The sequence below is a fragment of the Elgaria multicarinata genome, chromosome 11 (genome assembly GCF_023053635.1).
Source record: "Elgaria multicarinata webbii isolate HBS135686 ecotype San Diego chromosome 11, rElgMul1.1.pri, whole genome shotgun sequence".
Classification (NCBI taxonomy): domain Eukaryota; kingdom Metazoa; phylum Chordata; class Lepidosauria; order Squamata; family Anguidae; genus Elgaria; species Elgaria multicarinata.
In genome coordinates this window covers 14210009-14498366 of record NC_086181.1, presented here as the reverse complement: position 1 = coordinate 14498366, position 288358 = coordinate 14210009, and the positions used below count along the sequence as shown (strand labels likewise).

Sequence of the window (288358 nt, the reverse complement as noted above, 5' to 3'; positions counted from 1 at the left end):
GGGGAACCTGGGGAAATTTCCTCTTCATCACAACAGTTAAAGCTGCAGGTGCCCTGCCCTCTTTTAAATCTGGTCACTCTAGTATAGCTCCTGCACCTTTAACTGTTGTGATGAAGATTGAATTTCATCAGGTTCTCCATATATATGCTGAAATTCTCATTTCTATGCAACTGTTAAAGATACCGGAGCCCTGTCCTCCTTTTCATATGGTCACCCTATCACCAACCCAATAGAACCAACACATGGAATAAAATATCTAGGATGACCATATGAAAAGGAGGAGTGGGCTCCCATATCTTTAACAGTTGCGTAGAAAAGGGAATTTCAGCAGGTATCATTTATATGCATGCAGCACCTGGTGAAATTCCCTCATCACAGCAGTTAAAGGTGCAGGAGCCCTTCCCTCTTTTCTATCTGGTCAAGAAGTCAGGGCTCCTGAAGCTTTAACTGTTGTGATGAAGAGGGAATTTCACCAGGTGCTGCATGCATACAAATGATACCTGCTGAAATTCCCTTTTCAATGCAACTGTTAAAGATACAGGAGCCCTGGCCTCCTTTTCATGTGGTCACCCTAAAATACCCATTCAACATCTAGCACCACATACCAGACATCCCTAACTTGGTGGCTTCCAGATGTGTTGGACTACAATTCCCAGCATGCCCCAGTCAGCCATGATCACTGGAGCATGCTGGGAGTTGTAGTCCAAGACATCTGGAAGCCATCAGGTTGGGCCAGGCTGCTCTAGACCAAAATGGCCAACCTTTGAGATCATAAGTCAAGCCTAAAGTGCACTGGCCTGCTGTTACGATGGTCCCTCAGTGGCTGCCAAGGGACCATTGGAGAAGGGAGGATCTTGTTGGAGGTGGTGTCTCAGCAGATCTGATGGAGGCCCTGCTTTCTTTCACTCCCTCTGCTGCAGCCTGGTCCCATGCCTTTAGTCCTCATCCCTTACTGAGACTAAGGGCCTTGCTAGACCATGCCGGATAAGCCGGCAGGGAGGCGCGGCGACGGCGCGCTAACTTTAGCGCGCACCGCCTCGGCTCCTACACGCACGACGCGCAGGGACTCCAGAAGCCCTGTAGCGTCGGCCATTTTTGTTTAAAATTTAAAGGGGCCATGTGCACCCCAAAGCCGTCGGACAAGGTAAGTGCCTTTTTTAAAAAAATTAAGCCCCCCCGCTCCTGATCCCCCCCTGCCATCCCCGATGCCTCCCTGCCCACTCTTTCCCCGCCCATCCTCCCTCTCCCCGATGCCCGTGCCGCCTGTCCTCCCTCTCCCTGATGCCATCCCGGTGCCCGGCCTTCTCCTCCTCCCCATTTCATCCTCACAACAACAACCTTGTGAGGTAGGTTAGGCTGAGAGTCTGTGACTGCCCCATAGTCACCCAGTGGGTTTCCATGGCCAAGTGGGGATTAGAACCTGGATCTCCTGACTCCCAGTCTAACATTTTAGCCACTACACCACACTGGCCACACTGGATGTAAAATCCTTAGCTGCTTGGGGCAAATACCTGTTTTTTAGTTGTTGTTACACTGTAAGGTGCATAGGTAATTGATGGTCCTATATATTTTATGTATGTATGTGTGTCTCCACACACAAACATGCCATACAGATTTCCAGCATGTTTTAGAGTGTCTGTCTAGCTTTTCCTCACACTCCCCTTGTCCACACATTTAATCAGCAGCAGGCTGGGAGCAGGATTGGGGATGCCAGCCCTACCCTCCTGACCCCAGTGCTGAGTGCAGAACATAAGACTGGCCTTCTGCTGGACACGCAGAAGTTGGAATCAGGGCCAGTGACCTTGTTCCCACACTCCTCCAAGTGTTGGTTGATCATATTGTGAACTTTCCAACTAAGATTGTAGTGCCTGAATTTGCTTTCCTTTCCCCCCTCCTCCTCCTCCCTCCCAATCCCCTTTCCTTTTGTGTCATGTCTAGATTGTAAGCCTGTGGGCAGGGATTGTCAAGAAATACTTTTGTAAGCCGCCGTGAGAGCCTTTTTTGGCTGAATGGCGGCATAAAAATCCTTAAATAAATAAATAAATAAATATTGTAGTTCAGGTGTCAATGTGGCAGGTTTCATTAAGGTTTCATTATGGAATGAAGTGTAAGAAGATTCACCATTAAATCACACCAAAGCATGTGCTGAGTTCAGAAACATCCTAGCTTTGTGGGCAAGTAGAGGTGTTGTTTGGAATACTTCTACTAGAACACCAAAGAAGTCCATCTAGCTTTGCATAAGCATTTAGGCTGGTGCACTATTATCAGGGAACACTGTACACAATAGCTTCGGCTATTGGGCGGTATAAAAATGTAATAAAATAAATAAATAAATAAATAAATAAATAAATGCTCACTAATTCTAGCCTATCCTGTTTCAAAAGTGGGTTGGTAACAATGGTGAAAGTACCAATCCTGACCCCAAATCAACTTTTTAGATTCAGCGTTCTACTTGAAATAATTTCATTTCGGCCTGATCTTGGGGTGGTGTTTCCTCGAATGAACAGAGTAGGAATTCATCATTACTGGTAACCATTGATACTAGTGCTTATTGAAATAAATGAACTGATATTAATCAAAGGACTGGAACTTCTTTGGCAAACTGAATGCCCTGGGTTGGCGAAGTTCATTCACGGAGTCGTGCAAAGCTGCAACAAGACCACTAACTTTGATGAAAACTTCAGCGAAATGTAATGAAATGGTGATGAGTCAGAAACATTTTTTTTCTTTTTATTTTACTATTGTGCCACAAGGGAAGGGTCTCAGCCCTCACCCCCACAAAATTCAGCCCCTCTAATTTCACTTCCTAAACATGGGAGAGGGCGACCTAGGGGTGGGTGGGGAATGGAAGGAGGTAACCCACAGGAAGACATACAGAGCTGACTGACTGTGAATAAGAACAGTCAACACTTCAGAGGGCCGGCCCTATCATTAGGCAGAGTGAGGTGACGGCCTCAGGTGGCAGATTTGGGGGGGGGGCAACAGTAGCAGCTTTTCCTCCTGGACTCCCTGGCTGTTCCCCTTTGTTGGAGGACAGAGCTGTGTATGCCACCCAGCATCTGCCCTGGACTCCCTAACGTAGCCTGCTCCCTCAGGTGCAGTAGAGGAGGACAGCGTCCCATTGCCAGTGATGAAGTAAATTTCATCTTCCAGTCCAGGTAGCTTCTGTATATGGACTGGTGAGAGGGACACATCTTATTCTTTGCTTCAGGCAGCAAAATGTCATTCTCGCCTTCTATAATTTTTATTGCAGATCTCACCTCTATTTATGATCTCCGTCAGATCATCCCTGATCCCTCCTTGTGAAGGATGCATCGGGAAACAAGCTGTCCCTGCCAAGATTCTTAATGGGCATGATCATCTCCTCCAGGGCCAAGGAATTGGTGCAACCAAAGACGTACACTTGACTTATGTCTGTACAGGAGGCAGGTGAAAGATTTGTGTGAGAGGAGCTCCCATGCAGAAGGTTGAGCATCACCACTTTGAGTGGGGGGACGGTGGTACCAGCTAAATAAAAGCAAAGCTCAATAAATATTTCAGATTCCTGGACACCAGCATCGTGTTTCTATATACTCAAGCAGCTGGGATTTTTCCAGGCCTGCCTTAGGGGTACTTGCATAGGTCACACAGGTCACCCCTCCTTAACTTTAATATTTCTCTGTGACCACAACAGACACACACCTTACAATTGCTCACCTTGCTTGCAAACATTTGCCACTTTTAAATTCCACTGCTATGCTTTTAAACCAGGGAAGCAAGCCAGGTCTATAAGAGATGAATCCAGCCAGGTGCCGGACACCTCAGACCTGAAGGTGGCCCTGCGACGGGTATGAAATATCGGGTGGAGGGAAGGACCACCTGGCTCTACCATTAATTGCTTGGTGGCCAGTGAAAACTTAGTTATTTCATAGAATCATAGAATAGCAGAGTTGGAAGGGGCCTACAAGGCCATCGAGTCCAACCCCCTGGTCAATGCAGGAATCCACCCTAAAGCATCCCTGACAGATGGTTGTCCAGCTGCCTCTTGAAGGCCTCTAGTGTGGGAGAGGCTACAACCTCCCTAGGGAACTGATTCCATTGTCGTACTGCTCTAACAGTCAGGAAGTTTTTCCTGATGTCCAGCTGGAATCTGGCTTCCTTTAACTTGAGCCCGTTATTCCGTGTCCTGCACTCTGAGAGGATCGAGAAGAGATCCGGGCCCTCCTCTGTGTGACAACCTTTTAAGTATTTGAAGAGTGCTCTCATGTCTCCCCTCAATCTTCTCTTCTCCAGGCGAAACATGCCCAGTTCTTTCAGTCTCAGAGGGCCTGTTGGGGGAAATGTCAGCTGACTGGTTTATTGTTACTCTCCTGCTGCTTAGTCTTTTTAAAACTGGTGTCCTGCATTTTATACTGTTCCTCTTTCTGTTTTTGAGAAAGTTGGGGTAGGAAACAACAACAACAACATTTTAGAAAAGGAAGAGGAGAAGAGAGAGAAATATACACCACTGGCCATAGAAGTTAAAGAACTATGACAACAGGAAAAGGTCACAATTATCCCATTAGTCACATCAGTCTCCGGCATCACATAAATAATAATAATAATAAAAAACTATACAGAAAACCTTCAGAAACTAGGCCTACCAAAATACATCCACGCCAACCGCCAGAAAGCAGTCATACTTAAAACATGCTCATTTGTCAGGAAATTCCTGAATCAGTAAAAGAAAACATGACTTGGCAAAGCCTGTCATGTCTGTCTAAAAACCGCCACCAGAGAGAAAAGAGACAATAATATTTGCTCACAAATATTTCCCACCCACCACCATTTCTGATTATGGTGCGCTCTCTCTTTTTCTTTTCCTATCCTATCAGTATTTTTCTATCCTATCAGTATTTTATACTGAGTTCATCACCTTGTTCTTGCTCCTGCTGCTTAGCCTTTTAAAAATAATGTTCTGTATTTTATACAGTTCATCATTTTGTTTTAGAGAAAGTTGGGGTAGGAATTATTATTAATTATTATTATTAATTATTATTATTAATTCACTCACTACCTTTTCTGATTATGTGCCTTTTCTTTTCCTTTCTTATATCTTTTTTTTTTTTTTTTGGCATGTTAGTTTTATTCTTTGACAAGCTGATCCTATATTGACTTAAACTTCAACAATAACGTTTAAGACCTAGTTTCACAAAGGAAAAGGAAAAGCAATCCCTCAAGACTAAAATCTAAATCAAAATTAAAATCTAAACTTTTAAAATCTGAACTTTTGGTAAGTATTGTGCCAATTTTCTCATCTGAGCCCCTGACTGGAATCTTGGTTTTTGTGTGGGAAACATAGTTCAAAACTCCACTTAACTACAAAGCTCTCTGGATTTCCCCTTCGATCAAACCATCCTATATAATAGTAGCAAATGTTCTCTGACTATGGATCCTTATGCTATGAAGGCAAAACTAAAATATGGATCATTGCGGATGTTCACACACTTTGAATTTCTAGTCCTTTGATGTGGGGGTTAACAGTGGACAGCAAAAGTGGGCTTTGGGAGCCCTTACAGTTGCAAAGAGATTCATACTTCAAGGCTGGAAGGATAAACACCCAACACCTATCATTGAATGGTCTGAATAGGATGCTGCTCTTGCTGCAGGATGATGATGCATGCCATAGCCGGCAGGTTCCTGTGATGCTCATAACCAACAGAAGCAGCCCTGTAAATACATTCATAAATGTTACAAGCCTTCAAACAAACAAACAAAAACGGTACTACTGCTAGGGCCTGGCAGGGGAGGGATGGAGCCTTCCTTCCTCTGTCAGCCTGCTTGGTTTCTAGGCAGGGTGCAGAAGAGGGTCAGAGCACTCTGCCCTTCGTCTGCCAGCCCCTTCATTCGCCTCCATGTAGTTCTTGATCACCTGTAGCGAGCAGGCTAGTCCTGAAATACAAGGCTGAACTGAAGACCTGCTGTTGGTCCCTGCCAGCTGCTCACAGGCCTGCTGTGATATTAACTGGCTGCTTTGAGGAGCAACGGACTTTGATGACTGAGCCAGGATTTTAACCCAGTTCTTTTGATTGTCTGGGCTTCACTGAAGTGGGATTTTCAAACACACATACTGCAAAGTGAACACTACCACAATGTACCTGTCTCTACATAGGCGCAAGCATCCTGTCCTTTTCATCCCTGTCAAAACAAAAGCACCAAGCTCAGAATGATTCATCCAGGAATTCCTAGGCTGAGTGTGAAAATCAAAGGAGAAGTGAGGGTTCCTTAGCACATTCCTGTAAGGATGACAACCTTCTGGTGATGCTGGTGGTGAGACCTGTTGGATGACTCTCGTGCTACTAGGTTTTCTCTGTGCTTGTGCAGGTGTCACTCCTCCTTCCCTTGCCCGTCAAAGACTGTTTCATCACATCCAGGTTTGCTGGATTCCTCACAAGCCATGATTCTGTGACTCAACTGTCCGTAGGTATGGCCACAATGATAGAAAGGCCACCTGATGGCCTGGTCATGTAGACTTCTCAGACCACTGAGTATTAGAATGTTTCTACTTTGTTCAGAATGCAGATGCTTAGGAACGCAGGGCCAGTTAGAGCAAAAGGGTTTGGAACAAACCATGTTTAAAATGCTGGGTGCACATTTTTCATTTGCACAGAACTCTACTCGACAGGAGGCTGTCTTGCCTAGTCCAAAAATTTATCCAGGGTCACAAAAATAAGGGGGAGGCCATTGCAGTTTATTATTTATGTATTTATCTAAGCATGTTAGCTTAACAAGGCCATAACATTCTGAGAATGAGCCACGGCAATTGTACAATGAAAGCTTCATTGGGAAGCACCCTTTATTAGAGAGGAGGGTAACCTCCAGCCCATGGGCCAACGGGGATGCCAGCAGCATGGGAAGGAGGTGCCCGACTTGTCCAGGGCTTGCAGGACCAGATTCTGCGAGACCCAGCCAAGTCTCTTCCTGCATTGCTCATGCCTGAGATGCAAGAAGCACGGAAAGGATTCAGCCGGCACTTGTAGGAGCCGAATCCTGCAAGTGCCAGCTGAGTCTCTGCCAATGGGTGGGGCAGGTGTGTGATGATATCATAGGAGGGGAGGCCCATGGCATAATTGGGGCCCTCTGCTTGGCTCCCAAATGAAAACAGAGAGGCAGCCCACTTTATTTGAACCAACCAAAATGTCACAAAATAGCGAGCAAGCTTGCAGGTCCTTCAGAATTCTTCATCATCAGGGTAGATAGTAAGCAAAGCAGACTGGAGGGGAAGTGGGGGGCAGGGGGAGAGGAAAATTGTCATGATGTTGTAGCCATTGGGATGCATCCAGCTTCAGTCATTCTTCGAGCAGACCCACTTGAATCGATGGGACTTGTTAGTCATGCTTAGGGTGACCATAGGAAAAGGAAGACCGGGCTCCTGTATCCTTAACAGTCGTATTGAGAAGGGAATTTCAGCAGGTGTCATTTGTATATATGGGGAACCTGGTGAAATTTCCTCTTCATCACAACAGTTAAAGCTGCAGGAGCTATACTAGAGTGACCAGATTTAAAAGATGGCAGGGCACTGTTGTGATGAAGAGGGGATTTCACCAGGTTCCCCATATATACAAATGACACCTGCTGAAATTCCCTTTTCAATACGACTTTTAAGGATACAGGAGCCCAGTCCTCCTTTTCATATGGTCACCCTAGTCATGCTTAACTTAAGTCCTATTGATTTCAATGGGCCTGCTGTGAGTATCTGGATCCAACCCATTCAGTCTGCAGTCGTCCCAAGTTGGAGGAAAAGGAGATGGAGAGCTTGTTCACAATTTTGTGACATTTTGGTCAGCCCATGAAACGATGTTGCCTGACTGTGGGATTTGTTTTTGTTTCTGATACGGACCCAGAAAGCTTCCTTCACTTCTTGATAAACCAAAGGCATCTCAGCTGGCCCCTGAGGGATCAGTGCACTTCTAATCGTCTGCATACATTTGCCCCAGGGAGTCTCCAAGGTCACAGGTGCAAGAGGCGTGGGGGGGGGGGAGTTGTGTTTTTTTACCCTGCCTCCCCACCTCCACCCCCTGTTTTTCTGTATCCAGCAAAGAAAACACACTCAATTGTGTCGCTGGAGCAGCACCAGGCGCTGCTCCGCACCTATCAGAGTCCACCTCGGCCGGTCCAACTCCCACAAGGTGCCTCTTTGTTGCTTCCCCAGTGACTAGGCGAACCTCAGATACAGGCCCCAGGTGGGTTGGTATGCAGGCCCGTTTACGAGTGGGGACCGAAAGCAAGGTGAACAGCTGGGTACCAGCTGCCTCTTTCGCCTCTGGGATGTTTCTAAGGGAGGCGATGTTGGCCCTGAACAGTCACACGCAGCAGCGCCCTAAGGGGCACAAAGAAATCAGCTTTTACTCATTAGAAGCCTGTATTCTCTTTCTTACCTGAAGGACACTTTTTGTTCAAGTCGAAATAAGGTGAGGATGCACAGAGCAAGCTCAACGGAGCAAGCTCATAAAGGATGTGCAGCATCACAAAGGGCTTCTTAGCAGCTATTGTTGGCACACTTATGAGGGGTTGACACTGAAACACATCTACATTTGGGCGTAAAAATAAGTCAGAGTTCTGGGGGTGGGACACATGCACACGGCTCCAACTGCTCCTATGGATTCTGGCTTATCTCATAGGATCATGGAATAGTAGAGTTGGAAGGAGACTGTAAGGCCATCAAGCCCAACCCCCTGCTCAATGCAGGAATTCACCTTAAAGCATCCCTGACAGATGGTTGTTCAGCTGCCTCTTGAAGGCCTCTAGTGCCCACCAGCTCCTTAGGTCATTGGTTCCATTGTCGTACTGTTCTAACAGTCAGGAAGTTTTTCCTGATGTCCAGGCGGAATCTGGCTTCCTGTAACTTGAGCCCATTAGTCAGTGTCCACTCTGGGTTGATCGAAAAGAGTTCCTGGCCCTCCTCTGTGTATTTGAAGAGTGCTATCATGTCTCCCCTCAATCTTCTCTTCTCCAGGCTAAACATGCCCAGTTCTTTCAGCCTCTCTTCATAGGGCTTTGTTTCCAGACCCCTGATCATCCTGGTTGCCCTCCTCTGAACATGCTCCAGCTTGTCTGCGTCCTTCTTGAAGTGTGGTGCCCAGAACAAGCCAGAGTCATATTCATTCACTTATTTACAATATGTTTTTATCCCACTCCTTCAGAAGGGCTGGTGGATTGGCTCCGTTTCCCATCTCATCTCCCTCCATTTCATGGCTTATGACTTTGGCATGTTTGTGGGGAGATCAGGGAGAATCCCTGTTTCAAATGTCATGATAAATGGATCCCAAATGAATGGCCTTTGGTTTGTTTCGCAGCTTGTGTTTGTGGGAGAAGCCAATAAGCTGGGGTTCTGGAGATCCAATAAACCAGGTTCTGGAAGAATCTGCTCAACCCAGAACACCGAAACATGCTAAAAAATTGGGGGTGGGGGATCCTTTGTTTCAGGAACCCAAAGGATGTGTTGGGTTATTTTCCTCTTGTACAAACAGAAAGTGCTGAGCTGTTTCAAATCTCTCCAAGTAGAAGCAGCTCTTGTCCTTATTGCCAGTGGAGGCTGGTGGCTCCAACATCTCTGTGTTGGCGAATCTGCTCTGGGACTTAGTCAGAACTGTAGAGGAGCTATCCAAGGTGCTGCTGCATGTTGAATAGCACCTTTGGAGTTCTGACTGGTTCCAACTGAAACCCCGAGCAGATTCGCTGCCCCACTGACATCGAAGTCACCAGCCTCCATTGATCGCATGCAGATTTTATGCAAATCCATGTCCTTCTATAGCTTCTTTTTGGGAGATACTTAAGTGCCCCCCCTATAGTAACAATGGAAGAGACCCACAAGAAGGGCAGTTTCCCAGCCTTTCCCCCACACCCCGCAAACCAGGAGCCATTTCTTGTCTCCATGTAACTTGCAAGCCCAGGGGCAGAAGTATTTATGGTTGCTTTCAACATCTTGTTTGAAAGACCAGAGGCAAGAGACATGTTTATGCTCCAAGGGTTTGGCATTCTGAACCACAGTCATGTTTGAGAAAGATTTTTTTAAATAAATAAATAAATAAATAAATAAATAAATAAATAAATAGGTAATGTGATAGCTTCAATCAACAGTGAAATCAAACCACCATCTGATCAGTCCCAGAAGTTTCCAAGGAACAAGATCATCTTGTGTGTTGCTGGTCCTTAATGGATGAAGGAGATAAAGAAATCAGCACAACAAAATCCAGACATTATGGCATGGACCCCTCCCCCCCAAGCCAAATCATGCCAATAATAATAATAATAATAATAATAATAATAATAATAATAATAATAATAATAATGTAGTAGTCTCAGGATGCTATAGAAAGGTTTATTGTACAAAATCCTGATGCATTTTAGCCTCTTGTTTTTTAGGCCTTCTTCAGGGGGTTGTTATAATGTCTGCAGAAATTATTTAAAAGGAATTGTTAATAATTTCTGCAGACGTTAGAACAATCTCTCAAAGAAGGGCTAAAAACAAAGAGGCCAAAACACGTTGGTATTTTGTGCAATGAACTTTTCTATAGCATCCTGAGACTTCTCTCCCATTTTTGTGTACATTTGGATGCTCACCTGCCTTGCACCCAAATAATAATAATAATAATAATAATAATAATAATAATAATAATAATACCTCTATGCAGTGGAAAGAAAGGAGACCACAAATGGGAAAATATCAAGGGAAATTGAAGCTCCTTCCCTCATTAAGAGGAAGGAAAAGTCTATAAAGCAACTTTTAAGAGAGAGATTTGCCCAGTGAATCCTTGTCCAGCAACTGTAACCATGTGCTTTTCATCTCTTTCATTATGTGCTAGAGGCACCAGACTAAGCCACATGGAGCCAGCTCACAGACAATATTCTCATCATTAAAACCTTCATAGCCCAATGGTCCTATGCAGAGTTAGGTGTGCTTAAGCCCACTGAAATCAATGGGTTTGCATCAGTTTAACTCTGCATAGGAGTATGCTGTCTAATGCCCTCCCCCAAACACACACACATACACAAACTCTGTGGTCTATATCCTACCTTGGGATGTATGGATTTTATTTAATCTGCTCGTCTGCATTTTGTGGATTGTCGGCTATCTTTCATTCTGTCATTCACTCATTGACAGAATCAGATTTTCCAGGGGGTGGGGGTGGGGGATGTATGGGAATTTCGTGTGCATTTGCAAATTTTGTGCGCTAATTTCATTAGCGCAAGTGCAAATTAGCACAAGTGCAGATTAATGCCAAGTACATTGGCGCAAGTGGAACACAATTCTTCTGCAGCTCCCCAGAATGAATGAACAATGGAATGAAAGACGACTGACAAAGCACAGATGGGAGGGATTTAACAAGATCTGTACATTCCTAGCAGCAGTTCTCTGAGGTCCTGAGACCTGGTGGCTACCTGGGATCCTCTTTGAATGACAGAGATGGAAAACAAGGCTGCTGCCTCTTTTGAAATCTCAACATGGCCGCTGCACTCAGGGCAGCCACCACATCCATTACCACAGCATGCAGTGTTATATATTTCCTCCTCCTCTTCCTCCTCTTCCACCATCACTTAGTATTCTTGAATTCCATGCTTCCTTTTCTGTTGCCTTTTTGGCTGGAGAAAGCTGCTGGCAGTCTTCAAATGTCATCCACCTAGGCAGGCCATTTCTGCATCTCCAGAAAAAGACGGTATTCAACTTCAAAAAAAGAGGAGACACATTTGCATATGTTAATCTGAATGTATACATGCAAATTTAGAAATGGTGGGTATAATTTAAATAGAAATACAGTACCTCTTACCATAGTGGGAAGGACTTTGCCCAGGCAACCTGTGTGCCTTGCTAAGTCTGTTGTTGATGGGAAGCTTCAACGCCCCTGTCCTCTCTTCTTAGGGTTCTTGATCTTAAAACCAGAATTGGACTGAACAGCTCTTCAAATAGAGGACTGTTTCAAATACAAGAGTGTCCTCTGGCAGCATTTCACATACAGGATGGTAAACAAGGACACAGGGCCAAAGCTCGGGTCCAGATTATCTGAAAGACTGTAATTCTCCCTTATGAGCCTGCCCATCCTCTGGGATCTTCAGAGGAGGCCCTTCTCTTGCTCCCACCACCATCACAGGCACACCTAGTGGGAATGCAGGAGAGGGCCTTCTTGGTGGCTCCCCCAGGACACTGGAACTCCCTTCCAGGGGAAGCTAGGCTGGCTCCCTCCTTGCTATGCTTCCAGAGGCAGGCAATACCCTTTTTGTTCCGGCAGGTCTTTGGGGAACAGTGTGGGTTTAAATGTTTTTTAAAGGTTTTTAAATGTTTTAATATTGCAGCATGTTTAATTATATTTTTTAACTTTTGTATATTTCTATTTATATGTTTTAACTGTAAAAAGAGCCAGTGTGGTGTAGTGGCTAAAGTGTTGGACTGGGAATTGGGAGATCCGGGTTCAAAGTCACTGGGTGACTTTGGGGCAATTACAGACTCTCAGCCCAGCCTACCTCATGGGGTTGTTGTTGTGAGGGTAAAATGGAGAGGAGGATCATGTATGCTGCCTTGGGTTCCTTGGAGGAAAAAAGGCAGGATATATATACAACAACAACAACAACAACAACAACAATAATAATAATAATAATAGTTTTAATTTGTAAAGCCGCCTTGAGTCCCAGTATTCGGGAAAAGGTGGGATATAAAAAAATATATAATAATAATAATAATAATAATAATAATAATAATAATAATAATATAAGATGTTTTAATTTGTAAAGCCGCTTTGAGTCCCAGTATTCGGGAAAAGGTGGGATATAAAATAACAACAACAACAACAACAACAACAACAACATCTGAACAGCTACAGCAGGAAATGAGCATTCAACCTTTTGGAAGAAAACTTCATACATGGCATTCTTGCAACATCTTTTACCTTGTATATATTTTAATTGATTCTGGCTAGACCTTACCCTGAATGAGAAGAAAGGATGCCATGTCCCTAACTGTTGTTAAATAATTGCCCATAACCTCGGTTGCAATAACAAAGGATGCTATGTGAGCCGCATGGGTGGGGGTGGGGGCGGGAAGCATAAACATTTGAACCCTGACTTGAAGCAGCTGCTCGATCTTACATCCCATCAAAAGCAATGGGACATTTCAGGGCGCAATCTTCTTCTTCTTACCATAAAGCTGATTGCAGGGTAGGGGGGCCACTTATGAATGGCCCCCAAATAGGCGATGCATCACCCCCCAAAAAAAGAGGGGGGAAAGAGGGCACTGGTTTGGATAGAACTTGCATGTGCTAGTTATTATGGGTCTATGCACATTTCAAAATTATTGTAATTTAAAAGAAGTTCAGTGCATCTCACCAGTGTGTGGAAGACTGTGACCAGTGACCTGTATGGCTGTGTGTTCGGTCTGTTGTCCAGGTGCTAGTAGTTGATTCAAGGCCTGGCTCTTCCTTCTGATGGGTTTTTTTTAAAATTATCTTTAAACCAGACTTGGACTGGACAGCCCTCCAAATTGAGGATGCCTTCAAAATAGAGGACAGTGCTAATGGGAAAATATGTGGTTAAAAGGTTTAAAGTTTACATTAAGTTCTAGTCTTAAAGAGAACTTTTATAAGATGATGTGTAGTAGGGTGACCTTATGAAAAGGAGGACTGGGCTCCTGTATCTTTAACAGTTGCATAGAAAAGGGGATTTCAGCAGGTGTCATTTGTATATGTGGGGAACCTGGTGAAATTCCCTCTTCATCACAACAGTTAAAGCTGCAGGAGCTATACTAGAGTGACAAGATACAAAAGAGGGCAGGGCACCTGCAGCTTTAACTGTTGTGATGAAGAGGGAATTTCACCAGGTCCTCCATATATACAAAAGTCACCTGCTGAAATTTCCTTTTCTATGCAACTGTTAAAGATACAGGAGCCCCATCCTCCTTTTCATATGGTCACCCTAATATATAGATGGTTTATGTCTCCTTCAAAATTGGCTAAAATGTATAAAGGGATACCGGGAATCTGTTGGAAATGTGAACAAAAAGGAACATTCTATCACATATGGTGGACTTGTAAAAAAGCTAAGAACTTTTGGATACAAATTCATTCTTTAATTCAGAAAATATTAAAGACTAATGTACAATTGAAAGCAGAATACTTCCTTTTGGGTTTAATGGACAATCAAATGGAGAGGAGTTATGGAACTTTATTCCTATATATGGTAACAGCAGCGAGATTACTATATGCACAGAACTGGAAGGGATCAACAGTACCTACAGTGGATGAATGGCTGGTGAAGATGTTGGAGTCGGCGGAGATGGCGAAACTTACATCAATAATTAAAAAAAAGTCAACATTTAGGTTTACAACCGAATGGAAACCTCTTATAGACTTTTTGCAGGATCTAGAAAAAAATGATTTGTTTATCTGTGGATTCAACGAATAAGAAGAAAAGTTTAAGACATCAAACAGAGGGGAATTTCTCATTTTTTGTGATTAAAGAGTAAGAGAACATATTGTTACCTATTTTTGCTGTGGAGAAAATCGGAAGCCCATTTTAAAGGTATATGTGTTGTTTTTGTGATGTTTGTTTACTTGTTTGTTTTTTTATGTTTGGAAATAACAATAAAAAAGTTTTTTTAAAAAACAGAGGACAGTGCTCTGACCTTCCTCCTTACAAATATTCATCCATAGCGGAGCAGTCAATAAAATGCAGATTGAAATTACAATGTTTTCAGTGTTCTCTTAAAAAGCGCCAATGATGGGAGCGTGCATATTACTTTGGGAAGGGAATTCTACCAACACGGGGACCAGCTTCAGCATGCACTGTTGCTTACCACACCTTTTCAAATAAAGACTGCGGGTAAGAAGTGGAAGATCTGCAGACAATATGGGGTGGGGGCGAATGTTATTCCTCAAATTAGATCTTGACATGTTTTCCTTGGGTTGGATTCAGATTTAAGATGGATCAACTGTGCTGGCAGGAGTGGACTTCCTTGCTCCCCCCCCCCCACTTCCCATGGCAGCTCCGCATCAAAGCCTCCTGAAAAAGGCAGAAGAAGAGTCAGGAGATGCTGCTGAATGGTCTCAGCTGTGGTGTGTGGTGGGAGGGAAAATCCCTAAAAAGCAGGCAAAGGGACCATCTGTGAGCAAAGTCCTTCCTGTTGCAGAACATCGCACCCTTTCACAGTAAACCATCCCTGGATGCAACTGCTTATTTTATTTTATTTTGTATGTGGCATTTTATTGTAAACCACTCAGAGACCCTTTACACAAAGCAATAATATTAAATTTAATAAAAGCTCTCATGGGTACCAGCCAAATCTGAACTGGGGGGGAAAAAATTCTCCTCTCAGAATGTTTTGTGGATATTTTCATGTGGGCCGCGATTTTAACTCGCCAGAGCTTGCTTGTTAGTTCGGACATTTGTTCAGATGTTGCATGAAGCATCCATGTCAAACATGCCAAAATCACTCAAATGATTACAGTGCACACAGAAAGGAAGGAAGGAAGGAAGGAAGGAAGGAAGGAAGGAAGGAAGGAAGGAAGAAAGAAAGGGCTTGAGAAAGAAATCAAAATTAGAAGAGGCAGTGGTGTTTTATTTAGTCATTTACTTACTTATTTATTTATTTTCAGGGTGGCCCCGTAGCTGTGCAAGTCTAAGAGACATACATTTGGCCCTATCAATGCTGGCTTTTAAACAGGCCTGGGGGTGGGGTGGGGTGGGACCAGTCATTTATTCTGTGCTGCTTTTAATTAAGATGCTGGACTTTTAAATGTTTTATATTGCAGCTGGTTTTAAGCTGTTGATTTTACATTACTTTCGTAAGCTGCTTCAGTTAACACAATTGTGGTGGGGCTTTGGAATGGTTTTACCTTCTGTTTTAAATTAGGGAGTAAACCACATTGAATTCACTGGGACGTCTTTCTGAATAAGTATGCTTAGGATTATGGCGCTAATGGGTTAAGCAAATTAACAAAAGTTGTCATTGTAAGGATAAATAAAACACAAGTTTTCAAGTATAAATAAAGGTGAAATTCTATGCATGTTTAGACAGAAAAAAAAGTCATACAACTCCCAGCATCCCCCAGTGAGCCATGTTGGCTGGGGAATGATGGGAATTGTAGGACTTTTTCTGTCTAAATATGCATCGGATTGTGTCCTTTTACTAATGATACAAATAGTAGTAGTTGTAGAAGTAGTGGTAGTAGTATTGACAAGGAAACTCTTCTAATTGGTAAATGTTCAGTATAGGAGCGCTGCTAATTCTTTGCAAAAAAAATAAATTAAAAAAAAAGTATTTCCTCTAATTAGAGCTGGAGAGGACACTCGTACATGATAGCAAAGTCCCAGAGCAGTCCGAGGAGAAACTAAGGCAGGGATTACTTATATGGTGTTCCAGCCAATCAGAACAGATGACTGGGAGCCAATTAGAGCTTGAACTAACAACAAGAGCAACAACAGCAAACGTGAGCAGGTGTACCTACCTATGACAACTTGATGCCTTCCAGATATGGTGGAGTGCAACTCCTGTAATCGTTTCAACTCCATCCAAAGGAGAGCCAAGGAGTATGGGAGTTGGAGTGCCCCAAGTTGGTGAAGGTGTTCCAATCTTTCTGTGCCATTGCTGCATGCAGGGATAGGTTTTGGTCCTTCAGACGTTGTTGAATTCCAACTCCCATAAGCCCCAGCCAGCATGAGCAACGGTCAAGGATGATGGGAGTTGGAGTCCAACAACCTCTGGAAGTCCGCACATCTTCCACCCCTGCTATAAAGCATGGATCGAGGGGAATCATCTTGCAAGTCACCAGTTTAAAATAATAATAATAAAAAAACAGTTCTGGCGTTGATTAGAGAGCTCCCCCTACTGGCCGACAAATCCCTAATTCGCCCTCCTCCCGGTTTGAAACGCACCTGGCTGGCCTATCGGAGCCAGTAAAAAATTCAGAAGAACAGGACCTGCTCAGTGGAGCCTAGTGGCTCCGATTTCGGTGGGGCTGTGATTTCATTCTGGTTTTCAGTCAAATCCAGACAGCCTCTAAAGGAGCTATCCAAGGTGCTTAACCCTAAACCCCCCCCTCAAATGGGTTTGGAACCTTGGATAGCTCCTTTAGAGTTCTCGCTGAAACCCAGGGTGGAATCACAGCCCTACCGAAACTGGAGCCACCAGCCTCTACTGGACCTAGTAGATTTTGTTTACAGGAGAAGAAACCTTTTAAACAGAGAGAGAGAGAGAGAGAGAGAGAGAGAGAGAGAGAGAGAGAGTTTTTCTTGCAGGGAGTGAAGGGTTAACCCGCTAAGCGCGGGCGTCGGGAACTCCGTCCAAATCCCCAAAGCGTATGCGTTGGTACCTGGGCGCCTGCCCCTGTCTCTGGGGTGGAGCAAACTCTAACCACAGGGCAGCCCTGTCTGCATTCCATCGGGGTGACTGACAACTGCGTGACTAGATCGGCTCATCCCAGCTCTCTCTTGGACGGAGTTGAAAGAGCTGCTTCCTCCAGGGCGAATTCAAGCTGGTGCCTTTTGAAATCTTCCGATTTGGAGAGCAAGGGAGTCAAGGCAACAGGTCCAGAGGGGGAGGTGGGTGGGTGTGTGGGTGGCGGTGGGTGTGTGCTCAGATTGCTGGCTTGCACATTTCTGCCTGGTTGAGGCTTCCTTCCTTCAGCACCTTTGGAGGAGCTGAGGAACAGGGACAAAGATACTCAAGGAGCAAGCGCTTCTCCTCGTGATCCGGCGGGTGATGAGGAGAGCTGCACCTGTTGAATTTTGGTCAGGCCCCAGAGCCATTGGGCGGCTCCCAGCCAAGAGCCATCAGCAGGCGAAGATGGGGCTGGTAATTGAGAGATATACTGCCTCTGATCCTGGAGGTTCAATTTAACCATCACAGCTATTATCCATTGTTAGACTTGCCTTCCACAACCACTAATGTACAATCATAGAATCACAGAGTTGTTGGAAGGGACCTTGGAGGTCATTTAGTCCACCCCCTGCTCAGTGCAGGATCTGCAATAGCAGTAATCCCCTGGGGTCAGTGGGTGCATTTGGAATTTTGAGACACTGTTGTGGGCACTCTCAGAAGATGGCTGTCATGGAGGTGGCTGGGCTTGCTCATTCATTAAATGCTGGGCATGGCCAGTCATCACATGGCCATTTCCCAGCAAGCAAACCGGTGAGGCTGAAAGAAAAGTAACCTGCCCAAAACCTTAAATCTAAGGCAGAGGCGGGGTCTGAGCTGTAAAACACAAAATCCTTATTTTGAAACCAAATAAAGATGGTGTGGGAGGGCAGCACTCTGCTTTGCAGCATCCCATTTGAGGCAAAACTGAAGTACTTTGGCCACATAATGAGAAGGCAGGATCCCCTGGAGAAGATGCTGATGCTGATGCTAGGAAAAGTGGAAGGCAAAAGGAAGAGGGGCCGACCAAGGGCAAGATGGATGGATGATATTCTGGAGGTGACAGACTTGACCTTCGGGGAGCTAGGGGTGGCGACGGCCGACAGAAAGCTCTGGCGTGGGTTGGTCCATGAAGTCACAAAGAGTTGGAAGCGACTGAACGAATAAACAACAACATCCCCTTTGAAGAAAAAATGAAGAAGCAGAAAACAATCTGAAGAAGTATAATAAAAATCAGGAGCAGCAGGAGCCTGGCAGGTACCAAGAGAGATATCTGCGAGCCCACTGGGGCCCGTCAGCACCATGCTGGGGACTCCAAACCATAGCATCCCTAACAGATCACTGCCCAGCCTCTCCTTAAAGTCCTCCAGGAACCCACCACTTCCTAAGGCAGTGTCTTCTCCTGCTGAACAGTTCTTCCCATTAGGAAGCTTCTCCTGATGTTGAGCTAAAATCTCCTTCCTTGTCATTTCCATCCATCCCCACCCCCACTCGGTTTTGGTCCTGCCCTCTGGAGCAACAGAGAACATGCCTGTTCCGTCTTCTGCATGACAGGCCTTCAGTGATTTGAAGACAGCCATCAACTCTCTTCCCTCCCCCCACCCCCACCTCTCCTCCTTTAATCTTCTCTTCTCCGGGCTAAACACACCCAGCTCTTTCAACCGTTCCTCATAGGACTTAATTTCCAGACTCCTCACCCTCCAGATCGCCCTCTTCCAGCCACACCCCAGTTTGTCAGTGTCCTTCTCAAAAGGTCGCCCCTGGAATTGGGCATACTTCACATCACGATTATTACAAGTGCTGATCACATATCCGTGTGTCGCTGTGTGCACAAGAGCTCACGAGTTACAGCTAAGTGCAGCTAGCCGACGCATGTACATGGATCTAGCAACCTAGAACACAGCCCTCACATACTTTTTAAAAGTATTGGACGCATTTATGGAAACAGCTAATGATTCCAGTTGTCCATGTTCCGGTAACCTTCACATTAGATTACTGCAACTGGCTCCACGTGGGACTGCCTTTGAAGATGGTTCAGAAGCTGTAGCCTGTGCAAAAGACAGTGGCCAGATTGGTATCAGGGAGAATACCACTGGCTGCCTTTATGTTTCCAAGCCTGATTCAAGATACTGGGTTTGACCTATGAACCCTTACATGGCTTGGGACCACAATACCTCATGGAGTGCCTCTTCTGGCACCAACTGATCATACACTACATTCAGAATTTAAGACCCTCCTCCAAGTGCTTCATCTGAGGGAGGCTCGAAAGATGGCAACAAAGAAGAGGGCCTTCTCAGTGGTGGCCCCCCAATTGTGGAATGATATCCCCAGTGAGGCCTGTCTGGTACCAACATTGCTATATTTTCGGTGCCATGTGAAAACTTCCCTCTTCTCTTAGGCATTTGGCAGCATATCATGAGTTATTAATCAGGTCCTAAATTGCCTTTGGTTGATTGTTTTTTGTTTTGTTTTTAGATGTGTGTGTGTGTGTGTGTGTGTGTGCGCGCGCGCGTGTGTGTGGTCTGTTTATATGTTTTATGTAAATGGTTTTGCACTTTGTATAATGTATTTTTAATGGTTTTTAATCTTTGTGAGCCGCTCAGAGACATTTGGCTGTGGGGCGGTATAGAAATATATTAAATGGACTGGGTAAATGGAACTTCCATGCACAGCTCTGATTTCATCAAAATACTAGAGAATGTGATTTAGTCTTACGGGCGTTATTTTCAACCTGTGCCAGGGGAGGAACACAGGTTGGCACGGTGCTTAGGTCTACCTGTTTTAATGTTGCAATGTTGGCAGATACAATTGAGCCAGCCCTCACCACCTTCTGGTGGCTACCTTGATCTCATGGGCTTGGATGTGGGCAGCCCAGGTAGGGTCAAAAACAGTGGTACCTTCTCACATAAGAACATAAGAAGAGCCATGCTGGATCAGACCAAGGGTCCATCTAGTCCAGCACTCTGTTCACACAGTGGCCGACCAGCCATCGGCCAGGGATGAACAAGCAGGACATGGTGCAACAGCACCCTCCCGCCCATGTTCCCCAGTAACTGGTGTATGCAGGCTTATTGCCTTGAATACTGGAGATAGCACCGAACCATCAGGGTGAGTAGCCCTTGATAGCCTTTTCTTCCAGGAATTTATCCAACCCCCTTTTGAAGCCATGCAGCTTGGTGGCCATCACTACATGATTGGGGATAAGTGGCCAAAATGCAGGTGGGGGTCCTCAGAGTGGGAGAGCCAGTTGGGCAGGTGGCAGGCCAAGACAGTAGAGTGGTCCACTTACACATTGCTCCCCAAGAGGAAACACATCACCAGAAAAGAGGACACAGATATGCGTAAAATTTGCACATGCTAATCTATAGGTGTTGATGCAAATTTGGAAATAATTATTATGATTTAAACAGAAATGCAAGGCATCTCCCCAAGACTGGGACCAGGCAAGCTGCGTGCCTGCTCAGTCTGCCATGCAGGTGCTCACTGTGGTTGTTGGACTTTAAGGCCCCTCGGAGGTCTCCTATCTTAGGGTTCTTGATCTTGGACCACCCTTCTAATAGAGGACACCTACCTTCAAACAGAGGACTGTTCACTGCAAAGTAGGGTACATGGCAGGAAAAAGACCAGGGCGCCAATTTAACAATAAGACCTTGGCAAGGACAAAGACGTCTTGTTCGGTGGCCGTATTTATGTGAAAAGGACCAGTAAAAGAGCATCTTGTTTCTTATGTGTGGCTGTGTGGATTTTCTGGAACTCTAGGATGGAGACACTGCACCTGAGGGAAGAACCATAATGGTATTAAAGTGCATTAATAACTGTTGTGGCAAATTACACAGTCCATATACTGCTTCCATAGTGCTATTTCCTGCTTTTTATTCCACATAATCCAAAATACTGCAACAAATGTCATTGCGTGTCCTATGAAGTATAAATACGCAAGAGGGGTATAGCGTCACCATGATGGGACTGTAGTGATTTGACACAAAGTCTAGATCTATGTAGTAATTACAGTGTCTGACTCAGCTTGCCCCAACTTGATGCCCCCCACCCAAGATGTTGTGGGCCAGGTCCTATCAGAGCTAGCCAAGTTGGCCAACGGTCAAGAATGCTGGGAGCTGTAGTCCACAAGAACTGGAGGTCATCTGGTTGAGGAAGGTTAGTCTAACGAGTACTGGGGAGATCCAGGTTCAAATTCCCATTCAGCCACGACTGAGTAAGCTTGGGCTACTCACTACCTGTCAGCTTTACCTGCTTCAGTCGTAGGCTTGTTGTGAGGCAGCAGTGTGGCGGGGAGTGGGGGCGAGGAAGGAAGGAATATATATATAAGCTTGAGCTCTTGGAAGAAAGGCAGGTATAAGTGTAATAAAGAAACAAGCAAACAATGGACCCCCAGGCCAGGCTTCCTTGCTAAACTGGCATATGCTTGCCGGCTCCTTGGAATCCTGCCATTGCTGTTTGTATCCTTTGTACATAACATTCATTTCTCTCCAAGAAATTCTACGTTTGGCATACATCCTTATCATTACCACCCCACCCCATTCTCTGGCTGCTTCACACATTATAATTTTGTGTGCTACATTATGAGCTTGATAAAACACTAACTATATTTTGTAGCACGTGCACATCCTTTTTCTTTCCTTGCGTTCTCTATCAAAGGCACTCATGGTTACTGACAGGCTTTGGGGGGGGGAATATGGTTGTTGTTGTTGTTGTTGTTGTTGTTGTTGTTGTTATTATTATTATTATTATTATTATTATTATTATTATCATCCCATCTTTTTCCTGCAACAAACCCAAAGCGGTTTATATAATCTCCTGCCTCCTCTCCTTTTTATCCTCAAAACAAGCCCGTGAGGTAGATTAGGCTGAGAGCCAGTGACTGGCCCAAAGTCACCCAGTTAGCTTCATGGTTGAGTGGGGATTCAAACCCAAGTCTTCCAGTCCCAGTTCCATGCTCTAACCACTACACTACCCTGGCTTGTTGTTATATTCAGGACCTGTTCATTTGATCCTTGCCCTAAATCTGGAGCCAGGCCTATACACACACACACACACACACACACACACACCACACACTTGAAATGTTACAGTTTTAGTTGATACACAAGACAGTTCTCTAATGCGCCCTGTTTCACAGAGCAACCCTATGGGCATCTACTCAGAAGTAAGTCCCACTGAGCTCATGGCACAAACTCCCAAGTGAATGTGTTTAGGATTGCAGCTGAATCACACTATAATCTTTGTTTGGTCTCCCCACTGCTGCACCTGCCTGCCCCCTAACCATTTTATTCCAGGAGAGTTTGGAAGCTCATGCCACACATAAACACTTGCACTAACACTAAGGTTCATCCAGACATAGAAGAAAGAGACAGTTGGCGGCAAACCAAAGGAAGAAATTCAATTGTTAGTTGACCTTTTTGCATCTGGCTCCAATTCCCCCCTGCCCCCCCTCAAAATAAATAAATCTGTAGCTGGCTGTAATTAACCTTAAATTCAGTTTTTCCCCCTTCCTTTAAACAGCCTCAATTGCCCTTCAGATATACCAATGAGCAGGTTTGAAAAAATCAGAACAGCCCTAAGTTCCTTGGTGCTCCTTGACCTGAAGTCCTCAAACACGTCAACCTACCCCACCTCTCTTCCTCTCTGCCACAGTAGCTAACAATACAGAGCCTTCCTTCTACAGCAGCCTTCCCCAACCCAGTGCCCTCCAGATGTGTTGGACTACAATGCCCATCATGCTGGCTGGGGATGGTGGGAGTGGTAGTCTAGCACATCTGGGGTGCACCAAGTTTGGGAGGGATGCTCTAAGTGCTTTAGGTATAGCAGATCCATTCAAGAGGCTTAAAAATAAGGTTAAACTAAAAAGTTGGGGGCACTGTTTTGGCTCTTTTAGGCGGCATTGAAAAGCACCACACTTTTGGAGAAAGCGAGTAAAACGGTGCCGGAGGGCAGTGCTTTCTGAAGACAGCTTCATTTGCCTCTGTGACATCATCATGTACCCAAATCTGATTGGCTTCTTGTTGTGACACCATCCTCCTCAGTAGATGATCCCTAACAGGTAACGATTCACAGGAAAAGACAAAATAATCATAAGGGGAGAAAATGGTGTGTAAAAAACAGCAGTTCAAGAGAACAATGGCAGTGAACAGGCTCGAAAAGGGTTGGGGGCAGAAGGGAGAAGAGCATTCCCATAATTAAAAGAGGTTTGGGGGAAATAATTCCCCGACCCCCAGTTTTGCTGCAAAGATCAAAATGGGAGCTAATCTAGTTCAGCAGGGTCCATCCTGCCTTCTTTTTTCTTTTCTTTTCTTGACTCCCAGAAACACCATGGCTATCTGAAGATATGCACCGTTTCAATGTACTATGTTGGGTTCTGTGATTGATTGATTTCAGCCTTCCCCAACCTGGTGCCCTTCAAATGTGTTGGACTACAACACCCATCGTGGGAATGCTGGCTGGAGTTGGTGAGAGTTGTATTCCAAAACATTTGGAGGGCACCAAGTTGGAGAAGGGTTACTGATTGCATTCCTATGATGGACTTAAAGAATAGGTGAGTAAAGCTCATGCAAATGAATGAGGAATGCCCTCGGCATTTTCCCTTGTGATGCACAGATCCTTCTTGTTGCAGTTGGCAAAAAAATCCATTGCCTCTTTGGAATTGTTGCGGTTCAAAGCTTGGGGGTGCATTGCTGAGCGTGTGTGACAAATGCAAGCGTCATGAAGCTAATTCTCACAAACAGCAGCGGAGGTGGTAAACCTGTTTTGGGGCTGTACTGGTTAAGACTGCAAGTAGGGACGAAGATAGTTGTATGATTCTCCATATAATAAAATTAAACAAAATCTCTGCACATAGAAAAGTTGACATCAGGGTCATTTAGGCCATAGCTAGACGGGGTGATATCCCGGGGATCGTCCCTGTGTGTCCACATGACGCATAAGGGATCCTGGGAGCAGTTTTTTTGCAGTTTTCCGGCTGTCTCGGGATGATCCCAAAACGCAGAAAGTGTGGCCCGCTGTCACGGTTTATCCCGGCTCCTCGCAAGTAACCCATCGGGGGGGGTGTGTGTAATTTTTTTTTAAAAAAAAATCACCTTCTGTGCATATCCCTCTCTGATAAAAACAAAAACAAAATGGCGGCCACAATGTCATGCGCTATGTGTAAACAAGGGCGATGATCTCGTGATCATAAAATTGCAAGATTGTCACCCTTTAAATAAAAAAAACCCATCTAGCTGAGGCCTTAGAACCCTTTTGTCTGAGATCTAATTCTCCATCTGTAGGGCACTAGAATAAAGCCCATGTCGCCACGGGCGCCCTAGTAGCCTGAGGGCAAAATATACTGTTCCTTGACTCCCTGTATGGCAGTCCTTCAGAAGCTGTGTGGAGGTTACTTTCTTTCAATGCTACCGAGGACTTTCAGCCCTCACTTCCTCACACCTGTCATCACTGAACGACATTCTCTTCCCTTCAGGCCTCAAGCCTACCTTTTTCCATCTTCCCCCACATTTTTAACCCCGTTTCCTTGGGGTTGCTTCTTTTCCTCCTCCACCACGGCCTCAGAAAGTTCATCACTGCCACCATCATCATCCCTGCCACCAATATGGCCACTTTGAGAGCAGGCTCAACTCGCAAAGCACAAGGCTCTCACTCCATCCCCACTTCTGTGTTTTTCTCCCTGCATGGCGTGGAGCTGCATGAGAGATGTAGTTTCTGACTGCCTCGGGATCCTGACCAGGGCGTGGACACTTACTGTTAGTCTGTTGACAAACAGTAAGTGTCCATGACCTGGACTTTTTCAGACTTACAGATTTTTCTGCACTTCTACACTGCTGAAGCTACAGTTTAAATCAAAAAATGAGCAAATGCGGTGTGGTAGATCTCAAATTATAAGCCTTACACTACCGTATTCTTTTATAGGATGTTTTTGTAGGGAGGCACATTCAGTCATGTGAACCACTCCTGCAGACTGAACTGCTACAGGCCAAGACTTGGGTTTCTAACCTTGACTCCTGTTTGTGAGAGCTAGGCTATAAAAAATATAGTGTCCAGTTGAGGCTGGTGGCTCCGATGTCAGTGGGGTGGTGAATCTACTCCGGGTTTCAATCAGGACCAGTCAGAATTCTAAATGAGCTTACCAAGTCCCTTGGATAGCTGATTTAAAGTTCTAACTGGTTCAGACTGAAACCTGGAGCAGATTCACCGTCCCACTGACATTGGAGCCACCAGCTTCCCCTGATAGTGTCATCACACTTTAATTATAAACTTTGTCAGAGTAAGGAATGGATCCAATGCTACTGCCTTCTTGTTCTTGTTCTCAGCAACCCAATGTCTTGCATACTGGATAGATGAGAGTAGATTCCCCTAACCTGATGGCCTTGGGTGTTTCATACTACAACTCTCATTAGCCCTGCCTAGCATGGCCAATGGATTGGGATGATGGGCATTGTTGTTCAAGATATCTGGAGGGCACCAGGTTGAGGGAGACTGGACTACAGTGAGACAGCAATTTCCTTATCTCCCCTCCACATCGACCCACGCATGCACACTCAAAGCATCCATTGCTGGGCAGAAATATCCATCCAGAAGTTAAATTTTAGTCTTTCAGTTTCTGTTGTTTTGAATCTGTCATGATATTTTAAATCTTTGTATTGGTACTAGGTTTCATTTTGGTTCTTACTTTTATTTTATACCTTAGTTTTAAACATTTCATCTTTTTATTGTACTTTTATGTATGTTACATTTTTAATTTTTGCAAACCACCCAGAGAGCTTTGGCTATTGGGCACTATAGAAACATAAAACAACAACAACAACTGCTTTTCTCATCCATGTGGTGATGTTTCCTCCACTCCATAAAAATGGTCCACCTCCTACAATTCTTTGGACTTCACCTGCTAAATGGATATTTTTGCCCAGTAATGATGATAATGTTGTAAGTACAGGATGCTTTGACTGATTGATTTAATGATTGATTTATTAAATTCATATACTGCCCCATAGCCGAAGCTCTCTGGGCGGTTTACAAAAGTTAAACTGTGTCTCCACTTGGCACCATAAAGAGCACAACGTAAGTGCCAGGCAAGCCTCTCTGGGAAGCTCATTCCACAACTGGGGTGCCACAACAGAAAAGACCCTCTTCTTAGCAGCCATCCGTTTCACGTCCTTTGGCAGGGGCTCCCAGGGAAGGACACTTGAGGCCAATGTTAGGGTCCAGGCAGGCATATCTCTGAGGAGATGATCCCTCGGGTAACCTGGCCCTAGATAATCAAAATCACATTGTGACTACAATCTTCAATATTTACTTGAACTCAGTGGGGCTTATTTCTGAGTAGACAGAAATAACCTCAAATTTTGCACATGCTGATGGAATCATAATCTTGCCCTCCTTAAGAGATTTTCTGTGGTAAGAAACAAAATGGAAGAAGCTGTGAGGAAATACCAGAGGGCTACAAATGGAAGAGTCTCTCCCATAAAATTCCGTGAATGAGGCGGAGTGATTGCACAGTAAGAGCCTCATCTGGAATCAGCCATAGTCACGGCACCAGAGGGTGGTGGGTGGAGGAGCAATCTTTTAAAACCATGTATATAAATTGAAAAGAGTTTAAGACATGAGTTCCTAAAATCTCATCCCCCAGCTGCTGCTTTAAACTTGCCAAAAAGCAAACCAACATAAATATGTCTACAACTGTGATGAACAGGTCTACCTATGTGTAATTTCTTCAATGGGACGAGATTTTATCCCCAGCCAGTTCAAGAAGTTTAAAAAGCCTTCAGTCAGCCTCTGAGATTTTGCTGCAACATGAGACAGAAAGTGGTCTCTTAAATATGGTCACAGATATGGGAAATGGAATATATTTCGAAAACTCTCTGGAATTCTCTGTCTGCAAAACGTAGGGCTATTGATATAGGATAACAAGCATGATATAACACTCTATTTCCCTCTCTGGGCAGCCTTCCAGCAGCACTGAATTTGTCATAATGGTCACCATCTTGATAGTGAGGAAGCCCACAGCGAGAAATAAAATGGCTGCCAATGGTTCCAGCCAGCCGTTTGGCAAGGCTCACTGGGAACATTCATCAGCTGGTGACAAGCTTGACATTCATCTCTTGCTTTGCCCTTTGACCCTTGTGATGGTGATGATGAAGTCCCGGCGAGGGAGTCTTGGCCAATGGCGGGCCAAGGATCTGTCACCATCCATGCCAGAACAAACAACAAAGACAAATGGCCCCCATCAAAAGTAAATGGCACTTAATAGCATGCAGGAGGGAACTGGTCAGGCGGATTGGCTGGGCACCATATGTGAATTCTTCACTAATCGCCGCAAATTGCCCCAATTTGTTAACGAGCTATGTAGTGGGCATGTGCACCCCAAAAAGCTTCAGATTCTTTCAACTCTAGCAGCATGGAAATAATTTTGCACTTGTGCCTGCCCGGACATTTTCCCTACTTGACAGTGATGAAAACTCAAAAGGATGAAAACTCAAAAGGGGCTGCTTTGGAGTTTGTGTTGCTTGTTGTCTTTGGCATCGTCCACTTTGCCCGGTGCTGGGCTGGTGGGGAGTGATGATGACGCTCAAAAGAGTTTGAAGGCAAAATAAACCAATGGAGTTGGACTGGGGGCAGAACACAGTAATGGAATCAAAATTGGAATGGGCGCAAAACTCACCTACCATAATCAGTTGCTCAAAGGCAGTCTTCCCAACCTAACGTATTTGTTGGAATACAATCCCCATCACCCCAGTCAACAAAACTGAGGATGATGGGTATTGTAGTCCCAGACATCTAGAAGGTGCCAGTTTGGGGGAAAGCTGATCTAAGGTATCCTTGGGATGTGCTGTCCAGTCTCCAAAGAGAAAAAAAAAATCCCACAACTTCCTTGGGCAATAATAATGATAATTAATAATAAGATGAAAATGTCTCCCCCATTTTTTTTTTTTTTTTTTTAGAACACTCTCATTCAATTTGTTAGAAAAGAAAAGGCTTTCAAAAAGCAAGTCAAAGGAGAAGGAAATTTCGGGGAAATTCTCATGGGTTGGGTTTGGAGTTCTTGTGCTTACCTTACGTATGAGGTGGCCAGGGAGTGCATACCAGTGTTCTGCCTTTCATTGTACAATCATTTCTCTGGCAGCCTGTAGCCTCCTCAGCTTACCACACTTCAATTAAAGCCAGGATAAGACATCCTGAGGTAATTCCTGCCATAGGGCTTTTTCAGCTTAGGAGGCACAGGCAGCATGGGAGGCTGCAGATCAATGGGTGATAGAAAGAAAGCACACCCTCGGCTGCCTCACAGTGATTAGGCAAGCTCAAAAACACCACAAAAATACATTGTAAAACGCCCCCCAAAATGAAGCAAAACAATAGACATGGAAAAAGTGTTTCTGTGTAATCTGAGATCCATAGAAACTTCAGATACAGATGCTAAAGAGGCGATCCATTGACTGGGCAAAATAGGACAGTCCAGTTCCCTATTCCATTCCTGCTTAAGACCCTGTGTGTCATATTGATTTATTCACCAACAATAAGTATTTATAAATATGGATCGTGGTTCAATATGGATGATTGGTCCCAATAGTGTCAATTGGGGTGTTTCTAACATGGGAGAAATATTCAGTTTATTATTATCATCATCATTATTATTGCTCATGGAAGTTGTAGGATTTTTCTCTTTGGAGACTGGACAGCACATCCAAGGATACCCTGGCACCTTCCAGATGTGTGGGATTACAACTCCCATCATCCACAGTCTTGCTGACTGGGGGTGACAGGAACTGTATTCTAACATATCTGAAGGATGCCAGTTTGGAGAAGACTGCCTTAGATACATATCCTGCCTTTGGGCAACTGATCGTGGTAGGTGAGCTCTTGTGCCCATTCCAATTTTGATTCCATTACTCTGGTTTTCACCTAGTCCAACTCCATCGTCTTCTTTCACCTTCAAACTCTTCTGAGCCTCTTCATCACCATCACTTCATCATCTGCACAGCACTAACACGGAATGTTCCTCCACAGGAAAACAATCCCTTCACAGCGGAAACCTGTGAAGAATGAACGAACTACAGCTTTTCTTCCGGGTTTTTAGTTTTCTATATGCAGGGAAACGTTTGTGTACATGTTTGTTTTGGTGTGCAGGAATCATGTCAGGCCCTGCCTTCTGTCAGAAGTGGTATAATCCAGAAATTATCACCTCATCTATGAGAAGTAGGCCTCATAGTAGGCCTGGTCTGGAAGCTGAGCTAGTGTAGAATGCAGCAGTCCAACTACTTCTGGGAGCTCTCCCTTTTCAGCAGGAAGGAACGACACTAGCTGCCTAGTTGTTGCTGGGCCAGGTTTTGTTATTGGTGTATAAAGCCCTTAGTAACTTGGGACCAGGGTTTTTGAGAGAGCACCTTCTCCCTCACCAGCCTGCCCAGTCACTGAGGGCAGCAGCTGAGGCACTCCTGGGGTTTCCACATTGGCCGGCAGTCCGTTTGGAGTCCACTCAGAGCAAAGCCTCAGCGAACTGGCTCCTTCTATGTGGAACTTCCTGCCTGTTGATGTCAGGCAGGTTCCAACATTGTTTCATTTTCGGTGCCTGCTGAAGACAATTTAGTTTAATCAAGACATCCCTGACTAATTAGCCAGTTTTATTTGTGCAAACTGATTTTAATAGTTTTAATTCTGTATTTCTATTGTTGTTGTTGTTGTTGTTATTCTCCTTCCCTTTTTATTGTTCGCCCCACGGATATTTTATTGGATGCAGAGTGGTATATAAATCTTGTAAATAAATACATAAATAAATAAATACAGAACCAGGGCTTCCTGTGGTGTGGAAGCAACAGTCTTTCTAGAAAACCCCCATCAACTACCCCCCTACCTGCTCTGTGTCTTTTTGAGGTGTTGAACCAGAGATCATCAAGATGCACAGGTGGGATCTGCAGCAAAATGTTGCAGTGTGGCATGCTCCCATTCATTGCTCCAGTCAGTCAGCTGAGCCCTCTTCCAGGATACTCCATTTCAAGCCTCCTCTGACACAGTCTTCAGTCCTGCCCCTCACCCCCAGGCCTACCAACACTTAACCATGAGTGAGCAGTCAGTGGCCAATGAGTATGCTCAGGCTGGGGGTGGGAGGGGGGGAGCCCCCCAGCCTTGTTTTCGTTTTGTTTTTCCTCAAGATTTTCTTGTATTTCTGGGAACCCCATTTCCCCCCGCTCTCCGCAAGCCTGCTGATATGCCTGCCTCTCGTGCGTGGCTGGTGCCATTTGGGCTTTGTAAGCAATGCCACACAGAGTAGGGAGATCTCTGCATGGTGATGATGTTGATGGTATAAACAAATATATAACATCTGTGTCTTAACGCCTGTTGCCAGAAGGGTTGGATTTGGGCAACGCCTCAGTTTCTCTGGGAAATCCCATCCTGTCTTCCCTCAGTGGGCAATTTGCTTTATGGCTTTTGACGCCTGGAACAGATTGTTGGATTTTCACCTGAGGGATGAATGCGGGACGGTTGGGTGGGGAGGGGAGCCGTCCACCCCTTTCCTTCATCTTCCCGTTCAGAATTAAGCTACTTAACTCCGTGAACTCCAGCCCACCTGTGACCATCGCAGCGGTCACACCCGCTCTTGAAAAGGGCCTTTGTGCTCCCCTCACCCTACCTGGGCTTCACCTTTGGTCTGTGATCACAGGCCTGTCGCTTTTAATTATCTCTCTCCATCCCTCCTGGACTGTTCATCCAGAGGTCACTCGGGTCATTGCTTATTGGGAAGAAGAAGGGACGTCACCAGGAAGGTCATGTTTCAGGACATTCCTTTGATGCCAAACAAGCAGAAATTATACGTTGGTCCTCCGAACAGTATTAACTGCTCCCAAGAGCAGATGCAAGGGGACTGGAATGCGTTCCTTGGCATAAGGCTACTGCCTTCATCACACAATTGGGCAGGATGTACAAGCGGGCCTTCCAACGCCCCCATTGGGGGAGGATGCCTCTCCTTCCACTCTGAAATCAGACCTTGCATGGCCCTGGTCGCTTTTCACCTCCTTTGAGGTATCTCAAAGCAACTTCTTGGAAATCTTAATTTAATTATTTTTTTTTACAAAAAACACAAACTTGTTTATATGTCTGAGAGCAGCACTAATGGGACTCAGCACAAAGGACGTGGCAAGACCAGCTCCTCAGTGAGGAAAAAACTTTGCAAAAAAGATGAGCTTCTTGATCAAGGCCAAACTCCCGCAAAATGTGTGCTCCTTTGCAAGTTCATTTAGATAAGATATATCAAATCTGAGGTTTTAAAAACAGTCTTTGCGCGCTATTATCTCTTTTGCTAGCAAGCTAATTAAAAATACTCTCATCAGAGAGGGGAAACAGCGAGGAGTGATAAAGATTTCAACCTTAATTCATGGCAAAACAAAAGTACGCTTTTGCTTTTAATCATCAACTAGGACCCAGAGAGAACTCAATGGATTGTCTCTTCCCATATACGCCTCTGCCAAAGAAAGCGAGGTGGGCAGCTTCTAAAAAGAGGGCCTTTTCTGCTGTGGCACCACCATTGTTGAATGAGCTTCCCAGGGAGGCTTGCCTGACACCTATGCTGTGCTCTTTACAGCACCAAGCGAAGGCCTTTATATTTTCCCAGGCATTTTAGCTTTTCTGTTTTAAATCTGTTATTGTATTTTCAATTATTGCACTGCTGCTAGGTTATTATTTTTACGTCTTAAACTTTTATATTGTATTTTATCATCTTGTGTTTTATGGTTGTGATTGTTGAGAAGCACCCGGAGAACTTCGGCTATTAGTCGGTATAGAAATGTAATAAATAAATAAAACTCATAATGAGCAGTAGGGAGGAGCATCTGAAGTGCTCAGTCTAAAGAACTTCTTGATCTGAGTTTATATCTTCTACATTACAAACATATATTGGTGTCATATTTTAACTATCATGGCTCACTCCAAAGAATTCTAGGAACAGTAGTCTGATGAGGGAGCTGAGAATTCTCTCTTGGAGATCTCTGCCCCCGCCCCTCAGAATTACAGTTCCCAAGGTTCTTTGGGGTGGGTGGAGGAGAACTGGTTTCAACAGTTCCAAGTGTATTATAGTGGCTGAAAACAATCTTATCCATCAATAGTAGCAAGAGACAACGTTTCTTTGAAAGCAGCTCTGATTTGAAGTGCTTCCAGGTGGATCGCTCCTAGTGCAGCTCGAGGGATATTTTTTTGTGGAAAGAAAAAAAAAAGTCCAAAAAAGGGATGAGAAAAGACAGGAGGGTTACATGTGGAAGACGATGATGTCTGGACCCCCATAATATTGCTTGTTTGAAACATGGGAATCACACAATAAAAGCTTCATATAGAATCACCTTTGGACTCAGATGTGACATGGGAGATCCGCTGGTGTATTTTTCTTTTTAAAAAAACAGCTAGGGGATTTTGCAACTTGGATCAGAGCCACAGCACCAGGAGAAGGGGCTATAATCCTTTGCCCACCCACCGCAATCCTGATCCATCCCACGCACACCCACCCAAATTAGCTGCCGAGAAGACTTACAGGTCTAAGAGCTTAAGCCCATATGTTTTCTCCTCTGTGGCTAATACCTTTAGCAGGGGAATTTCGATAGGAGGTTCACAGTTCTGGGCAAAAAGATCTCACACGGGGCTTTTCCCTTTTCTCCTCACAACAACCCTGCAAAGTAGGTAGGGTAATGTAAGAAGCTTGGAGGCTGAGGAATGATTTGAACGTGGTCAAAGTCCAACACTCTCACCCAACCCGATGCCCTCCAGATGTCTTGGACTACATCTCCCAACATAACATGATGGGAGTTGTAGTCTGCCACATCTGGAGGGTTCCAGGTTGGGGAAAAGCACCCTAGCTACTCTGCCCCAGTAGCTGTCAAACATGACGGTGAATATGACAGAAGATGGAGGTGATGCTAGATCAAACTAGGGTAGGGCTGACATGAAATCAAATCTCCAGATGCTCCTCTTGGAATTTTTGATGGCAAATATTGTCCAGATGTTCACGGAATGTTTGCCAAATATTCGATATCTGCCTTTCGCATCCGGTGATATTCAGTGTCAATCTAGAGGCCTGTAAAAGCCGGTCCCTGGTATTCCATCACAGTGTAGCCGTGTCCATGAAACAGGGCTATGCCCTCAGTGGCTTGGTTTGCAAGGGTGGCTGTCTCTGGGGGCAGGCTTAGCCCTTGCCCCGAGGAGCCCCCTGAAGAACACCCTTTCCCAGAGGAAAGCTCTGCCTTGGGGACAATCCCGGCAGGGCTGGTACTAAACGTTTTGGTGCCTGAGGAGAAGGCCAAGAAGGTGCCCCTTCCATTCTCCCTACAGAGGTGAAGCAGACTGGTAGCTGAATCTCACTTCCATGCTGCTGCTGCTGAGACAGCATCCTCCACCTCGTTGGAGCGAAGGAAGCAAACTCAGGGCAGGGACAGGGAAGCTCTTTCAGCCCAAGCAACGAATCTAATTTCAAAGCAGCTCTCCGAGGCTGCATTCCAGGGGTGGGTGGAGCCAAAGGCAAAATGGGGGTGGAGCCAAAAATACACCAAAAAAATACCAGGATGTTGTAGCTTAAAGCTCTTACTGTCAGAAACTGAGCCTTTGGAGCGGCGTTTCAGCCTCTAGAATGGGGGGGGGGGACTGCACAAAGCCCAGTAAACAGCAAACCACTCGTGGCTGGGGCCAGTCAAATCCACATCTGGCTCCCAGGAGGGCTGGCTTTGGCCCCCCGGTCCTGAGTTTCCCCACCCCTGACTTAGCTGGTGGAAGAAGATGTTAACTAGAACACACAGCTCTGTCCTTCAACGAAGGGGGGTGGGCAGAAGTGCCAGGGCTGCCCTGTCTGTTTGGTGCAGAGGAAATGAATGGGCCACAACAGTCTGTGCCGGCTTTCTCCAACCTGGTGCCCTCCAGATGTTTTGGGTGATGAGTCCCATCATCCCTGACCATTGACAGTGCTGGCGGGGGCTGATGGGAGTTGTAGTGAAAATAGGATGGCTGTGTCTTTTTTTTTGTAGTAGTAGTAGTAGAGGATGGTCCTTTATTTGAAGGGCATCAAGAGGACCATCTCTGTTTGACAGTGTCTCCTATCTGAAAGGCTATTTTGTCCAATTCCAGTTTAAAGATAATGAGCCTTAAGAAGGGAGAGCACCCAGAGGCCTTGAAGATGCCCACTGACACTTAGCTTTAGGTAAAGTTTTAGGTAGCTTTAGGTAAATGAGGTAAACAGCTCATTTGGGGCGGATCTACACAGCGAACTGAAGGCGCTTGCATGAGCCTGCAGTGCGCCCTGAAAGCGACTGTGTAGATCCTGCCCTAAGAGGCGGAGGAAGAGGTGGAGGAGGAGGCGGCTGGGGAATCCAGTCACGTCCTTGCCGCCGCCGCCACCCACCTCCCCCCTGCTGCCGGCGAAAGAACCACTTGGCAGAAGAAGGCGGGGCGGAGAGCAGAAGAAGCTCTCCGACCCGGGTGGCTCTTTCGCCAGCAGCAGGAGGCCGGCGGGGAGGTGGGTGGCAGCGGCGGCAAGGACGCGGCCGGATTCCCCAGCCGCCGCCTCCTCCGCCTCTTCCTCCGCCTCTTAGGGCAGGATCTACACAGTCGCTTTCAGGGCGCACTGAAGGCGCATGCAAGCGCCTTCAGTGCGCTGTGTAGATCCGCTCTTGGTCAGTCTTCCCTGCAGTGTACTCTGAGACATAGAGCTCCATCACACCAGCGATGTAGTGCACTCTCGCCATGCCTGGTATGTGGATTTGCAGCACAATACTCACATGACGCCATGCCTGTCCTGCTGACACCCCGCCTCCTCCCCAGCCTTTCCTAGAATGCCTAAAGTCTGGATTATTTCCCCTAAATGTGTTTAATGCATCCTTAAGCCTCCATGTAGTGCTGTACTCTCACATTTTCCTTTGTTAGGGGCGTGTGATGTGACCGGAGCCTTGCTGTTGGCTTGAATGGATTGCATCAGGTCCTGGCAGGGAAAAGCAATCTCTCTCAGTAGCCAGCTCCAAACCTCAATAATAAAACCCAAACCTTGCATCCCAGGCTTGAAAGCATTTTTTAAAATCATACAATGCCTGAATCTCAGCAGAAACAGGACTGTACTCCCTCAGTGCCCCCAAAGACCCAGACTAAAGGGTCGTTCCATTTTTGCCGGTCAGAAAGGCGGTCTGGTTGAAGTACTCATCTGACAGGACCTGTCTTGTTAGCCACCAATGAACTAGAGGGAGAAAGAGAAGGAGCGGGGTGGAGTAGAAGAGCATCGGAGGTAAGAAAAACACGGAGACAAAGCAGGGGAACAAATTACATGTGATGGAGCCCATATGCTTAGGGATGCTGGAGAAATTTGTGACTGAGTAAAATGATTCAGATTTCTAAGAATCTGACCTGCTGAATCCACTGCAGACCGGCCTCCTCGGATTGCACGGAGTCTGTGGACTTCCGGGTTGGTTGGTTGGTTTTACTTTCTCGAAATTTACGCAAATTCATTTGCCAGAAAATATGCTGAGACACATGCCATGCTGGAAAACAGACGTGAGGAAAAGTCAAATAGAATGGGGTGTGGTACGCTAAATGTTAAGTATTAACATGAATCATGTAAATGGTTGCAATTTTTTTTACAGAATTATTTGCGCATTTTTCTGCATGATGGGGTAGGGGGGGAATCGAATCTGTCTGTGAACAGATGTCAGAACAAACGACACCGCACAATCCATGAAACACACATGGAATAGATTTCACACATCTCTAGATGTAATGTATTTCTATTTCAATTATAATTCTGAATTTGCATGTATGCATACAAATTAGCATATTCAGATTTTATGCAAATCTGTTCCCTCTTTTTTGATGAGGCATAAGTGCCCACCCTAAGTCATAAATCGCTAGAGGGCAGCAGGAAGGGGAAGGCTATTCTCTGTAATGCAGGTCATGATGTGCCACAGACAGAGGGCTGGTACACGAAAAAATGCTGTCTGCAGACCTCATAGATCCAGGTGACTGTGAGCCCAATGACATACAGCAGAGGAAAGGAAGCCCCTCCCATCAATGAGCATTGCTTGTCTTTGGCGGAGACCTAAGAAGACTTATCTGTGCAAAGCTGGGTTATAAATATGTCACCTGAGTCTTTAAATTCGCCAGCCCAGCTTTGACAGTTTTGGAAATGCAGTTGAGTGTGTTGCTCCAGGCCGACTGTGAGGCCCTTTGATTTGGCCGACTGGAGCCAAGGTAGGTGTCTCCGTGGGTGCATTTCTTAACACTGCACAAGAAGCAGCAGTCCTGCCCTGCAACGGCCTCTGGAAATGCTGGATGGCTCCCAGTGCTGCAGGAAAGGCAGCGCCAAAAAGGAAGCCCCAAAATGGATGGCATTTGCTTAGGAAGCTGCCCTATCCTGGGCCAAACCACTGGCCCATCTAACTCAGTATTGTTGACACTGACTTGCAGCAGCTCTCAGTGGGGGATTTTCCAGGCCTGCCTGGATTAAGCCTGGGACTTTCTGCTTGCGAAGCATATGCTCTGCCAGTTAGCTATGGCCCTTGTGGTAGGGTGACCCTATGGAAAGGAGGAAGGGGCTCCTGTATCTTTAACAGTTGCATTGAAAAGGGAATTTCAGCAGGTGTCATTTGTATGCATGCAGAACCTGGTGAAATCCCCTCTTCATCACAACAGTTAAAGCTGCAGGTGCCCTGCCCTCTTTTGTATCTGGTCAAGATCCTGTTCATATGTCACCCTACCTTGTGGGATTCCCACAGGCAGCTGGGTGGCCGTTGTGGGGATACAACCCTGGACTAGACAGGCTTTTGGTTTCATCCAGCGGGACTTTTCTTATGTGCTTTTACAGGACAAACGCCCTTGGCTTGGGGCGTTTTACCCAACTTGGAAAAACCTGATTTGCCCCACCTCTTCTCCTGCTGGAGGCATAGAGGCTGCATTCGGAAATGCCACTTGGTAGCCATGTGCCCTACAAGAGGACCGTCCTGTATTTAAAGGCATCCTCTATTTAAAAGGCTGTCCAGTCCAAGTCTGATTTAAAGATCAAGAACCAGTAGAAAGATGAGCAGGGACCTTTAAGATGATGTTGCCCGACAACAGTTAACCCCTAAATGGCCATTCAAGCAGGTACACAGGGCACCGAGCCACTGTCTTTCCCACTATGGGGTGGTGTCTCGTATTTCTTTTTAAATTACAGTAATTATTTCTACATTTGTATCAATACATATGGATTACCCTATACAAAGTCTGTGCAAACCTGTGTCTTTCTTGTTTTGTTTTTTGTCCTCTTTTTTGGGTGATTCATAAAGCCGCTGTGCAGATACTAAAAACCGAGATCTAGTTTACTTGGGCTTCTTATTCACCATGAAGCTAAGGTAGGCTGCAAAAAGAAAGAAAGAAAAGGGGGGGGGGAGAAGGATTAAAGCAGCCTTCCTCAACCTGGGGCGCTCCAGATGTGTTGGACTACAACTCCCAGAATGCCCCAGCCAGCTGGCTGGGGCATTCTGGGAGATGCAGTCCAACACATCTGGAGCGCCCCAGGTTGAGGAAGGCTGGATTAAAGGAAGAAAGGAAGCTCCACACCACGTGTGAAGGACCAAAGAATCTGGTGGGATCCCAGATAGCAAGTGGTCCTCAGAGCTTTCTGAGATCCAGCCCCAAAAGCTACTTTAAATGCCAAGGAAAAATACAGAGCAGAGTGTTTCTGAGTACATAAATAGAACATTTCCCTCTCTACTAGTTAAGCTAGTCTTCCCCAACCTGGAGCCTTTCAGATGGGCTTGGACTACAATTTCCATCATCCCTAGCCATGGATAATAAGAGATGCAGTTTAAGAGCTCCATCAGATGAGCGTTTTATTGCACACTTGTTACTGGGCACTCACGGATTTTCACGGGTCCCTCTCATGGTATCGTCTGCCTCCCACCCACCTCCCACCCCCTTCTAGCCTTCTTTGTGTGACAAAAAACACCCCAGTAAGTCTGACTTATTTTTAAAGATGGAAGTGGCTGTTATCCGCTGCTGTGTGCAGGAGAAGCAGCGGGATCAAAATGGTCCTCTGAATGGGCCACGTGCACGTTGTTGACTTCCTCTTTCTAAAGAGGAAGTAATAGTTTTACCCTACCCAGTGCCTGTTTACCCTACCCTGTGCCTGTTTGCATTCTCTTCACCTCCTTATTGTTTTATTATGATTTTATTAGAATGTAAGCCTATGCGGCAGGGTCTTGCTATTTACTGTTTTACTCTGTACAGCACCATGTACACTGATGGTGCTATATAAATAAATAAATAAATAATAATGAGGGACAAATGCGTGGGCGGAGAAGCAACGATAAGCAAACATGTGATGATTTAGAGGGTGCCCAGGTCCAGGCTGGGTTAAGCCCAGCCTACAGCATCCATCACGGACAGAACTTTCAGAACTTTATTTCATCCTTTCATTCCATTTCTACCCAACTTTTATCCAAGACATTCAAGACAGTATAGGAATTAATCCACGGGTGGTCTCCAGCTGTAGACAGTCAACCAGACAAGATTTCAGAGAGCAGATTTTGAACATTCTCAGGTATTCTACCAATAACAAGTCAGTAACATCTGCTTCCCTTTTATCAGGAAGTGATCTGGTGTTGGTTGTATTGCACAACTACAGAATTTGCATTTTGGAATTCTGACATTTTTCAAATGTTGCTTTTTAAACATTCTAATTTCAGGGTTTGAAAAAATAAAATGAAATCATATATTGTATGGATGAATTTTAAGGCAAGCTCAGTATCAACTTGCCAAATCTAAAATACTGTGTGTGTGTGTGTGTGTGTGTGTGTGTGCGCCGCCCCTTCTAAAAAATCAATATTATCCATGATTTGAATATTTTAAAGAGGGGAAAAACCCACTAATACAAATTTTTGACAAGCAAATTTGAATTACAATTATCTAGAGAGTGCCTCCTCTCTCCACCAATTCATTTTCAGCTATGTTTTCAAGAGCTCTGTCTCACCATCCCACAAGACTAAATTTGTTGATCATATAAACAAGACGGAACCCTACCTTCACTCTCACTCTCTCTCAAGATAGCAGTGCAACTTGCTTACAAGTTGCACTGCTCCCCCCCGACTTGCCTTGAAAATCAAACGCCTTTAACACCCCACTCCCTCCTCACCACTTACCTGCCTCCGTCGTGGTCCAGCGGCAGCTTCAACTGAGGCCTCAGTTGAAGCCGCTGCCAGACTGTGACCGAGGCAGGTAAGCCCCCCTCGCCCTGCCCCCTTACCCGGCTCTGCTGCCGTCGCCACATGGATTGCGCCGCCGCCGCCAGGTGAGGCCCCCCTCCCCCTCCTCCTCCCCACTTACCTGCCTCCGTCGCGGTCCGGTGGCGGCTTCAACTGACGCCCAGGCCTCAGTTGAAGCTGCCGCTGGACTGCGACAGAGGCAAGTAAGCCCCCCTCCCCTCTTGCCCCCTTACCTGGCTCTGCCACCATCTCCACACGGACTGCGCCGCCGCCAGGTAAGCCCCCCTCCCACCACACTTACCTTTTTTTCGGAGCTCTGGATTGAGGCGAAGGATCCGCTTGGTCTCAATCCGCAGCTCTCCCGACCCTATCCGTCTCCGCCTTTGTCGGAGGCGAATCAGGCTGCTTCGCTATCGGTTCTAAGAACCGAACCAAAAGAGGAAGTAATGAGGGACAAAAGTGCGGGCGGAGAAGCGACTGTAAGGAAACGCGATTTCCCCCCGTGTGATGACGCCCAAAGTTGCTTACTTGTGTCTTACTTGTGTGCTTTATTACCATTTCCCCATGGGCTCCACTTCCATGAGCAGCAAGAAAGAAAACCAAGGGGCAGCTGTTACAGGGCCCATTTTCTTGTGAGTTTAGAACAACACTGCAGCCAGTGGTAGTGGTGTGATGGCTGTTTGTTTACAAGAATACATTTTGAGCAGGGGAAACAGGCAAGTATGCAGACAGTAGCACGTACATCAAGGGCAGAGAATCTGGTGCCTTCCGGATGTTTTGAACTATAGCTCCCACAATCTCTGACCATTGACCATGCTGGCTGGGGCTTATAGGAGTTGTAGTCCAAAACATCTGGAAGGCCACAGATTTTGGTTTTGCATTCCAAAATACAAAGTATTAGCAGCCCAAGCAGCCCCATTTGAAAAGGACTGCTGCCACCAAAGGCAAAACCGCTGCTTTTGTTGCCAAACTGTTTTCCTCCAAACCCTACTTGAACATGCTGGGCTGCGTCATATCTAGCACCTATCTGCCAGCAATGCTATTGCACTCGTATCCTGCTTGTGGGCATCAAAGGGTTCTTCACACGAGCAAAATAAGGCCCGCTTGTGACTGGTCATTCGCAGAACTTTGCAGATCCTTTTGACATCGTCATCAACCTCTTGTCCATCTCCCGCACCTTCCCCCGCTTATTCTGTTCTAAAAAAAAAGCAAGCCTGGATATTTCAGTTCTTCTGAAATACTGCAGGATTTCCTACTATGTCCAACCAAAGAGGGCACTGTCACATTCAAGGCTATGAGCACCGAGAAGAGGGGAAGTTTTCTATTACAGACCTTGTGGTTGTCCCTCTCCACCCATGTAATGCAGCCCATTACAATTGTGCAAAGGCCTGGTAAGGAAATGCAATTTCCCCTTAATCTAAAGTAGCCCAAGGCATCATTGAGTAAGCATCAAGCAACTGCAAGTTAAGCAAAAGACAGTTATCTCTTCTTCACTTGACACGACACTATAGCCATTCAATACTACATAAGAAGAGCAGTGTTCCAGAGAAAGAGTGACATGGGACTCAGCAGTATTTATCTGCTTCACCCAGCTAGTGAAATCCTTCTCCTTCCTTGAATAGGGGTATCTGTAGCCCAAGCCTGGGCAGCAGTAACTACACATTATTCCTACAGTCTCTTGGCTTGTTACACTGGGGCCATAGGGAGAGGCCATAGCTCAGTGTGACAGAGCCCTTGTTTTGCATGCAGAAGTTCCCAGGTTCTATCCCCAGGTAGGGCGAGGAAAGAACCCTGCCTGAAACCGTGGACAGCTGCTGCCAGTCAGTGTTGACAATACTGGACTAGATGGACCAAGGGTCTGACCCAGTATAAGGCGGCTTCCGAATCTTCCTGAGACTATGGGTTAAGCCACTGTGGTGGACACATTTCAGCCTTTGGGGCTGCGGATGGGGCTTCAAACGTGTGTTTATGGCTTAATCTACATCAAGCAGGATATTGCACTATGAAAGCAGCATGTAAAAGGCATACCATATACCACTTTCTTACCACTATACCCTGCTTGGTGTGGCTCCTGCCTTTTATATACCACTTTCATAGTGCAATATCCTGCTTGGTGTAGATGAGGCCTGTGTCATGGATGGATGGAAATGTTAATTGGTTGGCAGACTGGGTGCACAATGCCAATACTCTTTTGGCTTCTGCCCTTTTCATTGATCTTACACCAGAATAAATTTGCATTTTCTGATATCCACTTTGTGCCTTGTCAGTGGAGGCTGGTGCCTCCGATGTCAATGGGGCATTGCATCCACTCCGGATTTCATTCAGAGCCAGTCAAATCTCTAAAGGAGCTATCCAACTGGAAGCTGGTGGCTCCAATGTCAGTGGGGCAGTGAATCTGCTCTGGGTTTCAGTCACAGAGTCTTTTGGGAATCACAGTGTCAGTTATGTTTCTGATGGCCCACATCTGGGATTATGACAGGATTCCTTTCCTACTGAGATTGGCTTTGATTCCCAGAGGAGTTCTGCATTTCCCAGCTGACACATGGCTTGGCTTGCTAGCGTGAGTCATCTTATTTACTCATCTGCAACCACTTTGCTCTGGCTCACTGTGGTCTGAATTGCACACATGTCACTCATGAGTACGGATGGCTGTGTAAGGCCTTGCCTCATGGGGGAGGATGGACCAAAAGACCATGGGGCCTCCTCCCCGGCCAATGGGTCTATGAGCCATCCACCCCTGGAGGACGAGATGGGGCAGCCTCCACCTGCATTAGGCCCTACGGTTACAGGGAGCTTCACAAACAAGGCCTCCTGTTCGACTTGTTTTGCAACCAGGCAAGCATTTCCTGTGTGCCTCATTCTTTGGGGAAGCTTCAGCATGTCTTGCCAGGTAATGTCCCTCCCCTTAGCTCTTTACCAGGAACTTATTTGTATAAAGATGTGGCAAACAGCATCCCAGCCAGCCACAAGGGAAAGAGTTTCTCCTAAAAGGCTGGGTTAGGAGGGTGTCAGCAATGAAGAAAGGTTTGGTATGAACTTGCCACAGACCGAGCCAGCCTCCAGAGGCTTCCAAATATTGGTCTGAGTCTGACTATTTTCCTTTATTTATTTTTATTTTTTGCAAAGGTTTAGGCTACTGCCAAAGCAGACCTTAAGTACATCTTCCAATGTTCCACAGATGACAACAGGGACCCACTTGTAATGTACAAACAAGAGGAAGTACTTATTCACACAGTGCACAGTTAAACAGGGTGTAGGGATGGCCACCAGCTTTGATAGCTTTAAAGGGGGCTTCATGGAGGATAAGGCTATCAATGGCTACTAGTCATAAGGGCTATATATTACCTCCAGGATCCGAGGCCATATACCTCTCCATACCAGTTGCTGGGGAACAGGAGTAGAGAGTTTTATTTAGGGTGACCATTTGAAAAGGAGGACAGGGCTCCTGTATCTTTAACAGTTGTATTGAAAATGAAAAGGGAATTTCAGCCGGTGTTATTTGTATATATGGGGAACCTGGTGAAATCCCCTCTTCATCAAAACAGTTAAAGCTGCAGGAGCCCTGCCCTCTTTTAAATCTGGTCACTCTAGTATAGCTCCTGCACTTTAACTGTTGTGATGAAGAGGGAATTTCACCAGGTTCTCTGTATATACAAATGATACCTGCTGAAATTCCCTTTTCTATGCAACTGTTAGATACAGGAGCCCAGTCCTCCTTTTCATATGGTCACCCTACTGTTACTATGCTGATGTCCTATTTGTTGGCCTCCCACAGGGATCTGATGGGCCACTGTGGGAACGGAATGCTGAATTAGAGAGACCTTTGGCCTGCAGGGCTCTTCTTATCCTGAGGGATGCTGGGAGTTGTAGGCCAAAACATCTGGAGGGCCACAAGTTGTCCAGCTCTAACGTAAGAGAGTTGTGATCAGGTATATCTTGAAGTGTCATTAACGTATTGTAAGGCAAGATGTTTTTCCTGTATATCTTTTTAACCTGTTTTGTTAAATCAAAGAATAAACAACCCCAGATTCTTGGCTTTGAAACCAGTGTAAATAAGGGTTCCCGTAAGGGAGGTCCCAGCAGTAACAGACCGAAGGCATCTTTTCTTCCATAATAGATTTCCTGTGGTAAGAAAAAAGATGGAAGAACCGGTGGGGGTTAGAAATGGAAGACAATGTCTGGACTCTCCTTGCCTCCTCATAAAATTTTGGGAACAAAGCAGGCTGATAGCTCCATAAGAGTCTTATTACACTGGTCCTGAAAGACGTGCACTGGTTGACAATTGCTTTTTGGGCACAATTCAAGGTGCTACTTTTAACTTTAAATCTCTAAATGGCTATCCAAGGGACTGCTGGCCTCACTATCAATCTGCCTGGTTATTAAGATTGGCAAGAGAGGCCCTGTTGAGGAACCCAGTACACCAGTTCGTAGGGCACATGTGAAAGGAATTTCTCCTGCCGTGCTCCCAAATTGGAATGCACTCCCTCAAGAGCTACAATTGGCTTCCATTCACTTGGTTTTTAGAAAGGGTGTAAAGACACATCCTTTTAATTTAGCCTTTTAGAGAGCAATCCTATGGCCTTTAAAGAGAGTTGGGGGGGGGATTGAATAGTTTGTATTCCTGGATCCAAGTTTGGAGACACTGGAATCCAAACTCCCCTCCCCTTGCAGCTGCTGTGGAGAGATTAAATCTAGGGTGACCATATGAAAAGGAGGACAGGGCTCCTGATTCTTTAACAGTCGGGTAGAAAAGGGCATTTCAGCAGGTGTCCTTTGTATGCATGCAGCACCTGGTGAAATTCATCACAACAGTTAAAACTGCAGGAGCCCTGCCCTCTTTTGTATCTGGTCGCTCTAATATAGCTCCTGCAGCTTTAACTGTTGTGCTGAAGAGGGAATTTCACCAGGTGCTGCATGCATACAAATGACACCTGCTGAATGCCCTTTTCTCTTCAACTGTTAAAGATACAGCAGGCCTGTCCTCCTTTCCATTTGGTCATCCTAGAAGAGAACCATGCTGGCTGACTCTCCGAGTTCACAAAAGTGACCTCAGAGAGGAAGGAAAGGGGGCGTGCCGGTGGGCAGAGGGGAGGGACTGGAGTGGCCAGCTTATGGCGTATCCTCAGGCCATCCCAGCCTCTTTCCCTCCCACTATACAGAGCCCCAGCTGGACAGGCAAAAAAGACTGTTGAACTGAAACCCATAGCGGAAGAAGTGTGGAGGCTGCATTGGATGGCCGTAAGCCTCCAAAGTATTGCAGCCTTAAATTATTGTTCACCGCCTTGATGGCTTTTTAACAAATAAGGAATCGTCATCGTCATCACATCTTAATAACGGCTACTAGTCCTGATGGCTATATGCTACTTCCAGTATCAGAGGCGGTATGCCTATGTACACCAGTTGCTGGGGAACATGGTGTAGGAGGGTGCTGCTTGTAGATTTCCCGTGGGCAGCTGGTCGGCCACTGTGGGAACAGAATGCTGGACTAGATGGCCCTTTGGTCTGATCCAGCACGGCTCTTCTTATGTTCTCAAAAAACCTGTAGGCTGGTACCAAAACTGAACTAGAACCATAGCAAGAAATATTTTTGTGAGCTGCCGTGAGAGCCTTTCTTTGGCTGAACGGCCGGATAAAAATGCTTAAATAAATAAAATAAATAAAATGAAGTAGGCGTGGAGTGTATGTTTGAATGCTTTCCATCAAAAATAAATCTTGCTATTGGAAAAATAGTGTGCCAGGAAAAGGCTGAACTCTTTCTTGGACTTCTGAATTTTTCATGAGGTGGGAGGGGCTTGTTTGTTTGTTTGTTAACGTAGGTGACCATCTGAACGTGTGGTTTGAATAGTGCAGTCTGAGAACCTCTCCTTCTGGAGTAGGGCGCATCGGACTTTGGAGCACTGAACAGCAGCCAGCCACACTGCTGGCACTAAAAAATAAAATACAGAATTGCACGGGAGGTGCTATGACTTTAAGCCGGCTTATGACAAAGCATTCGCCTCCCCACCCCAATGTTTAGCATGAGTATTCTAAGCCTCTTCTGTGCATCTTTACAACCAATCCACTTGCAAATGTATAATTGGTTAATTAGCCCATGCTCAGGGAGGGAAAAAAGGGGAAGCTTCCTCAGATTTAATTATTATTAATGATTAAACCGTCACATCTTTGCTTTGCCTGGCAGTTTGCAAAGATTAGGGAGATCCTGCCCCGGAGGCCAATAGGATCTAAATTAGGATCATAAAAAGAGAATGCAGAGCAGAGCAAAACAAAAGAGATGGGGTGGGTGGGGGGGGGGGAGAGAGAAAGAGATTAAAGAAAGAGGTGCCACAATCAAAAGATAAAGGCTGAATCATGTTGTGAGTAATGCATACGTTTGAAAGCAGAAACTCAACGAGGCAGCAGCAGTGAAACAAGTTCAGAAGTGAGCATGAATTATTGTGGTGCTGAATTCTTCTTCTTTCCAAAATACTTTCCTTTGGAACTTCAGGTGAGTGAGTTGTATTTACTCCCAGGGGCAGGGCTCATTATTACAGCACATTATTACAGTTTGGGACTGCAATTAGTTCCCTTTCCCCACCCCCCCAGCCAAAAATGAATTTTTCATCCATTCAATTTCATCCAATTCAAATTCAAATTTTAAAATTTAATCTACAGCTATTGATTCTGCGTTTGAAAAACTTGACTTTGACTGATACATTGCTAGTGAGTTGTAAGGCAATAATATTAAGTAGCGACTTGCCCAACTCAGCATTTTGGGTTATTTTCCTATTTAAAGCCCCACATTTCTTCAGCATCTGTAACTGGTAGGGTGACCATATGTAAAGGAGGACAGGGCTCCTGTATCTTTAACAGTTGCACTGAAAAGGGAATTTCTGCAGGTGTCATTTGTATATATGGAGAACCTGGTGAAATCTCCTCTTCATCACAACAGTTAAAGCTGCAGGTGCCCTGCCCTCTTTTTAAAATGCACTCTAATATAGGTCCTGCTGCTTTAACTGTTGTGATGGAGACGAAATTTCACCAGGTTCTCCATATATACAAATGACACCTGCAGAAATTCCCTTTTCTATGCAACTGTTAAAGATACAGGAGCTCTGTCCTCCTTTTCATATGGTCACCCTAATAACTGGGAATGATGAGTGTTTCAAAGATGGTGGGTTATACCCCATAGAATACTCTGTCTTCCAAACAAACCTAAGGTTTATTTAAACAAAGCTTTTTCCATAGAGCTCTCTCAGGCTGTGGCCTCTCTCGCCTCAGGCCAGAAGCAGCAGGTAGTGCCCTCAGTTACTCCCTGGCTCCCCATCCAGGCCAAATCCAGCAGCTTTTCATATTGTTATACTGAGTGGATGGTGGGAAGAGGGATGAAAATTAGAATCAGATGGAATTCAGAGTTTACACATTTGAAGTTTTGCAAGCAAATTCAAATCAGAAGAAATCGCTTGAAAATGTTAACCCAATTTTTTCTCAGTTCTAATATTACGGACCTGCACAATTCAAACCTGTCATTGGAAATAAGATGGCCAAGTGTCCTCTTGAGGACCATCCTCTCTTTGAAGGGCAGATTCAGCTGTCCTGTCCAAATCTGGTTTCAAGATCAAAAGCCTCAGAAGGGAGAGCTGCAGGGTCTCTGAAGATGCCCATCAATCACAGTAACTGGACAGCAGCATGCACAGGAACACCTAGTCAAAGTCTTCCCCACTATGTTGAGATGAACTGTGTTTCTATTTAAATTATAATTATTTATACATTTGCATTGATACATATAATATTTATTAATGTAAGTTTTATCCCGCTTTTCTGCCAGAAACAATGGCACTCAAAGCAGCTAACAATAGAATACAGGTTTACAAAATTTCAATTAAAACATAACATAAAAACTAAACCTTATCTGCTGTGGCACCCCAGCTGTGGAATGAGCTCCCTAAGGAGGTTCGCCCGGCACCTACACTATATTCTTTCAGATGCCAGGTGAAGACCTTTTTATTCTCTCAGCATTTGAACAGTCTATAAATTTAATTTTAACTTTGCTGTTTTAAATTTGTATTTTAAATTTGTATTTCTGCACTGCTGCTGATTTTATCCTGGTTGTGCGTGTATATTGTATTTTATATCATGTTTTTACACTGTTTGTTGTATACTTTGAATGGTTTTAATTTTTGTGAACCGCCCAGGGAGCTTCGGCTATTGGGCAGTATAAAAATGCAATAAATACATATAAATAAATTAAAATAAAGTAATAAGAAATAAATAGCACCATCCAATTAAAAAACCCTTCAGCAACAACAGAACAGCTTATATGAATAAAAATGTCTTTGCCTCCCTTGGCTGGGAATTCCAGAACCTGGGAGCAGCCACCGAGAACCCCATTCCCACGTCTTCACCAAACACACTTCTGATGAGGCTGCTACCAAGAGAAGGATCTTTAAAGATCTTAAAGCCCAGACAGGTTCATACAGGAGAGGCTCATTGGTAGAGCACATGCTTTCCATTCAGAAGGTCCCAGGTTCAATCCTGGCTTCTCCAGGTAGGGCTGAAAAAACTCCTTCCTGAAACCCTGTGGTGCCACTGACAGCCAGGGCTCATCTACACCAAGCAGGATATTCCACTATAAAAGCGGTATGAAAGCAGTATGTAAAAGGCAGGAGCCACACTACTGCTTTAGAGTGGTATTGAAGTGCACTTACAACTGTTGGGGCCCATTGACACATTCCGTGTACCACTTTCATACCGTTATATCCCGCTTGGTGTAGATGTGTCATGGGCCCCAACAGTTGTCAGTACACTTCAATACCACTCTAAAGCAGTAGTGTAGATCCTGCAGTGCACTTCAATACCACTATAAAGCAGTAGCGTGGCTCCTGCCTTTTATATACTGCTTTCATACCGCTTTCATAGTGGAATATCCTGCTTGGTGTAGATGAGCCCTCAGTATCAACAATACTGGGATAGATGAACCAGTGGTCTGAGCACAAGGTAGCTTCCTGTGCTCCAATTCTTATGCAAATCTGTGCCTTTTGTCCTCTTTTTTAGTGATGCATTCCTTCTTTTCTGCCAACACATAAGTGGCCACCCTAACCAGAAATAATAACCATCGATCCCACTCTTCCCTCTCCTTGCCCCAGGCCATCCATTATGTAACCGTCCATCCCGTTTCAGCCATTCCCTCGCTGCTGCCCTATTTTTCTGGGCGATGTGGGTGGCTGTACCTAGGTAGATTTGGTTAGAGACACCCACAGCCACAACCTGGCCTTTGACACACCTTTTATAAGCAAAAACAAAGTATGTCTCAACAGCATGAAATAGGTGATGGCCACAGCTCGAGGGGCAGTGAACAGATTGGATCCAGGACCATTGATCCATTGCACAATGGATGGTAGGCTCACATCAGAAACAAAGAGGAAAAAAGAGGCAACTGACAGAAGTCAGTCTTGTATTTATTATTATTTATTATTACTCAGGTGCGTATGAAGGCTTGCTCCCAATACATTTTGACATTCCTAAACCACTGCACCATTATTATTATTATTATTATTATTATTATTATTATTATTATTATTATTATTTATATCCCGCTTTTTCCCCCAGTACTGGGACTCAAGGCGGTTTACAAAATTAAAACATGTACAATTAAAACATATAAATATAAATTTACAAAAGTTAAAATAGAATTAAACCTACAGTAAAATTAAAAACACGTTAATAATTTTAAAAACAGTAACCGATCAAAAAGGGGGAGCGAATCCAATACATTAACACAGGTCCAGAGTAGCTCCAAAAGCCTGCTGAAACAAAAAAATGTTTTTGCCTGCCTCCGAAAGTGTAGCACAGAGGGAGGCAGCCTAGCCTCCCTGGGAAGGGAGTTCCAGAGCCTTGGAGCAGCCACCGAGAAGGCCCTCTCCCACGTACCCATGAGGCATGCCTGGGGTGTTGGTTGGACTACTGACACTTGCATCCCAAGAACCCTTACAATGTTTCAGTAGAGGCAGGGAATAGAACTCTCTACCATTGCACCCAGCTGCGTGCTGTCCAAGCATTGTGCCTCGTTGTTCTCTGTGGTGTTGCTTGGGATCCTCAACACCCAACTCTCAGATCACAGCTTGTTTTCATTAGCACCTGCCCCTAAAAACATTGCTGCCCTTCAGCAACTGCTTCAGTTGCCTGTGTACTGAGGTCTGACTGGCTCTGGTGTTTGGGAGCAAGGGGAAATTTGCAGGACATGAATTTACCAAGACCCCCAACAAAATATTAGGTACGGAATGCAAACACTAGCATTCACGAACAGAACAGATCCAATGGAGACTGCTTCTAGGCCAGGTAACCTAAGAACCCCCTGTTCCCAATCAAACATCCAGTGACTTTGAACATCTGTGTATTTATTTACCTAGGGTGACCATATGAAAAGGAGGACAGGGCTCCTCTATCTTTAACAGTTGCATAGAAAAGGGAATTTCAGCAGGTGGCATTTGTATGCATGGGGGAATCCGCATGTCGTACCGAGATCGCTTCTAAGCGACCCCAGTGCGGCGTGAAAGCGATCGTGTAACTTGCCTTTGGAAGAGCCGACGAAGAGACGTCCTTCCCGCCGCTGCCACCCACAGACCTCCTCGCCGGCTGGGACGGAGAGCTCGGGGGAAGAAGGCGGGGTGGAGAGCTTCTTCCGCTCTCAACCCCACCTTCTTCAGCCGAGCTCTCCTCGCTGGTCGGCGAGGAGGTCTATGGGTGGTGGCGGCGGCAAAGACGTCTCTTCGTCGGCTCTTCCAAAGGCAAGTTACACGATCGCTTTCACGCCGCACTGGGGTCGCTTAGAAGCGATCTCGGTACGACATGCGGATTCCCCCCATGTCACACCTGGTGAAATTTCCTCTTCATCACAACAGTTAAAGCTGCAGGAGCTATACTGCAGCTATACTGTGACCAGATTTAAAAGAGGGCAGGGCACCTGCAGCTTTAACTGTTGTGATGAAGAGGGGATTTCACCAGGTTCTCCATATATACAATTGACACCTGCTGAAATTCCCTTTTCAATACAATTGTTAAAGATACAGGAGCTCTGTCCTCCTTTTCATATGGTCACCCTAATTTACCTGCAAGTTGGGTGCCTCGTGTGGCGCAGAGCGCTAAAGCAGCAGTTTCTGCAGCTGAAACTCTCCCCATGGCCTGAGTTAGATCCCAGCGGAAGCTAGTTTCAGGCAGCCGGCTCAGGTAGACTCAGCCTTCCATCCCCCCGAGGTTGGTAAAATGAGTACCCAGTTAGCTGGGAGAAAGGTAATAACGGCCGGGGAAGGCAACGGCAAACCACCCTGCTATAAGGCCTGCCAAGAAAATGCCAGCTTTCGCTGGCGTCCCTCCAAGAGTCAGTAATGACTCAGTGCTTGCACAAGAGGTTCCTTTCCTTTTTCCTGGGTGCATTCAGTACCTCGCCCACCTCTGGGTTTTTCCCAAAGGGTTGGGTCCTGGCAACAGAGTACCTGTCCTGCCTCCCCCTGATGTCTTGAAGTCCTCTTCTTTGCACTTCCTTTCTTATTAGTCCAGAATGCCCTTGCCCAGAAATGCTGTAATTCTAGTGCTGGTGAAAAAATGCAAGGGCTACCTCTTTATTGCTTTAACTGTTGTGATGAAGAGGAAATTTCACCAGGTTCTCCATATATACAAATGACACCTGCTGGTATTCCCTTTTCAATACGACTGTTAAGATACAGGAGCCCTTGTCCTCCTTTTCATATGGTCACCCTAGCTGGTACGAGGCCAGGTTCTTTCATACACTTTGGAGTGCAACCATGGGTGAGTTAGAGGAATTTTGCTTCCTCAGTCCTTCACATTTGAAAAGTAGGTTGCAGTGCTGCTACTTATGAAACATAATTTAGGGTCAAGCCAAAGGTCCATCTAAGCCCAATCCATTGGGTATTTTGCACATGGAGCCATGGCTGGCCTAAGACATTTTGCTTCCTGAGGCAAAGAACAAGATGGCACCCCTTCCCATTCCACATAAAAAGGCTGGTAGGCAGATAAATCTGACTTCAAAATTGACGATGGGGAGCATCCTTCCTTATTGGGTGGCAGAGCAGGCCACATAGGACACAGGTCTTTCCTCCAATAACTTGGTGCTGCCTCTGCCTAATGATAGGGCCGGCACTCCATGAGGCCTAAATTTCAGCATCTCTCGTGCTATTTCTTGAAATATTGTAGTAGTCTTAATGCAGAAGAGAAAGTAATGGAGAAACAATTGCAGTGGAAATTATATTTATCCATTTATCTGCTTGGAATATACCGCTTTTCAGCAAAATGTTTCAACAAAAAATAAAGTTCAGGTGTATCCTTTTTCTGGTGATAGGATCTGAAAATGAGCCCCAGTTTTGCTCAGGATCTCAAGACACATCCCTGTTCCCTCCAGATAACTTCTCAGGCTGTGTTCAGGATAAGTTGCATAAAGTGGCTGCTTACACATCATGAAGAAAAGAGGAATTGTGTCACCAAAAAAAATAAAAAGAGGACTAAAATGTGCATGCTAATGTATATGTATAGATGCTCTTCGCTCCTCTGATGCCATGTTTCTCGCCTGCCCAAGGGCCTCTACTTCCCTTGCTCGGCTCCGTCCATTTTCTTCTGCTGCCCCTTACGCCTGGAACACTCTTCCAGAACATTTGAGAACTACAAGTTCAATCGCAGCTTTTAAAGCTCAACTAAAAACTTTTCTTTTTCCTAAAGCTTTTAAAACTTGATGTTGTGCAGACTTTATACTGTTAGTTTTACCCTACCCTGTGCCTGCTTACCCTACCCTGTGCCTGTTTGCATTCTCTTCCCCTCCTTATTGTTTCATTATGATTTTATTAGATTGTAAGCCTATGCGGCAGAGGCTTGCTATTTACTGTTTTACTCTGTACAGCACCATGTACATTGATGGTGCTATATAAATAAATAAATAAATAAATAAATAATAATAATAATAATAATAATAATAATAATAATAACGGTCTTCAACTGGTCCAGAACTCAGACCCATCTCAGACTACGAACCTGCGACATAGGACCCGCTTTAACAATTTCACAATTGCCCAACATGGTGGCAACCGCTTTGCTGCGACCCCTCTGGACTGATCTCGTGACCCACTTTTGGGTTGCGACCCAACAACTTTGAAGATCCCTGGTCTAGGAGGTCAATATTGATGGACAACATCAAGGCCTTCAACTCCCTTTTTATGGATCTTAATCTAACTCCTACTTCAACTGGACAGCCCTACAAATAGAGAATACCTTCAAATAGAAGAACGTCCTTTGTAAAAGAGGACAGCTTCTAAGATTTCTGCCTCTCTGAACCCCCTTTTTTATATCACTTTCAATCTAATAGACCAACCTGCTAAAACACAGGCTGCCTTTCTTCTTTTCTTTTCTTTTTTTCCTTCTTTTTTTGTGTGCTGATTGTTTTATATCTGTCTCATTATCTTAAAACCTCTTCTTTGAAATGATTCCTCTCCCACAGATGGTTTCCTGACCACCAGCATTTTCCTCTCTCTCTCTCTCTGTCATCTTTTCCAGCGACTGGGCCTCCAGTAGTTTCACTTTCCCAATATCTTGCTTCTTTGTCTCCTCTGCAGTTGCAGCACTGAGTTCTGCAGTCTGGCCTTTTGTTTTCAGTAATGTGGACAAGCCTTACATTCAGCCTCTCAGGGTCCTTCTAGGCAGAGGGCTCCTAGCGCTAACAATCAAAAGGCATGGGGCTGCCATTCTCTCTATTCCCTCCATGGTTTTTCTGTGAGAATAACAAAGGGTGAGTCCAGACAAAACTTTTATTATGCAATCGCTCTGCTCAAACACAGGATATTACTGGGGTTCAGACAACACAGTAAGCCACACTCAGTGGTTGAGTGTGGGTTGTTATTGAACTGTGGGTTAGCATGTTGCCTAAACCCAGGACGTTTTCCACACAGTGGCTTGTTAAGTTTGCAGTGGGACTTGTTAACCACTCTGAACAATCCAACAACAAACCATGTGTTCTCAAGGTGGTTTGTTTGAGAAAAATAAGCCACACTATATGTTTGACAAGCTGCTCTCTGGAAAATGTCCTGGGTTCATACAACTCGCTAACTCACGGTTCAACAATCAACCCATGGTTCAACAACACTCAACGGTCAATCACTGAGTGTAGGTTAGTGTTGTGTGTCATTTGCTTAGGATGACCATATAGAAAGGAGGGCAGGACTCCTGTATCTTTAACAGTTGTGCTGAAGAGGAAATTTCAGCAGGTGTCATTTGTATGCAGACAGCACCTGGTGAAATGCCCTCTTTATCACAACAGTTAAAGCTGCAGGAGTCCTGCCCTGTTTTGTATCTGGTCAAGAGGGCAGGGCTCCTGCAGCTTTAACTGTTGTGATGGAGAGGGAATTTCACCAGGTTCTGCCTGTATACACATGACACTTGCTGAAATTCCCATTTCTGGAAGCACTCAAAGACAGCAGAAGTGATTGGAAAACATGGGAGGATTAAAAGTTGGACAACATCATCTGGACCCACTATATAATTATGTGAACATGACAATAAAAGCCTCATCTTGAAGCACCTTTATTCTTTTTTCTCTCATAATGCAACACTGGAATTTATTTCTTTTTTGTGTATTATATTTATTAAATGACTCATAACATGTATTTCTCTGGGTGCTTTACAATTTAAAACATTATTATTATTATTATTATTATTATTATTATTATTATTAGAAATGCAATAAAACTAACAATATAAAACTTTAAAACATGCAAAAATAGCATGAAATACAATAGCAGGTATAAGGGGTAAAACCACATTGCAGAGACTAAAATAATAATAAAAAATGTAATAAAAAATTAATAAATTAATAAAACGAAACTATTATTTAAAATACTTTTAACTGAGCAGTCCTATGGTCCCTGAGATGCTCTTTTGGAGTCTAGGGGGGACACACACAAAAAATTGTTTAGTTTCTGGGCTCTGAGTTTGGAAAAATGCACTCCTCTCCCTCTACTCTGCACCTTTTAGCCCTGCAATTCTGGCTACATCTCAGTGCTTACAAATGGAGCGTAGAGATGAAAAGGAGGGGTTCCTGGGGGGGGGGGAGGTGAGGTGAAAGAGACTGGGGCATTGGATATACAATGTTTCCTATGGCTGCCCCAGCCTCCTGTTCTCCTGTTCCAAAGCACCACTGTTAGATGGGTAAAATTGCCCATCTAGCAGAAATGCAGGGCAGCTGGAGAGTGGAGGCAAACTCTGTGCTCCAGCCCCCCTGCATTGGATACTTGGCAGCCTTCGAGTTTGAGATTCTGACAACCATCTTCATAGGATTGTGCCCTTAAACATTTTAAAATACTTTAAAAGGCTGGGAGACGAGGAAAGACTTCAGCTAGCACCAAAAGGATAGCAATGTGAAAGCTCCTTTGGGAGAGGATTCCAGAATTGAAGGGGGGCAGGGTATCATAGAAAAAGCTGTCTCTTTTGTTACTGCCCTCCAAGCCTCGGAATGGGGGGTGGGCAGTTGAAGAAGGACTTCTGTGGATGACCTTAAACAAGGTGGCTCTTGGCTATGATCTTAAGATGATGTCTCCCAGAAGTGCCCAGAGAGTCACAAATCTTTCTGAAGCTGTTAGGGTTGCTTAAGGAATGCAAGCGCTGTGAATTCTGATGCAAACCCAACTGGATTCACAGCACTTTCTGGGCTAACGTGCAGGCCAGAATATAGCTATCCTTCAGATGTCACACTTTTCCGAATTTTGCAGTGGTGTTCCCACCCCTCCAAACTTATAGGAAAATGTGTTTAAAGTGTGCCTTTTGGGAGAAAATATGTTTAGAAATGTGTTTTGTGAGAAAGGACATTAAAAATGCTACTGAGATGCAAATGATCCTGCAATTTTTTTTGAAAAGCTGCAAATCAATATGGGGCAGACTTCTAAACGAATACAGGCGAACGTAGTACAGATTGGGAACACATGGATCCATTCATCCCTAAAGCTGATATAAAAAGCTGTCCATTTCCACTAGCAGGCTTTCATTCCTTCAAAACTACCTAAAGGAATGTCTCCTCCCGTAGGTACCTGCTCAGACCCTTAGGTCATCTTCAGAGGCACTCCTCCAAGGCCTCATCTACACCAAGCAGGATATTCCACTATGAAAGTGGGATATAAAAGGCAGGAGCCACACTGCTGCGTTAGAGCGGTATTGAAGTGCATTGACAACTGTTGGGGCCCATTGACACATACCATATACAGCTTTCATACAGCTTTCACGGTGTTATATCCTGCTTGGTGTAGATGTGCCATGGGCCCCAACAGTTGTTAATGAACTTCAGTACCACTATAAAGCAGTAGTGTTGATCCTGTAGTGCTCTCTCTCTCTCTCTCTCTCTCTCTCTCTCTCTCTCTCTCTCTCCATATATTTCTATATTGCATACCTACCTACTAGGGACTCATCTACACCAAGCAGGATATTCCACTATGAAAGCGGCATGGAAGTGGTATATAAAAGGCAGGAGCCACACTACTGCTTTATAGAGGTATTGAAATGCACTAACAACTGTTGGGGCCCATTGAGACTTCTACACCAAGTAGGATGTTCCACTATGAAAGTGGTATGAAAGCAGAATATGGCATGTGTGTGTCATGGGCCCCAACAGTTGTCAGTGCACTTCAATACCGCAGTAGTGTGGCTCCTGCCTTTTATATACCACTTCCATACTGCTTTTATAGTGGTATATCCTGCTTGGTGTAGATGAGCCCTAGAATGGCCGCATACACATTGCCAAAAAGGAGAAATTCCATCACTAAAAAAGGGCACAAGCCGGAATATCAATTTGCATAACATTTACATAGGCAGATTTATATCCATGAGTGCAAAAGTAGAAATGATAGGTTGAATTCACATTTACACATCCTTTGAGTAGACCCATTGAAATCAATTGGACCCAAATTACTCATGTCTAAATTAATCCCATTGCTTTCAATGGGTCTACTCTAAATATTGTGCAAATCTGGAGCCATGCCATGAACTATTATTTCAATAGAAATACAAGAGACCTCATCTTAGTGGAGAGATTGAGTAGTGGTTGGTATTCACAAAAATGGGCAAAGGTACGTGTGGCAAATTGTGATGTGAAGAGAGATGCTGTGTGCTGTCCCATCCAATTAGGCCCATCTCTCTAACAGCATAATTCTACGCACATCAATTCAGAAGTAAATTCCATTGAGTTCAATGGGGCTTCCTCCTAGATCAGTGGGTACCTAGGCTGTAACCCTATACATCCTTACCTGAGAGAAAGCCCTATTAACTTCAATAGGACCTACTTTTGTGTAGACTCGTCGTATAGAATTGCAGTGTAACACTTGCACAATGTTTGCCATACACAAAACTCTGTTGTATGCCCTGATTAAAGATAATGGTCTGAGCAACAGTGCCACCTATTGAGACCGCCTGCAAAGCCAAATGTGCCTTTCCCAGCAGCCCAGATAAAAATCGGAGAGGCAGAATGTTAAATACTTTTGCCTTGTTTCACTAAGACCAGATTATCCAGCACTTGGGTCTGCTTTAAACAACGAGATAAAGCCAGATTTCCAAAGGCACCTTTCATAACTGGGGCAGCCAGGTTTACTTCCCAAGTTCTTTCAAAACACCACACACTTCCTTCTGTACCTTTTCACAGTCTCTGGAAACCTAGCTCTTAGCTGTTTTCATCTGCTTTTCTGCCAGAGATAGGAAATCCTGTTTATGTGCCAGTTTCTGGCATATAAAGCCTGGCCAAATACACTTTAATTCAAGGCTCATTTGTTCCTCCCTCCACTGAAACAGAAGGAACATATTTTGTGACTGTTGTCTGTGAATTTGTCTGCCAGTGTATGCATACACTCACCCACCTTGTTTGGCCCTGCTGCAAACAAACATTAATTAACTGGCACGGTTCTTAAGAGGCCCTGATTCAAAAATGTCCCAGATTAATCGCAATGAACTTTCTCTTTATCTCTCAACCTTGGGACAACACTGCAGATAGGAGGAAAAGCAAGACAGCAAAGGTGAAATAGGGTTTCTTCCACTTTTGCCGGATAATGGACACTGATTAAAATGGGATTGGTAGTGGATGTTGCAAAATGCTCCCAGATGTGCTGACCTAAAACACATTTGGAAGATGAATTAAAAAAATCTGCCCTTTTTTTTGAATTTCACATTTGACTGCAGAATTTTGATGTTTAGTGTGTTCTTTTTAATTTGGGGAGTTGGAACTTTTAAGACAGTTTGCACCATTTAAAAGATATATGTAACATGCCGTGGTGCAATTCCAGCAAATACTGGCATCTTAAAACAGTTTTCCACACACAGATGTGATGTAACAGGCAGAGAAAAACCTGAATGGAGGTGAGTGGAGAAGGAATGCAGCCAGCTATCCTATAAATGTGGGCCAGTTCATATGATAGGCAGACTGTCATAGCTCTGTGGTAGAGGGCAACAGATTCCAGGGTCAATCCCTAGCATGGCAAGATAGAGCTGAGAAGCTCTTATTCTCTGAAATCCTGGAGAGTCATTACCAATGAGTGTACAGAGATGTGGAACCTCAGGCCCAGGGGCCCGAGCCCACCCTCCGGAGTTCCCAATTTGGCCACACACCCTTCTTCTGGTTCCACCCCCTTTCCCCAACCACTGCTCATTTGGTAGTTTCTCAGCTTTTGTGCAGGTTTTTCTCCATTCTAAGGTTGAAATGCCTCTCTTCTAAGGCTTAATTACCAGCAATAAGAGCTTTAAGCTTCAATATGCTGGTGTTCTTTGCGTTTCTGCCCGTGCCCCCTTTGCCTTTTTGTCCCATCCCTTTAACCTTCAGCAGAGGTATAGGAGGGGTGTTTGAATGCTCTGCCTTAAAAAAAATCCACCTCCCTGAACAGAGAAAACTAGCATGTTAAAGAGGAGGAGGTTCAGCCTTCCCCCAACATGCCATTTTCCCATTCACAGGGAAGCTTTTTAACCTACAGTTCTCTCCCCAGCAGACTGAAGTTTCAGCCCTCACTTCTGTCAACTGCATTTACTGCCCGTCAGGCACAACCTCTCATGATCGCCAATGTTCAGCTAGGCATTTTTACCTGTAGGCCGAAAAAGGAGAGAAACATCTCGGGATGCAAAGAGTTATTTATGGAAAAGCCCAATGCATTTTAGCCTCTTATTTAATTTTTAAGGGGTTATCTTCAAGGGGTTATTGAAATGTCTGCAGAGATTTTCATGACACAATATCTCGTGCTGTAATTCACACATTCCTCTCCTTTTGCGGTCTGCTTTGGATGCTTACTGGCTGTTGTATTCCCATTTTTACCTGTAGGCCTCCCATGGAAGGCTCAGAGACACCAGTCAGAAAGCTAGACGAGAACTTTATTGTCTGTCTTAAACTGGGGTCCTTTTGGGGTCAGTGGGCAGTTTTGGAATTTCAAGAGAGCATCATGGGCACTCTCACAAAATGGCTGCCATGGGAGTGGGCTTGCCCATTAATAAAATGGCTGCCATGGTGGGCATGGGCAGCCACAAACACTCATTTCCCAGAAGGCAACATGGTGAGACTAAAAGAAACAAGAAAGACAGTTTTGGAGGACAGCCCTTTGTTTTACTGCATGCCAGCCTCCCAGATAAAATGACAAGAATTTTTAAAAATCGGAAAAAATAAAATAAAAATCAAGCAGGCAGAGAGCCTGGCAGATGCCAAGAGAGTTGTTCATTGGTACCTATGGGCACCATGTTGAAGACCCCAGCTCTTAAAAAAACAAACAACAGAACAGCAAGAGGACAGTCTTGACCTCATCTAGCTATGAGTACATCCAGTGCCACCTAGTGACTAAACTTTGGAATGACACTATCCACTCAAGGCCTAATAGTGACAGTCTTCTGGTTCTGCTTTTGCAGCTTTCAAGTTTGCAGATAAGTAGGTATGCATTGCCTAATCTTTCTTTCGAGCAGGTTTGCATGCGTTCACTGGGATGGGGAAATACTCTCTTCAGCGTCATGCCCTAGACCTATTGATGCTTTTTAAAGCAGGAAATAGGCACAGGTGAGGCTTAAACTAGATAGGATGCAGGAGATCCATGATTAGAATCTCCCTTGTTGTTGTTGTTGTTGTTGTTGTTTTAAAAAGAGCAGCTGTGGGGCAAATCAAACTACATCTTCAGTGGCAAGAAAGTACTGAGATCCAGGCCTCATCTACACCAAGCAGGATATTCCACTATGAAAGCGGAATATAAAAGGCAGGAGCCACACCAAGCAGGATATAGCGGTATGAAAGCGGTATATGGTATGAGTCAATGGGCCCCAACAGTTGTCGCTGTACTTCAATACGGCTATAAAGCAGCAGTGTGGCTCCTGCCTTTTATATACCGCTTTCATAGTGGAATATCCTGCTTGGTGTAGATGAGCCCCCAGACTGATTTCCTACTATGGTTTTCTGGATCTATATCACTCTCTCTCACACACACACACCTGCCATTGTCATTGCATACAGGTGCAAAAACAGGTACCTGTGTAAGATGAGGGAAAAGAGAATTTCAGATAGGAACAGTCCCCTCTTCCACCCATGCAATTTGGAGTCCACAAAGTTGTAGGCAACTTTTTCGTCTGCCTTCTACAAAACACAGATTTTGCTTCTCAAGTCTGAGTGTTCCAGGACTCTGCATTTTAAATTCCACCCCTCAGGGTTCCCTAAAATTGTGGAGGTGATAAGATGATGGGCAGATTGAGTGCATCAAGTCTCACTGTGTTATAATCACCATAATAATCATGCTGAACTATTATGGAGCGCTTGGCAATTTCAAAGCTGTGCATGAACATTAACCAAGTAATTAAACTTCACAATAAAGCAGGACTCTGTGCCAAAACGCATGAAAAAGAAATCCTCTTAGGATTGGTGCCAAGGAATCCAAAATTCTGTGCCAAGAGGACTCTGATTCTGCGCTTCAACCCACACCCACCACCCACTCACACAACATTCTTGAAAGTTAGCACAAATACGTGTAGCTCTATTTGGCAATCAATATTTGAGTTTTTGTAGAATTTTTCATATAGGCTTGTGGGTCGGTCTATCTATCTATCTATCTATGAATGACATTATATAAGATGTTATTTGATTTGGAGAACTTCTTTATAACTCATACTTCTCCCCACTCCAAGAAAACCATTCATAGCATTATGCTTTCAATGTATGCCTTCTGCTTTTTTTTTTTTGGAGATTTGATAATATTCCATTCCATCAAAAACTTTGTATTGGTCGGTCTGGGGAGATTGAGGATATTTCCAAATATTTACTTAAAACATCCCCTCTATGACCATCCTAGGCATACATTTCTTGCTGCTATTCTCCAGTCCCTGTCAAACAGACCCCTCTTAAACCAGGTATGTGCTTTTCTGTTTGGAATTGATGTTTTAAATTGCCTTCGCAACAAGGAAAACAGGTACCAAATCTCAAACGGCTTGGGGAGATAATAATAATAATAATTAATAATAATATATTTATTTGTTACCCGCCTCTCCCTCTGGATCTATGGATGTATATATAAATATGTGGCTGTAGTGTTCTTCTTTCTTTTTACATATATTGTGGTGGCTTATGGCTCCAAGCAATAAGATTGATTTCAAGAAACACGATGAGAGTAGTTTGTTGTTGTTTATTCGTTCAGTCGTTTCCAACTCTCCGTGACTTCATGGACCAGCCCACGCCAGAGCTTTCTGTCGGCTGTCGCCACCCCTAGCTCCCCCAAAGTCGAGTCCATCACCTCTAGAATATCATCCATCCATCTTGCCCTCGGTCGGCCCCTCTTCCTTTTGCCTTCCACTTTCCCTAGCATCAGCCTCTTCTCCAGGGTATCCTGTCTTCTCATTATGTGGCCAAAGTACTTCAGTTTTTCCTTTAATACCATTCCCTCAAGTGACCAGTCTGGCTTTATTTCCTAGAGTATGGACTGGTGAGAGTAGTAAGGCAGGGCTATTACCCAGGGCAGGAATGTGGCTGAACCTTTTCCAGTCTGAGGGCCAAATTCAATTTCAGAGAAAGTCTTGGGGGACCACCTTGCAGCCATGGGCAGGGCTGAAGAAAAAAGGGGTGGGATGAAATTTGGGTGACCCTATGGAAAGGAGGACAGGGCTCCTGTATCTTTAACAGCTGTATAGAAAAGGGAATTTCAGAAGGTGTTTTTTTTAAGCTGCAGGAGCCCTGTGCTCTTTGTAGCTGGTCAAGAGGGCAGGGCTCCTGCAGCTTTAACTGTTATGATGAAGAGGGAATTGCACTGGATGCTACATGCATGCAAATAACACCTGCTGGAATTCCCTTTTCTACACAACTGTCAAAGATACAAAAGCCCTGTCCTCCTTTCCATATGGTCACCCTAGATCATAGGCAGGTGGGGCTGAAAATACCAGCAAATTGTAGCATAAAGCTCTTAGTGGCAGTAACTAAGCCTTAAGAGGGACATTTCAATCTTTGGAATGGTGGTGGGGGGGGAATCGGTGGAGGCCACCAGTTCCAATGTCAGTGGGGTGATGAATCTGCTCCCGGTTTCAAGCATGATGGGTAGCTCCTTTAGAGTTCTGACTGAAACACAGAGCGGATTTACTACCCCACTGACATCGGAGCCACCAGCCTCCACTGGAAAAAAACTACACAAAAGCCGAGAAATCATCAAATGATTGGCACTCAGGGTAAGTGGGTGGGACCAAGGCATGGGGGTGGGGGCATTTGGGGGATACTGGAGGGGCAGATTAGGAGCACAGGCAGTGCTCATGAAGATGGAGGGCCAAGTCAGATTTGCCTCGCAGGGTTGAGTTTCAACACTCCCGAGCTAGGGAGATGGACCATCAGAGGCCACGGGTGAGAGACAGGCAGCCATGCTGAGGCCAGGGTTCAAAGCCCATGCAAAACCCCATGTGTAGAGAAAACAAAACAAAAGCAATGTGAGGACTGCATACCTAATTGGAGTGTTGTGTAAGTGCACTCACCGAGTTCTCTTCTGATGTGGCATCTTCTCTCTCAGATCAAAGGGAAACAGGTTCTGCAAAGTTGCTGCAGGAATTGGCTGTGCGCAGCACTGATTGGCTGGAATTAATGATGTCAATAAAGCACCTCCCTGCTCCTCCCCTGAGACGTTTTTCAACATTGATCCTGCTTTGTCATGGATGGATGTAGGTCTAATGGAATAAAGGCACAATCCTATGCATGCTTAGGCAGAAAAAAGGCCTACAACTCCCAGGATGCCCTAGCCAGTGTGGCTGTTCCTGCCCCTAAATGTCCCCTGGTCCTGGAGGGAAAACCAGTTAGGTAATACGGGTCTGTAGTTGGCTGGGGTATGTTGGGAGTTGTCGGCCTTTTGTTCCCTTTCTAAAAGTTTCATCACACCAGGGGTTAACACGCTCCCTACCTTCGCTTCTCTGCTGGTGTTTTCGCTTCTCAGTTACTTCCTCTTTCCAACAGAGGGAGTACTCAATGAACACAAGGCCCATTGGGACCTGAGCAAACTCCATGAGTGCCCAGTAACGCGCGTGCAATTAAACGCTCATCAGATGGAGCTATAAACCTGCCTAGGATTGTGCCCTAAATGTACATGCAGAGCTTTCAAAGGCAAAGGTGAGAATGGAATCAGAGGTCAGATCAGCGGCGCCTATACCTGCCCTTTCCACATCACAGGCAGACGGAAGCCAGGCTTGCCCCTTGGGAGGAAACATTCGCATCAGGTCCTGTTTTTAAAAGAATGTCTGAATGCACCCTTTGATACACTGGCAAGGTGGGGAAGCCATCAGAGGTTGTGGGCCAGGATCTGAGCACTCAGGTGAAGCTGCAGGTCCTGGTTAAAAGGGTTTAGATCTCTTTCCCTACCACATTTGGACCAGTATTACCTATGTGGTTTCCCTTCCAGGGCTAGAGGACATTTGGAGGCTAGAAGAACCGTTTCCTGGGAGAGGACTCTTGTCATGTGCCAGTGCTGACTCCAGGTTTTGGAGGGGGCCTTGGTCAAGAAGAAATCCTCCACAGGCCCCTTCCCTGAGTGAGTCTACCTTCTCACCGCCATTGCCTGCATGCAAAAGGTCCCAGGTTTAACCTGCATACACAGACAGCACAAAACCAGCAACTTGTGTGGCTTCAGCACATTGTCCCACAAGCATTACCTGATGGGAACTAGCACCATTCAGCATTGGATTCAGGTGTGGGCAGTCAGAGATGAATGGGGCATCCTGCCCTCTAACCCTTGGGCACATCCTTGGATCTCGATCACGATCTGTCAGCCATGCCGGTTCTTCTGCCAGCAAATTATGACGGCTTCCTATTCCCACTACCTCCCTGATGTAGCAGTATTTCTAAATGCACAGTTGGTTTGAACTGGGGCAGCGGCCGGAAGGTATTCAAGCACTCTTAAAGCTACAGGCAGGGTTTCTGCATCTGGGCCTGGCAATCTTACTTTCACAGTGGACATCTTCGGACCTGAAGAAGGTATGTTGAGCCTTACTCAACACCCTGTTGGAACCTAGGAATCTAGGAAGCTGCCTTACACTGAGTCAGACCTTTGGTCCATCTAGCCCAGTATTGTCAACACTGACTGGCAGCAGCTCTCCAGAGTTTCAGGGAGAATTTTTTTCCTTCACCCTACCTGGAGAAGCCTGGGATTGAACCTGGGACCTTCTGCATGCAAAACATGTGATCTATCACATCGAGCTATGTCCACTTCCCATGTCACAAATGATTGTTCACCCAAATGTTATCTTCAAGTGGATGATGCAGGGGAAAGGAGAGAGAGTTCGGAAGAGACGCCGTGTGAGTTGATTACAGCCAAACGAACCAGAGATCGTGTTATAGATTCCAGCTGTCAGGCATCACGCAGTTTCTTCACACCATATGCTTTAGCATTTCACGTCAAAATTATCCTCATCATTTATTTATTTATTTATTTATTTATTACATTTTTATACCGCCCAATAGCCGAAGCTCTCTGGGCGGTTCACAAAAATTAAAACCATCATAAAACAACCAACAAGTTAAAAACACAAATACAAAATACAATATAAAAAGCACAACCAGGATAAAACCACGCAGCAAAATTGATATCAGGTTAAAATACAGAGTTAAAACAGTATAAGTTAAATTTAAGTTAAAATTAAGTGTTAAAATACTGAGTGAATAAAAAGTCTTCAGCTGGCGCCGAAAGGAGTACAGTGTAGGCGCCAGGCGGACCTCTCTGGGGAGCTCGTTCCACAACCGGGGTGCCACAGCGGAGAAAGCCCTCCTCCTAGTAGCCACCTGCCTCACTTCCATTGGCAGGGGCTCACGGAGAAGGGCCCCTGTAGATGATCTTAAGGTCCGAGTAGGTACATATGGGAGGAGGCGTTCCTTCAAATAACCTGGCCCCAAACCGTTTAGGGCTTTAAATGTCAATACCAGCACTTTGAATCGGGCCCGGACCTGGACTGGCAGCCAATGAAGTTGTAAAAGGACTGGCGTGATGTGGTCGGCCAGTCCCTGTTAGTAACTGTGCTGCCCTGTTTTGTACCAGCTGAAGCTTCCGGACCGTTTTCAAAGGCAGCCCCACTTATAACGCATTGCAGTAATCCAAACGAGAGGTTATCAGAGCATGGATAACTGTAGCTAAGCTATCACTGTCCAGATAAGGGCGCAGTTGGTATATCAGCCTAAGCTGATAAAAGGTGCTCTTTGCCACTGAGTTCACCTGTGCCTCAAGTGACAGTTCTGGATCCAAGAGCACCCCCAAACTACGGACCCGATCCTTTAGGGAGAGTGCAACCCCGTCCAGGACAGGGCAAGCATCACCTCGCCGGACAGATGAACCACCCGCTAACAGTACCTCCGTCTTGTCTGGATTGAGTCTCAGTTTGTTAGTCCTCATCCAGTTCATTATTAGCCCTCATCCAGTGCTCAGGCACTGGTTCAGAACAGTCACTGCCTCACCTGGGTTTGATGAAAAGGAAAGGTAGAGCTGGGTATCATCCGCATATTGATGACACCTCAGTCCACATCTCCGGATAACCTCCCCCAGCGGCTTCATGTATATGTTAAGCAGCATAGGGGATAAAATAGAGCCCTGCGGAACCCCATGGCTTAGGAGCCACGGCACAGAGCAATAATCCCCCAGCACCACCTTCTGGAATCGGCCATCCAAGTAGGAGCGGAACCACTGCAACGCAGTACCTCCAACTCCCAGCTCAGACAACCTATCCAGAAGGATACCATGGTCGATGGTATCGAAGGCCGCTGAGAGGTCCAGGAGAACCAACAGGGTCGCACTCCCCCTGTCTCTCCCCCGACAGAGGTCATCCCACAGGGCGACCAAGGCAGTTTCCGTTCCAAAACCAGGCCTGAAACCCGATTGAAATGGATCTAGATAATCCGTTTCATTCAAGAGTGCCTGGAGTTGTCCTGCAACCACCCGCTCAAGCACCTTGCCCAGGAAAGGGATATTAGCCACCGGCCTGTAGTTGTTAACATCCTCCGGGTCCAGATTAGGCTTCTTCAGGAGTGGTCTAATTACCGCCTCTTTTAAAGAGGCCGGCACCACTCCCTCTCTCAAGGAGGCATTTACAACCTCCTGGACCCAGCCGGCGATCCCCTCCTTATTTGATGTAATGAGCCACGAGGGGCAAGGGGCAAGCACACAGGTGGTCGACCGGACTTGGCCAAGCACCTTGTCCACATCCTCGGGCCTCAATAACTGAAACTCATCCAATAAAACTGAACCGGACGGCGCTCTGAACGCCTCTACTAGTGGTGCTGCATTAAGTGTGGTGTCTAATTCATGACGAATCTGAGCGACTTTATCTTCAAAGTGCCGTGCAAACTCGTCACAGCGTGCTACCGAGGGTTCCACCATCTCTCGCCCTGGCCCAGAGTGTAACAGGCCACGAACCACTCGGAAAAGCTCCGCCGGACGACACCGAGAAGACGCAATGCTGGTGGAAAAGAACTGCCTCTTTGCCACCCTCACCGCCACAGAGTAGGCTCGGTAGTGAGCTCTAACCCGTGTTCGATCAGACCCAGCACGAGTTTTCCTCCACCTGCGTTCTAGCCGTCTCCCCTCTTGCTTCATTGCCCTCAGCTCAGGTGTATACCAAGGTGTATACCATCATCTTTCCACACAGAACACAAAGAGAGTTTGGGAAACGGCATTGTGAGTTGCCACCTTGGCATCCAAATGCAAATGCCGCCCCTGGGTAGCACTGATGTCACAACAATCTGGATGGGTAGGCCTTCCCGTTTCAGGAGGGTGCGTTTCAACACTGGGCAGAGGATGCCTGCTTAGCACCAGCACCCACCCACCCTCCATGTGATGGCACGGCCATGTGAGGCAATTGGGTGCTCACACCCACCACTGGAAATAGTGGGAAAGAACCAGGAAATAGTGAGAAAGAACCAGCCAACCAGGGCAATGCATCAAGAAAGGAAGGAAGGAACAGCAAGGCTTAACACAAAAAGCTCATGTCTCATGGATAGTGAAGGCAGCACTCCATGTGAGCACTTGGCAAGAAGTCTGGTCACAGGCTGGACTAGAGGGCTGAAGGAGGTGATCAGCCCTTTGCTTGAGGACTAGAAGGCCACGACAGCATTCAGAACATTATTGGGCTCCGGGACTGGGATGCAGGGGTGGGCAGGCGTCACGCCTGTGAAATCTACTTTGTTTCCCCTCCTCTAAAACCTAGGATGCCCGTGTGTCCTCTTTTACAGAAGACAGTCCTCTATTTGAAAGGATGCCAGAGGATTGTCCTCTATTTGAAGCTGTCCTCTTTTTGAACGGCTGCCCTGTCCGATTCCACTTTAAAGATAAAGAACCGTAAGAACTGCTTTTCCCCATCAGCAATTAACACTGGAACAAGCAGGCACAGAATCTCCACTGTATACATTTTCATTTCATTTATTACATTTTTATGCCGCCCAACGGCCAAAGCTGTCTGGGTGGTTAACAAAGTAAAACTTTTATTTTTAAAACCTATTTACATACATTTTGACTCCAGATTAAAACCTTCCCCTTTGAGCAGGAATTTAACCTTTAATCTGTTGCTTTATTAATTTTCCTGCTGGGTCCGTTTTTAATTGATGATGATGATGATGATGATGATGATACTTCTGTTGTATTGTTGGTTGTTTGCCAACTTTTGGTTATTTTGCTGCTTGGTTTTAGGATTGTAAACTGCCCTGGGGGCATTTTCCAGTTGGGCGCTATGCAACTCAAATCAATAAATACATAAGTATTATTATTCCTAAATTTGCATCTGCACATATAAATCAGCGTATGCAAATTGCTGCCCCCCCTTTTGGCCCACTCTTCTGATGCATATCCTCTTCTTCGGTAATACAAATTTGCCCATCTTACTAGAACCCCCAAATCCACCAACCAGAGGCTGGTGCAAAGGACATAGGCCTCATCTACACCATGCAGGATATTACACTATGAAAGCGGTATAGGAAAGTCAGGAGCCACACCGAACAGGATATAGCACTGGGCCCCAACAGTTGTCAGTGCACTTCAATACCCCTATAAAGCAGTAGTGTGGCTCCTGCCTTTTATATACTGCATTCCTAGTACAATATCCTGCTTGGTGTAGATGAGGCCTTAGAAGCAAAGAATGCTAAGCCCAGAAACACGTTCTGAGTACCAGAATTGAACGTTGTTCGTTCACAGGCCTTCCACACACAGCTTATACCGTAATCCAAGCTTTCTTCAGTGCAGCAAGACAGTTTAGAGCATGGGTGGGCTTTTTGTTGTTGCTATAGTTAAACAAGAGTCAGTAATCATTGCTGATCTACTACAAATCACCCAGAGATCTACTGGTAGATCCAGATGTCCCTTCCCCACCACCACCTCCTGCTATAATGCAGGGTTGTTGTTTTTTTGACATACTCTCTTTACCAGGGCCAGTTTTTTGGTACTTTCCTGGCCCTGTTTTGTCTCTCTCTTTGCCTTCGGGAAATGCCTTGTTAAAATGTTGTGAGCGTGAGTTGCCAGCCGTCATACTTTGGGGCTTCAACTTCCTCCCCAGGGTGTCTGAGAAGAGAAAATATCGCAGAATGGGGAATGGACGTCCCTAGTGCACAGGCGTCTCAATTCATGTGCACTAAACACTGACGTGCCACTGCAGCGCACAGGCTGCCCTTCTGCACCATGCAGCTGCTGTCATGTGCTCTCCCCCACCCCCCACCACAGTATGCCTTTAACCAAAAGAGCAAACACTATCTTGGGTTTTAAGCCAAGTGGATGACTATAGTAGGGCAAAGGAATACAGCAGGCAGAAAAGGATGGACAAACCTGTCAATTTCAGTTTCTCTAATTTTTCTTCTTTTTTTTTTAAAAAAAATAATTTTATTTTTCTACAATACTTAAACATACACATTACATCCTCTCATAAAGAAAAAACAACAACATACTACATAATATTGAAACGTTGAATACATAATATCTTATCTAAATACATAATCAAAATTAACACACAAGTGCACCCCCCACCTCGGGATCTCATTCCTGATTCCAGAATCTCATACTTTCTTCTGCTGGTGGCTTCCCACTTCCTTTAGAAAACACAAATATTAGGAACTGTTTCCAAATTCCTTCAAAATCATTTGATTTAGCTATACCTCTTCTCCATTTAATATTACTTGTCAATTTATCATTAATAGCTATATCCCATACTTCTTTATACCATTCTTCAATAGAATATTCCCCTTGAATCTTCCAGTTCCTAGCTACAGTCAATCTTGCTGCAGTCAGCAAATTCGTTATCAATTCCTTGATTTCCTTTTTACATTTAAAATCTTCAAATAGTGACAGTAATGCAACTTTTGGTATTCGTTCTATCTTCATTTCCACAATTTCTTCAATCTCCAAAAACACCATCTTCCAAATTTTTTGAACATAGTTACATTCCCACCACATATGTAAATACGTTCCTTTACCCCCACATCCTCTCCAACAGTTTGCTGACTGCTGATTATTTATCTTATTCAATCTAACCGGAGTTAGATTTTTCTTCTTAAACTTTGACAGTTTCTCCAGTCTTAAGTTTGGTTCATCCCATGAGATTTTTTTTTTTTTAAGTTTGCATGAAAATTCATCAGCGTCTTTGTGCACATTTCTCTAAATACACACATTTTTCCTAATATACACATTCTTGCCAGCGGCTATCCCATTTAAATGCACATTTGAACATTTTTTCTCTCTAATATACAAGTTTTTGTATGCATTTCTGGAATGGAGAACTCCGTCGCGGAATTTGGAAAACGAATCTCAAAGGATAATTGATGTCCTCTTCACATTATCATGCACTCGTAGTCAGTCAGTCATAGATGTTTGCACTTCTTTTTCATAACATCATCAACCTCTGGTGCCTCTCCTGTTGTTTTTAAGCTTTAGTCTGCCTTTTTTTTTTGATCACTGAAATTGCAGTAATAAATATCAACCACCATCAAAGAGATGGTTTATTTCCAGAACCGTGAAATATCGCGGCACCTTCTACTGGTTGTATAAATGAAACATGGGTTTTTTCCACAAAGGAAATGACCAAATAAAGAGGAGAGCATGTGCACTGTGCCAAACGTAATCCCACAAAGACTCCAGATGTAGAAACTCCTGCATGAGTTCGAGGCATTCTGGGGATGAAGAAGAATGAGCTAAGGAGACTCAGTCAGCACCTCAAAGCAAGGGGAAGGCAACAGAGGTTACTGAGTTGCTGCCCAGTTGCTATCCCACCCCTGCTCCCTTGTGATAGGTGGGACTTTGGAAAGCAGGAGAGGCCTTCACCTGAGGCCCTGCAGGCGCAAGCCAAATTCCCCAACCCTGGCATACAGGAATCAACACGCCTGCCTGTACATCATGTTCTGCACTAGTGCATCCTTCTGGCAAAGTGACCCTACGCACGAGAGCCTGCATAATGTACTTCATCGGGCACCAAACTGGCACCGTGTCATCTACTGGACTTGATTCATGGCACCTTTTTCAAAATGGTTGGCCACCATTGGTCCTGAGAGGCTGTTACAGCTTCCTCTGAGCTTCTCACTACAAAAAATTATGTGACATAATTTTGTCCAAAATCTAGGATGAGAATTGTGTTTGCCAGTTTGGTCTCGGCATGGTGGGAAGCCAGGATAAGCAAGGTGGTGTTGGCAAAAGTTCATTTTGAAACTCCCCGGGGAAACTGATTCTTGGCTGGCATGTGATTCAATTAGCCTCCGCCATTTTGGAAGGCTGGGAGGGAATCGATGATACTGCTCCCTCAGGAATCTTCATGATTAAGAGGTGACATGATCATATACCCTGTTATTAATTATTTGGATGCCTCTGGGCCTTTCCTCTTCTGGCAAAATGAGGTAAAAGCAGTGAGGCTTTTTGGGCAGGAATACAACTAGGCCTCCAGCTCCATCTTGAGGGTCATTTTGAAACATTCGAAAATACACAGGCAAAAAGAGCACTAGGAACAGAAAGCCAGTCAAATGGACCCCCTAGACCAGGTGTGGGGAACATCCAGCTTGGATGGCTACATTCACACACACACACACACACACACACACACACACACACACACACACACACACGGAACTTCACCGGGAGCCACCTCTTTGGGCATGTAAAGGCATTTATACAATTTGCATCGTCTGGTCTTGGGGCTACCTCATGCAATTTGCACCATTCCAGAGCATAACCTTGGGGCTAAAAGTCTTGGGATCCTCGCTCCATCCTTTGACTTCTGGAAATGCTCTATCTCTGGAAGGCCATGCTGCTAGGAAGAAAGGCTCACCCCGCAAACAGAAGACCCCTATAATCAATTAAGATATATTTAAATAAGCAAACTATTAGGAACTATTTATTGGACTGTGAGCACGAAACTTTCTTTTTCTTTTTTACAAAACAATGGAGTCATATATGGATGGCTTCCGTTGCAACTTTCGCAAGACAATATGCTTTTATTTACGTATTTATTTGTATGCCATTTACAGCCCAGCTTTCCTCTATCGTGGAACTCAAGGTATCCACGTGGCTCCCAGGTGGTCTCCCTTCCAAGCACTGACCAGACCCAGACCTGCTTAGCTGGAGTAAGGTGACTGCCTCAAGTCCTCAAGACCAGTCTCCCATCCCACTGTTATATCTAGAGCATCTTCATACAACACTGGAATGCATCTCCTTAATGACCCCACTGTAAGGCCAGGTTGAGGCATGGGCTCACTGAACTGCAGCCAGGGCCCACTGTTTCAGCGGTCCCACGGGTGTTCCTGAAGCACTTCGTGCATATGACAATTCTTACAGCACAGTATTTTGTCTCTGCCATGTCAGCATGCTTTTCTGTCTCATTTACTGTACATGTGCACTAAGAGAGAGAGAGAGAGAGAGAGAGAGAGCACATAAAAAACAGGGGACTGGGTTTTAGATGGCTATATGTTTTACTTCAGTGGAGGCTGGTGGCTCCAATGTCAGTGGGGCAGTGAATCCGCTCCAGGTTTCACAGAACTCTAAAGGAGCTCTCCAAGGTATGGAAGCCCCTTGGATCGCTCCATTGGCGTTCTGGCTGAAACCTGGAATGGATTAATCGCCCCACTGACATCGGACCCACCAGCCTCCACGGAATACCACAGACATTTCTTTCCTGCCCACTCCCACATCGCCATCCCATGCTTTACAACTGTCCCTACATTCCTTATCTGTTAAAATAATAACAACAAACCTCTTTGCCAAGCCTGATTTTTTTTTAAAAAAAAATGTCTTCTGAGCATGTGCAGTTTTGAACTCCCTTAAATCATAGCACCACCATGCCCACAGGAATAAAATGGAGTTTGTTTCTGCTGCCCTTATCACCTGCCATTCTGCGGGTGGTCATTTGTGGGAGATCCGGGGCCCTGGATTTTGGTTCCATGGTCCACCCTAGCTGTGCCGCTGGTGATACGTATAAGATTACTCAGTGAATCTTGATGTTAAGGACAACCCCTGATCTTCTGTGCTCAAAGCCCAATAAATATATCCACTGTTTCCCCCACCACCACCCAACTATCTTCTTCTGAAAGCCTGCAATCCAATCCATGGGCCTTTACTTCCAAGAAAACCTGATTGGGATCAGGGCCTAAAGCTCCTTATGAACAGACAGCATCAATCACTCAGCTGTTCTACTTCTTCCTATCTCCTTCTCTTCATTTCCTCCAGCTTCTCTCTTCCCCATTTCTATATTAGGAAGGACCAGGAAAGGCGAAAGCCCCAGGCCTCTGGTTGCCTCTTGGGAGGAGGCTAGCAGGATGCAACTGGCTCCGCTGCATTCCGCGCCGCTTGGTACTTACTTTGTGAAGCGGGAAGGCCTGGGGGCTGAGCCGCTCTCCTACAATCTGGAGGCACTGGAGTGTCCCATCATGGGCCAGAAGAACAGGTTGGGGAGCGTGACAAGCACTTCTTTTTTTAGGGAGTATAGCTATCGAAGGCAGCGGGTTTGGAAAATTAAAGCAGAGAGGTGGGCACCACGCATCCCAGAATGCACTTTTGTGCCATTTGTAAGCCCATCTTCAGGAAAATGCCTGCTTAACTTTGGAAAAAATGAGTTTCTAGTCCACATTGTCATTCATTTGAAAATGAGTTGTTTAAAAAATACTCAAGGATTGAGGAGGAGGAATTATTATTATTATTATTATTATTATTACTAATTTACCATATTTCTTTGATTCTAAGATGCACTCCTCCCCCCCCCCCCCCCATATAAACATCTCTAAAAACGGGGTGCGTCTTAGAATAGCGGGTGTGTTTATTATTTCTTAGAATCAAAGCTTTTTTTCTGTTCGTGGTACTGACATTAGTGTGCGTCTTACAATCGATGGCATCTTAAAATCGAAGAAATACGGTATATCTCGCCTTTTTCCCAGTAAGGAAGAAGAAGAAACCTAAATTCATTATGAGCTTTTTATTTGTTCCAGTTCATTTCATTTCAAAGTCCAGCAATCAAAGGTTTTTCAAGAGCTAATTCTAGGTGTTTGTATTTGGGAGTTATTCCACAATTGGGCCCTGATCCATCAAACACAATCGACATGCAGCAGCAACATGCCCCTGCATGCAAATTTGTTTTACTATGTGTGCAAATGGCAGCTACATGGTGGGAGGTGGCACAGATCTCATGCGCTGCACATGTAGAGATGTAAAATTTCCAGAAATTTTGAAGCCACGGGGGGGAAAACAGTTTTTTTCCGGGGGGGGGGGGTCGAGAAAAAGCAGACATTTTCGGGGAAATTGAAATAATGTGATATTAGCACTTTTTGCAGATTGAAAGTCACTTTGTTACTTTAGGAACATAAAATGTAATTATACCCAAGTTGGTTTGGCATAAAATCATTACATTTTGTATATTAACAGTGTATTCAAACAATTATTACAAATTTAATTTACTTTTTGTTGGGGTAACAAATGGAGCTACAAGCTCCTGAAGATATTAGGAACACCTGATCTGTAAGGAACCTCTTTCGTTCTTCCAGTTTATGAGGAGCAAGCAAAAAACAATTTAAAACATCAACAACAGAAGAAACCACCAACATTAGTAACAAAGAAAATTATTTATGTCTTCACTAATCCTCCAGTTTCAAGACGTAAAGCACCCCTGTGGCGTTACACCCCACAAGTCAGTTCCCAAATGTATGTCTGCAGTTTGTAAGTCTGTGGGTTTTAGAATGCTGGCCTGAGTGGGCGGAGTCAGAATGTCTTGGGAGGGGGAGGAGTGATATATAAGGGAATGACTGAGGGGATTGTGGGGGACTTGTTAGGTACTCTTAGAGCAGTGGTTCTCAACCTGGGGCACTCCAGATGTGTTGGACTGCATCTCCCAGAATGCCCCAGCCAGCTGGCTGGGGCATTCTGGGAGTTGTAGTCCAACACATCTGGAGTGCCCCAGGTTGAGAAAGGCTGTCTTAGAGTCTTTCATGCTCTCTGTGTTTAGGGTACTTAAGTTCTAGGAAATTTGAGGGCCAGTGTAGAGAGTGGTATCTTTAGAGTGTAGTGTGCACATAGTTGATATATATTAATCAATACTGATAATAAAGAAAGTTCAAGATTGATTGTGTGAGAAAAAGGAAAGTGCGTATGTGAATGAGTGAAAGGATTGGATGAAAGGTTTCAAAAAGGTTTTTAAATGTTTTATTTGAAACAAAACTTGTGAACTTTTAAAAATAAATTTTAATTATTTTGTTTTTAACTACCACAAAAATCCCATGTGTCTGTTTGGCATTTATCATTTGAAGTTTACTCATTTAACACCCACTCTGACAATCATTCACCTCAGCACATATAACTCACAGCGCATTATTATATATATTAAAATCGTTCTCCATTTTAAACCCCTTTCTCCACATAGTTTGGAGGAAGGTGGTTTTTATCCCTTGCCTCAGGAGTATCAAGCGGTGGTGCTTGGCTTGAGCAGGGAGTAGCCGCGGCCGGGTCTGGTGTTCAGAGCCTGTGTCGTGGGAACCCCTTCCCATAAAGAGGACTGAGAAAAAAGGGGGGACCAAGACTCAATGAATATGCATGAAATTTAATCAGACTCATTTTCTGACCAATAGCTATCACTGTCAGTTTCAGTCTCTGCTTCAGTGGCAGTGCTGCCCCCTAGAGGCAGAAATGCCTCTTGCTCTTGCTTTTGAGAGTTGTAGTCTTAGTTTGCAACCTAGGACTTGCTTGTCCTCGGTGCACAGAAATTGTAACAATCTGACACTGTACAGTTTTTAGAAATAATTTGGAGAAGTAAATATCTGAACACCTTGTCTTAAACATTTTATTCATCATACTAAAATAAAACATCCCGTAATCTATTTTTTCTTCATTTTTTCAATTTTTTGGGAAAAAAAACCTGAAAAAGGCTTGGGGGGAAAATGGGGTGGGGGGACGAGGTTTTCCCAAATTTTTCCATTTTTTTTCCAGGCCTTCACATCTCTATGCACATATGATCACATGTGTATCTCTACAGAGATTGCCATGTGTCAGTTTCTGCAGAAACTTGTGCATTAGGCATGAAAGGTTGGATTCAGACCATTAGTTGCACACTAAGGCTTCCAGACAAGGTTTTTATTGCACCATGGCCCTGCCTCATTCATGGAATTATAGAGGGGAGGGTCCAGATGATGATGTCTTCCACTGTAACCCTCCTGTGCTTTCCAACTCCTTTTTCCATCTTTTCCACCACTGAAAAGGGAGAGGGCCTTTTCAGTGGTGGCCCCCCGACTGTGGAATGATCTCCCTGATGAGGGTCACCTGGCACCAACACTGCTATCTTTCAGGCGCCAGATCAAGACTTTTCTCTTCTCCCAGGCATTTAACACCATTTAACAACGCTAAGTTTGTTTTTTAACGGACCCCAGAACTGTTGTTTTTAAATGGATACTCTCGTTTTTAAACTGTTGTTTTTATGTTTTAAAATTTTGTATACTTTTAATGTTTACTGTTTTTAACTTTTGTAAACCGCCCAGAGAGCTTCGGCTATGGGGCGGTATATAATGTAACAAATAAATAAATAAATAAAAATTTCCATTCCCCCCCCCCTTACTGTGGAAAATCTATTAAGAAAGAAAAGATGGAATAACTACACAATGCCTTCTAACTGTTAGTGTTAGGAGCCCTCCATGTGGAAGCACCTTTAGCTCCCATTGAAGTCAGCGAGACTTAAGATGTCGTGGTGTCTCACATTTCTTATTCATTTTAGCAGAAAGTCTAATTAACAATCACACTCTCTATCCTCAAGTGCAGAGCAGCACACGTCTCCTGCTGCTGCTCCCATAGTTTTCTGGATTGGGGTGATGAAGTGCCTCCTTTTCAGGTATAACCTTATTTCCCGGTCAGGAGGCCCTGCTGAATTGGGTGACCTGCATAGAAGGACCTCCTGCCAGCTGAGCACTTCTTCTCACAGAAAGCAGATCTTGGATCCAAAACACTTCATGGAAACATTCCCTGAGTTTCCATGGGCTGAGTGGCACATGGATGCCTCTCTCTGCTTGCTGTTACACAATGCGGGCTAAGCAATGGATTCATAAACACTTTGTTTACAGCCAAGCCCTGGGGATCTGATACCTCCCTTCATTCCATTGGGATGAAGAGTTCTGTATGGAAGTTCAACCAGCCTGCCCGTGAATCACAGGTAAAGAGGACATCCCCTTTCCTCCTTCACCTGTGGCCGTGCATCACCTGTGGCCAGAGATGCTCACGATGCCTGTCATTTGTTTTCCGCTTAGAAAAAGGGCACAACACCTGTTTGTTCTTCAGCCAACTTCTTCATTACCCTGTTACAAGCTCCTCCACCAATGATTGCAGCAAGCATCACATGGAATCCACTAGAATATCCTGTACAGGGCTGGGCGTTTTGCATCTTCAAAGCTGGAATATCCAGCCTTAGAACAGAAAGAAACAGCTGCTCCAGGTGTGCTCAGCAGCCTGTTGATGATATCAGTGGAAGTTGTGGGTGTTCAGCAGAGGGATGAAACTCAAAAGTCCCGGGTGCTCCATGATCTGGTTTCCTCTCTAAAGGAGAGTGGAGTGGAAAGGAAATGGTAAATGTGCTCAAGATGTGGCAAGTTTTGCAACTTCAAACATTTGAGAACTGGAGGGAAGTTGCCAGCCCCAGATCCAGGTAATCTCTGATTCGAGTATCTGTGCCCCCTGCAAAACTCACCAAAGACACTAAGCCCCCTTGTGATGGAGAGAGGATCCAAATAGGCTTCAGGAGTCCAGTTCTTTAAAACAGGGGTGGGCTGAAAATAAATTTCCAGATGGACTACAAGTCCCAGCATTCCTGGCCATTGGACATGCTGGCAGGGGTTTTTGGGAGCTGAAGTCTGAAACATCTGGAGATCTGGCTTCTGCCCGTCCTGCTTTAATGGTGGACAAACGAGAGAGAGATGAATTTCATAAATGATTGTAATCAGTTAACTGGTGTGACTAATTGCAGCTTTAACAGCAGATAAACTTTCTGAACCTGATTCATCTGTGGGGCTGAACACTATAAGGACTCTGTGACCTTGTGTTGCATGGATCCAACGTAGGCTGGGTGCAAATCAATGGGACAAGTTAGCCTGCCTTAAAGTCCTGGTGAAGTCAGTGGGAACAAAGTGCAACTAACGTAGCCTGGCTCCATCCCTATGAGGCTGTCTCTGTGCAGTCCACACAAATACGATTCCTTCATTCTATGTCAGATTTGATGACAAAAGATCAAATGGGCCTTTCCATCTAGTCTCTAGCCAACCGTAGCATGGAGTTTGGTAAGGCCAAGAGGCCAACTTTCCAAATCAGCCTACCACACAAAACAATTCACCTCTGAGATGCAGAGATGCTAGTAATATAGAACAGCTTTCCCCAACCAGGTGCCCTCCATGTGTGTCAGACCACAACTCCCATCACCACCAGCCATTGCTAGCCAGGGATGACAGGAGCGTTAGTCCAACACAGGTGGAGGGCACCTGGTTGGGGAAGGCAGATATGGGTAAAATCCTGTCTTGTTCAGATCCTATCTACAAGCTCAAAGATGTGGCCTACCTTGAGATGTAAATTCAACCTACCCAGTTGAATTTTAAGATGCCTTTTAATACTGTGCTGCTTTTAATCATGTATTAGTTTTGAAATATTTTAATCAATTATATGTATTTTATGGCATTTGCATTTGTATTGTACCCCTCCTCGATTCAGAGGGAGAGGTGGATAACAAATAAATAAATTATTATTATTATTATTATTATTATTATTATTATTATTATTATTATTATTTGTATGCACATGTATGTTTTAATATTTTAACATGTAAGGGTTTAGTTGTATGTGCATGTATGTTTTAACATTTTATAACATTTTATCTATTCTTTTTTATATGACACGGTTTTATACTCTGTGTATAACTTCTGTATATGTAATTGACTAAAACCTGTATTTGGTTGCCTTCAATAAATTGATTGATTACAATAAATTGATTGATTACAAGCTCAAAGAAGGCATGATCAGAAGTTCCAGGATGCAGCAATCTTGCTGAATCTACCCTGGTCTGGATCTAGTCACTGCCTATACGAGAGAGCAAGAATTTTTATGGATGCCACCTTGCATTCTACTTTATAACAGTGGGATGTCAATAAAACAAATAGTAAGATCGGCAACTTTAATTCAGGGGTGTCCAGATAATCTGTGTCCAGAATGCTCAATGTTTCGGATTAAAAATAATCCTTCCTCAGGAGCTGACGCTGGAAACCTTATTCTTATATGTTAAATATTTTCTGGAGCCTTTTTCCTTTTTGAGCGTTCAGCTGAACTGCCTCTAATCAAAGAATTCTGGCTCGTAGCTGCAAGTCTCTCAATCCGCGCCAGGAGCCTACCCTGCAGGGTTGTCAGGTGGACCCTGACTTCCTTTACAGCAACGTGTCTCTTTTTAGCAATTGAAAGTCCCATTTGTATCTACTGGGAACAACGAGCAAGCCGCCCGGCTATCTCCACACATCCTGGTATTTTCCCAAATCCGACATGGCAGCCAGCTCCACAAAGAGAAAGCCTTGGGCCTTGTTTCCACTTTCCTTCGATGTCAGAAAGGGAACCAGACAGCAGGCAGCAGGAACAGAAAGCTTAATGAAAACAATACAATTACGCGTAATTGGATTAATAAGGGTTTGGGCACAATGCTGATTTAATAAGTCACAGAGGGAGATTTCTCCCTTGGTCCTATCATAACCTCAAGCTCTCTTTCTATCGCTTGTTTAATTTGCCCAAGCTTCTCCTATCAGCCTTTGGAGAGCACTTCTGTGTCTCACTCGTTTAAAAAATAAAATGAAAAAATTTGCAGCGTCCTTACAACTCCTTTCCTGGCCAAGGCACCTGAGCTTTTTAACATCTTCCTAGCTATATAGCTAGGTAAATATGAAATAAGGATAGGAAAATCCTGTTGAATTTCACACAGCTGTTAGAGGCATGGGTACCTTTGCTGGGAAAGGAGTCAGCAACATGGAACAGCACCCATCCCTGATAAGTATCAGCTTGGGAAGGGCTGTGGCTCAGAGATAGCGTACCTGCTTTGCATGTATAAAGGTCCCAGGTTCAATCCCTGGCATCTCCAGGTAGATCTGGAAAAAATCCTGTCTGAAACCCTGGAGAGCCACTGCTGCCAGTCAGGGTCGACAGTACTGGCTTAGATGGACCAGTGGTCTGACTCCGTATGAGGCAGTTTCCTATGTTTCTATTCTGTGTGGAGCCTTCTGATGGTTGTGCCTTCTGCATTGCCCCCTCGTTGTGCTCCTGGGAAGCCTCTGCTAAACTCAAGCCCATCTAGGGTTGCTGCCTGAGTGTGTGTGTGTGTGTGTGTGTGTGTGCTTTTATGCCTTCAATAGCAGCTTGATCTAGGGTACCCTCTACTTGAAGGGTTGTTGAGTCCTCCGACTTAAGAACAAGGAAGCATAAAAAGAGAGAGCACCAAAGGGTCGTGAAGTTGCCCACCTGCAATGAGCACCTGAGCAGCAGATGCAGCAGGCACCCAGCTCACCTGGCCACAGCCCTCCCTGCTACAGCGAGATGTATTGCACTGTATTTCTATTTAAAGTGTAGCAATTATTTCCCAATCTGCCTCTATATGTATCAGTTAGCATGTGCAAACGTTATGCAAATCTGTGTTCTCTTCTGTCATCCTTTTCAATGAGACACTTCCTCTTTTCTGGCAACCCACAAGCGGCCTGCCTAACTTGACCTGTAGAAATCAGCTCAGCTATGGCGTTTACCATTCCACAGCGAGACAATAATTTATAACATTTATATCCAACCTCCAAGGAGCTTCCCCCTACTTTATCCTCACAACAACCCTGTGAGGGAGGTTAGGGTAAAAACGGGAAAGAGAGAAAGATAGAGTGCCTCAAACTATAAGCTGAGTGAGGATTTGAACCTGGATCTCTCCAAACATAATTAAGAATAATTGGGTATTTTTTAAAAAAAAATCTGTTCCAGCTGCGTTTTGGAGATTGTCAGGCATCTTTTGTTCCACACATTTCACTCATCGATGGAAACAGGTTTTTTTTTAAGGGATGCATGAAAAGTTTGTTTCGTTTGTGCAAGTGTGCATTAGTACTAATTTGCAGTTGCATAAATCCACGTTAGTGCAATTGACAGTTTGTGCAAATCTAGGGTGACCATAGGGAAAGGAGAACAGGGCTCCTGTCTCTTTAACAGCTGTAAAGGGCATTTCAGCAGGTGTCATTTGTATTAGGGCTGTGCACAGACCCCCCACTCCACCCTGCTCCCGATCCGCAAATTGCTCCGCCCTGCCTTAATCCGCCTAGGGTCCGCTCCGCTCCGCTGCGGAGCTCCGGCTCCGAATCGGAGCTCCACAGCGGCGGGGGGTGGCACCAGGTAAGGCCCCCCTCCCTCCTCCCCTTTACCTGCTTCCGTCCTGGCCCGCCGCCAGCTTCACTAGAGCCCGCGGTTCAACCCAGAACTGTAGGCCCCGCTTGCGGCCTACACTTCCGGGTTGAGCCGTGGGCTCTAGTGAAGCCAGTGACAGGCCGCAATGGATGCAGGTAAGACCCCTCTCCCCCTTGCCCCCTTACCTGGCTCTGCCGCCGTCACCGCACAGGTGGCGACGGCAGGGCCAGGTAACCACCCCCTCCTTCCTCCCCCTTACCTGCATCCCTCCGCGGCCCCGCAGCTGCTTCAACTGAGCCCGAGGACTCAAAAAGGAAGACCCTGTTTGAGTCCTCGGGCTTAGTTGAAGCAGCTGCGGGGGCGCAGATGGATGCAGGTAAGAGCCCCCTCCCCCTTGCCCCCTTACCTGGCTCTGCCGCTGTCACCGCACAGGCGGCGGCAGGGCCAAGTAACCCCCCCTTACTTTTTTTGCGGAGCTCCGGATCGAGGCGAAGGATTCGCCTTCACCTCGATCCGCTCCGCTGCTCCCCCGATCCTCTTTGCCTCCGCCTTAAGGGGAGGCGAAGCACCCCAATCCGCTTCTGCTTCTCCAGTCCGAGGAGAAGCGGAGCACAGCCCTAATTTGTATGCATGCAGCACCTGGGGAAATTCCCTCTTCATCACAACAGTTAAAGCTGCAGGAGCCCTGCCTAGTGTGACCAGATACAAGAGAGGGCAAGGCTCCTGCTGCTTTAAGTCTTGTGATGAAAAGGGTGCTGTATGCATACAAATGACACTTGCTGAAATTCCCTTTTCTATACAACTGTTAAAGAGACAGGAGCCCTGTCCTCCTTTCCATATGCAAATCCACCTCCCAAAAGTAAAACAAACAAACACTGGTCCACAAGTTTGCAGAATCTGCATGACTCCCACCCCCCTTCCAAAAAAGGCAGTCTGCTGGGGAATTTGCAGGTCAGAGTCAGAAATCCAAACTAATTTGACTCTGTTATTGATTTCTTTGACATCCTTAGTCATAATCCAGCATGCTAAACCACATGGGTTCTCAATGAAAGATCTGTGAATAAGGACCACAATGGCTGGGGTGAAGGAGATCAGCTGGGTGTTTGCATCTGATTTCGGTCCGACCGGTGGCACCAGGGTAAGTGACTGTTTAACTCTTTCCCCCTGCCCTGTTTCCTGAGTTGACAGCTGCTCTTGGCTCCATCAGGCCCTAGATGAGGGTCGCCTTTTTGTTTCTTTAGCATTTTTCGACTTGGGAAGACGACATGAGATGAAAGAGTTTTTAAAAACTCCCCGGTGCTGCATCCCCCAATCTGATTCGAACTCCCCTACGCCATAACTGAGTTAAACTTCTTCTTTCTTTTTAAAGCAGGAGATCCTGAAGACTCACAGCTATCTGGCGTCAGAGCTAATGCGATCCTTGAAGAGTCTGCAAGGAGGTGCAGTGGATGGGTTGCTGCTGCCTCATGATAATAACCCAGAGATAACAGCCTTTGGATCTTGGTTGCGTAACCATCCCTGCAGCAGGAACAGCACCCTGCTTGGCTTGAATCTTGTCAGCCCGTCTAGCCCGGCATTGTCAGTTTTGTCTGGTAGTAGTGCTCCAAGGTTTCAGACAGACAATCTTTCCCAACTTGCTCTCCAACATCCTTCAAACTGGAGTTGCCCGTCCAAGTACAGCAGGGCGGTTGAAGTTCAAGCCCCACGGGCAGATCTGACCCTCTGGGGTTCCTCAGCTGGCCATGCCCCCATCCCAAGCTCCACCCCTTTCCCCAAATCAGCGCTCATTTGGTGGTTTCCAGGTTTTCCCAGGCTTTCCCCTCACTGCCAATCATTTGGTGTTTTCCTGGGGTGTGTGTGTGTATGTGTGTGTGTTTTCCCATCCCCAATATCTCTCCGAAGGCTTAGGCCTCATCTACACCAAGCAGGATATTCCACATATAAAAGGCAGGAGCCACACTACTGCTTTATAGTGGTATTGAAGTGCACTGACAACTGTTGGGGCCTCTGACACATTCCATATTCTGCTTTCATACCACTTCCATAGTGCTATATCCTGCTTGGTGTAGATGTGTCAATGGGCCCCAACAATTGTCAGTGCACTTCAATACCACTATTAAGCAGTAGTGTGGCTCCTGCCTTTTATATACCGCTTTCATAGTGGAATATCCTGCGTGGTGTAGATGAGCCCTGTGTTACTGGCAGCAAGAGCTTTCAGCTAAAATTTGCTGGAATTTCTGTCCACGCCCCTTTTGTCTTCTGCCCCACCCACCCCTGGAATGCTGCCCCCTTGAGCTTCTCCAAAATTGAATTTGGCCCTCAAGGCTGAAATTTATTTATTTATTTATTTATTTATTTATTTAATTAATTGCATTTATATACCACCCCACAGCCGAAGCTCTCTGGGCGGTTTACAACATGAAGGCAATTAGACATCCATGAGGTACAGGTACATCTGCATGTGGTTAATCAGGAGGACATGCCTTAATTTGTTTTATTTATTTATTTATTTATTTATTTATTTATTTATTACATTTATATTCAGCCCCACAGCCGAAGCTCTCTGGGCGGTTTTTACTTTCAGAGTAAAAATAAATAGTCCTTCTCTCCTTGCCACACAGACACGTAATGAGAATCTGAGTGATGGGCCGTTCTCTAGTAAAATTAATAAGACCTCACAGTGCAGGATTAAGAGTAGGCCTGGATGCCTGCTCCCTCCATGCTTTTACTCAGGACTGGCCCAAGCCATTTTGCTGCCTGAGGTGAAAGACAAGATGGCGCCCTCTCCCTCCTGCCCATTCCACAAACAAAAGCTGACAGTATTGTCTGTTGAAGCTTACTCAACACTGGCGACAGGACACCATCCTCCGGTGAACCTGAGAGCAGCGGGCTAGCTTAGGGGGTGGAGGGCAGGCCACATGGCATACACAGAGCTCCGTCTAACCTCCAACCCCTTGCCAACACTTCCCATCCCTTGGTGTCTGCCTCCTGAGGCAGCTGCCTCACGCTGCCTAATGGTAGGGCTGGCCCTGCATCAGCACAGGAATTCATGATGCAACTTTTGAGTGTGAATGTGTGCAACCATTTAGCTGACCAGTTTAGGAACTGTTCAGTCCTTTGCTGCATTGGCAGGACAAAACAACTTGAATACCACAGGGCTTATTGGCAACATCTAACCTGAGTACTGAATCACGTTGTTTTTATTCTTTTCAGTATTGAAGATGGAGTTAGAAACTTGACCACTAATGAACTGTATCACCCTGTTTAGCCACAATAGCTCAGAGGAAACCCAAAGGCTGTTTCTGCACCTGCCTTTTCCCCTGGGATCGTCCCGGGATCATCCCTGTACATCCAAATGACACACAGGGGATCCCGGGAGCAGGCAGGGATGATCCCTCCATTTTCCTGGGATAACCCTTAGGTGTAGAAAGGGCCAAAGTTCAGCACATCGCTGACTGCTGGTTGCTGGCCATTGCCTTTACCGTATGTCCTGCTTGTGGGCTTCCCAGAGCCATTTGGTTGGTCACTGGGAGAAGCTGGACTTGATGGGACTTTGGTATGATACAGGAGGGCACACCAGGCATTTTGATCTTCGTTCAGCCCGAGGCCCAAATTCCATTGTGGAGACGCTTTCATGGGTGGGGTTGGAGCCAAAATACCAACAATAACAACATATTTGAGTTTAGAGTTCTTACTGCCTGAAACTGAGACAATTCAACCTTTCATAATGGAGGAGGAAGGCATGAAAGCTGGAACCACTGGCCAGGAAAACATGGATGTGCCCTTCTGAGAAATTGAGGAGGGCTGGACTTGGACTTCAAGATAGGCCAAATTTGCCCCTTTGGTTCTGAAGTGCTGCACTTCTGTCCTGGGGCCACATCTACACCGAGCAGGATATGACACTTTGAAAATGGTTTGAAAACTGTATAGGGAGCGTGTCCTGGGCCCCGACAGTTGTCACTGCTGTTATAAACCGTTTTAAAGCAGTAGTGTAGATTTTTCCCTACACAATCATTTTCATTTTTTGAGGTAGTGTGATAAAGAAACACACATTATCCAATATATTTATGCAAAGTATCACATTGTTGTTAGGCTTGAAGTGAATTAGCAAAATAATCCTTGCTTTTGCTGTTTGCTGCCCTCCAGAAATCCTTTCCCCTCAAACACGTCGTTTCAATATTATAGGCAGAACTGGTTAAAATTATTTTAGATTCTCAATTCTGCCAGAAAATCTGTTTGATCTTGATCCTTGCCCATAATAGGCTTTCGGCTTATTATTATGGACAAAGGTCCAGAAAAGTTAACAGGACATACAAGTTATGAATGGATAAATAAATCTGGTTTGGGCCAGCTGCTGTGAATCTGTCTGTGACACCAGCATACAGGACATCAACACATAGTAAACTGAGCCCAGTATAATTCTGATTTGGTTTTGGGAAGGGAGTTCCCATTCAGTCTGGGCTTAGTTTTTACGAACGGCAGATGAGGAAGAAAACCCATTTGTTTGGACTATACCATTTCCCACTGTAGGTGGGATTTCACATGTGGCTTTCCACATGTTTTGGCTTGCAACTCCCAGAATCCCTTACCATTGGCTATCCTGGCTAGGGCTGATGAGAGCCATAGGGCAAAACATCAGGAGGGCCACAACTTGGCCACCCCTGAATGAAATTCCTGATGCTGATGATGGGTTGGAGCCATACTAAGTTAGTTGCAGTTAGGTTCCATTGAAATCACTGTGAAAACCTAGTCATTGTAATCTTTTGTCCCATTGATTTCAATGGGAACCAAGGGCAATTAACTTAGTCTGGATTCTACCTCCTCCTCCTGTATTACATGCTAAGGAGAGGCGGTCTAGGCTAGCCCTGAATTTGCTATTTTCTATTAATAGGAATCTTTTTTGAGGGGAGCATTCAATCACGTGACATCCCCCCCGCCCCCCGACCTGCAGTCTGATGTTCAGACACAGGTAATTTACAGCAAGTACTAGGCCGTGCTCACGCCATTTGCCTGCAATGAGTTGATTCTCCTTCTGGATTTATGAGCACTCAGCCTCTCCTGGAACTCACCTGAAGGCACGAGTCAGGCCTCCAGATGACTAGCTAGGAAAGCTCTCGGTGATTATTTCCTTAGCTCCACATTTCCTGTGGGGGTGTAGAAACTCTGCAAGCGTCCTCCCATGAAGGGAAGGAGGATGTTGGATTCACCAGAGGGAAACAGACTTGTGGAGAGAAACATTAGGAAGTAGAGAAAAGGGGAACTTTGGGGGAGAGATTTGGGTTTACCACAGCTCTTGGATGAGCAAAAATAAGATTTTTCCTTCCTCTGGGGACAAACCAAGCTGTTTAGGCAGTGCTGGCCCCAGGATTTTGGAAGCCATGGGGCATAGGACTTCCATAACCTGAGAATTCTCTTAGGATGCATCAGGTCTTTCATGGCATTTTGTTGACCTAACCAGAAAAGTACAACACAGTTAAAATGCATACAATAAAAACACAACTATAAAAGATATAAAAGTAAGAGAAAATCCCTCGATGGAGAATATAAAGCAAGATTAAAGTTTCAACAGATCAAAATGACTGGAATTTTTAAAAAGCTGTTTCCCTGGTACCAAAATGACATTAAGGTCTCCAAGAAGGTTTGGCATCCACCCCAGATCTACAGATCTCATGGCCAATGTTTTTGCTTTTTAAAAAATGGGGGGGGGGGGAAATCAATAAACATATGACAGGTCTATCAGTGGTTACTAGCCAGTATAACCAATAACGAATGGTAGACACATAAGCTAGATCTACACCTTGTTTCAAATCAGTACAAAAGTGGAATAAAAAGAAGTACATGCCTATGAATGTCATCAAATGGGGAGGGGGGAATCGTGGTTTCCTACCGTCATTTCCCCGCTCCTGTCCTACGATACTTCCTCTTTCTTCCCAGAGAAGAAAGAGGAAGTATACGAAGACCAAGTGGCCCATTCGGGGGGCATTTTTATCACGCTGGTTTATCGCACACAGCAAGAAATGGTGGCACATTCTGTTTTTTTAAAAAAAAGTCAGATTAAAAGGGGTCTATTTTGTGATGGAAAACAGGCAAGAAGGAGCAGGAGGCGGATGGGAGGAGGATGTCGTCATCTAAAGGATGCATGAACATCTATAAGTGGGCAGCAGTGAGTGTGCAATAAAATGCTCATCTGATGATGCTCTATGAAGCAATATACCCAACAGCTATCAGTGCACTTCCATACCTCTATAAAGCAGTAGTGTAGATCTAGCCCTGGAATCACATAGTTGGAAGGGACCTGGGAGTTCATCTAGTCCAAGTCCTTGCGATACAGAAATTCCACTGCTACAACATCCCTATTAGGTAGCCATCCTGACTTAGCAGAAGCTGGGAATTAACAGCATGCCACCATGACGCCCTGCTTGAATTAATTCACTTTGCTTCCCAGATCTCATTACCCTCCTACTCCTTCCACCAATAACACATAGTCCCTGGCTGGAAGACTAAGGCCATAGCTAGACCTAAGGTTTATCCCTGGATCGTCCAGGGGTCAAACCTGTTCATCTAGGTGCCACGCAGGGGATCCAGTGCTCAGGCAGGGGTGAACCCTGGATGATCCCAGGATAAACCTTAGGTCTAGCTGTGGCCTAAGTAGAGAGCAAGATAACCCAGCATAACCATTCTTATGAATCAGGGTTGAAAGACCACAAATGAAATTGCTATTGATCAGTCATTTTAGTTATATGTATTAAAGAATCAAAGCCTTTTAGTCTATAGAGTTGCGTGTACACAAAGAAAGAGAGACACCTAGTGGAGTTTTTAAGTTCCACAGCATTAAGGCTCAATTTGGTGCAACTTGCTCATGTATTGTGCAATGTTTGGAAAAGCTGGATGTGTTGCATTACTGCCTGATGTGCAACTGTGAAAGGTAGGGGAGCCTCTGCCAGTGATGAAGCTGACTTCCAGACCTAGTCCACCAGAATCGATCAAGCTGCTTCTTAGGTGCACTGGTATTTTATTTTTAAACCCACATGCAAAAACCCTAAAACGACCCCACAACCATTCCTTCTCTGCATTTGGATCCTGGAGGTCCCAGTCAGACTTCACTTTGCTCGGTGGTTTGAGTAGCCCATGTGATGCTTCTTTCTTTCAACTCATCTCCCACAATCCAGTCTTTGCAAATATTTGCACATTGAGGCCATTGCAAGATGAGGGTTTAGCCCGGGCTGATACCCGGGCTCACCCCTGTGCGTCCAGATGATGCACAGGGGATCCCGGGGTCAGCCCGGGCTAAACCCTCCCTAGGCCGGGGATAACTGGCACCGGCTGAGCCCGGGGCTGCGGAAGGTCTAGCTGGTTCCACGGCTTTTCTCGGCTACGTGGCTTACTCATGAGTAGCCGGGAGAAGCTGTGCACATCGGGCGGGGGGGAATCACGGGGGGAGATGAGGGCTGGGGGGGGGGGAAAGCAGACCCGGCCGGGGGGGCGGAGGGGGCATCGGACATGGCGGGCGGGTGATCGGGCAGACATGGCGGGCGGGGGGGGGTGATTGGGCAGGGGGGGCATCAGACATGGTGGGTGAGCGGGGAGATCGTGGATCTCCTTCCCTCCACTCCCCCAGATTTTCCATCAGGTCTAGCAAAGGCCTGAGTGTCACTAGGTTTGTGGCATCATAGAGAGGTGCTGGAGCTGAAACTTGCCAGGAATTCACCTCCCATCTGCTCTGGAAACTGTAAGTCTCAACCCTAGAAGTGACCTAGATCTGTCAAACAACAAATGTCAACTTCGACTTGACCAACAGTTCAAGGCAGTGCTTCTATTGCAGAAGGGAAGTTATGGTGGCTCTTAAGAACATAAAAAGAGCCATACTGTATCAGGCTGAGGGCCCATCTAGTCCAGCATTCTGTTCACATAGTGGCCAACCAGCTGTTGACCAGGAACCCACAAGCAGGACACGAGTGCAACAGCACCCTCCCACCCATGTTCCCCAGCAACTGCTATACATAAGCTTACTGCCTCTGATACTGGAGGTAATGTAGAGCCATCAGGTCTAGTAGCCTTTGATAGCCTTCTCCTCCAAGAATTTGGCTAACTCCCTTCTAAAGCCATCCAAATTGGTGGCCGTCACTACATCTTGTGGTAGCAAATTCCATAGTTTAACTATGCGCTGTGTGAAGAAGTCCTCCCTTTTATTTGTCCTGAATCTCCCACTAATCAGCTTCATGGGATGACCCTTATTGGTATTATGGGAGAAAAATGTCTTCCTATCCACATTCTCCATACCATGCATGATCTTGTACACTTCTATCATGTCTCCACTTTACCCTCCTTCAAAAAAAAAAAATCCATGGCAGTTGGCAAGGGTACACTCTAGCAGGGATCTCTGACAAGATCCCCCTGAAGTTTCTCATCCTCTTTACTATTGCAACCTGCTTGTTCACCTGCCTCTTACTCCAAAAATCCACCACTGCCACCTCTTGTCTTTCCAGAATTTTAGCACCATTGTGTCCCCGTATCCTTCTAAAAACAGCAGCTAAGAGGATCAGAAACAAAGGTAAGGGTGTCAGGCCACCCCCCGTAATTCATGCACTGTGTTCAGTGAGGAATGTGAATGGATTTATTTAACGTATTTCTATTTGTTATTATTTTTATGTATTTTAAGCCACCTTTCAGAAAAAGGAGGATTGCAACCATCATGAAATCACAATTTCAACAATGCAGCACGATTTAAAGCCACTCATTACAAATATTTTAAAAATGTCAAAATCAAACAAACCCACAAGCAACAACAGTAGTACCCAGAGTCAATACCCACCATTTAAAACTCAGTTCAGGCCGGCCCAGCACAATAGCAATCTGAAAGCCAATAAGCCAGCTGAGTAATCCTTCATTCAAAGCTTTGGGTTTAATATTCGGATCTGAATTTGCCTCTCCAAATAGAAAAGTATTGTGTGCCTACAAATTTGAACCCGGGTGGAAAGTATAATGGCTTCCTCTTGAGGAACCATGGACTGGCTCAAAAAGGGTTGGGGATCCCTCCAACAGAATTACCCACCCACACACACACACACACAACAGCTCAGCAGGCTACTTGCAAGAAGGTGGGGACGACATGACAGTCAAACCAGTTTGAAGTAAATTTTGTGTTTGTAGCGTATAGCTGCTGAGTTCTGCTTTTGAACCGTACTTTGGTAAAAGAAAACACTGTTGCGTAAAATGCGCCACAGTAGGCCCAGTGCCCATTCGGGGCAAGGGGATGGGCGTTGGCATGGTGATATGGGATTTCTAAAGGCCCTGTGGCTAAAAGGAACTTTTCCAGGCCTCCTTTCCAAGACCTGTCAGAGAGAATTATGGATACATAGTGAGGGAAAGCCGATAAAGAAACTGCTTGCGGGGTTAACTGGAAAGGAAGTAGAGAGAAGGTGTGGGAGGGAGGGAAATCATCTTTATCTTCTGTTGACTGCTGCAACCAATGACTGCTTGTGGCCTATATTAAAACAACTGGGCAGCATGAGAGGCGTTACATACATGAAGACAATTGTATGCCAAAAATTATGACTCAAACAACTCTGCCAGCAGTGCTCCAATTTGAGCAAGAGACCCGTTAAAACTCAGGTCCGCTCAATTCAGGACTTTTCAGAACTTAGTTATTTTTAATACTTTTAAATTTTATTACTGTTTTTAAACATATCTTGCCTTTCTTTCAAACCGTTCAAGGGAGTGTACTTTATTCCCCACCCTTCTTTATCCTCGCAACTACCCTGTGAGGTAAGTTGGGCTGAGTAAGACTCAAGGCCACCCAGTGAGAGCTTTATGGCTAGATGGGGATTTGAACGCAGGTCTTCTGGTGTTAGTTTGACACTCTGAACTACTACACCACCATGGCTCACAAACACTTAAATTATGCAGATTCACAAACTACCCATATGTTGGCATAACTGGAAGTGTTTGTGAAGACAGGCCTTTAATAAGTCGTGTTTTGCCTGACAAGTGTGCCCACTGCTAGCAAATGGACTGAAGACAGATTGAAGGCGCTTTAGTCTTCTTGAGAGAGGGACTTTTCCCTTATTAACCTGCCCAGTCACTAAAGTCATCAGATGGGATGCTCCCAGTGGTTTCGCATGAACCTATAGCCCAACTGGTGTTCACCCAGAGTAGAGCCTTCAGTGTGGTGGCCCCCTTTCAATGGAACTCCCTGCCTCTGGAGGACAGGCAGGTGTCAACACCATGTTGTTTTCAGTGCCTGCTGTAGACGTTTTTATTTCAAGAAGCTTTCCTTGATTCACCAGCCATGGGTTTATATATATATATATATATATATAATTTTATTCTTTATATGATTTAAAATGTTGTTTTATTCTTTTTATCCTTTACTGTTCACCATTTTGGAACCTGTCCAGATGTGTTGGGCTGCAACTCGGAACATTCCCACCCAACTTGCAGTAGATGTAAAAGGATTTCTAATCCCAATTGTTTAACAGCAGCAACATCTAATAGGGTTCCCCCTTACCCCCCAAATAATTAGGCTGTTGGAACAAAAAAGGCTTCAGGGGAAGTGGACTTTTGTGTAAGAGGAGGGCAAAATTAGGGGTAAACAAACCATGTTAAATGCATAGTGTGCAGCTGATCTTAACTTTTTAAAAACTTTAATGTAAGTGCATGGCCCCTCCCAATCCAGATGAGGGCCACTGTATGGGTGTAGGGAATGATGGGAGTTGCAGTCCAACACATCTGGAGGGGAAGGCTGTTGTAAGGAATTCTCTGCCCTAGGAATTTATTTATTTATTTATTTTTGCATTTATATCCCGCCTTTTTTCCTCCAAGGAACACAAGGCAGCGTACATAATTCTCCTCTCCATTTTATCCTCACAACAACCCTGTGAGGTAGGTTGGGCTGAGAGTCTGTGGCTCACCCAAAGTCACCCTGTGAGCTTCCATGGCCAAGTGGGGACTAGAACCCGGATCTCCCGACTCCCAGTCCAACACTTTAGCCACTACACCACACTGGCTCCAAGAATGACAGGATGCCAATTTGGACCCAGCAGAGTTTGATGCTCCAGGAAAGCAAGCAGGGGCCAGACTTGATTTGGGCCAGGACTGAGCTTTGGAAGTTGTCGAGGGTTCATCAAGGGCACCATGGCAGGCATGTGCACCCTTCCCCGAGGCGCACCTGCCTGCCACACTGCCTTTTATGAACAGTGTGGCAGAGTTCATTTTCCGCCTCTCCAAGGAATTAATATAATTTGGATTAGGAGGCGGCAGTGTTTCCAGAATTTATGGCTTCCACAAAAATGTTGCTTTCCAGGTCAGGGATCCAAGGATTCCCCTGGAAGAAGGGGAAATGAAAAAGAGAAGTTTGGCGAGTGAAAGGTTTGGGAGGTGGGCTGAGGATGCAAACTGTAGTGCCATCCTGCTCAAACCACAAAACCACAAGTGCTCTCAGACCAGCGGCTTCTTGCTCTATCCAGTCATTGCTCTCCCACTGTAAGAAGCATGCAGAATTGCCACTGGCATTCCCATTGCAAGGTCAATTGAGAGGATAGCATGTGTGTGCACATCTTGGAGAACCAAAGCCTCCCCTGATCCAGACCTGGCACACTTCTGACTCTGCCCCTTTGGGCCTCGTAACAATATCCAACGTAACAGTAAGAATAAAAGTCCATTGCAGTTGTTAAAACTGCTTGCATCCAGTGCTCAAATGCCTGCTGAATGGCAGGAGGATGGGGGACGAAAGAGACAATATTGCTCCATGAGGTAAAGCCTATATAACTGTGATGTCGGACACAGGGCTGGTGCCAGACTATTTTGTGCCCTAGGTAAGGCGAGCTACTTGCACACACACACACCCCAAAATTGCCAACTTTGATTCAGCTGTTCAAGAAGAGTTTCTGAACTATTATAGTTTCCTTTTATTGTGTTTTTTCTTAAAACAGCTAATTTGTATAAAACTGTGACCCTTAAAGGGTAGTACTATGCCCCTCTGAGGTCTGCGCCCTAGGCGGCTGCCTAGTTGGCCTAATGAATCATAGAATCATAGAATAGTAGAGTTGGAAGGGACCTATAAGGCCATCAAGTCCAACCCCCTGCTCAATGCAGGAATCCACATTAAAGCATGCCTGACAGATGGCTGTCCAGCTGCCTCTTGAAGCAGTAATGGTAGCGCCAGCCCTGGTAGGACAAGTCATGGGCACAGAGATTTCCACAGGAGTTTCCATGGGACAGCCGAGGTCAAATTTCCCGCTCCCAGGGCAAACCTCCCTCTATGCACTTAGATGGGGAGACCTGAACTACTGTATCTTCTAGCCCCTGGGGCCACCCTCACAGGGCCATGCAGCCAAACAGTAGTAATTCAGAGAACGAATGGAAGCATCCCAGGACTGGTATGAAGGAACTGGGACAGTTGGATAAGGGGAAGAGCATTTATTTCAGTTTGTTTTCTATCTCGTATTGCATTTTAAATGTTTGGACTGCTGTTAGCTTCTGGTTGTTGTTTTTTTAATTGCAGTTTTACTGTACTTGTATTTTATGCTTTTAATTGTTGTGAACTGCCCAGAGAGCTTTGGCTGTTGGGAGGTATAAAAATGTAATAAACACATATTTTGTATCTTTGTTTACACCGCCCCCCAACTTCTCCCAACATCCCTTCCTCTGTCATTGTCCCTGAGTCAAATTTTACAGGGAGAGCTCCTGAGGACGGGGCCTGTCTTCCTTGACCCAGCAAAGCACAACCCGCACTGATGGTGTCGCATAAATAAAGAAATAACCCACCCATCCCCAAAGACTCAGGCAATTGTAACAATAAGAATAAAAGCCCATTGCAGATATTAAAGTAGCCTTTGTCCAATGCTCAAATGCCTGCTGAATGGCAGTAGGGTGAGGGATGAAAGAGACAATATTGCTCCATGAGGTAAATTGTATAAAACCCAGGGTAGGGTAGGCCTAGCGATATGTTATGTGTAAAGCTGTGTGAGCGAATTGTGATGCTGATTTTTTTTTTTTTTTTGGTATGCCACTAGAGGCCTTCAAGAGGCAGCTGGACAACCATCTGTCAGGGATGCTTTAGGGTGGATTCCTGCATTGAGCAGGGGGTTGGACTCAATGGCCTTGTAGGCCCCTTCCAACTCTGCTATTCTATGATAACAGTGGCATCCCCAACCTGGTGCCCTCCAGATGTGTTGGACTGCAATTCCCAGCAACCAGCATGGCCAATTTGGAGGGCAGCAGATTGGGGAAGCCTGCTTTAGGAGGAGCATGATCTGGAGTGAAGCATAAGGTGGGAAAGTGTTGCTTAACTAGGGCTTCTCCCTTCCAAATGCTCCCCAGTGACGCTCATGCTCTCCCCCTGCCCCTTTCATGAGGATCCTCATATGGCAGCAGCTCTGTACAAGTGTAGCCTACTGAAATTCAGGGTTGTCAAGGACAGGCATGGTTGTTACCTGCCAAGGGCCCAAACCTCAACAGAGGTCCATGGACCAGAGGCCCCTGTAGTTGCTCCTGCTCCTCACCATTATAACCTGCTTGTTCACCTGCCTCTCGCTCTGACTCACAATGATGATGGTGAGGAGGAAGAGGAGGAGGAGGAGATGCCACTGTCAACTTGCTCATTGTCTCTCTGTCTCTCAAGGAAGCAAGTGGTAGCAAGACTGAGAAAGAGGAGGCAGAACAATAGCATCTGGTGACAATGGTGGTAAGAAGGTAGATTCACTGAGGGAGGGGGCTATGGAAGATGTCTTGCCCAAGGGCCTTCCAAAACCTGGAACCTGCTGATGGTCTTGGGTTTCCCTGGATCAGGGCTGTAGAATTTAGCACAGTTTTAAAGATATTAATTTATTCCATCCACCACCACCACCACTGGAACACATTTTTTGTCCAGGTGGGATATGCCCTGGTGCCCTCCAGATATGTTGGAGGGCACCAGGGCATATGGTGCTATATAAATGGTGCTATATAAATAAATAAATAATAATAATAATAATAATAATAATAATAATAATAATAATAATTCTTAGGGCTTTTCTACATGAGACATTTATCCTGTGTTTGTCATTCCCTACTTATCTCTGGAGAGGCCACCAGTGAGGGAGGAAGCAGCAGCCAGGCACCTCTCCATCGGGCCTGGGTCCAGCTCCAGCTGAGAGCCCCCTCCCTCCTGCTACCAACTGTCACTGCAGAGGCCACCATGAGGGAGGAAGCAGCAGCCAGGCACCTCTCCACCGTGCCTGGGTCCAGCTCCAGCTGAGAGCCCCCTCCCTCCTGCTGTCCCCTGTAACTGCTGAACTTTCCAACTAAGATTGTAGTGCCTGAATTTGCTTTCCTTTTCCCCCTCCTCCTCCTCCCTCCCAATCCCCTTTCCTTTTGTGTCATGTCTTTTAGATGGTAAGCCTGTGGGCAGGGACTGTCAAGAAATACTTTTGTAAGCCGCCGTGAGAGCCTTTTTTGGCTGAATGGCGGCATGAAAATACTTAAATAAATAAATAAATAAAATAAATACTTAGTTATTTATGGATTCTTAAAATGATGCTGTGACCCTCCAAGTTTTGCTTCTGTGTCTAACCAGCACTTTTGGCATTTGTTTTATTTGTTTTGTTTTTAAGAGCAGAGGAAACGTGGCGTTTGATTATGAAAGCAAAAGAAATCACTTCCACTTTGGCATTTGTGCTATTCCGCTATACAGCAGTGCCACCTAGAGGTTATGATGAAAGGAAACACTCTTTGTGTAGCGCTCGGATCTCAATTCTGCAAACGAAACCCAAAGTAGATCCAGCGGATTAACACCAGATTAACAGCCTCTTGAAGAAATACTCTCAATCTTTCCCAGCCAGCCAGTCAAGGTTAATTCAAGTGAAAGTCCTGGGTAGGCAATATAGCATGTGACCTTCAGGCATGCACCTCCATGTCTACATTGTGTGACTTGGGGCAAGGGTGGCAGACTTCCAGGTTATAAGATCTACTATGTTTTGTTTCCTAGAACTGCACGATCCACCGACTGAAACCATGTGCAAAACAGTGGCTCAGAAAAAGGGGAATTACATAGATTGAGGACTAAACTATATATTTTTACCTTGAAGTAAGCAGACAGGGCCCCATCCAGATCAAGATCATTGCACGAAGGTAGTGAAAGCTAATAGTTTGGACCTTCTCACCCAGCCAGTTCCGCCCTGCCCTAAATTCATAGGGGCTGAAAAACATAGTGGGGGGAAGGAACTCCATTAGGGCCCTGTGGTCGTAAGGGCAAATTTAGGGGGGAAATGTGACGGGAAAATGTGATAGGAAAAGTTTAAGCTTTTCCTATCCATGTATGGTGGTCCCGACCCAGATCAAGACCCCACGTGCTTGCTTCAAGGTTTAAAAATGGTGTGGATCAGCTACATGCTACCTTTTTAACATAGCGTCTAGTTTAGCCCTAAAAAATTAAACTAGAACGCACCCCAGCCCAGGAATCTGTTTTAGTATGAGAACTGAGCTCACAGACCTTTCACAGAAAATTCCATTCCTGGTTCCCCCCCCCCCAAAGCTTTCTTAATTTCAGTAGCCTGATTTGTGTGTCGGAGGGAGGCAGGGATGGTTGCTTTCGTTAAACAACTAGGAGTCAGAAATCCTTTGTGATCTACTGAAAATCACCCAGAAATCTACCAGTAGATCCTGATCTATCTTCTGCCCCCCTTGACTTGGAGGTGTATGTGCAAGTAGAGTGGCCACGAAAAAGGCGATGTGTCACCAAAATAGAACACAAAAGAAGACACCAATTTGCATAGATGGATGTATACGCATGGGTGCACGTTTAGAAAGAATGAGAAATAGAGAGTGGAGAGGACTGACTAGGTGACCCGTATGCTTGCTTGGCCAGTTGCCCAGGAGGACTCTTGCTGGGCCACTTTAATGCACCTAAATGCTCTTCCCTTCTGGTGCTTCTTGATCTTTTAACTGGACAACCCTTCAAATAAAAATCACCTTTGGATAGAAGACTGTCCTCTGTAAAATAGGGCACCTGGACACCTTGCAGACATAGCAAGGCACACAGGTCACAGCAGCCACAGTAAAGCATACATAGACTTCTCCCCTGTGGTGAGATATGCTGTATTTATATTTCTTTTATAATAATTATTTCTAAATTTGCAACTACATATATAAATCAGTACACACCAATTTTATACAAATTGGTGTCTCCTTTAAAAGTGATGCATTTCCTCTTTTTTGGTAATTCCCAAGTGGCCATCCTCTAGGGTGACCATATTTGGGAAACCAAAAAAGAGGACACCTAGTGTGTGTGGGGGGAAGCAGCTTTCTGAGTCCTGCAGAAAGTACGTTATTCCCCCGCCACCTTAAAGAACCCGATTGGAGTGGAGGAGGGGAAAGGATTTCATTCTGCACCACCACCATCCACTCCAATTGGGGCCTTTTCTATAACGTCCACAAATGACCCACTTTCCCCTTTAAGACCTCAATTGGAGCTCGGGGTGGGGGAATGATGTGCCTCAAGAAAGCATGTCTCTCCCTCCTGCCATGCTAATGGCAGCTTTAAAGAGGAAGGTGTGTCATTCCTGGACATTATTGAAAATTATAGAAAATCCCCCCTGACACCATGGAAAGAACAAAAACCAGGACAAATCCGGGGAAATCCTGACAGTTGGTCACCCTACCATCCTCTACAGAGCTCTTTTAGGCTACGGCCTCTCTTTCCTCAAGCCAGAAGCAGCGTGTGTTGCCCTCAACTACTTCCTGGCCCCTCCCAGGAAACACAGCCCATCCAGACCAAATCCAGCAGTCCTTTCATATCATTACTGTCCCAGCCTCTCTTTTTAGGAATTAAGCACTATTTGGGAAGAGGGGCATGGAGGAGATTCCTGGCTCCCTTTGCAACAGGCCTGTCTTCTTGGGAAGGCCTGCTTGAGACGTTCCTTGCGAGCCACCATGTGATGTGTGAAGCTCATCCTTTTCTCTCATCCTCCTGGCCTGGATGCCTACCAGGTGACCTAAAGCCGTTGGTATTTCTCAGCCATCCGGTTCCACCTTTTCTGGAGCCATCCCTGCTTTTGGGAGGAGGCAGTTGCCAGGTATTTTTGTGGTGTCTTTCTCTTTCTCTTCCTGCCAGGATCATGCCTCCGTTCTTTCATCATGGATGCCAGGCCCACCTCCTCACCCCCTTGGATTTGAGCTGGGGGGGTGGGGGGAAGGGAGAGGTTGGCTTAAGCACTGGCTTATGATGTCCACCCAGCTTGCCTCTTCCTCCTCCACTCTTCGCTCACGCTTGTCTCGGAGCGCCACAGACACGGTGCGGCGAGATCAAAGGCCTTTTAAAACAGTCTCTCTCTCTCTCTTTATATTTCAGCTCAAGGTGGAATGCAGCCTGCCTCCTGCCTGCACGCCGAAGCCGTCGCCACGCTGAGCCCAAAAGTGCTCCTCTCGAGTAACCCGAGACTCCCCCACTGCTGCAGGCGGCGTTGGGATTGATAGGTGACACGGAGACACTCAGATTGGGGCAGGCCCCGTCCCAACACGCCTGAGTATGCACAGAGAGCTTTCCGTCAAGGATTTTCAAGCTGTCTGCGGTTAGGCATGGGATGTGCCCGGTAAAACTTGGAAGTGGAAGAAAGAGAGAAGAAGAACCTGGGAGGAGTTAGGCTTTTCAACAACAAACGTCCTTCATCTTTCATCCACTTTATTATAACGCCTTTCGACATCGTGGCTGAGACAGCAGTGTGCTAGGCCCAGCATGCTGCCAATTGGAGGTTGTGTGGAGGGCACACAGTGGGCACAAGCCATCCAAATAACCTGAACCTGAACACTGCGTACATTTATACAGAACCGCCTGTGGGTCGGGCACAGATGAGATTCTCTCCAGAGGCCTTAGAATCACCTTTAGATGGGAAACCCAGGGGTGGGGTGGCGGAGTTAGGGGCTGATCAACAAGGGTTTGGATCCAGAATCTGCCTTCGCCCAATTTTGGGGGACTCCTACCCAGCTGCAAGACCTTTTTTCTGTCTAACCATGCATACGACTGAGCCCTTATTTAGTTAGAATATTTTGAGATTTCCCCTTTGCTCAATGAGCACTTGAGACAATGTACAGTAAAAACTCTACAATAATTTTAAAAACCCACAAACCACTATTTGCCACCCCCACCACTTTGGTATCAGAAACCAAAGCTTCTCAAATTCCACAAGGGCAAGAAAGAGGGGACCAAAGATTATCATTGCAGCAACCAGGGTTCCGTCTCTTTTTGCTCTGAAGCCAGGCGAATAACCACATTTTAAGAAGGTTCAAGAATAGAAGCAAAGCTTGATTTTAATGCTCAGAGCATCACCTGGCTGTATGAAGCCAGTTGTTGGTCTTTTTGCCACCCCACATGCAGCCACCCCCACGCGGGGATCCCAGGCAAGCCTTGTACTCTTGTGTAAATTAGCACGGAGACCAAACGCACCTCCCTCTGTGAGAGTTGACAAGAGCTGAGTTGCAGGATTAGATCAAACACCCTGTAACTGCTCAACCTGTTTGAGAGCTTGTCCAGTTCTTAAGTCCGTTATTCTCTCCACCCACCCACCCAACCAACCAACCGACTAACCAACAGCACCAACTCATCCAGGTTGGCCTCAAGCTGGCCAGAAGGTGTTCTCATCCATAGTTGTGTTTCATGGGTAAAGGGAACAAACCTTTCGATTCTCCTGCATGGTACACATGCCAGACCACGTTAACTGGCCCAAACTGAACCCCCCTACGAGGGAAAGTTACAAGAGCGGTGATTATTTAGCTTGGAAAAAAGGCGAGTAAGGGGAGACATGACAGAGGTGTACACTATTAAGCACGGTGTGGAGAAAGTGGCTAGGGAGACATTTTTCTCCCTCTCTCATAATCCTAGAACCCAAGGGGTCATCCCATGAAGCTGATTGGTGGGAGATTCAGGACAGATTGAAGGAAAGAATTGTTCACACAGCGCAGAGTTAAACGATGGAATTTGCTACCATAAGATATAATGATGGCCACCAATTTGGATGGCGTTAAAAGGGGGTAGACAAATTCCTGGAGGAGAAGGCTAACAATGGCTACTAGTCCTGATGGCTCTGTGCTACCGCCACTAGAAGAAGCAGTAACCGTATATACACCAGTTGCTGGAAGACTTTGGGTGAGGTGCTGCTGTTGCACCATGTCCTGCTTGTGGGTTCCTGGTCAACAGCCAGTTGGCCACTGGGTGAACAGAATGCTGGACTAGATGGACCCTTGGTCTGATCCAGCAGGGCTCTTACGTTCTTCTGTTCGCCTGACATATTTTATTTATTTGTTTATTACACTTATATACCGCCCCCATAGCCAGAGCTCTCTGGGTGGTTTACAGAAATTCTAAAATTGAGATAAAAACAAGTACACAAAATTTTAAATTTTAAAACACAGAACATACACACATAAAGCATTAAAAACCATTAAAAAACTAAACATGTGGGTGATTAAGATGTGCCGCCATATGCCTGGGCAAAGAGGAGAGTCTTAACCTGGCGCCGGAAAGATAGCAGCGTTGGCGCCAGGCGAACCTCATCAGGGAGATCATTCCATAGTCTGGGGGCCACCACCGAAAAGGCCCTGTCCCTTGTTGCCACACTCTGAGCCTCTCTCAGAGTAGGCACCCGGAGGAGGACCTTAGATGTTGAACGTAGTGACCGGGTATATTCACGTCGGGAGAGGCGTTCCGTCAGGTATTGTGGTCCCAAGCCATGTAAGGCTTTATAGCTCAAAACCAGCACATCACACATGGTGATGTGTGAAAGAGATGAGAACTGGGGGGAAGGTTATAACAACTTTAATGGATTTTCTGTACTGGCAAGTACTACTTTTTCATCCATCCATCCTTCAGAGACCTGACTCTACCTGTCTCCTTGATCTGTCTGTCTTGAGCTGACAATTCATCAGCCTCTTCCATATGTTTTGTTTCCATGCTCCTACAAGGCACTGACTGTGGACCCCACACAAGACTTAAACTGAACCACGGCTCAGGTCCCACAGAGTTAGTGCCACGGGAGTCTCAGTGGAACAAACATGAAATTGATAATATGTGCAAGAAGTGGAAGTGAACTGTTGTTCACTGCAGAAGCGTGGAAGAATAGGAATCGAGCCCAAGTGCAAATTTCTGCGACAAAGTCTTTGAGATGGCAATGAGATCTCTCCAACGGCAAGGCCTATAAACCAAGACTAAGCTTCAGATCGAGGGTGGGGGGGCTTTGGATGAAGTGCTCTGAGTCTTACCCCGAATTGATCCTCCCTCCTCCTCCTCCTCCTCCTCCTCATTACTGTCACTGCTGCCCACTTGCTTGGCATCTCACTTTTGTCACTGCTCTCATGGCTCAAAGGCAGCAGGCAAACAGGCAACAAGGGCAAAGGCGAGCAGTGGCTGGTCCAGATGGCTCCAAGGTGCCAGCAGCGAGGCTCCTGCAGATTTCATGGCCCAGGACCCTGATCCCTCTCAGTAGCTCTCCATGGTCCTGACCCTCAGCTGTCTGACCCTGCACCTAACCATGCTTTGCTTGAATGTCCCCGTGGGCTCCTGCCTGGAACAGGAAAGACGTGGGCCCTGGCATGTGCCCAACACTGCCGCCCCCTGGTTCCAACCCTGCCCATATGCACCAGGATCCCACCAGTACAGTGGGATCAGCATTCATCCAAGGTGGCCTCATCCTTGGTCCCTGACTAGTTGGGAGATGAGTTGGGGGGTCCCTAAAGGTGAATATGATATCTCTGTTGTCTCAAGGAGGGTGCCTGTGTAAAAAAGTGCAGCTTAGCCCATCCAAGATTCCCACCAGAATGATGCCCCTATTGTGAGATTGACTTGCCTCCATGTACCTGGGCCGCTGTTCAGCCAATTTTGCCCTAAGCATCTTACAGACAGATGCATATCCCCAGCTACAGAAAGCTGTGCCCTATTTGAGCTAGCCATGCAGGTCATTGATTTGCCAGGTGCTGCCCTGGCTCCTTGGCCCCTTGAGCCCTCACCGTTGAGCTTCAAGCTACAATATGCTCTGAGGGCCCAGCATCCCCAAGAGCCGTCACAACATGATTATAGAAGAAGCTTCCCATTTGCAAGATGGAGAAACCGAGTCCATGATCGAATAAGGATTTGTGTCATAAGAACATATGAAGAGCCTTGCCGGATGAGACCAACAGTCCATCTCATCCAGCATTCTGTTCACACAGTGGCCAAGCAGATGCCTCTAGGAAACACCCAGAAGTAGGGCATGAGCACAACAGCACCCCCTCGCTCGTATTCCCCAGCAACTGGTGTGAACTGGGATGCCCCATTTCCAAGTCCAACATTTCCAATCTGCTGGTCATATGATCCCGACTTCTAGTTAGAACTGCTCCCAATGAAAAGGAAACACAGATTTTTCTGCTTCTGCTTTTCACACACCTCCTTCCCTTATAAGCGCAGAAACAGTCCCCTCCAGCTGCAGGAAGGATCTAACATGACTCCTCCCAAGGTGCAGATTTCTCGTTCTGCCCCAGGGAAGGGGGTGTTGTGAGAGAACAAAGGCGAGCCACGCCTGCCCCCTCAGCACTCCAGGCTGCCCCCCATGGGCTGTTCCCGCCTTTCTGCTTAGATCAAGGCAGATGCTCTGATGGCTGTGAGAGGGTGCATGGGGGAGACTCCTCACCCTAAAGCAGTGGGATGATCCTAGAGGCCTGTCTCTGTCAGCAGGAGAACCAAACATGGAGGAGGAGGAGGAGGAGTGGGGGGGGAGAGAAGGAGGAGGAGGAGAAGGAGAAAGAGCTGGGCTGGATGGCAAACAGCAACAGGGGCAGACTAGCTTAACCTACTTCACTTAAGAGGAAAGGACATAGCCCAGAACTGGGAGAGCAGCACATGTCTTGCAAGTAGATGGGGCGGGGTGGGGATGCTGCTCATGCAAAATGCCATGTTTATGGCTAGGAATGGATCCAATTAGCTAGAGACCGTTCAGTGGATGCGTGGGTGGGTATGTTTTTCCCCTAAAGCATATCGCTTGGCTTCCTTGCATGAGTCACCTGATGCCGTTTGCTTTGCAGGCATGTTTCCTGCAGGGAAGGTCTGCAGCTCGGTGGCAAAGTGCAGGCAGAAGGTCTCAGGTTCAACTTCTGGCATCTACAGGTAGGGCTGGAACAGCGGAGGCTGGTGGCCCGATTTCAGTGGGGCTGTAAATCCAGGTTTCAATCAGAACCAGTCAGAAGGTTTAAGGAGCTATCCAAAGTGCTGAACCCACTTGAGGGATTGGGTTTAGTACCTTGGATCGCTTTTTTAGAGTTCTGGCTGGAACCCAGAGCAGATTCACAGCCTAACCGAAATCCATGAGCCATGAGCCTCCACTGGGCTGGGAAAGACTTTCTGTCTGGAAAGCTGCTGCCAAGTCATTATGAAAGACAGTGATTGAGTTCAGACATCACAATAACCCACAATGGGTTAAATAAGCCACAATGGCTTATTTAACCCATCATGGCTTATCATGTCATCTTAACTAGATGGACCAACGGTTTGACTTGGTTTAAGGCAGCATCCCATGTTCTGATGTATTTGCTCTCTGCTCGTGGCATGCTCTAGTTTCTGAATTGCATGGGTTGATTGGCAGAGGGTCCGGGTGGTGGACGGATGGCCCTGCCTTCGGCATAGGCAGGAGACCTTTTGGTGCAGTCTAACTTCCTAAGATTCATGACACTTGTTCCATTACCAAACCTCACCAGAGCAATGGACTTCTTCAGATTAAACTAACAAAGACAAGCAGCAGACCATACCTCCCCTGCCTGAGAAACTGTTTGTCTTAAAGGTTGGTAGATCTCATTTGCACTTTAAAAATGAGACTCTCAGAATGAATGAATCCCGCCATCCTCACACACAGACACTTGCAAAAGAAAAAAACACAACTAAAATTCCAGAGCCCCATAAATCCTCTGAGTTCTCTCTTCCCTTTCCTTTTTAGAACTTGCTGCTACCTGTGAAGACAAGCCAGCTGTAAAAATGCAGTTGGCAACAACCTACGCAACCCATCCCCAATATATCTTCTTCTTTTTCAAAAATGTTTCCCCAGAAACCCGGCTGATGCCCTTGACATCATCCACCGTGGGTGGCAAGGAACTAAAATAACCCCTTTTTGCGGGGGGGGGGGGCGTTTGGGAGGGTGCTAGCAGATCACACACAGATGGGCGCACATACGCACGCACAAACCATTTGAGCTCTCCTGGATATCTTGGCTCCAACCTGCCAAAGAATGAAGCGGCAAAGAGAGAACAGCATCAACAACACGATCATCAACAACAAAATCCCTAAAGGCCGAGCCTCGGAACGAGGCTGCGGCACCCAGCTCTCATGTTTTCCTGAGCTTCCAGCTTCACTCTAAAGGCGTGTCACAGGCAGGGCGGAGTTTGCTCTGTCACTGGACGCTCGTGGCTCTGATTTCGGTGGGGCTGTGAATCCGCTTTGGCTTTCAGTCAGAACCAGACAGAACTCTAAAGGAGCTATCCAAGGTACTGAACCTATTCGGGGTTGGGTTCAGCACCTTGGATAGTGCCCTTGGCATTCTGGGTGGTCCTGAATGAAACCCAGAATGGATTCGCAGCCCCACTGAAATCAGGGCCACCAGCCTCCACTGTGCTCTGTATTAGAACACCAATCAAATCCATAATTTCAATTGCAGTCAATATTTCTAAATTTGCATCTGTACTTGGTGGTATGGGGATACCAAGTCATCTTGTCTGCCTCCTGAGGAATCTGTATAACGAACAAGTAGCAATGGTAAGAACAGACCACGGAACAACGGACTGGTTTAAGATGGGGAAAGGAGTACGGCAGGGCTGTATACTCTCACCTTACCTATTCAACTTGTATGCAGAACACATCATGCAACGTGCTGGGCTTGACGAATCCAAGGCTGGAGTTAAAATCGCAGGAAGAAACATTAACAATCTCAGATATGCAGATGACACCACTTTGATGGCTGAAAGCGAGGAGGAGCTGAGGAGCCTATGACAAAAGTGAAAGAAGAAAGTGCAAAAGCTGGGTTGCAGTTAAACCTCAGAAAAACCAAGATTATGGCAACCAGCTTGATTGATAACTGGCAAACAGAGGGAGAAAACGTGGAGGCAGTGACAGACTTTGTATTTCTGGGCTCAAAGATTACTGCAGATGCTGACTGCAGCCAGGAAATCAGAAGACGTTTACTTCTTGGGAGGAGAGCAATGACAAATCTTGACAAAATAGTTAAGAGCAGAGACACCACACTGACAACAAAGGTCCGCATAGTTAAAGAAATGGTATTCCCCGTAGTAACCTATGGCTGTGAGAGCTGGACCATAACAAAAGCTGAGCGAAGGAAGATAGATGCTTTTGAACTGCGGTGTTAGAGGAAAATTCTGAGAGTGCCTTGGACTGCAAGAAGATCAAACCAGTCCATACTCCAGGAAATAAAGCAAGACTGCTCACTTGAGGGAATGGTATTAAAGGCAAAACTGAAGTACTTTGGCCACATAATGAGAAGACAGGACACCCTGGAGAAGACGCTGATGCTAGGGAAAGTGGAAGGCAAAAGGAAGAGGGGCCGACCAAGGGCAAGATGGATGGATGATATTCTGGAGGTGACAGACTTGACCTTGGGGGAGCTAGGGGTGGCGACAGCCGACAGAAAGCTCTGGCGTGGGCTGGTCCATGAAGTCGCGAAGAGTCGGAAGTGACTGAACGAATAAAAAACAAAACTTGTAAATTAGCATATGCAAATACATCCTTTTTTCAGTGATGTGTTTTCTTGTTTTGATGATGTATAAGTGGCCGCTCTACTTGGCTGGGACCCATCCAGCCAGCTCCAGGCCCTGCATTTCCAGCAATTACTGCCTCCACGTGCCCCATGCAAGCTTCCATGTTCCCCATTTCATCACGGTGCCAAGTCCTGGCTTATCTACAGCTCCAAACTCTCCACTGCATAATGGGTTCTGCTACATTCTCTTTCTCCCCACCCCATACTTTCCCCTACGTCACCAAAGCTATGATTTGCCAGAGAGTAAAGTGTGATACAGGGCATTGGCCTTCGATCTGGGAAAGATGAGTTCCCATCCCTATTCAGTTTCAAAGCTCACTGGGTGTCACAAAGCTCAGTCACTATCCCTCAACCTAATCTGCTTCACAGAGTTGTTGTGGGAGTAAAATGGAGGACTAGCCCCATGCGTGCTTCTTGGAGGAAAGGCACCGGCTAAATAAAATGGTTGGGCGTTTTGCAATGGGGAGAGGAAGAAAAAAAGGAGGAAGCATACTGTGGTTGTCAGTCTCAGCAACTCTTCTTCTCTTGTGATTGCATCCTGGAGGGGACTGCCTTGCCCCCAGGGCAGGGTGTTTCAAAATACATCAAATGTTGCCAAATAATGGCCAAGTATTTATACACGGACTTCCCCAACCTGGTGCCTTCCAGATGTGTTGGGCCGCAACCCCGCTGTGGTTGCTGGGGGTGATGGGAGTTGTAATTCACCATATCTAGAGGGCACCAGGCTGGGGAAGGCTAGTTTAAAGCATTTAGGGCTTCACCAAATTTCACCCACAGGGTAAAAGGGGAAGGTTCTCATGAAGCAAAAGAGTTTTCACTAGCTCCCCTACCCCACTTACCTTTTTCACTTGCTGTCTCCAGGCGTTTCTTCCCCTGATCTGCAGCTTCAGTGCGGTGTGTATTTTTAAACAGCACTGGGGCTTCTATTTGATATGACCCTGATTCTCAGCCAATCAGAGATTGCATAGCCATCCTAATGGCATCACATTATCAGACAGAAAATCAGATTTGCCTATGCAATGATGTCACACAGGCAAATCAGAGTGGGGACAAAGTTTCCTGCCCTCACTCAGTGGGTGAGCATTTTATCCCCTCCCCTGCAACCATAACTCAAATTAGGAGGTGCATGTTAAAGGGGTGACATTTTTCATAAAATACACCACTTCCCCTAACCTGTTTTGGCTTAACGGCATTACAACTTAGACCAATAAGAAATCTGAGCAAATTCCAAAAAAAGAAAAGAAAAAAGAAGAAGGTTTATTGCCTGTTGATGATCCAATCAGATTACATTTTAAATAACTCCAATCCATCGTTATTTATCACAATGTTATAAAAACGTGAGTGCGTGTGAATGACATTCCAGAGATTGAACCATTTTGTTCTTTTCACCTGGAACCCCAGTAACATCAGCTCAGACAGTTAGCGAGCTTTTTAAAAATACAATTAAACAATAAAGTGCACATGACAGCTATAAAAAGATAAAAATCAGTGTTCAATGTCATTATTAAAGTGCAGGTCAGGAAGTTCTCTTAAGTGAGTATTTGTGTGTGTGGTGTACCAATCACTCAAGGTGACCACATTCCTGCTTCTGCTATCAGATGCAATGAAAAAGGGAGGCTGCCATATACATTAGGTCTTTCTTGGTTTCCTGGAATATTTGACCACCGTCAAACGTTGTGAAATCATAGGCAGACAACAAGTTGACAGTATTCGACCAACCAATCAATCATCTTACCAACCCAAGAGTGCTTCCAGAGAAAACAAGCTGGTTCGCATGATCACTGCAACTCACTATAGTTTATTTAAGCCACAGTGGATTGTGATGCACGCTGGGAATTACTGGGCAACTTTTGCAAATTCAAGTTGTGAATGTGGCTTGTCATATTGTGCGAATCCAGGAAGTGTTTGTTGCTGGCATGGTTAGCAAACCAACCACAGCCCTAAAACAGCCATGGTTTGTGGGTGGTTTGTTAACCGCACCAACAACCCACTCTCACTGGATTCACACAACACGACGAGCCCCGGTCACCAACGAATTTGCAAAAGTTGCTTGGCACGCACCATTAATTCCTGGGGTCAATTAACCCACTGTGACTTGAGGTGTGAACAGATCCAACATCTTCCTTTTCCGCTTCATCCCTGTCTGAAGATGGGTGCCAGATGTGGGGTTGGGGGCTGCACACATGCGTGCATACACACACACACACCTCTTCCCACCACATCTCAGCACGCAGGGATGGGGAGATTGAGACCTCCTTGCCCTGTCTGCTGAGGTGGGGTTGCTGGGGGTGGAGAGGTTACAACCTTTCTCACCCCAACACCAGCGATCCCTTCTGAGATCATTGTTTCCCCACTGCTATTAGTGGTGGGGAAACAGTGACCTCGGCAGGGCCGGGATCACTAGAGGGTGGGGAGATTAAAACTTCTCCCACCCATCCCTCCAGGGACCCCAATCGGAATTGCTGCTTCCCCACCATCAATAACAGCAGGGAAACAGCAATAGTGGCTGCATTGGGATCGCTGGTCCCAACCCCCACAGTCCTAGAACTGCCGATAGCAGTGCCATTAACAGAGGTCCTCCTCCCGCAGCCCAGCTGAATGTGGGGGAAATGGGTGGGGCTCCTCGGGGTACAGTGGGCCGCATGGAGAGCCATAGAGGACCACGTGCTGCTTGCAACTTGCCCACTCCTGCTCTATTGCTACAATGGCACCATGAAAGATAAGGTTGCCATGTGAGAGTTTGATTAGCTGGTAATCAGAGGTAAATTGCCTCTGGGAAGCAAAGTGCACATGATGTGAAATGTATCTTTGCATTTAATAGGCATGTTTTTCAAATAAAAATAGTAGCATCTTGGGTTGCGGGGGGAGGAGGCGTAGGTTGATAATTATCAGGATAACAGAGGCATGGAGGAGAAATCTAACTTTTTTCTCCCATGCTCCATTCCTGAGGAAAATCGCTCTTTTGAAGGGGTGATTTGCATTGGGAGGAAATCCATATTGTGTCTGTGCCAAGCATTTATATTCTCATGTAGCTCAACAGTGCCCTCTAGAGTAGCTATGTTTCAGCACCCTGCTGGGAAACCTGAACAGGCCAGATTTTACCTTTTGTTCCCCAATATACATTGAGAACCTAAGCTCTTTTGCACAATGCTTTGTCCAGTTGGAACTGGCCAGCTTTTCTGAGATGTAGGTTTGGAGTCTTTTAGAAGGTGATCCAGCTGCTAAGTAATTTTCTGATTTGCTGGCTGGACCACAGACAAAAGAAATGGAGCTTATCACCTCATTGGACCAAACAACAGCAAGTGTCTGCTAAGAGGTTGGCTTTCACTGGTCTCAGCTTCTCATAAATATGTGACTTTGCTCTCAGCCTGAACAACACCTAATCAGGAGGCCATGATGCCCTCTCTCAGACAACCCTCTCTGCTATGAATTCTGCCTATGCCCTGAAACTCAAGATTCTACTAAGGCAGGTAGAAATGTACTCACTCAGACAGTTAGATTGACTGTATTGGTTTTTATTTGGAATTCTCTGTGTGTGATTCTTGCCTTCCTTTGTTCTCCCCCTCCCTTTCCTAAATAAACTCCTTTTTATATCCGTATTGTTTTAAAAAGGAATTTCTCACTAAAACCTTCCCTATGTGCAGGACTGCATAGTTGCAAAGCTTCCCCTCTTATTCTTTAGGATTTTTCACAAGATTTTTGTTAAGTTTGGTTTTGGGCAAGAAAATCCAACTGTCTTTCTTTTTGTTTTCCTAAAGCTGGGCTAAACCTGAGCAAAGAGGCTCACAAAAACTCCAAGATGGAAAAACTAGAGTGTTCAGGTAAGGATTAGTCGGTGGTGGTGGTGGTCTTATAAAATGGGATCCACCAGTAGGGAAAGTCATCCTCCCTCCCAGATCTATAACAGGCACCTTCACAAGGCTTTTCTTCAGGACCAACACAGCAGGAGAGGAAAGGGTTGAATGCCCCCCTTCCTGCCTGCTGTAATCCCTATCATTATCAGCCCCCTTCCCTCATCTCATACTAGTTGCATTTTTAAAAAACCTGCACGTTAAATGCAAAGAAGCATTTAACACCATTGTAGCTTGGCCCTGATTGTGCCAGCTAAATGGAATCTCTGGGTTCAGAGGCAGAGTGCTGATGCTTTTGTGCCCTGTGTAGGAGCTTCCCAGAAGCCTCTGGTGGGGGGGGGGAGATATGATATGGGTCTGGATTAGGGGAGTTGAGCCCAAGGGCCAAATTGATTTTGGAGAAACTCTAGAGGCTTCCTTTCAGGGAGAGGCGGGCCCTAAGGCAAAATGGGTAGGGCCAAAATACCAGCATATTTTAGCTTAAAGCTCTTACTACCAGTAACTAAGGCTTAGGTGAGCCATCTCAACCTTTTAGAATTGGGTGGGGGGGAGAGACTATGTAAAAAACAAGAAACCACTAAATGGTCAGGGGAAAGCAATCTGGGGAACCTTGGTGGGTCAGATCACTACTTTTAAAGCTCAATTGAAAACTTTTCTTTTTTCTACAGCTTTTAGAACTTGACTCTGTTCTAAAAGTGTTCAGAAGAGGGCAACCAGGATGATCAGAGGTCTAGAAACAAAGCCCTATGAAGAGAGACTGAAAGAACTGGGCATGTTTAGCCTGGAGAAGAGAAGATTGAGGGGAGACATGATAGCACTCTTCAAATACTTAAAAGGTTGTCACACAGAGGAGGGCCAGGATCTCTTCTTGATCCTCCCAGAGTGCAGGACACGGAATAACGGGCTCAAGTTAAAGGAAGCCAGATTCCGTCTGGACATCAGGAAAAACTTCCTGACTGTTAGAGCAGTGCGACAATGGAATCAGCTACCTAGGGAGGTTGTGGGCTCTCCCACACTAGAGGCATTCAAGAGGCAGCTGGACAACCATCTGTCAGGGATGCTTTAGGGTGGATTCCTGCATTGAGCAGGGGGTTGGACTCGATGGCCTTATAGGCCCCTTCCAACTCTGCTATTCTATGATTCTACTTTTACACTGTTGATTTTATTGTCCCCTGACCCTACTTGGGGCATTCTCTTACCTCTCTTATTGTTTTATTATGATTTTATTAGAATGTAAGCCTATGAGGCAAGGTGTTGCTGTTTTATTCATTTACTATGTACAGCACCATGTACATTGATGGTGCTATTTAAATAAATAAATAAATAAATAAATTAGGGTGACCATATTTTGGAAACCAAAAAGGAGGACAACATGGTCGCCATGTTAAAATTATTTTAAAAAAATAATTTTAAAACCTCAATCTTAAAAAAAAAAAAATCCTAAAACTCAATGGTTGGACAGATCTGTTTCAAACTTGGCACAGCTAAAGTCCTTGTTAAGAGCAATCATGGTGCCAAGTTCCATCTCTTTATCTTTAAAAATAACATTTTTTTAAAAAAATTAAATCCTCAAATTTTAAAAAAAATCTAAAAATCAATGGATAAACAGATCTGTTTCAAATTTGGTATGGCTAAAGCTCTACCTAAAAGCTATCATGGTGCCAACTTTCATCTCTTTTTCTTTAAAAATGACGATTTTAAAAATAATAATTTTAAAACCTCAATTTTTAAAAAAATCCTAAAAAATCAATGGATGAACGGATCTGTTTCAAATTTGGTATGCCTAAAGCCCTTCCTAAGAGCTACCATCGTGCCAAATTTCATGACTTTATCTTTAAAAATAGATATCAACACCCCTGAGATTTGCAAAGGTACACAAAACAAAGTGCACTTCAACAAAGATCCGGGGTCGTGGGGTGGGGAGCACCTTCCAGAAGACCAATGAGGACTGAGTATACTTTCTGACTGGTAGAGCAGTACAACAATGGGGCCAATAACCTAGGGAGGTCATTGGCTCTCCCACCCAAAAATGGAGTTATAAGCATTTTTGTTAATTCCCATTAGAACTGCCCTTTGGGGAAAAATCCAGATTTCCCCTCCCCCCTCCCAGATTTGTCATCAAAAACCCGGGCAAATCCGGGCAAATCCGGTCATATGGTCACCCTAAATAAATAATAGATTGGGATGCAGGTGGGCCACATTTGGCCCAAGGGACTGAGGGTCAACACCCTGGGTGTTGACGGTCCTTCAGTCTGATTCAGCAGGGCTCTTGTGTTTTTATGCCTCATAGGATGAAAGTTTTTTGTTGTTTCCTAGTAAGTCTTTCATTGCTTCAGTTATTGATAGTCCTCCATAAATGTGCTGGATCCATTTTACGTAGTTCCTACATTTATAGCTCCCCCGACCCTTTTCCTTGAAGATGCTCATATGTAATTTCCCCTCCTGTACTCCATTTTATCCTCACAGCAACCCTGTGAAGTAGGTTTGGCTGAGAGCCAGTGGGTGCCCTGGGATCATCCCAGAAAGTTCATGGCTGAGTAGGGATTTGCACCAGGAGGTCTCTGGAGTACCAGGCTAACATTCTACCACTCCATGTTAGGGTGGCCACTTGTGAATTGCCAAAAAAGAGGATATGCATCACAAAAACTGATCTGCTTAAAATTTGCATAGTCAAATTTACATATATAGGTGCAAATTTAGAAACACGTGTTATAGTTCAAACAGAAATATGGTACATCTCGCCATAATATAGAAGACGGTGACCGAGTTAGCTGTGGGGCTTACTCCGTCTGCTATCCAAGTGCTAACTCTGTGATAAGCAATTTCAAGGCCCAGCTCTTCCTCCTCATTTTCCTTTATCTTTAAACCAGACTTGGACTTCAAGTTATAACAAATTCAGTCCATGGGCTCATCAACACCAAGCAGGATATTCCACTATAAAAGCGGTATGAAAGACCTATGTAAGAGGCAGGAGCCAAACTACTGTTTTATAGCGGTATTGAAGTGCACTGCAGGATCAACACTACTGCTTTATAGTGGTACTGAAGTGCACTGACAACTGTTGGGGCCCAGGACACATCTACACCAATCAGGATATAACACTATGAAAGTGGTATATGGCATGTGTCAATGGGACCCAACAGTTGTCAGTGCACTTCAATTCTGCTATAAAGCAGTAGTGTGGCTCCTGCCTTTTATACACCACTTTCATAGTGGTATAGCCTTCTTGGTTTAGATGAGCCCCATGAGACCAGCATGGGGGCTATTTTAGGGCTGGCTGTCTCATGGAAATCCAGTTCTTTTTATGGCTCAATGGAGTTTCATGGCGTCTATGACTCACTTTGCATCTGCGAGCTGAGCTGAAGGCTGTTCCCTAAATTCTGGGAACCTTTTGTGCATTTTTGGTGGTTCTGCAAATTGTGCACATTTCTGGGGAATTTGTGCAAATTAAGTGTATTTGTGCAAATTATGCAAATCCAGCTATGATTTGCCCAAATTGCTTGGGAATTTGCGCAAATTGCAGAACCTGCACACACACGCAAAATTCCCAGAAAACCCATGAACTGGCCCATCTTGCTGCAGATTGAGTTGGGTGCTACAGTGAGAACCGAAACAAAGTCCCAGGGGCCGAGCCTAAGAAAACTTGTCAAAATCCACGCACATCAATGGATTTCTCCAACATCTCCAGTTTATTTGTTACTACATTATTAGCAAGACAGAAGTGGCCTCTAGTGGATGAGAAATTCAAAGCAACTGATTTTTATAAAATAAAGACCTTTTTTAAAAAAAAAGAAGGGGGAAAAAAGAAACCCCGTCAATGATGTCTGTTATTATGTTTAAGATGAATCCCAGAGTGACCAGGACAATCATTGCTGGCGAGTTCATCCCAGGTTTTATAAAGTAGTAAATCAGTCACTGGCCATGCTGCCTGGGGATGATGGGAGTTGCAGTCAAACACATCTGCAGGGCACCAGACTGGGGAAGGCTGGACTAAGAGACATGGGACACTGAGAAGAACAGTTGCTAAGTGGGGTGCCTGGATGTGAATGATATGGCCAGGCCTTTGTAAGATGAAGTCGTGCCCTCCTTTACTTGCCTTTTTCTATCCTAAAATGGCCCCTAAACTGTAACCCTTCCTCAGAGGCACTTCATTCTTTTGATGGCCCTTTCCTGCACTTTTTCCAGCTCTACTGTATCCCTTTTGGGGTGCAGTGACCAGAACGGTACACGGAATTCCAAATGTGATCACATAACATAGCTTTGTATAAAGGCATTAACTCCTAGGATGGTTATCTATATGTTTTAAGTCTTAAATGTATAAGAGGTGGAGGACAAGATTTTGTTAGGTACTTGGTGCCATCCAGAGTTTGATCTGCTGTGATTTCCGTTCTGATGCCTCAGTTGCAGGCCAGGATGGGATACTTTCTTCTGTCCTTCAGGAGAGGTCACAGTTAGTAGCACAATACTGGGCAGCATGCTGTTGCTGTCAGTAATGGTTCGCTTAGGAAAATGGAGAGTATGGGGTTCTTATTGTTCAAATGAATTTCTCACTCTTTTGTCATCCAAAAGGAATTTGCCTCCGCTAGGTACGATTGGCCCACGATCTTGGGAGTTCTTTTGTTTTCCTCCTGTGCCATGTGGCTTGGCTTAATTGCATGAGTCATCTGTAGCTCTTTGCTCTGCTGCAGGTGCCTTTTGGACAGTCCCTTAGTCTTTATTTAAGACACTCTGTGGCCTGGTCTGGATCAGCCTTTGCAATGCTGGTGGGTTGACGATTCTTCTCGTAACTGGACCCCATTGTCTTTTGTATGTGCACCATTTGTATTGGCTACCTGTATTAGCAGCCTATATTAGCTACCAAGGCCATGTATATGTTACTGATGTATAAAGCCCTAAACAACTTGGGACCAGGATACCTAGCAGACTGCCTTCTCATATACATACCCAGGTGACGTTTAAGATTAGCAGAGGAGGTCTTGCTGGTCATTCCAAAACAGACAGAATGTCGCCATGAAACACCCAGACGGCGAGTCTTCTTTGTAGTGGCACCCACCCTTTGGAAAACCCTCCCTCGTGTAGTTTGGGAGGCAGAAAATGTGACATCATTCAAATGCCCCCTGAAGACACATTTGTTCACCCAGGCTTTCCCTGGGCCTTAAATAAATTAACTGCGGCAATCCATTTTACTGCTTTTATTGTTGTTGGAAGTGTTTTAATGCTGTGTTTTTACCCTATGTTTTAATACTGTGTTTTAATATTGCATTTTAATGTTGTGCACTGCTGAGAGATTCTATTATATTCAGCGGTATATAAAAGTTACAAATAAGTAAATAAATATGTACCGTCTATCTATGGTGGGGATATTCTGATCCACACAGCCAGAAGCAAAATCAAGTACATGGGGCATGTGAACAGCAAAATTAGGGTCACGGGGCATGTGAGTAACTGCCAGGGATGGATTTAGGCATGATGATTCTACATGGAATATTTTAACGTCCACAAAGTGGACCTGATTTGAGGTTTTCTGTCTCCACCACAAGATATTAATTACACTCTGCTTGGTCGTCCCAGAAAACAGCTGATCAGCAGTCTAGAGAGCCTAACATAAAACCTTTCTCCGCCTCAGAGAGGAATCCACCAACGAGATACGCAGTGCCCTTTGAGACTCCACTTAGTCGGCACAATACAATGTGCTCATGTTCATCCCCGCCACGTCTGCCCAGCTCAGTACCAAACAAGTGCAGCGTGGAGGTGCCAACCGCAAAGACAGTCGGTCATGCAAAGCGAGGGGATTATGAACTCTTGAAGAAGCCTTGGATCTCAAGCCAAATAGGTCTACAATGCCTCTCCGGGAGCTTTTAGAAGAAACGCTTCAATCGCTTTGGGATTTTCTGCCCTTCTTGTAATGACATCACACCGATCTGCATTATCCCAATGCTAACATTTTCTCAGTCTTCTGTCTGCACCAGCTAATGTGGGGTGGAGGAAGGGGGGATTGTACCTCAAAAGACTGAAAGTGGCTTGGACAATTCACACATCATTCCACATCCTGTCTCCGTTAACGTTCCATTTACGGGTCTTGCCGTTAAACATTCCTCATTAAATAGGTTCTATCTTTACTCGATGTCCCTAATGTTTATTTGGCAATGAGTATAATGCTTAGCATTTATCCAGTGCCTTTTGTATGCTCAAAGATCACAACATAGATCATCTCAGTAATCCATGCAACAACCCCGCAATGCAGGGCAATGTTATTATTTCCAAATTGCAAATGCCAGGGTTGCCAAAGGGCATCCCGTGACCTCATCACAGAGACAGGTTTCAAAGCAGGAACTTTCAGATTCACATCTTCATTGCTTAGCCACTACGCTACACTAGTTTTCATCCGGGCAACAGCCTCACAATATCCCTCTTCCTGGCCATTCATCCGCTCCTCTTCTGCCTTTTTGCCTGCACATATCCACCCATTCGTCAACGTAACCCTGCCTGTATCAAGCCATTCATCACCTTATCTCCCAGCAATCTAATCCTCCTTTTTCTTCTATTTTTTGTGAAAACCCTACCCTGACATCCCCAGAGATAAGGAAGCACATGAAAACATCTAATGAGCAAGCCATAAAAACATGCTGAAGTGGTGGAGCCATACCTTTAGGCTGGATCCTACCAACAGTGCTTTGTTGGAGGGGGAGACAGTCCATATCACATCCTGTGATACTGTCCCCTTGATTTCCTCATGCAAAATCATGTACCTTATTAAAGAGGCACAAGCATTTTATATCATTTGATTTGGAATAGACACTTTTGGTGTCTTTCTGGCCATTGTTCCGCCACTCCTGCTGTAATGTTGCTCTTTTCTTGTTAATTTGCAATGTCGAACCTGTGTGCCTATTCATCCAAATGTCTTGATTTCTTTTAGCTGCAAAAACTAAACACCTAACGACTCCATAAGCCCCATTGAACACAGTGGATTTTCTCCTGTATAAACATGCATAGGATTGCTCATTGCTCTGCACGAGTATGAAACGAATGGTGTAATAAGAGTTCTGCTGTAGAACAAAACACTCACAATGTTCTAGCATGGAGAAGCCACACCTAGAAAGAGAACTATGGTGGCATTTTGTTGTTTGTCAAAAAGAAGGAGGTGGAGGCCACAATATGATAGGGTGACCATGTGAAAAGGAGGACAGGGCTCCCGTATCTTTAACAGTTGTATTGAAAAGGGAATTTCAGCAAGTGTCATTTGTATATATGGAGAACCTGGTGAAATTTCCTCTTCATCACAACAGTTAAAGCTGCAGAAGCCCTGCCCTCTTTTGTATCTGTTCAAGAGGGCAGGGCTTCTGCAGCTTTAACTGTTGTGATGAAGAGGGGATTTCACCAGGTTCTCCATATATACAAATGACACTTGCAGAAATTTCCTTTTCAATACAACTGTTAAAGATACAGGAGCCCTGTCCTCCTTTTCATATGGTCGCCCCACAATATAACAGCCATGAGCACAACACCCCCAGTCTAATCCACAGGAGCAGCAAAGAGCGATGGATATTGGGTTTTATTCAAGCACAATGAATAATGTGTGCACTGTCCCCTTCAGGAGAACCTGGACTCCAGGTTTTCCCCACTCTTCCACCCTGAAACACTGCTGCAGGCCTGTGCTACAAGGCCGACCAAGGAACTGTATAGAACTTTGTAAATAAGCCAGTAGTGAGAAACACATATGCAGCGGTTGCTTCCAACAGTTATAGTTCAACGGACAACACAGGCGCACCAGTCACGGATAAGTAGTGCAGAAGGCTGGGGCGCAAGGGGAACTCTATGAGGTCCAGCAAGAGTGGCCAGATCTACACTTTGTGTCAAATCATTACGAATGTGTAATAAAAAGAAGGAAACCACACTATGAAAGCGGTATACGGAATGTGTCCTGTGCCCCAACAGTTATCAGTACACTTCAATACCACTATAAAGCAGTAGTGTAGATCTAGCCAGTGTCGACCCTCTTTCAGCCGAAGACGCTCTCGAGGGCCACATTCCAGTGGTAGGTGGGTCCGAAGGCAAAAGGGGCAGGGCCAAAAAGATGAGCCCATTGGAGCTTACTTACTGCCAGTAACTGGGGTTCAACAACCCTGGGGTGAAATATGCAATTATGTGCACAGTCCTCCAGTTATCCAGGCTTCCCCCTACGCAACATATATGTTGTGAATTGTATTTCCTTGACTGGGGATGAAATTCATTCACAGGGGACAAAACAATGAGTACCTCCCAAATAACTGGGGTTTATTTATTGCATTTATATCCTGCCTTTTTTCCTCCAAGGAACCCATAATCCTCCTCACAACAACAACCCTGTGAGGTAGAGGATGGGCTGAGAGTCTGTGACTGGCACAAAGTCACCCAGTGGGCTTCCATGGCTGAGCGGGGACTAGAACCCAGATCTCCTGACTCCTAGCCTACACTCTAGCCACTACACATTAAAAGGACAGATAATCTCGGGGCTATCATTTGAATTAAAAATGGTTGCTTTCCATGTTATACATCACATTAAAAAAGTTCTGAAACATTTGGGAGGGAAATAAGTGGTGGACATCACATTTCTAAGAGAACAAACATGTTAACTTTGAAGACATTTTGAGTGAATTATAGGACTGGCCATATCACTCAGATGCAGGGGGTTGCAAACCCCCCATTTAAATGTCTTCTTGTGATGGTGGTCTTGCAATCCCTAAATATGTCTGCCTGTAATACACGTTCAAGTCTGCATTTTTTAGTCAATCCATCCCCATGGTGAGTCCTGGCTCTCATCCACAGGAATCCACTGAATTGCCCGGGGGGGGGGGTTTAAAACACACACACACACACACACACGAAGAATACTCTGGATCCCACAGTTGGAGCAATTCCTGACCAATGGCTCAGCCCTGCCGCCTCCTTCCCTGTAGCTTTCGAAAGCCCAAGTCTCCCCAGGTTTACATATTCCCAAACCACTGTGGCCTCCTCACATGAAGACAGGGTGCTTATTAACTGCTGGGGGATATCACAGTGGCAGGACTAAATTGCAGCTTTCAAGGTGAGGGCAGCCTGTCATTTTCTTTCCTTGGGTAGAGCAGTGCGCGGCTCAGACGTGACTTCACAAACCTTCTCCCCGTCAGCTCCTCCCGACAAAATCTGACCAAGCAGAGCTGTAGGCTTGGTTGACCCTGAAATGCCAGGCGCCTCTGCACTGTAAGACCTTAGACCTTGTGGGATGAGGGTGAAAAAGAAGAGGGCCCAAAACATTCACAAAAATCCACCTCGATTTTCTTAGACAAATTGAAGAGATGTAAGGTACAGAGGGTGGAGGTGGGGAATGTCTGCGACCCTGGAGATGTTCTTGGACTCCAAGTCCCCTGAGCCCCAGCCAGCATAGCCAATGGTCAGTGAGCATGGTATTATTGCCTGTCGTCCCTCAAATGGTGTCCTCTGGACCTAGAGCTGCACAGGCCATTCAAAGCTAGCTGTGTGAAGGGAAGCATGAATGACCATTCTCCAGGATTATGAGTCTCATCATATGGTAGGAAATGATCATATCCTCTATGTGGGATTGTGTGTTCAAGTCAGGGCTGTCCATCACTGGGAAACCGAGTTCTTTTTTTTTACTCTATGGAGTTCCTCCGTGTGTACAACTCAATTTGCATGTGTGAGCCGAGAGGCGGCTCTTCCCTGAACTGCGTAAATTTCTGAGCAATTTGCACAAATTATGGGCAAATTTCTGTAAATTGCTCAGAGTTTTGCACAAATTAAAGGACTTGGAGGGGGGAATGCGTGAAACGCCTGGAAAATCCGGAAACGGGCCCAACTCATTGAAGATGGAGTCGGGCACTGCCGTGGGAACCGAAACGAAGACTGGTGGGAGGGGTGGAGTCAAACCCAGGAAAACCCATCAAACTCTTATCTCCAACATCCCTAGTTCTATCAGCACATCAGTGAAAGGCACAACTTCTTCATTTTGGTGAGGCTCAGACATATGGGAAGAGGAAGACACATACACCACTCATGCTTCCCTTCTCAACATTTCCTTGAGACGCCTGAAGCAGTTCTGAGAGCCAAATTCATATAAGCAATTAATGAGCGTAGCTGTTTGTTTCGTTTGTAATTAGTTTAAATGTTAGATTACTAACTGGGACTGGGTAGGACAATCATATTATGCCTGTGCTATGCTAACAGTACTAGCACCCATTCTCTTTCCAGGCGCAACACAAAGTACAGGTGTTGACCTTTAAAGCTTTTCACATCTTAGGACCACTTGTCTTCATATATTCCTACCCATACATGATCTTCAGTGGAATGCCCCCACCATCTGAGGTGAGACAGATGACTAGCATACTATCAGAGACAGGGCCTACTTGGTGGTGGCCCCCAATTTGTAGAGCAGAAAGGTTCGCTGGGCACCTACTTTCGTGGCCTTTCAGTAGCCAGTTAATACCTTTTTTTAGTTTCCTCAGCCTTTCAGTTACAACTTAAAGCTTGCTGACTACTTTATGCTACTTTCATTATTTCCTTGGCCTTTTAGTTCATATCTATGTTCACATCTTAACTGTTTTATTCTTTCTTGCTTTGTCCTCAGAATACCTGCAAGGATAGGGAGCAGGGAAATCCCACCAGCTCAGTGATTTCGGGACACCCCTGTCCACCCGACAAGACGGCTACTAGGCTAAACACTGTATTGCATGACATGAGGGAGGAATCATAAGAGTTTAATCACAAGCTACAGGGGGGAAATCACCAGCAGACACTGGCTGTCAACACAACAGGATGGGATGAAGAGAGTTGAATAGAATGAAAGGTGTCTTGAGGCATGTCTAACTCAGACAATTGCCTAGAAGGGAGCTATTGGCCTATGCACCAGTCATTCATATTGGCTATGGCAGTGCCTGCCTCAGGTTCAACCTCAACTTCCATCTCCATGAATCTCCTGAGAACGATCCTGGAGATTTGAGCATCCACCACTGCTCTCACACTGGCAAGTGCTAGCCAGGCACATGTCCAAAGTGCTCCTGCATGCTTTAGCCCAGGCCTGACTGCTAGGAGACCATTGCCAAAGACCAAACCTGAGAGAGATCTGTTATACTCTAAACCTGGGCTTTTCTGAAGAACTGCAGTTTCAGTACTGCACAATATGGCTACAATTGTCTCATGCATGGACCCACAGAGAGGGAATGAAACATGCCATGGGCTATGTTTCTGGGAGATAGCAAGGGCCCCATCATAAGCCTCCCTTTGTCTGTTCCTTGATTGGGGTGCTGTCCTCTGGAGCAGTAGGCCTCAGTTATAATCCTGTTGCTTCTCCCTGTTCCATCCAAAATTAGCGTTGCTGGCTGGACACCCAAAAGATAGGCATTACTTTGAGGCCATATCAGCATTTCCATGGGAGTGGATCTAAGACCATTCTCTCTGCTGTGCATCTTCTCTTGTCCACATGGCCCTGCTTGCTTCTCCCTTGGGGGAAAAATGATTGTTCCCACCATACATACATGTTGTATGTTACATGTCATGTTTCCAATATTCTCTCTCTCTCTCTGGGTGGCCATGTATCCTACATTACAGGAGACAGTTCTCTGATTGAAGTCATCTCTATTTGAAGAGCTATCCAGTCCAAATCTGGTTGAAAAACGAAGAGCCTTAAGAAGGGAGAGCGGCAGACTGAACAAGTCAAGTGGTCACAGTCTTCCCCACTATGGGGAGATTTCTATTTAGAGGATAGTCATTATTTCTAAATCTGCATTATACATACAAATTATGCAAATATGCAAATATGCAATTCCTTGTCACACTGCATTCTCTTTTTCAGTAATGCATTTCCCCTTAGGAGATGCGTATGCATGTGTGTGTATTTCCAACTGCTGGGATATGGAGGAGATAGCCAAGCTAATGGGCTAACTTTTGAGTTTGGAATAGCACCTCCTGCTTGCTTTCTCCCTGGCAAAAGAGAGGCTGTCTGCAGAATATGGACTGTTGGGAGACCGTGTCTGGACTTGCTTGGAGCAGGTGAGATTGCAGGTATCGGTCGCTGTCCTCCTAACCATTTAGCCAAACAAGGCCTCTTAAAGGGGGGAAGTGTAGGCAGTCCCTGGCAACCTGCTAGTGAATTATGTGTCAACGGGTGTGGACAGTGTAGGTTGACATCGCCAAGGTGTTTCAGAGGTGTTGCTGCATGTTGACTGGTGGCTAAAATGGATGCATCATCAGTGCGCAACATCAGAATTAGTAGGTGGTGGCGGAGTTTCTAATGATGTTGTGGATGTGGCTAATGATAATGGAGATTTTGTTTCTACGGCTATTTTTGTGCAGTTGACTTTGCTGCTATGAATGCATATATTACGGCAGTGTTAGCCATGGTGTAGCAGTTGGCCAACACAACAACCACCTCGTGTAGCAGCACCGTATAACTGGCCTGCTTGTCTCTTCCAACTGGTGATATACAATCCACATCAACAAAGTTAAACATCTTTCTACCAAGCATTTCTTTCGACCAAACAACGTTAGTGTTTTATTGTATTCTATTAGGTTCGATGTTAGTGTTAGTGTTTTATTGTATTATATTAGGTTTAAAATAGTATATCTTCTACATCGTTGCACACAGTGGCCTGGAATCTGATTTGACAAAGGGCAGTCTAGAATTTATTTTCAATAAATCCATTATTTTATTTTATTTTATTTATTTATTACATTTTTATACCGCCCAATAGCCAAAGCTCTCTGGGCGGTTCACAAAATCATTATGATTAAAAAAATCATAAAATCAAATTTAAAATTGATTCAAGAGTAGCACAAAAACAACTAATTAGAAAAAATTAAAACAGCAACCTAAAGCAAAACAGGTGATCAAGAGCCAGCAAATAAAACCCACAAACCCAATATAGCAGCGCTAATAAGACAGTAGGGTAGGCACTTATGCATCGCCAAAAATGAGGAACTGCATCACCAAAAAAGAGGACAAATAAATTTGCACAATATTTCCAAAGGCATATTTATATGTATGGGTGAAAATTTAGAGATAATAACTATTATTTAAATAGAAATACAAGACATCCCACCATAGTGGAGAGAGCCTGAGCAGGTGACCTGGGTGCCTGCTCTGTCTGCCGTCCAGGTGCTAAGTGCTGATGGGGAACGTCAAGGCTCCTGCTCTCTCTGCCTTGCAGTTCTTTGATTTTAAACCAGGCTTGGACTGGGCAGCCCATCAAACAGAGGACACCTTCCATTAGAGAACTGTCCTCTGCCAGATCTCCGAAATAGTGGACTGTCTTCTGTAAAGAAATATTGGATTGTCCTCTGGCCACCCTACATCAGCCAGTTCTTCCAAAAGCCTTCTGATATAAAAAGAATCTTGACTAATCTCTTAAAGATAAAGAAAAAAAGAACAGAACTACCTCCCTGGGAAGGAGCATCCACTCAATAGACACCATCACAGAAAAGGCCCTGTTCCTTTGAGCTCCCAGCCTATGGATGGCCAGAGAACTTGAAGCAAGTTCTCAAGCAATGACCTGAACACAAGAGGAAAGGAGGGTCAAGGATAGCTCCTTGGCTATTTAGAGTTTTATGGGTCAAAAGCAGAACTCCAAATATCTTGGATCACAGCTATGGATCGTCATAAGTGGCTCTGCTCTCAAGTAGTGTCTCCCAGCTCTTTGTAAACACCCCCTTTTTCTGCCAGGGTTCCCAGTGCAGCGACTCGAAGCCTCCACAGCGCCATGCATGGGATCTGCACAAAACCAGCTCGACAGGCTTGGCCTGGCCTGGCAGTTGAGCGTGGGGAGGGGGGAATGAAGGGGAACACCCAAGAGCTGCAGGAAATGGAGTCTGTGATTCAGAAGATGGGGCTCTTGGCCTTGGCTTAGCTACAATGAGGCAGCTAAGCCACTTGGGTTGGCCTCTAGAGGGCACTGTTCCAGTAAAGGGGATGTAGGGCATAAATCACCCCCACACTGCCATGCTCAGCATCAACTGTACCGGCCATTTGGCCCAATGTGTTGGAACAGTCACATCTGTCCATGTTTCCCCCGCCCCATCTTCCTTCATCCCCATGCATCAGCACTGACCGCATACTTTTCATTTCATTTCTTACATTTCTATACAGCCCAATAGTGGATTATGAAGATTAGAACCCTAAAAATACAATATAATAAAATAACATAATATCTTTTGCATAAGAGAGATAAAATAATTTCAAACAATCAATAAAAAATCCTAGGGCCTTTTTAAAAAAAAACATATGTGCTGTCAAATGCCTGGGCATAGAGGAAGGTCTTAACTTGGAGCCGAAAAGATGACAGTGTTGGTGCCAGGCGAACCACACTGGGGAGAGAATTCCATAATTGGAGGGCTTCTACTGGGACAGCTCTCTCGTTGCCCTCCTCCAAACTTCCCTCAGAGAAGCCACTTAGACAAGGGCCTCAGAGGATGATAGCAGTAAACAGGTAAGGTTCATACCAGGAGAGGCGCTTCATTAGGTATTTCGGTCCCAAGCTGTGGTAGCTAAAGGTGCATCAGAAACATGACAAATATGCTTTGGCATTACATGACAAGTGTGCTTGGCATAAACCACCTTATTTTGCAAGATTGTACTGCACTAGGAATGTCAGCCAGCCAACCTACTACTTCTTCTGCAGGTGTAGACTGGAGGACAGTCCTCTATTTAAACAGCTGCTAGGGCACTATCCTCTTTTTGAAGATGTCCTCTATTTCAAGGACTGCCCTGTCCAAAGATAAGGAACCATAAGAACTGTTGCCCATCATCCACAGTGAGCACCTGAACAGCAGACTGAACAGAGGTCCCACCTGGTCACAGTGCTCAAGATTATGGTGAGATGTACTGCATTTATATTGTATTTTGTATTTGTGTTTTTACACTGTTGGTTGTTTTATTATGCTTTTCATGGTTTTAATTTTTCTGAACCGCCCAGAGAGCTTCGGCTATTGGGCTGTATAAAAATGTAATTAATAAATAAATAAATTTATATTTAAAGTATAACAAATTATACATTTGCAATGTATATATAAATTAGTATCTGCAATCATGCAAATCACTGTCCTCTTTGGTCCTGTTTTTTGGTGATGTATTTCTTATTTTTTGGGAATTCATAAGTCGCCACCCTCAGATCTAGTTCTTGATACTGTCATGTATGCGTATTACTTACCACCTTGTGTCTCTGTTTTACTCTTCCCTACCCGCTTTTAGCAATGGCTTCTGCCAACCCAGTGAGAGAGTGAACCAGAAGGCACATGTGGGTGCAGTGTGTGTGTGTGTGTATTTTCTTCAGTTCTTGCACAGTTTGTGTAGCAGGGGGCTTTTCTACATGAGGCTTTCAACTCGCTACTTTGCAGTGGTGCGCTTAGGAAATGTTAGACTCTAGACTTCGGCCATAGCTAGACCTAAGGTTTATCCCTGGATCGTCCAGGGGTCAAACCTGTTCATCTAGGTGACACACAGGGGATCCAGTGCTCAGGCAGGGGCGAACCCTGGATGATCCCAGGATAAACCTTAGGTCTAGCTGTGGCCTTAGTATCTTATGGGAAGGTGCTCTTTGCATTTCAAAGTGTATTACTTCACTTACTTTGAAATGTGGTAACCAAGCCCTTCTGCATTTGAAGGTCCTCCTGCTTGTTCTGCTCAGGGCCGGTGTCAACAGTAGACATGGTTGGGCACCTGCTGAGGGCCCACACCCCAGCAGAAGCCCACTGAGAAGAGCTTCCTGGGCAGGATCTACATTACTACTTTAAAGCACTTTATAACAGTTTTGACAATTGTTGGGGCCCAGGACACACTCCATATACCATTTTCAAAATGCTTTAAAGCGCTTTGAAGCAGTAGTGTAGATCTCCCCTGGACTTCCTCCTCCTTCTCACCATTGCCACCTGCATGTTCACCTGCCTCTAGCTCTGGCCCAGTCAACGGTAGTGTAACAAGGAGGGAAGGTAGATGTCACAGGCTTCTTGCTCAAAGACTCTGCCTCATGCAAACAAGTGAGGTGAATGATGAGGAAAAGGATAAGGAGCAACAGCAGCTGGTGACAATGGCAGTGAGAAGGCTGACTCACTGAGGGATGGGACCACTGAAGGTGTCTTGCCCAAGGGCCCTCAAAAAACTGGGGGCTTTGCTAGACCCACCAGGTGTTCCGTCGTTGAGGAGCGGTGAAAGCGGATTTTCCCATTCAGCCGTGACGCCTCATGCTCCACACCTGCCTTCGATTTGTGGCGGAAGTTTGCGCCGGTTGTGCTGCTGCCGCCGCGAGCACAGTTGCGCAGCCACACCGGCCTGATTGCCGCGGCTTTTTTTTTCGCTCGCTGCATGGTTTGCGCACGTCCGAAAGACTGCAAACTTGCGCAGCCGTCAGCGATGCCGCCGCCGGCCCCGGCAGCGGCGGCAGTGCCAGTGCCAGCTGAAGTGCTGCTGGTGCTGTTGAGGGTCAACATTGATGCGCTCACTTCCTGATGGGGGTCGTGGCGGGTGTCATATGACCCGAGGTCAATCGTCTGCATGGGCACTCTGTGCCTACATCTCCCATCATGCCTCTGAGGTGTCGGCGGCGATGACCGCCTCTGTGCCCTGTGCCCCATCCCAAGGAGCCATCCCACATCTGGCCGTAGCCATGGCAGCAGCCCACAAACAGCTCTGCCCTCTGCCAGCCTGGTACCCACACTAACAGGCAGCGTACAGCACTGCCATTATGCAGCCACGGTAGCTGCCCACCGCAAGGAGTCACCAGCCACTTTTCCGGTCCTCCGTTCCTGCGCAAACTGTCACTGGGGGAATAATAAAAAAAACCACTAGAACAGGCGCACATCCCCCACCCATCCCCCACACACCCCAGCAGCACACTAGCCACTTTTCTGTTCCTCCGTTCCTGCGCAAACTGTCACTGGGGGAGTAAAAAAAAAACACCGCTCTGCCGTGCTGCCCCAGCTGGCAGACTGCGCGCAAATGGCGGAGGCGGCTTGACCGAAGCCGCTGACCACTCCCCCTTAGCACGCCTTTTCCTGCCCAGTGCGGACCGCAGTGACCTCACATCCTCCCACACGTACTCCGAATTACTGCGGGACGGCAGGAAAAGGCGCACTAGAACTCACTTTTTTAAAGTCGGGAGAAAGAGGCTTCACCGCAGGATAACGACGGATCCTCATGAACGTCATCTGGAAGCCTCAACGTGACTGCGGAAGGTAACACGTGCTAGAGCCCCGTCTAGTAACGCCCTGGCTCTGCTGAACAGGGCCCTGGACTTCTGCCCCCAAAGTCCTTCCCTGAGGGCACTACTGTGAGTGAGATCCGCCTGCTTCGCACTCCAGCCCACTGGACGGTGCCCATAATGCACGTCTTGAAGTGGCTGCCCTCACTTTACCTCACAGCAGGGCTTGGTATCTATCAAAAGCAGGCTAACGTAATGTGTGCTAACCTCTACATGTCGAATTCAATACATTCGATGCTACTCCATTATTTATCTTCCTTGCTCTTGGTTTTCTTATTTCCCAGTCCTTCCATTCCTCTCACTTCTGACTTTTCTTACATTTCTCTCTCTATCTCTCTCACACACACACATACACACTCTCACACAGAGAGAGACACGCAGCTGGATTTCAGCCATATGGGCCCGTCTGAGGCCTAGCAGGAGACGAGAACAGGGCGAGACCCATCTTGAAGCTGCTGCTCCTCACAGACCTGCAGGCACCTTTTGGAAACCACAAAACGGTAACCAAATAAACAACCAGCTAACCAGGGTGCCTCCAGCTCAGCTCAACCCACCCCCACGTAAAGCCCCCCCCCTCCCTTCCTCAGGCTCTCGGCAACTCGCCACGAAGCTGCCAAGCTGCTGATGGAGCGTTCTGGTGCCAGGACTTGGAAGGGATGGGAGCCGAGTCCCAGGAGGCCTGCAAGGAAGGGAAGAGGCAAGCCGGCTGGCTGGCTGGCTGGCTGACTGGCTGGCGGGCTGTTTGGTCCTGCCCTCATAGGAGCCATGCTATTAGCCTCTTGGGCATGTGCTTCAAAGCTAGAAACATCAGACAGGCGAGAGCTTTCCTCCTGCACCCAGTCAACCCCTCCCCCCTCCATCACCACAAAGCTCCCCCCTAAGCTTTGAAAAAAAACCTCACCATGAGAACACCCACAGCTTTAAGATCTACATGAGGGCGGACAGGAATTCAACAGATGCTGCTTCCCCTTGCTGCCTCTTTGCCTCCACGGGAAGCTCTGCCTGTTGGATTTCTGCCAGACACCCTGCTGTGAAAGGCACAAAGTCTCTCGGAGGCAAATAGGTGGCCCGATTTGTTTCGCCTCCCCCCTATTCCTCATACCCACCGCATCGCTTTTAATAGGTGTACCTTTGCCCAGAATGCTGTAAGGCAGAAAGGAACCTGGACGAAGCATCAACTGAAACAATTTAGAGAGAACAGTGCATCACTTTAGAGCCTTTGGCCATTTATTTGTTTCTAAAAAGAGAGGCGCCAGGGCTCAAAGTTGCCTGGAAGATGCACCCTCCTACTTGGGAGTCTTTTGCCCTAACTGCAGTAATAGTTACTAAGGGCTAATTTTAGGACTACTTATTTTATTTTAAATTAGTTGTATGGGATGGGATCCTCTTAGGAAATCAGCTGCAGTTACTAAGTGAGGAGGAAAAGACACTGCACATGCTCCAAGGCTGTAATCCTATGCATATTTAACCCAGAGCAAGGGCCATTGAACACAATGGGACTTCTCAGTAAATGTTCATAGGACAGCAGAAGACATGTGACATTTATTTATTCAGGCAGGCACTGAGTCCAGTTTCTTTCCCCACCCCATTTCCAGAGTTCAAAGCAAGTAACATCATCATGGGTAGTATCCAATAGTACTCCTACACAGAGTGGAATCATTAAAGTGAATGGGTTTAGTCTACGTAGGACTACCATCGGATACCTGCCCATTAAAACAATGACCCAGTAAAACCAAAGACACTAACCAACAGGTATTTCAACATTTTAATTTTACAATTGAAGTTATTTTTTACATTGAATTGGTGGTTGTGTTTTTGTTTGGCTTGCTGGCTGATGAGTTCTTTAATTTGCTTTTTGATTTGTAATCATGTCATTTTTATATTAGATTTGTTGTTTGGTTTTAATGTGGTGTACACGACCCTGGGATCCTGGGGTTTATCAATTTTAAAAATAAATGAATAAATAAAACTTCCCTCAAAATATAAACCAGCCTTGTCCAACCTCATGACCTCCAGATGTATTGGACTACAACTCCCATAATCCCCCAGCCAGCATAATGTTAGAGTCCAATGCATCTGGAGGGCCTCAGGTTGGGGAAGTCGGATATAAACCTAAAAACCTACTACAATAAATTCCCCAGGCAAGACAACCTAAACAAGATGGACTAACACGATTTCTAGAAAATGCTCTGATCTGGATCATTTAGCAGGGAAGGGAAGTTTGCAGCTGTGGAGTAGCCAACGAGGGTGTATAGGGGTGCTTTGGGTCAAAAGGTGTGTGTGTGTATCTATATATCTACATATATATCAAACTTGTTGATTGGACTCAGCCCATGGCATAGGTCTTGGCTGGCCTTAAAGGCTGCAGAGTAAATGGGAAGAGACAGCCTTTGATGTCAGAAGGACCTAAGCCATATAGGTACATGAAATATTCTCCAGATGGTATATGAGTATACGTGTGTGTGTTGATGGTGGTGGTGGCAGAGGCAGTAGGGGGTGGATGATGTTAAAAGGCCCCACTTTATTCATCCTACTTCTTTACCTCCCTTCTCTACTCCCACCTTCCCATCGTCCACCCCTCAGGGCAGACTGAACTCTATGGTATGTGTGTGGCTTCTGGCGACAGTGCTGGGTGGTAAGAGTACATCAAAGGGGCTGGGGAGTACCAGCGAGCCGAAAAGGGTGTAATTAAAAAGCCTGGGTTGTACTCGTTTTCTGCAGATGTTTGAAGTAGCTCAGAACACAGAGGCATCAAAGAGTCGGGGGATGGGGGGGACTGGAGACAGAACATCAGGAGCATCCTGGTGGAATGAATTGACTCAGGAGTTTCACCTGCTGTAGAGAGCATTCTTCTGTAGATTGCAGAAGGTAGGGGGGGAGCTAAAAGGACATCTAGTCTGCCCCTCAGCTGCGAAACAGAGACGTTAGCCACACCGCGGCAACGTAATCTAGCTTGCAAGGAGACCAGAAGCAGAAAGAACATGCGCAAAGAAAAGAGGGGCACTTATGGTGCAAAATGAGTCACCTGCTGTTAATCCACTCCAATTTCCTGGCCTTTGGAAGGAAGGCTGGTGAGTACAAGGAGACGGGCCTTTTCAGTGGTAGTGCCCTCCCTTTGGAATCTATCGTTTGGATTACTGCAATGCGTTATACGTGGGGCTGCCTTTGAAAACGGTCCGGAAGCTTCAGCTGGTACAAAACAGGGCAGCCCGTTTACTAACAGGGACTGGCTGGCGAGATCACATTACGCCAGTCCTTTTACAACTTCATTGGCTGCCAGTCCAGGTCCGGGCCCGATTCAAAGTGCTGGTATTGACATTTAAAGCCCTAAACGGTTTGGGGCCAGGTTATTTGAAGGAACGCCTCCTCCCATATGTACCTACCCGGACCTTAAGATCATCTACAGGGGCCCTTCTCCGTGAGCCCCTGCCAAAGGAAGTGAGGCAGGTGGCTACTAGGAGGAGGGCTTTCTCCGCTGTGGCACCCCGGTTGTGGAATGAGCTCCCCAGAGAGGTCCGCCTGGCGCCTACACTGTACTCCTTTCGTCGCCAGCTGAAGACCTTTTTATTCACTCAGTATTTTAACACTTAATTTTAACTTAAATTTAAATTATACTGTTTTAACTCTGTATTTTAACCTTATATCAATTTTGCTGCATGGTTTTATCCTGGTTGTGCTTTTTATATTGTATTTTGTATTTGTATTTTTAACTTGTTGGTTGTTTTATGATGATTTTAATTTTTGTGAACCGCCCAGAGAGCTTCGGCTATTGGGCGGTATAAAAATGTAATAAATAAATAAATAAATAAATAAATAAATATCCTCTCTAGGACAATTTGCCAGGCTCGATTGGTCACGGCTTTTTGGGAAGATGGCAAACATGATTTTGTTTCAGAGGGCTTTGGACAGCTGCTTGATTTAATTGCTGCTACTGTATATCTGTTTTTAACTCTGCTATGCTTTGGGTTTGCTTGTTTGCTTTTTAGAGGTGGGGTATGCTGGTATTTAAACATGTTTTTGTCATACTTTTTAGCTTTGCTGAGGGCCTATCTTGGCCAGAATGGCAGCAGATGATACATTTGAAAGCTGAAATGAATACAATGAATGAACCAACAACTGGAGATGATTCATGCCAAACAACAATCCCAATTCATGTACTGCAGGGGATATCCCCTGATATCACTGCCAACTGCTAAAAGCTTCCATTTTCATGAGTAGGACAGCCACTTCAGACCCTGAGCTAACGCCATCAATCAAGTCTGCCCAGGAGAAATCGTATTGGGTTCTTTTCCAAGCCACCTAACATGTTCTTACCAGTGTCAGGATAAGAGGAGCCCTGCTGGATCAGACCAGGAACCTATCTAGCAAAGCATCTTGTTTCCACAGCATCTAATCAGATGTGTAATGGAAGCCCACAAGCAGGGCATAAGCGCCAATCACCTTTTCTAGGGTGACCATATGAAAAGGAGGACAGGGCTCCTGTATCTTTAACAGTTGTATTGAAAAGGGAATTTCAGCAGGTGTCATTTGTATATATGGGGAACCTGGTGAAATTTCCTCTTCATCACAACAGTTAAAGCTGCAGGTGCCCTGCCCTCTTTTAAATCTGGTCACTCTAGTATAGCTCCTGCAGCTTTAACTGTTGTGATGAAGAAGGAATTTCACCAGGTTCTCCATATATACAAATGACACCTGCTGAAATTCCCTTCGCTATTCAACTGTTAAAGATACAGGAGCCCTGTCCTCCTTTTCATATGGTCACCTTACCTTTTCTCCTGCTTATTGTCCCCAGCAATTGGTACTGAAAGGCATATCGCTTCTGATCTACTGGAAGTGATATATAGCCATTCTGGCTTGTAGCCATCATTAGCCTTATCCTCCACAATAACAGAAGTTCCTGATGCCCCAGAGAGTGTGTGAGAGTCAGGAGTGGGAAAGGAACTTGCAGGCCGGGGAAGACCCACAACTGAAAGCCAAAATGGATGTGACTTAGAAGATCCACAAACAGGTTTTTAACTTCGGTCTTTAAAACAGGCTCCAAATTTTATTTAAGCAGTGGAACTGTTAGGAAGGGTGCTCTGATTTTGTGTATTTATTCATCCATCCATCTAATTCAAGGATGTAGAATGGCAGGCCAGGGGCCAAATCTACCCCTCTGAGGATCCCAACCTGCCCTTCCAGGGATCCCCAGAAAGCCACTTCCTCTGCCTCCTAAATGCCAGTAAAGAAGAGACCAGATGAACCCGTAACACTGACTTTGTTACAGAGCCTAATCATCTCTGGTTGTTCCAGCTCCCAGACCAGGAAAATAAAGTAGCTATCCCTTCATGGGGTTTGGCTCGCTTGCTCGAGTCATCTGGAGCTTTGTGCATGGCAGGAATTTCCCAATTCGCAGCGATTGCTTTGGTTCTGATAGTGATGCACCATGGAGGTGACTGTATGCATTGGTTAGTGAGAGGATGGAGGATAGGTAGCCCCCACACCCACCAAAAAAAAAAAGGGAATGTGAAAATTATCCAAGGTCTCATACAGCTATAAGCCTCCTAGTGCTTCCTAATATTCCCAGTAGAATCTAAATGGCTTAAAACCACAGGCATGCTGGATCAGGAAACATGGCAGCAATCCCAGGAAGCTACCCACAAGGAGTCACAGAACCTGAAGAAGGAATCCAGGCAAATGTTCCCTCCCTTTCCAGGACTTGGTCTTCCCAAACCTAGCACTGGTCACCGATACCCTATCTTTAGAAATCCGCCTTGTTGGGTCCATTCCCCAACAGTGTCATAGCACTCTGAGAGGTGGGGAATTTCCCAGGTTACAAACCTCACGATCGCAGTCAGCCTGACTCAGAAGATGAAGTACCGAGCCAGCAGCAGGCCAAATACCAGAATTTTTAGGGTGGCCAGATGTCCAACTTTACAGTCCTCCAGTTTGGAGAGCAGGCAGAAGACTATCCTCTATTTGAAGGTGTCCTCTATTTGATGGGCTGTGCAGCCGAGGTCTTGTTTGAAGTCAAATAATCAAAAGGAGAAACTTTATGGAAGATCCATAAAGATGGGCCTTGAGATCGCCAGTTAGGACTGGGACAGTGGACTAAGCAGGCACACAGGTCACTACTCAGTCTCCCTCCACTATGGTGAGATGTCTTATATTTCTATTTTAATAGTAGTTGTTATTTCTAAATTTTCACCCATGTGTATAATACACCCATGTGTATCCACATATTTCCCCCTCTTTTTTGGCAATACAAAAAGTGGCTACTATAGACCTTCTGTAGGAGAAGGCTGTACCCCAGCCATCTGCAGATCTGTGCTTTGTAGGACATAATATATGAATGCATTCTGCTATGCTTGCGCTCTGCCCCTGCTACCATCTCTCTCCTGGCCTGGCATAAACATGGTTCAGCATAGTCCTCCAAACTAGGCATGTGCTCCGCTCCGATTAGGAGCGTAGAAGCAGTAGCGGATTGGCCTGCTCCGCCTTACCCAGAGGCGGAGTAGAAGCGGACCGCGGACCCCTAGAAGCAAGGCGAAGAGAAGCGACCATTTTTCGGAGCTCCTAGTTCAGGCGGAGCACTCCGGTCGCCATCTTGAAAACATTTCGCCATAGGATTGCATTGCGGGAAATAATCGCGCATAACTAGGTTGTTTTTGAAGCTATCGTTCTGGAAATTCTTGTGCACAGAGAGTCGTGGATGGGGGTCATTTTGAGACTACTCTCACCTCTCTGCGTCGTGTGGGTCGCGTGCTATATTTTTTTAAAAATCGGGTCAACAAACAGGGACTGCGCGGCTCAAACGGCAGTTTTCGGCTTTTCGCCCATAGGATTGCATTGCGGGAAAGAATCGGGGATAACTGGGTTGATTTTTAAGCTATTGTTCTGGAAATTCTTGTGCCCAGTGAGTCGTGGATGGGGGTCATTTTGAGACTACTCTCACCTCTCTGCGTCGTGCGGGTCGCGCGCTAGAATTTTTTTAAAAATCGGCGGGAAAAATACCTTTTTCAAAGGGCTGAGGGCAGAGTCAGCTCCCGGTCATGATCACGTGAACCCAAAGTTGGAGGAGGGGATAGGCAAAACGGGTAACTTGGAATTCTGGGAAACTTCTCTTTCTTAATCTGAACGGACTTTTCCCAGTGTTTTTTAAAACAGTAGCCCCACCAAATGCACAAACACAACCTGAAATCATATACTAAGCCAAGAATAAGAGATAGAAACACAGCACTGCTACCCACTCTAACTTTGGGGAACAACTGAAAAGATGTGGTGCAAGGGGATGAGCTCCCCTAGGGCATCTCATCGTGGACGTGCCCCCACTCTCTCCTGCACTGGAAGGCCATTAGAGCCTTCCAAAGAGAGTAAAATGGTGGAGCAATGCCTATCATGAGTCGAAGTGAGCGTTTACTTCTTAGTGGTGGAGCGATGCCTATTATGAGTTGAAGTGAGCGTTTACTTCTCAGAGCTCTTGGTGAAGCAATGGCTGTCTTCAGTTGAACTGGCAGCTGCTTCCCTCTCCCCCGGGCACGTCCCCCTATTACTGGTAAAAGACAGATATAGCCTTTTTTTTAAAGTTCTTCTTGTTGTTTATTCAGCAACACTGCTGCTTTTAATTCCACCCCTCCTTTGTTTATTTGTTTATTTATTCCATTTTATATGCATTACTGGCTTATCCTTGGCTCACTTCCTTATGCCCCCAGAAATGCCAGCTGCATGCCTGCCTGCCTGCCTTCCCTCCTCCCCTGCCCACCTCGCAGGGATGTTGTGTGTGTGTGGCTTTGACTCAGGGGAGAAGTCCTTCCTGCGCTCACTTGGAGTTTTGGAAGTTCCAAATTTTGCAGGTTTAAGCCCCGCCAAAAAACAGGGGATGATGGGACTGCCTTGAGTCTCGGCGTGCGGCGTATGTATCCCTGGATAAGCTGTCATGGTGGTGAGTTTGAGGTTTTTTTTTAACGTGCAAAATTGACGGAGCTATGGAAAGGGGTGTTGGATTTTCATAAATTCCCCAAAAATCAGGGGATGATGGGACTGCCTTGAGTCTCGGCATGCGTATGTATCCCTGGATAAGCTTTCATGGTGGCGAGTTTGAGGTTTCTAACGTGCAAATTGACGGAGCTATGGAAAGGGGTGTGAATGGGGTGCCCGATTTTCAAAAATTCCCCAAAAATCAGGGGATGATGGGATTTCCTTGAAACTTGGCGTCCATGTGGACACATGGATAAGCTATCATGGTGCCGAGTTTGAGGTTTCTAACCTGCAAATTGACGGAGCTATGGAAAGGGGTGTGAATGGGGTGCCCGATTTTCAAAAATTCCCCAAAAATCAGGGGATGATGGGATTGCTTTGAAACTTGGCGTGCGTGTGTATACCCCCATGAGGTGTCATGGTGCCAAACGTGAGGTTTCTAACTTTAACAGAAAAAAAGTTGTATAATTTTTTAGCTTTCAATGCAAGCCTATGGGGGGGGAAACGGAGCTCCGATCCGGATCCGCAGCTCCGAGCGGAGCGGAGCGGAAGTGGGCGGAGCGGGGGCGGGGCGAAGCGGCCCGCTCCGAAAATCGCGGATCTGCAAGTGAAGCGGAGCAGGGGGTCCGTGCACACCCCTACTCCAAACACCTCTCTACTGCCTAGATCAGGCCAAAGAACAGAAAACACATTCAAATATGTTTCAGCCTTACAAACAAAACAAGCGTCGAGAGCTTTGAGTGACACGTATCAGTCATCTCATAGATGTGTATCCCTCTCCTCTTGCTTCGTGGTTGCCTTCCCAAACCGTGAGTCAGGCTGTTGCTAAATCAAGTAGGGGGTAAAAAAATTCACCCACAAACATGACTCAGTGAAACCCAAAGGTATCACTCACCCTGGAAGGTTCCAGCAGGGCAGGCTGCCGGAGTGAGGAGGAACAGCCTTGGAAATCATTTGTTTAGTGTCATCAGTGAAAGGTACAGCTACTATCTTCTAAGGCTGGACTCAAGCAAGTGAAAAATAATGAATTGGTAGATGAGAATAGAAAATGAGTAAAATGAGAATAAAAAGAGGGGAAGATGAAACGAATAGATATATGCACAGAGACAGAGGACATTAAAAGGCTAGATGGGTGAATATATAGAAGGGATTCTTGGGTGAACAGATTTTACCAGGAGTTTTTGTTTGAAACAAGATTGCAGACATTAGCCCTTACAGAGTTTGAAGAATAACAGTGATTTCAATGCACATGAGTGTGCGATGTTACAGAAATCCTTTTGTGCTAGTGAGGAAAACTTTTGTTTGTTTCTTTCTTTATATGAAAACATACATCCCACTTTTTCTTTGCAACAATAGAACACACATAAAATAAAAACAAATCCACAAAATGAAATATAAATATTAACCAACATAAAAAAAAAAACCCGGGGGAAATCCAAAAACACCTAAACAAGCAACTCATAAACTCCAAAACAAACACGTAAAGACAGAGAGGCTGTTCACAGAACATGCTAATCCACACTCAGTGGCTGGGTTCACACATAACGCTAACCCATGGCATGTCGTGTTCAGGAGCAACCCACATGGGGTTAGTGTGTCATGTGACCAGAGTTTTCTCCACCCATGATCAGTAAATTATGCACCCTAAGTACCCATCCTCTGCAGTGGTTCCTTTACCCCTCCTTGCTCCATCCATCTATTACCCACCCACCCTCACCAACGTCTGAAAAGGGTCAATAGTGGTGTGGATTGTTGTTGAACTCTAGTTTATTGTCAAACCATGGGCTAGTATGCTGCCTAAACGCAGCATGTTCTCTACAATGCACATCATGTTTTCCACACGGTTAACAAACCATCCTGGCTGGGTTCAACAAACAACCCACAGTTCAAAACAACCCATACTCAACCACTGAGTGTGGGTTAGCGTGTTGTGTGAACAGCCCAAGTAGGCTGGTTCACATGTAATCATAAGCCACCCTGAGAACAAGCCACCATGGGTTGGTCATTCAACTGCTAACCTACAATGGTGCAGACTGTCAGCCCCTCTGATGCTTGTCAAGGCTTGTTTCCAGCTTACTCCTCCAGCCCACTCCATGCACGTATCTCAGGGGCCTTTATGACACAAATCCCAGCACCTGAATTGCTGTGGTCCCAAATTGGGTGAGCGTGCACTTAGCTAGAGGTAAGTCAATCACACATACACACATAGCTGTGCTAAATTGGCTCACAAGGGGATAAAACCAGTCACTGTCAAATGAAGCGCCAAACTAGATGAGTTGAAACAGAGCTGTCAGGTCCTCACTCCTCTTGCTGAGCACCTCTGTGCCCCTTTCAGACAAGCCACACAGAACCCACTCAGCCAGGTTCAGACATCATGATAATAATTATTTATTATTATGTTTATTAAGGGTTATTAAGGGTTTATTAAGCCACCCAGAAAACAAGCCACACTGAACAACCCAACCTGAACTACCCAACAACGATCCATGGTTTCTCAGGGTGGCTTGTTTGTGAAAATTAAACCATCCTACGGAAGCTATGCCAGGTTTAGATATTACAACAAGCCACCATGGGTGATAGCCCATGGTGGATTGTCGTATCCTGCAAACCAGGTTATAGTGTGCTTCCAAATGGAGAGCTCTTAAAGTATCACTTAGAAGGCATTGTGCAGTTATTTTGCAATCCTATGCAAGTTTAGATGGAAAAGGGTCCTACAGCTACCAGCATTCCCCACCCAGCATGACTGTCTGGGGAATGCTGGGAGTTGTAGGACTTTTCCCTATCTAAACATGCATAGGACTGTGCCCTTCATTGATTTTCTGCAATGAAGAAAAAGATGGATGAAGCATTAGAAAAACTTGGGAACATTATGAGTGGAAGACGATGACATCTGGACACCACTAGTCCTGCCCATAAAATTCTGTGAATGAGGCAGGGTGATAGCATGATAAAAGACTCATCCAGAGAGAAAGGAAAACAGGATTAACATATTCATGACAAGGAAATATTTTTCAGCTGAAAGCTTTCTAAAACAACAAGATTTCAGCCAGCTGCCTAAAGCCATAAAGTTTCGGGGCTTGGCGAATTCCAACCAAGAGGATATTCCAATTGTTGGGTCCCATCACCAAAAAGGCCCTACTCCACATTGCTACCTACCAGGCCTCAGACACATGAAGAACCTGGAACAAGGCCTCAGATGATGTACTAAGAATGTGGGCTGAAACATGAAAAACCATTCTTGCGGTATCCAGAACCCAAGTCATTTAGGGCTTTAAAGGCTAAAACCAACACCTTGAACCAAGCATGGAAACAAACTGGCAACCAGTGTCAATATTTTAATAATGGGCATATTGTGGTCTGATCGTCTCATCTTATATTTCAGTAGCAGCCGCATCTGCTCCACTAGCCTGGCCTGTTGCCAAAATAATCAGTCAGCAGCTGTGATAAAAGAGGATTCCCATTTATAACAGGCAGAGGCACTGTATGCTATTATTGGGCGTTTATGTTTTCTCTAGAGATCACAGGTTGGGTCCAGACTATAAGGCATGCTTTCGTCCCATTGGAAGTAATAAGACTTAAGTTATGGAAGTAATGAGACTTAAGTCATGCCTAACAATCTGGATCCAGCCTAATATTAAGAACTGGCTGGCATATAAGTGACCATATAAGACCGTGGAAGGTTTTCAACTTTGTCTTTTGAGAGAGGGGAGTTACACATGGAGCAGTGTCCAACAGGGTACAGCATAATTGGAAGGGATACATCCTGCAAAAAAGCTGTCTGCAAAGCAAGCAGAATGTTTGGCTCAGAGATGTGTCACTGGGAGGGCCTATTTCTCCATTCCAGATGGTGACACATATTAGCATCCCTGGCAGAAGGAAAAAGGAGCACGTCTGGCATTAGCCCCTGTGCCGATGTCAGTGACAGTACCAGGGTTGGGTCCTTATTGCTTTTGTTTGAACTTCCATCCAGAAAGCTAGACGAAGCAGCTCTGTGCTTTGTAAGGTCAATCTTCCCATATTTGTACTAGTCCAGGGCCGGATCTACACTACTGCTTTAAAGCGCTTTATAACAGTTTTGACAACTGTATATGGAATGTGTCCTGGGCCCCAACTAGGGTGACCATATGAAAAGGAGGACAGGGCTCCTGTATCTTTAACAGTTGCATAGAAAAGGGAATTTCAGCAGTTGTCATTTGTATATATGGAGAACCTGGTGAAATTCCTTCTTCATCACAACAGTTAAAGCTGCAGGAGCTATACTAGAGTGACCAGATTTAAAAGAGGGCAGGGCTCCTGCAGCTTTAACTGTTGTGATGAAGAGGAAATTTCACCAGGTTCTCCATATATACAAATGACACCTGCTGAAATTCCCTTTTCAATACAACTGTTAAAGATACAGGAGCCCCGTCCTCCTTTTCATATGGTCACCCTAGCCCCAACAGTTGTCAAAACTGTTATAAAGTGCTTTAAAGCAGTAGTGTAGATCCTGCCCAGGATACAAGCAAGATGTCAGTGGCTGTTCTGAGACAGAGTATATAGGGGGGAAACAATGCTAGTACTGACCATCCTGCAAGCCAGTAATCTTCTTCCCAGGGCCAGCTCACCCATGAAGCAGGGTAAGGCGTCCACTTCAGGCAATGAAGTGAGAGGAGCAGCAAGTTGTGCCACTCCACTGCCCCCGCTAGGAGGGCTCACTGCCACAGCCTCCAGTGGGTGCCCTGAAGAAACCTGCCAGCCATTCTTCCACTGGGGCATTTCCTACAGCAAGAGAATGGCTGGTGGGGCCCTCTAGAGCAGCCATCCAACTTCTCCTTCCCTCATCACCCGCGAGACCCAAACAAACTCCCACAACAGTTACATGAGATCTTATGAGACCCGCAAGAGCCTTGTGGCAGCTTCTTCCAGCAACGTAATTCTCCATAGAGTCAATGTAGTAGTAGTAAAAGTAAGGGGGTGCAAGACAGAGAGGGGGCCGGGGCGGTGGTCAGGGGGATGGCACTACGTTTTCTCTCTTGCCTAAGGCAGTGCGAGGCCTTGCACTGGGATTGCTTCTTCCATTTTTGCAACTTATACACATCTGCACCCACTCACCCACAAAAACACATAGGGTGTAACCCACAATGCAACAGTAATTGCACTCTCCCTAAAGGATCGGGTCCGTAGTTTGGGGGTGCTCTTGGATCCAGAACTGTCACTTGAGGCACAGGTGAACTCAGTGGCAAAGAGCACCTTTTATCAGCTTAGGTTGATATACCAACTGCGCCCTTATCTGGACAGAGATAGCCTAGCTACAGTTATCCATGCTCTGATAACCTCTCGCTTGGATTACTGCAATGCGTTATACGTGGGGCTGCCTTTGAAAACGGTCCGGAAGCTTCAGCTGGAACAAAACAGGACAGCCCATTTACTAACAGGGACTGGCCGGCGAGATCACATTACGCCAGTCCTTTTCCAGCTTCATTGGCTGCCAGTCCAGGTCCGGGCCCGATTCAAAGTGCTGGTATTGACATTTAAAGCCCTAAACGGTTTGGGGCCAGGTTATTTGAAGGAACGCCTTCTCCCATATGTACCTACCCGGACCTTAAGATCATCTACAGGGGCCCTTCTCCGTGAGCCCCTGCCAAAGGAAGTAAGGCAGGTGGCTACTAGGAGGAGGGCTTTCTCCGCTGTGGCACCCCGGTTGTGGAACGAGCTCCCCAGAGAGGTCCGCCTGGCTCCTACACTGTACTGCTTTCGTCGCCAGCTGAAGACCTTTTTATTCACTCAGTATTTTAACACTTAATTTTAACTTAAATTTAAATTTTACTGTTTTAACTCTGTATTTTAATCTTATATCAATTTTGCTGTGTGGTTTTATCCTGGTTGCGCTTTTTATACTATATTTCGTAATTGTGTTTTTAACCTGTTGGGTGTTTTATTGTGGTTTTAATTTTGTGAACCGCCCAGAGAGCTTCGGCTATTGGGCGGTATAAAAATCTAATAAATAAATAAATAAATAAATAGTAAGAGTCTGCAATAAAGCCCCTGCTCTCATTGGAGCGCAGTATTTGGAGTGGGGTGGGGATTGTGTCCTTGGATTGGCTTGATTTCCAGCCCAAAGAAATGAGCAGCTGATTTCAGGCAGCATCTTCAGCCATCAGCCTTGTCACTCAGCCAGCTATCTACCTCATACAACACGGCAGAGAACGTCTTTCTGCCCAAGAGCCGTATCCAACTTTTGAGAAGTTCTCAGGGGTGGGTAGGGCCAAAAGCAAACTGGGGCCAAGACAAAAGCAAAAAAGGTGGAGCCAAAATAGCAAAAAAATACCGGGGTATTTTAGCTTAAAGCTCTTAATGCCAGCAACTCTACGGAGAGGCATTTCAACCATTTTAGAATGGGGGGAAATGCACAAAACCTAGAAAACCACCAAATGATTAGTGGTCGGAGGAAAGGGGACGTGGCTATCTAGAGAACCCTGGGGGGGGGGTCAGATTGCGTTCCCAGGAGGGCCACATTTGTCCAGTTGGTCTGAGGTTCCTCACCCGTCATACAATAATAGCCACTCTCTTTTCTTGTTTGTTACCCTTTTCTGTGAGGGCCAGTTTTGTCAGATTATCAGTTTGAAATCTTTGTCCTAGAGTTTCAAAATGCTCAGATTTCCTTCCCCAGAACTTTTATGCAGTGTGTGTGTTTGGGTGAGGGGGTGGGGAGACTCCAATAGCCTCCTATTCTTTCTTTCACAACACAACTATAAAACCGTTCAACTAGGGTGACCATATGAAAAGGAGGACGGGGCTCCTGTATCTTTAACAGTTGCATAGAAAAGGGAATTTCAGCAGGTGTCATTTGTAGATATGGAGAACCTGGTGACATTTCCTCTTCATCACAACAGTTAAAGCTGCAGGTGCCCTGCCCTCTTTTAAATCTGGTCACTCTAGTATAGCTCCTGCAGCTTTAACTGTTGTGATGAAGAAGGAATTTCACCAGGTTCTCCATATATACAAATGACACCTGCTGAAATTCCCTTTCCTATGCAACTGTTAAAGATACAGGAGCCCTGTCCTCCTTTTCATATGGTCACCCTAGTTCAACTTAAGACAACACCTCGGAGGAGCATAATTTTCCTCAGCAATTTTTTTTCTCTTCAGACAGCAGTCCCTCAAGCCTAAGCTAATTTAAAGACAGTGTGGGGCTTCCTGCTCTCTTACAAAAATCCTCTGACTTTCCCACTCAAATTTCCCAGCAAGCACTCTCAGAAAATGGCAGCCCAAAATTCATTTAAGCAAACTGAGAGCAGAACTAAACATGATGCTAAACGCATCACTCCTGCTATTGTTAAGAGGAGGGCAAAGAAATAGCAGGAAGTGACACATTCGGCCCGGTGAAAGAAAGAAGCCATCTCCTCTACACAGGGCCAGCCCTACTATTAGGCGGAGTGAGGCAACTGCCTCAAATGGCAGACACTGAGAGGCAGCAGGGGCAGCCCCATAACCATTTCTCCTGAGCTCCCTGATCATTCCTCTCTGCTGAGGAACAGAGCTGTGTGTTTCCTGCACTCCTTAAAGTAGCCGACTGCCTTCAGGTGTGGTGGAGGATGCTGTCCGTCGCCAGTGTTGAAGTAAAATTAAATTGCCATTCCAGTTTGCTTCTGAATGTCAAATGGAGCATCTCTTCCTTTGCCTCAGGCTGCAAAATGTCCTGGGACAGGCCTGCCCCTAGGCTCTGCTTAGGGTGACCATATGAAAAGGAGGACAGGGCTCCTGTAACTTTAACAGTTGTATTGAAAAGGAAATTTCAGCAGGTGTCATTTGTATATATGGGGAACCTCTTCATCACAACAGTTAAAGCTGGAGGTGCCCTGCCCTCTTTCAAATCTGGTCACTCTAGTATAGCTTCTGCAGCTTTAACTGTTGTGATGAAGAGGGAATTCCACCAGGTTCTCCATATATTCAAATGACACCTGCTGAAATTCCCTTTTCTATGCAACTGTTAAAGATACAGGAGCCCTGTCCTCCTTTTCATAGGGTCACCCTAGGTCTGCTGTAGTTGTTTGTAATCAGTGATGCTGCAGGTGGAGGCAGACAAAGCCAGGACTATCTTCCAAGCAAACTACCCTAGCCTGGGGCAACAGCAGCACCGGAGCAGGGACGGAAAAAACTCCCCCCTCTTGGCACACTCAGCACATTTCCCCATTCGCCCCACCCTCTTCAGCAGAAGAAATGCACCCAGACACTAGCGACAGAGCAGAGGCAGCGTGCTAGGCTCAGGCTAAAAGACTGCTCTTTTCAGGCTCTTTGGGGAGGGAGGGAGTCCAGCCTGAGGGGTGGTGTAGGGTGACCTTATTTGGGAAACCAAAAAAGAGGACACCTAGTGTATGTGTGGGGAAGCAGCTTTCCGAGTCCTGCAAAAAGTACTTTATTCCCCCGCCACCTTAAAGAACCCGATTGGAGTGGAGGAGGGGAAAGGATTTCATTCTGCACCACCACCATCTACTCCAATTGGGGCCTTTTCTATAATGTCCACGAATGACCCACTTTCCCCTTTAAGACCTCAATTGGAGCTCGGGGTGGGGGAATGATGTGCCTCAAGAAAGCATGTCATTCCCTCCTGCCATGCTAATGGCAGCCTTAAAGGGGAAGGTGTGTCATTCCAGGACATTATTGAAAATTATAGAAAATCCCCCCTGACACCATGGAAAGAACAAAAACCAGGACAAATCCGGGGAAATCCTGACAGTTGGTCACCCTAGGGTGGTGGGGTCTAAGGGATAAAAGGCCTCAGCTGAGTACCAGATCATGTTGAAGCAGGTTCCCTGCAGGGTGGCTACTTAGGCATTCAGAGAAAAGAGAAAATGCATCACCCAAAAAGAGGACCAAAAAAAAAAAAAAAGGTTTGCATAACATTTGCATTTCTAAATGCAAATTTAGAAATAACTATAATTTAAATGGAAATACAATACAACTGACCATAGTGAGGGAGACTGAACAGGTGACCAGTCTGCTGTCCAGGTACCAACTCTCAATGAGCAATTTCAAGGTCCCTGCTTCTCCTGTCTTATGGTTCTTTGACTTTAAACCATACATGGACTGGACAGCACATCAAATAGAGGACGCCTTCAAATAGAGGATTGTCCTCTGCCAGCTCTCCAAAATAGAGGGCTGTCCACTGTTAAGTGGGACTCTTGGCCGCCTTAGGTTGGAGCCATCAAAGATCCTGCAACTCCAGTCTGGCATCAACTGGCTAAGCCACCTTCAGGCATCTGTCTTCCCCCATGGGGTCATGATCAGGAGAAGGCAATATCATTGTTGTCCAACAACCATAAGAAAGACCTTCGCTTGTTCCCAGGGGCTGGGGCACTTGAATTGTTGGATGTCTCTCTCCATCCTGGCTTGTGCTGTAGGATGATTAGGTGAAAGCAGACTACAATTCCCAGGAGGCAATATGATAATGCGCATAGGTGCACTGTTAATCAGAATGCATGGTCCAACATTATGAGACAGGAGAAAACTCTCAGGAAGCAAATGAGCTTTTTCCAAACACTTGCCAAGATATCTCGGAGCCAAATCCAGATTGAAGCGACATGAGGATCAAACTCGCCCTTGACTGGGGGCTAAATTATACATGATATTAAATGCATCATTGCATTTTAAAAATGCAAATAGCATCAGCAGCAGGTGTATGCGTGAGAATTATTGGGATCACATGGGAAATTTAACCCTTTCCTCCCCTGCTTTAGTCGCTGCTCTGATTGTGCTGTTTCCATTGTGCAGAGATTTGGGGGAGGGGGGGTTAGAGAATCACACATTGGGGCCAGTTGGGAATTTCCCTTTAATTCAAGTAGCACCTAAACTATGGAATAGCTTCCAAAGAGAGATTTGCTGGGGCCCCTCCCTGACTGCTTTTAAGTGGGTTCTTAAGACAATTCTGTTCCAGCAGGCGTTTTTAGTAAGGGCCTTTGATGATCTCTTTTTAGTCTGCTGCTGGTGGCTGTTTTTACTGCTGTTTGCTTAGTCTTATTCGAAGAAGTGTTCTAAATTTTGTTTGATCCGTATTTTTAATTGTAAGCCGTCTTAAATTTTAGAAAGATAGGAGAGCAATGTACAAATAAATAATTGACTAAATAATAAAGGGCAGTAAATGGTCAATTGTTTAGTTTCTTATTATATTTTTCTTACCATGTGTGTGAGAATTTTGGATTTTTTGTCTCAGGCACCAAAATGTCTGGGGCCAGCTCTGCTTTAAAATGCATCTGCAAAACCACACAAAATGTGTAATGCTGCTAGAGGCAATTGTGGTATCTACCAAACAAACAGTGAAAGGCTTTTGGTGCTTCCAGACAAGACTTTTATTGTGCAATCACCCTGCTTCATCCACAGAATTTTACAGAAGGGGTCCAAATGACATAATCTCCCATTTGCAACCCTCCCTTATTTTCCCACAGCTTCTTCCACCTTTTTTTCTTGCCACAGAAAAATCTGTTAAGGAAGAAAAGATGGAAAAGCTAAGCTGCATGATGTCTTTTGGTTGGTATCACTAGGAGCCCTCTGTCTGGAAGCATCCATTGAGTCACCTCCAGTGGTGCAGGTAGGCCTGACAGCTGAGGTCTACAATCCGGAAGCCCCCAAATTACTGCCAGGGAGTGGCACGTGATGCAGGCATCAGGGCAGCAGAAGCAAACTCCATTTTATTCCTGTAGTTATGATGGTGCAACTATTTAAGCAAGTGTATCATGCAAATGTATAAGGCAAACTTGCACATCCTCAGAGGTTTGTTCGTTTTTAATTGGGGTTAGCAAAGTGTTGTTGTCGTTCTAACATGTCAGAAATGTAGAAGCAGTTGTAAAGCATGGAATGGTACTGGGGGAGGAAAGAAGAGAATGGTTAGTTGTGCACTTTGCAAACATGGCCATCCAAAGGGGTTCCCATAAGACCATTAAGTCCAGGATTCAAACAAGGGTGGGCAAGTCCAGGAGGTATGGGGGTCAATTTCGCCCCCCTGGAAACCCTCCATGGGTTTCAACACTCCTGGGGGGGGGGGAAATCAGTGGGCTGCCCCCCACAATAAAATTTGGCAGTGTTAGCAAAAAAAATTAAAAGGCAAAAGCTATAGAGCACTGCAAGCTAAATTTGACCCATTTATTTATTTATTACATTTCTATACTGCCCAATAGCCAGAGCGCTCTGGGCGGTAGTACTCTTTTTTAAAAAAATTAAGAATTTTGCCGGTGTGTGTATGACATGCAGCTCGCAGGCTGCCCACCCCGGTCTAAAATTACCAAGATGCAGTACTGGTTACTTCAGCAGTTCCTGAATGAGGGCAGAGAATAAGATCTCATCTATGGTGCCCAGCTGGGCGTCTTGCCCAGTAACGCTGTCCTCCGAAGGAGGCCCGTGCCACCATTCTGTTGCCACAATAACGGCTGGCCACAACAGACCAAGCCAAGCCTAGCATGCTAGAAGTCACATGATGCCCTCGTCTACGTTCCTTATTGTGTAGTGAAGGCAAAAAAAGTCACTCAGGTGGCTCTGCAGACACACTTTTCCCCCCTTCACCTCAGACGCTTCATCGCAAACTTACCTGTTGCCGGGTGGTGGAGACGCCGTAACATGTCCCTGCTTGAAAGTCCTGGAAAAAGAGGAGGAGGAGGAGAAGGGGAGACTGCGGTGAGCCGGCTGCGTTGCCTTCCGCCCACCCACTGGCTCCATGCATACATCACTTTGGCCTTTCTTCAGGGTTTGCTAAATCCCCCTCTCCTCAAACCACAAGATACTACCTAGCAGTGAGAGATAACAGAGGGTTATGCGCTTAGAAGTGGCTGAGGTGGATGTTGGGGAGGGGGGATGTTCCCTGGTAATGCACCCTATACACATACATCATCCTTCCCTTCACAAAAGACCGGCCGGAACCTGCAATTTGTGGGGACAAGAGACTCAGAGACTGGGGGAGATATTTCCACCACCAACCCCTTCCTCCAGCGTCTGTCGCCACAGCCTCGGGGCTACTTCACTGGGAGGTCTTCAGACCAGGACAGATGCCATTGAAAGAGTGGAACATTATGAAGGAAAAGGAGTCAACAGAATAAACACATTTTCTCCAGACCAGTATGAACCAAGGGCAGATTTTTAGACACAGACCTGGGTTCAGATCTTTGCCATGTTTGTATCCTCAGTTTTGCCTGTGAAATGGAAATAATGTAGTAAAGGCCGGAATGGGGAAAGGACTGGGAAGATTAGTCTTCAGCTGAAAGTACTTCAGTAATAAAGAAGGCCACAAGATTCACTGGTGTGTTTAATGTTTCTATTCTCACCTTTGTTTTTGTAAAGAGTGTTCAGATTCTTTAATAAAAAATACTAGCCTGGCAGAACAAGATTCGAATACTGCAATCTTATGCATGTCTATTCAGAAGAAAGTTCAATGGGACCTACTCCAAGGTTAAGTATAGGACTGCAGCCTAAGGGGGCAATCCTATGTACACTTACTTGGGAGTAATCCACACTGAACACACAGTTTGACTTTTTTCTGAGTGAACGTTCATTCATTTCATTTCTATATTGCCCAATAGCCAAAGCTCACTGGACGGTTCCCAAAAATAACAATACAAAATATATAATATAAAATCTTTAACATTCAAAAATGTAAAAAGTTACAAATCTAGTAAAACAGAGTACTAAGACCAGATAAAACACAAGACATTAAAAGCTTCACCGTATGCCAAGTAATGTCTTAACCTGGCACTAAAATGGTCTATAGGATTATGCTGTAAACTAGTGGTGTTCCAAAAAATAGAGCTAAAATGAATTCAGGGTGACAAATTCTATTCAAATTCTCCTTGATTTAAATGCATATTCTCCTAATCCGATTTTACACCAACATTTTCCATCATGACCCATCTACAATATCTGTCTCCACTTATCAGTTTTGAGGCTAAAGCCCCGTTATTCATTTGGCCTCTAAAACAATTGCAGGGGTGTTGGCTTTGACTCAGGTGAGTTGCATGGTTCACGGAACCCTTACCAGGGTTCAACGTGTGAGAAGTAATGCTGAACAAACCGTCCCTGTTGAACCTGAGGGCCCAAATTTAATTTTGGAAAAGTTCTCGGGGACCACATTCCAGAGGTAAGCGGGGTGAGGCCAAAACTACAAAAAATACTGGCATATTTTCACTGAAAGTGCTTTACTCCAGTAACTAAGTCTTAGGAGAGGCATTTCAGCCTCTTAAGAATGGAGTGGAAATGCACAAATGCTGGGAAACTAGGAAAGTGTCGGCAGGCAAAGGGGAAGGGGGTGGAGTCAGGGGAAGGGAGTGTGGCCTTCTGGGGAAGCAGATTTGCCCCCTGGGGCCTGAGGTTCTGCACCTGTACCTGAAGTAGTGCATTATGCTCTAGTTGAGGAACAGAACAGAATCTACTCTGGGGCCCTTGACGCAAACTCCAGTTCAATGGAGGAATTAATCTTCATGTGGTCAACTGGAAAAATGTCCGAAACATCAGTTCAATTCATGAGTCAGAGTACTGATGTTGGCTTCATAAACTTCATGAACGATAGTAATGGCTTTCTTTTCCCATATGTAATTAGCTAATAACTATATATTATTTATTACTATTATTATTATTGTTGTTGTTGTTGTTGTTGTTGTTGTTGTTGTTATTATTGCATTTGTATACCGTGCCATAGCTGAAGCTCTCTGGGCATTTTACATAATATTAAGACAATATACAAAAATTAAAAACCACAAAAACATTAAACCACATTTAAAACCACTATAATAACTTTAAAACCGCTGAGCCTAAAAAAACAGACCCAGGCTCATTTCATATTGCTAAATTCCTGGGAGAAAAGTCTTGACTTGCGCTGAAAAGATAGTAACATTGGCGCCAGGCGGGCCTTGTCAGGGAGATTGTTCCACACTTGGGGGGCCACCACACAGAAGGCCCTCTCTCTTGTTGCTGTCCTCCGAGCTTCCCTCGGAGTAGGCACCTGGAGACGTTAAACATAGTGTTTGGGTAGGTTCAACTGTTACACTGGACTGTTACATGGGTGGCAGGGATATGATGTGCATTCAACCTTGCTGAAGCCAAGCAGTGCTGGGTGTGGTCAATGCCTTAATGGGTGATTGCCTGGGTAGCCTGGCTATGTCACCTTGAGTTTCATCATGGAAGAAAGACAGAGTATTCTTAATATACCAGTTGGAACGGCAACAAAATGTTGTGGTTGGAATGCTTCTGTTTTGTGTTCCAGCCAGCCAACCAGGCAGCTATGTCCTATTCCAGGGTACTCCATTCCATCTATCTCTCACACACACAGGCTATCCGAATTTCGTAAGTATGGAGCTCACTGTCAGTCATCATTGGACTGTTTTGGAGCTCTCCTTTAGGGTTAAATATAATGAATAAATTTCATTATGGTTCCTCACACATGCCTATGTATATCTACCCAGAAGTAAGTCCTACTGAGTTCAATAGGATTTACTTCCATTTTAGTGCATGTAGGACTGAAGTCAAAGTTGGTTATCAAACTCATGAACTGGGAGCTCAAAAGCCAGATGACAGATGGGTTTAAAAATGGTTAACTAGCTTGCAAACCTACAAATCATTCAAAATACTGTTACATGTTCCCAATTTCCCCAAGCAAAGAGAAGCAGCGCTGAGATTGGCTTCCTTTTGGAGGACAGATCATCAGAGATTCCTGCATTGAGCAGGGGGTTGGACTCGATGGCCTTGTAGGCCCCTTCTAACTCTGCTATTCTATGATTCTGTAATATATAGTTTATTTTCAAATATATGACTAGAGTATAGGCAGAGGTAAGAAATGCACACTTCTTTGTGGCAGGTGATCTACTGCTCCAAATCAGATCCCCAAAAAGAGTTAATAGAGTAAAGAGGTACAATGTACAAAGATGCCTCACTTATAACTCATAGCTCAGCTCTACACACAGACACACTGACTCTGTGTGTCACGCACAGTTTCAAACAGCTTCTATTATTTTCACACACAAGAGAGATTCATCAAGCCCTCCCCTCAGTTGTGAGGTGGTCACATTCTAAAAACCCTGACTTTGAGGGGGGAGGGCATTTGAGATATCCCTGGATATCTCCCAATCATTAGCTCCCATTGATAAAACATCAACCAGCCCTTCTGATCCATTTATATGCAAAGGCCCCCTCAAGACCACTTCCATCAGGCTCCTCCCTCACCACCACCAGCCACTGAAGCAGGCTGCAGCAGAAAGAGATGAGATGAGAAACAGGGCCATTCCACTAGCCTAGATCAAAGTCCACTTGCTTTCCCCCTCTTCCCTCCTCATCCCTTTTTCCTTTTGTGCCGTATCTTTTTAGATTGTAAGCCTGTGGGTAGCAATTGTCTTGTTTTTATTGATTGTATGTAAGCTGCTCTGGGAGTCTTTTTGGCTGAGGCTAAAGACGCTTTAAATAAGTAAATCTATCTATCTATCTATCTATCTATCTATCTATCTATCTCCTGGGCCTTTAACAAGTCAGCAGCCATAACAATATTGTGAGAATTCTAAGACTTTGAAAATGCTCCTCTGCGTATTTGGACAAGCACAATCTTTGCTCCAAAACTGAACCACCAAAATGGTTTTACACTAGTGTAAACAGCCTATTGCCAAGGGTTACTACTACAGCCCTGGCACTCTCTCCTTCAACTGCTTAGTGTCAATGGATCAGAGGTGTCCGCACAGCACCTTTTGTTATCGGCCCATTTTCTAGGGCGGCTTCCCCCAGCCAGGTGCCCTCCAGACGTGTTGGACTAGTTCACTTCATCCGGCTTGGGGAGGCTGTTCTAGGGTTACTACTTTTTCTTTTCTTTTCTTACTGCTGTGCTTTTGACACCAGCCTGGCACACAGAACTACAGCCAGCAAAGCTTTTGCCACACTTATTGCTGTACCAGGAAAAGTGCCACCAGCTCAGTTTTTCAGGAGGTCTAGCCGCTGTTTAAAAAGGCGCAGGGGCTGGGCCAGAAAGAAAGAAAGAGGTGGCAACCCTATAATTGTCTAGATCGTGCCGTAAGATAACAGAAAATCTGTCTCCAGTCGGTGCCCACTCGCTGGATGAAAAGAGGCCAGAGAGACTTCCTCCCACCCCCACCACAGGCCCACTTTGGCGGCTGCTCCCCAGCAGCCCTATCAAGGCCGAGCTGCGGCCCAGGGCTCCCTGCCAGCGGTGGCTGATGCCTCCCACTCCGCGTTTAGGGGATTCGTTTGTGCTGCCTTCCCTGCCCACCACAAGTTCAGCGCAGGGCTTCTTACGCTGCCTTGCGCTGAAGAGGCTGCCGGGCTTTAAATAGAAAAAGGAAGGGGAGCCTAAAAATAAAGCGTAATTACAGAGGAAGAAGGTGACTGGAGTTCAAAGTGGAGCTAGCTGGTGGCAAGGGACAAACGCTCCAGGCGGATCCTCCGCTTCCCCCCTGCTGCAGCTCTGACGGTCGGAGGCGGCTTTGGGCCTACAAACAACTGCGGTCTCCTCTCTTTCGGGCCCCGCCGCTCACATTCAGCCGTACAGGTGGTGCAGCAAAGGCTGGGGCGCCCTAGAAACACAGTTCCGGGCCCTACAGCCCAGGAGACACCCCCCGCCGCCCCCACCTCCCAAATGGCCACCTAGAAGTAGGGGCGGACCATTAAGTGGGCCCCCAAATTCGAGGGGGCAAATGCAAGTAAAAAAATACAAATAAAATAACGGAGATGTCATGATTCAATTCCTGTGTGCGTGAAGAGGAAATGTGGCCTGGGCTGTGGAGGGCCAGATCTACACCAAGCAGGATAGAACACTTTCAAAACAGTATATATAACATGTCCTGGGCCCAAACAGTTGTCAAAAACCATTATAAACTGTTATAAAGCACTAGTGTAGATCCTGCCGAGGTGAGCCAGGGACTGACCGGGATGGTGGGCTAAGTCAGGCCGCCTGCCTGCCTGCCTGCCTGCCTTTGGAACCCCGTCCTCCCTCGGGCAATACGCGATATCCTCCTGTTCTGCTGCTGCTCCCTGTTGGAGGCAGGGAGTGAGAGGCTCCCCCAACAGCAGCCCCTTCCTTTGCCTGGGGAGGGCTGCGCCTAGGGGCTTGGCGGCGCCTCGCCCGGGACCCTCCTTCTTCTTCCAGGGACCTCCTTTCGGCATTGTGGATGGGATTTGTGCTCCTTCGCAGAGCGGGCTGCTGCGCAAGCCTCCATTGTTGTTTTTATCAGTTCCTCTGTGCTACGGTTTATTTATTTATTTTATTGCAGTTGTTGTTGTTAACCATTTGGGGTGCATTTAACTTATAATATTTCTGCTTCCGAAGGTGTGAGGCGTGGGGAGGGGCGGCCTCTTCACGGAAAATGGGGCCAGGATGTTTCCCAGTATACCGAAAATCCTCAGCCTAAACCTGCATTTGCGGGTGGCGCCGCCGATTGCATGATTCGCCTAGGGGGCCTGTTGCGAGCCTAGGCCCATCCCTGCCTAGTGGGCAGCAGCCGAAGCAAACTCCGTTTTCTTCCTGCACTCAAGATTTCACTGAGCTTAAAATACAACCCTACACACGCTCAGAGTATTTATGGATGGATGGATGGATAGATAGATAATTAAGAGGGTTGTTGGGAAACATTCTAACATATCAGGAATGGGGAAGCAGTTTTAGGCATGGAATGGCAGTTGGGGATAAATGGGAAGAGGGATGTTGTGTGCTTCAGAACTGTAGTAACACGCATGGCCATGTAAAAGGATGGCCGGGTTCGGACGACACGCTAACCAACAGGGTGGGGAACAAAATGGGAAACAACTGTTGATTTTCATCCGAACCCGGCCGGTGTGTGTGTAAGATTACCTTATCTGCACCACTGCACCACACGTAGATCTGGGGTGAATTGTGTGTGGGAGGAGGGATTCTCAAGCAAGCATTATACTAATTCAACTTGATTGTTTACTACTTTCGATTCGCCTCCCCTTCAGCATAATTTGATTTCCCCCTTCCAAGCATTTGCTGCCCTTCAAAATGGTGGGTTGGGGTAAGAAGCCAGTTGGGCAGGTCTTGAATTCAGGAAATATCAAAAGACATTACTGTCTGAAAACACATCAGCAAAACTTTTTAAAAACAACCGTTCTTTGCAGAGTACTTGGAGCATGGGTTCGCTGTTACTGTGTACAAGTAGCATGTTGATATATAGCAATATTCTGTGTAGGAAAAGCATATATAGCCTGACATATATGGAGCAGCTTCTAGATAATCAGAGGTTAAAAGCATTTGAGGCTTTGTAGTTTAGGGGGGAAATGACTTAAAGTGAAAGGGAGGACCAGAGAATAAATAAAATGATGCCTAACATGGAGCAGGTACTTTGAGATCATTTCTGTCACTCTCTGGCATCTAGAATTCGGGGTCACACCCAATGACATTGGCAATAAAAGCCAGGAGAGACAAAAGTCCTTCAAAAAGCACATAGCAGATTTCTGGAATAATTTACTGCCACTGAATGTGGTAATGTGGTAATGAAGACACTGCCTTCAATGGCTTTAAAGCAGGAATGTTGGATCTCTTCCAGTCTGAGAGCCGAATTCCATTTCAGAGGATTTCCCAGAGATTGCATTCCGAGGTTGGGCGGGGCCAAAGGCAAAAAAAGGTGGGGCTAAAAAAGACCAGCATATTTTAGCTTAAACCTGGTACTGTCAGTAACTAAGCCTTGGAAGAGGCATTGCAACATTTTAGAATAGGGAAAAACTACACAGAAGCCTGTAGAACACCAAACTGGGGAAAGAGGATTTGCTTTCTGGGCCTAGGATTCTAGGGATCTGATTTTTCTCCTGTTTGGGGGCAACTAATTGATAGCTGTGGGAAATAAGAGACAAACTATATGGACTTTTCTGTCTATTCTTAAATAAGCGTTCCCTGATGTTTTGCTGCAAATACACGGATTAAGTAACAAAATGAACTCTCATGCCATACTTTGTCCATAATAACACAAGTCCTTTTTCCCTACAAGGAGACTTACCGCCTGTGCAAGTTTACTCAGAAATAAGTCCCACCAAGGGGCTAATTATATGTAACTGAGCCTGATGCCGTCAGTGGAGGAGTGTGGGTGTGGATTCAGAGCAGAGAAGCAGCACGGAAGGGCATGTTTAACCCTTTCTCTCCTCACTGACTCCCCATTCTGCAATTGCAAGTAATATATAGTTAGCCCCATAGTTAAACAGTGCTTCTTCCCAAACAAATGTGCTTAGGATTTCATTCCATAGAGCAGACATGGGAAATCTGTGGTCCTCCAGATGGGGTTGGACTACAACTCCCATTATCCCTCAGCATTGGCTATGCTGGCCACCGGGAGTTCAAGTCCAACAACAACTGGAAGGCCACACACTCCCCAGCTCTTTTCTAAGAGTGTTTTCACATGTCAAGTCAGCTTTGGCTTCAGTATGGAAGTCAGATTCAGCTGCCAGTGAGGTCAGCTTGTGGAATGGTGATGGTAGGCACCATACTGGAAGCTTACTGTACAGCAGCCTTCCTCAACCTGGGGCGCTCCAGATGTGTTGGACTACAACTCCCAGAATGCCCAGGCTGGGGCATTCTGGGAGTTGTAGTCCAACACATCTGGAGCGCCCCAGGTTGAGGAAGGCTGCTGTACAGCAAGTTCAAGGTGGGCTCGAAAATAGAACAACCACTTACACATTCCCCCCCAAAGAGGAATTGCGTCACCAAAAAAGAGGGGGAAATTTGTATAATATTTGCATATGCAAATGTAGATATCTAGGTGCAACTTTAGAAACAATAACTGTTACTTAAAAAGAAATACAAGACCTCACACCATGGAAAGACTGACCAGGTGGCCAGTGTACCTGCTCAGTCGGCCATCCAAGTGTTAATTGTTGATGGACAACTTCCTCTCTGTTCTTATTATAATTCTTTGACTTTAAAGCAGAGCAGGGCTAGATCTACACTAGTACTTTTTATCAATATTGAATTGCACTGATAACTGTTGGGGTACATGTCACATTCCATATTCTGTTTTCCTAGTGTCATTTCCAGCTTTTAATTCCGTATTATCCAAAATATCACAACAGATGTCATTGTGTGCGCTAAGAAATATAAATGCACGAAAGGAATATAGGGCCATCATGATGGCATCGTATCGATATGTCACGGGGTGTAGATCTGGGCTGCTTACTAAAGTGGAGGTCACCTTCAAATAGAGGACTGTCCTCTACCAGCTCACCAAAATAGAGGACTGTCCTCTGCAAAATAGGCCACACAGCCACCCTAGAACATATTGGGCTGGCTCTGGCTGTGTGAAACAGAATGTTGGACTAGACAGGCCTTTGGCCTGGTCCAGCAGGGCTCTTCTTAGGTGGTTGTTCCATGGTGCCAGTCCCCACTGACCTGGTTAGGTTCAGCCATCCGATTTCGACAGCTTCCGTTCCCCATTCCAAGTTTGCAGCCGCTCTCTGGATCCGCAAGCGAAGCGGCAACAGGAAAAGCTGCACTTGCCTTGCCAGCTGGTTTCAGTTAGGTCTCGAGACACATGAAAGCCAGCAACGGTTTATATTTAGCAGAGCTGATTTCAGAGGAAAGCCTTTTATCCTCCAGGCTGGTCATCCATCATGGCCTTTGAGGGTGGGGCCACGTCTCCAAATAGCTCCCACGGACACACAGCAACAGCAAAACCACACTTCCTCCTCCCGGGGAAGGATCCTGCAAGACAGGCGCCTGTTGCGGTGAGACCCTCCAACAGCAGAGTTTTAAATTAAGCCAGGGTTTTGAGCCCAGAACCTGTGTGGAATGCTCAGCCCCAAGGCTTGTGAAATGACAAGAAACATGAGTGCTTTTGAGCACATACAGAGTGGTGTCACCCTGGTCAATGAATAACCAAAACTTGCCTTGACATACTTGGTTTTTACAGAGTTCCAGGATAGTTAACTTAGGCAGAGGGCGGGGGAGGAGCCAGCCCGGGGAGAAAAACTGCTCAGTCCTCGTTCTCCCCCTTAAGAGTTTTTTCTAACAATTTTTTTTTCTACTTTTGCAAAGTTTGTGGTTCCCTCAAGTCTGCTGCTAACTCCCTCGTGCGTGGATGTAGGGTTATACAATAACCCCTACACGTGGACAGTTCTGGATTGGTGACATGACGACAGTTAAGATCAGTATTAGTTTGTCTGATGGATCATCATCATCAATTACAGATAATTTCTGAGACAGATTAGTTTTGCTCTGGGATAGTTTGGCTTTGCTTGTCCCCATATCACACAAGAAGGAGACCAAAGTTATCCCAAGGTAGATGTCTTTCTCGTCCACATCTAGTGAGTTACTTTAAGCCAATACCTAGAATTCAGTTCCTAACAGGGGAAACACATGCGAGTGGGTTCAGACATCACTTTAAGTAGCTATTTTTGAAATAGTCCACGATGCCCTTCCACACAAATAGCTAATCAGTTTATTAAGCTACTGTGTGTAATTTGACTAATCCCCCCTGACCCGCTGCAGTCCTTCCACCGAGCATGCTGGTATGCCATCTTCCTTGCAGTGTTTAAGCCCCACCCCCCTGACAGAGCCAATTTAATCTGTTCCCAATATCGCTGTTCTCCTGTTTCGCTAAAGCACAATTGCGCATTCCCCACCACTCATAGACGCTGCAGAAATAGACGAATTAAAGTGTTTCCAGTTGCGCATTTCTCCCACAAACACTACTGAAATAACTGATTCTATTACACAGAGAACGCCCTCAAGGAGCAGAGCAGCAGTTGAACTGCCCTTGCTGCACAACTCCGTAGGTAACCAAAATAATCCATGGTGACCACCGGATGAGACGATAACCCACGGCAAGTTAAATCAGACCGTGACTTATCAGAGTGGGTTATTTTGACCAAATAAGCCATTGTGGATTTTGAAATTCTCAACAGACAACATGACAAACAGCGGGTTAAATAAATCACAGTTTATTTAATCCATCGTGGGTTATTGAGTTGTCCAAACTCAGTCACACTGCAGTTATCTCCAGCCATATGAATGTGAAGGGAGGCTGCCTCACATGTATCCCAAGCTGCATGAGGATTGGGGGACGATGAAATGGGAGAAAGGGGTAGATGTATTGGTGACCGTATCACTGAGTAGCTATCTTGCTCAGTATATTAATTTTTAAAAAAATATTCCAGTTATCTCTATATTATATGTGACAATTGACAGTGATACCCCCTTTCTCCCATTTCATCGTCTTAACTGTAAGGGGTCAGGATAAGTTTTTTTACTTATTTGAGGATTGGGGGACCACATGGCGTAATTAAGTGTCATGCATATGGTTCCCTTCTGAAATTCAGGGACTGGGGCTGCACATGTGGAACCCTTATTTAAAGGCTAAATTCCCAGCCATTAGAGGTTTGGGAAGGAGAACCAGAGGCTCCCCCCTCCCACCACATAACAGATTGATAGGATGTTCGCTTTTTAAAAAGGGCCCCCCAATAAATGCACCTGTCCATCTCTCTGCCTCTCCCTCAAGCATCAGTTACCATTAAATAAATAAGTTTTAGGGCAGTCATAAGTTGAGTGTAGGCCTGTAAGATGGAGATCTGTAAGAACAGAAGAGCAGAGGGCTAGAAGTTGCCTGTGGGAAGGGTGACCATATGGAAAGGAGGACAGGGCTCCTGTATCTTTAACAGTTGTATAGAAAAAGGAATTTCAACAGTTGTCATCTGGCGAACTTCCCTCTTCATCACAACATTTAAAGCTGCAGGAGCCCTGCCCTCTTTTTTACAGCTATACTAGTGTGACCAGATACAAAAGAGGGTAGGGCTCTTGTAGCTTTAACTGTTGAGATGAAGAGGGAATTTCACCAGATACTGGTGGGGCAGGACCTTGTTTAACCACCAAAGGCAGATCCAATGGTGGATGTCTATTGCCACCTACTGGACACAACTGCTCATCAAACAATAACGGAAGCCCGAATGCAAGGCTTCCAGTTTAAGTAGAATCTTCTCCGTAGACTTTGGAATGTTCTTTGGAGCAGAACTGAAACAGAAGAGGAATGACTCAGAGGGGACATGGTTATAGGAATGCAGGATGAAGCCTTGGGGTCGACTGGAAAGATCAGAATCTATGAAGCAAATAGAAGTTACCTTGCCAGTTTCTAAATGTGGAGGTGCCATTGCTCAAACCTGCCTCTGCTAGGGTGGCCATGTGCCCGACTTCACAGAGGACAGTCCTCTCTTTGAAGGCACCCTATGTTTGAAGGGCTGAGCTCTCCAGTCCAAGTTAGACTGACCACATGAAAAGGAGGACAGGGCTCCTGTATCGGTAACAGTTATGTAGAAAAGGGAATTTCAGCAGATGTCATTTGTATGCATGGAGCACCTGGTGAAATTTCCTCTTCATCACAGCAGTTAAAGCTGCAGGAGCCCTGCCCTCTTGATCAGATGCAAACGAGGGCAGGGCTTCTGCAGCTTTAACTATTGTGATGAAGAGGAAATTTCACCAGGTGCTGCATGCATGCATACAAATAACACCTGCTAAAATTCCCTTTTCTACATAATTGTTACAGATACAGGAGCCCTGTCCTCCTTTTCATATGATCACCCTAATCCAAGTCTCTTTAAAAGCTGAAATACCATAAGAAGCACAGAAGCCTTGCAGTTGTTTATCCGCAGTGATCACCTGGATAGGAGACCGCACAAGATACACAGATCACCTGCTCACAGTCTTCCCACTATAATGAGACATCTTGCATTTCTGTTTCCATTTCTACATGTGCACCTAGACATCTAAATTATCTGATGCACATTTGATGCAGCTCCCTGGTTTGTTTGTTTGTTTTGGTGATGTTTCCTCTTCTTTTGGTAATGTGTAAGAGGCCACTTTTACCCTCTGCAACTCACACCATCTGAACAGAAAAGTGACCTAATCTTCAATATTATTATGAAAGGTAGCTTCCCATGTCCCAAAATTGAACCCTGGCTCTAAAAATGGTTCTAAGCCAGAGATGGGTAAGTTGTGGCTCTCAAATGTTTTGGCCTACTGCTCCCATCAGCCCCTGCTAATGGTGAGCGATCATGAGAGTTGTAGGCCAAAACATCTGGAGAGACACAAGTTGCCCACCCCTGTTCTACGCAAAGCCAAAAACTGCAGTGGCTAATACTGAGTTTCTCTGGATTCTGTAAGTTCCTATCCTGCCAGTTCTAAGCAACAAAAAGCAGAAAAAACTGTCAATGCCATGTGGTCTAACATTCTAGAGATATTTGATCTGATGGAACACCTCTCCTGACATGAACCTACCCGTACACTGCGCTCAACATCTAAGGTCCTCCTCCAAGTGCCTACTCTGAGGGAAGCTCGGAGGATGGCAACAAGGGAGAGGGCCTTTTCAGTGGTGGCCCCCCGACTGTGGAATGATCTCCCCGATGAGGCTCGCCTGGCGCCAACATTGTTATCTTTTCGGCACCAGGTCAAGACTTTTCTCTTCTCCCAGGCATTTTTAACAGCATTTTAACAGCATTTAACAACGTTAAGTTTGTTTTTAATGGACCCCAGAATTGTTGTTTTTAAATGGATACTGTTTTTATACTGTTTTTTATGTTTTTGATGGGTTTTAAATTTTGTATACTTTTAATGTTTACGATTTTTAATTGTTGTAAACCGCCCAGAGAGCTTCGGCTGTGGGGTGGTATATAAATGTAATAAAATAAATAAAATAAATAAATTTGTCACCAGACCCTTGAGTACCCCAACTGAGTCCAGAGAGAACCCATAGTTAGCTTCTGTGAACATGCCATAAAAAATAAAAAATCTTGGGTAACAATACTAGAAAACTCCCCAGTTCCACTGAGCTACCAAACATTTCCCTGATGCCTGCAGCGGTGGGCCTGGTGTTGTAGCGTTCATTCTTCCTTGTCCATGTGGCTGACAAAATGCTTGCCCCTTGCACATGAACATATAGAACACAGGTGTGAAGTTTCTTTGGTTTGGTTCTGAAGACTGGCTGTGGGGGAGCATTAGTACCACAGTTGGACTCAGATCCTTCACCTGGGAAGTCCATGAGTTCTGTGTACAGACCTACGTTTGGGCTATGATGGGAGATGAGGTAGGGCATTGTATGAGGAAGAGGGTAAGAAACGGATTAGGTGACATCATTGTTATTCTGTCCATAGACACCTAATGTGGGGGACATAGGACTCAGTGGGATTGATGCTAATCTGTATTAGTAATTAATTATAATGTTTTAATAATTTTATTATTTACTTCTGTATTGTTGATCATACTAATGGACCTGCAACAAAATGTGGCTGAACCCCAGCCCTTCCTTCCAAGCAGACCACTCCCTGTCCCCCTCTCCAGGTCCATTGGTGATTCTGGTGTCCCAGCAAGGGGATGGCTCAGGCAAGTGGGTGCAAGGTAAGGCAGGGAACAAGTGCAGGAGTGGAGTAGGTTCAGGACCCTGGACAGTAGTGCAGGTACCGGCCCAGAGATGCTTGCCTTCAGTTCAGGGCCACGGCTAGCAATCATACAGCTAAGGTGAGAGACAAGATACCCCAGCACGGGTCTGGAGCAACCACTGGGAGTTTTATCAGCTTGCCTGGAGAGTCTTTCTGGAAGCTCCATCTCTGCTGCAGGTGCTGCATCTAGCTGCCTTCAATGGCTAATGCTAAGGGCTACATCACCAGCTTTTTCTGGTAGATGAGGATCTGAATAGTGGGGATCTGGGTTAGGGAATACTCTCTGGTGGGGTCCAAGGTCCATTCCTCAGAGTCAGTGTCCTAAGATTTAGCAGACAGGGTGCAAGATCCAAAGTGGAGAGCTCTACTTAGGTTGACAACAGATTAGGTCTGGCTCCTCCTCGGAGCTGGTGCTGGAGAACAGTCTCTGAGGTACCCAGTACAGAGCCATGACATCTCATGGTCAGTTTTTCTTGTAGTGTAGTGGTTAGAATGTTGGACTGGGACTCAGGATACTCGGGTTCTAGTCCCCATTTGGACCATGAAGTGACTTCACAGCCAGTCACTGACTCTCAGCCTTACCTCCCTCACAGGGTTGTTGTGAGGATAAAATGGAGAGGAGGAAGAGGACCATGTAATGGAGAGGAAAGGAATAATGTATATTGTCTTGAACTCCTAAGAGGAAATAAATAAATTCCTTGGGCTGTGCTTGGAATATGGTGCCAGTAGCCACAGCAGTTGCTGTTTTTTGACCAAGTCTCAGTTAGCAATCTAGCTGCTGTATTGCATGCTCTAAGCATGCAGTTAGTTTCCATGCAGTCTTCAAGGGCAGCCCCAAACACAACACATTACAGTAGTCTAAGTAGAAAGCTGTGAGAGGATGGATACTATTCTGTCCTCACCAGGACCAGGAGCCCGCAGAGAAGGAGGTGCTGGTGGGAGGCAGACCTAGCCATGGTTATGCAATTTGTCAGTCAACAGAGCTGGCTGGATTGGACCAAAGAAGCAGGACCTTGGACAGTTCCAAGTTAGCCACTTGCTCCATCAAGGTCTGGAGGCCACCTGAGCCTGAATGTAGTACTGCCTGGTCATGACAACCCCTCATAAGATCTGCTTCCTTGTTGAGGAGGACAGAGCGCCTTGACGGGGCAGCCGTCTGAGCTGGATCCTGGTGCTCTGTCTCCCGTCTCCTATTTCTTGCTAGGAACATTGCCTGTGTGGGCAAGATGGCTCTCTGGGGCAGTTCAGGCTTGTGAGTTCTTTAGAGTTCTGAAGGAAACCCGGAATGGATTCATCACCCCGCTGCACTGGAGGAGGGATGTTGGAGGAATTCAGTTGGAGCTTGACACACTTTTATCAGCTTGGGCCCCCGGGCTTCATTCTGTCTTCTGCTAGCTGGCCTGACTTGGCCTGCTGCTAGTCGGGCCTGCTAGTGGGTTTTCCGTGTTTTGAATTTGCGCAACTTACAGCCACACTTTGTGCAAATTTCTGCAATTTATAGAAATTGCACAAATTACGGATGCCATTTGCTCCAATTACACCAATGGCGGCCATAACTTGTGCAAATTACATAAATGTGTGTGAATTACAGCTGAGACAAAATAAAATATGTAAAAAGTCCCCCAAATTCAGGGAAAACACACAACTCAGCTTACAAAAGCCAGCTGCGCCAGGGGACACAGTGGAAATCTGGCAGGCCCCAAAAGGGTCGTATTTCCTGATGATGGACATACCTACATTGGAGCCCCATCTCCCCACTCAAAAAAGGATCCTTGGAGAGTGGGGGGGGGCAACTTTTCTTTTGCTAATCATATGATCGTGTGTGTGTGTAGAATTGAGCTCCGGGGAGTGAGATCACAGGGTGTGCATCATCTGAGGGCAATTTCCCCCACCCTTAACCCCCAAAGAAAGAAACCCAGGGCGGCCAATGGCCTTTGGGAATGCATGCCTTTTAGGGACACACTAAAACAAATAAACCTACTTTTTTGATCAGTTATTTATGGATGGTCCCTATACACCAGCATTTGTGGATGGTCACCTACTGTGGACAGTCCCTAAAAATCGCCATTCGCCCTGGACGTAATGCATTCCAGCGGCCACCTGGAAATTCAAGGCATTCTTAAAGCCATTCAGAATGAACCAATGTATTTACATAGCCCCCGGGGGTGTTCGGACAATTCCATCAGTAGAGAAGCCATCATGGCTTCTTCCCCTGCCCCTGCGTGTGCCACACACAGAACTCCCATTTGCATAATCCTCCATGATGCAGCATGGGGTGGGGTGTTGTCTGAACCCAGTGTGCAGGGCTGGTGCCAGACTATTTTGCGCCCTAGGCAGGTGAGCTGCTTTCACCCACCCACCCCCACCCCCACCCCAGCATACCTGGGTGCAAGGCGCCATCTCGCCCGCCCAGCCGAAGTGAAGCCAGGACGCTGGGGTGGGGTGGGGTGGGGTGGGCAGCTTCGTAACAGTGCGCCCGGCCGGAAGCCGCTCTGGGAGAGCAACTTCCAGGCACGCCGTTCTGATGCCGCCGCCCCCCCCACCCCAGCATTCTGGCTTCACCTCAGCGCCCACCCAGCCGAAGCGAAGCCAGGACGCTGGAGTGGGGGTGGGTGGGCATGGCTTCGCTTCGCTTCGGCTAGGTGGGCACCCAGATGAAGCGAAGCCAGGACGCTGGGGCGGGCAGGCGGCTTCAGAATGGCGTGCCTGGAAGCCGCCCTCAGAACCGCTGTGGGAGAGTGGCTTCCGGGTGCGGCGTTCGGCGCCCCCCTTAACTTGGCACTCTAGGCGGCCGCCTGAGTGGCCTCTATGGTAGCACCGGCCCTGCCAGCATGCAGTAGGGATGGGCTGTAGGGTATGAAGGTACCGCACTGCACAGCAGGTTCGGACGACATGCCAAGCTGTGCTGCATCACGGGGAATTATGCAAATGATGGGCATATGTGTGGCAGGCACAAAGGCGGGGGGCGGGGAGGGTAGAAACCACAATGGCTTCTTTTACCAAGGTGATCATCCGAGCCCAGTCACTGTGTGTTATCCGTTTTAGTAGCAGATACGTCCTCCAGTTCCCCCACCACTCCTGAATCCCTTCAGCGGCAAGGGGGTCTTGGTGGCCCTCCTAGATAAATAATAACCTAAATTATTTCTAGGTTATTATTTCTTTTCTCTATTTTTTCCTGTTACTTTCCCACTCACATCCCTCCTGCCTTTCCTTCAGATGCTGTCACATCCCAAGCGTTAAGAAGGCGTTAAGAAGGCGTATTTTCTCTCCCCCTTCCCACCCGCAACATCCTTGTGACACACACCTCAGGGGAGAAGAGTCTAAAAGTGAGTTTAATTATGGGGGGGGGGGATCTTTTTCAAAACAAAGCTGCTGCCTCATCCTCTTCAGATACAAATGGGTGTGTGATTCCTCAGGCTCCCCGTGTTACTGGAATAACATGAGGGAGGAGGGTAGGCCAGAGAAGAGAGAGAGAACGGCACCAATTCTCCTGAGATCACAAGAGAGACCACAACTGAGTTAGAAACAAGGGCACTGCAGCCTTTCCTTTCCTGTTTGATGTTCACACTCTTCCCTTTTCTCAGAAGAACTTAAGAACTCCCTTCGGACCAAAGGTCACTCTGCTCTAGAATTCCCTTCCAGCAGGGACCATCCCCTGTTGTTTCTTCAATTGTAAGACGCCATTGATTGTAAGACGCACACTAATTTCAGTACCACCAACAGAAGAAAAAAAATCCCTAAGACACACCCGCGATTCTAAGACGCACCCCATTTTTAGAGATGTTTATATGGGGGGGGGGGAAAGTGCGTCTTAGAATCGAAGAAATAGGGTAGTTCAAAATATGGCGGCCAAGTTGGTCACAGGTACACCTAGGGGTGACCATATTACACCAACTCTAAAAATCACTTCACTGGCTGCCAATTAGTTTCCAGGAGAAGTATAAAATGTTGGTTATTACCTTTAAAGCCCTACATCAGCCTTCCTCAACCTGGGGCGCTCCAGATGTGTTGGACTGCATCTCCCAGAATGCCCCAGCCGGCTGGGGCATTCTGGGAGTTGTAGTCCAACACATCTGGAGCGCCCCAGGTTGAGGAAGGCTGCCCTACATGATTTGGGCCCAGGTTACCTGCGGGACCGCCTTCTCCTGTACAATCCGCCCCACACATTTAGGTCCTCTGGGAAGAATTTACTCCAGTCAGCCAAAACTAGGCTGGCAACTGTTACCCAGAGGACCTTCTCTTCTGCCACTCCCAGACTGTGGAATGGCGTGCCAGGAGACATTCGTCAATTTAATAGTCTTTTCGAATTCAAGGCGGCTATAAAGACTGATCTCTTCCAGCAGGCCTACCCAGTCGAATTTTAAGATATTTGACTGTTATTTTAATATTGTATTACTTTTTAATGTTTTAATCAGTATGTATTTTATGGTATTTGTATCTAATGGTGTTCCCTGCCTCGATCCAGAGGGAGAGGTGGGTAAGAAATATTATTATTATTATTATTATTATTATTATTATTATTAATTATTATTAGGGCCCCTTATGGCCAAAGTCCAGGCCACCACAGCCCAGGGGGCAGGACTAACCCAAGATATTTTGCTGCCTCAAGCGAAGGACAAAATGGCACCCTCCACCACACATACACCCTCTTCCATATACCAAAGCTGATGGGGCCAATCTAGAGCTGGCACCAAGGGTCATCATCATCGGGCAGCTGCCAAGGCCTACATCACTACCCATCAGCGGACCCTTCTGGCCATGTTGCTTCTGTTTCTCCTTGCTGCGACTGCCTGTTTACCTGCCCTCTTCAAATGAGTAAGCACTGAGGGAAATCAGGTGAAAGAGCAGTAAGTCAGAGCCACCCTAAAACTTTTGCTGCCTGAGGCAATGGACAAGATGGCACCACCCCCATGTACAAAAGCCAGCCAGACTGGCAGGTGGACCTTACTTCAACACTGGTGATGGATCCACATCCTCCACTGCACTTGAGGGGCAGCAGGGTTGCTGAGCAGGGCAACTAGTAGAATGGCCCACACCGTTCATGAGGCTTCAGCACTTTGGATATCTCCCTTAAGAGTTCTGGCTGGGTGTTTTTGGAGATTGAAGAAATTGTGGGAATGAAGATAGATCGAACACCAAAAGTTGCATTACTGTCACTATTTGAAGATTTAAAATGTAAAAAAGAAATTAAGGAATTGATAACGAATTTGCTGACTGCAGCAAGATTGATGGTAGCTAGGAACTGGAAGATTCAAGGGGAATATGTTAGGGTTTTTTTCTTTTGAAACAGAGTGACACAGTGGATTCACCCTTTAAACCTATGAGCTGGAACAAATTTCTTACGCTAGGTTTAAGGATGAGTAGCTTTACTTTTCATATTAGCAGCATATGAACAACTTGTATTCCTTTCATACATACAGTTCTAAGTTACATTCTTTTCCTCTGCAAAGAATCCTTTTTCCTTCTTTCCTTTGTAAAAGTCTTTCTTGAATACCTTCAGGCTGAACTTGCTTGAGGTCTTCGCTCTTGCAGCCACCGAACGACAAGATAACAGCTTCTCAAACAAACTCCCACAGCAGCATGTACATTCCACCTCCTATTCACTTCCGCCCCACAACTCTGTTTGAGACACTCCCCTATTTAAATGGTTAACAGGCTGACACTGAATGATTCAGCGTTTCTTGTGCCTTAATTTTAAACACCTGCTTTTAGATTGGTTCAATCTTTTGCCTAATTCATTCTTCAGTGAATTTATTCTTTGTAAAATTACACATACAATACAAATACTAACAGAATATTCTATTGAAGAATGGTATAAAGAAGTATGGGATATAGCTATTAATGATAAATTGACTTGTGATATTAAATGGAGAAGAGGTATAGCTAAAACAAATGATTTTGAAGGAATTTGGAAACAGTTCCTAATATTTGTGTTTTCTAAGGGAAGTGGGAAACCGCCAGCAGAAGAAAGTATGAGATTTTGGAATCAGGAATGAGATCCCGAGGTGGGGGGTGCACTTATATGTTAAGTTTGATTATGTTATTTAGATATGATATTATGTATTCAACATTTACTCAACATTCATGTAGTATGTTGTTTTCTTTAATTGTAATGCTGTATGTTTAAGTATTGTAGAAAATAAAAAATATATTAAAAAAAAGAAAAAAAAGAGTTCTGGCTGGTTCTGACTAAAACCCAAAATGGATTCAGAGCCCCACCAAAATCGGAGCCACCAGCCTCCACTAGTTTTCACTTCAGCCCCATTGATGTCAATGAAACCAACTTGCAGTACAACGTGTGAACACTAGGTGGTGCTCCTGCCAAGTAATTCGCTTTCACAGTTAGCTCCGGAATTAAAACCTTCTTATTTTTGACAAAGTATTTTAAGAAACAGGTGCATCCTGACAAACTGATTCGAAGGCGCCTAATTTAGCTGCGGCAGTGCAAAGGGATCGATGCACCGTTGATTTTGAGCGATGTCATAGGGCTAGGCAATAAGCAAGTTATTTTGAAAAAGACAGTAACATTTAAAAAGTAACGCAATGTTCCCTCAGGATAACTGTCCTTATTCCCCCGCAAAAAGCTATTTTTAAAGTCCTGGAAACATCTCCTCAAACCAAGAGCTGCTGCAGCTACTGCTTTTGTACATCTCCCACATGTACACACACACACACACATACAGACACACACTGAACCACAGAACTAGAAGTAATGCGCCTACAGCACAAATCATAGAATCATAGAATAGCAGAGTTGGAAGGGGCCTACAAGGCCATCGAGTCCAACCCCCTGCTCAATGCAGGAATCCACCCTAAAGCATCCCTGACAGATGCTTGTCCAGCTGCCTCTTGAAGGCCTCTAGTGTGGGAGAGCCCACAACCTCCCTAGGTAGCTGATTCCACTGTCGCACTGCTCTAACAGTCAGGAAGTTTTTCCTGATGTCCAGCCGGAATCTGGCTTCCTTTAACTTGAGCCCGTTATTCCGTGTCCTGCACTCTGGGAGGATCGAGAAGAGATCCTGGCCCTCCTCTGTGTGACAACCTTTTAAGTATTTGAAGAGTGCTCTCATGTCTCCCCTCAATCTTCTCTTTTCCAGGCTAAACAGGCCCAGTTCTTTCAGTCTCTCCTCATAGGGCTTTGTTTCTAGACCTCTGATCATCCTCGTTGCCCTCTTCTGAACACGCTCCAGCTTGTCTGCGTCCTTCTTGAATTGTGGAGCCCAGAAGTGGACGCAATACTCTAGATGAGGCCTAACCAGGGCCGAATAGAGAGGAACCAGTACCTCACGTGATTTGGAAGCTATACTTCTATTAATGCAGCCCAAAATAGCATTTGCCTTTCTTGCAGCCATATCGCACTGTTGGCTCATATTCAGCTTGTGATCTACAACAATTCCAAGATCTTTCTCATTTGTAGTATTGCTGAGCCAAGTGTCCCCCATCTTGTAACTGTGCATTTGGTTTCTATTCCCTAAATGTAGAACTTGGCATTTATCCCTATTAAATTTCATTCTGTTGTTTTCAGCCCAAATCCTGGCTGTGACTATTATTAATATTAATATATTTACTTAATTTACTTCATTTCTATACCTCCCCATAGCTGAAGCTTTCTGGCTGGTTGACAACAACTAAAAATCATTAAAATGCATTACAGAAAGTACAAAACCATTCACACAAAGCCACAAAACAGAATGGTACACACAACATAAACCTAAAACAATTTAAAACCATCAGCCAGAGACAATCCAGGACCTGATCAAAAAGACTCGTTATATTACTGCCAAATACCTGATAGAAGAGGGCAGTTTTAACCTGGCCCTGAAAAAATTACGATGTCGGTAACAGACTGACCTTGTCATAATAATAATAATTGGTGTGAGGATAAAATGAAGAGGAGGAGGACTAAGCCGCCGTGGGTTCCTTGCAAGAGGGGAAAAAGGCATGATATAAATGCAGCAATATATAAATGCATCAATAAATAAATAATAGCATATATACCTCCTTTTACCCTCTTGCAAGGAACCCAAGGCGGCTTCCATGTTCCTCCTCTTCTCCATTTTACCCTCACGACAACCCTGTGAGGTGGGTAGACTGACAGTCGGTGACCAGCCTAAAGTCACCCAGTGAGCTTCATGGCTGAATGGGACTAGAACCCAGCTCTCTCCAGAGCCCCAGTCCAGTTACACATGGGGCTGCCAGAAAAATGTAAGTCCTGTTGCTTGCTCAAGCTTCTCCTGTTTACTTTCAAAGCTCTCCCCTGGCATTGCTTCTCCTTATGCACATAACTGTCTGATGTTTCATGTTTGATTCTTGTTTTTTCATGGATCTATGGATCGCAATAAAGATGTATGGTATGGTATATCCCACCACATTGCTTCCTGTGACATTTGTTCATTCAACTCCTGCGCCCTGAAACGGTTCAGCCCATTGTCCCTTGCTGCCCCTTATGCCTGGAACTGCCTTCCATAGAAACATAGAATATTAGAGTTGGAAGGGGCCTATAAGGCCATCAAGTCCAACCCCCCTGCTCAATGCAGGAATCCACATTAAAGCTGGCTGTCCAGCTGCCTCTTGAATTCCAGAACACCTCCATGTGACTACCTCTCTTATTTCCTTTAAGCTCCTCCTCCAAAAGACTCATCCTTTCTGGAAAGCCTTCGGATCATCCCCCTAGACCAGTGGTCTTCAACAGGTCCAGAGATGAGACCCACCTCGGATTTCCAACCTGCAACATGGGACCCACTTCCACAATTTTCTCCATGCCCAACTTGGTGGCTGTCTGGAGTCTGGACTGATCTCGTGATCCACTTTTGGGGTGTGACCCACCAATTGAAGACCACTCTCCTAGACGGATGAGAAAGGAAATGGTGAGGGAGGGAGAGAAAGAGCAGAGCGCAGAAAAGAGTAAGGCTGGTTCACTAGCTGCATCTTTCTGCTCCTTCCTTTTGCTCTGGCCATCCCTGGTTCTTATCTGGCTGGTTCTCTCACTCTTTTATACCCTCTTCCCCCCAAAGCAGAAAGTGCTGTTCCCACTTTGAAGTAATGAATCATAACTGGAGAAATGAAACTACTCCTCTCAGGGAGACCCCCTCCCAACGGAAAAACTCCAGGCCTCTAGGCCTAAGTTTATTACCTTGTCTCTGTAGTAGCTCAAGCTCCATACCTTGAACTAGAGGACTGTCCTCGGCCTGCTCTCCAAAATAGAGAACTATCCTCTGTAAAGTTGGGCACCTGGCCACCCTAAGTGGCTGAAACTGCACCATCTTCTTCAAATTGAACTCCAACAGCCAAATTAGCTCATTACAATACAATTCTCGGGGTTGGTAAAAACAAGGCCAGTTTGAAGGGGGCACAGCTGAAGGGGTAGATCTGTGTTTCGCATGCTGAATGTTCTAGCTTCACGTGCTGGCATCTCCACTTTTTAAAATTATTTTTTAAAATCTCTGATGGCAGGTTGATGTGAAAGACCAGCGCCTGCTGCCCTGGAAAATCACTGCTGATTGGAATGGATAATACTGGGCCAGATGGTCCAATTATCTGACAATACCAGGTAGCTTCATATTCAGTTAGGATCAACCAATGTTCACAATGCAGCATGTAAGCTTTTTGAGCTACACAGAGTTCTTCTTTAGCTGGAGGTCCATGTAACAGGATTGCTCTGGTTGCCAGTGGTGATTGTCTGTCTAACAGTAGTTAGTCATTCTGGAAGTTCCATAAGTACTGCTTCTTTGGTCATCAGGGGGAAGGGAAGCGCTCTGCATAGCCCATAGGTTTTCTTCATTTCAATTTGCGGATGGAAAATGCCTGAGCCCTGCCACCTGGAACAGGTCCTGATTCTGTTGAAGGCATCTTCCTGAGTTCAGCTAGGATCCAAATGCAGACTTCTGAATGACACAGAAATCTTCTTTGGCCTGAGTACTAGATGTAACTGCATATCAATAGATCTCCCATGGAGGTTCTAGAACCAAGGCGGCCTCTGGCTCAGATGTGGCTTTGCCTTGTTCTTGTTTGACAAACAAATAAACCAGACATCGTCATTGGAGTGTGATGCTGGCATTTCAATTCACCGTGTGTGTGTGTGTGTGTGTGTGTGTGTGTGTGTGTGTGTGTGTGCGTGTGTTCACTCATCCAGAACAGCCAGCCCCGCTGGAGATGATAAATGGAAGAAGCCGAGAAGAGGGTGGCCTCAGATTTAGGGCTGTAGAGTCCAAAATAGCTGGAATACTGACAAGACTGGGTGGAGCAAAGGAGATAGCAGAAGGCATAAACAGATGCCCAGGTGTTTGAGCTGTCAGGCATAAATGAGAGAGACACACAGAGAAGGAGAGAGGCAGAGAGCTGCTCTTTTGAAACCCGCAAAAGACAACTTTCCACCAACGCATCCTTTCCAAGGAATGATGGGCATGTCTAAACTTCTCTTTGTGGCGATCTTTCTGTGCCGGCAAGTGTTGTGTTTTGAAGGAGAAGCAGCTGTCGTGCCGGCATCGGACGAGGAGCCTGCATGGACAGACCTCGAGCCAAAGGTAACTGCCTGACTTTGAAACAGAAGATGCTCAATAGAAGCCACCTTGAGGGTCATAATAGCAGAGCAGCCTTCCCCCACCTGGTGCCCTCCGGAAGTGTTGGACTGCAGTTGCCATCATCCTCAGCCAGCATGGTCGTTGGAAGCTGCGGTCCAACACATCTGGAGGACACCAACTGAGGAAGCCTGTAACTAATGGTTACAGAGATTGGGAGACAGAAGCAGTGAAAACGACCGTGGATTTTTGAACTCAGCTCTCCTTTGGAGCAAATGTTGATGTCTGCAGTTTTTGCTGTGTCAGAAAATGAGGGTAACTCCTTACAAGACAATTGTCACATATTAACAGTTTATTTACTTATTTATTTATTTATTTGATTTATATACCGCCCCATAGCTGAAGCTCTCTGGGCGGTTTACAAAAGTTAAAACAGTAAACCTTTAAAAAGTATACAAAATTTAAGGATCATCAGAAACATAAAAACAACAATATAAAAACAACAGTATCCATTTAAAACAACAGTTCTGGGGTCCATTAGAAAACAAACTTAGCGTTGTTAAATGCTGTTAAATGCCTGGGAGAAGAGAAAAGTCTTGACCTGGCGCCTGAAAGATAACAGTGTTGACGCCTGGCGAGCCTCATCAGAGCATGTTAACAATTGCTTTCATGTAATGCAAAAGAAAACTTCTTTCCCCCCCTCCAAAAAAAATAAAGTCTGCTATGCATAGTGGGGAACCCCCTGATAGCCAGCTGTAGAGTAAGTAACAGACATCCATTTGATTTAAACTATTGACGATGAGGTTTCTGGTTTTAAATTGGAAGCTACTTTGAAAGTCCTCTGGCTAAAGAGCAAGACAGGACTGTATATAAACAAAGAAAGAAATTTTACACATTGTGGTGTGCAAGTCAGAATCTTGTTCAGCCAAGTGGGGCAGGGGTGGGCAGAAGACAGATCTTCAGATGTTTTGGACTTCAGCTCTCAGAAGCCTCTGCCACCCTGGCCAATGATCAGGAATGCTGGGAGTTGCAGTCCAAAAACATCTGAAACATTCTGCCCACCCCAATGTAGGACATTGCCTTATGTGAAGCAGCCCCTGAAAGATACAAAAGAGGTCAATGAATAGTTTATCTTAAACCATTTTATCAGAACAACTCATGCTTTCGAGTTACACAAAACACTTTATCAGGTGGAGGTATGCTGTGCTGCTCAAAATCTTACTTTGCCTTTGAACCAGAGAGCCATAACATGAGCAGATGTGTTGCTTTGCTTGCACTGCTGTGCCTGTGGATAAATAGCATCAGTTCATGAGCGGGTCAGTATGCATTATCTCACTGGTACAGTCTTTTTATCCTCTATGCAACAGGCTTTTCTTTTTTGCACTCAATACAAGGGATGATGACGCTACGGAGATCTGTTTATGCACAGCCACACACTTGTGAGCTGACGGAGCCGCGGAAGGCTGTGTGCACACTACTAGGCCTGTGGATAAATAGTACCAAGTAAATGGGGGCTATTACTTAGCAATATGAATTGAGCAACCCTGGAGGTCCTGCCTGCATTGCCAGAATTACTAGGCACATGTGCTGCATGCTTTTACATACCTCATACATCAAATCCAGATGCAGAAATCAGATTACATGCAGAAATTGCCTTTGCTGGATCAGGCTGATTGCATCCTGTTCCATGAGGACTAGTAACCTGTTTCTTATAACAATGAGAAATTCAGTTTTTTCCATATGCTGTGCCGATTCCAAGAGCCTTCTCCAAAACCATCTCAGCTGATAAGGGTGTGATCCTTGACCTTGGCAGGCTCTACACTACTGCTTATAACGGTTTATAATGGTTATGACAACTGTTCAAGCCCAGGACACATTACATATACAGTTTTCAAAACGTTTTTAAAGTGTTGTATCCTGCTTGGTGTAGATCAGGCCATTGTCCCCGGTGAGCCTCTCCTAAAGGGGCTTTTGCCCATAGGAAGAGCCATGCTGGATCAGACCAAGGGTCTGTCTAGTCCAGCACTGTTCCCATAGTGACCAACCAGCTGTCGACTAGGGAATCCCCCCCCCCCATTATGAAACCTTGCAAGCTATCTGCTGCTCAAATGTTTTCTAGGATGAAGCTCCCCAGAGGAGAGCCTTCCAGCACTTTACTGACTCAGTGAAGAAGGGGAAACTCCACCAGTTCTATGCCTTGATGGGGAAACGTGCCAGAGGTGAGTAAATACTCTTTGCAGGCCACTGGAGTAGCGGAAATCCCTTGCTTTCTCTCCCCCACTACACACAGGCAGTGTGGGAAGGAAGCCGGATAACATGGACCTTGAGAAAGAACCGGCAAGTCCATTCTTGTGGTTGATTTGTTACTTTAACACAGCCTTCCCCCCACTCGACGCCCTTCAGATAGATGTGTTGGACAACAACCCCCATCATCCCAGCTCTGCTGGCTGGGGATGATGGGAGTTGTATTCCAACACATTTTTGCATGTTCTTTCTAGGCTAAACCAGAGGTTGTGGATGATGCTAAACAGATCAAATGATTCTGTATTAAAAATGGTTCTGCTGAGGCAAATGAATAGTGGGAAATAATGGATCCATTATCTGGATCCGATCTGTTTTTCAGGCTTAAGCTGGGATAGAGACAGGGTAGTATAAGGGCTGGTGTTGGACAAACAGCACAATCCTTTGCATGTTTTCTCGGGCCGTTGCACTCAACGGGGTCTTGTTCTAAGGAAAGCGCATAAAGCTGCAGCCTTAGATTGGCAGGAGACACGGCTTCAAAACTCTGCTCACCCATAAAGTTTGTTAGGCTACTCTCCGCTTAACCTACCTCACAGGGTTGTTGTGAGAATAAAAAGAGGGGATCCTTGTGTAAGCTACCCTGAGCTCCAGGAAGCGAGGGTGGGGGAATTAAAAAAATAATAATCACCATGTTTATTTCATCGGGAGTAACTAAGCCTTGTTTGGGATAACATGATCTGAAATAAATTACTCATTTTCTTTAATAGCCACGGAGATTCTCAGGGCCCCTTTTTTTTATGATACACCATAAATCAATTTGCAGAGGTGATTCCTGCTGTACAATGAAGCAGTTTAATCACGGCAAAAAGTGTTGATCCAATTATAGAAAACACCTTGATAGGCTTTGTTTGTATATGGGCTGATTTATTAGTATGATTATATTATTCAATTGAATTTGTTTATGTAACCAGATTCACCTTTTTTGTGTTTATTGGATCTAGATTTCGGCTTTATCTTTCCTTTTTGCATTACCTGAGGCACTACAGTAAGTCAGGAGCCAACCCTGATGGGTGTTTTGGCACCTGTTAAAAATCATATTGGTTTAACCGAAAGTTTCCTGGTTTTAATGCCTAGATTTTCTGTTTTCTTGCAGATTTCAATCTCAATTGTTCTTTTAACAAATATTTTATACTGCCCGAGAATTTTGTTAATGGTGATGTATTAAGATTTGAAATACATGTATAGCGCCCCAGGTAATGCAAAAATACACCCTTCAATTAATGATGAATTTGAATTTCTTCTCAGAGACAACACAAGATTCATCAAGCAGACAGATACTCCCAGCATGGGATTCTTAAGCGAAATCCTTCATTCAGTAGCGCTTCTTCCTCTGCTCTACAGCCCCAGCGTATGTTCTCTTGCCTTGCCAATCACTTGCCATAAGTGACAGATATTTTGAGTGTCCTACAAGCTCACCGCTCTCCTTCCCTTGTTAAACATCAGCCTAGGATAAACGTGTTTGCCAAGCTATGGGCTGTGGTTGCTTCCTTCTCATGTCCTTCCGAAACCAAGTCAAGAGGGAGAAAAAGGTCCACCTTATTTGCATGGCTTTGAAGGGGCTTAGATGGGAACTAAGCTCCTTCAAAGCTCCAGCTCATGCTCTCAACCGCCGTGATATCCCATGGTTTTCAAGCTAGCATTCAGCGCTGAAGATAATCACAGGGGGAGATTAAAACCATCCCCACCCTATGGGAACTTTCACTGGCAGGCGTCTGTAGCTTTTTACAGCTAATACGTTCACTATGCCTCCCATTTAATAAGGAATTGATATTCTCCTAATGAAACATTAGGAGTCACTTATCCACGTGCCTCATGCTATGGGGCGGCCGTGTATTGTTAAGGACATTATTAACCACTGCACTGATGTCAAACGTGGTGGCTACACTACATAGAAGCAAATGAACATTTATTTATTTATTTATTTTATTTAGAATATTTATATACCGCTCCTCATTGAAAAAATTTCGGAGCGGTGTACAAGGTAAAATGAAAATAAAAACAGAATAAAACAGTTAAAATAAAATTTAAAAAGAAGCAAAACAACAACAACACAGAAATCCAAGGCTGCATGTTAAAGAAAGGCTTCTTGGAATAAAGATGTTTTCAGGAGGTGCTGAAAGGAGTACAAGGTTGGAGCCTGTCTGACCTCCAGAGGCAGGGAATTCCACAGGAGGGGCGCCACCACGCTGAAGGCTCTTCCCCTGGTGGATTCCAATCGGAGGATGGATCTAGGTGGAACCCCCAGGAGCAGGCCCTCGGATGACCTCAGTGACCGGGCAGGTTGGTAAGGGAGAAGGCAGAGCTCTCTCAGGTATCCTGGTCCCAAGTTGTTTAGGGCTTTGCACACAAGTACAAGAACCTTAAACCTGGCCCGGTAGCGAATAGGCAGCCAGTGCAGTTCCCTCAGCAGAGGAGTTACATGCTGGAAAGGGGCAGCTCCAGACAACAGCTGAGCTGCAGCATATTCTGTACTAGCTCCAGCTTCCGGAGCAGCTTCAAGGGCAGCCCCACATAGAGCGTGTTGCAGTAATCCAATCTTGAGGTTACCAATGCCTGTACCACCGTGGTCAAGCTATCCCTGTCCAGGAGAGGCCGTAGCTGGTGAACCAACCGAAGATGGTAAAAGGCACTCCGAGCCGTGGCGGCTACTTGAGCCTCCAACGACAGAAATGGGTCTAAGAGTACCCCCAAACTACGAACCTGTTCTTTCAGAGGCAGAGCAACCCCATCCAGAACAGGCAATGAGCCTGTCTCCCGGACTCGGGAACCACTCACCCACAGGGCTTCCGTCTTGCCAGGATTCAGTCTCAGTTTATTGGCCCTCATCCAGCCCATTACTGAGTCTAGGCACTGGTCCAGGACTTGCACAGCCTCACCTGATTCAGTTGTCACAGGGAGATAGAGCTGCGTGTCATCAGCATATTGATGGAAAATTGGCCACGATGGGAACAGGACTAATGGTAACCGGTGGAGAAGAAAGGGGGCCAAAGGAAGCCGCAGTTCCCAGGGCTCCTTTTGGGCAAGGCCAGGGCTCAGCAACTGAACTGGCCATACCTCCAATTCTCCCTACTGCCTTCTAACGACAGAGTATTGCTGTGATCCATTTAGCACAGCTCTACAAGGTCTCAGGTACAGGACTTTCCCAGATTTACTTCCAGTGACCCCTTTAGCTGGGGATTACCAGGGAACAAACCCTGATTCTTCTGAAGGCAAATGTGGCCATCTGTTCCCTTGGAACTCCGAAGCGTACGCGTTTGTGTACATGTTAGAGAACATGCAACAGAAGCAGATCTAAGCAAATGGCTCGTCCTGGTTGCAGGACCACATTTTCTTTGGTGCAGAAAGGGCCGAGGTGGTGGTGGTGGTGGTGAGAAAATACTGCTTATAATGTCTTACTCAAAAGATCAAGACATCACAGGCAGTTTCTTCACAGTAAGAACACAGACTAGGAAGCTAGAGCAGAGAACATGCTTTATTGAGAAGTAGATACACTGGTAGCATATTCTAACATATCCAGAAAACGGAGAGATTTGCTTCTGTACAAGAATGGCCAACCTCCCCTCCCAAGAGAGAATGCCACCCCCAACCATTTGCTAGAATCTAGAAGCTGAGGGCACCAGATGACAGTTGCCAGTAATGTGCACAGAAACAGAAACTTTGGCGGATTTAGGATGGCCATGAAAAGACAAAACCAAAACACAAGAGCCAACCACAGGAGTGCTTGTGGAAAGATCCGTGCTGGAGAGGGAGGCGGTTCTCAACTGCAACCCATCTTGTCCCAAGGTGGTAGACAAAAAGACGGTGTTGGTGGGTTGTTGTTTTTAAAAGTCCAGCTGAAAACAAGACGTTGCGTTTCATGCACGCTTCCATTGCCGGCAGTCACACCAGACAGAGGTGAAAGGCATGGGCTGTGGAGGGCTTGGATGTCCCCAGGGTGTTTCCTTGGAGCAGGGTGGAAGGGGACTTCACCGAACGAGACAACCAGAAACCATATCCCTACGCTTGTTGGAGATCATGTGGAAGTGCAAGACACGCCCAGCAAGCCAGCCAAACTCAAGGCAGTCCAAAAACAAGGAAAACACACTGCACTCTCTCGACCCAGAAGTTTGCCAGGCCCACTGAAGAGCCACGTCGAGATTTTTGATGGAAAGAGAATCATTGCCCAAGAATGGCAAGCTGTGCTAAGATCCAGGCAGTGGGGAGGTGGCGCTGGGGGTGGCAGAGATAGGACTTGCACCCCCCTCTCCTTTGCAGCCTCTTTGGTTGTGCGGCATACGACCTCCCCCACCAGCTTACTTTGTTGCTCGTGACACAGTGCACTGGAGCCCTGGGTGCACTGTGCAACAGCACCTCAACATTCAGAGGAGTTGGCTCTTAATCCCAAATACTGACGTATCATTACTGTGCACAAGAAGTAGCCAAAAAACCCAGCCAAGTGGAGCAGGCCAACCAACTCACCGAGAGCGTGAGTAGCAGCTGTCCGATGATTCACGATTTCCAAAGCAATGGCTTCGGGCTGGTGGTGAATGAGCATGCACAAGAGATGGACCTCTGAAGTGTGAAGTCCAACTCACTAAGGGAAAGCTCTGGTGGTCTGCTTTTGAGGGGCTCCCTCTATGAACAGTGGAGCACGGCCAATGAAAGGTGTGCCGATTGAGCTTTCCCCTCCGCTCTTTTTGCACGTCAGGCAAACAAGCAGGTGGCCAAATCAAGGTTCCACGGCCACCCAAGTTATGGTGGACAAGAGCTCTCCACTCTAACGAGAACCCACTGACCTTCACTTCCCACAACCGAATCCATCTCTTCCTCCACCTCTGCCAGTCAGTGCAAACATTCAGCATGCAGGGCAGGTAGTGGTCTCAATTCAGTTCAGCGAGTTAAAAATCACTGAAGAGATGGGACACACAGCAGGCTCCTCCTGCAACGGGACACACGGCCAAGTTTTCTGTTAAACTGATCCTGGGCACATTCAGGCACACAGCTGAAACCCTCGGTCCATTCACGGGTCTGTTTTTCAAGCAACTTCCTTCGCACATTTTCAAAGGCCGCTGTCATCTTTTGACAGACGCCCCTTCGCGGCCGAGTGCCAGGCCTGGGAATGTGGGGGAAGCTGAGCACCTTGGTGTCGTGGGTGCATTTTTTCCGCAAGACCGGCAAGCCAAATTGGTAGAGCAAGTCGCTTCAGAAATGCCTGTGATGGACCATCTGCCCAATTTGGTTTCGGGGACTCCCATCACCCATGCATGTAAGAATACAAAGATGGGAGCTGAAGCCATTTCCCTGCATGCTCCTTTTAAAACAACCACCACTCACATCAGAGTGGTGATGGGGGGGAAATCAGTGGCCCGTGAGTGTCCAACTATTACCGGAGTTCCACAACTGCAAAAGCAGGTCACAACGTGGCGGGCACAGCTACCACATGGGGGCTAACCCTGTCCTGTTACGGCAAATTGCTCCATGGGTCTGGCCCTACCAGATGTGGCAGCCTCAGCCTTACAAGAGTTGGAGAAAGGAGCAGCCTCTAGCAGATGGCGTTTTAGGTAGCCACTGCTGCGTTCATTAAGCATGTCCCTCAGGCTGTTGGCAGAGCTGACTTTGGAGCAGAAGGAGGTCCAAATGGCCAGAGAGGTGCCAAAGCAGCAGGAAGGCACTGTTGCCATGGGTAGGATGCTCATGTCGGGATTTCCCCTCCCACACAAAGAAAAAGTGAATTCCACTGACACTTGAAAAGGATTGGTGGTCAGCGCATTCAAAAGCAGCTATGGGAGGGGCAGCTGCCCAACCTTAAGACACACTGAGCGATGGCATCCCATGCTTCCACGGAGGCCTCTGCAGCCTGCAACCAGGACCAGGTGACGTGGCACCTTTCCTGCTAGGGCGCCTTCTCCCCCGCCCCCCCCTCCAGGAGTCAGCTGAGCCAGCTACAAAAGCTGTCAGCTGAACCGACAAAGGACGTGGACAGGCTTACCATTTAAGACTCTGGAGGGCAGGGAAGCGGAAGCAACCGAACACACCTCCCACACTCTGGAATCAAAAGCTCTTGGGATGGGACGGGCCCTTGCATGGAGTTCCTTGTTGTTCGTTGAGGGGGGGAAATCGGGGGGGGGGGGAGAGCACTGCGTGGTGTTTGTTTGCAGACACAGGATCCAGGCAGTGCTCAGACTTGTGAATGGATGGGAGAAATTGCTGATCTGATCCTGAGGCAGTCCAGGAACCCAAGGGGTGTTGGGTTGTTTCCAGTTGCACCCTGACACCTGGGGCATGGGAAATGATCTCCTGAACCCACACGTAAGCTGGATCAAAAACATGCAGCAGAATGAGAGGGGCGTGTGCGTGTATGGGTGGATAGAATAGACTGTACCATTTCAGAGGACAGGTGGGGGATGTCGTTTTTGAAACCTCCCCTATGTATAAAAACACACGCCCTGCAGGTGACAAAGGACCGCCTAGATTCTTTGACCTGGCACTGCTCGTTTCTTCTGCCAGGGAGCTTTCTCTACATGGGGAACATGTAAAAATGCTGCCCCCCCCCCCGCCCCGCCTGCAATGTGGAACACAGGGTCCTCTACCACGCAGGATTTTACCACCTCATTCTACTGCGTACGTAGACCAGGCCTTACAAGGCTGCAGCAGAAGTAGCAGGTTGAAACCACAGATGTGACACACCCTTGCTGGGCTAGGGGGTCTTGGGGCTGATGGAGCAGCGGATGGAAAAGTGCACAGCAAGGTATTACAGGCCCTTCTAGGAACTACGTTAGCAAGGAACCCAGAGCCCTCCGGTCTTTCCAACGTGTACAAAGGTTCTGGGTTAAAGCGGTCCCCACAAAGAAGAGAAGCATCTTTGGGGGGGGGATTATGTGAAAAGAGGGGAGGGGGGATTGGTACCAACAGCAGTGACACAGCCACGATCCCAAAGGCAAATCCTAACGCTGGGAGAGGAAAGAGGGTCATGACGACAGTGGTGACGGAGGCAGCAGGTGGGGGGGCAGGGGGGGGTTGTCCACACTTCTTGGAGAGATTGGTCAAATTAAGTGCCCTTGGGAGGGGTCCATTTCAAACAGCTGGGATCCATGGTTTTATTGCTGTTGGACCTTTTGGCCTCTTTGGCTATCCATTCATCAATCAGATCCTGAGGAGAGGGGAAAAGAAAGGGAAAGAAAGGGCTGGTTAAAACCCTGGGCAAAGTGAGGAAGGGAAGACAGAGCTGCAGCTAGCATTCATGGGGAGAGCCACAAAGTTGGGGTGGGGAGGGAGGCGCAGTTCTAGGCCACAAAGAAGGGAACTGTTGTTCCATGTAATCCCTAAAAAGGAACCCGACTGCTAGCTTCAGACAGGTTTTTAAGCATCTACCGGAAGCTTCTTGCTTTGGGGCGTGGGGGTGGGTGCCTTGCTTCCAGTGGAGCTTGGATGCTGCAGGGTTTCAGGCTCAACATTTCGAGGGCGGATCGTGTGAGGCTGTAAAACCTCGGACCTGTTCATGCTACGCTAGAGAGGACAGGGGTGGGGAACCTCAGGCCCGGGGGCCAAATCCGATCCTCTTGGGGTCCCAATCTGGCCCTCTGGGATTTCCCCAGGTGTCACCCCCTTCCCACAAACACCAAGCGTTCTGTGGTTTCTTGCCGTTTGCACTATTCCCCACCCCATTTCTAAATGGACGGCGTGCCTCTCATAAGGCTTCATTAGCGGCAGTCAGAGCTTTAAGCCAAAACAGGCTGGCATTTTGGCCCCACCCACCCCTGGAAGCCCCCAAAAGCTTCTCCAAGGTGGAATTCAGCCCTTGAGCTGAAAGAGGTTCAACCTCCAGGCCTTAAGGCCTACGGTCATTCTGCCTAGGATGTCTGCGTTGTTATTTCTTAACTTGAGGACACTTCATTTACATCTCTCCTGTATGTTTTGCTTGCCTGGTGAAGCTCTCTAAGCTTTTATTCTGCATAAAGAATGAAATTCGTTGGGCACCCAACACATCCCAGTTCAATGCCATCTTTCATAAGTAACTGTAGCTCAGCGGCTTGAAATCAAACCAAGCCTTGGGCCAGGTGTGGATCTCCAGATTATGTCAGGCTACAATTCCCACCATCCCCGACAACGGGTCACACTTCCTAGGGCTGATGGGAGTTGGAGTCCAACGGAATACCTGGAGGACACCAGGTCCCCCATCCCTGGGTTACAGCCAGAAAAAACAGCCTTGCGATAGATTTGTACACTAAGGCTGCGTGCACAGACTCCTCTATTCGACTGGCAGCAAATCTAGGGCAGAGCAGGGATGGAATCCAAAGCAGGAGAACTCCACCAAAGAAAACACGGAGCATTCAGCTGAAGCACAGTGTCGACTCAAGCAGGGATGCAGAGAGGCAGGGGCTGCCCTCACTTGCAACTGCTAGGCGTAACCTTACCTGTCTCTTTAAAACCAGGTGTTTGCCCTTCCAGTACTTGAGCATCTGAAGGGCTTGCAGCGTGCTAACAATGTCGACAGGGTTGACGGCTGTCTCTTGGCTGATCTCTGCAACAGAGAGAGAGAGAGAGAGAGAGAGAAGGTTGTGTTATGCAAGGAAAAAACAATATGCTGGAAACATAGGGCGAACTCCCTGTCTCCTGCTAATTCCAGCTTTAACTACAGAAGCTGGAACATCCGGATCAAATGCCTCCCATGATCCCATGCCAAGCCCAGAACTGAGCCTGCTGAGAATCATGGTGGCAAACATAGGCCGAAAACACATGGACAAGCCTAGCAAGATCTCAGAAGATGGAGGGGAAAGGCTGAGTAAGATTTCCAGTGGTCAGGGATTCAGCGGCCTGCATAGCTCCTTTCCTATTCTGATTGGTGGCAAGATCAAGCCAACGTAAGCTTAGCAGTCATGGGGATACAAGCACAGGTCCTTTCATGGATTGGTAAATGGTTTAAGAAGAGAAAGTAGAGAGTAAGGATCAATGAACGGTGCTCACAACGGAGGGGGTGCACTGGGGCTGGCGCTTTTTAAGTCGTTCATAAATTATCTGGAATTAAAGGTGAGCTGTGAGGTGGCCACATTTGCAGATGACACCAAAATGATTCAGGGTGATGAAACCAGCAAGCGATCGCGAAAAGCTCCAAAAGGATCTCTCCAAAATGGGGCAGCGGGCAATAAAATGACAAACATGGTTCAAGTGTAAAGTGATGCACGTTGGGGCCAAAAACCCTAACTCCGCATGTACGCCGACGCAATCTGAGCTGATGGTGAATGACCAGGAAAGAGATCTTGGGGTCATGGTGGAGAGTTCAGCGAAAATGTCAACCCAGTGTACTGCGGCTCTGAAAAAAGTGAATTCCATGTTAGTGATCATTAGGTAAGGAACTGAAAATGAAGCTGCCAGTATCGTAACACCTGTATACAAAATGATTCAGGGTGATGTATACATCTTTGGTGCAACTACACTTTGAATACTGTACACAGTCACCGCACCTCAAAAAGGATGTTGTAGAGCTGGAAAAGGTGAAGAAAAAGGCAACCAAAATGATGAAGGGGCTGGAGGAACTCCCCTAAGGAGGAAAGGGTTACAATATTTAAGGTGTTTTAATTTTTTTAAAAAAGGGGTGAGTAAGGGTGTGTGTGTAAAATTATGTGTGGTGAGGAGAAAGCAAATAGGGCAGCCTTCCTCAACCTAGGGCGCTCCAGATGTGTTGGACTGCATCTCCCAGAATGCCCCAGCCAGCTGGCTGGGGCATTCTGGGAGATGCAGTCCAACACATCTGGAGCGCCCCAGGTTGAGGAAGGCCGGAATAGGGAGACATTAGTCTCCTTTTCTCATAATACTAGAACCCAGTGGGGTCATCCCATGAAGCTGAGGGGTAGGAGATTCAAGGCAGACAAAATGAATTACATATCACATAGTTAAACTATGGAATTCACAACCACAAGATGTGGTGACGGCCACCAACCTGGATGGTTTTAAAAGGAGATCACAAAAATTCAGGGAGGTTTACAGAGCCGTCAGCTCATTAAACATATCTTAGTCGGTTCACTGCAGGTGTTTTAGTTTATTAAACAAATTCTCTGCATAAATGTGCATATAAAAACAAGCTTTAGGGGAAAAATATTTTCTCTGCTCTCAGATGATGCAAAGAAGGTTGAGTGCCTCTTCTCAGATGACTAAGGGGGGTGGGGAGAGAAAGAGGGCAACGTCAAGCACAAGAAAGCCAAAAAAAAAAAAAAGGGGGGGGGAATTTCAAAAATGGCTCTGGAAACTAGAATTTATAAAAGTAGCAAAATTGCCTTGTAAAATTCATGGTGTGTTTGATAAGACCCGATTAAAGAAAACTTCATTTTTTCTGCCTCTGAAGCAAATCTTCCCAAAACGCATCAGGCCTTTTACAAGAGCATTTAACTATTTTATAAATTTCCCAGAGCCATTTTGAGGCGTTACTTCCTGAGGGGGTGTGTGTGTTTGCCTGCCATCTGCTGCCCCGTTATTTTCATTTGCCAACTTCAGGGTGACCATATGAAAAGGAGGACAGGGCTCCTGTATCTTTAACAGTTGTATTGAAAAGGGAATTTCAGCAGGTGTCATTTGTATATATGGGGAACCTGGGAAAATTCCCTCTTCATCAGAACAGTTAAAGCTGCAAGAGCTATACAACAGTGACCAGATTTAAAAGAGGGCAGGGCACCTGCGCCTTTAACAGTTGTGATGAAGAGGGAATTTCACCAGGTTCCCCATATATACAAATGACACATGCTAAAATTTCCTTTTCAATACAACTGTTAAAGACACAGGAGCCCTGTCCTCCTTTTCATAGGGTCACCCTAGCCAACTTAGAAGAGGCGTATCCTGCATTCTCTCTCGTACTGAAAGGACGGTGCTCGCCATCGATAGTTTTCAGAAGTACTTCTATTAAAAAAATAGTTTACCAATTGCTGCTTAATTAAATCAGGGGATTTCTTAATATATATATTTTTATTGGATTGTCCCAAGGGTCTCTGTGGTATGAAAAGTCAGACAGATGATGTCATCAAGAAGCGCCAAGTCAGCTTGAGTTACGGCTTCCACTTACAACTTTCCAGCTGTTTGTAGCTCCGAGCCCTGGAGCAAACAAAGGAGAGTCGGGCCAAGATCCTCCCAGAGCCTTTGGCACCGTCCTGCTTTCCCTCTGCCCACCCTGCCTTCGCCCGTAGCGGAAGACAGGATGGGGAGGGGGAATAATAAGCTTCCATTCTGTGGGGACCTGACAGGATCAGGCCTTTTCTCCTCCTGCGGGGAGAGAAACAGGTTGGAGTGATGGGGCATGGGTTGCTTCACAACTATCGTACATCAGCATATATTTAACTTATTTCCCATCATTTCCAGGTTATTTGAAGAACTCTGAATTTGTTGGCAAGTCCTGGGGAAAGGACAGATAAAGGCAGTTGAGGGAGGAGAGAGCAGCCATGGAGGATAGATGAGAAACTTCAGTACTTTAACCACTGGAAGTCCTACTCAGTTCCCCTCTAGCTTCTTGGGATTTTTTTTAAAAAAATAATAATCTGGCTGTAAAATCCTTTTTTAAAATCCTGTTTGTCCCACTGTAATGTGAGGGGCCACATTCTTAATACCAGCATAAAATATTACATGGTAAAATCAAAGCAACCAATGCTGCCCAGGGGTAGGATAAGGAGATATTTCAACGGCTGCCCAAACCCAATTAGAGCGCTATATGAACCCCGGGATGAGTTTTCTGTCCAATTGTAAATAGAATAAATCAACTGCACCAAGCAAGCTTAAAAATTAAGTTTGGGGGCGGGGGGGGGGGGGAGAAAGAATGGAATTTTAAAAAAGGAAATACAATTTGCTACTGATGCACTGGGGGAGGGGGGGAATAAAGAGCCCACCTTTGATGGAGATTTCTTTGCCTTGAAAGTTATGCAGGTAACGAAGAAGAACCTCCTTCCAGTAACTACGGTAGCTAATAAGGCCCAGGTCCGAGAGGGGCCTTTCTGGGGAGCCCACCTTCTCTTCCACTTTGGAAAGTAAATAGCCTGCAGGAGAGAATAAAGCAAACTCTTCGGAACCTGATTCAAGTAAACTCACCTACTGTCTCCGCCACACCCCAATACGCTGGACCGATCTCCTAGCTCACCATCACCTGGGGCTTCAGATATCTGAGCATTAGAATAGTAGAGGTGGCAAATGACCACCCAAGTCATTCAGTGCTGGGATTTAGGCCAGATCTACACTAAGCAGGATGTAGCACTATGAAAGCGGGTATATGGTCTGTGTCAATGGGACCCAACAGTTGTCAATGCACTTCAATATCGCTATAAAGCAGTAGTGTGGCTCCTGCCTCTTATATACCGCTTTCATACTAGTATATTGTGTTTGGAGTAGATCTGTCCTTGGTGCAGTCAGAAATCACTGTGGACAAAATTTGGCTGGGTGATAAACATGGCTGCTGTGTGCAGAGTGCTTAAGGCAGCCTTCTCCAACCAGAGGGCCTCCAGATGTTTTGGACTATAGCTCCCATCAGCCCTGACAGTGGGCTCTTCTGGCTGGGGCTAATGGGAGTTGGAGTCCAAAAGATCTGGAGGCCCTCAGGCTGAGGGTGACTGAGGTAAGTGTAGAAATGTTTGTGTATTAGTATTTGCTCAAAACTGGTGCAGGGGAGGTCCTCTATTCTTGCTGTTCTAGTTATCATATGTGCTTTCCATGCCCTTAACTTCTGGTTTCCTTAAAAACACACACACACACACACGATGGCTTCCCAAGTGCCATCAACACCGTGAAAGCCAGGAGCGAGCAACTTGTGGCCCTCCTGATGTTTTTGGCCTACAACTCCCATGATCCCTCACCATTGGCTGTGCTGGCAAGGGCTGATGGAAGCTATAGGCAGAGACATCTGGAGAGGCACAAGTTGCCCATCACTGGCGTAAGCCCAGAGATAACTGACAAGCAGCTTAATTTAAAAAAATAATAATTCACAAACTTGGGTACTACTAAAGTATGCCCCAAGTATCTAGAAGCCTCTACCTTATTTTTGGGTGGCTCCATTCCCCCTGCCCCCCGAAATGATACAGCACCTGGGTTCATTATCGGAACTATGGCCACCACCAGTCAGCTAGATGGGTGATGCAATGTTTACGTACATCTAGCAGCCCTTACGGCAGGGGTGCAGAACCTCCGTTCCAGGGGCCCATTCTGACCCTCCCAGGACCTAAATCCATCCTTCTTGTGGTGCCCAGATGACCATGCCCCCTTCCCCTGGCCCTGGCCCCTTTCCCCCCAGCCACTGATGTTTGGTGATTTCCACAATTTCGTTCAGTTTTATGAGGTTGAAATTTATTCATTTATTTATTGCATTTTTATACCACCCAACAGCTGAAGCTCTCTGGGTGGTTCACAAAAATTAAATGGCTCTCCTAATGCTTAGTTACCGGTAGTGAGAGCTTTAAGCTAAAATAGGCAAGTCTTTTGGATATTTTTGGCCCCACCCCTTTTGCCTTGGCCATGCCCCTTTTGCCTATGGCGCCACCTGCCCCCTAAAGGCTTCTCCAAAATGGAATTCAGCAGTGGGGCTGAAAGAGGTTCTGCACCTCTTCCTTATAAGTCTGAACATAGGAATAAATGTCATTATTAAGAAAAAACCAGTGCTCTACTGAATTAACAAGTGCTCAGTCGTTGGCTGCATTCATTCTTCCAGCATCTCGTTGCTACGTTTGTGAGAAACTGTGATTAAAAACAAAATCACACACAGCCTATACTTACTGAAGTCGATAAGCATTTTGCCGTAACCTTGTCTCATGTACTGAGGCATTGTGAGGATGCAGGAAACGTTGTAGTTGAGGAAGGAGTTCTTCTCCTAGAAAGAAACAGCATCACCATTAAGGGTGAGAATTGCTCACACCATCGCAAAAGCAGGAGATGAACTCAAATGCACCATTTTTCAAGCTGTTGAAAACAGGATTTTTCAAGCTGATCAGTTTTTTTAAAAAAAATAAAACTGCACCACTAGCTCTGCGTGCCCAAGGAGCCATCAGACCTGCATTTCCCCAATGTCTGCCTTCATGAGAATTTGGGCATGTCTTAAGAAATTGCTTTGGATCCTGGCCCATATAAGGAAAACTCAAATCGGGCCTCATTTGGCTGTGGATGGCTATTTCCCAAAATGTCTGCAGAGTGATGGATGGACTTCAAGTTATTTGTCATGGTCACTGCCAGAGTGGCAAATAAAGTGAGCCATCCTGACGGTACCATCGGCCTTAACGTCTGGAACAAGACGCATAGAGCACCAAATGCGTAACTGGAGAGTAGTTATTTTTCTCAGGAGTGCACTACATGCCAGGACTTCATCAGCGACGCTGACGCGGATATGAACACTCATGCATTGTTTGCAATTCGTTCTTCTGACGGGAACACTTTCTGGAACAGGCTGCCTTGACATCTACAATGATGTGCATCCTGAATCTGTGGCAGAATACTCCACTCTCGATTTCAACGCCAGGCTGAGGAGAGTGAACGCACCAACTTATTCTCTGGCAAACGATGTTGCAGCGCTCGGAAGAGCTGCAACGCCTCGCCTTCTCCCCCAGTTCCATTACACTGCTGTGAGCAGCAGCCACGGATCTGGAGTGCTTCCCAGGACCAAAGCCCTGTTCAGTGGCAATCGACAGAAAGAACAACATGGCAAGAACTAGGGCATAGGAATCAATGGTCCAGATCAGAATTCTCGGGGCAGCATCTCACGTGCAGAACATTATTCTCACGCTCGCTTCTTCATGTTTGCACGGAGAAAATTCTGCTCAAAATGATTGACGTTGATGCAAATCAAGAGCTTGTCACAACGCTGTTTCGAGACTTGCTTGGCAAGGAAGTCTTGGTTTCCTCAGTTTAAGAAGCCGTCTGGTTGGTGGGCAGCAGTGCCGAGAGCGTCACTTCCCATCTCGCGCCTACACGCCCTCATCCCTCGCACGCTCCTCTTCGTGCTCTCTTTGTGATGCACGCCGCACTAGTACGTTTGGGGCGCTGGAGCCTGGTGCAGCACGGGTGGCAAGGAAACCAACGCAGCATCCTCTTGTGACATTGGAGCAGTACTGGCGTTGAGCATATGTACCATGGCAAACTGTCAGGAAGCGATGCTGAGTCAGCAAGTTGAGAGCTCTGTTGCTGCAAAACCCGAGTCACTTTGCATTAGTCATCCGACTAAAGAAAGAGATGGGCAGCCGGGGCCTTCGTGCATTTCTGAAGGAACTGTCGTGATCTCTGGGTCATGGCTGACAAGTGCAGAACCATCTTGAGAAAAGACTGCGGCTGTTCATAGCTGCTCTGCCTCTCGGGGAGGCATTTCCCAAACAGAAAATGGCTACTTCAGGGTGGGGGGCAGCTTTGGACAAATTGCACTGTTTGCCAAAGGGATGTAAGCAGGTGGTGCTCCATGCCACCCACACGTACAAGAGCACACTCAAAGTCCTGATTTCTGGTTAGAAGCTAACGGAACTCCCCAAAACAGCTACTTTTGCAAACGCTGCTGGAAATACGTTTTTGTACATATCCTTGTATGTGGTGTGGAGAGCATTATGCACAACAGAAATCACCGACTCTAGCATCAGACGTTTACACCTGCAAGCGCACCTAGTCGCTTGAATGAGGTTCCAGTTGCCAGCTTGGCCTGGGTTTGCCTTTGGGCTCCAAGCGTGTAAACCGGATTGCCTGAACCATCTCTTTGCCCTGCCTTTGAACCTCCCAGAGCAGTGCAGGGGCTGACCCCGTCGACCTGCCCCTCCCAGGCACAACGTGAGGCCGGTCACAACGGGCCCATCGGTGCGCTTGGCTTGATGTGCGAGCGACGGACAACGCCCTGCCTGCGGAGCAGACCTCAAGCGGCATGACTGACCTTGGAAAAATAGCCGATCAGGTGGCAGCCGGTGTTGTCGGCTTCCGTCATGACATAGAAGAGGAAGGGCTCGACGTCGTAGTACAGGGTCTTGTGGTCCAAGAAGAGCTTTGCCAGGAGGCACAGGTTCTGGCAGTAGATCTGGAGGAAGCAGAAGGGAGTCTTGAGACCCCCACCCATCCCAAGGCGGGGAGGTGGGTGATGGTCAAATATCCCCAGGCCTCGGTCACAAGGCAGAAAAACCACAAACTGTCCCACAAGATCGGTGGTGGACCGCAAAGAGAAGCTGCTCACCACCACGCAAATCGGTTCAGATGGTTCAAACCAGTGAGCCAAGTCACAGTTTAAGGCCAATCCCACAACCCCTATTCCTTAATGACACAGGAGACACCCCCTCCCACCCACCCACCCTTATTTCAGAACATGTGGGAAACTGAAAACCCAGTTCAGAGACGTCTCAGAGAAATGAACTGAAACCGAACATTCAAACGTAACCTCTCCAAAGCACAGATTTCAACGCACAATGGCTTTTTAGGACGTTAACATCGGCATAATCCATCGGAGGCCATCATAGCTATGTAGCAGAATACCCGGTTCATTTATAGCACCTGATTTATATACAGTCCCTGGCATTCCGTCGCTCCAAATGACAGCCCAGAGAGATGCGACGGCCAGGAGTGCCTACTATCAACTTCAGCTGATACGCCAGCTGCGCCCCTTCTAGACCTAAAGACAGTAGTGCACGCACTGGTAACCTCAAGGCTTGACTTCTGCAATGCGCTCTACATAAGGCTGCCGTTGTACCTAGTTCGGAAACTTCAACTAGTTCAAAATATGGCAGCCAGGTTGGTCACCAGTACACCTAGGGGTGTCCACATTACACCAACATTAAAATCACTCCAATGGCTGCCAATTAGTTTCCGGGCAAAGTACAAAGTGTTTCCCAGAGGACCATTTCTTCTGTCGCCCCCAGATTGTGGAATGGCCTGCTGGAGGAGATTCGTAAAATTAACTCTATGTGTGATTTTAAGGCAGCTTTAAAGACTAGCCTTTTCCGGCAGGCCTATCCAGATCAATGTTAAATCATGAATTTTTAAGATGTATTGATTCCTGTTCTAATGTTGTTCCCCGCCTTGATCCAAAGGGAGAGGCGGGTAAGAATTATTATTATTATTATTATTATTATTATTATTATTATTATTATTATTCCAACACCAACGCTCAGAAATGCACACAGCAGAGGTTAAGTAGAGAGGTTAAGCATGTGCTCGGGAAAGAGAAAAAAGGACTCCATGATGGGCTGTGCTGACAACGGCTCTTTGTGGCCCTTCTGAGCATGAATGGAGACAGAGGGCGGTCCTTGACATTCTGCAGAACAAGGTGGTCATCTGAACTTGGTAGAATTCTGGACTGTACCACTTCAGACTGCAGGGGTAAGTAGGTCTTCATTTTGTAATGCTCCAGCCCCCCACCCCCACCCGAATCCCTGTTTGTAGTGATAAAGGGTAAATACAGTCCATTCCACTTTTGTACTCGCAAAATACACGAGGGACATGGAATCTGCAAACTGAAGCGGTACAATCCAAGAACACCACCTTCTTATTTTATGGTCTCATTCTGCTCCAGTTCCTTAAATGCAACAGAGTAACGTGGTCTATAGAGTCCACTTCAGAGCACCGGTGGGAGAACACCATGTCTGAACGCTTCCTCGTGTTAAGAACTCCCTGCAATTAGAAAAGCACCTTGTCAGGGAGGAACGTTCTAGACTAGCACTCTCCTTGCTGAGAGCTAGTTTTCTACTTCCAGAGAGATTTTATTTTAACATGGGGAAACCTGATGTTATGAACCCATTGTCCCATCTCAGGACTCTGTCCACTCACGCCACTGTGTGCAGAGACCCAGCAGATTACATGAGGATTCTAAGGCAGAGGAGGGCACAGGAGGGGTCGATTGCTGGATGAGGAAAAATGCCCCCCTTCCCCAGGCCCTGCCCCCTTCCCCCTAACCTCCAATCGCTTAGTCTTTTTCCGGCTTTTGTGCCATTTTTTCTCCCCATTCTAAAAGATTGAAATGCCTTTCTCCGAAGGCTTACTCAACGGCAGTAAGGGCTTGAAGCTAAAATAGGCTGGTGTTTGGGACAGACCAGGCCCCGCCCCCTTCAGCTTCAGCCCTGCCCACTGCTAGAATGTGGCGCTCAAGAGCTTCTCCAAAACTGAATCGGTCCCATGGGTTGAAAGAGGTTCCCGGCCTCTGAGCTAAAAAGAGCCCTTGAAGAAAGCCCACGAGGGAAGGCTGCCAAGGCAGAACCCCACCAGCCACGGAAAGGCAATGGCCTGAGCCAGTATCTGAGGACAGCCTCAAAATAGCCATCCCAACGAAAGGGGTTTGAACTCTGGAAGAAAGGGGCAAGTTCCAGGAATCCACCCTCATCTCCCCTTGATACCCTGAAAGAACCCCTCCCTTGCTCCTTTGCCCAAAGCGGCTTCTTTGAACCTATATTCTGACACACCACGTTTTTTTCTGGAATGAATCTCCAGTTGAAAAGGAGCAGAGGCTGCAGAGCTGGGAAGAATGCGGCTGGAGGCATGGCTGAATTTCGTGAGCTAGACAGGATTACTAGTCTAATGTCACCAATCCGGAAGGAGTGAGACCAGCCTTCTCAAGGTGATGCCCTCCAGATGTTCAGGACTACAACTCTCAGCTGGAGTAGCATATCTGGAAGGCTTCGGGTTGGGAAAGGCTGAGTTAGACCAATCTTGCAACCTTGAGAGTTTTCAGGGCGAGGCAGGAAAAGGCGGTGAAAGGGTTCCAACACAGTCACCTGGGACACCTGCAAAGGCAAAGCGTCACACAAGCGCCTCTTCTTTCCAGAATTCAGCTCCAGGTACAGACGTTACCTTGTTCTTTTTCCCGTCTACTTCAAACACCGAAATGGAGCCTTTGCGATAAATCTCGTCTCCCGGAGGGTGCTTCCAGACACATTTTGCCTACGGAGAGAAAATGGACAAACGTTACAGGGAACACGGGTTGGCAAACAGAAGCACAGAGAGGCAAGAGAGAACCACCAGGGGGAGAAAAGGTCATTCGACAGCAGGCGCGGTAATTCTGGAGCAGAAGCAAAGGCTCTCCTTCTGTTCCGTAATCAAATGACGGCGTGCCCATTCAACACGGGCGGCTGACCAATGCGCATCAGCATGGATAAGAGGAGCTGGTTCGTGAAGGTGAGCGCAGATTTAATAGTACTAGTTGCACACAGCAAGTTCAAATCTCGGATTAGACAATGACGCAGTCATTCCGCCCCCCCCCCCCGCCCGCCCAATTTAACATAACTTTCTTTTTCTCAATGTGCTTTCATTCATTTCCCACGATGCTTCAAACTTAAACCATCACCTGCACCACTTCAGAAAGTCGGCTCAGGATTGGCTGGTCTAGAAGATTCTCAGTCAGGCAGCGATTGGCTAGATTGCGCTGTGACCACTCTGGCGGTGCCAGAGACAGGTAACTAGGCTTCTTGGGGCAGAGGAAAAGTAGCCTGGGGATTAAGGACATAAGAAGTCCCCTGCTGGATCGTATCAAGGATCCATCTAGTACAGCACGTTGTTCACAGTGGCCAACCAGCCGTTGGCCAAGGACCAACAAAGCAGGACATGCTGCAGCAGCACCCTCCCACCCATGGTCCCCAGCAACTGCTGCACATAGGTTTCCTGCCTTGAATACTGGAGATAGCACACAACCATCAGGGCTAGTAGCCATTGATAGCCTTTGCCTCCAGGAATGTATCCAACCCCCTTTTAAAGCCATCCAAATTGGTGGCCATCACTACACCTTGTGGTAGTGAGTTCCATAATTTAACTATGCGCTGTGTGAAGAAGGACTTCCTTTTGTCCTGAATCTCCCAACAATCCCCGGTTCTAGTATTTTGAGAGAGAGAAAAATGTCTCCCTATCCACATTCTCCATAGCATACATAATTTTGTACACCTCTATCATGTCTCCCCTAAGCCTCCCTTTTTCCAAACTAAACAATCCCAGTTGTTGTAACCCTCCCTCATAGGGGACATGCTCCAGCCCCTTAATCATTTCAGTTGCCCTTTGCTCTGCACTTTTTCCAGTGCTATGATATCCTTTTTTAGATGTGGTGACCAGAACTATACACCGTATTCTAAGTGTGGTCACACCATAGATTTGCCTAAAGGCAGTATGATACGAGCCGTTTTATTCTCAATTCATTTTCTTATAATGCCTAACATGGAGTTTGCCTTCTTTGCAGCGGCCGCACACGGTGTGGACATTTTCATCGAACTGTCCACCACAATCCCAAGATCTCTTGCTTGTTCGGTCACCGCCAGCTCAGATCCCATTAGGTTATCCCTGAAGTTGGGTTTTTTCCACGCCAACTTGCATCACCTTGCACTTGCTTACATTGAACCGCATCTGCCATTTGGACGCCCACTCTCCCAGTTTAGTGAGATCCCTTTGGAGCTCTTCACAATCCCTTTGTGAAGAGCTCCAATTATCTAACAACCTTAAATAATTTGGTGTCGTTGTCAAACTTGGCCACTTCACTGCTCATTCCTAATTCCAGGTCATTTATGAACAAGATGAAAAGAATTGGATTATGGGGCATCCAGGGGGCCACAGGTTGGGGAAGGCTGGCTGAAGAAGATGGGGACTTTCTGTCTAAACTTGCATAGGATTGTGCTCTAATGGAAGGCGTGAATTTGTCTCACAAGATGCTAACGTAGAGGCTCACCATATGCCTGCGTAGTATCGTTTGACTCTTCATGTATTTGAGGCAGAACTCGCACATGTAGAGGCGCCCCAGCCGCGCATACTCCTCCGGGTAGGGAGAATGGTACCAGGTGTCCAGCTCATAGCGGCCAAAAGCAATAGTCTTGATCATGTTGCTGCCTTCGGTGATTTGGCCTTGAAGTCGCAGCTTCTCCTATTGGCAGAGAAGAGAAAGGAGCATTGAATAAAAACCACCCCCAAAAGCGCTTCACAAAAATAGGAAGAAATGTTTTGCCTTTGAATGAAATCTTGGAACCAGACCCCAAAAAAATCTCTCTGCAGTAACAAAATTAAATCTACCATCAGGAAGAGTGTTGAATTCTGAAATCTCGCAAAACTGAGATGGGAACATATATAGGCAGCTGCTTATTTTGAATCATTATTTCGTGAGGAAGGGAAACAGCAAAGAAATAGAAAAGGCATCAAGGCCCCGCTCTGACAATTCGAAATATTAGTTGCCACATACATGCTTGGGCTTTTATTTCATTTTTTAGCCTTAAGGCCTAGAAGCTTTCTTTTCTTTTCTAATAGGAAGTGCAGTTCTGCAGCATATGAAATACAATATCAACCGCCCCTGGATTGTATCCAGACTAATTTAGTTGCACTTTGTTCCCATGGAAATCAATGGGATTTGTTGCGCTGGTTTCAGCAGAGACCAAGTTCAACTTACAGTGCAAACCTATTCATGTCTAGTCATAAATCCCACTTAGTGTATTTACTCCCAGTTAAGTGCGCATGTGGAATTGCAGTTGAAATTACTGTAGATCCAACTCCAACGTGTGCAAATTCTATGCGAGGTTGTCTACCAGAAGCCCCTGCCAACTTGGCCAATGGTGAGGAATGCTGGTAGTTGAAGTCCAAAGCATTTGGAGCTTTGCTTTCTCCCTACGCCTTTCTAGACAGCAGATGCTGTCCCTGCCTTCCCCCCACCCCCCGAGAAGCCACAACACTGCCTTTGGAAAACAGGTGTGGTAAACAAAAACGGCATAATCCATTGAAGTTTTGAAATGCTCTCACTACTCATATAAAATCCTCCACCCACCCCCCACACAATAGCCTTGAGGTCTTAAGAGTCTTTTCGAGGGTAAACAACAAGCAAAGATCTGGTTCACACATCACAACCCACTGCGGGTTAATTTACCTGCAAGGGTTCTTGCGCCACGTTGGACACCATTTTTGCATGGGGCCGGCAGGCTCCCGACTTGCCATAGCTTGTCGTGTTGTGCAAACCCAGGGAGCGGGGATTGTTTGAAGGTTAGACAACTCTCCAATAACCCATGGTTTGTTTTAGGGTTATTGGAGGGTTGTTTACCCCTCGATCAAGCCTCAAACAACCCCTGCCATTAGGGTTCACAGGACACAGCAAGCCAGGTGCCTGTGGCACCAAGCAAAAATGGCAGCCACGGATGCCCAGCACGATGCAACAGCCCCCAAGGGTAAATTAACCCACGTACGAACAGGCTCCTAGATTTATTTTCATCATTCGCTTAAGCATCTTCTGGCTTGTCAGTGTTGCAGCAACAACGGCCCACATGGGTGTGTCCGAAGTTCAGGCCTGCACTCACCTGAACACCATGAATGAGAGGCTCAGGATTCCTCAGGTTGCAAGAGAACACCAATGGGCAAAGGCACTACAAGCGAATGGCTACCAGCATCACCTGGGTTCCATTGGCCGTGAACGTGTTGGGCCTGGTCTCTGTAAGGCACTGAGAAATATCCAAAGGAGGACACCGCCTTTTACTTTCAAGGCTATCATGCCATCCGTACCTCTCTCACAAAGAAGAAGACACACTCCCCATCTGCTTCCCAAAGAGGAAAAGATGGCGGAACCCGGGTAGGTAAGAATGGCATGCAGGTCTCTTTTCACAGGTCATTTCTGTGGAGGCCTGAGGACTGGGGTGGTGGGGAGACAGGAAGTAGGCGGTAAATTATGATGCCTGGCATCACGGTGGCTAACCTGACGAACTGTGAAGCTCTGATCACAATTAGCCGTTGGAGATAGGACATCCTGTCCAGCCAGCCTGCTCCCTCCCCACAGCCTGAATGACACAGAGGTTGGGGGCATCCCACCAGTTTATGGATATTTTTCTGATAGGGGCGTTAAGAAATTGCCCACCGTTAACCCAACGCCTCTGTTACCAAACAGAGTGGGATCAGCCCTTCCTTCCGTCTAGCTCAGCCTTCCTCAACCTGGGGCGCTCCAGATGTGTTGGACTACAACTCCCAGAATGGCTGGGGCATTCTGGGAGGTGCAGTCCAACACATCTGGAGCACCCCAGGTTGAGGAAGGCTGGTCTAGCTGAATACAAATCATAGCCCCTCTTTTGAAATGGGGATTTGGGAAACGGTGGTCCACTCTCAAGGACACCCCAAGGCTAATCATGGTCGATTTTCCGCCACAGTGTACACATCCTTTTAACTACAATTTTATCTGCTCCTTTTGCTTCACCTATGTTCTTAGGAAGTCTCTCTCTCTCTCAAATCTTTCTGTGAAACACTGGCCTGAGGGGGCACTCAGAAGAAAAGCATCAAACGAGCCACAATCAAACACAAGAAGAGATTTATTCTCTTGCCCCAGGTCTTCTGGCGTTCTCCAAGCTGAGAAACCACGGGTCCCAGCCAGCACCTCCGGCAAGCGCTTTTGGAGGTCTGACACCTCCTGACGCTGCCAAGAGCCAAACGCAGCGAGGCAGAGGGGCTGGTTCTGGGGGGAACTGCCGCCACTTGAGAGAAAGGACACTTCTTCCAAATGAGACCACTTACGAAGCTCTATGATCTGCTCCTGCCTTTCAGCACAAGCCCTCGGGGCACCTCGGAGGAGGAGAACTCCTTCTGCCTTCCCAATCGCAGAGCTAAGAAGAGCCGACTCAGTCCCAGTAAGGCTGGGCGCGTCTTGGCTTCCAAAGATGCTGCTGCTGCTGCACAAGCTCCCGCTATTCTTTCCTCTTATTTGGTTTCTGTGAGCGCGCATTTTTAAAAACTTAAAAATACAGCCTGGTCTGCTCTGAGCAGAAAAAGGGCCTGTCAAGAGAGGCTGCTTGACCCTTTGCACTTTGGTTTTATTTCAGTTCAAAGCTTCCCTCTCCAAGCTGCTTTTGCATTTATGGTGGTGGTGGTGGGGGATTGTTCCCTGCGGCATCGTGGGCGAAAAAGCCAGGTGGGGAAGGTGGTTTTGACCTGGAAAAGGACCAGATGGGAAAGGCACCGTTTCCCACCGGCGCTTTTTCTGCCCTGGGCTGCTTTGAGTTTACGAAAGCAAAAGCAAAGCAAAAATCATTTTAAAAGAATCATGCAACTCGGCTAAATGTGTAGTTCAAGGCTCTGGCGACCGAAAAGTTGTGTCTCCAGATCTGCACCAACGTAAAGAAATCTGTCATTTTCTCTCGAGACAAAAAAAACCCCTTGAGGTCCTTCGGCAGAACCTGCACCTCCAGAGCGAAACTATCATCAAGCCAATGATGATGATAGTGAGCTCCCCCAGTGCTGAGTTTCCATCAGCAGGTTTTTGTTTATTTAAAAAGATAGATAAACACACACACACACACACACACACACACACACACAGTTTTATTTTTCAAACCGTTCCCACAAAAATCAAGGGCTCCAAGAAGTGAGGGAGTTTGCGGAAGCCCAACTTCCTCCTTCATCCAGTACCACTTCTTACAGCATGGCATTGGACAGCATTCTTAGGCTGAAATCTAATCCATACTACCTAGAAGTTATCCCCCTTGAAAATGTATCCATGCCTTTGCACAAGTGCTAAATAGAGGATGACGAGAGTGCTATGCATGATGCATAGCCCTCCCCTGTATGTTACGGTGATTTTAGATTGTAAGCCATATGGCAGATTGTCTTGTTTTGTTTTATTTTGTACAGCGCCATGAAAATTGATGGCGCTTTATAAATAAATATTAATATTAATAATAATAATGTAAGGAATCATTTGCTGAGAAAATGTTAACGGTTAAGGATTTTACAATTTTCTCTAATACTGATATTAGCCGGGGCAGGTCTCTAATTCACACAAACAGCTCCTGCATTTGCATGGGCTACCCCCTTTCACTGTGATTTGAGAATTGTTCTTTGCACACCTCTCTGTCTCACGCACGGACATTGTCTCATGCCTGACATTGCATTGAATAGGGAAGTGAGCATGGGTTCGATGGAAGCTCCATGAGTGCATTGGAGTTCCAGTGATGCTTTAGGTGATGGGTATATATGTTTGCTGTGAATATGTTGTTATATCATACCCAAAATAGTATCAATGGTCCATATTTGGGAATGACGAAGATTACTGCTTATACCCAACCCAGTGATGGTATAATTAATTTCAAATAAAATTGCAGCATAGAATTGTAAAAATAAATAAATCAAGGGCTCCAATTTTTACCTGCCTCTCGGTTATTATTTTCTAGATGTCCTTTGTTTGCACTTGTTAAGTAGCGACTTGGATCCAAGACCTGCCTTCCGTGGACCCTGCTCACGGAAGGTGCTGCAGCTGGATTTTCGGGGGTCCTCTGGTCCCCCAGCTCACCTCATTCAGCAGGGCTCTCCCCAACTCTCTGTGCACAATTTCAGAAGGCTGGAGGGGCTGCCAGGGGCGGGGGGAATTGGCGGAGAGATCCTCTTCTGGCAGCCCAGTTGCATGCCCTAAATCTGGATCCAAGCCAGGAGGTTGTTTTCCGGTACGTTTTCAAACGCTGGCTTCCTCCAGCGCTGTGGGTATGTTGCTTGGAATGTTTAACTGACCTCAAAAGGGGCCACTGCATTTTGAAATAAATAAGCCCACCTATTATGTGGCATTTGTCACAGGTCTTTAGGTGCATCGGGCTCACCTACAGCTGGAATAGCTTAGTGTCTCATACCTGCCATTAGGGAGAGACACCACCAGCCCAAAGAAGGGAGGATAAGGATAAGGCATCTAGAGACAGGCTGGCTTTGGAAACATCCAACAAAGGGCCAAAACAGCCCGCTGTGGCTATTGGGGGGGGGGGGGGGATGCTAAGAAGTTATGGATAAAGGTGCACATTTGAGTGGCTCTGGGCTTGTTAATCTTGATCAGGGACACGCCAGGCAGACCGGGGGTGGGGGCTTTCCAAGTACTGGTGAGCTGCACCTCTAGAGTCTCTTATTGCTTTATTTGCAAGCTGTCCTAAAATACCCTTTATAGCAGGGAAATCCCTGGTTCAAATACAACGCCAATTCCCGAGTTAAACAATCCAGGGAACTGGTGTGGCTGCGTGATAGTGAGCAAGCCCCGCCCCGCCCCACCTGCTTGCACTTTGAACCAGCTTTCTGAAACAACCAAGCAGCACCCAGTTCCTGGGTTGTTGTCATGATGTACTAACCCAGCACTCTCGGTTGAGGGTTAAACAACCCCAAGTTTTAACCCAACAACAAACCAGAGGTTCCTGGGTTGTTTCAGAAAGCAGAAGTAGGTGGGAGCCGGCACACTCACAAACAACCCAACAAGGGGTTGATGGATTATGTGAACCGGGCCGTACATTCTTTAAGTGAATAAACAGATGAACAGTAGATGAGAAGCTGGCATTCCAGTTTGCGATGCAACGCGTTCCACATTCTTCCTTTATCTCATTTAAGTTTTGTCTTCAATTCATTATACTTGTGTTCACGTTCATCTAAAAGCATCCAGTGACAAAGGAATGGGAAATGGTGGGGGGGGGGACACTCCCTGTACCCGGAGATAGCAATCCTTCCCTAATTTCTTCTGAGGTTCCCCTGAGACAAAGGCCGGGCTAATAAAACAGAGAGAGGCACTTGTTGGCAGCTCAGCAACAACATCAAAAAGCTGGGAACTGACAAATGGAACTTGCTCGTGAGCTCAGTGTACTGAACAGATGTGAAATAACATTAACTCAAAGACAAAAATCCACACAACCCTTTTCAAGGGCTTAGTCCTCATGACTATGGAAGAAGATTCAGAAGCATGCCACCAAGGAGTTCAACTGTCAAACTTGGAGTTGACCCTAGTCACCGACCTGAACAGCAGCATTACCGTGACTTAAACAAGCCACGTGTGTGCCGGCATATGCGGGATGTGATATGCCTAATTACCCGCCCAGGTGCAGCCCGTGGCGTTCGCTGAACCCAGGCACGGCTTGTTGGAGGGGGGAAACAGAATCAAGACCAGGGGGAGAAAGGACCCAAATCAGGTGAAAAAAGGGAGAAGCAAATTCTCAGGATGCTGAACTTTTTACTTGTAGGTTGAAGAGCCCGACGCGTTTCGGCCTGTATCATTTCAAGGCCTTCTTCAGGGGTTTGTAGGAAGATGTCTGCAAAAATCTTCCTATCGACAGAATGTCTTTCTCAGATTCTGTTGATAAGAAGATTTTTGCAGACATCTTCCTACAACCCCCTGACAAAGGCCTTGAAAAGATATAGGCCGAAACACGTCGGGCTCTTCAACCTACAAATAAAAAGTTCAGCATCTTGAAAATTTGCTTCTCCCTTTTTTTCACCTGGAGGGGGAAACAACCCTCAAATAATTAGGCAAATGTCACCGTGACTAAGTATTATCTCCCTTGTCTCACTCTGGGCAGGCTCAGATGTTAAAAATGACCCCACCATCATTAACACCAAGGCTACCAGTCCCTGTTGGAAGGTTCTACACCCCGCTGGGCAACCTGCGTCTCTGCTACTGATTCTACTTCCCCTCTCTCCTGTCCTCCCCATGCAGCTGCCCCCAACTGGTGAAAGCCAACTGCCAAACGCCTCCATAAATTGCTGCCCTGGTTTCCCCATTCTCCTCCAGGCCATGCGCAGCATAGATTCTGGAGCCCTTCGAGGACAAGCATCCATCTATTTTTCAATAACTGTTGCCATCCACCTCTAGACCGGGTATGGGCAGAAGGAATGCAAGGAGTCGTAGGTCAAAACCATCTGGAGAAATACCTACTCCCCACAACTGCTCTAGATTGCTAGGATAATGCATATATCAGCCCTCTTTCTTGGCCCCCTTCCACCAGCCCTCACTCATACGTTTGATTCTACCCAAATCCAGCTGCAGCGATTCACGCTCCCTTTAGTAATACAGGTACAACTGGCTTCTCAGCAAGCCTCGAATGTGGAATGGTGTGGTTGTGCGCATCATGCCCAGCTAAGCCCAGCTTACCAGATCCTCAGAGGCTCTTGCTTGCGCTCGCCGGAATAGCTCCAGGTCGTATTCGCTGGTCAGGTTCTCTAAAAGGGGCTCTCTGGTGTTTCCGTAGGTTTGTCTGTGTTCCTGAAGCAACAATGGAAGCCGTCTTTTAAATAAATATTTGGCCTGGCCTTGGAGAAACGGATGTCCCCAACCTCCAGCACCCGCTGTCCTTTTCTGCTGGCCACAGGGATGCTGAGAAATGCTGTTCTAACCTAAGTACAAACTTAGTCTTGCGGGGTGGAGGGCTCACATAGAGAAGAGCTGCACGCTGTTGAAGTTGGGGGACCAAGGAGTTAGAAAGAGATGAAGAGGAAGGGAGGCTGCCGTCTAGTTTCTGGGCACCACACCTTAAGGAGGATGGAGACAAACTGGAATGGGTTCAGAAGAAGGCAACAAAGATGGTCACTGATACGTAGAAAAAGTAGTACGAGGAAAGACTGAAGGAACTGGGCATATTTAGCTGGGAGAAGACTGAGAGAGGACATGATCACACTCTTCAAAGGTTGTCATATAGGAGAGGGCAAAGGACTAGACCTAATAGGATACAGTTACAAGAGGGTAGAGTTTGCCTGAACATTAGGAGAAACTTCTCAAGGGTAAGAGAAGCCCGACAATGGACCAAAGTACCAAGGAGAAGGTGGGCCCTCCTACACTGCGGGTCTTCAAGCAGGCTGGACAGACATCTGTCGGGGACGTGTGGCTCTGGATTTCCTGCATCCAGCATCGAGTTGGTCTTGAAGGCCCATCCCAACTCTGTGATCTCACACAGGACCTAAGGACAGGAAGGGCGGTGTGCCGTGTGCGAAAAGGGATGTGAACTGGCAACATTGGAATTCACATGCCAATTCAGAGTAACTAGGTTTAATTCTTTAGCTCAAGCTCCCCAGTTCCTATTTGAATTCCGAACCAGTTTTTACCCACTGCAGAACCTTGGGAATGGATGCAGTGAAAAATTAATGTCCCTTGTATATATGATGTGCAGATTAAAGGACGCCCCCATTCTCCCATCCCCAGGAATAAAATAAAGAAGGAAGTTTCTGTACCATGTATTTTTCCTTCTGCTCCTTGGTCAGCCCCGCATTCCTCTTCTTCCTCATCTCTGCTACCTTTTCTTTGTACCTCAACTGTCTTTCAGTTGGTGCCTACACAGGGGATAAGAGACAGAGCATGAGTATAGAAAAAACAGAAGGAGCCAGGCCAAACCTCAACTGGAATGGAGTCCCTTTCCCTCCGACCCATCTATTGGCTGAGGGATGCTTCATACATTATACCTTCCCTACATGGAATGCCATGTGTGTAAAGTGCCACAAGAATTTGCTGTCTCCTAGTACATGTGGATTTGACAGCTCATGTGTGCAGTGACAAATGCCCACCCTTCCACTAGAAGAGATTCTTGCACTGATTTCATACACAACAGGGTACACACTTCTTACACACAGACACACACACACACAAAATGTAGGAAAAAGATCTATCAAGCACATACTATACCAGATTACAAATTCCATAGGAGAGGCTGGCTGTGGAGAGATCAAGCTCTCTCCATGTGTCCACAGGCACTCTCCTCGCCAGCAAGCCTGCAGGCAAATAGATCCATGGCTCTGATGGGTTTTTAAAATGGAAATATTTGGAGTACGCTTGCCGTGGGAGTCAGATGCATTTCTAATGCACATCTATGCCCTACAGCCCACGTCAGCCCTTGCAAGTTGCAGGAACAGTGCGATCCTCTATACTGTGCAGTATTTCAGGATGGTGAAAGAAGACGTGGCTTAGCAGTGTCGCACTGGCTGGGTTCACACATAACACTAGGATGTCATGATGTGAGAATTCGGCCATGCCAACAAACCATGGTTTGCTAACCATTAACAACTCAGAAAGAGAATCTATGGTTTGTTGTTGGGTTGTGAACTCTTGGGTTTTTTTTTTAACCATGGGTTATGTGTGAATCCAGAACTGTGGGTAACCTCAGCGACTCTACGTGCAAGTAATACAGCTCCACAAAGGCATTTGGTATACAGGACGGGAGTTGGCAAAGGAAACAAAACAGCCCAAGGATTCAGAAAAAAATATATGGTTTGTTCAGTGGCCTGTCAGACAAATCCTGGGTAAGTCAACAAACCATAGATTAACTACAGGTTAAATAAACCATGGGTTAGCGCTAAGTGTTACTGAGGTCACTATGTCTGCTTTTGTGCATCCCCCCACCCCCAGTTTAGCACTACAGCTTTAAACCAGGAGCCTAGTTTGTGGGATTGTGCTGGATGCAAAGGGTTATTCACACGCCCATCACACAAGCAACTCATCACTGCTGCAGTCGCACTCCACCCGAAGCAGCACATCATGTGTACAAGCTGGCACAAGGCACACATTCTTTTTACGTTTTAATGGCAAAAGTTAGATTTAACAGATTTAGAAACGGATGCATACCCTCATTTATTATTTTTCTTGGTAAAACTGAAGAAACAAAATTTTAAGCAAGAATGTAAGCTATGCTCAGAAATGTGGCCAGTTGAATAAGGGGCTATATACATTCAGATAGAACCATTTCCACACAAAATTACTTTTGGATGTTCTTTCAGAGACGTTTGAGGCACAACAATTGGTGGACATAGATGATCCCGTTAAGGTTTCACAGACAGTGGAAGCTTGAGAAATAGGTTTTTTAAGAAAGTCTACCTGATGTCTGGTAGCGTGTCTATTGTTATCATCTTGTCGGTGGGACAGCAGCCTCTCCTCCACTTGTTTATCCCGGCTCTGTGCTCTGACCTCAAAATCCAGAGAGAGAAAGAGAGATCCTATAAACCCATCCCTTCCCACATTGTGTGAATTCGCATTCAGATAACAGAAGCATGGTTTTATTTATTTATTGCATTTATATACCGCCCCATAGCCAAAGCTCTCTGGGCGGTTCAAATAAGATAAAACATTAAAAAAACAATATGCAAAAATTGAAACCCACAAAAACATGCAAAATTCACATACATTTAAAACCACTATATCAACTTTAGAAACGATGAGCCAAAAAAAAAACAGACGCAGGCTCATTACATATTGCTAAATGCCTGGGAGAAGAGAAAAGTCTTGACCTGGCGCCGAAAAGATGACAATGTCGGCGCCAGGCGGGCCTCGTCAGGGAGATTGTTCCACAGTTAGGGGGCCACCACAGAGAAAGCCCTCTCCCTTGTTGCCATCCTCTGAGCTTCCCTCGGAGTAGGCACCCGGAGAAGGACCTTAGATGTTGAGCGTAGTGTACGGGTAGGTTCATGTCAGGAAAGCGTTCTGTCAGGTATTGTGGTCCCAAGTTGTGTAAGGCTTTATAGGTTAAAACCAGCACCTTGAATTGGGCCCGGAAACATACAGGCAGCCAATGGAAGCGGGCCAGAGTGGGTTTTATATGCTCGAACCTTCTGGTCCCGGTTATCAATCTATCCACTGCATTTTGCACAAGCTGCAGCTTCCAAACCAATGATCCACGCAAGAAGCACAAGATCTGGGAGCTGGGCAATGTTGGCCTCGAACTTGAGCATCTCTGGAGTTTGCAGACAAAAAGGGAATTGTTCGGTAGTCGCAACTCACAAGTGACTGAGCAGGGCTTGATCCCATGCAAGTCCTATCCTTCCTATCTCTCCTCTCTCATCTCACACTATTCCCCCGCTCGTGCTCTTCGCTCCTCTGATGCCATGTTTCTCACCTGCCCAAGGGTCTCTACTTCCCTTGCTCGGCTTCATCCATTTTCTTCGGCTGCCCCTTACGCCTGGAACGCTCTTCCAGAACATTTGAGAACTACAAGTTCAATCGCAGCTTTTAAAGCTCAGCTAAAAACTTTTCTTTTTCCTAAAGCTTTTAAAACTTGATTTTGCTCTGACTTTTATACTGCCTGTTTGGTGCATTCTCTTCCCCTCCTTATTGTTTTATTATGATTTTATTAGAATGTAAGCCTATGCGGCAGGGTCTTGCTATTTATTGTTTTACTCTGTACAGCACCATGCACATTGATGGTGCTATATAAATAAATAATAATAATAAGTCACACCGGGAATCTCTGGTGCATAATTTCAAATGGAATTGTGCACAGCCAGTGTGAAGGGAGAGGTGCCCTGGGTGCATTCTTAAATTTTAAAGAGCCATGGGTTTTAATCATTATTTCTTTTTTTTAAAAAAAAAAAAGACACACACACACCAAAAAGAACAGGAAAATATGAAATTTGTATCATGAATTTCTAAACACTGAGAAGCAGGCTCACCCAAAACCCACAAATTGAACGTTCAGTTCAAGTTTCAAATTAACTATTTTAAATCTCAAACCGCTTTTGATTGGTGGCTTTGTAAGAGCTGGAAGATGGGGCTATACAATTGCTGTCGAAGCCAACAATTAGATGAAATACGGCTGACAAAAATAAACTATTATGAATTAAAACTCAAAATTGATTGCTTGTTGGATTTTTGGAGAGTCACGAGCAAATTTGAGAATACAAGGGAACACTTGTATTCAAACATTGTGCTTTTCTCAAGAATCTTGCCCCCAGATTTGTTGCAGTGCTGCTTATTATCACAACGCTCGGTGGGAAGTGACGCATTTCATAGCCAAGTTGTGGATCCAAGTCCTGGTCACCCCTTCTCTGACGCAAAGGAGTATCAAAAGACTGCAATTTGCAAGGAAGAAGCAGAAGCAAGGAATTTGCAAGGAAGAAGCAGTGCGACAATGGAACCAGTTACCTAGGGAGGTTGTGGCCTCTCCCACACTAGAGGCCTTCAAGAGGCAGCTGGACAAGCATCTGTCAGGGATGCTTTAGGGTGGATTCCTGCATTGAGCAGGGGGTTGGACGCGATGGCCTTGTAGGCCCCTTCCAACTCTGCTATTCTATGATTCTAAGGTGGTGAAAGTGTGCGCTGAAGCCTTCCCCTTTCTGTTCCTTTCCCTCTGCAATGCTCCCAAATGCTTTCCCTTCATCCCACACATCCACAGAGAAGAAGTTACCTTGCATTCATCAGCTGAAAGGTTATGGTACAGCGGGCATCCAGATATGGAGAAGTGTCGCTCATGTTTTCCCGTCAGGTGTCCTGTGGAGAGCCAAAGGAACACGACTTATGGCTGGCAGTCAGAAAGGGGAACAGAAAATCCTAACCATCAAAGCTCAGACCACGGAAGGTTCCACTGTACCTAAAGAATTGCAGCCAGGAGTGGGACATTTCATGTTGAAATTGTAGCTTTCGTGGAAGCGGCGGCGTTTGGGACGATGGGACAGATCGCTCCCAGAATCCTTCATGGACATATCCTTGGCAATGCTCTCGTCGTGAGACATGTTGGGACTGGAGATGTCAATGTCAGACTCCGAAGACGGGGCATTCCCAGTTGGTGTGCGAGGTGGGGACTCATCGTGGTCAGCTGCATTTTTAGTGTCTGTGTGGAGGCACAACATTACAAAAAGGGCGCATAAGAACCCAATAAACTGGGACCCTTAAGAACAAACACCTGCACCACTTCTAAGTGGCAACACCAGGCCTAAAAAGTAATATAATAATGCCCTTCTGACCAAAATTCTGAGGATGATCTCAAGTTGGAGAAAGAGAGGTAGCCCAAGGAAGAAACACTGTAATCAAGAGCGGTTTCAACTGGCCATCACTTTGCTGGCCATCTCTCTGTGTGGAATCAACCCAGCTACTTGGATATTGAAGGTAGCCTTTGCTAAGCTACTGCCTCTCAACCTAACCTACCTGTCATCAAGAAAGCACTCTGCATAGCAGGGCTGGGCAGTTTGTAGCCCTCCAGATGGTTTGGCCTACAAATCCCAGCATCCCTCACCTCTGGCTATATTGTCTAGGGCTTATGGGAGTTGCAGGCCAAAACATCTGGAGGGCCACAAGTTACCCAACCTGCTGTATAGGAAGTCTAACAAAGAATGCTATAGGACTCAATTCAGCATGACCCAGATGCCCCATTTACTAGGAGCTCCCCCATTTATGAGGAGCCCTCCATCCTCCCTTGCCCCCATTTACAAACCTCTGTCAGAAAAGTCGACCACTTGCTCCGTTTCTGATCCGGATGAGCGGGTCTGTCGCAGTGGATATTTTTTGGGAGTCACAGGCATGGGCTGCTGCTGGCTGCGGGTTACCCTCCGAGTCGAATAAACAGGCTCCTCTGCTCCGAATGATGGGGGGTTGCGAACCGGGCTGGAATCTAGTATGATGAGGTGGCAGGAGATAACGTAATAGCTTACTGAAGGAAACACCACTTCCAACGCCGACCTTTGCAGGGCCATCTACTCCCTACCGCACAGAAGGCTGCAGTGCAGTCAGCCCTTTCTACATTGACATCTGCTCTGCCGTTTTCAGAGATTGAATGCAGGGTTTTCAAAAGTACGGTGCAAACAATACCGAGCTGACAGAGGAGCTCCTTTCTCATCCTACTCCGTGTCCAGACTCAGACTAAATATAGGAGAGATGGTGTAAGTTACAAATGTGAACTGGCATGTTCTGGATTCAAAGCTCAGCTATCAATTCACTGGATAGCCTTAGGCTGCAAACCATTGGTAAAGAAACCCTGGGAAGTCATGGAGGAGTGGGAGCAAGCTAGCTGGCCGCCCACTCCCACTGAGCCAGGGATACTAAACAACCCAAGGAACCGTGTGTTTTTTTAGCTCCACCTGGCTTCAGCAGGAACGATTGAATGGTGAGGACTAGCACACTCACTTCCTTCCACTCCTTTCATAACAACCCATGGTTTAACTAGTGTGCGAGCTCTCACAGCCTTCCAGGGGAGGAGCACTCAAGTGACTGACCCATCAATTAATGTACAAATTTGGTGCAAACCTAGTATGATTAAAAGGACACTCTCTTATAGACTGACTTGTTGTGCAACTCCCAAGAGGAGTTCTGCAGAATGTGAAACAACTTACACTGCTTCAGAGCCGCAGCTTGCCATGGGAAGGGGGTGGGGGCTAAACCTAGGATGTCACCAAATAATATCTCATCTGCACCTAGGTAAGGGGAGGGCTCTCCATCATGGGGGGTGGGGGGCAGTGGCGGGGAGAAATTCCACTGTGTCAAGCATCTTTCCCCTGCAGAAATCAAGAATATAAGATAGTCCACTGAACTATTTTGAAGGGACTGGGTGATCTACCTTGAGAACTCTGGCTGAGCCTAGCGGAAGAGCGCGTTACACGTGCAGACTGGCGGGACGTCCCATCGCTTTCCGAACTGTCCGTATGTTCGGGGTCTGTAGAGAAATCGGAGTCTTCGGTTCCGTCGGAACTGCTGCCTGCATTTCTCTGAAAGACCAAAGAACCCGGCACCCAAGCCAATCAGGTTATGGATTTGCAATCCACCCCTTGAGGCTCGGTATTAACCAACATGTTTAAACAAAATATAGACAACATAAATTAAAGGTAATGCTTCCTTACATGACACAAAGCTAAAAACAGAAACATCTTACAATGCTGTTTTTTTAAAAAAAAAAATTGGTTCAAGCTAAGGCTGGGTGAATCTCCATAAATGTACAAGAACATCTCTTTATGTGCTGCTGGTGTCCAAACTTTGCATACTGTTAAGTGGGAGATTTCATTCCATCTTTAAAGATCTGCAATGGTACATGATGAAGGAAGTGATCTCTTAAGTCAAGCTGTCGAGATTTTTGGTTGGGCAAACGCAGCTCCCCCAGATTGATCCCGGAAGGCCACAGGAGCAGTTCCATCAGGAGACGTGCACTCAGCTGTATGCCAACCACAATTTCAAAACAGTCTTCAGCCCAAGAGAAAGAGTAACATGCCTGTCCACTTAATCAACATGAGACCAGTAGTGATCAAACTTAATTTTTCCATGGACCACTTGAATATTGCCGAGGATCTCAGGTGAGCAATGCCTTTTGGTCTACGAATAATGAAGGCACATACCTAAACCATATTTTAATAACATTGGTTTCTTCAATGCTGGGAACATGGTGAAAACCAGCATCATATTTAGGAAAGTCATGGCCCTTAAGCCAGGGCTTTGTTAGCCTGCTCAATAATCGAGCCCTGGTCAAAGCAACCTCCATCGCTGTGATCAGGGCGGGGGGAATCAAGTTCAAGGCAAAGTACAAATGTATTTATTTATTATGTTTAAATCATGCCTTTTCTTCCAAGAAGCCCAAGGCAGCATACATGATCCTCCCCTCCATTTTCTTCTCACAACAATTTTGTGAGGCAAGTTAGAATGAGAGTCAGTGACTATCCCAATGTAACCCTGCAGGGACTTGAACCTGGATCTCCCCAATCCTGGTCCAACACTCTTAACAACTACACCACCCTGGCTCTCAACTGTTCTGCATTATTGCCATGGACTACCTGAATGGACCTCATAGATCTCCAGTGGTTCATGGACCACAGTTTGAAAACCTCTACCCTAGCAGGGGCAGGAGTGCATCTTCTTTAACTGGTCCTGAGGAGTGCTTTGACAAGCAGCCCAACATAGAAAAACTGAGTAGGAAAATTGTTTCCTGGCAGAGATAAGCAATGATAAAAGCTTCACCTGTTTGATTTCTGCATGTCAGGTTGTTGTTCAAGACACAGGATCGGAGGAGGGGGGGAGTGGCAATTATCCCAGGAGTCCTGTCCCTGAACCTCCAATTTTTCTGAAGCTGCCTGTGACGGGAGCCATACCATATTCACCCTTCAGGAACTAACATACTCTGATCAACAGCTTGCTCTGCAATCCCCATCAAACTCACAGGCCAGGCAACAGAAGCTGTCATTTATAAACTTATCCAGAGGATAAATTAGCAAGCAAATTAAGCCTAGAAGTTATACATTCTAGCTTGCTGCAAGCCTGAAACAACGGTCATCTTCGTAGAAGGTGGCTGCCATGGCTTTCTAAGTAGCCGGTCTCAGGCCAGGAACAACTTTTCCCTTTGTCACAATGCTATGCAGCCCCTGCTTGCAAACGAGGCAGCCTCTTTTCTTCCAACTTGGTAGGATACACAGGCACAGGCAGCCTCTTGCATTCACAGTCTACTATCAACAGTGTTTTCAACCTCTGATAGAACAGCTCCCTTTTTATAGGATCACGAAATGGGAAGGGACTAAAGGCCATCATCCGTCAGCTCCCTCTGACACCACAAATCAACCAACACAATTAGGATTGCCACCTGTTCCTGGCAGGGTTCATGTGCTCATGTCTTTGATAGGCAGGAATTCAACCGGTGCAGTGCTTTCTGGCACAGACGGGCTGCAAGAAGGAAAAATCTGTTCAATTTCTACCTGTCGTGGAGCTGTTAAAGGCTCCAGGATCCAACCGGGTGGGGGGAAGGAAGTAAACCTATGAGCAGAGAACAACCCATCTCACAAACAGCTGGCATTACATATTGGAAGTAGCAGACACCAGGTGCACTGCAGGTAAGAGATCTGCAAACCAGATGACTCTAAGAGGATCCAAATGTACACCACAAGGAAAGGAAAGTATCTCAATCCAGCCTCCCTTCAGGATCGAAGAAAGAACACCCTTAAGGTCTTGTTCTCACAAGCACCTTAAATTAAAACATTAGAGCAAATTCCACAGTTTTGCTTTGGGATCATATCACAATTTTTCCACTTACTTGTCTTGTTTTTCCTCAGATTCCATCTCCCTACTTACAGAGTAATGATGTGTGTGTTTGCAACACTAAAAATGTAACAAGTGCCAGGGAGGGAGAGAAGGGAACCTGACAGCTTCAATGGATAAGAATTTTATTTATATAGCTGGAACTCCAAACACTGATGAAACCACATCCTTGAAAACTGCAAGTGCCATCCTGACTCATTTCTTAGCCTTTACAACTCAGAAATCGTTCAGCCCGTCTGCTGAACAATTTGAGAATTTTCTCTTTGCCTTTATGAACCTTTAACAGAAAAGGGCACACTTTAATACAAAGACCAAAGAGCAGCATCGGATGCTTCTCAGGTAGTATGCTACAGCTATGTTGCCCTTAAGCCTTGGTGGATCTGATCAGTCCCCTGGACGAGAGACCAGACAGGGTCCCATGAAAAAGCAGTCTATGAATATAGTAAGTGCATATTTAAGGAAATAATATAAAGCCTGAAAGCTTGAGCCTTCCAGGCTTCTTATGAACAACACCTGCATATTTAACACCTGCTGCAAGCTACATATAAAGTTTCAACACTCAATGGCTCAAAAATCAGATTACAGCCCAATTACTAGGAACTATGGCCTATTACTCTCAAGATAATGCATGTACATGTAAAATGCACACAGTTAGGAACTTTGAACCTTGCTCTTTTAGGACCATTTTACTCTAGCCTAGCAGTGTCCCTGGAAGGAATGCTGGGAGCCATACTCTTGCAAGTGTGATTTTGCTGTAAGGAACTCTGGTTTCCTCCAGGCAAAAAAGCAAACCTCAGCCTGTACCTTTTACATTCATGGCCTTTTGACATCGCTGTTTACAGTTTTTCTTCTCTATACTCATCTGTCTACCGTGGATCTTCATGCATTTGGTGAATTGGTCACTACTTCACAAAAACTTATACCAGAATAAATCAGTCGGCCTTTAAACTGCCACAAGACTCCCTTTTTGTTGTTGTTGATATTGTTGCAACAGATTAACACCAAAACTCCACTGCAATTTGTACAAGCCCCCTGGAATTCTCTTAAGCAGACTGCTTGTAAGAAATATATTCAGTTCACACTATAAGCTTCAAATGCGTGTAACCCAAAATGCCCACGCATTTGAAACATGCAGCCCCGATCTACACCAGATTTAAGCAAACCTACGGAGTTCCAACCAAGCAGGCATAGAATTTCTATCATACCTGATCAACAATCTACTCATCCACAAAACAAGCAAGGCGAACAAGACTATGTTTTGAACCCTCTGTACCAATCTCCCTAGCCTCCAATCATAAGAGCGAGAGGGCGGACCTTTAGATTGCCCTGCTCCCCAATGGGAAGCAGAGAAAAAGGGGAAGGGCGGGACTTCGGGGACGCCAATTCAGACCAGAATTCCCAGCCAATCAGCGTCTACCTCAACACCCGCTCCCAAGGCACACAGCCAAGTATGAAGTCGTTGGGAAGCAGGAGAAACGGAGGAGGAGGGGAGAAGAAAACCGCGCCAGTAGGAAGTGATAGGGGAGGCAACCAATGACAGCTCAGCCGAGGAGCCAATTAGGAAGGAAAGGAGGTGGGATACAACAATCACCGAAGGGGTGGAGGGAAACAAATAACCGTTGAGGGAGGGGGCTGGGCTTGACTGATGGCGAAGGTGGCCATTGAAGTTGCGGCGGGAGGCAGCGGCAGCCAATCAAGCCACGAGATGAAACAGGGGCTTGAAGGCCTACGTTTTTAACTGGTTTTCGAGCCTGACGGTCTAAGCGGGTAAAGGAGAAGAGAAGGGAAGGGGGTTGGCTCGGTCCGTGCGCCCTCACCTTTCTGCGCGACATCCTCGGTGGAGGCGGCGGCGGAGGCAGCGATGGTGGCTGCGCCCCGGCCGCCGCGTTGGCTCCAGCTGTATCCGTGGTGACTGGCGTGTCTCCGGTTCTCCAGCGCTAGGCCGCGCCGCTTTGTTTTCCCTTTTCTTCCAGCTGCGACCTTTCAGCCGACTCCCTTCACTCTTCCGCCGGGACACACGACGGGGATACACACACCCCCGTCCTGCCTGTCACGTGACGCAGACAAACCTCACCTCACGCCAACGGCACTCCGCCATCTTGGAGTCGGGACTGGCGCCTTCGAGAATCAGTCGCCCGCGAAGCGCTGCGGCCATTTTGGTTGTGGGCTGCGCCTCCATTCCCAATAGCGGAGGCGGCCATTTTTGAGTTGGGCACCGTGGTGGTTTCCTACAGTAGAGGGAGAGCGACCATAAGGGCAATCGGGGGTCGCATGGCTCCCTGGTGCTGGATCCACCATCTTTGGTTTGGGACCCAACCTGCGTTCTTCATAGCGGGAGAAGCCATCTTTGATTTGGGCGAGGGAGGCTCCCTCCCCCCTCTACCGTTTGTAATGAAAGGGGGCATGATCGTTTTCAGTAGCGCTCGGGCTACATTTAATCTGCAATCCAACACCGATTTACCTGGGATTACGTTCCATTGAACTCCATGGGAGTTGAGTCAGCATAAAATTGTGCTGATAGTCGATTAGTAGGATAGATTAATCGATAAAAGCTTGTTTTGTATTTAAAAGGTGGCCTGGACTAATTTGGTAACACCATTTTTAAAAAAGTTAGTTGAAGTACTCAAAAACTACAGGTGGCATTTGTTGGCTTTAGGGAAAAAACATTGCCCCTTGCCTCCTTTGAGAGAGAAGGCCACTTCTGGTATGATGGCTGTTGTGATGCATAATCTAAAGACAAAGGAAGAGTGTATTTGTTTTCAAAAATATTATTTTATCCCCAGGAAGGTTAATTAACAGCAGAATCCTATTGATGTTACTTAATGTAGTATATAGCACATTACAAAGAACAGGTTTGACAGGTTCCTACTCCTATGCATATTTATTCAGAAAAAAGTTCCACTACTTGGTGGTACTTACTCCCAGGTAAGTGTGCATGGAGTTGAAGCAAAAGATTTCTTTACTTAAGTGACTCCCCTACTTTTAATACTTCCTTTACTTTAATGCTTTAACTAGGGAAGTAGACCTAGCTCAATTTGGGATTTGCAGCCCAATCCTCTGCATGTTTAGTTGCAAGCAGCCCCACTGATTGTAGTTTTTTCACCCATGTAATCATGCATAGAAAGTCTTAATTCTGTAAATATGCTTAGGACAGATTGCAACTATACTGGTTGTGTTATAATTTCTCTCTTCATTGTCTTCACAACAGTTCTGTAGTTGAAGCTTGTTCTAGGTTCTTTGGTTGTAGTTTCTAATGCCTTATTCAGAGGTTCAGATGAAGTCCCTATAACAGAATTAGGATCTGGACATGTAAATATGCCCTTGGACCATCCCTACTGATATGGCCGTTACCTAAGAGATGATGCCTTAATGAGATTCGCTAGTCGCATGTACATTGCACAACTTTGTTCTGTCCCAAGTAGAGTGTCCTCAGGAATCTGATGTCATTTAGCTATGAAGAAGGAACTAAGATCTGAACCCCTGCCCACATAAAACAAGCTTTGTGTGACCTAATCGGTGCTACTCCTAGTACCCTGTGTGGTGCCCTATCAAGAGCACCTAGCCCAAAATGTCAAATAAGGGATTATTACATTTCTATACTGCCTCATAGTTGAAGCTCTCTGAGCAGTTAACAAAAGATTAAAACATTAAACATTAAAAAATCAATATACAATATTTTAAAACAAAAACAGCATACAAAGACAACATCCACTTAAAAACAACTTTGAGCTCTCAGCCAGACCTAAAGATAGATCTGGGGTCGATTAAAACTCAACATATGCTGTTAAATGCCTTGGAGAAAAGTCTTGAAAGGCGCAAAAAGATAACAATGTTGGGTAAGCCTCTCCGGGAAGATCATTCCATAATTGGTAGGCCACTACTAAGAAGGCCCTCTCCCTTGTTGTTGCCCTCTGAGCTTCCCTCGGAGTAGGCACCCGGAGGAGGACCTTTAGATGTTGAGTGTAGTATATGGGTAAATAAGCAGGTGTGCAGTGGTGGCCATGTTTCTGCATTCCCTGATCTGGCTGCCCATTAAAAAGCTCTTCCAAGAATTCAGAGGGTGAATGTATACAACCATGTGGCAAGTGGCAGCTCACCATAGTGCATGTAAACATTTGGAAATCTGCATTGGTATTCTCTCATGCAGTAACAAAACTCTTGCCACTCCCCTGCTATCTGGATTTCAGATCACGTGCAGAAATATGGTAAAATCCTCCTCAGTACTTGGCAGGACGGTACAAATGATCACCTTGCCAAGTGGTGAATTACCACTTCATCTGAATTCACTCTCCATCTCTGTCTTTGGTGTTGAAGGAGAGAGTGCTCAGTAGCTGTTGGTCAGCCACATGTTGGAGTATCCTCATAATAGCCTTGCATTTCTGGCAACTTGGTGCACTTATGCTAACCTCAAGAGACTTTGCTTGGTCAACCGTAAGGGATCATGATAGGACACAGTATGAGACTACTATCTCTTTTCTTGTGTTCAGTTTCTTGTTATTATTATTATTATTATTATTATTATTATTATATTTGGTGCTAAATAGGAGCTGCAGGTGAAAATAGCTGATATTAAAGAAGTACAATGTTGTACTTTGTTGTACAATGGCAGACCACAGTCCTGGGTGTCTGGACTGCCAGCCATACTGTCCTTTTGGTCTGCTATTTGGAGGTGGTCCCCAGCTGGCTGGTTGGTGTCAAGCGTACTATTCAGGGCACCTCACCTTCGAACATGTTTCCATATAGAATGAGTGTCCATATATAGCTTTCATCCCATTGGAGTTGTGTCCAAAAAATAAGAGGAAGTTAAAATGCATTTGATGGTATGCTGTTGTATGGTCACAGTAAACTACTGTAAATTCTACACCAGGACCTTTATTACTGGAACCCCAGAATATGTTACAGTTTTCTAGCATTCCTCTTCATTTTAGTTTCAATCAGGGTCATTCCCAAGATGTAAATTTAATGGAAGCATTTGTGAGTAAGATGTGTGGAAGGCTTAGGGTAGTACTTTCTCATTTTTTTCAGGTCTGGGATCTGCTTTAATCTCTGTTTTCTCCTTGGGCATGTATAATCTACAGACATACTACAATCCTGGGAATTGTGGTTGTAAGAGGTAGAGCAGGTCACTAACATTGAATTCTTTGCATCTACACCACATTGCTATTCCTAGGATTTTCGAGTGACGCCATGGTAATTCAGATTGTATAGAACTAGTATCCACTTATAGAGTAGGCATACCCTCACTCTCAGCCTTTATCTTTATCAATCCCATCTTTCTGCTTCTTTTTAATTAAAAACAAATGTTGTGTGATCCACCTTAGGTCTTTTCATGCCCAGTGTGTTCAATGGAAATTACTCCTAGATAAAAATAGCAAAACGTCATGAGGCACTTTAAAGATGAACACATGTGTTCAGTTTTTAAGGTGGCACAAAATTCTTTATTTTCGTTGCAACAGATTTGTCATGGCTACCCCTCTATTTTTATTTTATTTGTTATCATTTTGTTTACTGCCTGTCATCAAATAGATCCTAGAATGGTTCACAATAAAGCTATAAAAATACAACAGTATCTGTGTAAATAAAACAGTGTAGTCCTGTGCAGATCGAACCAGAAGTAAGTTGACTGAGTTCAATAGGGCTTATTCCCAGGTAAGTCAGCATAGATAGACATAGGATTGTGCTGTGAAATAATTAAAAACAGCAGAGATTGCCACACCCAGATAAGTGTGCCTGGGAAGCCCAAAGTTTCAATTTTCAGCACACTTGCTTGGAAATATCATTGAAACTGACGGGTCTTATGCCCAAGTAAATATGATAGGGATGGTGTTCTTACAGACTGTCTGGCCCTTAGGAACAGTCTATGAGTTGGTTTAAATCCAAAGCTGAACTAGGTAGTGAATCACTTTGCAAGACTTTCTTGTCTAATGTCTGGCTCTTTGCCAACTACTGGTGGAGTGAGATTGGGGAATCGGATGGGGAGTTCTGTCTTTGCTATGCTTGGTGAGGAAGTTTTCTCTCCAGATAAGCTGGATTTCAGCCAAAACAGGGGCACCTGCTACTCCCCCCACCCCCTTCTTATCTGCTGAAGACTTCAGAGAGCTTGCTGTAATGTCTGTAGGAGATACACTCACCACACCCGCTCCCCTGCAGACACGTCAAGACTGTAATAGGTGGACACATGACAGAAACAAAAAAGGTAGGGAGTTTTACAGGCTGGTTGCTAACTCAGATTTTAACACAACATAACATAATAACCGTTCCTTTCATTTGCTTGGAGATGTCATCAGGAAATCTTGCCTTCTTTGTGGGATTTGAAGTTTTATCTCCCCCCCCCCCCATAACTCATTGGTTAAGAAGCTGTAATAACATTTTGAATAAGAAATGGCAAAATGAAAGCAAAATATTCGGAGACAAGAGGTTGTGTTTCATTATGCTTGCCAATGCAGGGGAAATTAAACTTCTGGACAAAATGAGTTGGCATTTAACTGCAAAACTTCGGAAACACTGAGCCTCTGTGCCTTAACATGGGAAATGGATGAGGGCTTTGTGTTGTGGTGGTGGGGAAAGGGTGTGTTGGAGCATATCTTATGGATATGTGTGTGATCTGCCTATCTTCCTGTTCTCTGTGAAATGTTTGTGCTGTTTCTCTTATGGGGTTGTGCATTGCTGTTAGCTCTTGTGTTTTGAGTCACCGTTTATGTCTTTGGAGCACAGCCATGTGGGATCCCAGTCTTGGCATTGTGGGTAGAAAGCCAATGAACCTGAGGACCCGTGCCCCTTCCACACCATCTGAGCCCTTGAACTGATGTGCTGCCCCTTTGTAGTTATATGGCTTTGGCTGGGTCGCCTATTGCAGAAATCCTTTGTACACTTACTCGGAAGTAATTCCTGTGAAACATAATTCTGTATAAACACGCATAGAATTGAATTGCATGTTCTTTGCACTGGTTTAGGACTTTTGGTTCTATCCTTCCACTAGTGTGAGGCCAATTGGCTGGCATCCTATCTAGTCAGCCATTTCTTGATATTAAAAGGGATTGAAGTCTCAGTTCCAGATGTGTATGGATGGGCTGTATTTATTCAGTAGTGAAAAAAATGTACACATCTTCATTCCTCCATAAATGCCAAGGCTGAGACCAGCAACTGAAAATTGATTCTGGGTCAGCATTAACTAGGAGTTAGCCATGGCTTATATCTATCTTTTTTCTCTCTGGACTGTCACTAGTGGTAAAGCATCTAGACAAGCACTCTGAACCCAGTGACTGGCAAAGCAAGCAGGATGGACTGCAATTTGCGTGTGTGTGCCAGCCTGTGGTTTGGATTTGGTTTTGGTTTGCACTGGTTAACTATTTTCTGCCTATGATTGCCCATGGAGGTGGAGTGGGGAGAGAGGGAATATTGCAGAGGCTCTTCCTCCTAGGGCCTCATGAAAATCAGAAATTAGAATAAGACTACCAGGACCCAGTGATCAATATAGAGAGGAACAGGTAACTAGTTATTCGTGGTTCTGGAAATGTTGATGTCTAGGAATGAGTTTCACTATTTGGTTTCTGAAACAGAACAATAGTCCTAACACATTTTGTAAGATTACAAAATAAGTGAAATGTGTATGTAGATTGATGGAAATATTTTAAATATTTTATCAGGTACTTAATACTAGTATAAGGCAGCTGCATATATAACGGGTCTTAACATATTTAGTTAACAGTGCCTATGAGTACATGTACATAAAAAATTCTGTAATTTAGGGCCAGCAACTTGTGACCTTCTAGATCAGCCTTTCTCAACCTGGGGCGCTCCAGATGTGTTGGACTGCATCTCCCAGAATGCCCCAGCCAGCTGGCTGGGGCATTCTGGGAGATGCAGTCCAACACATCTGGAGCGCCCCAGGTTGAGAAAGGCTGTTCTAGATGTTTTAACCTACAACTCCCCTCATCCCTCACTGTACTGGCTAGAGCTAATGGTAGTTGTAGGCCAAAACATATGGAGGGCCACAAATTGCCCACCTCTACTATAGGTTAAGCAACAAAAATAATAAATAAATTCGTCATATGAATGCTAATAAAGGCTGTTGTCTTCATATTGCAAATTGGGAAGTTGTGGAGGAGACAGTGGCTTATGACAGCCCTACAATACAGTCCACTGTTAATATTGCAAGCCAGCCAGAGATGCGACTGAGGCTCTTTGGGGTTTTCAGCCCAAAATCCTGCACACAAAAGACACACATGCAGCTTGCAGCAATGTCTGCTCTGCTTAACCCCCCTTTTCTCCCACACACCTTCTGTACTTGCATACTGTACTTGTGGTAAATGTTGCACAACTTTCTAAAAACAACACAACAACCATGAATCACACTTTTCACACAAAATAAAACCTGAGCTAGAAAAAGCATGAACGCCTCTTTGCCGTTACCCTTCTTGAGTTGGGGGTGGATGCCGCTTCACGAAAATCCTGGGTGTCATTGTTTTCTATAGGAAGCTCTCACCTCTGCCCTTGGGCACGCAAACGCATCCTTAAAATTGGGCAGCCTGTGCAAATCTTACTAGAACAAGCCTATGGGAATATCCGAGTAAATTAATTTGAACCGCTTTGGGGTTTGTTTTTCTTTCTTTTTTTAATGGGAAGCGGTATATAAATATTAAAATGAAGAAATATAGCTGCGAAGGAGGTGGGTCTCGCGACTTAAAGAAAAATAAAGAAGGAAGGATCTCTTGCCCCGCCCCCTTCGGATTGGCCCCTCCTCCTCCCCCATCTGCGGATTAAGCGAGCCCGCAGGGTTGGAGGTGAGTAAGGAGGACGCGCTGGGGGCGGGCCCGCGCGCCTTAATCCCGCCTCGCCGAACTTGGCTGCCCAATGAACGGCGGCGGCTGACTCGGGCCCCGCCCATCACGCATTGAAAAAGCCACCCCGTGTGAGGGGCGTCCTGCGAACGGGTCAGTCGTCACCAAGGGAGCGGGTCGGTCCAAGCGGCCGCCGAGCTGCTCCTATCCCGGGCCGCGGGGAGGGTCGGTCCTTTTGCTGGGTCGCTCGCTCGCTCGTTCACCGGGCTGATGGCGGCGGGGACATCTTCCTGTTGCCGGGGCGGGCTGCAGCCGCTCAAGGCCACCGTCCCCTTCCAGCTGCAGCACCGGCGGAACGGAGATGGGGGGCGGGCAGGTAAGCGGGGTGGGAAAGGCAAGTCCAAGGGAGCGCTGAGGGGAAGTTGGGTGAGGGTTAGGCCCGAGTGTAGGCGGACGGGGTAGCCCAAGGGAAGGCGTAAGAGTGGGACGAAGAAGGGCAGGTTTGGCTCCGGGGTGGGTGGAAAGAAGTGCGACGACGGGGGAGGGCAAATATGGAAGCAGTGAGGACGGGGGCCGAACTGAGCGGCTGTGACAAGTTGAGGCAGGGAGTGACAGAGAAGGATGAAGCGGGGGGGGGATCTCTGACGGCGAGTTTTGGGAGCTTTGATGGGGGCGGGGGCGGCTGGGAAGCAAGAGGGGAGGGGAAAGGACCGGGCTTACGTTGGAGGAAAGCGCACGAGGGCAGGTGATGCGTTTTGAGGGAGAGAAAGCAAGGGGGGGGGGTCGTGGAAAGGATGTAACTGAAGGGGCAGGAGCTGGGTAAGGGTAATGAGGTGCTTGGGGGTGGGGATTGAAGGGGTGCATTGGGGAGGGAGATGAGCCCTTTGGTTGAAAGATCAGGGTATGAACAGTGAGGTATTCCCCCCCCCAAAAAAAAAATAGATTCAGGATGGTGGAGTTCCATGCAAACTGTAAAGAGCACCACAGGCACCTCTCCCTCCTGGGTGAACGGGCAGCAGAATTGCAGATGGGATGCCTCATAAAGTAACAGTAAAATCATGCATTCTGGGACTTCACACACATATACCCCAAACCATCCTGGCCACATAATATGCTGATTATCTCTGAATTGGCTGCGTTCACACACACACACACACACACACACACACACACACACACACGAGGACTGTCCTGGAAAGCTCACAAAAATGCTGGTTCTGCATATGACTGGGGGAAGGTGAAGAGGGACTCAACATTGGACATTAAGGGGGTTGCAAATTTCATTAATGCTATTAAATAAATACATGGTGCGGCCATAGCTAAGAATGCAACCAGAGCAATCTACAGTCTCCTTTGGAAAAGGCTGCCGTGCAGCTGGAGAAAGGCACAGGAAATAGCAACTAAAATGAGGTTGGTGTGGAAGAAAAGGGCAAACAAGTCTTGGGTTAGGGAAGGAATATTCTGTGGAGTTGATTGCACTGCCGGCTGGAGTTAAACCTGCTGGCAGGGGAGGAGGGGAAGGTCAGAGATGGCTGTGGAACAAGGTCTTAAAATGTAAATACGGGGCAGGGAAGAGAGTAGGACATGTGCAGGTTGTGTTGAATAAGAGCATATATGAAAGCGGGTCATGTAAATGATGGAGGAGCCCCAGGTGAATGGAGCAAATGAGGTAGCAGAAATTCAGGTCTAGAAGGGAACATTTGGATGCCTTTACTGGGCTGTGAAAATGGGTGACTGGCTGACCAGATGGGGATTTATAACAGTGGGTTGGGAGGAGACTATATGGCAGGTCCAAAAAGTGGGTGTGGAAAGCCAGGCTGAGATTGGCAAAAGGGACTCTGGGAAAGGGGAGCAGTGGCAGCTGATGGCTACTGTGCTATGAAATGCTTGTTGCTCCCCCGCCTCGCAGCTGAGATGGGTATGGAAGTAACTGGGGAGGTGAGCTATTCTTTCAAAGGGAAAAGAGCAATGTGTGTTGCAGAATATTTTGCATACTTGGCAACGATACATGACTAAGCAATATGGGGGCGAGCCTAATGTAGTTGGGGGCAGCATAACAGTTTCATGACATGTCTGAGGCAAAGCCAGGGGAGTCAGGACAGCTATTTGGCAGGGGTGGAAAGTAAATATGCCCATAGTGGCACCCTCTTCTCCTCCTGTTGTGCTTTTGACTCACTTCATCGCCGTGACATGCTACAGTGTCTGCTGTGGGGTTTTCTTCTGGGGGCCAACTTTATCTGGGTCATGTTGATTTAGTGCTAGCTATTCCACTGCCAGTGTTCCCTCATGGACAAAATCGTTGGCCTATTGAGGTGATTCCACATACACAACAAAAAGGTAGCTAAAACTGTCAGCACAATTGCATGATTGATTGGCCAGCAGAGGTTAGAAATGAAGTGAAGGATTTGTTGTGGCTGTGGCAACCTCACATGCATTTCCCTTCCTCTAAATTCTTCTTCAGGGCAGATAAGCACTGCTTGATGTGGCTGCGGAAACTGAACTCCACTTATTCTGTGGGGAGCTGAGCTCAGTTTAGTAGTCCTTGCATGACAAGTCTGTTTTAAAGGAGACACACACACACACACGTATGTTAAATCATAAGGAGTTCTTGGTGCAGGGATGCAGAGCTTCCTTGGCTCCTCCAAGCCCTACTCTCCTGGAGACATTACCCCTCAGGCATCCCCACTGTTACCTCTCACCTCAGATCAAAGGTAACAGTGGGGGTGCAGGTGGCGAGCAGCTTTCCCAGTGCCATCCAAGTCCTTTTGAGGCCTTATGGGTGGCAACTCGATCCCACCTCCACTTGTTTTGGTACCCCTGACTTAGTACCTCATATGTACCTATCACCTTTTGCAAACTCCTTGAGGAGAGAGTTTAGGCTCCTTAACAATAATAATAAAACTTAAGAGAACAGGTCACTCAATTTGTATTCCTGCCGAGATATGTGTATGTAGCCATTCAGGCATATCCCAACAAGATCACTAAAGGCTTGATATTTTTTATTGCTGGATTTTTAAGTTAGTTGGATAGTACATTCAAGTACCTTTTATTATTTATCTCTGTACATTAACCTTGGCATTTCCTGCTTAGTGTGCTGGCAAAGGGGTGAAGTTCTTGCACAGAGCTCTTAATTTTGACCTAGCAGCTGGGTCTCTGCAAGACTGTCTAGTTAAAATGTTTGATCCATTGTTTGCGTCTTTTGAAAATCATACTGTGTAACTGTATGTAACATTATGACACCTCAATGAAGGTGGATCTTATCACAAAAAAGAGATTGAGTTGACTTTAGAAAATGATACCTTCCAATGAATCTGCGATGGTTGGTAGCTATGCCTTTTATTGGGAGCCATATTTATTTACCACTTAGTTTATATTGACTGGGCTTCCTTGCTTTATGACTGGGAGAATTAATAAAACTGGATTGCAGGCTGATAGAAAGCAGTTTTTTTTTAATCCACATGCAGTTTACAATAACTGACCAAACCTCAGAGAGCACAGTAGTTGGAAGCTGTGAGATTAGCTGCTGCCCTGTCAAATTTTTGACAAATGCAACATTGTCAGCTACTGAAGACAGAAGCATAATGAAATCAGAGTGCGATGTTGTGGCCACGCTTCAAAGAAATTATTCCAGTGTATAGATCAAGAGCCTAAGTGCTCTCCATAAAATTCCTAATATTACCTGCCTTACACCTTTGCTTGGCTAAAGTTTCCCTCTTCATATACAGGAATACAGCCCAAGCCTAGTAGGGTCTTTAAAAAATAATATATATTTTTTCCATCTTTACATTGCAACTGGTTATATTTTTGTCAGGTGTGAATCTTACAATGGAATTAATGGTGAGTTCAAAGGAAAACGAGGCTGTATATGCTGCAGCTTATCACGACCATGATTGCATCCTCCTGGTTGTTCCAGCGAGGAGGTGTTCCATAAAGTCATGTTGGGGTGGGTGATTCTTGAATTCTCTGCTTTCCGATAATCCTTGGCAGACTTTCATTGACCACACACACTCCTGCTCTCTTCCCAGAGTGGCCGGATCTTCCCCTCTCTGGTGGACAGAGGCATCCTGGGGAAGCTTGAAGGGAACCTTCTGTAGTAACATTCGTAGGAGCAAACGATGGAGTTACAGGCATATGCCTTTCTGCATAAAATATAATACATAGCTGTAGGTGTGACATTAAATGACGTGAAAAGCCAAGCGTTAAAATATAGCAGCTGAAAATTGTTGAGGCCAGCCTAGACTCTTTGCAGCAGATCTGTGTGTCTGAACCCAGAAATGTGGGGATCCATAAAGTAAAGGATGGGACAGGGTTTCTACTTGAGGAACTAGACAGATATGCGGTGGAGTTTTTGCACTCCTTTGTGGTCCTGCCTTGCTCCTTATATTCATCTCTTCCAGTGCATGTACTTCCTGCATGATTGTGGCAGATCAGGTTTAAACAACATCTGCCACGTTTTATTCCAAATTCTGCCTATGGAATTGTTGGAGGGGGTTGTTTTCAAGGACCATATTGGTTTAACACACATTATAACATTTAGACCCCCATCAAAGCTGCCCATCAAAGTTAAGAGGTTGGTAAGAGCCATCTGTTTTCAATGAGATTGGATCCCTTGCATTCAGGCCTCATCTACACCAAGCAGGATATTTCACTATGAAAGTAGTATATAAAAGGCAGGAGCCACACCAAGCAGGATATAGCAGTATGAAAATGGTATATGGTTTGTGTCAATGGGCCCCAACAGTTGTCAGTGTGCTTTAATACCACAATTAAGCAGTAGTGTGGCTCCTGCCTTTTATATACCACTTTCATAGTGCAATATCCTGCTTGGTGTAGATGAGGCCTCAGACTCTTGTGTGCCCATTTTCCCTTTCATTATCCAATTCCAACTCGATGCTTATGTGGATGCTATGCTGACTAGGAGTGAGGGTTTTTAAAACCAAACCACCCAAACCACATTACTACCCCAGTTAGCAGAGATCCTTGACAAATGACTTCGTTTTCAGGAAGTATTTATTGCCCTGCCAGGGAAAGTACATGAAGTGCTTTAGAAGCATGTGAATTTATTTACATTTCAGGCTGAGTGGGTAGGAATGTGAGAATAAGAAGAGATGGGCTGGCAGAGTAATGACAGTAGAGCAGGTACTAGGTTCATATGTGGAGGTGGCTTACAGCTTCCTTTCTCTGAATGAGTCATATGATTAGAGGGATTCTTTTCTCCAAAGGGGCTCACAGTCAATCTTATGTTGGTTTGAATGTGTAGGATTACCAACACCTGAAGCTCTGGTATTTGGCCAAGGATGGGGGTAGCGCCTCACAGGCACTAGGTGGAGTGAATAGTGGAAGCTTTCTGTGGGTTTCTTGGGCTGATGCACACAGATAAAATCGCCTTTGGCCCATGCTTTTGTCCCAGTGCTGGGTAAAGTAGTTGGGCAGGAACTGGGAGGGAAATGGGTATGAGCAATCCCCCCACAACTTCCGCTCTCGAGCTGCTTTGCCACCACCCTGCTTAACTTGAGTGAGCCTGTGGCAGATAAGCAAGCCTTATCTTTGTGTTCTGCTGTCTCTCATGCAGCGTTGTGAACTGAAGAGTTTGGAGGACTGTACTCAACTATCACCCTCCGTAGTGCATGCAAGTATGGATGTATTACCAGGGTAGGTGAGTTGGTGGCTTTGTCAGAAGGGCTGAACTACAACTCCCATAAACTCCAGCCAACATAGCCAGTGGTTGAAGATTATGGAGGTCATAGGATGCAACATCTGGCAGGCATCAAGTTGCTGACCTCCTGGATCACACATTCCAACGTGCAGACATTGTGAAAATGATGCTTCTAACTTAGGTTTGGATTCTAGTAACTAGTCACCAAAAAACTAGAGGCTAAAAAACTAAGCAGGTGTGTTTCTTTCCCACCCCAAAAGGCCTTGTGGTTCTTAACTATAAGGATGTGGTGGAGGAAGAAAAGAATGGAAATAAGGAAGAGGAAGTCATGATAACCCACAATGGGTTAAATAAGCCATGATAGTTTATTTAACCCATCATGGCTCACCATGTTGTCTGTTGGGAGTTTTTTTTAACCCATGATGCCTTATTTGGCCAAAATAACCCACTTTGATAACCCACGGTCTGCAGAATGAGTTATTTAATCCATTATGGGTTGTCGTGTAGTGTGTTGGTCACCATGGGTTATTTTGGTCACCTACAGAGTCACTTGGCAAGAGTGGTCAAAACCGCTGCTGCCATGCTCCTCCAACCAGCAGGTTTCTGTTTCCATGATCTGCCTAGCAACTGATTGTACTCGCAGCCCAACCGTGCCCTAACCCTGATGGTGCGCTCTGCAACCTTCCCAATTGTCAAGCACTGTCTCAGGTGGATGGCGGCAGCTGCGCAGGGTTGTCATTTTGCCTTGTGTGCATCTCTGTCAGGGGATGCTGTGTATGACGTTTTGTCTCGTTCCTCCAAACTTCCATGGGATGCTAGCCACCACCACCCTTCTTTGGTGAAAAGGTGCTTTCGCTCATATGGCTTCGTCAGCCCACAGGGTTTTCAATGGGCCTCAAGTGCACCCCTGCTGTGGGTGGCTGTGTATGAAGTTTGATCCCAATCCTGCAAACTTCATTTGTGCCACCCCCCTTTTTGGTGTAGCCGGGGTTTTCACTCCTTTGTGTGTAATCGTGCATGGTTTCGATGGTGGATTGGGTGCCTCCTGACTAGGGGAGGCTGTTTATGAAGTATGGTCCTTATCCTGCATACTTCCAGAGCTTTAGAGCCATGACTCCCTTGTCAGGGTGATGCTGGCAGCATTGAAATAACCTCTCCCCACTCATTGGGGTACTGTGGAAGGGTAAAACGGGCTGCTGCAATGTTGTCAATGGGTGAAACAGCACCACTGCTCGGGTGGGAGGATTGCAGCAGGACAGGGGGTGGCGGGGGGATGACTCAGATCACACATAGTAGCCTAATAAGCTATTCACTGTAGCTTCATAAGCTACGCACAGTAGCTTGCTTGTCCGATTGTGTGGGGGATAACTAGCTTATGTTCAAAATAAGCTATTGTGAGTAGCTTATTAACCCATCATGGCTTAAAGTGACATCTGAACGCAGCCTCTATCTAGGCGTGGGAACAGAAAAGTGGCTGCCAAGTTGGCTCAAAGAAAGACAGGATCTGTAATAGTTTGATAACTGTTCTTGCCACAAAACATCACATGAAACTTGGTTTCCTATCTCATATCTTACAAACATGGCTATGTATGTGTGGGGAGAGTGAAGTAGGGAATGACATGATCCATGCATGCTTACGTGTCTTGCGTGTCACTTGCTTGTATCCCAGCCTGTACAAGGGACTCAGGGCAAACCACTGAAAATACTTCCAGAATAGTGATCTAAATTATGTAAGTCGTGTTGCTCCACTTTTTGTTGTTGTTCTCTTCCTCCTCTTATTAAAACAGTCTCAATTCATTCCAACTCCGGGATTTTCCTTAATCTCCTGCTAACCCAACTCCTTTATGGTAGTTGCCATCTGCTGACCCATCCAGATCCTTCCTTCACCCAACTGGAATATACTGAAGAAAGGGTGGAAATAAAGCAACTTACCTTTTTGTTTTCTTTTTCCTTCACATTTATTTTAATCCTGTTTTGTTTGTTTCTAAAAACCTGCAGCCAAAGTTTTCATGGTCCTTTTTTTTTTTAATCATGTGGGAAATTCAGCTCTTCACACCTCTCTCCATTGACGGCCCATATCATATCTCTCTCTCTTTTTAAGACATATGTACTACTTTCTGCTATAAATAGTACAAAAGGCTGACTTACAAATACCAAGGATAAAAATGGTTTCAATGTCAACGTGGAAGGTTTTCCTACTCTTGGTGCTCATGTCTCAGTTGCTTTGTAGCAAGAAGACCTCCTCTCCCTGTGGTAGTGGGATCTCCAGACAGTTTGAAAACGGGAACCCTTGCAGTCACTGGCTGCCTATAGTCAAGTGATAAATGCATCTTTTCAGCTGCCCCAAATCCTGAGCAATCATAAAATTAGTTAAGCACTACATTATGGCCTGATTATAAAGGAACTGTTCTAGTGTTTTACACAGTTATGGCCTAATAGCAACTCCTAAAATTGCTAATTTGCCCACCTACCCTAGATTGTGAGATGCCCTCTTCAGTTGACTCCCTTCAGTCATGTTGATTTCATTATTACATGACTGACTCCACTTTCTCTCTCCACAATTAGAATGTTTATGAATATTCTTAAACCTTGGCTGTGTGTTGGGCAGTGAGTTCTAGACCATGATATATATGAACTAGAGGGCTAATGGCTGCCATTAGGGTCTTTGTGCTTGATCTCTACCGTTCATGTGGCTACCTCTTCAAGGGAAGAGGCATACACACGGTGACCCCCCACTACTGTGTGCTATACCCTAGCTACAAAAATAGGGGCATTTGGAAGGATTTGCTCCCTCTGGCAACTTATGGAATGTGTGGGCAATTAATACTCCTGCTTGCCTGGGGTCATCTTGGTGCAAAGAAGGCAGCAGCAATATGAACCGCTGTAGGTGTGCGGGCTGAGAGAACTAGTCTAGGCAACCAAGACCCAGGGCCGGTGCCAGACTATTTTGCGCCCTAGGCAAGGTGAGCTACTTTCACACCCACCCACCCAAAATGCCAACTTTGATTTTTAAGAACATATGTTTCCTGGAAAAAATAAGCACAAAACTTGAAACTGCTACATTTATTTTAAAGTGCAAGAAATACATCATGCCAATTATAGCAAACAAATTGGAAAGGAACGTCTATGGGCCTAAAATGCATTATTTAATAGGAATATCACCTCCAAATCATCCCCCACAAACTCGCACACACACACACAAACTCAACATCACTCACTCCAAACAAACAAATGCATGAACACATGCATTCACTCAAAGAACCCATTCACCCATACATTCTCTCTCTCTCTCTCTCTCTCCTGAGTGCGTTCCGGAAGTCCGAACGTGGAGCTGCCCCACCCCAGAATCCCTGGCTTCACTTCAGCTGGGTAGGCACGGGGCACCATCTCGCCCGCCCGGGCCCAGCTGAATCCTCGGGCCAGGCCGGCTCACAGCCAACGTGCATGAGTGCTGCGCTGTGCCCAGCGCCCCTCTTAGCTTGGCGCTCTAGGCGGCCGCCTGAGTGGCCTCTATGGTAGCACCGGCCCTGCCAAGACCCATCCATAGTGCTGCTGTGCATGAGAGCTCTACTCCTCTCGGTGAGCTGGCTTTGCCTCCATACCTGGGCTTCACCCAATACAGTACAGTATGACTCCCATCAGCCTCAGCAAGCATAGCCAATGGTGAAGGATGATAGAAGTTCTAGGCCAAAACATCTGGAGGGCCTCTAGCTCCCCATCCCTGCAGTTCAGGTTCCTGGGCAAAGGTTTGCAACGAAAAAATCAATGGGGTGTGAGTGTGTGTTTGGTGGAGGGGTGTTCCTCCTGAAGAAAGGATCTTTCGCAAGGGGATTTGAAGTACTGGGGAGGGACTGGTGTGCTTAATCTTCTCACTACACACCCAGTCTTACACGTATCCCCCAGCTGCTTCCAAATGTTCACTTGCCTTTCCCACTCACCCGTTTGGAACCTCTTGGAAGGAAAACCAGCTTGGACGGGCAGCTTGAAGTGGGGAAGCAGTAAGGCTGAGCTGCTCCATCCTCCCCCAGTTCCCCAGCCCCAGGCAATTCTCCCCCCACCCTGAGGAAATTTGTCTATCAGACTTCTGTTATATGCACGTATGTTCTCTTCTGTGTGGAAAGCAAGGATACTGTTATTTTTAACCTTTAAATATCAAACTGTGAGCCCAGGTGGGCAGGATGCAGTGGCGATGGCTGCTTCTGGCTGGCGCGTTTGATTCTGGGAAGGCAAGTGAAGCACACCCGTTATGATTAGAAGATCCTGTTAACATTGCATGCCAATCGTGGGATATAGCTGTTCACGAAGGCTATAATTTTAGTTGTGATCTTGTTCTCTCCATGAGCTGGAAAGTGTGGGCATTTTTTATTTTATTTTTTGGGTTGAAATTGAGTCAACCTAGCTTGCGTGCGCCACTGGTTAATTCCCTTCCGTTCTGCAAGCTGGAAAAAATCTCCTCAACCTTTCCTATGTTTAAGATCCAATCCACTCATTTCTATGCTTTGAGTACCCTCCAGTGTGCCAGGGTGAAAACCAAGCCGTCTTGCCTGGCACGAGCCCTGTGCAGATGGCTTAAATCTGGCCTTCTGACAGTCCTTGAATGCTGAGCTGAGATCCTGATGGGGCATTTGTGCCAGAGCATGTGGAGAGGTCAGTCACTGCTTAATGAAAACAGCCCAGTGAAATCTGGCATGTGAACCATTGCTAATGTGTGTTGTGCTTCTAAACAGGCTGGTCCTATCTGCAACTCTCCATGGAAGGGGATGCAGCCTGCAGAAAGTATGGGTAGGGGGTTGTGCAGCCTTGTCATTCTAGGGGAAAGCTGCTGGCACACCTGAAAACAAAGGTGCCTGGGCTCAAGTTTCCCTACCCAGCTGTATCTCACCTCCCAAAATTTAGGATATTGTGCAGGTGGCTGAGCTTCTTCCAGAAGGCTCTGCCCATGCACAGAGTGCACATCTATTGCTCAAAATGTGTAAATGGGTGTAACCCTATGGACTCTTACCATCTTTCTTCCTAAGCACTCAAGAGCCTTGACCAATCTGGTGCTGTTCATATGTGTTGGACTGCAATTCCCATCATTCCCACCCAGCCATTGGCCATCCCGGCTGGGAATTATGAAAGTTGCAGGTCCAACACATCCAGAGGGGCACCAGGTTGGTCAAGACTAATTTAAAAACATGGTTTATGAGCCCACAGGCATGAAACCAGAGGGAAATTCCGGGTACCAGCTCTTCCATAATGTTGCCGAATGAAGTTTCTTAATGGAAGCGGAGGAGACTGGCTCCTCCCTTCTAGGAAGAATTGTAGTGGGTCCTGGCGGAGTGAGCCTCGCTGTCTCGCCTCTCCTGCTGGCATTGAAGGTGGAGGGGCTGTTTGTTGGGAACTGTTCTTGGAGTGGAGAAGCCAAGCGACAGTCCATCCCAGCCAAGCCAACAGCGGGAGTTTTGCTGTCTCCTTGTTCCTTCTGATGCAGCCATATGTTTGGGGGTTTTGTTCCAGGACAGCTCCTGCTCTTGCTGGGCAAAAGCATAGCATTGGGGAGGGCCTTTCTTGTACCCATTGATCATCCTTGCTTTGCTTCTTGCCTAGGTTGAGCCACCTAACTCCACCGTCTGGAGAAGAAGGTGGCTTCTATTTATTTATTTCTGCCCACCCCGCTGCTGCAATTCTGCATTCCTAGGAGTAGAAAATGGAATTTCTGGGAGCCATTGTTTGCCAGTACGGTTCTCTTCAACCCCAACACCAGCTATGTAGTTACAGAGCAGCAGAACCGACTGGTCCCTGTCCACTAATAAGCTGATAGAAAGTAGGTTATGGAAACGAGCAAAGAATAGAACGGATATGAACAGTAACTGGCAGCCTTCCCCTTCCCACCAGGGCAAAGGAGAATTTCTTCCACTCCCTGGTTTACTGCTTATTTGGAAGGATATTTCACTTTTCAGGAACTCGCTGTTACAAACCGAGGTGACTCATCCATCCATAGCTGGGGTTTTTCATTGGAGCCTTGCTGCCAAATAGTTTCCTTGCTGCCTAGGTGCTGCACACCCGTCCAAGAGCTGAGCGAGTCGAATCCTTTGCTTTGTTTTTGGAAGTACCAGGCAGATAGACTAGCTTGGAGGTGTGTTGTGGGGCGGGGGGCGGGGGGGTGTTGTTGGTTGGTTGGGATGCTGTTTGATAAATGGAGCAAGCTGGGCGTATTCTTGGCAGGATGAAAATGTTTGGATGCTGAAGGACAAAATTCCACTCTGCATCAGTGTGGGTGGATGGAGCTGCATGGAGCAGATGGAATAGAGCCTTATATTGTGAGCAAACGTTGGCTCTTCTCCCTCCACTAGCAAAGAGGCTCTTGGAAAAATCAAAGTGGAGGATCTCTGCTTTAAGCTGGAGGCTCTTGTTATTGGAAGTTGTAGAACAGTAGGATGCATGCTTCTGTGGAGGGGAGAGCCTAGAGCCAGGGGTCAGCAGCAGCAGTGCTGGGATTCACAGTATCCTCGATCTGAGCCCTTCGCTACCTCTCCCTTTTGGTAGCCATCCTCCTCACTGTAAACATGCTGCTGCATTTTCCTTTGACGTTGAAAATCCAGGGCTTTTTATTTCAGAAATAACCTCAACCAACATGGGTAAAAGTTTGCAATGTGTTTTTTAGCTCCCCCAGTCCCACCCCCTAACCATCTCTGGCTGCTTCCAGGGTGCAGTGTTTCTTTATGCAGCTGTGAACTTCACTTGGTGGCTAGTCAGAAGATTTTCCCTGTCGGCCCTCTTTTTGCTGCCCCTTCAAGCCCAAGAAAAGCTTGTCAGGCAGCCTTAGAGCCTTAAAGAGACTTTAGATCCGAGAACCCAGTGCAACCCCTCCCAAGTTCTTGGGTGCTTGAAGGATGAGTTACCTAGTTCTCAATTTAGCATGCTTCGATCCTGCCTTACAGACCAAACATGGGCCCTCAGGGTGGCTTGAAAGTTCTACAATATGAAACTGCTCTACAAAAACTATCTGGCCCCTCCTAGACCACACTTGGCAGCAGCTTCCCTTGGGTTACTAATAATTTTGTTTGGCTTTGTATTAGCACTCTTCTGATCTTCTTAGTATAGTCGTACTGAAACTAGTTGTACCCATGACCCATTTTATGACTTGTGGTTTCTGAAATATTTCCACCTTTAATTTGTGATGACCGTGCTTTTGGTAAAACCTTAACACTTTAAAAGTGTAAACCACAATTGCATAAAGCAGTAAATTAAAAAAATAATAGAACCACACATCAACAGCAGTGACAGATCATCCAAAACCAGCAAAGGCCTGCCTAGATGGAGCAGTTTTTAGCAGCTTCTTAACCACGACAAGTGCCTGAGTCTGACAGTCCTTGCAAGAAGAGATGTGGGGTTGCTTTTCTTTGATTTTTTGTTCTGTTTTTTTGTATGCAATAAGCATAATAGGTATAGTTTACGTACGATTCAAGACTCTGCCTGAGCATACATGCAGTGTAACCGTGGATCCTTTCCTGGTGCCAATTTTATTATTGAGCCTGACCACTCATGAGTGGTAATTAATCTGTACAGCACAATACACTTCTAGCATCCAGACCACTGTCTGGAGAAGAATGCCTCCCTCCATCCCCCTGAATAAAGAAGTTTGCTATCAGTGCCTTAATGCAAAGAGGACGTGAAGACACCATTTATTCTCAGCATGGGGGCAAAGCTGAGAGAAGCAGTAGTAACTTAAGAACATAAGAGCTATGTTGGATCAGGCCAAGGTTCCATCTAGTTCAACGTTCTGTTCACACAGTGGCCAACCAGCTGCCCCACTGGAAGCCCACATGCAGGACATGAGTGCAACAGCATCTTCCTGCCCATGTTCCCCAGCAACTTGTGTACATAGGCGTACTGCCTCTGATACTAGAGGTTGCATAGAACTATCAGGACTAGTAGCCACTGATAGCCTTATCTTCCATTAATTTGTCCATTCCCTTTTAAAGCCAATCAATTGGTGGCCATCTCTACATCTTATGGAAGTGAGTTCCATAGTTTAACTATGTGCTCTGTGAAGAATTACTTCCTTTTAACTGTCCAGTCGGCTTCATGGGATCACCCCAATTGGGTTCAAGTACTATGAGAGAGGGAGAAAAATGTCTCCCTATCCACTTTCTCCACATCATGCATAATTTTGTACACCTCTGTGATGTCCCCCCATTGCTTTTTTTTATAAGAGAAACAATCACAGCTGCTGTAACCTTTCTTCATGAGGGACTTGCTCCAGCCCCTTTTAAGGTGCCTTTTCCTGCACTTTTTCCAACTCTACAATATCCTTTTTTAGGTGCTGTGACCAGAACTGCATAAAGTATTCTAAGTGTGGTCACATCATAGATTTGTATAAGCAGAGTATTATTTGGCAAGTTTTATTTTAAATTTCTTTTAAAATTTCTTATACTAACATGGAATTTGTGTTTTTCACAGCTGCTGCACACTGGCTTGACATTTTCATTGAGCCGTCCACCACAACCCCAAGATCCCTCTCCTTAGTCATTCACCACTAGCTCAGATCCCATCAGCTTATACTTGGAAGTTCAGATTTTTTGCCCCAGTGTGCGTCCCGTTTTACTTGCGTACATTTAACTGCATTGCCGTTTTGATGCCCGTTCTCCCAGTTTGGAGAGATCCTTTCCTCGCAATCCTGTTTTGTTTTAACCATCCTAAATAATTGAGTTTCATCAGCAAACTTGGCCACTTCACTGCTCACTCCTAATTCCAGATCATTTATGAATAATCTGAAAAGCTTTATCCCAATACAGATTCCTGTGGGACCCCACTGTTTATTTATTTATTTATTTATTTACCATACTTATACCCCGCTCCTCAGCCAAAAAAGGCTCTCGGAGCGGCTTACACTTAGCAAAAAAGACAGTCCCTGCCCTCAGGCTTACAATCTAATAAAGACATGACACACAAGGAAAAGGAGTCAAGGAGGGAGGGAGGGAGGAGAGAGAAAGAAAGAGAGAGAGAGAGAGTCCAGCAGGAGCAGGCCCCGATGTTACTTCTGCCTGCTCCTGTCCCCTCGGTCCTTCTTCTTCCCCACAGTTTACATCTCTCAACTAGAAAAAGTTACCATTTATTCCTACTGTTTGCTTCCTGTTTATTAAGCAGTTACTGATCCTTAAGAGGACCTCTCCTCTTATTCCCTGATCACTAAGTTTGCTCAGCTGTCTTTGGTGAGGGACTTTGTTTGTCAAATGTCTTCTGGAAGTCCAGATAATGTCCACTGGCTCATCCCTGTCCACATAATTATTGACACTGTCAAAGAACTCCAAAAGGTTAATGAGACATGACTTACCCTTGCGGAATCCATGTTTATTCTTTTTCAGCAGGGGTTGTCCTTCTATATCCTTACTAATTTTATCTTTAGTTATGCTTTCAACCAGTTTACTAGGAACAGATGTTAAAACTAAAGAGCCTGTAATTTCCCAGTTCCCTCCTGATCCCCTTTTTAAAAATTGGCATTACATTGGCCATTCTCCATTCCGCTGGTACAGAGGGACATGTTATATATTTTTGTTAGAAGATCAGCAATTTCTTTAAGGACTCTAGGATAGATATTAACTTTCAATAAAGTTGAGAACTTCATCTTTTGTCACCACTATTTGCCTCAGTTCTTCAGACTTCCTTCCTGAATACATCCGTTCAGGCACAGATATCTGTCCTTATTCTTCTGCAGTGAAGACAGCTGAAAAGAATTCATCCAGCGTCTCTGCAGTCTCCTTATCCCCCTTTAGTAAACCACGATCATCCAATGGTCCAGCTGCCTCCCAGCTGGTTTCCTGCTTTTGATATATTTAAAGAATTCTTTATTGTTGGCCATGATGTTGTTAGTGATATGTTCCTCAAAATGCTGTTTTTGCATCTCTTATTGTCCAGTTGCATCTCCTTAAACCAGGAGTGGGCAGAAAGTAGATCTCCAGATGTTTTGGCTTCAACTTCCAACATTCCTGACCATTGGCCATGCTAATAGGGGCTTCTGGGAGTTGAAGTCTCAAACATATGGATATTACTTTCTGCTCACCCCTGAACAGTGTAAAAGTCAAGCAGAGAAATTAATGTGGGAATCCATGAGCTTCTGTCTTCTTTGTTTCTCTGTGTATCTCTCTTTAACTTGCTTGGTTCCAGCTAGATGTTGCCCTTCTGGCCCTCCTCTGTATCTTGAAGTTGTCTAAGATAGGAAGGAATTGTTGCATGTGTTCCGGAGATACAGTGGAGTATTTGGAGCAGAGGGGGATGGGATAAAAATTCCCATGCTCCCCCCCCCCCATTCAAAATGCTGACATTTCCACCTACCTTCTTCATGAAAAACAAATGAAGGGAATTGAAAAGTTTCAGCCCCAGCTGGAAGAGTAGAAGATGTGAGCCAAGGGAACTGGTGGGCTGAGATAGGGATGGTTCTATTATCTTGGAGCGGTTCTGTCTCGGCTTCTCCCACCCCCGCACACCCCAGATCGAAGATGCTTAGCTCGGGAACAGAGCTGGGGCCAATCCCCAGACTACACAGCCAGGTGGGGCTGGGTTGGTCCCAGCCTAATGGCCTAAGCTGATAACTGAGCGGCAGTGTAAACAGGACGCTCCACCCTGCCTCTGCTTCTCCCACATGCCATCTTTGTCTTGCAGCAAACATTGTTTTGCTGCCTCTGGTGTATTTTTAGGCTGCTTGGCTTTGACGGGGCCAGAGCAGCCCTGCTTCGGTCCAACTGGGAGGCTGCAATCTCTTTCAGCTTTGCTTAACTGAAAACTGGGCAGTTGCTGATTCCCCAGGTGGCTTCTGTGCAGGCAGCGTTATGGCAGGTGTGAGTTACGTGGGCTGGGGTTGACTTGTCAGTCCCAGGCCCGTGGCCGTGGGCCCGTGAGGTTGGGCCAGGCCGGCTGCCTTTGCCAGAGAGCAGCCAGGCCTCTGGGGTTTAAAGGGCAAGAGCTTTCGGGCCGGAGAACGAACCTTCCAAGCAACCTTAAAACCTAGGTGCTTCTTCTGAAATTCAAATAGCCTCAAATAGACCTGGTTGCCCCGTCAACAACCAGTCGAGGGAGGCCGCAAATAGCTGCTGCAGTGCAATGAGTCAGGAGCTCTAAATCAAAGCTGCCAGCAATCTCCTTGGCAGCACACCAGGAGGGTTCCTGCTTTTAGTTATGAGCGCATATTATTAATTTACGTGTAAATGAAAAGCAAACAATCCCCAGCCTTGGGCTTGGGCTGGCATTTTTCTCGTCTTTTAAATGCAGTAGCTGGGAGCGTCAGAGTTGACCTGGAGCCGTGAGCCAGGAAATCCTCGCTTCGGAGCTCTCCCCTGCCTCGGCCACAGGCTTGTCCACGGCCTTGTGCCTGCCGCTGTTGTCGGCCTCAGCAACCCCTTCTTCTCTCGCATGTGGATAGTACTATCCCATGTTATCGGGGATGGCGGGGAGGCTGTACTGTTGACTGAGGAAATGAGGGTGAGAAGGGTTAAGACACTTCATAAATATGAGGTATTGCGGTTAGCCTATTGCGCCTTTCCGAATGATAAGGAGTGCTCTTGTTTTCCTTACTGCCCACTCCTCGCCGACAGCACAATATCCTGTTCCCACATAAGACAGGAGGTTAAAAGGGGTTAGCCATACTTCTGCTCTGCTAGCTTTAAAAACAGAAAAAGGAAGGAGGTGAGCACTCTATTGTACTGCAGAAGTTCATAGCTTTCAAGGAACTCGGGGGTGTTTTGGTGGGGGCTGAAGCAGGTGAGGGCAACCTGTGACCCGTCAGATATTTTGGCCTACCACACCCATCATCCCGCACCATTGGCTGTGGCTGATGGAAGCTATAGGCAAAAACATCTAGATCAGCCTTCCTCAACCTGGGGCGCTCCAGATGTGTTGGACTGCATCTGGCTGGGGCATTCTGGGAGTTGTAGTCCAACACATCTGGAGCGCCCCAGGTTGAGGAAGGCTGATCTAGAGGGCCACAAATTACCTGCCCCTGCTTTTGATGGCGGTGGCAGCTTCTCGTTTTAAGCACTGCGTGGTCCTCCTGGGCTGGAATGGAGGAGGGGCGGGGTGTTCAGCCGCTGAGATTGACGCGTTGCTTGATAAAATTGTGTGGGGAAAGTCATGCTCGCAAGGATGTCACAAGCCTTTGCCAGCCACATCCCACACCACACGTGGCAGCAAAGGATGAGGGGGGGAGGCTTTTTTCTCATTAATCCATGTCTCGCCCTGCTACAAGGGTTGCGGGAAATGAATAGCTCTATTTCTTTACGACAAATGTTTAGCAGTTGCACGTTCACTTTTAAATCCCCACACGGAGCTCCTTAGATCAAGAGCCATCTTCCCCAACTTGGTGTCCTCTTGAGATGTTGAGCTGCAACTCTCATAATTCCCAGCCTGCATGGGCATTGGCCATGCTGGCTGAGAATTATGGGAGTTGCAGTCCAGCACATCCAGAGGACACCAAATTGGGGAAGGCTGCATTGGATGATAATAAAACCCAGAGATTCTATTTGCTGTCTGCTGATCATCTTCTGTAATTCTGCACTCATCGATGTGCTGAGCGGGGAGGGAGCCGTAGCTCAGTTTGAAATGCATGCTTTGTATGCAGAAGTTCCCAGCTTATAACAGGGCTGGGAAACAGCTTTGTCTGTCCGAGACCTTGGGAAACTGCTGCCACAAGAGCAGGTGATGCTAAACCAATGGGTCTGACGACACGTTAGGCAGCTTCCTATGCATCTTGAGTCCACTACATGTAATGTTTCAGGGCATGGCTTGTTTTGCAACCATCTGGCTTTGTGGGGGAGGCAATGTTTAAAGGTGGCCTTCCCCAGCCTGCCACCTTCCAGATATGTCAGACTACAACTTCCATCATTCCTGACCATTGGCCGTGTTGGCTGGGCCTGGAGGGGATTCTAGTCCAACACATTTGGAGGGTCTCTGAACCAAACTTTACCCTAGAAGAGTATCAGCTTCCAGAAATGTTGATGACACTAAGAACAAAAGTGGAGGCATAACCTGGGAAACGGATATATTTGCTGTATATGACTATATCTGACAAATGTGGCTGCAGCCTCTGGCATCGGAAATAATACATAAAATCAGCTTGCCCTGACACTTATCAGGAAAATTTATATTCATTTTACTGAGAACATGTCTGAAGTTACCAGGCCCTCTACAATAATAATGGGGGTGAGGGAGAATTGCTGGGCCCAACCCACGGGAATACAAGCTAAAAATAAGGGAGGAAAATGCATTCTTTTTAGAGAAGCGGTTAGGAAATGAATATATTAAGATGCAATTAGATTTCTGTCCCAAGGGCTGAGTGTTATAACATCTTGTCTCGTGTTTCATCTTCGGCCCTCTGGGAAAGATGTAGCTGAGAGAAGACATGAATTGCCCAAGGCCACCGATGCAGCCAGTTGACTTGGGGGGGGTGGGTTTGCTTCTCACGCAAAATCTTCCATCTGGGTTGTAGGTGCCACCGTTCAAAACGTGCCTGAATGGTCTCGGTTGGCCATGGATTTTCCCTTTCAGGGAGCCGTGGGAGCCACACCCAACTCCCTCTCCCACTTGCTGTTTATGTATATCATAACAGTGAGGAACGTGGCAATCTGTACCCGTTGGCACCTTTCACAACCGGCTTGTACATGAAGTGGGGTTGGCAGGGCTGAAGAAACTGTTGGGAACTTGCCAGTGATTTCACTGCTAAAATAGTTGCTTTATCTCTCGTTCCCCAGCCTTAGCTTTTTGGTTGACCCTTGTGGGGAGCTGGGTTGAGGTAGGAAATGAATTTAGGATGCAATCCTGTGCATGTATAGGTTAAACAAACAAACAGGCTTACAGTTCTCAGCATTTCACAGCTAGCCATGTTGGCTGGATAACGTTGGGAATCGTAGAACTCTTTTCTGTCTAAACATGCATGCACCCTTAGTTTACTTTAAAATATTTTTATCCTCTCTTTGTCTTGAACCCCAAGGCTAGCGATAAGAAAATCCAAGGAAGTATTAGTTTAAAATGGATTACCCCCAAAGAACCAGCAAAAGCAATAAAAGAACAAATCAATAGAAAGGTAACAAGAAACAGACAGAAAGCTGGCAGCAATAATTTAAAAAAGAAAGAAAGAAGTGTTCGGTTACTGTCCTAAAAGCAGCATTTTGACCAAGCATCTAAAAGTTAGATGGCAGGGTGGGGGTGAAGTAGGCAGCCAGGCAAATGAGCCTTTCTGGGAAGGAGGCTTACAAAGCCTTGGTGCTATTGCAGAGAAGGTCCTAGCTTGTATGCCAATAGCAGTGCACATGGGTCATGGAGGAAGACCTTGAAAGAAAGTCCTAACTGTGTCCATAGGTTTGGCTGGAAGGACATAGAATCACAGAATAGCAGAGTTGGAAGGGGCCTACGAGGCCATCGAGTCCAACCCCCTGCTCAATGCAGGAATCCACCCTAAAGCATCCCTGACAGGTGGTTGTCCAGCTGCCTCTTGAAGGCCTCTAGTGTGGGAGAGGCCACCACCTCCCTAGGTCACTGGTTCCATTGTCGTACTGCTCTAACAGTACGCTTGAGAAACCTTGGCCTCAAACTCCTTAGGACTTCAAATGTCAAAATTAGCACTTTGAATTGAGCTTGGAAACGGGAAGCCCATGAAGACGACACAGCATCGGAGTTCTGCAGTCCAAAAGGTGGGCCCCCGTTAATGCTTGACCTGCTTCATTTTGACACAAGCGTGGCGTTTCCAAACCTCCTTCAAAGGCAGCCCCCTCATTGAGCACATTAGAGTAATCCAAGAGTAGGCAACCTGCTGCCCTTCTGCTGGTTTGGATTACCGCTCCCATCAGCCCCAGCCAGCATGACCAGTTGTCGGCGTTTTTGGGAGTAGTAGTCCAAACCATCTGGAGGGCATCGGGTTTCCTCTCCCTGGAGTATTTGAAGGCAAAGGTGACCATGAGCAGATCAGCTGGAAGGATTTTGGTGATGGGTTCCTGACTGGCCTGGGTCCTTACTTCTGCCTCCTTTCCCCTTTCCAGCTAGTGTTCCATGTGCGACCGGCCAAGTCGAGAAGGCCTGCCGGAACAGGCCTCCCAGAGTGCGGCGCACTTCTTCTCTAGATACCATCCTGGGATCGTACCTCTTGGGTCAGTGGCCTCGAGATGCCGAAGGAGCTGCCGCAGCGCATATGAGTGACAAATCTACCCAGGTACTGGAGCTCTCTTTTTTAAAAAAGGACGCTAGTGGGGGATTGCAGGACCCGTGGAACAGATCTCAAGGTGCGGTGGTGGCTCTGGTTGAAGGAAGAGAGTTGAAGGTTGTCTGGCATCTATTTTTGCTTAGTCGGGCTTGTGTCGGAGAGGGTTAAGCTCTTGTGTGTTTATAAACAATAAAATAAACTAGAAAAAGGAAGGGCGTTGTTGCGACTTTAAAGCTGTCAAATGCCGTCCTCCTGTCCCTGCTTCCTTAGCATAACATAAGAAGAGCCCCGCTGGGTTAGACCAAGGACTACCTAGTCCAGAATTCTGTTCCCACAGTGGCTGATCAGATACCCTAAAGCAGGGCTAGGGAATCTGTGGGCCTCTAGATGTTGATGAACTGCTACTCCCATGATGCCTCACCATTTGCCAGGCTGGCTGGGGCTGATGGGAGTAGTAGTTCGTCATCATCTGGAGGGCCACAGGTTCCCCAGCCTTGCCTGAAATGGGAAGCTCACAAGAAGATCGTGGGCGTAATAGCACCCTTCTTGTTGCGTTCCACAGTAACCGGTATTGAGAGGCATACTGGATGAAATAGATAGCCGTCATGACCAGTCGACATTGATAGACTTATACCTCATGGGTGTGCCAAATCCCTTTTCAAGGCTGTCCAGGTTGGTGGCCATCACTGCATCTTGTGGTAACATATTCCATAGTTTAGCTATGCGCTGTGTGAAGAAGTACATCCTTTTCTCTGTCCTGGATGTCCCGTCATTCAGCTTCATGGGATGACCAGGGTTCTGTGGAAGAGTCCACTGTGCGCTAGAGCAGGGGGTCATGGAAGGCAGATAAGGACTGGTCCCACTTGAGCAAGTCTGCCTCACCACTTTTTCTACACAATGCATAATTTCATATACCTCTATCGTAACACATACACCCCACACCTTTTTTTTGAGCTGAAAAGTACCAACCATTGTTGCCTTTCCCCATTGGAGAGATGCTCCAATCCCTTGAGCGTCCCACTTTTGGCCCTGGACTTAGAACAATCCTCCTAGTCATTTCCCTTGCAATTCTGTCTCCATTAAGACTGTCCTTCGTTTAGCCAAATCCAGACCATGCAAAATCCAGGTGAAGACAGTCCTCTGCTATGGACAAAGGGCCCTGGGAGTTCTCTGTTCTGTGATTATGTTGTACACCTGCAACAGTATCTAATAGGGGTGTGCAAAATGGGTCTTCCCTACCTCAAAATTTGATCCGGAGCTCCGTAGAGGTATTTCTCCGCCTCGATTTGCAGAGTGGGTCCCTCTCTCTGCATAGTTGAATAACCTGTTCCGTTTTCGGGGAACCGGTACATTCTTGTCAATGGGAATTAAGAGAAGTGCTTACAGCTCCCTCAGTTTTAAAGGTAAACACATGAAAATTGGCACTGTGACAGCTTTTAAAGAGGGCTTTAGGCGTGCCAGTTTTGGAGTAGATACTTGTATGCAGTGATTTATAGGGAATTTTTTAAAGTCTGAACTCAAATGTCCTCTCTCAAGCACCTCTCGGGGGGAGAGGGCAACGAAGCAGCGGGAAAGTGCTTAGTGCAATAAGTGATTAAATATATTAATAAATGCCACAACAGCAGCACACAGCTTGCCCAACCTCAGAGAGGACAGGAGGCTTACAGGACGAGGAGGAGGAGGCACCCCTCCACCACTGTTGGTCGGGCACATTGGAGCGAGTCAAGGCAAGGCAACAACAGCTTCCCCATAGGAGGCTACACGGGGGAAGGAGTATGACACAGAAGGGGGGGAGGACAGTAATGCCCCCCTTGCACTGGAAGCCCAGGCAGCCAATTGGAGTAATAGTTTAACTGAGAAATAAACAGCCTGCCTGACTCAGGTGTAGAAGCTTGCTCCCTGACGATGCCAGCCCAGCAGCACTTCCACACTGTGGCTGACTTCTGTGAGTCCAAGCAGAAAGGCCCAACCGACCAACCAGCCCTGCACTCCCTCTCCCCACATGGCCAGAACCAGCACAGCAGCAGCAGCCAGTGTTTCCCACGCCTCATGATGGAATGTTAATAAAATGTGCTTTATTAATAGTGTACTGCTTGTGTGCACTGCACAACCCTGAAACTCATGGACATACAAGTACAAGGAGAAAACACTTGTAGCTTTGAAGCCAAGTGCTGCTAGGAAGGCTCAGCTTTGAGGAAGGAGAGCTACAGCACGTCAAACCATTAAGGGGAAAATAAATAGATGATGATGATGAAAAAGCTTTAACAGAACAGGCAGGCGTATGCGCACACTCTGGGGGTGGAGCAGGTGAAACAGTTCCCTCTCTCTCCCTTTCTCTCTCTGCAAAGAAACAGCATCATCTTGAGATCTCGTAGATCTCTCTCTCCCTCTCCTCCTCTAAATCTCACTTTGCAAACAAACACACCCACCCATCTTACTTTCCACTGTGTGTACAAAGTATCTCTCTCTCTCTCTTTGTGACCAAAATGAATGCCATAAGACCAAGAACAGCAATGACTGCGTGGAATAAAGGACCGTGAGAAAATTCCCTCCCCCGAACACTGTGATTGGAGAGGAACAGAACACGTTCACAGACAGCACTGTGGCAATTCCTAATTGGTTAGCCACAGGTGTCAATAATATCAATTACCAAACCTGCCCCGCCACATCACCCCATGTTTCTTATTGGGAGGTTTTCAATTAGACACACCACACACACACGCACACAAACAGTCGAATAATTACAGAGACGTTAGAAGCACTCTCGTATTATTTGATGGGTTGAGAAGCGGCCAATCTCCGCTCTGGAAGATCGAATGCTCCGCGGATGTTCGTGGTTACCAGATAATTCCGGGGCGGAGCACGCACCCCTAGTATCTAATGCAGTTTACATGTCCTCGAACCTCAGCTTTCATCTTATACGTACACATTTATATTTATATATATTGTAACCCATATGTTTGAAATCGTGTAAGCAGTGTGTTGGACTACAGCTCCCGTCAGCCCCAGCCGACATGGCCAGTGGTCAGAGATTGTGGGAGCTGTAGTCGAACCATCTGGAGGGCACTAAACCGCTTCCTGCTGGCTCAAAAGTGCGACAGACAGAGCAAACAGGAAAATGGTGAGTGGGCAATAATATTTATATGTAGAACACTTCCACAAGAGGTGGAAAAAGGTTAGGGGCTTAAAATGAAGTGTGAGGGAGGAAATGGACGTATTTAGAATGAAAACGATGGATAAGTAGTACACGTCACGGCAAACACAAATGGCCAAATCTAGCGAAAGCAAAATCCATGAGCAGAAGTGGATTTTCGCAGTGGCTCTGCTGTGTTTGTGGGAGAGCTGCAGGCGGCAGCCTGGTGCTGCACGTGGAGCCTGGAGTCTTGCCCCACATGGCCCTCCGTGCATTTAGCCATTGGGGCAACAGCTTCCCTGTGCTTCTCAACACAAAAGCTCATCAAACTGCCCACAGAGAAACCCCGAAGAGCCCCATTAACTTTTTTTGCAGCCCTCCTAAAGCCAGAGGAGCCAGATCTGAACTTGAGGAATCTTGCTTGAATCTGAATCTGGTGTGTCAACATTAAACTGGTAGACTCCAGTATAAAGCCTTGGACTGTTACGAGAAGACTATTCTAGTCTCGAGCCCTTTCTAGGAAAGGCCCATCCCTCTTGTGCTCAAGCCGGCTTCGAGGCAGCTCTGGGTTTCTCCTTGGCTTTGTTGCAGAGGCAGCTGGCCTTTGGCACTCTCCTTCTGGAATGGGCTCAACGCCGGAGGCTTTTCCAGCTCTGTTCGCTGCTCTGGGCCAAAACCCTTATATAACGTTCATGGGCCCCGTGCCATGCACTGCTTTAAAACCGAGGGCTCTTGCGATGGATAGAGCTTGCTCAGCACGAGGCACGTGGAAAGACTCCAGCCGTCGAGGAACCCGTAGCAACCTGTAAATATTTCTGGAGAGCAACGCCTGGTCCTTCCAAAAGATCGGCCTTCCCCCAACCTGGTGCCCTCCAGATGTGTTGGACTGCAGCTCCCAGTATTCCCAGCCAACATGGAAACTGGCAGTCCTTACGTTGCTTTTCTCTTAAGATGCAGGCTAGCCAGTCTGACAACCAGCAGATTTCGCTACTGATCCTGCTGAAACAACACCGACGCATCTGGGGGTTATCCCATCTTTTAAAATCCTACAGCAACACTTTTAGTGCCTTGTTCGTTACATGGCTTTGGGCGAACTGAAGACTCGAACCCGGGTTTCCCAAGCCCATGGGCCGACACCCTACCTTCTGCCCCACTCGGGCTCTCGGCACAGTGCAGTACAGGGGTGTTGAATCCACTTGGTTGTTTCTCCCATGGAGGAAGTGTAGGTGCTAAGAGTCATGGGCTGCAGTGAGTGGGGAGCTGAAATCCCAAAGGCCTCCACCTTTCCAAAGGGTCTTTGTGCAGTAGCCGGGTGAGTGACAGCGTGCCGTCCCAGGCATCCTATGCTTTGTGGGTGCTCTGGCTTACTTTCTGCTGTGACACGCACAAGATTTTTTTTTTCCACACTCTTGGCGGGGAGATACATGTCTTCCTCTGCAGTTTATCTGACCTTGTGGTTTCAAACTTGGGTTGCTTCTGAAAGCGGTTTTCTCCCCTCCTTCCCTGCTTGGAGGAAGCTGTTTGACCACTGTTAGAATCCTGCCTTTGGAAACTTCCTACCACGTTACAGGAGGCTGGGCGTGGCTTTCCTATGGCGGCACAAATGTTTCAGCTTGCAGGGGGAATTCCACCCACCCACCCCAAGATCTGGTATCTGCTTTGCTTGGGACCAGAGTCAACCTGTGACTTACTTCCTGCCTAGAGCATGAGGCAAGTCCGAAACTGGCCAGGCAGTTCATCCCGTTCTGACGCGTCTTTGCCATGACTGCCTTCCCCCATGATGTTTCTTCCTTGGGCCTGAGGTTCAGGGCACTAGAAATGTCCCTCTGCCCCATCTGTGAGAGGGCATAACTGTGGTGAGTGTAGTGGTTAGCGTGTTACGCCTGGGACTCAGCCCCGGGGGTCTAGTCCTCAGCCATGCAGCTCACTGGCTGACTTTGGCCCAATTGCTGACTCTTAGTCTAACCCACCTCACAGGGTTGTTGTGAGGGTAAAATGGAGAGGAGCATCATGTAAATTCCTTTCAAGAGGAAAAAAAGGCAGGATATTAATGTAAATAAATTTTTATTTATTTATTTTATTTATTGCATTTCTATACCGTCCAATAGCCGGAGCTCTCTGGGCGGTTCACAAAAATTAAAAACATTCAAAGTATAAAACAACAGTATAAAACCGTAATATAAAATACAATATAAAAGTTCAACCAGATAAAAACAGCAGCAATGCAAAATTACAAATTTAAAACACCAAGTTAAAATGTATTTATAGACTGTTAAAATGCTGGGAGAATAAGAAGGTCTTCACCTGGCGTCTAAAGGCATATAATGTAGGTGCCAAGCGAGCCTCCTTAGGGAGCTCATTCCACAGCCAGGGTGCCACAGCAGAGAAGGCCCTCCTCCTGGTAGCCACCTGCCTCCCTTCCTTTGGCAGGGGCTTGCAGAGAAGGACCCCTGAGGAGGTACATATGGGAGTACTTTTGGAATTACATAAATAAATCTTGAGGGAAGGACCCTCTGCCTTATTTTGGGGGATCCCCCCCAACACACACACATAGACACCATAACTCGCCCCATTCAGCAGGGTCTCCTGACTCACTGTGTAGCATTTTCAGGGTGGTTGGATGAGCTTCCGTGGGAAGGAAGGGGTGGGGAAGTCCAGGATAAATCTGGATCCAACCATTTATATCCCAGATGGGCCAACTTCATCTAAGAAATTTGCACCAGATGGATTTAATGCACTTACAGTGAGGTGATACACAGAGTAAATTGCTTCCTGTAGCCTTGGGTGGTGTTTGCAGCCAGTGCCTCTCCTCAAACTGAAGACCCTGGAAGGCGGAAGACGAGGACATACGTTTGGTTGCTCTCTAGGGTTCTGGGTGGTGTGTTTTTTATGTTGATGCAGGTGGAAGCAGAGAAATGAACTAGAGATATAACCAGGCTCTTGTCTTCAGAGGGATGTGGGTTTCCAAGTTAAGAGTTCCAGCTGGGTTTCCAGCTCAGCAATTTGACAGCCAGCACCAGGGGCAGGGCGCTTTCCCCAACACCATTTTGATGCAGGGTGCTTTGCGCGTCGCGTTGAGGGCCGGGGTTTCTGCTGCAAGGACTCTGAGACATCGCTGCCGTACGGTGTGAGTCTCTCTTTGACGTTCGCCAGGATCCCCAGAGCTTCCCCATTGCAACTCGGCCCCCACCACTTGCAAAGCCTTACCGGTTGAGAACGTTGTTCCTTGACTCCTGGGCATTTTGCAGTTTTTCAAGCTGCTTTCAGGGCTGTGACATCCATTGCTGCTGCAGGGTTATTCAACAGAGCTGGGTTTTTTTCGAAAACTGCTGCCAGATTTCCATTTTACAACAGCCTTTCTGCAGAGGCCGGTCTTGCTGCTGGCAAATGCCCCTTGCTCTGCCTTGGCAGCTGGTCGAATGGAAGCCTTGGGTAGAAACGTAACAGTCCCCAAAATGTTCCCACTTCCAGAAATGGGAAATAAATGTTCAGGGTGGAATGCTAAGATGTTGGGGGAAAGCCTTGATCTATAATAGCTTGGTCTACGCAGGGATTGGCCAGTTGGTGCTGATCTTGAACCATACATACCCTGCACAGTGTTTTAGCAGCCTGTCCATCTGGGCTTCCAGACGGGGATCTGCCTCTTTCTGTGTTGTTCCTTTTATTGTAAATTTAGGAGGCTTGAAGATAAATTGGGCAAGCGACTCACCTGGAAAAACTTACTTTCACTTGGGTAATACCGCTACCACCTTTGCCTCGCTGCACACATTGCGTGCTGTGTGTGTTTCCTCCAGTGCGTGTGCTTGCGTGGCGAGCCCACTTGGAATAACAGTGACGGGCAAGGGTGACCCTTTTCTGCTTGCCAAGGCCTTTACAAACGTACCTCTCTTCTTATACAGCAGTTCTGTGAGGCGTGTAAGGCTTAGCAGTTCACAGGTGGATCACTGACCTTGAATGAGAATTGCTGGAGATCATCCAATATGTATGTGGCTGGTGGGTGTGTAGTTGCATTGCTGCCTGTGGATGGAGTCTATTATGGGCTTGTTATCTTCTCCCCTTCGTCCACCTGTCCTGATACTTCTGGTTCAAAGGGTGAACATGTACCAAGGTGGAAATGGGCCAAAAGCGATGGAAAAGCTTTCGGAGGTAGGGCTAGGTGCAACGCGTGGCTTGTCGCTAACTTCTTGTGAGTGTGTGTGTATATGTATGTATATGCACAGTGTTACTTCTTTATTTATTGAATACAGGTTAGGCAACCTGCTTCCCTCCAGATGTTTTGGATTGCAACTCCCATGAGCCGCAGGTAGCATGGCCAGTGATCAGGGATGATGGGAATTGCAGTCTAAAACATTTGAATGGCACTAGGTCGCCTGCCCCTGATTTAATGCATTGATATGCCGTCTTTCTGCCAAAGCAGTTTACACTTTTAAAATACTAAAACCAATATAACAGGCCTGATTGAAGGCCTGTTCAGAAGCTGATTTCTTTCTTTAGTTGTTTGTTGGTTACATTTACATCTGCCGTTTCCTCCAAGGAGCCCAAGGTGGCATACATTGTCTTCCTCCTTTCTGTTTTATCCTCACAACAACCCTGTGAGGTAGGTTAAGCTGAGAGTTAGTGGCTGGCCCAAAGTCACCCAATGGGCTTCATGGCCAAGTGGAGACTTGAACCCGGGTTTCCACGTCCAAAACTGTAAACACTACACCCCACAGGCTCCTACTGGTCTTGTAAAAACACTTTTGGAATTATTGCTGTGGAAGGACATACATGGAAACAGTCTGTGTGAATGCCGAGTACCTTTCTACCCTCTTCATCTTAGGAAGGATCTGCAAGCCACAAAGTAGTTCCCTATTCATGGATCTTTCCTGAAAAATCCAGTTGGGCATTTAATTTGGGGATGCGTAATGTGCCATGTGCACCCGAGTGCTGTTTCTGTGTAGGAAAGCGTAGGCCATTCCTGCCTGCTGCCATGTTTGGGGAAAATGCATGTCTACTCTGCCACATGTGTGGTTGGCCAGCGTTTCCCATGTAACATGGCAGTGTGCATGTACTATTTTTTGGAAGTGAGAGGTTTTTTATTTAAGTCCTGTGAAGTAGGACTTGGACGCGATACTTCCTTCCTCCGCGTGCTTTCAGAATGACTCTCAATAGAGAAAACTACCACGTTGGAATTAGCCTCTTAAGGGTTTGACTCCTTTTTTTCTTTCTCTCTTCATAGACTCCCGTATCCTGGCATGAAACAGAGGCAGGGAAAGCTCCAGTCCATAAGCGTTCTGCCTCGTGGAGTAGCATGGATCATCGCAGAGAGGTGAGCGATCCACTTGGCAACCTGAACGAGAGCTGCTTTCCTACTGCACAATGTGCAAAAGAAATTAGACTTCTGAAGCACATGTTGATATAGTGCAGCCTTCCTCAACCTGGGGCGCTCCAGATGTGTTGGACTACAACTCCCAGAATGCCCCAGCTGGGGCATTCTGGGAGATGCAGTCCAACACATCTGGAGCGCCCCAGGTTGAGGAAGGCTGATATAGTGCCTGCATTGGGCATCCAGAAAACCGCGCTTGGTGGCTCACAGTAGATAATGCAAACTGGCCGGTCATTTTAGGAACCTTCTAACCTCTTGGTGCCCTGTTCATATACAATATTAGGCCAGCTGCAGCGATCTCCCAAAAGTCAAACGCCCTCAGAACAGATGTTGAGAACGGGATTTGCTTGTGAGACTCGATGCACCAAGTGAATTTCATCATTCGTTCTTTCATTCATTTCACTTTTATATAGCCTGGGCAGTTCACAGCATGATAAGTCATAATATAAAACCTTTAACATGCAAAATTTTAAACAGTTTTAAAACAATTGACAATAAAGCTACCAGGACCTGATAAAAAAAAATATCCCTAAAACACCCCAATCATATGCCGTTAGATGCCCAGGCACAGAGCCGGCGCTACCATTAGGCCAACTAGGCAGCCGCCTAGGACGCAGACCTCAGAGGGGCGCAGGACGGCCCTTTAAGGGTCACAGTTTTCTACAAATTAGCTGTTTTGAGAAAAATCATAATAAAAGGAAAATATAATAGTTCAGAAACTCTTCTTGAACAGCTGAATCGAAGTTGGCAATTTTGGTTGGTGTGTGTGTGTGTGTGTGTGTGTGTGTGCAAATACCTTGTCTTGCCGAGGGTACAAAATAGTCTGGCACTGGCCCCGCCCAGGCATAGGGTCTTGTAAGGGAGATGGCAGAAGTTTCAATTAGAAAACGAAGCCCAAAACTTCTGTAGCCTTTATCTTGCTGAGTGAGACAGTGCAGGGTCACAGTGGTGTTTTGGGCAAGGCTGTACCGTAAAATGTGTTGGGAGCGTCAGAACAAATCCCTTCCCGAGGCTTTGTCTCTTCTCCTTGCCCCCCGCCCCCTCCATCGAAGGGGCACAATATGCACCTTCTGTGTTTGGGGGTGGGGTAGTTTGCAGGAGGCATCAGATAACATGAGAACCAACGGCTGGCGTTTGAAGGAAGTCGCAGCTGGAGCATTGGCCTCACCAAACCTTCCTGTGCCTGCAGGCACTGATACTTGCAGTTCGTAGTGCTGCTTTCACAGGTGATGGGAGGCGACGTGGCTGCGTCAGGGTTAGGCTGCTCTAACTCCCCACCACCAACAAAGTAGCTGAGGCCATCACTGGATGACTTTTGAAAAAGTGGGGGGAGTCCTCATTATGCCCAGTTGGAGTTCAGTGTTGGGATGGGGCCCCTCAATCTCTGCAGGGCCCCAGGTGAGTCTTGTCAAAAAAATGAAATGGTGCAGAACAAGCAGCACCCCAAGTTCCTAATAGTCCCCTCTTCTGAGCTATGAAGACTGATCTGGGCCATCCGTGAGGAGCTTATGTGGAACTGCTGCTTCCCTGGCGACTTCCATTGCTGCGCCTCAAAATCCACATTTCACTGCGAAGGTTCAGTTGGCTTTGAAACCCATCACCCCAGGTGAACTTGTCGTGGCGCCTGGTCGGTGGAACTGTTGGCGTGTCCACAGTGAACTGGTGGTAGGCCAACAAGTCAATACACACCAAATGGCCACGCGAACTGCATCTTGTAATCCCCCCACCCCACCCCACCCATGGGCAGGAGAAACGGTGAGGTGTAGCTGGTTGATTAGCTGAGCAGTACTTCTCTCTCTCTTAAAAATGCAGCTTAACATCTCATTCCCCAGATTGCAAAACTGAAGCAGCAGCTCCAGCGAACGAAGCTCACAGCCTGGGGCGGCAAAGACAAAGACCGGAGCTCCCCCGTTCAGGGGGATCATGGCGTGCTCCCGTCGGCCAAGGTATGTTTTGCATCTCTCTCTTTTCTTTCTTTGTTGGTCCTATCCAGGATCTGGCTGCAGCGAGAGGAGACGCAGTCCAACTTTCAATGGACTTGTTGGCAAGAGGCTAGCGTGAGGCTACGCTGGGGAAAGATGATTTAAAAGTATTCAGGTCTGTTGTTCCATTTGGGGAACACACAGGCCCATTCTCTCCCCACCACCACCTCACGACGACGCAAGGACTCGGGTGGATGTTTGCTATCAATTGGCCATGCCTGCTTCTTATACACCGAAGTCAAGAATGCGCCTTGGCCGAAGCCCCCCACCCCCACCCCCTGAGACTGTGGCTGAGATGCAGTTTGAATCTGGCGTACTAAGTTCATGACTATCTTTCCTTGGCCTCTCGGTATCCCATGGACAATCACAGGACAGAGTCCAGAGCTCCGTGTTAGAGCATGTGAATCACAATGCAGATTCCAGTTTAATTTCCTGTGCTATCTTCCAGTTAGTCTCAGTGGCGTTGTGGAGCCCCAGGGTTCATAGGGACGCAGCAGCACCAGCACTTTTTTTTATTAGCAGGTGCTGATGTCCTCTACTGCCCCCCCCCCCAATACTTTTCTGTTCCTTCTGAGCTTAATTGCAATCCTCACGTAGCTGAGGGGGGGGGGGACGAATTTTCCCAGCAACAATATATGCTTCCCTGTTTTAATGCAAAATATTTGGGGCTGGCTTGGTCTCAAATGGGCAATTAAGAGCCATCAGCTTTAAGAAATGCCTGCTTCTTGCGAAGATGACAATTGCTTAAAACCGTTTTGTTGATATGGATCAATGCAGCTGCCAGCATTTTGGGACTCTCTTTGGGAGCATTGGAACAGTTGTCATGATGTGCACCTTGCTCTTCAACATTTACCACTAGCCAGTGTGGTGTAGAGGATAAGGTGTTGGACTGGGAGTCGGGAGATCCGGGTTCTAGTCCCCACTCGGTCATGAAAACCCACTGGGTGACTTTGGGTCAGTCCCAGGCTCTCAGCCCATCCTACCTCACAGGGTTGTTGTTGTGAGGATAACATGGAGAGGAGGAGGATTATGTACGTCGCCTTGGGCTCCTTGGAGGAAGAAAGGTGGGATATAAATGTAATAAATAAATACCGCTATACCACTGCTTGGACTGTCTTGGGTAGCAGGTGGCAGGACAGACCTCCACCAGATAACTTTGGAGAGCCATTGCTGGACAATACAGGGCTGGGTGAATCAATGAAGCATGCAATCTTATGCATGTTTAGACCAAAAAACCCACACACATCACCTTCTGTAGCTCTCAGCATTCCCCAGCCAGCTTGGCTGGCTGAGGCATGCTGGGAGTTGTAGGACTTTTTCTCAACACACTTGGGATTGCGCCCTAAGCCTGCTTCCTGTGTTCCTAACAGATCAGGCAGTGGAGCTGGCCTAGGAAGTGTGTGCCTGCCCTCATCTGGCAGCATGTTTTTGCATTGGCACCTAAGTGTTGGCAGCTTCTTTCCAGCAGCATTTCATGTCCTTGTTTTGTAGGCTTCCCCGCCTGCACCTTCCCCAGTCTCGGCCACCGTGTCGATCAGCCCCTGTTTGCAGAACAGCTTCGACGGTATCAACCGGGAATTGGAAGAGGTGTTTGTAAAGGAGCAAGGAGAGGAGGAGCTCCTCAGAGTAAGTTGTAGCCGGCTGAGGCAGGATATAGGAGAGCCTCCCTGTCTGGATCTCCCTGCTTAAGTGGAGATGCCAGCTTTGTGTGAGAGTCACACCACATTTGCACCATTTGTTTTCAGTACAGAGCTACTCCCCACCCATCCCCAAACACTTGCAAGCACACAATCACAGTGAGTTGTGCTCTGTAAAATTCTCCATCTTCAAATGTCCAAACTCTCTCTTAAAAAAGAAAGCGAAACTCTGGGCAGCAGATCACATCCCAGGACGACAGTATACCATATGCCGGTTCAGAATATGTTTCCACAATGTTTGCTTTTGTGCTGTCAAACTCCCCACACAGTGGACCCCTCCCCACACAGCTGGCCTTGAGTCGCATCGGGAACACTACTACGCCGCTCTGCCTGCAAGAAACATGGTGGGGAAAGAAAGTGTTTAACCCAGGGGTCGGCAATGCAGGGCCTGTGGATGCATTAGCTCTCCCAAGACTTCCAGGTGCGCCTACTAGCCCCAAGCCCCTTTCACACAATACACCCCTCCCCCCATGCTACTTTTCCTTCCTTCTCTTCATCCCCAGAGAAGATTGAAGGAGAACATGATAGCACTCTTCAAATACTTGAAAGGTTGTCACACAGAGGAGGGCCAGGATCTCTTCTCGATCATCCCAGAGTGCAGGACACGGAATAACGGGCTGAAGTTACAGGAAGCCAGATTCCGGCTGGACATCAGGAAAAACTTCCTGACTGTCAGAGCAGTACGACAATGGAACCAGTTACCTTGGGAGGTTGTGAGCTCTCCCACACTGGAGGCCTTCAAGAGGCAGCTGGACAACCATCTGTCAGGGATGCTTTAGGGTGGATTCCTGCATTGAGCAGGGGGTTGGACTCGATGGCCTTGTAGGCCCCTTTCAACTCTACTATTCTATGATTGTGTCCCCCCCTTGCATCCTCTCCTTGCCACCTTCACCCCTGCTGCCACCATCCCCGCAGTCTGCCCTTCCTTCCTCCCGTCCTTCACACAGCCTTCCCTTCTCCCCCGCTGCCCTGCCTTTCCTGCTGCCACTTTCCCAAGGACCTCTTTCCTTCCCTCCCTCCTGCCGTACTCAGCAGCAGCAGGAAGTCAGCAGATAAGATGAGCACGGTAAAAGAGGCGGAAGGCAATCACAAGGGGAAGGAAGGGGAATTGCCAGTGGGGGCGGGGGGGAGAATGATGTGCCTACCTCGATGGCCATTTTTGGTGGTGCCCACGGATACATTCCAAAAAGTAAAATGTGCCCACAGACAGGCACAGGGTGATAAACAGCCGTTTCTGGAGCAAATGGACTCCTTCCCCATCTCTGCTTCAAAGCACCCCCCTCCATTAGGTACTTTGCAAAGCGACTATGGGAGCTGTGATACATGCAGCTGCAGAGCAATGCACAGCTTGCTCCTGTACCTCTTTAGGCACTGAGTACAGCATAGAGCTGCAGCTTTTGACCTCTACCAGCCTTGGTGGGGGTGTTGCATTGGCAGCCCCTGCTCCTCTGCTCTCCCCACACACTTAAGTCAGCGTGCCCCACTCACTGGTCCTGCGCCAAAGCACATTACTGCATCAGCCGGGCTGTGTTGTCATCTCTTAGGCCCAGAAGCCACCCTTCGTCCTGAGCCCCAAGGCCACTGCTCTCATCCCCTCCTGACCAAAATGGGAATTCCTATCTATGGGATATGAAGTAGTTACGATAATAACATGCTTGCTCTTTTTGCCTTCCTGCCATGCCCCCGTGACTCCCAAAGCACAGCCATATTCCATTGGGCTGCAGCAGAAGGAGAGGCAGGAAGCAGGGATGCTGAGCGACCAGCTCCGTTTGGTTCCTCCTCCCCCTGACCTGCCTCCATTCTGCTGGACGTTCATTATTAGAACTACTATCTGGCTTTTCTCAAATTGGTGCCCGAGTCGGTTTTAGTTTTCCTTCCTCTTCATTCTTTCCTGGTTTTGCATGTCTTGTGTGTGTGGTTTTTAAAGATTGTAAGCCTGTTTTAGATAGCGCCATTTTGTTTTGCAAGCCACACTCTGAACCCTTTAGGGTGTGGTAAAAATGCTTTAAATGAATGTTTAAACCTTCATTCTTGCCCAGATCACTGCATTGTCCCGAGCGCTCCTGCTTGCAACTCTGTGCTTCAAAGGTATCTTTCTTCCTTCTAGATCCTGGACATCCCAGACGGCCACAGGGCCCCGCCCCCTCTCCAGAGAGGGCCCCGAGAGTCCTTGCTCCTCCAGCTGGAGCACAGCAGCTGCAGCAGCAGCCTCTCTCTTTCTCCGTCCCCTTCAGCTGCAGTCGGGCGGTCACTGCAAACTCCTGCTCGAGCTGTGACGGAAGAACTTACCCCTGGAGTGTTAGAAAATCCGGGTCTGGAAGCCAAGGGAAAAGGTAAGCCCCTCTGTGGGTCAGCAATAGCCTGATCTGGGCACAGGGCCCTGGAAGGAATTCTTAAGGCCTTGTTGCCCTGAACTGCCTTTGACCCTTGGCAGCATGAGAACTCAAGTCTGGAAACAGGTGGACATCATAGGGTGTACTTTGCAGGCGCTCCCTGTGTTGCCATGGCAGAAGTCAGAGCCGGAAGAGTCGGGATGTTTGTCAGAACATGACTGTACGCAGGTGCCAGAGCATGAAAGCCCTAATTTATTTTATTGACTTTTCAATTAGTAACGTGATAAAACAATGGTAAACCCTAAAATAAACAGGTCCAGCCTACCCTACCGGTTCCATAGATCATCGGTCCTTCCCTGACCAGCTCTAATCTAATATCTATCAGCAGATTAAACATGTAAAAGGGGATGAAGGGAGCATGGCAGTTAGGAAGAGAGGGCTTTGTGTCTAAACGACGCCACCGTCTAAAGTTGCCACGTAGTTGCTTCGGGCATGAGCTTCTTTCCAGAGCTGATCATGCTTATCCTTAGCGTCACACTGTTGATTATGTTTCTTTTCCTAAATAATTACTGTTTATTTTGAAAATCAGAATCTTCCAGATTTATAGTGTGCGCTAATTCAGGTTTCTAGAACTTAAACCTCTTGAAGAGAAATGTGGAAATCTAGCCTCTGTCTTGCATCCACGGTATGAAGAGCTCCACCTCTTTTTTATTATTATTATTTATTAAAATTTCTATCCCACCTTTCTTCCAAGGAGCATTTTGTTCACATAACAACCCTGTAACATAGGTTAGGCTGAGGGATAGCGAATGACCCAAGTTCACCCACCAAATGTCATGGCAGAGTCGGGACTAGAACCACCAGTGTCTCTGGTCCTAGTTTGACATTTTAACCACCCACCACACTGGCGAACAAGTGTGTGACTTGTCTGGCAGCCAGGGCAAGTGAAAGATGGCCATGTTCTGAGTTGCACTGTGAAGCCCAGTGAAGAGTCGAGGAAGCTGTTGTGGGTGCCATTATTTGGGGTGCCCTTGAACGTGGGGGAAAAAAGGAACGATCAGGAACAAATGGAATGATCTCCCTGACGAGGCTCGCCTGGCACCAACGCTGCTCTCTTTCCGGCGCCAGGTTAAGACTTTCCTCTTTGCCCAGGCATATGGCGGCACATCCTAATTACCCACATGTTTAGTTTTTTTTAACGGTTTTTAATGCTTTATGTGTGTATGTTCTGTGTTTTAGAATTTTAAATTTTGTATACTCGTTTTTATCTCAATTTTAGAATTTCTGTAAACCGCCCAGAGAGCCCTGGCTATGGGAGCGGTATATAAGTGCAATAAATAAATAAAATAAATGGAGATATGATAAAAGGAGGAAGCGGGGATTAAAGCAAAGTGCAGAGGCTGTGGTGTTCTACGGTAGCAGGCCTTACTTGCAAACAACAGGCAGCCTGTGTGTAAATATAAGGCAGCCAGCTAGCCCTGAATATGCAAGTGAAGTCATAGAAGCGCTGCTGACACTTACTGCTTGATTCCAAACTATATAGGGAATCCTTAATTGATAAAGATTGCGTATACAGAAGGTGCTACAAGAATAAGCTTTATAACTCTTACGGCAGTGTGAATTATTTTTTTCTAGACACTCATTTCATTGACTCCAATACTTCTCTAGTACTAACCAAAGCTGAGAGGTTTACTGTCGTTTGAGGGCCATCCTGATGCCTGAAGCGCTCCTGGGGATGTTCACTGTGTGGGCTGAACTTGAGATAAATATCTGCCCTTGGGGTGTACTGAGGCCCTTGAGCAGCCAAACAAGTCAGTTGCGCTCAGTTCATTGGATTTTGTTCCATTGTTTCTTGACTGACACACTTCCACCAAAGATCTGTTAAAAAATCAAATCCACTGCCTGAGTACGCTTCCATCTGACTGACTGACTCACAAATCATGCAGGTGTCTGGTACAACTGATACATCATTTTATACAGAATTTTCTTTGCTTCTGCATTTGTCTGAATCAATGAGTTGTGCTGAATTTATGCCTTCCTTTTCCCCCCCTCCTTCTGCCAGAAAATGGCAACACTTCTCCAGTCCTTGCTTTCGCCCTGTCTCCTCGTCCCAACCACACATATGTGTTCAAGCGGGAACCTCCGGAGGGCTGTGAAAAAATCCGTGCTTTTGAGGAAGTGGCGTAAGTAGGGGGACGTTTGCCTTTCGTAATGCTTGGTGTTAGAGCCGAATCTAGATGCTGAAATGGATTGTGTAGAATGCTGTCCAAAAGGGGTAGACATTAGGGCAGAGGAGATAAGGTGCAACTCTGACAGGGTTCTGTTTGACACATTATTGTTAGAAGAATATTTCATTTTTGATAGTATGTTTCCCCTACACACACACACTGCTGTGATTCCAAGCCTTCCTGCGAGATGAGAGACAATAGAGCGGTCTGCCTTGTAATCCACAAGCCTTTATTCAACGAATAAACATTTCTTCACACCTCAAGGGAGTGTGAATGCTAGGAGCTGTCCTCTAAGCTTAACAAAGCTAGGCAGTTGCCTTTCAACTAAAATGGAGTTTCTCTGCAGTCCAAACCAGCACTTTACTTCAGGGAGGGTCTTTCTGGAGAAGCCTCTGGCGAGTGGCTACCTTAAGGGACCACCTACCACCTCCTCTCAACTCCACCTGCTTGACCCTGCGGTGGACTCTGGGATCTGTCAACTCCAAAGTCCCCTCCCCCTCTGACAGAGGCTGAGTTCCCAGGGGTGGGAGGAGGATGGTCTCTGAGCTTTCAGCTTTTTGTTCCAATATGCTCCTGGGAAGATACACCCTTGACTCCTGAAGAGCCTTGGAGAATCTCCTCCCCCTGCTTCCTATTTTGGCTGGTATACTTGTATTCCTCCTCCTCCAGATTCTGAGTCCAATCCAGGCCCTGAAATCCCTTTCCCACACTAGGGAAAACAGGCCTGATCCTGAGACACACACACACTTTATCTTCACAACCCTGAGAGGTAAGCTAGGCTGAAAGATAGTAACTGCCCCCAAATGATCCAGTAAGTTTTATAGCTGAGTAAAGATTTGAACTTGAGTCTCCATAATCCTAGTCTGACACTCTAACCACTGCAACACCTATTTCACTAAATATGTAAGAGTGTTGCCCATGCTATGTACTTCAAGTGCAAAACAGAGCGAACAGTAAAGACAAAAACTACTAGAGGCACCAAAGTTGGGAGAATACGAGTTCCACCTCTTCACTGCCAGAAAGTCTTCCTGGCAAATATCTCCACTCCAGGCCTTTAGTGAATTCTGATTTTACTCTTTGAAGATTAGCCGTACTATAGGCGAAATAGTTTATTTTTGTAGGGATTTTGTTTTTTAAAAAGAAAGCGCTCAGTGGATGAAGTCGGGGGTGGGGGGAATCAAAATCCGCTCCAGAGGGTTGGGGGACCTTCCAAAACAGTTTTTCAGCAGGCTGCATGGGAGAGAGGGGAAACCCTGTTATTCGAATGGACTTCCGCAAATGTGACGCTGGCTTCTGCCCATTGTCGTGAATATTATGGGTGCGCTTGGTAATTAGGCTGGAATTTCTATTTGAGAATCCTTAGTTTAAAATAACAATGATAAGATTTGCCCACTTCTGCCATGGGAATGGGGTTGTGAGAAGCTGGAGCAGTGTCTGAAATGTACGTATGCAGCTCCCTTGATCTCTGGTCAGCCCCCACAGCAGATAGATGCAGACTCCAAGCACAAAATTGATTCAGAGTTGCTAATATCCAGGGTTGAGAGACTATTCCTAGTTCCCTAGAAGCATCACATTCCTTTTTAGGTACCCATAGTGGACTGGGGGGCGATTGCTATACTTCAACCAAACCCGACATGAGTGGCTTTATGAGGCTGAAGTAAGAACTATAATGCACTGTGTACCCTGAAATGTTCCAACCTTGGTAACCCCGTGCCACATGGTACCTTTCTCTTTGTGGCCACCTCCCACACTAACACCTTTGCCTTTTGGGGCGCAAAACCCTGAAACCTGGAACCTGCTGGTAACCTCTAGGCTTGACTTCTGCAATGCACTGTACATAGGGCTACCACTGTACCTAGTTTGGAAACTTCAACTAGTTCAAAATATGGCAGCCAAGTTGGTCACCAACATTAAAAACACTCCACTGGCTGCCAGTTAGTTTCCGGGCAAAGTACAAAGGGTTGGTCATTACCTTTAAAGCCCTAAATGGTTTGGGTCCAGGTTACCTGTGGGATCGCCTTCTCCCATACAGTCTGCCCTGCACACTCAGGTCCTCTGGGGTGAACTTACTTCAGTCACACAAGACTAGTCTGACATCAGTTTCCCAGAGGACCTTTTCTTCCGTCGCCCCTGGATTGTGGAACGGCCTGCCGGAGGAGATTCGTAAAATTAACTCTCTCTGTGATTTTAAGGCAGCTTTGAAGACTAGCCTTTTCCGGCAGGCCTACCCAGATCAATGTAAAACCAAGAATTTTTAAGATGTGTTGATTCCTGTACTAATGTTGTTCCCCGCCTCGATCCAAAGGGAGAGGCGGGTAAGAAATAAATTTATTTAATAATAATTCCCAGGAGCCCTGCTGTCAAGGATCTTAGAGTGGCCAAATAGTCCACACCCTAAAGCACTATATGGCATGAATCCTTGCATTCTTCACCCGTTTTCATTGTGCTTTCTTCCTCTAGGCCACTGAGCCCCGATCAGCCTTTCCTGCCCTCCTGCCCAGATAAGAACAAAGTCCACTTCAACCCGACTGGTTCTGCCTTTTGCCGGTTCAGCCTGGTGAAACCTCTTAACCCCAACGTAGACTTCCTGTTCAGAGACTTCTCTTCCTCTCCCAGCCCCATGCCGCCGGGCACGTTCTCCTCCTGCCCACCCACTTCCGCCCTTCCCGTCCTCGGTTTGCGGAAAGACTCGACAGGAGACAACTTCAGCGAGAGCCCCAAATCACCTCCGCTGAACTTGGAGTCCTGGAAGCGGCACCAGGCGGAAGATGCCGTCCTCTTCCACAGCTCCCTGATTGTGTGAAGCTGAGAGGGAGGGGTAGAGTCAAAATAAACCCATGGTCCCCTCCATGGCCTGAGAAGAAGAGTGCCTTGGAACTGGGGAAAGGAGCACACCCAGGACACAAGTGCTCTCAGCAACAGCCTTAATGTGTAGATTGCCTCTGGACTCTTTGCAGCCACAGTAGGTTTTCCCTTTGACTCTGGTACTTCAAGCACTTCCTTTTCCTATGGGTTCATGTCAATGTCCTCCTGCTATTGCAATGTCCAAAGAGCACCTAATATTCTGATGGAATACGCACACTATTAGCCACCAGATTTTTGTGTCTGTTTGCTTGCTGGGTTAGGCAGGAGCTCATTTATAGTTTTTTGTTTTAATCTTAAGGATGTCTCTCAGGCTTCCCTCAGAATAGGGAGGATGAAAGGGTTTACATGTAGCCAGAGGAGCTGGTGTACACTGGTTCAGCAGATGACTGCTGGGCAAAAGTTGAGCAGGGCAATCTGTTTCCAGGGGTGCCAAGTCTATAATCTGTGTTTTAAGATTCCTTTTGTATCCTGCCCTGCACGCTATGGGACTTGCATCACTGGAACACAATCAATCCAATGCTTGAAGCATTTTCCCTTCAAATGATCATGCCATAACAGGTAGTTGAATAATCAGATATTCAACTTGAGTGCCTTTTTGAGGTAGAGATCTTGAAATAGGTTCCTCTACCTTATGAAGAACAAGTGAGTGTGTCTTTTCCTGCATTATTTCCAGGTGGACCTCCTGCAATTAGTCCTTGCAAGAGTTCTGGAAATGCAGAATGAATCCCAAGCTGGAACAATGGCTAAGGTTTTCTGGTGGAATGCAGCTGTTAGTGAAATTACTTCGTTTTTTATTATAATAAATTGGCCAGTCCAACAACGTCCGACACTACTATTTTAGCCAATGAATTTGGGGAGTTTTAGCTTTAACCCCACTTCTAGCACACAGAACACTCCAAAGATCCCAGGTCCACTTACACTTACGTCTTGTGCCACCCCCACCCCACAACTGAAAGGCCTTAAACCTGGTGATGCCTTGATTGCAAAGTGTATTGGAAATGAAAGTGACCATTTTGGGGTCATGTTAAACCTCTGGATTGTATTGGAAGGGTTTTCTTGAGCCCAAGATAGAAACTATATTTTCTTTTGAAGACAGTATTTTTGCAGCTACTTTTGAAGTTTTGTAAATTTTAATGTATGTATCACAAAAGCTTAATGGAAGAATGTTAGCCTCAGAGGTTCATTGCCTTGTCTTGAGTTGAGAGATTTTTGCAGATCTTGGTGTTTAAACCAATTTAAAAAAATAAAATAAAAAATTGGGCCACTGAAGTATATTTATATAGTACCCTTCTGGGCTAAAATGGAGAAGTTGGATAGTTCCATGAGGCTGGGCAGTCATGGAAGCATCTGGTGTTCTGATCTCATCACCTGCCACTCTACTAATAAAAATTTTCACCTCACCACAAAAACTAAATGAAAAGCAATAGATCAGGGGTGGGGAACCTCAGGCCGAGGTCCATGCCCTCCTGGAGTAACCCCTGATGGGAAACACTCCCATTCTCTCTCCTTTTCCCCTACCCACCAATCATTTGGTGATTTCCTGGCTTTCCTGAGGTTCCCCCCCCCCCCCCATTCTAAAAAGTTGAAATGCCTCTATGCTGGTATTTTTTGTATTTTGGTTCCACCCCTCTTTTGCCCTACTCACCACTGGAATGTGCCCCCCGCCCCCGAGAGCATCTTCAAAATTGAATTTGGCCCTTGGGCTGAAAGAGGTTCCTTACCCTGGTATAGATGAATTCCCTTCTGATGATAGTCTATACTAAATGCTAGGAAGAGAAGTTTGGTTAAATTGGAAATAGTGCACTTCTATTAGGAATCAGTGGATTTCAGCATGCAGTAGCTTGAGTATAGTACAATATAACCTCATTCTCTTCAGGATGGCTTTGACATCTTTAGGGTTCAGAGACATGGGAGAAGCAGGGCTTTGTTTAAAAAAAAAGGCTTTACTGAAGCCATGTTTAAACCAGCTAGAGTTAAACAAAGACCATCTGGACAATAAGGTCAAAATAGGCTTCTTGAGATGTAAATGCCATTTTACAGTGGTGGCCAAAATTGTGGAGAGTTTTTGAAATGTTCATGTTTTGCAACTTTGCATGCTTATAGAAAATGTTCTGTTTTGCAAAATTCAAATGTTTATATATCAATTGAAAGAGAATTTAATGCTGAAATCAATACAAAAAACAGAATGCAGTACAATAAAAGTTATGCTTACTTTAGTCTAAAAACAAACAGGTGTGATTGAGTGAAGAAGCTGGTTGGAATTGCAAACCCTATTGGCCAATCACAGTCCTTGTTCTGGGGACCAATCACATGGCAATAGCTGCAATACATCATGTTTCAAGTTGGGGAAAGTCAGTTTTGCTGTTTGTTCTATAACTGAAGCGCAATTGGAGATTGCGTGAATATTTGAAGTATTTCTCAAATTAAAAGTGTCCGTACATACATCATAAATAGAGCCATGGCACCAAAGAAAACAGTTGATTGGACACCCAGGAAAAGAAGCAGGATTGTTGTATTACATGAATCAGGTCTTTCAATTGATATATAAATATTTGAATTTCGTGAAACAGAACATTTTGTATAAGCATGCAAAGTTGCAAAACCTGAAAATTTCAAAAAGTGTCCACAATTTTGGCCACCACTGTATTTACAGACCTTATAAAAAGCTTTGTTTTTCTAACAGGGTTTCTTTTGGGGGGTTTCTCTCTAAATCAGAAATAGAGTTGTCAAGATTATGTTCACATTTCTGCTCAGGATGAAAGAGCAGCTGGCCCTTCTCGAAGTGCAGGCAAGGAATGGGCAGCCTGTGGCGCTCCCATCATCCCTGATCATTGAATGAATGAATACCTTTATTGAATAAGTCTTCTGACCATTTCAAAAAATCACATAATCATTAAGAACAAACAGACATTACTTAAAATGTATGATTTAAAATTTTAAAATAATATACAGTTCGTATATGATATATATGACTAACAGTTAATAGGCCCCTTGTATATTACAACATTTGATAAAAACTTATTAATTGATCCATTTTTTCTAATTCTTTTTTCCTTATGCTGGTTGCTTTAAGAGCGAAGAGAGCAACTCTCTGGGTCACAAAATAGTTAGAACCACTTAAGAGAAAGGACAATTTATCCTTGGCTGTCCAGTGTCTCATGCGTATTAAAAACATAGATAGATAATGTTCTCTACATTTTGAATATAAACAACATTCAAGTAGTCCCTGATCATTGGCTATGCTGGCTGTGGCTGATGGGAATGGGTTGAAGTGTTGGACTGGGCCTGAGGAGACCTGGGTTCAAGTCCCCACTCGGCCGTGAAGCTCACTGGGTGACTGGGCCAGTCCCTGACTCGCAGCCTAACCGACCTTACGGGGCTGTTGTGAGGATATAATGGGAGGGGAGGAAAGGTGGGGTATAAACGTAACAAACGACAAAGCAGCTGGAGGGGCGCAGGCTCCCCATCCCTGCTAGAGCAGTTAAAACCTTGCTTTCCAGCGAAGCTCCACACACCGCCCCACCTGACGCTCCACCTCCTTTCGCCTGCAGCGTCGGCGCCTTCCCTCTCCGCCGCGGCTTCTCCATCTCCCTGGCAACCGTTGCTGCCGGTCCCGGAACTCCTCCCTCTCCTGGGACCAGCAATAAGAGCCTGACACGCGGTGGGGGGAGGCCCCGCCGTGGCGGCCCGCCTTTCAGCCGGCCCGACAATCAGAGCCGTCCACATTTGCTGACGTATGAAAACGGTCGCCTTAACTCAGGCCCCCATCGCAGCGCTGTCCGCAGCGGTGCCTAAAGTGGCACGTTCCTCGCGCGGAGAAGGAAACGGAGGAGTGACGGAGCAAGGGGAGCGAGCAGGAGCCCTGCTCCAAGGTCCCCCTGCCTCTAGCTCTCTGAGACTCGGGCGGCCTCGGTTCGGCGGCGCGCAGCTAGTCAGGCGGCGCGCAGGGCAGCCCTCAGCCTGGAGATGGCGGGGGTCCTTCAGCGGCGCCGTCGCAGTCGCTTCTATGAGGCCCGCTTTTCCGCCGCCGCCGGCACCGTTGCGGGATGTCTGCGTGGAACTATCGCCGCTGAGGCTGCCGGGACCTGAATCAGGGCCAGGCATGGGGGTGAGCGGGGGGCCGGGAGGCGGGGGCGCCTTCTTTCCCGAGCGGCTGCGGTTGCCCATCTGCTGTCTGGGCGTCTTCGTCTGCTACTTCTGGTACGGAGTCCTGCAAGAGACAATGTAAGTCGCCCCGAGAGAGAACGCGTTCTAATCTCCCTCCCTCCCTCTCCCGGGCTGCTCGCAGCTTGAACGCTTTTGCTCCTGGGGTCCCGCCAGCAGACTTCGCAGCGTGCGCCGAGAGATCGCCCCCTTCTCGGATCATAACGGCCCTGGGACGTGCCGTTTTCCGTACACGTCCCCCTCCTCTACCTTTATCTTCTCCCTAACGCAGCCTCTCTGTCAGCTCCTAGATCGGGGGTGGACAGCTTGTGGCCCTCCAGGTGTTATTGGACTGCCAACTCCGATCAGCCCAAACCACAGGCTATGCTGGCTAGGACCGATGGGAGTTGTAGGCCAAAACATCTGGAGGGCCACAAATTGCCCATCTCTACTGGGTGGAAAGATTGGGCTGGGTGGAAATAATAATAATATAATTATTATTATTACATTTATATACCGCCACATAGCCAAAGTTCTGGGCGGTTTGCAAAGATCAAAGTAGATCTCCAGATGTTTTGGACTAAAACTCCCAGTTTTCCTGACCATTGGCCTTGCTAGCAAGGGCTTCTGGGAGTTGAAGTCCAAAATATCTGGACATCTACCTTATACTCGCCTCTAGATGATACTTTGGATGACATGTGCAGAAGACCTCCTCTTCTCCCTTCCTTCTTAAGAGTGCTATTATTTGTCCTGGCTCAGACCCTGGGATGGATCTGGATTTAGTCATGCTTGAAGGAGACCCATTAGTGGGACTTAAGTTAGCCATGACTTACTTGTCCCACTGATTTTAATGGTTTTACTTTAAGCGTGACGAAGTTTAGAAAATAGAACCAGAGTCATGCAAGAAAGCTGTGTGGTGGGAGGTTCAGAACAGACAAAAGGAAATATTTCTTCACACAACGCATAGTCAGCCTGTGCAGTTTGCTACTTCAAGATGTAGTGATGACTACCAAAAGTTATGGTTTTAATAGTGGAATAGACATGTTCACAGAGGATAAAGCTATGACTAACCAAAGTCACAATGGCTATATATAGTATCTCCAGTATCAGAGGCAATCTGAGTACCAGTTGCTGGAGAACATGAGCAGGATGGGGCTGCTGTACTCATGTCCTGCTGTGACTTCCCATAAGCATCAGGTTGGTCATTATAGGAACAGAATAGTGGACTAGATAGGCCTTTGATCTGATCCAACATGGCTCTTAAGTTCTTATGTCTGTATCCAGCTGCGTGGTTTTAACAGCTATGTGACAGATAGAAATACCACAGGTGACTCTCCCCACCCTTGCACATCTTTAACGAGGCGGGGGATTTTACCTGTAGAATTTTTGACTGTCACGCAGCTACTAAAACAGCAGGAGCCTCTTCACTTCCAAGTTAGCAATTCTTATCCTTTTCTTTTTATGTACATTTATTGTTTTATGATCGTATAGAGGGAGAGCATATGTGTGTGTTCACGTGCTGATCTATTTTTAGATAGCATTCTGCATTAGGCTGTAGCAGGATTGGGGCATGTATGGCCCTCCAGATGCACTTGGACTGCAACTCCCATCATTCCTCAACTTTGGCTATACTGGCTAGGGCTGATGGGAGTTGTAGTCCAAGTGCATCTGGGAGGGGATCCACAGGTTCTCCACCTCTGGTCTATAGGTTAAAGATAGCCAATTCAAGTTATGGAAGGCATTTGTGGAATCTTGCTTCCTGCTCCGGGGCTAAAAGGGCCTTCTAAGGTGAGGGCAGTCTTTATGGTCTCCTTTCATTTATCAAGCTGCTTCCCCAGGTAGTTGTTCCTGTTAAAAACAAAACTCCAGCACGAGGTTTAACAATTGAAAATTAGAAACCAGAACGGAAAAGTGGCCTTTAGTTCAGCTTTAGGCTGCAGTCCTATGCACGCTTACCTCATTGAACTCAGTGGGGCTTACTTCTCAATAGACATGTATAGATTTGCACTGTTAGTTTCTGCAAAAGAGGGGGGGAAATGATAATTGTGGAAGGCATGTGAACAGAATGTATACTTACCGCTGATGTTTGGATTATGGCTTTTTCCAAAATCATCATGTTTCCGCCATTGTTCAGGGGAAAATAAAACATGCAGTTAGCATCAGAAATGGGCCAATAAAGAACATAAGTGGATTTTAAGAAGGTTCACGCTGAAAATGTTTCTTTCTTTTCTCTCCTTTCTTTTCATTTCAATCTGATTTGCTTCCTTACCTATGTGTCATCCTGTTGTTTTTCCTAAGCAGCCTGTATCTCCTGGCTCGCTTGGTAATCGCACAAATTTGATAAGATCTGTAATTTGCATATTCTCCTGGAGAAATCACAAATGTTGTCCAGCAGGTGCTTTTGTGTAGTTCTGAGTCATTGCTTCCGCTCTGATGCTTGTGACTTCGGGGGGGGGGGGAGTTCTTAATGGCCTTTGGTTCATTGCTGGAACACCTGGAAAAGACGTAAATGCACCTTGGTCCTTCTAAATTTTTAACCCCAAATTAGCAAAGGCACACCCATTGCAAGATACCGTTGGTGGGTGTCTCGTTCTTTGCAAGTGATTCTCCCTTCTCGATCTGTTTTTCCTACAGTACAAGAGGCAAATATGGGGAAGGAGAAAAGCAGGAGAAGTTCAGATACGCTCTGTCTTTGGTCTTTATTCAATGCGTGATCAATGCTATTTTTGCCAGACTGTGTAAGTACCGCCATGTAAACTAGAAAGGTGTCTGCTTTGAGTCCCTCGACTTTCCCGTGTGTCTCGAGTCTGTTGTGAAACTTCCGTGGTTTTGAAGGAAATCTTCTGATTCTTCATAGGAACGAGTTGCGGTGCCCTAATTATGATTGGTTATTTATTTATTATATTTAATATTACATTTATATCCCACCTTTTTTCTTCTTGCAAAGAACTCAAGGTGGCTTACATGATCCTCCTCCTCTCCATTTTATCCTCACAGCAACCCTGTGAAGTAGGTTAGGCTGAGAACCAGTGACTGGACCAAAGTCACCCAGTGAGTGTCATGGCTGAATGGGGACTAGAACCCAGGTCTCTTGAGTCCCAATCCAGTATTGTAACCACTGCATTACGCTGGGTCTCTTAGTCCCATAAGAGGACTAAGATATTTGGCTGGCTATTTCACATCCATGTAGGAAATTAAGCCCCCCTTTCTCCACTTCTTGTTCTGGCCAGTTCATATCATCCCTGGCTGTTTGCTTTGAGGGAGGGAGAAACAGGTGAATGAAGTTGAGAATTCTGTTGCTTGTCTGCTGCCTCTTTCTCTCCTTCTAAGGCCTTCTGGTCTTCAGACATTTCAGAAGAGGGGGGCAGTGAGCTGCAGAAGAGATCTCCTATGTCCCTCCTTTTGCTTTTTCCTTCCGCTCCAAAACGGCTTGGGAAAGATGAGAGGATGGGGGGGGGGGCACACACGCATACAAACACACACACAGTAGAGAGTGTGAGGAAGAGTTCTGTTTCCTACATGTCCTTGTGATATCCCTGCCCCTCGCCCCAGCCCGTTTTTGCCACTCCAAGCGGGAAACAGTGCAGTAAAGCAACATGACACACAGGGAGAAACAAGAGCTCAGAAAAGATTTGGGACACAGTTGTCCTTTGGGTTCTTCAGGTGTGTGTACATGTCTGTGTCAGAAGGGCATATAAGGAAAGAGCGCTTCACACACACACACCTGTCCCTTTGCTCTGATCCCTGCCTGCCTTTTGCTGCAGGAGAAATGACTCATGCACGCACACGCTTGGGGGAAGCGATTGTCAGAGGAGATGGTGCAGCAATCTCTCCCTGGCATGCCCTTCTCTTCACTGCCCTGTTCCGCATAGAAGGGAGAGCTAGTCTTTGCAGCATGCCGCTGGGTCTGGAAGGGGTGTGTGTGTGAGCCCCTTCATCTCCCTGCCTCAACAGTGACCTGCTGGTAAGGGCCAGTAGATATCATACACACCTTGCGAAGGGTGGTTTGATCATGACTCTTCCCTGTTGGCCATTTCAAATGCCCACTCTTCACTTCTCTCCCCCATCCTAGCTGCTTTTAATGTTCCATTTCCAGCCGCCTGCTGCCGCTTTTCATCGTGTTGTGTGTGTTGGGAGAAAATTATACATACAAAGACTTGTTTTGGACATAAGATGAGTTGCCAACCAAGGATGCTGATTTTATTTTTAGGCTGTGCAGTTTGCCTACCATGTTTTGCTTTGCCGCCACTCTTAAGCTCAAGTCTTGGGAGCCAGAGACCAGATCGTCTTACTCAGCATGCTGGCTGGGGATTATTTATTTATTTATTTATTTATTCTATTATTTATTTATTTATTACATTTTTATACTGCCCAGTAGCCGAAGCTCTCTGGGAGGTTCACAAAAATTATGGGAGTTTTAGTCCAACCCATTAGGTACCTAGAGCCATTAGGCTAATAGGTATTGGAGGTAGGGCTTTCTTTGTGGGGGCCCCACACCTTTGGACCCCACCCACCCCGGAAGATATGTATAGCCTCATCGTCACTGGCTTTTTAAAAACAACAATCTGTAGATACATTTATCCCAGTCTGCATTTGGTGCTTGAAAACTATTAGCTGCTGCTGCTAATTCTCCTCTGTGTTTGTATGTGTAGTTGTAATTTGTATGTCAGTGAGCCCTGAAAGATTGGTTAAAAGTCTTTAACGTAAATAAAGCTACCTTTCTTCCTTTTGCATGTGAAAGAAAGGCTCCTGCAGCTCTGCTCCTGAACGGGCCGCTTCGTTGCCAACACACCTATTTCTTGTGCATTTTCTCCCCCAATCAGTGATCCAGTTTTTTGATACTGTCAAGGTGGACCGGACACAGAACTGGCTCTATGCAGCTTGCTCCCTCTCCTACCTGGGGGCCATGGTCTCCAGCAACTCAGCTCTGCAGTTTGTCAACTACCCAACTCAGGTGAAAAGAAGGGCAGGTTGTGGGGTTCACAGAGAGATGTCCTCCTTCCAGGGGAAGAGCATAACACCCTCTTGCTTGGATGGAGGGTGTGCTAACACAGAGAAGACGTGAAAAGCTGGGAACCTAATTCCTATATCAGTCCCATCAAGGAGTCGGATGTGCTGTTCTTCCCTGATGGTTCTGAAATAGTCATTGGATTGGAAGGGGGAAAATGAGAGACTCTCAAAACTGATAAGTAACCGTCCAAGGGGGATTTTGGTAGTGGGGCAAACAGTTTTGCGTGTCTTATTGGTTCCTGCCTTACAATGGCCTGATACTCGGAGTAGACCCAGCTCCAGAGGGTGGCAAGGTGGAGCAGTTGCCAGGGCCCCAAGATCAATGGGGAGCCCGTCGCTTTAACAGTGCCGTCATTTTCACTTTGCGCACAGTACGAAAAACACCAGAGGCAGCCACAGAGAGTTCTCAGGTTGCATGTCTCCCAACCCTTCCAAGTTGGGGAGGGGGCACTGGGTTCCATGCCCAGAGACGCACCAAAGTCGGGAGTCAGACTGTCCGGAGGTATCCCAGCCAAGGCCTGCTTGATCCAGGATTGTGGGGGGTCCTGGGCAAGACGCATCCGTGGGCCCCAGCTAGGCAGGACAAGGCAAGGCTTGCACCCTCCCCCACCGCTCCAGCGTTCGCCCAGTTTCCCCTTCCCTCCTCCCCACCCCCACAGGCACTTGTCCACTTTTTTTTTCTTGCAGGGGAATTAGGTGGAGGAGGATCTCTCCGTTTGCGGTGGGCGTCCAGGAAGATTGGAAGCAGCAGAAGTTGCTCAGAGCTTCGCTGCAGCCCAGAACTAAGGGACCTTGTCCCCTGCTCCTTCCCCAAGTCTTCTGCTATGGGCTAGCGGCGGTGGGGGGCTGGGATGGAGCAGCAGGAAAGAGATGCACTGGCTCCAGCCAGAGGAGGCTGGTGGCTCCGATGTCAGGGGGGCTGTGAATCCACTCTGGGCTTCAGTCAGGCTCCTCTAAAGGAGCCGTCCAAGGTGCTGAGCCCAGTTTGGGGATTGGGTTCCAGCACCTTGGATAGCTTTCTGGCTTGGCTCTCGCTGAAACCCCGAGCGGATTCGCAGCCCCACTGAAATCAGACCCACCAGCCTCCACGGGCTCCAGTCTTCCTGGGCATGCCACACAAAGGGAAGGGTGACGTCACACTTGGGCCAGTGACGCCTCCCTGGGCTTGGGCATCTTGGCCTTCGCTTGACCCCAGTCAACCTTTGGCGTTGGCCACGATTTCAGAGGTGTCGGGCAGTCGTGATCTCACTGGGATCGCTGCAAGGGCAGAGTGAGATTGGGGATGTGCAAGGGTGGGTGTAGTAGGGCAGTGGTGGGCAGAAAGTAGGCCTCCTGATGTCTTGGACTTCAACTCCCAGAAGCCCCTGCCAGCATGCCAATGGTCGGGAATGCTGGGGGTTGAGGTTTGGAAATCTGGAGATCTACTTTCTGCCCTCCCATGGGAGATGAAGCTCTACAGGGGACCTGGGGCCAGGAGTTTGAGCAAGGAATGGCCTGTGGGCCTGTAGAAACCAGGCAGGCATAGGCAGTTATATGTCTAGAAGGAGTTTGGGGGGATTGGGGGGGGGGGGTTGATAGTGTTTAATAACTCCTGCGGAGCCTTTGAGATGGAGGAGAGAGAGGATTAAGTGTGGGAGGCAAAGGGATGCGCTTGTGAAGAGGGAAAGTAGTGAGGAGAGACTTAAGTGGACATGAGGGAGGAGATGGAGCGAAGACAATGAGAGCTGTCAAAATCAAGGCATGGATGCAGAACATGATGGGTTGGCAAAGAGGAGAGAATGGAAATGCTCAGCTGAGATCGCTTAAGAGCACAGTTTCCGTTCAGGAAACAAATCACTTGTCTGCCTCCAGCTGCTGCCCTTTCCTGGAGTGGAGTGAAAGGGCTGCAGAACAGGGTCGTTCTGCTCAAGGATCTCTTCTCGATCCTCCCAGAGTGCAGGACACAGAATAATGGGCTCAAGTTACAGGAAGCCAGATGCTGGCTGGACATCAGGAAAAACTTCCTGACTGTTAGAGCAGTACGACAATGGAACCAGTTATCTAGGGAGGTGGTGAGCTCTCCCACAGTAGAGGCCTTCAAGGGGCAGCTGGACAACCCTCTGTCAGGGATGCTTTAGGGTGGATTCCTGCATTGAGCAGGGGGCTGGATTCGATGGCCTTGTAGGCCCTTCCGACTCTACTATTCTATGATATGGTTCTATGAAGGTGGACTGCTAAATTTCTCCTTTTCTCTCTCGTAGGTCCTTGGGAAATCCTGTAAGCCCATCCCTGGTAAGCAGCCCCTGAGCCCCATAACTTAGAGGTGTGAGTGTAGGTGGGTGTCTTGCCAGGGAACGACTTGGATGCTTTGCCCACTTTGGTTGAATCTGCATGGCTGGTGGAATTGCTTTTGCGGCCAGGAGTGAGGCTTTGTAAAATCCTCTGATAAAAGTGGAACAAAGAAGGAGGAGGAGGAGGAGATCCCAGGGCTAGTAGAATTTGGGGACATGGAATAAGAGCCACGGGAAGGGAATCAGGGGAGCACTCGAGACCTCATCTCTAGAAGGGCTCCGCCCCTGTGCGGGAATAAGGGTGTTTCTTTTTGGGAAGGGAGTAACTTTCATCAGAATACATCCCTTTTTTCAAACTGGTATTAGGGATATTGAGGACTAAAAACTTTCCATTAAAAAGGAGAAAGCCAAAGTTTGGAGGGCTTATTGCTTACATTGCCCACTTCATAAGCAGATCCTTCATAAACACCAAACATTTGTTTGAACAAGGCCTTTGCCATGGCCGTTGAAGAGATGGGCTCAGCAGGCTTGGTGGGCTGCCTGTTAAAGCAACCTTCTCCCACTCCAGCCTGTCGGCCTGCAATTCCCATCATCCCTGCGGAGGATGGAAGTTGTAGTCCCAACACACTGGGAAGGCACCGATTGGGGAAAGCTACATTCCGGAATAAGCGCGCGATATGATGGTCCCTATTCTTGACCGTGGACAGAGTGTATGGCTCTGTACGAAATTGCATCCTGGCTGTAGCATAGAAATGAACGCCCGGATGGACAATCTGCAGTGATCGTTGGTTAGTTAACTTTCCTTGGAGGGCCTTCAGGAGGAACTATTTTGTTTTCACAGTTCCTTTCTCTCTGTAGTCATGCTCCTGGGGGTGACGGTGCTGAGGAAGAAGTACCCATTGTCCAAATACCTGTGTGTCTTGCTGATCGTCACAGGCGTGGCCCTTTTCATGTACAAGCCAAAAAAGGGAGAAGGCAGTGACCACGTCTTTGGGTACGGGGAGCTCCTACTGGTAAGCCCTGAGCTTTTTTCTTTCTTTCTTTCTTAAGTCTGTTGGCAGTGGCAAGGTATAAAATTGGTGTGCTGTATAGGGAAGCATAGGAACCTAGGAAGCTGCCTTATACTGAGTCAGACCATGGGTCCACCTAGCCCACTATTGTTGACACTGACTGGCAGCAGTGGCTCTCCAGGGTTTCAAGCCAGCCGGATTCTTTCCTAGCCCTACCTGAAGATGACGGGGATCGAACCTTGGACCTTCTGCATGCAAAGCAGGTGCTCTACCACTGAGCTATGGCCTTTCCCATTAAGCAGCGGTAATTGTTTTAGGGAAGGGGCGCATGGCCATTATCTGTTCAGATTGTAAAGCAGGAATAGCAGCCGAGAGAGGCTGGGAACCAAGGGCTCATCTACACCAAGCAGGGTATTCCACTATGAAAGTGGTATATAAAAGGCAGGAGCCACACTACTGCTTTATAGCGGTATTGAAGTGCACTGACAACTGTTGGGGCCCATTGACACATCTACACCAAGCAGGATATAAAACTATGAAAGTGGTATGAAAGCGGTCTATGGCATGTGTCAATGGGCCTCAACAGTTGTCAGTGCACTTCAATACCGCTATAAAGCTGTAGTGTGGCTCCTGCCTTTTATATACCACTTTCATGGTGGAATATCCTGCTTGGTGTATATGAGCCCCAAGACTAGCACCCAGATCTGCTCCCTGTTTACATCACGCAGATCAGGTAAACTTGCAGACATAAAGTCACCACCTTAATGGATGTAAGCTATCCTGTGAACACTTTTTTTTTACTGGAGGATGGGGAGAAATTTGCTAAATAAATAATCAATGCAGAGAAAGGTGGGGTCTATCCCCTCCCTTCCTTCATTTCTTTCTACATTTATTTATATTTATTGGATTTATTATATTTATATCCCTTTTTTTTCCTGTAAGGAACCCAAGGCAGCTAACATAATCCAGCAGAGGGAATGTTGGACCTGGGGGATTTATTTATTTATAAAATTTATTTATTGGATTTCTATACCACCCAATAGCCGAAGCTCCCTTGGTGGTTCACAAAAAAATAAAACATCAAGATATAAAACAAACCACAATATAAAAGTACAACCAGGATAAAACCGAGCAGCAATGCAGAGATGTATGCAGATTTAGAAGACAGATTTAAAACTGCAACGTTAAAAGACTAAGATGGTAAACTGTTAAAATACTGGGAAAATAAAGAGGTCTTCACCTGGCGTCGAAAAGAGTATAATGTAGAGGTGCCAGGTGAACCTCTCTAGGGAGCTCATTCCACAGCTGGGGTGCCACAGCAGAGAAGGCCCTCCTCCTGGTAGCCACCTGCCTCGTTTCCTTTGGCAGGGGTTCGCAGAGAAGGACCCCTGAAGACGATCTTAGGGCCTGGGCAGGCATATAAGGGAGGAGGCGTTTCTTCAGATAGCCTGGCCTCAAATTGTTTAGGGCTTTGAATGTTAATACCAGCACTTTGAATCGGACTTGGACCTGGACTGGCAGCCAGTGAAGCTGGAAAAGTACTGGAAAAATCCATGTTCTGACTTAACCTTGGGCTCTCCTCTCACTCCCTCTGGTTCAATTCACACATCTCTTAAGTGTGCAATCCTATGCATGTTTAGACAGGAAAAAAGTCTTAAAACTCCGGCATTGCTGGCTGGGGAATGCTGGGAATTGTTGGACTTCTTTCTAAACATGCATGGCATTGTGCCCTAAAATGGGGGAAATGATAACCTGCCTTGTATGGTAGTTATGGGCACAAATTAAATATGAAAATTGTGATTTGTAACCTACTATTTGTTAAGTGTTTTTTGAAAGGAGGAGATGTGGGCTAAGTATAGACAATAGCGAGGCAGCAGGAAGTGTCTTGGAAGCTGTGTGTGTGGTAGAAATCTTAAATCTCCATCAGTAATTGCTTGGATGTGGAAACTCAAAGGCTCCGTCTTGGCTTCTTCTTAAATTGAAAGCTGCAATTCATGGGGTTTGGGGAATGCTACCAATTGGTGTGCTGCAAAACCACAATCTTGCATATTCTGGCTTTGGAAAATGTGTGTATAGGAAATCCCCTTGCTGAGTAGATTTGGGGGGGGGGCGTGGAGGGGGGACAGCGTAGGATTTTCTGCAGTGAAGATGTCTGTCTTATCTGTCTGTTGTATCTCTCCCCGCGACCCTTCAGTTGCTGTCTTTGACCCTGGATGGACTGACCGGAGTGTCTCAAGACCACATGAGAGCGCACTACCAGACTGGCGCCAATCACATGATGCTGAATGTTAATCTGTGGTCCACTTTGTTCCTGGGAGCCGGTAAGGGACTTCTTGTGGCACTGGGGGGCCAAAACCAGGACACCCTGGTTTGAACTCGGTGGCATTGGTCCGGGTCATCATGGGAGTCCCAGATGATGATGATGATGATGATGATAATAATATTTGTATCCCGCCTTTTGCCCAATGCTGGGCCTCAAGGTGGCCTTACAAAGTTTAAAATATACATGGGGTGGGGGGTGGGGAACAAAACCATAAACAATTAAAAAATACACAACAAAATTATAAGACATTAACATAGATGGAGGGCTGGATTATTCTCCAAAGGCCTGCTGGAACAAAAAAGTTTTAGCCTGCTTCCGAAAGCCCATCAAGGAGGGAGCCAGCCTAGCTTCCCCGGGAAGAGAGTTCCAGAGCACCGGAGCAGCCACTGAGAAGGCCCTCTCCCATGTTCCTACCAAGCGTGCCTGTGAAGAAGGTGGGACAGAAAGAAGGGCTTCTCCAGACGATCTCAAAGCACGGGCAGGCTCATAAGGGAGAATACGGTCTTTCAAATAACCTGGACCTGAACTATGTAGAGCTTTATAGGTCATAACCAGCACTTTGAATTGTGCCCGGAAACAGACTGGAAGCCAGTGGAGCTGTTTTAACAGGGGAGTTGTGTGCTCCCTGTAACCAGCCCCGGTCAACAATCTGGCTGCAGCTCTTTGAACCAGCTGGAGTTTCTGAACACTCTTCAAAGGCAGCCCCACGTAGAGCGCGTTACAGTAATCCAATCGGGATGTAACTAAGGCATGTGTCACCGTGGCCAGGTCCGACATCTCTAGGAACGGGCGCAGCGGGCGCACTAGCTTTAACTGTGCAAATGAACTCCTGGCCACCGCCGAAACCTACATGTGTGCTGCTGGCTCTGCAGCATTTTAAAAACCAACCAAAAGGCCAGTCCAAATCTCTTGTATGCATTGGAGTCATGGAATCATAGAATAGCAGAGTTGGAAGGGGCCTACAAGGCCATCAAGTCCAACCCCCTGCTCAATGCAGAAATCCACCTCAAAGCATCCCCGACAGATGTTTGTCCAGCTGCCTCTTGAAGGCCTCTAGTGTGGGAGAGCCCACAACCTCCCTAGGTAACTGGTTCCATTGTCGTACTGCTCTAACAGTCAGGAAGTTTTTCCTGATGTCCAGCCAGAATCTGGCTTCCTGAAACTTGAGTCCATTATTCCATGTCCTGCACTCTGGGAGGATGGAGAAGAGATCCTGTCCCTCCTCTGTGTGACAACCTTTCAAGTATTTGAAGAGTGCTATCATGTCTCCCCTCCATCTTCTCTTCTCCAGGCTAAACATGCCCAGTTCTTTCAGTCTCTCTGTGGAGTCCTTGTGGTGTAAGGCATGGGGCCGTGCACGTGCTTACCCTTGTTCGTGGATGTGGCCTCTCTCCCCCTCTCCCTCCTCACACTCAAGGTGTCAGTTCTCTTGCAGAAGCCTCTTTCTGCACACAGATTGTCGTTAGCGAATTAGGGTGAATATTGCCTCGGTTAGTAGCTAGATTGCCAAACAGGCCAGTTTAAAGCTGAGCATGGTGGAGCTCCAGTTCTCACCGTTTTGCTTTAGGGCTGCACTAAATGTTCCTTTAAGCACAACGGAATGGAGCTATTTCTTTATTTAAAAAATCTGTATCCCGCCCTATATCACTAGGATCTCGGGGTGGCGTACAAATAAAATTATACAATATAAAACAATAAATATACACAGCTAGAAAAAAAATTAAACCATTAATCAAGCTAAAGCCAGTGTAGAATTTAAAAGCAGTAAAAACAATTGAAACAGTTAAAACAATGTGCAAGCTTGGTGAATTTGGGAGAGGAGGCTTTAAGCCCCCTCCCAGTTTGTGTGTGTGTGTGCGGGGGGAGGTATTTAAAAAAACACTTTTTAAAGCCCTATACACGGGCGGGGGGGAGGAAGAATTTTGCAAAAAAAACGAACCCCAAGGTGGAGGGGAAAGCTTAAATCCTCCTCTCCTGAACTGCCACGCTCCTCATCTAAACTGGGGCTGCGCTTGCTTGCAGAAGAGTAAATGAAAGTGTCTTGCCTAGCTTGGCCCTTAGTCTCCACGTTCAAGCCGCAATTGCCAAGCTTCTCCTCTCCCTTCGGGGTTGTGACTGCTGGGCAGTTCTTCAAATGGCCAGGCGGTGGCGATGCTGCCGCCGCCGCCGCCACCGCCTGTGAGCGCCCCCTCTCAACAGGCTGTTCCTGTGTGCAGTTTGGTCCTGCCTGCAGCCCTGCCTGCAGCTTGACAGTAACCGTCTGTTCCACCGTTTGGTGTCTCCCTTGCTCCAGCAGCGTGGGTGCCTTCCCCGTTCCGCTTGGCTTTGAAGCGCGAAGCGCTTGGCGTTTATTTTTTGCGCACGATCGTTCGGACCCCTCCCCTCCCCTGAGGCTGCCGTAGGGGAAAGGCTTGGATAATGAATGAATGAAAAAGAGCAGCCCCTGGCAGCCGAAGGAACCCAGAGAACGATCGCTCCCTCCGTCGTCATTTCCAAACAAGCCGGCGTCTTTTTTTAAAAAAAAAAATCAGTTCACTTCCACCAAAGTTGCAAAAGGGGCTTGTGTGTCGATCGGCCTGTCGTCTCCAGGCTGTGCACTGGGGCGCCCCAAGGACCAGGGCGAGGGCTCCGGTTCTATGAGCTGACCCACAGGGACAGGCAAAACACAAGAGTGAAACCCTACGACCCCTCCCTGCGGGGCTTGGCATCCAGTCTCACCTGGGGAAGGCCCTTCCTGACGGCAAGAGGCAGCGGGAGTGGCCCGGATGTGAAGCTCTGCCCAGCCCTTTCGTCTCTGGGAGAGCAAACATTGAATGGGGCCCCCGGCCATCCCTCCTAGCAACGTGACCCTACCGGTACCATCCCTACCACTACCTAGAGCAGCCTTCCCCAACCTGGTCCCTTCCTAGATGTGTTGGACTACAACTCCCATCAGCGCCAGCCAGGTTTTGGTGCACTCTTGGTAATTTTTGATGCTTCTCTCCTGGCACCTTTCTAACCCTGTTGGACAATCGGTTGTTTTTCACTTCTGTGACACTGGAAAATGCCACGTGCGCCGACGATGATAGGCGGGTGGGGCAGGGCAGGGCTCAAGGCGCGTGAAGCCGCACTCTTGCTAGAGGCAAGCTGGCCCTGAGCCTGGTCAGGGCCTCAATGGGAGATAGCTTGGGATTCCATCGTGGCCGCCTTCTCCAGCCTCTCACCCTCCAGGTGAGTTGCCTTCCAACATACCTGGAGGGCACCAGGTTGGGGAAGGGCGCCATGATGAAAGAACAAGGGAGAGTACGACCCTGTTCAGACAACACGCTAAGTCTCAGTGGTTAAGCATTTTGAGCTAAACATTATGCCTTAGTGCAGCCTTCCTCAACCTGGGGCGCTCCAGATGTGTTGGACTACAACTCCCAGAATGCCCCAGCTGGCTGGGGCATTCTGGGAGATGCAGTCCAACACATCTGGAGCGCCCTAGGTTGAGGAAGGCTGCCTTAGCGCATCGTATGAACCATTCCTAACCATGGTGGCAACATAACCATGGTTTAAACATGCTCATTAACCGTTTGCGGCAAAAGTGTAAGCGCCCTAACGATAGCTGAGCGTGTTGTCTGAACAGGGAAGCTCGGAGGATGGCAACAAGGGAGAGGGCCTTCTCAGTGGTTGCCCCCTGACTGTGGAATGGTCTTCCCAATGAGGCTCGCCTGGCGCCAACGTTGTTATCTTTTCGGCGCCAGATCAAGACTTTTCTCTTCTCCCAGGCATTTTAACAGCATTTAACAACGTTAAGTTTGTTTTTAATGGACCCCAGAATTGTTGTTTTTAAATGGATACTGTTGTTTTTATACTGTTTTTATGTTTTTTAAATTTTTGTATACTTTTAATGTTCACTATTTTTAATTGTTGTAAACTGCCCAGAGAGCTTCGGCTGTGGGGTGGTATATAAATGTAATAAATAAATAGATAAATAAATAAATAAATTATGTGTATAGATATGTGGGACCCCTGCTGCAGTTACCTTACCTGCATACTCTTTTACACACACACACACACACACACACACTGCAGGAAGAGGTGGATGAGAAGTACGTTCTTTGCTAATCCAGGCTTCTACCCAACCAGTATTTTTTAGGGTTGGCCAGAAACCAAATTGGGGGATTAGACTGTCACCTGGCCTGTTGAATGAGAGAATAATGGGTCCAGTGTATTGTTGGCCTGATCCAGCGCAGTCATTTTGCCTTGCCCCACTCGACCCGTTCATATTACTCCCCCCTCCTCCCTACACCCAGCCCTTGAATCTGCCTTCCAAGCCAAGTGGGAGGTTGCAGAGCATTTGACCATTGCCAGCACTTTTCCTCGGGTCTCACTGCTTGTTCTACACATGTTCAGCTATAAAGAATCTAAAGCTTTGGAGCCAGATAACCTTGGGCACTAATTGATCAAAGCAGGCAAAGAGGGGTTTGTTCTATCCGTGTGAACTCCTCTCTCCCATCTCCCGCTTTTGCAGGTATCTTGTTTACAGGAGAGCTTTGGGACTTCTTGAGTTTCACCGAACGGTACCCCAGCATCATCTACAACATCCTTCTCTTTGGCCTAACAAGTGCTCTGGGCCAGGTGAGTGAAGAGCAGTTCCTGTTCTGTTCCGCCTTGCCTTTCTTTGGTTGCTTAGTCCGTGTTTAGCCAGTGTTCGGTGCGCTTGAACACATCGAAAAGCAGAATGTAGAACCTGCTTCTTCAAGTTGATGTTTTTTCTCCCTGTCTCAGAATACTAGACCACAATGGGGGTGGGGGTCATCCCAGGAAGCTGATTGGTTGGATTTTCAGGACAGATAAAAGAGGTTTCCAGAGGCGTCTGGTTGGAACAGGATGCTGGACTCGATAAGCCTTTGGTCTGATCCAACAGGACTCTTCAATGTTTTTCTTCTTAATCTTGTAATTTGGGGAACCTGTGGCTGTTCATGGACTCCCAATTCCCATCATCCCTGACCATTGGCCATGCTGGCTGGGGCTGATGGGAGTTGGGAGTCGCAACAGCATCTGGAGGGCCATGGTTCCCATCCGCTGCTGTATATGAAGGTGGGCTGTGCCACTTGGTGGCGAGTAGTTCGCATGTGCTCAGAAGGATCATCATCTTCACGACAGCCGTGCATGTTTCACAGCTGACCTGTTTATCATCCTTGCAATCCTCACCTCAATCCGTGACCTTTGAAGCCCTCTTTTCCCCCTTTCTTGTCCATAAAGGGGCCCCTTTGGCCTTCCTGATCCCAGTTCAGAAATTGTGCAGTTTGCTTCTGTGCGTAGGAATCGAAGCGCTGCTTTTCCTCCTAGCTTTGTCCTCCGTACTTAATAGTTGCAGTGCCTTTGCTTTCCCTTGCACTAAGTGAGCATCGAAAGGAAACTCCGCCTGACTCCTTTGACCCCGGAGGAAGAGAAGTGGTTCCCTTGTACTCCAGCACGGTCGACGTTACTTCTTCCAGCATTCCATGGGGTGGGGAAAGGGCAGCAGATCCCACTGATCCGGCAGATCGTGTGCAAACTGGGCAGGACGGCGGACACGTCCCACAGGACCCTGCCTGGGGATGTGCACTCTGGGAGACTTCGGAGGCAAAAGCTGTTGCGGGCTTTATCCTGCATTCCCAGCCTCACCGAGCATCTTTCTCCACCTCGTTCCAGAGTTTCATCTTTATGACTGTGGTGTACTTTGGGCCTCTGACCTGCTCCATCGTCACCACGACCCGCAAGTTCTTCACCATTTTGGCGTCGGTCATCTTGTTTGCCAACCCTATCACCAACTTGCAGTGGGTGGGCACCATCCTAGTATTTCTCGGTAAGTTTGGGGAGCTGGGCATCCCTTTCCGCGTTTATTTGCTGGGGGATACGGTGCCCCGCTTCATGGCAAACCTCTCCAAGCAGCTCAGCAAAAAAGGCCTGGGTGGCATCTCCTGTCGTAAGGCACCCTGGCTAGACCTTCCATGTGAGCTTCAGTGGGCAGGTGTGTGCTGCCCGTCCCCTCCCCGTGGATTGGGAAAGAAGAGGGAGTTGCTTCATTTTGTAACTTATTTACAGACTCCCAAAGAGCAATGAATCCAATCAAAACTTCATATAAAACCATTTAGAGCACAGGATCAGCAGCCATAAAATCCAGCAGACCTATAAATCAGGAATGGCCAGGAATTTTTGCCCTGAGAAATAGGTGGGAGGGTGCTAACAGGTGGGGTTGCAGCTGCAGTGGGCACAGCTGGGACCAGTATCCTCCCCACACACGCATGAACTTCTCTTTGTACACCTCTGCAAGCCTCAAGTTGCCCACATGCACTGTAAGGACAATACGAAGCCCAGTTTTGAAACGTACTGGAAGGCCTGGGCAAAACTTTGCCTGGTGTTGAAAAGGCATCCAAGTTTATTTATTGATTTATTGCATTTTTATACCGCCCCATAGCTGAAGCTCCCTGGGCGGTTCGCAAAAATTAAAACCATTCAGAGTATATAACAAACAGTGTAAAAGCATGCTATAAAAATACAATATAAAAGCACAACCAGAATAAAATCAGCAGCAGTGCAGAAATACCAATTTAAAACACAAATTCGAAGCAGCAAAGTTAAAATTAAGTTTATAGACTGTCAAAATGCTGAGAGAATGAAAAGGTCTTCACTTGTGTTGATGCCACGCGAGCGTTCCCAGTTGCGACGAGGCTGCTTCGCGTGTTCGGCTGAATGTGCATAAATACCCTCTGCAGCCTGTCATGTTGAACGTGTGACAGCCTGAAGAGGGCACTGGGAAGTGGCGCCTGCCTGCACGCCCCCGATTCCTGCCTTGGATCCACAAGGGCTAAAACCAGGGAGAACGTCTGACCAGGGCTCGACTGATTTGCACAACTCCGAGGCCCTCCTGCCTCTTGATGCCCTTCAGTTAGCAAAAGGACTTTTCTAGAGCGTTCCAGATCTCTGAGTATTTCTCCTCCCCCACCCCGAAATCCACTGGAGCTACCCACGGTTTCTGCTGCCCCTCAGCAGGCCAGCTATAGGATGTGCCAGACCAAGAGACTTCCCAGAGCGCTGCCTGAGGCATAGTTGGGCATCGCAGCTCAGCTGCTGCACTGAAGTTGCCGCTGCGTCTGTGTGGCCCTCCACACCTCTGTGGCTTGTCCTCCAGATTGGGGGCCAGTGGGGGAATTGGCGGACAGTTGCAATGCAGGCGAGCGGACTGGCTGGCGGGTTTGCGGAGACACCGTTTGTGTGAATGGATGGGGCGGGGTGTGTGAGAGAGAGAGAGACTGTGAGAATAAATGGAAGGCTGAATGAATGAATGACGGACGGACGGACGAAAGGAGTGGAGAGAGAAGAGGTGTCCCCGCCTACTAGTGGCTTTGGCCCCTCCTGCTTTCATGTGCCAGAATTCATCTCGCCAACCCTGATCTAGAGCAGTCCCCTGCTGCAACACAGTGCTCAAGTCAAGTTGCTGAGTTTGGCCTTCAGAGCCCTAAACGGCCTGAGACTAGGATACCTCAAGGGTGACTGTCTCCCATAGGAATCTTCCTCAGTGCTTCCAAGGCCCTGCTCTCCACGCCCCGGCAAGACAGCGGGGGGGAACGGGGCGGAGTCTTTTTGGTTGCGGCTCCTGGAACGTGGGAAATCCTACCAAGGAAGCACATCCAGCCTGTGTTTAGGCACACTTTGAAAACGGTCCCAGGTTTCAAAGAGTGTTGTCTTTTTATCGATTCCCTGGATTTTGGCTTCTTATTGTGTTTATTCTTCTGAGCCACCTTGAACCAACCCTTCCATACATTAGTATAGAAAGGCTGGATATAAATAGAATGAATGCATAAAAAGCAGGCCCCATCTGTCAACCCAGCCTCGCGGACCGCGGTGGTGAGAGAAGGGAGCGCAAACACACAGCCTCTGTTTACGCTCGTCTCATAAACCATCTGGGCGTCTGTCATTCCATACGACAGCGAGGCTGGGGTGTGAGTGTGCGTGCTGCTTCTTATGGGTGGCAAAGGACCCCACCCGTAAAAAGAGGGTGGCGTTGGCTATCCCTGGGGGAAGCTTGCGATTTCCAGAAATACGTTTTTTTAAAAAGAGGGAATTAAAAAAAGAAGAAGCAACCAGAAATTAAATGACCGTGCAGAGAAAAAAAAGAAGAGAGGAAGGCGTTTAAAAGGTGGGTGCTCGGGCAAGCTGCCTGCACATAGCAGGTGCCATATTTTGCTGGTCCCTTCTCTGAGCGGCTTGCGGCAGCCTCCACACCTGAGAAGGGGAAGCGTTGAAAGCGTGGCTCGGCTTGGCTGACAGACACAATCTGCCGTTGGATAGTCCCTTAAAACCAACCCATTTATTTATTTATTTATTTATTTAAGGATTTTTATGCCGCCATTCAGCCAAAAAAGGCTGTCACGGCGGCTTACAAAAGTATTTCTTGGCAGTCCCTGCCCACAGGCTTACAATCTAAAAGACATGACACAAAAGGAAAGGGGATTGGGAGGGAGGAGGAGGAGGAGGGGGGAAAGGAAAGCAAATTCAGGCACTACAATCTTAGTTGTAAAGTTCAGCAGTTACAGTTGACAGCAGGAGGGAGGGGGCTCTCAGCTGGAGCTGGACCCAGGCATGATGGAGAGGTGCCTGGCTGCTGCTTCCTCCCTCATTGGTGGCCTCTGTAGAGACAGTTGGTAGCAGGAGGGAGGGGGCTCTCAGCTGGACCCAGGCACGATGGAGAGGTGCCTGGCTGCTGCTTCCTCCCTCAATGGTGGCCTCTGCAGTCCCCTAACCTGTTCCCTTTTGTTTCTCCGTAGGACTTGGACTGGATGCCAAATTTGGGAAAACATCCAAGAAAACCTCACATTAAGAAGACTTTGGGCGATTCTCTTGAAAACCTCAAGCTTAACAAACTGTTAACTTATCGTCTTACTCCCCGGCACCTGTTACCAGAATGGACTGTGGAGGAGTGCTTGGGGAAAGGGGATGGGGTTTCAGTGGGGTGGGGTGGGGTGTCGTTTTATTTTTATTCCGATATCTGGCTTGTTCGGGAGGGTGGGTTATGCGGGGTTTTGTTTTAATTAAAATCAAGGAGATGAACTTTTTCTGCATCCACTGCCCCTACTTTCTCCCCCGCCCCCAGCAAGGAATTGCTGGGTGGCAAAAGGGAGAAATTCTCGACAGAATGGGAGGAGTGATTCATAACAAATAAAAGGAGGAGAGAGGAGGAGACCTGCTTTTTCACCTTTTTCTTCCGCTCGTGTCGTCACTTTGCTCTGTAGAGCAGGGGTGGGCGACTTGTGGCCCTCGAGATGTTTTGGCCTGCAGTTCCCGTCAGCTCCAGCCAGCTTAGTTCATGGTGAGGAATGGTGGGAGTTGTAGGACAAAGCAAGCGGAGGATGGGCTCGGCATTCTCCTTTTGGGGCGAGGCTATTGGACGTAAGCATCTCGTGTCCTTCCTCTAACAAGAAGCATTCTGTATTTGCAGTATTGTGCAGCTGTTGATGACTCACTGGGTTGAAATGATTTCATTGAGAAGCCCTTTTCCTTGAGAAGCCAGTGTGTACAGAGCTTTGCTCGGAAAGAAGTCCCTGTGTGTTTCATGGCATTTATTTCCCGGATAAGCATGCATAGGAACGCGGCCATGGTCTGGTAGATCTAGGAGTTGGGTTCGAATATGAGACACTGGCTAGCAATCAGCCTCTGCTGTGTGCTCACGGATGTGCCTTTGAGCAATTCTAGCTGCTTTCTAGCGTCAGTTCCCAATCTGAACAAACAGGAATAATAGGGACCTACCAGTTTGTGACCAAGCAATCTGGTTTCTAGATTCCTGGGGAGGACAGAAAATAAATCTGGATCTACTGGATGATTTGCGATAAATCAACAAAGACTTCTGATTATACTTGTTCCACACCCCCAAGTTATACTGCTGAAATGAACATTTGGGGTAGCCAGGAGGGAATTTTTGTGTGGAAGGACTCTGAGCTCAGTTCTGGTACTCAAAACAAATTCCTGAGCTCATAATTCTTTAATTCCTAGCGTGTGTCTTTTGCACCAGGCCCCAATTGGTGGGTCTTGGGGTTCTAGTAAAAAAAAAAATATGTTGATTTTGCAAGCCTGAAGTCTGCCTACTCCTGCCAAATTCGAAACAGTGTATGCAAACAGTACTTGCTTAGCTTTTGAGGAGAGCGGCATGGTGAACTGCATACTTTATTCAAAGCTTGATATAAGCTTTAGAACATAAGAAGAGCCCTGCTGGATCAGACCAAGGGTCCATCTATTCCTGCACTCTGTTTCCAGAGTGACCAACCAGCTGTTGACCAGGGACCCACAAACGTCCTCCCACCCATGTTCCCCAGCAATTCGTACAAATGGGAATAATACGGACCTACCAGTTTGCAACCAAGCAATCTAGAATCTACATTCCTGGAGAGGACAGAGGTATATCTGGATCTACTGATAGATGTCTAGGTGATTCGTGATAAATCAACAAAGATTTCTGATTACAGTTGTTTCACACCCCAAATTATACTGCTGAAATGAAGAACATTTGGCTTACTGTTTCTGATACTGGAGCTTTCTTTTTACTAACCGAGTAAACCTCGGTTTGGGGTGTACCATTTCAGGCTGCAGGTGGAAACTCATATGACCAATTATTCCTTCATTTTCCCACCCCCACCCCCCGTGTTTTTAATTCCTCCACATAGGAAACCACCATGTCTGGAAGAAGGCTAAACTGGAGCCCCTTCTTCCTGACATCTAGTTATATCATAGAATCATAGAATAGTCGAGTTGGAAGGGGCTTATGAGGCCATCGAATCCAACCCCCTGCTCAATGCAGGAATCCACCTTAAAGCACACCTGACAGATGGTTGTCCAGCTCCCTCTTGAATGCTTCTAGTGTGGTGTAGTGGCTAAAGTGATGGACTGGGAGTCAGGAGATCCGGGTTCTAGTCCCTACTCAGCCATGGAAACCCACTGGGTGACCTTGGGCCAGTCACGGACTCTCAGCCCATCCCACCTCATAGGGTTGTTGTGAGGATAAAATGGAGAGGAGGATTATGTACGCCGCCTTGGGTTCCTTGGAGGAAAAAAGGTGGGATATAAATGCAATAAATAAATAAAACCTCCCTAGGTAACTGGTTCCATTGTCGTACTGCTCTAACAGTCAGGAAGTTTTTCCTGATGTCCAAGCCAGGAATCTGGCTTCCTGTAACTTGAGCCCATTAGTCCACGTGCTGCACTTGAGATGATTTAATGTCCCTCTGTACAAAGAATGCTGAGCCCTCGCCCTGCACTCAGAAGTTCTGCAGCCGAAAGTCCACCTCCCCTGGGAGAACTAAGTCAGAACTTAGAAGGAGAAGTCTGGGCAAGTGTAGGGAAGTCAGCGGAGAAGGCTGGGATGTAACCAGAGGCTGTGAGGGGAACTTGATAGGGCGAGGATGCAAAACCATTACTGGGTGGGAGGCCACATTCCCTCCAGCAAGCCATCTGACCAGTAGATGTGTCCATGCTCATTGACGCCCTCACATCGCCCAATTTGCCTTTCTCCTCTCTCAGCATGGAGGAAGGGACTCAGCCAGCACTGGGAGGAGCAGCTGTCCTCCCAGCACCGGCTGAGTCCTTGGTTTCACACAGCGTGCCTGTGGGAGCATCATGCGCTAGGCAAAGCCACTCAACAAGCGTTGGAAAGTGGCCGGCCAAGTCCCCCACTGAATTAAAGCCCCGTCCCCTGTAGGATGCCATGGAGGCTCTGTGGGCTAGGGGCAGAACCTCTGCAGGCTGGAAGTTCCATATCCCTGTGATCCACGACCCACCCTGTGACAGGGCACAGGAGCTGAAGCAGTGTTCCATTTTGCACCAGTCTACATGTTTTCATTCGAAATTACCTGGCAAACAACTTTTTTTGTAAACGAAAGATGAGACCTTCAGAATTCGGCACCATCCATCAAATTCTGTACTCATCTGGCCCTGCAGCAGCTGCTTTTGGAAAGATGAAGGAAGTTGTTCGGAGTTGGATTTTCTCAATCTAATCACAGGGTGGGTCATGTTTCCAGTCCTCGTGAGCCCAGAGAGAAACTAGAAAGGGCTGTGCCAAGTCACAGACTTTTCAATAATGAAGCAAGAACTCCAAATCTCTTCTAATTGTAAGGATCAATACGAGCACTATTTGGGGCCAGCTTGGACATTTCAAGCTGCCTCATCTTTTCCTCTGTGCATTTCCCTTCCTGGCTACAAGATCATACAGAAAATTGGCTGTACAGCTACAGCCTGCGATGGCCGGCAGCCATTTCTATGATCACAGTGTTCATTTGGTGCTTGGGCTCTTTGGCATGAAGATAATACAATAAAACCACTTCTAAGAAAAAGCGAGCTGGAAGGAAAGGCATTGAGCAGGGGGTTGGACTCGATGGCCTTGTAGGCCCCTTCCAACTCTGCTATTCTGTGATCTAGGACCCACTGTTTCTGCACATAATATAAAATCTGTTTGTGGCATACGTTGTGACGGCGCAACCCCCAAAGACTGTGGGGTGATCATGTCATGATGTATGCAGTATATCTTTCATTTATTACATGTCTACACTGCCCAATAGCCAAAGTTCTCTGGATGGTTTACAAAGATTAAAACCCTAAAAATACAACAAAATAGTGCAATATATAACCGTTTGCATACAAAAATATAATACCATTTTGCACAATCAACAATAAAAATATATATCCCAGGATCCTTTAAAAATCTTATGTGCTGTTCGGTGCCTGGGAGTAGGGGAAGGGCTTAACCTGACGCTGCAAGGATGGCAATGCTGGTGCCAAACAGACCTCAAAGGAGAGAGCATTCCAGAATACGATCAACCGTTGCTGATTACACGGCTTTGGCATGCGGCCCTCCAGCCCAATTATCTAGGGTCTTCTAACCTATTGGGGCAGGCAGAGGAGGCTGGTGGCTCCGATGTCAGTGGGGCGGTGACTCTGCTCTGGGTTTCTCTCAGAACCAGCCAGAACTCTAAAGGACCCATCCAAGGTGCGAAGACTGGTTCTGACTGAAACCTGGAGCCCCGCTGACCTGGAGTCGCCAGCCTCCGCTGTGGGCAGCGGGCACCTAGATGCAAGAGGCCAGAGTCACAATGCTGCTGCTGGAACGACCCGGCCTTCGCCTCCTCCACCCAGCCAAGATGCGCGCTGCAAGGCTGTTTAAGAAGAGGCCCGTTTTAATTAGCCAGCGCCCCCCCCCCCCCCCCCGCGAGAGCTGCACCAGGCCTGCCCCTTCAGGCTGTTTTCCCAGCGCTGGAACCGGGAGGGGCTGCCAACAGAAGGAGGCCGTCGGAAGCCAGCGCGCCAAAGTCTCCGTGGAGCAAACTTTACACATGAAAGCGCGTCTCCACCAGCTGTCGCTACCAGCCTCCATCTGCTCTGCGCCTTTGGCCTCTCGCCCTTCCAGATGGGACCTTGATCTCCCTTCCTCGGTGGCTGTTGCGAACCCTCTGTTTCCTCCTTTTCCAGCTCCTTTCCAGTCTTCCACTGACTTTTATGTTAATCTGTTCTGATGTCCCTGGTCTCTGCCCCGGGAACGCTCCCCCACCTCTCTCTCCAAAGTTAGATGGCAATATGGAAAAGTTCAAGGGGAAGATGCTGCTGTAATCTCAGCAGCCCGTTCCTCTTTTCCTGAAAGTCAACAGACAGGAAAATAGGATTTTCTCCGTGGTAACGTGAGGTCTCTCGCTCTTGCTCTTTCTCCTCCTCCTAACAAACTCTGCAACAATTTTGGAATGGTCCCCTTTTAGAACAGGCATGAAAGCAAAGAACTCAAAGCGGTGTTGGTTTAAAAAGAGAGAGGGGAGAGAATATTTAAGCAGCCTGTCTCAACTGGTGTCTTACCGCTACTGGAATTGCCAGGTGATTAATTAAAAGTCAGGAAAGGCTGCTTGGAAGGCGCTTATTCTCAGTTTGGGAGCCTGCAGTCCCTGTTAAATGCAATAGCCTGTTCTGCCCCTCCGCTGCAATCCTGTGTGGGTCTATTCAGAAGGAAGCCCCATTGAGTTCAATCGGGGTTACTCCCAGGTAAGTGTACATATAGGGTTGCAACCTAAGCCATGTTTTAGCCCCAGAACACACATGTTGCTATTGAAAGACAACTATCAGCTACTGATAAGTCAAATTCATCGTACCCCAGGGCCAGCCCTACCATGAGGGAGAGTGAGGCCATCGCTTC

The 288358-nt window shown here is 46.4% G+C and overlaps 3 protein-coding genes across 6 annotated transcripts; 2 read left to right on the top strand and 1 right to left on the bottom strand.

Annotated features, from left to right (window-relative positions):
• Positions 1-71992: 71992 nt before the first annotated feature.
• On the top strand, positions 71993-283151 carry SLC35B1 (solute carrier family 35 member B1). The gene is made up of 10 exons (XM_063138332.1): positions 71993-72000; positions 263527-263656; positions 266210-266313; positions 268399-268529; positions 270826-270856; positions 271714-271868; positions 274060-274186; positions 278684-278790; positions 279850-280003; positions 282966-283151. The coding sequence occupies exons 2-10, from the start codon at positions 263535-263537 to the stop codon at positions 283016-283018; spliced, it is 984 nt and encodes a 327-aa protein (XP_062994402.1). The 5' UTR covers positions 71993-72000; positions 263527-263534; the 3' UTR covers positions 283019-283151.
• KAT7 (lysine acetyltransferase 7) lies at positions 139869-212292 on the bottom strand. 3 transcript variants are annotated; one of them, XR_010025980.1, is made up of 16 exons: positions 212042-212292; positions 207772-207919; positions 206653-206829; positions 205813-206052; positions 205630-205712; positions 203328-203417; positions 201695-201793; positions 200622-200732; positions 193452-193643; positions 191597-191686; positions 188700-188840; positions 186575-186668; positions 184705-184851; positions 181255-181361; positions 179322-179990; positions 139869-139880 (listed from the first exon to the last, which is right to left on the bottom strand). XR_010025980.1 is itself a non-coding variant. In XM_063138331.1 (15 exons), the coding sequence occupies exons 1-15, from the start codon at positions 212054-212056 to the stop codon at positions 179889-179891; spliced, it is 1836 nt and encodes a 611-aa protein (XP_062994401.1). In that variant the 5' UTR covers positions 212057-212292; the 3' UTR covers positions 176316-179888. The 3 variants fall into 3 exon arrangements, 1 of the variants encoding a protein (XP_062994401.1); XM_063138331.1 differs by lacking the exon at positions 139869-139880 and having other exon boundaries at positions 176316-179990; XR_010025981.1 differs by lacking the exons at positions 139869-139880; positions 179322-179990 and adding an exon at positions 183891-184087 and having other exon boundaries at positions 181285-181361.
• On the top strand, positions 219186-260701 carry FAM117A (family with sequence similarity 117 member A). 2 transcript variants are annotated; one of them, XM_063137711.1, is made up of 8 exons: positions 219186-219380; positions 239669-239838; positions 248181-248270; positions 250160-250273; positions 251801-251935; positions 254114-254339; positions 256402-256522; positions 259028-260701. In XM_063137711.1, the coding sequence occupies exons 1-8, from the start codon at positions 219275-219277 to the stop codon at positions 259368-259370; spliced, it is 1305 nt and encodes a 434-aa protein (XP_062993781.1). In that variant the 5' UTR covers positions 219186-219274; the 3' UTR covers positions 259371-260701. The 2 variants fall into 2 exon arrangements, with proteins under 2 accessions (XP_062993781.1, XP_062993783.1); XM_063137713.1 differs by lacking the exon at positions 251801-251935.
• Positions 283152-288358: the final 5207 nt, after the last annotated feature.

Coding starts and splice junctions, on each gene's coding strand:
- KAT7 (XM_063138331.1), bottom strand. Junction 203,418..205,629: donor TTTCAGCTGATGAATGCAAG/GTAACTTCTTCT, acceptor CTGGATTTTGAG/GTCAGAGCACAGAGCCGGGA. Junction 200,733..201,694: donor AGCAGAAGGAAAAATACATG/GTACAGAAACTT, acceptor TTGTTGCTTCAG/GAACACAGACAAACCTACGG.
- FAM117A (XM_063137711.1), top strand. CDS start 219,275: ATGGCGGCGGGGACATCTTCCTGTTGCCGGGGCGGGCTGCAGCCGCTC. Junction 239,839..248,180: donor TGAGTGACAAATCTACCCAG/GTACTGGAGCTC, acceptor CTCTCTTCATAG/ACTCCCGTATCCTGGCATGA. Junction 254,340..256,401: donor TCTGGAAGCCAAGGGAAAAG/GTAAGCCCCTCT, acceptor TCCTTCTGCCAG/AAAATGGCAACACTTCTCCA.
- SLC35B1 (XM_063138332.1), top strand. CDS start 263,535: ATGGGGGTGAGCGGGGGGCCGGGAGGCGGGGGCGCCTTCTTTCCCGAG. Junction 268,530..270,825: donor TTGTCAACTACCCAACTCAG/GTGAAAAGAAGG, acceptor TCTCTCTCGTAG/GTCCTTGGGAAATCCTGTAA. Junction 271,869..274,059: donor GGTACGGGGAGCTCCTACTG/GTAAGCCCTGAG, acceptor GCGACCCTTCAG/TTGCTGTCTTTGACCCTGGA.